At 32.0% G+C, this 266,948-nt stretch overlaps 22 protein-coding genes, 6 long non-coding RNA genes and 1 other non-coding gene across 60 annotated transcripts; 17 read left to right on the forward strand and 12 right to left on the reverse strand.

Annotated features, from left to right (window-relative positions):
- Positions 1 to 1,182: 1,182 nt before the first annotated feature.
- On the reverse strand, positions 1,183 to 3,658 carry LOC108456319 (NAC domain-containing protein 54-like). Of its 2 annotated transcripts, none has more exons than XM_053019401.1 (3): positions 3,237 to 3,658; positions 2,653 to 2,930; positions 1,183 to 1,798 (listed from the first exon to the last, which is right to left on the reverse strand). In XM_053019401.1, the coding sequence occupies exons 1-3, from the start codon at positions 3,391 to 3,393 to the stop codon at positions 1,517 to 1,519; spliced, it is 717 nt and encodes a 238-aa protein (XP_052875361.1). In that variant the 5' UTR covers positions 3,394 to 3,658; the 3' UTR covers positions 1,183 to 1,516. The 2 variants fall into 2 exon arrangements, with proteins under 2 accessions (XP_052875361.1, XP_017610408.1); XM_017754919.2 differs by having other exon boundaries at positions 2,650 to 2,930; positions 3,237 to 3,656.
- An 8,382-nt stretch (positions 3,659 to 12,040) lies between these two features.
- On the forward strand, positions 12,041 to 15,075 carry LOC108456218 (short-chain dehydrogenase TIC 32 B, chloroplastic-like). 2 transcript variants are annotated; one of them, XM_017754813.2, is made up of 8 exons: positions 12,041 to 12,430; positions 12,537 to 12,768; positions 12,856 to 12,935; positions 13,794 to 13,947; positions 14,045 to 14,123; positions 14,207 to 14,294; positions 14,455 to 14,501; positions 14,641 to 15,075. In XM_017754813.2, exons 1-8 carry the CDS (start codon positions 12,217 to 12,219, stop codon positions 14,821 to 14,823), a joined length of 1,077 nt encoding a protein of 358 aa, XP_017610302.1. In that variant the 5' UTR covers positions 12,041 to 12,216; the 3' UTR covers positions 14,824 to 15,075. The 2 variants fall into 2 exon arrangements, with proteins under 2 accessions (XP_017610302.1, XP_052875232.1); XM_053019272.1 differs by having other exon boundaries at positions 12,043 to 12,430; positions 14,655 to 15,075.
- Positions 15,076 to 18,981: 3,906 nt separating this feature from the next.
- On the forward strand, positions 18,982 to 19,876 carry LOC108454369 (uncharacterized). The gene is made up of 2 exons (XM_017752810.2): positions 18,982 to 19,290; positions 19,553 to 19,876. Exons 1-2 carry the CDS (start codon positions 19,105 to 19,107, stop codon positions 19,712 to 19,714), a joined length of 348 nt encoding a protein of 115 aa, XP_017608299.1. The 5' UTR covers positions 18,982 to 19,104; the 3' UTR covers positions 19,715 to 19,876.
- Positions 19,605 to 23,245, reverse strand: LOC108454368 (kinetochore protein SPC25 homolog). Of its 3 annotated transcripts, none has more exons than XM_017752809.2 (8): positions 22,910 to 23,241; positions 22,761 to 22,826; positions 22,506 to 22,652; positions 21,695 to 21,805; positions 21,065 to 21,154; positions 20,865 to 20,987; positions 20,463 to 20,737; positions 19,605 to 20,376 (listed from the first exon to the last, which is right to left on the reverse strand). In XM_017752809.2, exons 1-7 carry the CDS (start codon positions 23,091 to 23,093, stop codon positions 20,493 to 20,495), a joined length of 966 nt encoding a protein of 321 aa, XP_017608298.1. In that variant the 5' UTR covers positions 23,094 to 23,241; the 3' UTR covers positions 19,605 to 20,376; positions 20,463 to 20,492. The 3 variants fall into 3 exon arrangements, with proteins under 3 accessions (XP_017608298.1, XP_017608296.1, XP_017608295.1); XM_017752807.2 differs by having other exon boundaries at positions 19,605 to 20,398; XM_017752806.2 differs by having other exon boundaries at positions 19,605 to 20,737; positions 22,910 to 23,245.
- Positions 23,246 to 24,886: 1,641 nt separating this feature from the next.
- Positions 24,887 to 29,030, forward strand: LOC108454894 (CRAL-TRIO domain-containing protein C3H8.02). Of its 9 annotated transcripts, none has more exons than XM_053018752.1 (8): positions 25,145 to 25,255; positions 25,344 to 25,485; positions 25,699 to 25,851; positions 26,161 to 26,307; positions 26,624 to 26,776; positions 27,145 to 27,267; positions 28,325 to 28,440; positions 28,651 to 29,030. In XM_053018752.1, exons 2-7 carry the CDS (start codon positions 25,354 to 25,356, stop codon positions 28,400 to 28,402), a joined length of 786 nt encoding a protein of 261 aa, XP_052874712.1. In that variant the 5' UTR covers positions 25,145 to 25,255; positions 25,344 to 25,353; the 3' UTR covers positions 28,403 to 28,440; positions 28,651 to 29,030. The 9 variants fall into 9 exon arrangements, 8 of the variants coding, with proteins under 8 accessions (XP_017608991.1, XP_017608990.1, XP_017608992.1 ...); XM_053018753.1 differs by having other exon boundaries at positions 25,344 to 25,482; XR_008270659.1 differs by lacking the exon at positions 25,344 to 25,485 and having other exon boundaries at positions 24,887 to 25,255; positions 28,325 to 28,499; positions 28,599 to 29,030.
- Positions 29,031 to 31,227: 2,197 nt separating this feature from the next.
- On the forward strand, positions 31,228 to 34,726 carry LOC108454512 (uncharacterized). 2 transcript variants are annotated; one of them, XM_017752999.2, is made up of 6 exons: positions 31,228 to 31,553; positions 31,635 to 31,701; positions 32,246 to 32,312; positions 32,591 to 32,956; positions 33,599 to 33,933; positions 34,074 to 34,726. In XM_017752999.2, exons 1-6 carry the CDS (start codon positions 31,528 to 31,530, stop codon positions 34,284 to 34,286), a joined length of 1,074 nt encoding a protein of 357 aa, XP_017608488.1. In that variant the 5' UTR covers positions 31,228 to 31,527; the 3' UTR covers positions 34,287 to 34,726. The 2 variants fall into 2 exon arrangements, with proteins under 2 accessions (XP_017608488.1, XP_017608490.1); XM_017753001.2 differs by having other exon boundaries at positions 31,229 to 31,463.
- A 2,514-nt stretch (positions 34,727 to 37,240) lies between these two features.
- Positions 37,241 to 39,876, forward strand: LOC108454735 (pentatricopeptide repeat-containing protein At1g73400, mitochondrial). Its single transcript, XM_017753285.2, has 2 exons — positions 37,241 to 37,386; positions 37,483 to 39,876. Exon 2 carries the CDS (start codon positions 37,486 to 37,488, stop codon positions 39,097 to 39,099), a length of 1,614 nt encoding a protein of 537 aa, XP_017608774.1. The 5' UTR covers positions 37,241 to 37,386; positions 37,483 to 37,485; the 3' UTR covers positions 39,100 to 39,876.
- Positions 39,877 to 41,222: 1,346 nt separating this feature from the next.
- Positions 41,223 to 43,615, forward strand: LOC108456251 (glutamate decarboxylase 5-like). Its single transcript, XM_017754850.2, has 6 exons — positions 41,223 to 41,586; positions 41,671 to 41,875; positions 41,974 to 42,174; positions 42,263 to 42,731; positions 42,807 to 42,859; positions 42,949 to 43,615. Exons 1-6 carry the CDS (start codon positions 41,450 to 41,452, stop codon positions 43,375 to 43,377), a joined length of 1,494 nt encoding a protein of 497 aa, XP_017610339.2. The 5' UTR covers positions 41,223 to 41,449; the 3' UTR covers positions 43,378 to 43,615.
- A 1,451-nt stretch (positions 43,616 to 45,066) lies between these two features.
- Positions 45,067 to 45,140, forward strand: TRNAN-GUU (transfer RNA asparagine (anticodon GUU)). Its single transcript has one exon. It is a non-coding gene; the product is annotated as a tRNA-Asn (tRNA).
- A 552-nt stretch (positions 45,141 to 45,692) lies between these two features.
- LOC108454779 (F-box/kelch-repeat protein At2g44130-like) lies at positions 45,693 to 47,023 on the reverse strand. Its single transcript, XM_017753351.2, has one exon. The coding sequence runs from the start codon at positions 46,936 to 46,938 to the stop codon at positions 45,901 to 45,903; it is 1,038 nt and encodes a 345-aa protein (XP_017608840.1). The 5' UTR covers positions 46,939 to 47,023; the 3' UTR covers positions 45,693 to 45,900.
- Positions 47,024 to 52,001: 4,978 nt separating this feature from the next.
- LOC108457450 (putative pentatricopeptide repeat-containing protein At1g26500) lies at positions 52,002 to 59,491 on the forward strand. 8 transcript variants are annotated; one of them, XM_053019193.1, is made up of 4 exons: positions 52,002 to 52,511; positions 54,255 to 54,335; positions 54,868 to 56,293; positions 57,189 to 57,643. In XM_053019193.1, the coding sequence occupies exon 3, from the start codon at positions 54,871 to 54,873 to the stop codon at positions 55,969 to 55,971; it is 1,101 nt and encodes a 366-aa protein (XP_052875153.1). In that variant the 5' UTR covers positions 52,002 to 52,511; positions 54,255 to 54,335; positions 54,868 to 54,870; the 3' UTR covers positions 55,972 to 56,293; positions 57,189 to 57,643. The 8 variants fall into 8 exon arrangements, 2 of the variants coding, with proteins under 2 accessions (XP_052875153.1, XP_052875154.1); XM_053019194.1 differs by having other exon boundaries at positions 54,269 to 54,335; XR_008270916.1 differs by lacking the exons at positions 54,868 to 56,293; positions 57,189 to 57,643 and adding an exon at positions 58,622 to 59,491 and having other exon boundaries at positions 54,269 to 54,335.
- A 3,734-nt stretch (positions 59,492 to 63,225) lies between these two features.
- On the forward strand, positions 63,226 to 65,677 carry LOC128280870 (uncharacterized). Its single transcript, XR_008271064.1, has 3 exons — positions 63,226 to 63,406; positions 64,324 to 64,367; positions 65,387 to 65,677. It is a non-coding gene; the product is annotated as an uncharacterized LOC128280870 (long non-coding RNA).
- Positions 65,678 to 80,209: 14,532 nt separating this feature from the next.
- On the forward strand, positions 80,210 to 82,998 carry LOC108454920 (zinc finger protein SHOOT GRAVITROPISM 5-like). Its single transcript, XM_017753553.2, has 3 exons — positions 80,210 to 80,844; positions 80,979 to 81,378; positions 82,027 to 82,998. The coding sequence occupies exons 1-3, from the start codon at positions 80,736 to 80,738 to the stop codon at positions 82,805 to 82,807; spliced, it is 1,290 nt and encodes a 429-aa protein (XP_017609042.1). The 5' UTR covers positions 80,210 to 80,735; the 3' UTR covers positions 82,808 to 82,998.
- Positions 82,999 to 94,264: 11,266 nt separating this feature from the next.
- On the forward strand, positions 94,265 to 95,075 carry LOC108456190 (zinc-finger homeodomain protein 9-like). Its single transcript, XM_017754788.2, has one exon. The coding sequence runs from the start codon at positions 94,398 to 94,400 to the stop codon at positions 94,923 to 94,925; it is 528 nt and encodes a 175-aa protein (XP_017610277.1). The 5' UTR covers positions 94,265 to 94,397; the 3' UTR covers positions 94,926 to 95,075.
- Positions 95,076 to 97,192: 2,117 nt separating this feature from the next.
- On the reverse strand, positions 97,193 to 103,667 carry LOC108457252 (uncharacterized). The gene is made up of 7 exons (XM_017756212.2): positions 102,725 to 103,667; positions 100,846 to 100,884; positions 100,677 to 100,747; positions 98,667 to 98,731; positions 98,487 to 98,576; positions 98,204 to 98,296; positions 97,193 to 98,062 (listed from the first exon to the last, which is right to left on the reverse strand). Exons 1-7 carry the CDS (start codon positions 103,324 to 103,326, stop codon positions 97,661 to 97,663), a joined length of 1,362 nt encoding a protein of 453 aa, XP_017611701.1. The 5' UTR covers positions 103,327 to 103,667; the 3' UTR covers positions 97,193 to 97,660.
- Positions 103,668 to 104,976: 1,309 nt separating this feature from the next.
- On the forward strand, positions 104,977 to 107,600 carry LOC128280400 (uncharacterized). Its single transcript, XR_008270573.1, has 3 exons — positions 104,977 to 105,059; positions 105,534 to 105,622; positions 107,245 to 107,600. It is a non-coding gene; the product is annotated as an uncharacterized LOC128280400 (long non-coding RNA).
- Positions 107,601 to 111,505: 3,905 nt separating this feature from the next.
- On the forward strand, positions 111,506 to 165,054 carry LOC128280399 (uncharacterized). The gene is made up of 3 exons (XR_008270572.1): positions 111,506 to 111,633; positions 113,780 to 114,128; positions 165,038 to 165,054. It is a non-coding gene; the product is annotated as an uncharacterized LOC128280399 (long non-coding RNA).
- LOC108454692 (annexin D5-like) lies at positions 117,077 to 121,388 on the forward strand. The gene is made up of 6 exons (XM_017753232.2): positions 117,077 to 117,463; positions 118,828 to 118,973; positions 119,123 to 119,341; positions 120,019 to 120,234; positions 120,311 to 120,400; positions 120,881 to 121,388. The coding sequence occupies exons 1-6, from the start codon at positions 117,388 to 117,390 to the stop codon at positions 121,082 to 121,084; spliced, it is 951 nt and encodes a 316-aa protein (XP_017608721.1). The 5' UTR covers positions 117,077 to 117,387; the 3' UTR covers positions 121,085 to 121,388.
- LOC108456353 (transcription repressor KAN1-like) lies at positions 123,997 to 132,952 on the reverse strand. Its single transcript, XM_017754947.2, has 6 exons — positions 131,990 to 132,952; positions 131,764 to 131,840; positions 129,158 to 129,203; positions 128,602 to 128,779; positions 124,868 to 124,955; positions 123,997 to 124,431 (listed from the first exon to the last, which is right to left on the reverse strand). The coding sequence occupies exons 1-5, from the start codon at positions 132,711 to 132,713 to the stop codon at positions 124,886 to 124,888; spliced, it is 1,095 nt and encodes a 364-aa protein (XP_017610436.1). The 5' UTR covers positions 132,714 to 132,952; the 3' UTR covers positions 123,997 to 124,431; positions 124,868 to 124,885.
- A 6,986-nt stretch (positions 165,055 to 172,040) lies between the features above and the next one.
- Positions 172,041 to 172,797, reverse strand: LOC128280639 (uncharacterized). The gene is made up of 2 exons (XR_008270736.1): positions 172,677 to 172,797; positions 172,041 to 172,235 (listed from the first exon to the last, which is right to left on the reverse strand). It is a non-coding gene; the product is annotated as an uncharacterized LOC128280639 (long non-coding RNA).
- A 4,005-nt stretch (positions 172,798 to 176,802) lies between these two features.
- On the reverse strand, positions 176,803 to 181,868 carry LOC108457198 (dihydropyrimidine dehydrogenase (NADP(+)), chloroplastic). Its single transcript, XM_017756110.2, has 7 exons — positions 181,363 to 181,868; positions 180,101 to 180,364; positions 179,846 to 180,016; positions 178,687 to 178,799; positions 178,412 to 178,598; positions 177,370 to 177,479; positions 176,803 to 177,284 (listed from the first exon to the last, which is right to left on the reverse strand). The coding sequence occupies exons 1-7, from the start codon at positions 181,621 to 181,623 to the stop codon at positions 177,128 to 177,130; spliced, it is 1,263 nt and encodes a 420-aa protein (XP_017611599.1). The 5' UTR covers positions 181,624 to 181,868; the 3' UTR covers positions 176,803 to 177,127.
- Positions 181,869 to 185,220: 3,352 nt separating this feature from the next.
- On the reverse strand, positions 185,221 to 198,354 carry LOC108456603 (probable serine/threonine protein kinase IREH1). Of its 11 annotated transcripts, none has more exons than XR_001866971.2 (19): positions 197,434 to 198,354; positions 195,678 to 195,742; positions 195,384 to 195,566; positions 193,947 to 195,311; positions 193,196 to 193,368; positions 192,756 to 193,002; positions 190,729 to 190,821; positions 190,499 to 190,639; positions 190,254 to 190,346; positions 189,558 to 189,762; positions 189,168 to 189,253; positions 188,069 to 188,157; positions 186,978 to 187,029; positions 186,791 to 186,847; positions 186,525 to 186,698; positions 186,352 to 186,429; positions 185,832 to 186,028; positions 185,680 to 185,733; positions 185,221 to 185,575 (listed from the first exon to the last, which is right to left on the reverse strand). XR_001866971.2 is itself a non-coding variant. In XM_053018852.1 (18 exons), exons 1-17 carry the CDS (start codon positions 198,092 to 198,094, stop codon positions 185,942 to 185,944), a joined length of 3,846 nt encoding a protein of 1,281 aa, XP_052874812.1. In that variant the 5' UTR covers positions 198,095 to 198,348; the 3' UTR covers positions 185,221 to 185,679; positions 185,926 to 185,941. The 11 variants fall into 11 exon arrangements, 4 of the variants coding, with proteins under 4 accessions (XP_052874812.1, XP_017610643.1, XP_017610642.1 ...); XR_001866973.2 differs by having other exon boundaries at positions 185,926 to 186,028; positions 197,434 to 198,348; XR_008270722.1 differs by having other exon boundaries at positions 185,221 to 185,733; positions 186,528 to 186,698; positions 197,440 to 198,348.
- A 1,529-nt stretch (positions 198,355 to 199,883) lies between these two features.
- On the reverse strand, positions 199,884 to 200,639 carry LOC128280601 (uncharacterized). The gene is made up of 2 exons (XR_008270692.1): positions 200,511 to 200,639; positions 199,884 to 200,157 (listed from the first exon to the last, which is right to left on the reverse strand). It is a non-coding gene; the product is annotated as an uncharacterized LOC128280601 (long non-coding RNA).
- A 5,519-nt stretch (positions 200,640 to 206,158) lies between these two features.
- On the forward strand, positions 206,159 to 212,976 carry LOC108456878 (surfeit locus protein 1). Its single transcript, XM_017755608.2, has 7 exons — positions 206,159 to 206,482; positions 206,564 to 206,664; positions 208,582 to 208,820; positions 209,624 to 209,798; positions 209,887 to 210,170; positions 211,269 to 211,356; positions 212,549 to 212,976. The coding sequence occupies exons 1-6, from the start codon at positions 206,308 to 206,310 to the stop codon at positions 211,336 to 211,338; spliced, it is 1,044 nt and encodes a 347-aa protein (XP_017611097.1). The 5' UTR covers positions 206,159 to 206,307; the 3' UTR covers positions 211,339 to 211,356; positions 212,549 to 212,976.
- Positions 212,977 to 213,019: 43 nt separating this feature from the next.
- Positions 213,020 to 222,271, reverse strand: LOC108456879 (uncharacterized). 2 transcript variants are annotated; one of them, XM_017755611.2, is made up of 6 exons: positions 222,114 to 222,271; positions 221,480 to 221,616; positions 214,504 to 214,643; positions 213,966 to 214,052; positions 213,569 to 213,727; positions 213,020 to 213,325 (listed from the first exon to the last, which is right to left on the reverse strand). In XM_017755611.2, exons 2-6 carry the CDS (start codon positions 221,589 to 221,591, stop codon positions 213,227 to 213,229), a joined length of 597 nt encoding a protein of 198 aa, XP_017611100.1. In that variant the 5' UTR covers positions 221,592 to 221,616; positions 222,114 to 222,271; the 3' UTR covers positions 213,020 to 213,226. The 2 variants fall into 2 exon arrangements, with proteins under 2 accessions (XP_017611100.1, XP_017611098.1); XM_017755609.2 differs by having other exon boundaries at positions 214,504 to 214,652; positions 222,114 to 222,270.
- An 890-nt stretch (positions 222,272 to 223,161) lies between these two features.
- On the reverse strand, positions 223,162 to 224,801 carry LOC108454940 (WD repeat-containing protein RUP2-like). Its single transcript, XM_017753579.2, has one exon. The coding sequence runs from the start codon at positions 224,703 to 224,705 to the stop codon at positions 223,491 to 223,493; it is 1,215 nt and encodes a 404-aa protein (XP_017609068.1). The 5' UTR covers positions 224,706 to 224,801; the 3' UTR covers positions 223,162 to 223,490.
- Positions 224,802 to 231,482: 6,681 nt separating this feature from the next.
- Positions 231,483 to 233,196, reverse strand: LOC128280790 (uncharacterized). Its single transcript, XR_008270947.1, has 2 exons — positions 233,108 to 233,196; positions 231,483 to 231,978 (listed from the first exon to the last, which is right to left on the reverse strand). It is a non-coding gene; the product is annotated as an uncharacterized LOC128280790 (long non-coding RNA).
- A 30-nt stretch (positions 233,197 to 233,226) lies between these two features.
- Positions 233,227 to 234,719, forward strand: LOC108456214 (protein C2-DOMAIN ABA-RELATED 4). Its single transcript, XM_053019255.1, has 3 exons — positions 233,227 to 233,802; positions 234,081 to 234,176; positions 234,259 to 234,719. The coding sequence occupies exons 1-3, from the start codon at positions 233,683 to 233,685 to the stop codon at positions 234,571 to 234,573; spliced, it is 531 nt and encodes a 176-aa protein (XP_052875215.1). The 5' UTR covers positions 233,227 to 233,682; the 3' UTR covers positions 234,574 to 234,719.
- An 11,611-nt stretch (positions 234,720 to 246,330) lies between these two features.
- On the forward strand, positions 246,331 to 250,260 carry LOC108454089 (auxin efflux carrier component 1). Its single transcript, XM_017752406.2, has 6 exons — positions 246,331 to 248,269; positions 248,390 to 248,639; positions 248,716 to 248,801; positions 249,278 to 249,435; positions 249,679 to 249,755; positions 249,850 to 250,260. Exons 1-6 carry the CDS (start codon positions 247,090 to 247,092, stop codon positions 249,914 to 249,916), a joined length of 1,818 nt encoding a protein of 605 aa, XP_017607895.1. The 5' UTR covers positions 246,331 to 247,089; the 3' UTR covers positions 249,917 to 250,260.
- Positions 250,261 to 266,948: the final 16,688 nt, after the last annotated feature.

Below are 266,948 nucleotides of genomic sequence, written 5' to 3' on the forward strand. Positions count from 1 at the left end.
CTTTGGCCAATTGGAAAGCCTTGCGTGGGGAGATTGGTGATGGTGTTGAGGTTTTCGAGGTTGTTTTCATTGGGATGAGCCATGTTGTCCACGCTTCTCACGCCAAATTGTTGAAGCAAAAATAAAGGAGGAGGAGGAGAGAATTTGATGGGTGACATAGCGACAAAAAGGATGATTATATGAAGAATCGATCTCTTACAATAAGTAGTCCAACAGGGTTTTGGCTTAAAAAGATGGTCTTGCCTTGATGGTGAAGGAGGGGGTATTTATAGGCAAGTTTAGTTACAAGTTATCCCCTAGCCTTAACACGTGCTCTTATAGGTTTTGTCTTAATATGCCCTTCAGGGGCTAAGATAGCCTACTAGCCAAATGGCGATTGGATTGATGAGTTTTGCAATCAAGCGACAATTAGACGTGAATGGACTTTAATAAATCTTACGTGTTGATCATACAAAAAGAGGGTCTGACACTTGTCCTAGCAAGATTAATAGAAGAGGTTCTGTATGTTAAGTATACTATACGTTAGCAAGGTACCACAATGAGCGAGGTTATATTAGGCATGGCAAGGAAACCTCTTTATAACAACAATATAAAAAGATTTACACAACTACATATGCTAATTGCTATGACCTACTTAATTATAAGAAAATGACACAAAAAATATTAGACATAATTAATTATTGTAGAAGATATCGAGAACCACCAAACCATGAATGTAACTCTCATAATTTATGGTGAAGATACGATGATTCAACAGTTGAATTCTACTAGGTAAGCTTTGGAGGCCATTCTGGAAGTAGTGTACCAACCGACCCACCAACACATTTAGAAGCTTGCTTTTCTGAATCTCATGTTTTTTCCCCGATGAGGCATGGGAAAAAAAACAAGAATTATAGCTAAAAAAACCTTTTTTTAAAGATCTACTACCAAAAAAATTGGATGTTGTATCAAATTTATTTAATTTTATCTCCAACTATTTCCTTTTATGATGAAAGTAAATGCATCCACGTAGCAAGTTGAATAACATTCAATATTAGTATTATACTTGTGTAAACATCAAACTGATCTGTAAATTAACTTAACCCAACCTAAGAATTGACATTTGTTTTATTAATAGTATTAATATTGATATTCGTAGATTCTTTCAATATACTGATATTCATAGATAAAGTGCAGCGGAAATTTAATTGGTGACGAAGAGAGTGCAAACTTCAATTACTCGTTATTATATATCCCAATAGAGAAGCTCCAAGTGATCACCATTTAAGACAAGGTGAAAGCAAAAACCCCTAGAGCCATCTCATACATTTGCTGCACCTAAGCAGCAACCAAACCCTCACAAAACATTACATCCAATCCAATCCAATTAGAGATGAAAAAAGTAATCTCCTACTGAGATTTTTCGTCAGATCTTACAAATATATTTTATAATGTTGCGTCTTATTTTAAGAAACTTAGCCAATTTACTTGTGTTATTCACCAATTTACTTGCCGTATCAACCAAGACCTTAAACCCTTAGTTTGTTAATGCAACGTTAGAAACATCATCTCCAGCCAAAGCAGTAGTGTTAGAAGAACACCATGGATCATCAGTGATAAACTGCATCCAAGAATCATCTTTATCTTCCTCTTCGATGAATGAAGAAGAGGAGGCTAAGGGAAGGTCTGGAGACATGGTTTCAGAATCATTGATAACAGATTGGGAGCATTCCATCACTAACATATTACACCGCCCTTGATCTTTTGTTTCCGAGCAGATGCCATTTTTCTTGAAAACACGACATAGTGCGTAAGAGTCCTGCCAGTATATTGCCATAATTTAGTTAGTTCATGCAGTTACTTCTAGGGATGTTTTGGAATAAAGAAGTGTATAGTAGCCGACACCTTGCGGTGTTAAAGCATATATGTGGACAGGCTTCAATGGTTTCTCTTTATCATAGATACTTTAGAATCTACAAGTTTAGATGAGAGAGGCGAAAAGTTTAAAGTTGAAACAATAATAGCTTGTTAGGTCTGATAGGATAATACTTTTGTCTTATTACGAAAGGCAAAGTGAAGGCAACTTTGAGAGATGTAATAAGAGACCCTAGCAAGCAAAGAATGTTCAGCACCCCTTTGATCCACATATTTATATGATAATAAAATAATAAAAAAATATTAATGGATAAAGCAAAAGCGTGTAATGCTCAAACTTCCCATGCAAGTCATGCATTTCCACGACGCAACATTTGATCAGTCCATTTCTTATTGGTCGATCTAATTATGGTTTTACTCATCTCAAATCATGTGCGACGCCTTTCTTTACCTTTTCTCTTTTCTGCTTTGATGTAAAGAGGAAAATATATATATATATATATATATAGGTCGTGAAAAACAAAGAAAATGAGAAAACACCGTATCTATTTCTTTTCAACTGAAAATTAACATGGCGATAAAAGAATAAAGCATTCCAAGTGATCAGTACATCCCGATCTGTGCTCATCGAAACATATATAACAGCAATAATTAAAAAAAAAAAAAAGGTCAAATGAGAATGTTATTAATGTTACCAGTTACGCATTGCATAGAGCTTAGACTTCAATGATTAATTAGTGAATGGAATGATTAGAAGGATGTATAAATTTGGTTAAAATTGTAAGATGCACAAACTACCTGAATTCCACAGTAGTCTTCGCTCTCCTTATCGTCAAGACGGTATTCATGCATTACCCAGTCAGTCCTAACTCCTTGAGGAGCACGGCCTTGGTAGTAAACCAGCGTCTTCTTCATCCCAATAGCTCGATTTTGGGAAGCAACTCTCCTGTCCTTCCCAGTTGATTTCCAGTATCCTGCCCTAGTCGCTCTGTTTGTCCTGAACCCATTCGGGTATTTCCGATCTCGGGGTCCAAAGAAGTACCACTCCGAGTCTCTACTCGGCAATATTGATTTCTCTGGCATTCGATGAACCAAATTTAATGAAAAATTCACTTTTTTTCATCATAATTCAAACAAGGGAAAATCAAATCATGTTTCAGAAATGTAAAACCAACTTCTATTAAAAACCAAAACTAGCACTGATTCATTGTTATACTGCCCAGACATCATCTGTGATACCATGGCAGCTGCATTGACCTATAGAAGATAGAGTAGCAGAAGAACAGGAAAAATAGAGCATTTCTATTCCCATCATACGTATATGAGATATATATATATATATATACAAAAAAGCAAATGCAAAGAGGTGAAGTAGAGGAGACCTGCTAACTCCCATGGTTCACATTTGTAGAGATCAACTTCGGGAATGATGTCGAGTTCAATTTCTTGGCCATTTATTTTCCTTTTTAGATAATAATTGACGAGCTCTTCATCAGTGGGATGAAATCTAAAACCAGGAGGTAATCCCACAGGTGCCATTTCCCTTTACCCTCTTCTTCAACCCAGTGTCCCACTACTCTTTCTTTGCAAATCCTTATCACTGCTACGATTTATCTTGTTATATAAAACGATTCTACGTCACAGCTCTTTTTTTTTTTTTTCCTTTCCCCACTTTTTTCTTTAACAGATTCTTGGACAAACGTTTCTCGCAAGCTGCTCTTAACATCTTTATATTTTTATTTTCCGATTCCGGTAATCATTGTCTTAGCCAAATATTAAAGAATCCACGAGTAACACTAATACGGGCCTTAATCATTAAAACTTTTAGTAACTAGGCTGCCATGGTGATCATCCGAGCAAATAATTTGGTAATGTCAATAGAAGGTAGTGTAAAAATATGTGATTTTATGTAGGTATAATGATATATTTGGTCATCTAATTTTATATTTTAGTTTTCTATTTAATTTTTTTTGTCTCTTTTAACATTTAAATTTGTATTGATTATCAAATTACCCCAAAATGAATGAAAAAATAAATGTTTGTTAACTTTACCAGTGTGACATACAAATAACGTACACTAATTCTTGGTATTTTTCATCCACTATGAAAAATATGACTCTTAACCGAAAACATCTAATTTGAATGTGAATGGTACTATTGATTAATTTACTTATACCTAAATTGAATTTGAAAAGTGCATATTTAAAATTTTAAACAAAAACTTGTAATGATATATAGAAGAAAATATCATATACAAATTCATTCACATGTAAATATTAATCAAGACCAAATAGATGTTATATATTTTTAATTATCTCTTAAATTTTAATTGCACCATAAATTTTAAAATAATATATTAAACTTGAAAAGTTTTAAGTAATTTTTATTTTAATAGTTTATAATATTTTTAAAATAAATTTTAATAACTTTTATATTTATCTTTTTATATTTTTAAGTTTTAGAATCAAAATGTAAAACTTTGAGAGTTATATTTGTTAATTTTTTTCAAATTAGGACTAAATTAACAAAATTTGTAAATATTGAGGTAAAATTTATTATTATACTAACATTCCATCTAATGAGCAAAGGTACTTTAATTATCGAGTGACTACAAATTGTAATTGATCTAATGGGAGTGACTGAAATAACAAAAATAATAATAATAAAGGGTGACAAGAACATCCTAAAACTTTGATCAAATCGATAATGACATCAAATTTTGTCTTTACTATTTTTGATGTGGCAATTGCTAAAAATGTAGCAAAACTTTTTAGTCTTAAAATTTACAAATTTTATTAATTTAGCTCATATTATTTAAAATTACATAAAATTTAAAAAAAATAATTTTTAAAAGTTAAAGTTTTCTAATATTTTCAAATAAAATTTTAAAAAATATATATTTTAAGAATTCAAAAATCATTTTAAAAATATAAGAAGTTCAAAAAATTCAACGTTAATAAAGCTCTATAAATTTTAGGCTGAAATTGATTTCAATTCCTCCATTAATTTTAGTCTAGAGTTTATGGAGCTTTAGCGAAAAAAGTTGAAGTTAAAGTGATAAAGTTACAATTAGGTAATATATGACTTCCTACATCTACGTTAGCTTGATATTTGCTGAGAAATAAAATGAAAAATGTAGTAGCCAATTTTGGCTCAGGCAAATAAACACAAATAAAATAGCCCAAATTAAAAGTCCATTTACAAACAAAGTTACCAACCCAATTACAGCCCAAAAAATTAAAACCCTAAAAGCCCAACTAGCCCACTATCCTAATTTTTTTTTAGCAACCAACCCTAGGTACCAAGACCTTCAGCCGCCGCATACCCCTCAGCCTTGGCCACCACGCCCCACGCATGCCCTCAGCCTTGGTCACCACGCTCCACGCGTCTGACACTCATATACCCTGCAAACACAAACAACAAGAAACAACAGCAACAACAAGAGAAATGGTAACTTTTTTTATTGTTATTGTAATCGGTTATAAAACTGAGAAAGAAATCAGTTTGTAAAGGGGGGAGGATTTTTGATATTTCAAAGGGGGAACCGATTGTAAATGGAGGGGGATTTTGAATACAAAAAATTGTATTTTTACAGGCACATCAGAAATCAAAAGCAAAAAAAAGGGTTGATTTTAAAAAAAAAATTAGGATAGTAGGCTAGTTGGGCTTTTAGGGTTTTAATTTTTTGAGCTGTAATTAGGTTGGTAACTTTGTTTGTAAATAAACTTTTAATTTAGACTATTTTATTTGTGTTTATTTGCCTGAGTCAAAATTGGCTACTAAAAAAAAACTTAGGAAATTTTTATATTATATTTTTGGGTGTATGGAATGTGGAAATGGTGATTTGAGGATATCCTTCATTCATTTTCTTTTCTCCCCACCGAACGAAAAGGAGAGAAAAAGAGTTAAAAGACCATCACGATTGCCGACCAAAATTTCATTAGGTAAGGGAGTTTTTTCCTAAATTTTTAGTTTAATTTGTAGATAATAATAATAAAAATAATAATAATAATGGATTGATGAACCCATATATTGAAATGAAAGATTAATGAGAATTGTGTATATTCACTATTGTTGCATGTTAAGAAACTAGAAAGTTGATTATAGATGTTAAATTATTAGAAGTTTGGATTATGGTAGATAGAAGCTTGAATTAGTGGATTAGCATGGGTAATTAAGGTTAATAATAAAAAGATAAAAAAGGGTTTTGCTTGATGTTATCTTCTTCATGCGATAAAAACAAGAAACAAAATGAAAGAAGTTTGTATGTGTTTGATGGAAAATCAAAGTTAAAAAATTATATTGGGCCCAATGAACAAAAAGACCAAATGAATGGTGGAGTAGTTGAGCCGGGTACTATAGCAAAAGCTGGGCCGCAGCAAAGACATGTTCTCTCACATTTTTGCTTAACATCATCTGTTTTTAGCTTTGCTGATGTTATTTATACTCTTGACTGAATATTGCGATTTTGTAACCAGACATTTTGGTTATAGTAGTGTTGTGAGTAGATCTTAAGTCTATGTCTACAAAGCTTTTTCACCTAAGTTATTGTAATTGATTTATGTTGATTGCGGATATGAAAACAACCTTAATTATTCTTCCCTACGTTTTTAGTAGGTTTAATTTCTTTTAAACTTTTTGTAATCAAATTGGTGGTTGAATAAGTTAAATTATCAATTCTTAGTCCCTCCAGTTCAAATAAAATAAGTTAATATTTTAAAATATATATATTAAAAATTATACAACTCGATCTTTAAACCCAATACTCTGAACTAATATATTGACCAATTTCTTATATGCACTCATTATAATCACTGGAATACTCCAACGAGTTGAATTAAAACAAAACAAATCGATAAAGTGAAGACATAAGAAAACAAAATATGGTTAGTATGTATCCATCTATCTTCACTCGCAGGGGGTAGTGGAAACCACTATAGAAGCTAAAATATGAAACAGTTATTAATTGGAATAAAACAAGATTTCATCATATTTCACATTTGAAGCTCAACTTTGGCCACATGCAAAAACATTACTTTTGTTGCCTTTGGGCTTTGTCCTATCTACCGACGGATCTTCCTTAGCAATAGGCAATAGCATAAATAATATCCACTCACACTATACATTTAAGGTGAATGGCAATTTCACTAAAAGGTAAATGGCAAACACATTATACTGCCTTCCCTCGCTTTTCAACTCATGATCTCAACTTGTCCTTAAAATAATTCAGCTAATAACATTACTGTCGGTAATGGGGTGGTATAAATGTCTATGGTCTTAATCAAGTTTCCTAATCTCTAATCATATTTTTTTCTTTAAACTAGGTTAACAGTGCTCAATTCTAATCTATCTTTGCTTATTGTTCTTAGATATGTTGTAAAAAATATTATTTCTTTTGGGTTAGATTTTTTGCATGAACCTAACGACAAGCAACCTTTTCTCGAAATCTTACGACACAAATCAAGGGCCCTCAAACAAAAAGGAAAAGCATGACAAACTATTCTTGTCTATTGTTTGACATAGACTATTATGGTAATAATTTTGAGAGGAATGATTAAAAGGTGGAAGACAAAGACTCGGTCGAGTCCCACTTTCCGGCCCCCGCCGTGATTGGCTCGTGTGGTCGAACAGCCAGCTGCACTCTCGCTAATTGCAAACAGCACGTGGGGTGCGGGGCTTACCGCTCATGCAAACCATCAATATAAAGGCTTTTTTTTTAAAAAAACAAACGCTTATTTTCGTTGATGTAAAAATAGTTAAATATAACTTTTTTATTTCAGATTTTCAATAAATTTAGAGTCGAATTAGATTAGATCCCTAAATAAAAAATAAAAATCTCTACTTGAATTGAAAATTTTACTTAAAGGACATTTAACTCCTTACTTTTTGACCCATCAATTTTACTGATATAAGCAAAATTTGAGCAATTTTAGGTTTTATTGGCAATTCCAGTCTTCTTTTTTCTGTTACCTTTATTGAAAGCATCAATTCAGGTAGGAGAACTTGGTTAATGAAGGGAGACAGAGTTGTTACCCTAGCTTTTAGCTAGGTCCTTAAAGGTCTCCAGCACAATTTGGTGGTTTTTCTTAGGTTTTTATTTTTCCTTTCTTGTTTTCCTAAAAAAGTTTACATCTTAATTTAATAATTCTTTCTGGATTTGTTGAGATTTATTATTATGATTACCAAAAGGAAGATGAGGTTAGTTTATTTGGTTAGGCGTGGCTTAATTAATTGCATTTGCTTAAGGTCTCAAACATCTCATTTACTCTAATTTGGTGGAGTTCAATGCCACATCAATAATTTTATAACTTATAAAGCCTACAAATATGTTTAGGGTATGTAATTAGATGACACAAAATAATTCAACGGATTTATAGCCATAGTAATTATATAAATACATAATTTAAATTTTAAAAATGTCGTATAACTAATAGAGTATAATTGGACCATAATTAACTATATTATGCTTACTAGCATAAATTGTAATTATATAAATACATAATTTTTTTAAAAAATATTAGTTATTATAAAATTATCAATAATACTTAAAAATATTCTCTAAAACAAGTAACAAAATCTAAAATCAAACTATCGTATATAATAAGTTAGTATCCTTGAAAATTCATCTAATCACCCCACATTTTATATATATTAGGTTATTCTCTCTCTAACAATAAGTATAACCTTCTTGTTATCATTGATTGGCCCTTGACCAAGTATATATAACTACTTAAATTCTATGTATTTTAGTTAAATTTACAATAATAGTTTATAATAAATACTATGTAATTTAGTTAATTATTTAGTAGGTCAAAATGTATAAAAAATTATCTCTCATCCATAAAATTTTCATATTATTTAAATGAGATTAGTAAAATAACGTATGATTATATTTTTAAAAATAAAATATATATCCTAAAATTTTATTGTATAAAAATAATTTTTGAGTGAACACATTTGGGAAATCATAGTATAATTGGATGTGAGTGTAACTAATTGTCCAATTCTCTCCCCTATGAATTGAAGAATGCAACTCAATTTAGTGAGACTCACTAATTACAATGATGACAAGTACTCGTTATTTATATATTTTAGTCCCTTCTCGCTTTTTTTTTTTTTATTGATCTTCTAGTAAAATGATAGTTTAGTTTGCATAAATCCTGTCATATTTGCATTTCTTGTATTTTTTAGTTATCTTAGTTTACATTTTATATAATTTTAGTATTTAGTAATTAAATAAATGTTTTGTGGTTTAAATTAGATCAATGTGAGCTTGAGGTACGAATTCAAGTGTGAACGAAGAGAAAGGACAGAGCAAAAACAAACAAAACGCAAAGAGAAAAAGGACATAAAGGTTGGTCAAGAAGTTGCAACCCTTTGATTTAAGGGTTGCAGCTCATGGTTAGGAAGTTGCGGCACCCAGTTGGCAAGCCACTGTGCATAGTCCGACTTGATTCCTTTCATTTCTTGATATCCAAGCATGATTAGAAGCGCTAATTAGGTCACTCAAACACCTATAAATAAGATACTTTTGCACAAACTTCAAAATCTTTGATCTTATTTTTATTTTCATATACTTTTGCATTTTCGTTGTTCCATGAGTTGCTAGCCTCTTTTTCTAGTCAAAGGGATTTCGATGTTTTAATTCTACAAGTTTTGAAGATCTAATTTATTCTTAATATTTTATTATTCTTTAGTATTTGTAAACCTTCTATTTTAATTACAAATATTTAAGTTTGTTAAATATATGGCCCATATTTGATAGTTTGGAATATTTGTTTTGTCAATTAGAATTTAATTGTTTGATTAGTTTTAATATTTGTAGCGAATAACATGGTTGTGCATGTCGAAGTATGTAATTCATTATTATATGGATATGTAATCTAGTCTGAATAAACTTGGTTTATCTGTTTAGTGGCTAGAATTAAGATCCTTTTTTATTCTTAATACTATTGGTAAATTAAATCGTAGGCGTGAAGGGGAATAATTAATGACATTTATCTTGATTATTGAGAAGGTAAAAAGAGATTAGTTGTTAGGCATTTGTCGTTAATTATAACAAATTTATCACAAAATATTAAAATTTATATCTTTACATTGATGATCAACCAATCAAAAGTGGGATTTTATCTTTGATTAGACTTTATTTATTTATTTAAATATTAAAATTGATTGGAATAGTGATTAAATCAATTAGAATAATTGAAATGGTACCTATTCTAAAAACATTAAAAATTCATGACTACATCATAGAGGAATCCAAACTTGATATCTTCCCCAGATTTGGGCTCAACCACTAATGACTTTCTGATGCGTCCATGGTATAATCTCCCATTAAACAGCTACAACCAAATCGCATAAACAAAATATTAAAATAAAGCTGACTCTTTGGTGCGTGACCATTATGGTTATATATACAATACCATAAATGTTTAGTTGTAGTATCTGTTGTCTCAATTTGTCACTTTTAGCATTTGGTCATAAAAGGCGCATGTGCGCACCTTTCCCCTTAACAGACAAAACAAATGATATAGACAGACAGGACATGGACGTGAGGAGGTATCTTAGAGACATTGTCAGAGAGATGGATCGGCAATACTGTCAACTTGTCAAAGACAAGACAAGAAAGTTGCTCATTTCTGTTATGGAGCTTTCCATTCTCTTCCCGACTACAGACCAATATCAAATCAACACGATCCAATTATCAACTAACCTTATATATATGGTGTATAGTACATACTATAATTTTGAATTATTTATATATAAGGAGGAAGCCTGGCGTCCTAGAATCCGCAGCAGTAAAACAAGATCGATGCCCTTTCGTTTGGCTTCCGTGTTTTTCGGGCGGGGATAATGGGCAAGAACAAAGAATCTAAACATGCCTTTGAATTTGATTGCAGCCAAGCGTGCATATTTTTCAACCATGGGCAGCGCAATCAAATGTTTTTCTTTTTGTCTGGTCCCTTTCCCCTTTTAATACTTGTTTTGGGCATGGCATGTGTGTGTAAGAATGAAGCCAAGGAATGGAATGTGAAGCAACCAAGATAAGTGCTTCTCAAACGAGTTGCACTGTAATGGGTGGTGTCTGCAGGTTGGGAAACCAATGGGACCCTTTGGCTTTGCCATGTTACAAATTCCATCGTTGAGGAGTCAACTTCATTGCTCTCTTTTACTCCTTCAACTGCCCAACATCCCCCATCATTTCTCAAAGTGAAGGATAGTAATTTTGCCTATTGGAGACCAAAAGGAGACACGGGAGAGAAAAAGGTCACCACTTTTGTCTGAAATTTAATCTACTTTTCCCCCTTTTTGTTGGTGGTAAAACGTAGAAATGCGTTACTGCTGTCCAAAAATTATTACTTGGTATCGATTGAATATTTTCTGTGCACATGTGAGTCTGAAACTTTAATCAATTCCATCAAAACCTGTAGCTTTTAAAATGGGGTTCTGTTCTCATGGTAATAAACCAGGATTTAGCATTAACCTTTCAGCGTTGGAATCATATATAATATGATCCTCTGAAACTTATACAGCTAATTCTTATTACAATATAACTGTACGTACCAATATTATATTCTCAAATAAGAGATATTCATGCTTTTTATTTGTTTAATACAAACCCTTAATTACTAAGAGAGAGCTCAAAGAGTAAAAAAAGAAAAGATTGATAAGACTTGTCGAGTACATTAAAAAGGACACTGGATTTGGATTGGCAATGCTTAGAATTATCCTTATTACCTGTGGAAGGGAACATACGTGTTCAATTGGCTCGACCTATACTTGCCTTTATCTCAAAATTAGTGAGCCCAAAGCCAACAAAACGCTCGACAATACAAAAACAATCACCCACCTAGGCCAGAGAAACAACCTCGAAAAGTTGCTTTTCTAGTAGTAAAGTTGAGTCATTGTTAAGGGATATGGCTTCTTTGTTTTCCACTTATGCTCTTCTTCCCTTTGGTTTTTTTCTGTCACATTAATTAACTTAATAATTAAATGAAGTATTTTAATCAGCCGGGTGAATCTCGTGTTTAAAGAACAAATATATTTTAATTTCAGAAAAATCCATGATTTTCTGACTTAATGGGTAGATTATGATCTTATTAGATATCCCAACAACTCAAATTAAAAAAATTAAAGAAAAAAAATTCGTAAGTCAAAGTTTGGTATGTCATCACTAGGTTTTCTAGACCTCATAACATAAGCCATAGCAAAGTTGACCAATACAAAACCAATCATTAATCCAATGAAAAACTTGAGGAAACTTTCACAAATCAACGTTGTTTAATTGTGGAGAGTAGAAAGTTAGTGTAGTGGGTGAAGTGGGAAAGAAAGTCCTTAAGGGTTGGGTTGTGTATACAAACTATGTGTAGTATATATATGTTGGTTGTAGCTATTGTGTTGCCTTGTTGCTTTGAGATTCTGAGCTTAAATTGTGGCACCCTCATGAAGGAAACACTGAGGTACTTAGCAGGCATTGTAGGCCCCAGTGGTTATGGCTCTAAATCAACAGCTGAACAGGTTGCAAACAGTTGTTCTTACTTGGTCGACTCTCAACGTCTAACGGCTATTATCACTGGTTAGTACTGTTAAAAAGAAAAGAAAAAACCAATGAATTGAACTCTTTTGTTGTAATGTTATGTTTTTGTACAATAATAAATCGAAGAAGATGGGTTGTGTTGAAGGAGCGACGTCGGGCATCGGAGAAGAGACAGCCCGAGCGGTGGCGAAGAGAGGAGTGAGAGTGGTGATACCAGCGAGGGACATAAAGAAGGCAGCTGAATTGAAGGAGAGAATTCGCAAGGATAATCCAAATGCAGAGGTTATATTATGCGAGATTGATCTTAGTTCTTTGGCTTCAGTGAAGAGATTCTGCAATGAGTTCCTGGCTCTAGGGCTGCCCCTTAACATCCTCATGTCCGTACATTACATCCTTCAAAATTCCTTACTATCAATTTATTTCCAACAATTTATTGACTATCATGTAAGATGATGATTTTGCAGAAACAATGCTGGGATATTCTCTCAGAAATTGGAGTTTTCGGAGGACAAATTTGAGATGACATTTGCAACAAATTACCTTGGTAAAGTATTCTTTCATTTAATTTATCATTTACATCAACTCAATTTATTTTTCTATAAAAGCAATGTTTTAAATAACTATTACTATTATTTTTTTATTCCACCCATACAATAAATGTGATATAATATTTTAGTATATAGATTTGTATTTAATGCACTGTAGCATATAATTAATATTAAATTTCTTTTTATCTTAAAATGGTTTAAAACCTAAATTAATTAACCTTGTAACCAACTAACATTACATAATTAACTATCATTAGTAGATTTGGGGTCTCCTTCAAATCCGGGCCAATTCTCTCAGGTTGAAGATTTTCTCTTGCCCCCCAACACCCACATAATTTCTGGCCCACTCCTTAATCCATGGGATTTCTTTTATTTGTAAAATTTTGTTCAATGAATTGTCGATTTCTTAATTTGATTGATATGGTATTATTATTAATGTAAAATGATATGAATTTGAGTATGTTGAAGTGTATTATTCTCTTATTTATAAGTTATTATGTTATTTTTTATACAGCAATTTTAAATTATTTTTATTCCACTTATTGATTTACAATCTTTTATCACATTTTATATTTCTTTGAATTAATTTTTTTATATGACTAAAGGATATTTGTCATTTTGCTTATCTTTGTGAGATTTAAAATCCCCATTGACTATGGATTAGAAATTTTGTTCTTTATTGATCACATGTTTAGTGTATGATTTTTATTTATTTATTAAAACAGCCATTGAAGAATTAAGATTGTATAGATAGAAACATGTGTGAATGAAATGAAATGAGATAATAGCATCAAATCACATTGTTCATCAACATAACATTGAATTAATGTTTGATGTAAATTTGGTAATGGCAGGACATTATTTATTGACAGAAATGTTGATACAAAAGATGATAGAAACAGCAGAGCAGACAGGCATCCAAGGAAGAATCATAAACCTTTCTTCTGTAATTCACAGCTGGGTTGGAAGAGACTGTTTCCACTTCAACCAAATGCTCCACCCTATCAAGTACTTCAATCTAACCACATGAAAACATCTCTACATTAAAACTTTTATTTAATGCAGTATTAATACTTCCTATATATTGCTGGTGTTGCACTTGCAGCTATAATGGCACACGTGCTTATGCTCAATCCAAACTAGCAACCATTTTGCATGCCAAAGAAATAGCCAAACAGCTCAAGGTCACTCTTTAATCTCTCTATTATCCTATCTTTGGAACACCATTCTTGATTTCATTTTTGTACTTAATTTACAAAATTTGCAGGCCAAAAATGCAAATGTAACTATTAATGCCGTACACCCAGGAATCGTAAAGACCGGAATTTTCAGAGCGCATAAGGGCTTTATTACAGGCAAGAATCTCCACATTCCTGTAATCCAAGTTTTTGTTTTCTCCTTCTCCATTTGATTTTGATAAAACTTTTCTTCATTTACAAATACAAAGAGTTGCTGTCTGGAAATAGAGAAAATAGAACACATTAACCTGATTTCTGTTAATCTCTAAATATACAGATTCTATTTTTTTCATTGCTTCCAAGTTGCTCAAGTCTATATCTCAGGTTTGTCTTTCTCTATATCTTACAGTCTGCTTTATGATGCCAAACTAAAAAAGAAGAAGAAGAAGAGGTTTTTCATCATTTATTTCTTTTGCATTTAAACTGCGTATTTGTGTCATATATATAATGGGAAACAAAACAGGGTGCATCCACTAGCTGCTATGTAGCACTGAGCCCACAAGTAGAAGGGATGAGCGGGAAATACTTTGTAGACTGCAATGAGAGCAACTGCTCAGTCTTAGCCAATGACGAATCGGAGGCACGAAGGCTTTGGAGGCAGACCCGAGCTTTGATCCGTCGACGTTTGTATCAAACACCTTGTTAGATTCGCCAAAATCCTCAAGTTGTACATAAATGTTGATGATGCAAGAATTGTCCGACTGTGCTTATTATGAGTTACTATCTGTTTCAAAGGTGAATACCATCACAATGTTGTCTGGAGGAAGGTGGTATTTCATATTTGTCATATATAATTTCCACCAACAATAAATATTTCTAAGCATTATCACTTGTAAATGCAGAATATATTTTACAGGATTATTTATCTATTACATAATAAAGAGTACTTTTCAATTAAGCCTTATTTACCCAATTATACGAATTACATTGCATTATCGGAGCTTTTCAATTATTTACCCTTATTTACATTGTACCATTTTAAGTTTTGGAGTTGTTGTGAATACGTAAAATAAGATTCACAAATAATAGACAATTATTTACACTTCGACCTTGTTTAAAGATAATTTTCAAATTTTAATAATAAATTCTTTATTCTATTTGAGAAAAAAAAATAATTACAAAATTAATTATAGATAAAAATTTATAAACAAAAACAAAACTCTTCTTGGTTTTTTGCTCATAATGTATTACAATAGTATTGGGGTATTGGGATTGTACGGTATTAGGGTTGTTGTGTGAGACCATTTTGAGAATGTTGTCAGTGGTTGTTTGGACCTAGTGACCACCTCATCCATCAATCCTGACTATTTGTGTGGCATGTTTGAGGGCTAAAGATAGAGGATGACGTGAAGTTATTTTCGAATTCGATTGCCTAAATGTTATTGCACGCCTCAACTCACCCGATTTGTATATATCAAATCGTATTTTAGTGTATCACCTTGGGTTTATTAATATTTTAAATATTTTTAAATATATTTATAATTTAATTTTATTTTTTAATAATTTATATATTATATATACATGTAAATATATCCCCATAACAACTTATAAAAGTATTTATATGTAATTATATGTTTTAAAATTATTAATTAAGTTGATTAAATTAATTTATTAATTATATTTAATTTTAAATGTATTTATTAAAAATTAAAATGTTTAAGATAAAAAAATTAAAAGTTAAGTTTAAAGTTTTAAAATTTTATACCAATTGATATAGGTTCGCATTAATAAAAATTGCTATTGGCCAAAACAAACCTAAGCACACCCAAACAGTAAAAAAGCACTAAAATCTTGATTGAGATAGAATCTATACTACTTGGTATTAGTGGTGGGTTGAAACGGTACATCCCAACAGGTATAGCCAACATCGATACGACATTGATTACCATGATTTATTCTCCTTTGTTCTTAGAAAGGATAACAAGGTTATTTGAAAGAATCATCCATTCAACCTTCAATTTAACTTTTGTTTTTTGAAACAAAGATATCCTCTATGATCATTTTACGGTTCGATTTGTAGAGACTAATTCTTTTGAGATTCATAGCTACTCTTCCTAACAATTTCATTTCCAATGTTTAAACTTGAATTCACCACTTAAAAAGTGCAATAACATTTATTCCATACAATTTTTGTAAATCCTAGCTCTATCTCAATGAAATTTCCACTTTCTAAAAAAACATGTAGAGATAAACTTTTTTGCATAACAACTAATAGCACAAATTAAGCAAAGCACGGGTGTAAAACCCACCAACCAACTAGTAAGAAAATAAAATAAGGATCAAATATGTACCAGCCAATTATATTATTACGAACTTTAAGAATTTAATGAAGTTCACGAAGAAAGCAAATATAATAATTGACAAACTTAGATATTTGGATCTCTGATATACACACTTCCTAATTACCCTAGTAAAAGAATATATAAACCTAGATCCCTTAAGTTAAAATGAATGATTTTGCCAATCATCTAGACAATTGGAATTGTAAAATGGTATTATACAATCAAAATATTAACACTTAACACTGCTATAAGCTTTTAGAAATCATCAGCTCGACCTATCAGGTTAGTGGCACAATTTGGTATGATCAAGCACTTCAATCTGGTCTACCTAAGGTCCACAAAATTTGTGAGTGGTTTTTATGCCTTGCGTGTGAACTGCAGAACAGGCTGGTAATACATGAAATATCAGCTGCTGAAAAATGATGATACATTAGATGCCCCCAAGCACCTTAATTTCTTTACCTGCCTTATTTTCCAATATCTTGAGTTAGAAATGTTCTTTATCATATAGTTTACATGTAGGAAAAAGAATAACTACGCCGTCATGCGTACAAAAGCCTAGCCCCATGATCCTACAGATTCCTTTTTAATCTACATAATTTATGAACTTGCCCCTTTGCTAAAGGAGGTGTCGAAACCATTTTTTTGAGATAAAGAGAATCGATTTTGTTTGAAAATAGAAATAAAAATTGGGAGTCGCCACCGATCTTTATTGGGTGCGATCGGATCACCCTTGTTTTAATAAAACATTTTAGTTTACTAAAACGACATTTTGGTCTACGAAATTTGAGAAAACGGGTTCGGGAGTCGGTTACGTACAAGGAAGGATTAACACCCTCGTAACGCCCAAAATTGGTACCTAATTGATTAATTAATATCTTAATATCGAAAATGGATAATCGGGAATGGATTTAAAATACGATCTTTTCTATAAAGTTTTTAAATTAGCTCAAAACAATTTGTTTAAAGATTTCCTTATCTCAAGATATCGGAGTATCACATCCCGTAAGTTAGGACACAATACCATGAATTCCCGAGTACAAGGTTGTCTTTTAATTTAAATGAGAGTTTCGTGTGTTTTAAAACTCGAAAAGGATATTTAGCTATTTAGAAATAACGAGAAAATCGAAACCCCGTAAGTTAGGGCACAATTCCTCGATATCTCAAAATGCATAACATTGCCTTATTTGGAAAATTTCATTCTTGAATTGTAGCGAATGCAATATTTAAACAACAAGTGTTATTTATTTAGGTTAAAATAAGGTAACTTATTGGATAAATACATTGGGGTTTAATTCGAGGCAATGATATGGAATGAAGTATAGTGCGACATGGAACAATTATTCATGCATAAAATATTCTACAAGCGTATGGCAATAATATAAATACGAGTAAGCAAATTTACATACATGCAATAGCAATAGTTTCACAACATACATTATTTACATGCTGGAATTAGCTATGGAAGAACAGTAAGGACATATATAATAATCTAAAAGGTGTGGAATCAATCGAAATAAATAAAACGTATGAACCATTTGAAAAAGATAGCAAATAAGCTTAAAATAAATAATAGTAAAGAATGAATTTCTAAAACCAATAATGCATAAAACCATTTTTTAATATATATATATATAAATTTTATAACAAATAATATAGACGTAAGTACATAAAGTTTAAAATGGGTAATACAAAAAGCTTATAATAAATAATACATATAATACTAGAAATAAATAAATAGAATAAAGAAATAAAAAGGGTTCAAGATAACGAAATAATTTTAAATAAATAGTACATGCAACGATTTAAAAATAAAATGGTACCCTAGAGTAAAAACGTAGCAAGTTATAATAACTAATATGAACAAGGATCTTGCAAAATAGTATAAAGGACCCAAGATGATCAAAAAGGATTTAAAACAAGATGTGAAAGATTTAAGAATGAATATGCAAAATAATGGAATATAAAAAGAACAAATAGTCTAATAAGAATGAAAATAAAATATGTAATATATGTATGCACGAAAATAATTAATATGTAAAATTTAAAATAAATAAATATAAAACAATTCATTAAATAAAAAAGACAAATGTACAAATCAGTACCAAGTTTGAAACTAAATAAAATAATATCTAAATAAATTGCAAATGGGATATATAATAAAATATAATGAAGCAGTTTGAAATAAAAAGGGGAAATGATTAAATTAAAATCAAAATGAAAGAAAAGGTACAAATTATAACAGAGAAGTGCCATGGACTATATCAAAACACATTCAAAGTTGTGAGGACGAAATGGGACATTATCCCAAACCCCAAATGTGCTGCGTTTCACCAATCCAGGTCGGGGACCAAATCAATAATGAAGTAAAATAATTGGGCGCTATTTGAAAAAAAAAAAGCAAATCAGGATCAAATCAAGGGCTAGGAAAGGAAGAGGGACCAAAGTGGGAAATTTCCCATTCAAGGGAGACACACGGACTCCTCTTACCCAAAACATTGCCGTTTTATTGCCTGATAAAAAAGGTCCTAATTTCATCTGTTCATTTTTAGCCCCAATATCCCCTTTTATTTTAAAAACAGAAAACGTTCCTTCTCCATCTCTCCCTCATTTTCTTCTCCTCTTAGCCTCCCCCATGGCCGGACATGGGTTCATCGGAAGGTGACTACACGTTCGCTCCGCGAACGGCGACCGATATCACTCGAGGTGGGCTTCCCTTGTTTCTTCTCCGAACGGAGGTCGAAGACAGAGCCTTTGCGGCCCACCACAACGGAAGAGAAGAGGAAAGGACCCGGTCGGTTCGTCGGAGCACCCCAAACAGTGAATCGGAGGTACCCTTTACTACTTTTCCTTTATTCTTGTTTCGTAAACGAAGAAATATATAAAAAAACAAAGAAAATCGAAGATTGAAACATCCAAAAAATATTCACCTTTAGAAAACTCTATTCCTTTTTTTGATTTTAGTGTGCGTGAAAAAAACTACAAGGAGAGATGTGGCTTTTAAAGCCGAAAAATACAAGATTCGTTTTTTGTGTTTTTATTCCATGTTGTTTGCTAATTTTTCTTCTTCGTTTCTTGTGTTTCGCGTGCTAGTTTCATCTTGCAGGTGTTAGACGCGTGGAAGGCCGGTGGTTGGTGCCCCAGGCGGTGGTGGTGGTGCGCGTGATGGCCAAGGGCAGAGGGGAGTGGCGGCTGAAATATTGGTGGCTAGGTTTTTTTGCTGCTGAAAAATGTTTAGTTTGGTGGGCTAGGTAGGCTTTAGGGTTTTGTATTATTTGAGTCATTTAATTTTGGGTTTGAACTATTCAATGTGGAAATTGGGCCTGTTGTTTTTTTTTTTTGTAAAATGGACTTTGTTTTGGGACTTTTATATTTTGGAATTAATTTGAGTTTTTATTTTTTGTTGGCCAGGCCAAATTTGGCTATAACAGGTAGTTAGGGAGCCTAGGTTTTGTAACGAAATCTAAAAAAACAAAAAAGGGAAAACTCACTTCATCAATAAATAATACCCATATCCAGCCCAGATGATGAATGAAAACCAATGGATAAACATATTACTTCAAGACAGAAGTTCCTTGAAAACAATATGTAAGACACACTTTCAACCGTAAAGCATGAGAAATCTTGTAGGAAAGAAAAGCAAGGAAAACCAAGCCAAGTTTGACAGTCCATACTCTAGACCTCAAACTCCATCCAGCCACATCCAACGTACCACAATCTCCATACATTGACAAATTTTAGAGCATCGAAGGTGTTATGGAAAAAATTTGCTGTTTTGTTGGCAATGCACCAAACCTTTGAACTTTTTTCCCAGGTTTCTTGCAAGTAGGAAACCTGGCTATCCAAATCCTTCCCCTTTGGCAACTATACCCAGACATATTCTTCAAAGAAAACAACACTAGATCTGTTCTCATAACCTGGTGCCAAACAGATACAAAGCTATGTGCTACAGTCAGCAAAAAGTAAAAACGAGGCAGACAATATGGAAGTTAGGAAATAATACCACAAGCAGAGGAGGCCGACAATAAATTATCTAATTTGGCTTCTTGGAATATCTGTTGAATCTTCCATCATAAAGTTTATTTTCAGTTGCCTTGGACGTAGATTTACTTCTATAGTTGACTTCCTCGACTTGCCTATTTACTTCTTGAAGTGGCACGCGATGCTTATTTTTCTTCGTGGAAGATTCACTTATATCAGTTGAAACTGACAAAGCTGGACAAGACATAGAGATCACAGAAGAGCCCTGACGAAAACTTGTTGATTGAGGCTGCAATCCTGATGAATCATAAATTATGGGAGAATTTTATTAAGATTCAACAAAAAAGGAACTATCCCCTTGAATTGAGCAGTGTCATATTTAAGCATCCAGCATGCAGAATAAAATAGAACAACAAAATCATACCAAGAGCTGCCGCTTCTTGAAACTTTTCTCTCATGATTCTAACAAATTTGAATAAGCCATTTGTTCTGTTCAACTCATTAATCAACTCTCCGATGCCATTCAAGGGTGGATCGCAATCCAACACTTAAGATCATGAGAAGAAAAGAAATAAATAATAATACCCGTTCAGAATATAGCCACCACATAAGGATATTACTTACAGGAGTAGGCATCATTTGCATGTCGAATGGTCAAAGAATATTCTTGCTTTGGATTTTCTATATTCATATCATTGAATGTGAACTTCACTCCTAGAAAAAAATTAAAACGGCCAGTCACAATAACAACAGAGGAATCAAAGGGAATCTAAGAGAAATTAGTACCCTACCAATGGAGGTATTATTCTTGTTCTGGTACTAGTAAGTACAATTACCAATTTGTTTTGGTTTACTGTATCAGATTTATCAATATTTTATATATATATATTTATAGTCTAATTTCTAGTGTCTTAATAAAATTTTATATATATATTTTATGCAAATATAAAATATAAAATAATTAATTTGGTCAATAACTTAATTTAATAATTATATATATTTTAAATATAATTATAAAAATAAATAAAAATGGTTTAAAATATCAAAATCATGTATCAATTAGAACTGCGGCCTGAAAGGTATATGTAAATATCGGTCCAAATGGACCGAAACACAATAAAATTTTGTTTAAAACAAAATTTATACTAATTCGTCCTGGTTAAGACTAAAACCTACATGTCCGCCGGTATTAGTACTGGGACGATACCGAAAACCATGATTTTATATGTCAAGCAACAAAACTACCTCCCTTACCATGACCACCTTCGATCTGAAAACCAAGAACCCGATTGTACCATGAAATAGCTTCATGGATTTCACCATTTTCTTTGATTTCATGCCTCACCTTCTCAAATTTAGCCAAAGCTGTGGGTAATACCATAGAGAGAGAGAGAGAAAGAAAGCACAAAATAAGCAGTAAATTCGGAGAGTTGTTGCAATATATAGGTTATGGTAATAATTAAACAAATTTACAAGCAATTTAAAAGGACAACATCATTAATCTATTTATTCCAGTAAATTATAGCACAAGCAATACGTTTTCTGGTAATTGCTCTCTGCGGAGCAGGTTAATTGGACTATCTAAAGTGCATGATGATCCAAAATAACTGCATTAGCAGAGCTCCTCATACCACAATTATTCCTTGACACTCATAGGTTGTACAGATTCAGACTACCAATAATTGCATAAGAAATCAGAGGCAAAAGAATCAAGACAATAAAATTGTACAAATACAGACTTCAGCAAAGAAGGGAGGGAAGAAAGCAGGTTCATCAACGAATGGAAACTTAGTAGTACGATAGCAATGCCAATATATCCACAGCAGCCTAAAGACCATGTGTCTTCACCAAGATCACAATGCATGATATGCATTATCCATTATAAAAGAACCCCCCCCCCCCAAAAAAAAAAATAATATTCTCATAGCTATAGTCCCACATAACTAGCATAAAAGAATAACAATGACAAAGTGCGTCATGATAGCTCTATAATTAGAATGTGAAATGCAAAACTATAGTTTTTGAACCATAAACATTAAACCATCGTACAAGAGTATACAATTACCTAGAGATTCTTGAGATATAATTGATTCGTACTCATCCCTCCTAGCTTTTTGTACTTGGACGGTTCTTTTAAATTCTTCTACTCTAGCTTTTATAGCAGATATTGAGTCCCTCGTAGCCATCTGCTTTGCCTCTTTACGGGTCTTCGCTATACAGCAACATGTTGAAAAAACATTTATAAACCATTTAAAAACCACCATTACTTCCGCTAAATTCAAATCCGAGAAACAAGGTGAAAATAGAAAAGCAATGATACCTGCTAAAACTTTGACAAGCTCATCTTCGGCTTCCCTTAAATTAGTTTTCAATTTTGCGAGTTTAACTGTGACATAGCATAACAAGACAATCCCCAATATTCAGATAAAAAGAAGAAACCATAAAACCAGAAGAAGTTAGATTAATGACCATGAGCTTGAGCAGCATCCTGCGCCAGGGCCTTGATGAAATGAAGAGAAGTGGGAAACAAGGCCGTAAAAGAATCTAGGTTCTGCTGATGGACCCGAACCTCTCTGTCGCAGATGGATCTCAGGGACTCCATTTTCGTCTTCGGAGATTGCGCTGTTTCGATCTCCATTTGCGAGAGGAGCATTTGATTTGAATGAAAGAAAAGGGGATCGATATTAGTTTTAGCCCGCCAATTTCTTTTTCCTTTATTTATTTATTTTATCTTGCTTGCTTTATCAATTGTTTTTTTTTTTTCGCCTTTTTTGAAAGAGCCTTATCAATTGTTATACAGATGATTTAGCGACAAATTGATCAGTATGACTGAAAATATTCGTACTACGCCTTTGAGACAAGGACACGTGGTTCTTCAAATATTTTATTTAGCTATAGATTTTTTTATCAAAATAATTGCATTCTCTTGTAATTATAACAAATTTTAATTTTCTGAATGTGTTTAGTTGATAGGATCTGATCATATCATAATTTTTTATATTATATTTAGTAGTACAAATATGTTATGTTATTTTAATTTAAAAAGTACATGATAATACAATTATTAATAAAATAACAAAAAATAAAAATAAACATTATATGTAATTTTATTTAATTATTTTAGTGTACCATAATTGTTGAGTTGTTCCTCTTTAATATTTACCATAGGCTCTTTATCATTATATGTCGGTCCTTAATTGAGTTTATCATCATCCAATTCATATTATTAATATTATCAAGATCTCTTTCTTTTATATATTCTTCAAGTATGGATATTTTAATTTTACATATGAATGAATTTATGAAGTATGCAATATGCTATTACGATCCAACTTTTTGATGTTATAATAAGGTGGTGTTGTTGACATGTAATATATTTTTTAGAACAATAAATATCCTCTCAACCGTATTTAAAATTATTGAATACCTCAAATTAAACAGTTTGTGAGCTATTTTTGATGCTCGTGCCTGGCTCCATTACCTCACAATATAGTGCGAGAAAATAAATTGTATTTGTATAATTAGCATCTGCTATATAATATTTAGGTTCACGGTGCTAATATGTCGTAATTTGATATGTCGAATTAGGCTTATTATGTCACTTAACAAGTTTGTTCTTAAGTAATTTAAGGGATATTTTATTAGTTTAGCTCAATTTGGATTTCCAATTTAATAAGTATAAATACCTCTTTTTATTCATTTTTTAGATCCAAATTGACTAATTGTGTCATTAAGAATCCTAACGTCTGATTGAGTGTTGTAGGTACTTAACGGTGGCCCAAACTCAAAATATATATAATTCAATGCTATATCATGGGTTAAGCTTAGTCCTATTTAAGGGTTGGGTTATCCACCCAAGCTCGAAAATCTATAGAAGGGTTAAAAAAATATTAGGCTTAAAAAGTGTTTTTGGACAAAAAAGATAATCTCCTTTAAAATATAAGTCAAATTTGGGCTCAAACATTCAAAACCCAAGCTTAGTCCGACCTAACTCATTTTTATATGGTATGTAATTTATAACACATAAAAAATAAATATGTAGTAATAAATAATATTATCATGTAAACATTAGAAAATTTAAGTTACATATATATAAAATTTAAATAATAATAAAATATATAAAATCATTAAATATTAAACTAAAAGTAATATAAATATTTTCAAGAATTTAAAAATAATAATGGGCAATACTAAAATGGGTTTAACTTACCTATTTACAAATATATGTAGATTTAGATAAAATTTTAAATTTTTATTTTGTGTTGAATCAAGTTCTAACAAGTATAAAATATATTCATATTTAAATTTGACATGAATTTAATCTCAACTCATAAACACCTTTAATTAAGGCTATTTAATTTTAACAAAAGTATTTTTGGCATCGAGGCATGCCGAATTCCTTTTACTAGTTAGGACTGCTATAAATTAAAATTTTTGGTATGCTTGGGTTGGGTTCGGTACCTATATTTTTGGTCTCACAAAATTGAATGTTCACCGCATACCCTTAGGCCTTAGCTCAATGTTATGGATGAGTCTACCGAGTAACAAACTCCAACTTCTACCCGCCCATTTTCTACCACCGAATTTCCTCGGAAACAAACAGCCTACTTTCACGAACGCGTTACTTAACTCAAACTTTTGAGTGTTTAGTTGACGAAAAAAGGTGATTTCAGAGCAATGATGATCCATACGTGTGTAGCTCTTCGTCCGTGTCGGCCTCCCTTGATTAGTTCATCTAAGTCGACCCTTCAACGCCCTCCGAACTGCAAATTCTCTGTTCGAAACTGTATCAGAGACCCAAACAACTCACAGAAGGTACTAACTTATTGTTTCTTCTTCTTTTCTTTCTTTTTTAATGCGTTTCATTGCAACTGGGTTTTGTTTGGTTTCTGTGAAATCTTAGGAAAAGGGAAATGTTGGAATCGTACAAAGGTGCCATTTTGGGTCAGGCTGGTGCAAAAATACTTTTCATTCTTTTTGAGCTCATCTCTGCGTTTAGCATGAGGAAATTCAATCATTTTGATGAATTTTACTTGATTTCGGTAGTATGGTTCGTTCAATTGAATGTTTCCTAACTTCACTTCATTGTTGTTGCTTTTGAGAATGAAATGTGGTTTCATGTATCGTAGAAAGTAAGGCAAAAGAATACTTTCTCAGTGATAAACCTAAACCTCTAAGCATCAGAGTAGCTTCTTTATGCATTGCTGAAATGCATAATCAATGATTGATCCTTAGAATGCTTGGCATAAACCTTGCAGTTAGTTTTGGAAGTTAAGGAGAAGCTTGAAAAGGAACATTATGATCTGCCAGTTGGAGAAAATGGAAGAGATGACGAAGACATGATTCTATGGTATCTTAAGGACAGAAGATTTTCTGTCGAAGAAGCTATTGCTAAGTTGACAAAAGCTATTGTATCCTTAACCTTTGCATTCCTACTCTTACAGCTCTAGAATTTTAACTTAGTGCAGTTAAATGATACATTTCTTTGGTTTTAAAATAATTAAAGTTAATGGAAGCTGATGGGAACCATTACTACTAGTGCATTCTTTTTCAGAAAAAAGAACCAACTTATCTGTTTGTTTGTTTCTTTTGGTCTAGACAGTTGAACCTCATTTTTCAATTGCAAGCTTTCTTGAAATAGAATGAAGAAAATGTTGAGAAGTGTAATTTTATTCTATACCTGAAACCCTTATCCAGTTTCCCTTAAAGCCCTTTTCTAGAGATGGCGTCAAGAATTTGGAGTTGCTGATTTATCTGAAGATACTGTGAAAAGTATAGCCAAGACTGGAAAAGCCTATGTGCATGACTTTCTTGATGTTAATGACAGACCAGTGCTCATTGTGGTGGCATCCAAGCACCTTCCTGATGTAAGTTTCGAAGATCACTGCCTTGTGTACTTCTAGAGAAAAGAGAAAGAAAAGGTTTGCTTACATAAATATAGATGATTACCCCTGTTTATGGTGAGACATGACAACTATTTTCTATTTAGTCTGTACCACTGGATATGAGACCATTCTTAAAATAATTGATGCCCTAATTAGACCATAGACTGTATTGTTTTATCCCAAGGATCATGTTTTGTAGGAAATAAGTCAACTAGAATTTAATTTGAATTGTTATACTTCAAATATGCTTCAGAGATTATTAAGCTTCCCACAAGAGTCATTATTGTCTTGGTCACAGGTGCATGATCCTCGTGACAATGAGAAATTATGTGTGTTTTTGATTGAGAAGGCATTGAGCAAGCTTCCAGCTGGGCAAGAACAAATACTTGGAATAGTTGATCTCCGGGGCTTTGGCACCAAAAATGCAGATCTCAGTTATTTAACTTTCTTGGTAATTTATAAATTAGTTGCAGAACATTGTTGGGAACTTGGTCATTGTATTTTTGTCCCTACCAATATATCAGCATGAAGCTGTAAATAAAGGTGTTTGGTTGGCTAGAGATAAAGAAAAAGAAGAGCATTGATGTTAATTTCTGAGTTTCTTAAATTGTTGTCTATATGTGTTTTCATGTAATAATATTCACCATTATTGAGGGAGAAGGAATAGATAGATAGTTTTGTATAATTGGATAGATAAGGTTGTGAAAGTCTTTATGCTGTTAGATTAACTAATATCACGTATGCTCAATTTATAAGTTTAGGTTATAGAAAAATATTATCAAGTAAAAAAAGTGACTTAATATTTCTTCATTTTGGCAGTTTGATGTATTTTACTATTACTATCCAAAGCGGTTGGGTGAAGTTCTCTTTGTGGAAGCTCCTTTCGTATTTCAGCCAATTTGGCAGCTGACAAAGCCCTTGTTAAAATCATACGCTTCTATGGTATGCATATTTATTATGAACTTGTATTGTTCAAGTTTAAGTTAATATTCTTTAGTTTCAAAAGCACTATCATGCCTCAGAAACTATATTCATACTATGACCAAAAGATTTTGTTACATTTTGCTTATGGCTTGGCCAATATGGTGGGAAATCTAGGTAAGTACGAATACGATTATTTAGTTGAATAGGCGCTAACTTGTATGGTTAAAAGCTAAATTATATATGGTTGAAAATCTCAATATGTTTCTCGCCCTTGTGGTCACCTGCAAGTGGCCTTCTCTCTGCTTGAAAATGACAAAATCCTTTAATCAAATATTTTTTATGATTCATAAGTTATTTCTTTGTTCTTCTTATGTTTATTTAACACTTTTTGTAACTCTTCTTCAATGGAATCTATTTTCCGTTTTTTTTTTTTTTTTTTCTCCATTTGCTGATGTTTGAACCCTCTCTTTCTGCTTTACTTTTCACATTCTGCTTGCTCTAAAGGTTGTAGTTTTTGATCTCCTTTCAAAACAATTGACAAGACCCTACTCAGTGTCAAAGTAAATCTAGATTGCAGAGGATCAATTGTTAGTGTCTTATTCTTACTGATTTTATTTATCATCTGCCTGCTCATGGCTCTTGTTTGGGTACTGCTGTGTAGCATTTCTTTTCGTTGAGCAGGTATAGAGTCTTATCACCAAATAGCTCCTTAAACTCGACAAACTTAAACTCTGATATCTATTTATGCATCCTAGAGATGCATATTAATCTCTCTACTGCCGTAAGTCATCTAACCCATGCCATTTTGATAAAAGCAGAAGCAATTGCTTTTGTCAGTTTCTTCTTTGTATTGAGAATACTCAATATAATGGGCACTTAATTGTGACCTGTTGGAGGGGCTCCTCCAATCTGACTATGTGTGTGTGTTTGTTTTGTTTCAGATATAAGATATTAATGCCACATTTAATTGGCTAATAAATGAAGCTTGGAACTTATGTAAAATGTATTCTTGCCGCCTTTGATTTCATAATTGTATTTTTCTGGGATAGCTTATATGGCCTTGTTTGTTTTGAAGGTGAAATTTTGCTCCGCGGAAACTGTCAGGAAGGAATACTTCACAGAAGAAACCTTACCAATCAGCTTTAGAGACTGAGGCCATTTACCTTACGTCCTTAAAATCTGGGTTGTTGGGTATGTTTATAATTTTTGGAAATTCAGGAATTCGAAATTGACTTTTTCAAGTTATAGAGGTCCGTCTATTGAAAAGAGTTACCATTTTTACTATATTACAAATTGATGACCCAACCTCCCGTAGCAGTGAATATAGCTTATGTTTCTTGCACCAATAGTTGCAGGATTTTCAAGTGTTGAACTCACTGTCAAGTTGTTGTGATGTACCAGAACTTGCAAAGATCAGAAAGGGGTTTGGAATGATCCTAGTTTGCTCTTTATGATATTGATGGATATTGATGAGTTCCCTACGTTAAAGAAGAACGGACCGTTCTCAAGTTAAAGAAATTGAAGCAGGTCAGGGTTCCTTTTATTTGTTTTTGCGTCTACGCACATTGATGTGTCTATAACCACAAATGATACCTCAAGAGACTGCGACACTACAAACTCATGGATTCGCACTTTTTACTGCTCTCGTGTTAACTTCAGTTTTGTCAAATTTAATCCTTTTGTTGCATTCACAACAACAATAGATTTGTATTAAAATTTAGCTGGATATAGAAATTCAAAATTGAAGGCAAGGCCCAACTGTTTCCGATCAAGACATATAATTCTCAGGATATAATTCCTTTTATCTCAGATACAACAATCCAGCCATTGAATAGCTTTAAACCAAAGAATAATTTTAGGAAGTGATTCTTAAATGATATAAGCCTCAACTTAACAATCTATTTATAGCATATGAATCTAATTAAAAGATTTTCCCAATACCCGTGAGCCCATTACTTCGGATGTACCAATGACCCACTTCCCACCCGAAAAGACATAAATGTTTCGGTAATGATATTCCCTAAGCGTGTCTTATCATCCATAAAACCAAAGATTTTAGACAAGTTGAATCCGACTAATTGGTTGGATTAGGTTGTTTGTTTTGATTAAATAATTAATTAAAAGTAAAAAATTTGATTCAATTAATTTTTTGTTTGGCTTAATCATTTTATTAATTTTAGGTTAATCAATTTAATGATTTTTTTCGAATCGATGTTCCAATCAATTTTCGACTCAATCAATCTTATTCAAACATAATTGCATAAAACTTTGAACTATAATTTATTTTTCTTTCTTTCTCTCATAATACATAATATATATTGTTTTGTTGTTGCTTATTTATGTATGTATCTATATATCCATATATTATATAAATATGATTATTTAAATATAATTATTCACATTTAAACATAATTATAATATTTAATTTAGAATTATTGATTTAAAATTTGAAATAAAATAGAATGTGCGGATAATTATAATATTTAATACGCTTGAGACTAAATATCCTGAAATAAAGGTTTGATGATTTTTTTAGTTTGTGCATTGTAATGGTTTTTTTTTTAGCTTTTGATTGGTTTCAATGGTGTGGGATTGATGACGGTTATGGTTGTTGATAGAGAGTTTGCCAATTGTGGTGTAATGGTTGATAGAGAAGGGTGAGGCTATGTGCTAATAGTGTTGGGATAAGATGGTGGCCCCTGAAGAACCAAGAGCCCAAAGGGAGTGTAAGTTTGAAAGAGGTCGAAAGCTTGAGGCCTGGTGATTGGTTAACGGAGAATGGTCAAATGCTGCTTGGTGTGTGTTGGTTAATGATGATAGTGGTTGAATGGGAGCAATGTAATGGTGTTGAAGTTTCGGGTATGGGCTTTGGATTGATAGGTGGCTAGTGAGAGTTGAAAATGGTGAAGATGGGAGAGTGTGGGCATTGGCGGTTGATGATGGTGAAGGTGGGAGGGTTTAAGATGGTGGTGATGAGTGGAGCTGTGTGAGGTTGAGGGATTCGGAAACTAAGAAGTTGGTCTCTCGAGCTCTCTACACCGTCTGGTGGTGATTTTTTTATTTTTATTTTTGTAATTTCTTATATAAAAACAAACATATTACAAATAATTATAAATCTTCCTTTTGTAAATTTTATATTTTAAATATATTTTTGTTTATATATTATTTTTGAATATTTATATATTTTAAAATTTTATGTATTTTTATTTTGATTTTATTTTGAATTATTTTTATAATTACAAGTAATTTTTTTTAAAAATAAGCATCAAGGGATAAATTGTCAATCATTTTAGAATTAGGACTAAATTGATAGTATAAGATATTAAGCTACAATTGTTAATTTTATCAATCAAAAGAATATTAGGTTAGTATTTTTGTACAGTGGCCAAAGCATTTTAGACGTGGAATGATTACAAAATGAATTTGAGCTAATGGAAGTGACTAAATTACCAACAAAAAAAAATTGGGTAACCGAAACATTATGTTAAAACTTGGATGACTATTTGTATAGAAAGATATTTTTGAAATTTTCACTTATTTAAGGCACTACAATTACAAGATAGAGTACACTTTGTAAGTACAAGTAAAAATACATGTTTGATCAAACTACAATTAGTAGAGAACAATTGATTTAATCGATCAATTTTTTTCAATTTAACTTATGTTAACCAAACTTATGTTATTGGGCTGAGTTTATCTAGTTATATATTTATTACATATTATAAATAATTTAAAATTAATATAAAATACGTTAATTTTTTGTTTGATTCAATTTCGAAATTAAAAAATCGTTAACCGATTGAACTAACTTATTAAACCAATATCAAAACTGACCAACTTACCCTACTTTACTAAATTGAAACTGAAAAGATTAGTTTTTCAATTAAAATTAAAAATCACTTAATCTTAAATATAATGACACTTAGAATCAATCAAGACAATATAAAAAAAAAATATAGAATCAAACAAAATTCAAAATGTAACATTATAAAACCCATACAAATTATATGCAGCTAGTGAAAGAGAGACCTACACATCATTAATGCAAATGATGAAATTCGAACTCTGTCTTCAAGTTCCTGGACATTTTTGAAAAAAAAAAGCCGAGGGGGTAATTGGCAAGCAAGATATTTTTCTTCAGTTGCCTTCTACTTCCGAAAAGAAAAATCCCAATATTTGCATTACTTAAAGTTCTCCAAATTCCTCTATATGTGGTATGGCCAAGAGCCTTTTTAAATTCCCTTAAATTCAATTGGGGATTCGTCAGATACTACCAGCATGCGCTGCTTGTGCTTGACTCACTCGTACCCATAACCTTACCTTCTTTGCTCTGCTCTTCCTCTATAAATATACAAGCATAATACGTATTTGTTTATGGCTTTTAGGTGTGCTTCAGCTTCTGCTCCATTTTCTCACGTCGCTTCTTCCCTTTCTTCTTCTTTTCATTTCCGGGTATGTTCTTTCTTCTATTTGGTTACCCATCAAAAAATAAATTAAATTCAAAACAATCCTTTGATTTTATCTTCTTCTTTTTTTCAATTCCTTTATATACCCTTTCAACCGATTGTTAATTCTTTATTTCATTTTTTATGTATAACAATGCGAATATAGCCAGGTATTTAGCGGGTTAGAAATGATAAAAAAGAATAATATGTGTGATTGAGTGTTTGTGCTCCATTTTAGTCGATATTCTGACCCAGAAACTCTTGAATTTATTTTTTCCTTAAAAATGGAAACTTTTTAATTTCTGAGATAAAATCTCTGTAAATACTAGCTGTTTAATACAATTTGCTGAATGTCTGCTTGCATTATCTGACTGAGACTTCTATTGAAAGTAATTAATACATGATTTTTTTCCTTAAGTAAGTTATTACATTTGACATTCTGCAATTCCATTTTAGGGTTATCTAAAATTGTTCAAAGATATCTCTTGGACCTTGGTGAAAGAGATCCGTTGTAGTTTTCATCATTTAATATCTCGTGTTTTGCTATCCAGGTAAGCTTGTTTAGAAGACCATATAATGACCAACGAGAGAGGACAGAACAGCCCAGAAATGCTAAAGGTAGTTCTGTAACTTGTTGCATGATAAATTAGTCTGAAGTTTTGTCTCAAGGCGTGGAATGAAACCATTTTTGATGCCCTTGAAGAGCATTCTTTTACCATGTAAATGCCCTAAATCCAAACATATTCAGCCCCTATATTTTAGTTGACTGTAGCTATTGGTTCATATTGTCCTCCATTATAAATTTTAAAATGGCAATGTGATCAGGACATATTAGCAATGATTTGAAATTTGACTAGTGTATTTAGTTCTTACTTTATGCCACTTCTTACGTGTAGTGCTGAAGTTGAAGGGGTTTCTAAGGAGACAAAATGTACTTTGTGCTACTTTGAAAGACCAATCTCAGTACACTGAGATCAAACCTGTTGATTCAGAACTGTTAAGTGACAATCCTGATCCTGAAGATATAATTCCGGTTGGCTTATCATCTGTTTATTTTGAGGGAAGTGATGGAAGACCTGGTTTTATTTCATTTTACAATCGCCAATACAAAAGAGACGATGAAGTCATTTCTAATGTGCAGAGGAATCAGAACAGCTTGCTATGGTTTATTGGTCCTGCTGTTCTTGTGGCATCTTTCATTTTGCCCTCACTTTATTTACGTAGGATACTTTCAATGATATTTGAGGACTCCTTATTAACAGGTTGGTGCCTTGTCATGTATTGAAACTTACTCTTTTGTCCCCCCCCCCCCTCGCTCTGTACTTACATTTGATACGGAGCCACTTAAGCAACTGAATGAACAAAATTGACACATTCAATTTTATGCAAGGTTATTCAGGGGATAGAGGGCTGAGTTTCTTGTTATTTTGATTCCTTTCCCACCTCTCTCATCTTTCTGTCTTGTTTTATGTGTATCTTTGTGTTTGTTAAAGGTAGCTATAACCTGAGAAAATAAGGAAAATTTTAAATGGTTAAGACATTGTAACCTTTTAAAAACACTGATAGTTTTTTGAGATCAAAGGAGTTATTTGACACTTGGTGGCTAAAGTGATCTCTTGCTGACCAATGTTAATTAGTCTGTTAATTGTAGCACATGTGATATATTAAGCAGGCATCAGAAAATCATGGATGAGGCAAAAGAATTGAAAAATAAACAAAGTTTTAAGGAAATAGAATATTGTGTATTTATAAGAGAGTGCTCTCAATTGTTAAACTTAATGCTGTGGTAGTTTCTAGATGTAAATGTGTATGATACTTTGAACACATACTTGTTCTCCCTGTTTTGCTGTTGTACAGAGATATATTTGATCCTTCTCTAATAGCCCTGGTCTTCTCTTCTCCAGATTTTCTCATATTGTTCTTCACAGAAGCACTTTTCTATTGTGGTGTTGCCATTTTTCTTCTGTTAATTGATCGTCTAAGGAGGCCTACTGGACTAGATTCTACAGCAGAAACCTTGGCCTCTCACTTAGGTCAACGCATCTCTTCTGTTGCTATTCTTGTGCTTAGTCTCATAATTCCCATGGTGACAATGGGTCTAGTCTGGCCCTGGACTGGTCCCGCAGCATCTGCTACTCTCGCCCCTTACCTGGTTGGTATTGTTGTCCAGTTTGCCTTTGAGCAGTATGCAAGATATCAGAAGTCACCTTCATGGCCTGTCATCCCGATAATTTTCCAAGTAAGGGCGGTTCTGCCTTGATTTATAGTTGGCATTGTATTTGACTGATAGTTCATCTCAAGTCTCAGCTTGTTTGTCGATTTTGTTCATTGTGACTGACTTTTCTTACAAATTGAAATATATTCTGTACACATTAACAGGTTTACAGATTGCATCAGCTGAATAGAGCTGCTCAACTAGTGACAGCCCTGTCATTCACAGTGAAAGGTGCTGAAATGACTACATACAACATGGCAATAAACAGCTCTTTGGGAACACTTTTGAATGTACTCCAGTGCCTTGGGGTTATCTGCATTTGGTCACTCTCAAGTTTCCTCATGAGGTTCTACCCTTCCACCACCAGGATTACATAGCGGGAATGCATTTTATGTTCAGAAGGTTGGTGAAACTGTCAGTACATGTTATTTTTCGAGACGACTGCATTTGATCTTACTAAATGTAATTAAAAATATATTGGACCTGGCATATGCTGTTTGGTTACGCTCTGCTGTGAATTTTTCAAGCATATCAAAAAGCTTCCTTAAGCATCTTGGAACAATGGTTTTCCATGCTGAAGAGAGCCAAAGCAGTTAAGATTTCTATGCCAGGACCTAATCTGACAATCAAAGCAGTAAGCAACATTAGAATTTTTATTTATTTATTTATGAGCATGAAATCCCAACTTTGTATATTGATATTTTCCCCTTATGCATTGTCGAGATATGGCAAGTTAACCTTGAAGTTTATCAAAACCGGTACCAGTGATTGAATTTTCAAGTAACGGTAACACATCTATGAAAGTTGATCTGTAGAATCTGTCTGATGTTGTGTTCATTGAATTGTGGAAGTTTATTCATTTTGTGCAGTTTTAGGCATTCGTGTCTGAGCTTGTCGTTGTGGGTCTTGTTAGTTGGTTTAGGTAGCCATTATTGGCACATTAGAAAATAGCTGATGTTAGGTTGTAGCTATCAAAGTCTTGTGAGGACCAATATTAAAAATTGAGTAGATTACATTACATACAACAATAGGTTTTAAATTTAACCACGTAATTAGATAGCTGCTCTATTTTCCATTTTCCTTCCAAAGCAGGCATCCCTCAATGTAGGGCTGAGCGAAAATAAAACCAAGACCCAGAACTATCTTAATCATGATGTTTGGACTATTTTTAGTTCACAATTTGAAAAATTATTGTTATCCAAATCAAATCTTGACTTTTAAATATATATATATATATATATATAATTTTAATTTTATATGATGTAAAATATATGCTTTATATTTAAAATACTACATAAAGTTATTTTGAAAAAAATTATATAGGATTTGTTTTTTTTAATTATAAAGAATTATTTCTTTTGTGAAAATGTTACTTTTAGAAATATTTATGAAAGGTGTTAAAAATTTACAAAATAATATCCAAAAATTATAAAGTAAAGCTTATTTTGTCAAAATAGAATCTAAAAATTCAAATTAAAATTAGTAAAAAAAAAAATGGAGCTGAATGGAATTATTATGGAAGTTTGGAATGATTCGGTCATACTGAACTCAATCCTAGATGGAGGAGAAAATTTCATTAGAAGAGGCACACAAAAATTCGACCAAACCTAACTTAATCCTATCTCAAGGAGAAATTTTCACAAGAAGCTAAAAAGGCCTGTAAGAGTAAGTCAAACAATTTGTAAGATAGATTTTTTTAATGTGCATGATAAATATTTATTTATACTATTTTTAAATACTTAGTTAGTATCACACATTAATTAAATTGAGAAATGATTAAAAGCAATAACTTTTTTTATAAAGTTAGAATATTAATATGAGGATTTTTTGTATTTTAATTTTACCATTTCAATTAAAGTGTGATGATTCTTTAAAATTTTAAATGAATAATTATTTTACATAATCTTTTTCACACATATAATGAGTATATTATAATCTAATATAAGTAATATTATAAAATAATCTCGGTTTCATCTCAAATATTCAAGTTGTTTTAATTTTATTATATGTTACTTTACTTTTTGTTTTTAAGTATTACGTAACTTATGTTATATATGAAAAGTGAAATATATAATATTACATTATAAATTTTAATACATATGTTATTTATAAGGAAAAAATATAAAATTATTAAATATTTACTAAAAGATGACAAGAAGGTATTTAAATGAATTTAGTTTAAGTTATATAAAATATTGGTAAATTTAGATCAAATTTTAAGGAAGACTGTTTTTGAGTTGGATGATTTAGAGGTTGTTGATATGATAAATTATTTAATTTCAATACGAAGGGTTTTTAAAAATATATATTATTATAAAATTTCAACAAGATAAAAATAGTAGAAAATAAATGTTTCCTTCTATAATATTTTTATCAATAAATATTTAAAAATATAAAATTTGAGATTTTTCTAATTATGAAATTTCAAGGTAACTTGAAACTTGTTGAGGGTAGAAAAGGTAAAAGTTTGGATGATGGTTCACATGAAAGGCGCGTAGAAAGTTGTTAGGCAAAGGTCAAAATGTTTGTGGTAAATTTAGAAAGGTGAGAGGAGATTGAGAAAAAGAAGATAAGGATGGTATCCGCTTGGTTTGGTCAACTTTTTTAGATTTTTTGACCCGTACATTAATTAATGGTTTTTCCATATTAAATTTTAGTTTTGATTTTTAGATTTATTTTGATAAAATAAATTTTATTTTATAACTTTTGAATATTATTTAACAAAATTTTAAAATCTTTTTCATAAATATTTTAAAAAATCTTTCTAGAACTTTTAAATTATTTCATTATTTTAAATATGAATATTTATTTTATATCATAAAGTATTAAAATTAATTATATATTAAATAAAATTAGAATTCAAATCGATTTTGAGTAATTGTGATTTTGAACTTTTATTTCATAAATCGTCCAAATAATTCGATTCATATTGATTGTCGATTTGGTCTTTTTTTTCTTTTTATTTTTTTTTTGCTTAGTCCCATATAGGTATTTATAAGTGAGAGCGATCTTCTCTTAACTTGGGGTGTAGACACATGTACAAAATAAAAAAAAATATTAAAGATTTTTCAAAAAATTAAAAGAAAGTGAAAAAAAAAAGAGAGGAGAAATTGTAGGAAAAAAAATTTAAAGTAGGATATGAACGTTAATAATCTAGTGTATAATATTGTTTAATTTTATTGTTAAATTAAAGACTTAAAAATCAATAATTCAGTAATTTATAAAAAGGAATTAGCAAAAATCAGTTGTAAGAGCTTTTGTTTCTCATAAAGTACGAGTATCAAAATTTTGATGAATTAAAAAGGACTAATTTCTAAATTTTTGTAAAGTAGAGGATTATATTCAGAATTAAACCCTTCTTTAACTATCTCACTAGCAGCCTATGTGGTGTTTACCACCGTACTCTGCAATTGGTTCGCGGGGGCTTGTGCTGGACTAAGGTGTATCTCCGTTGCTCCTTCATCGCTATTCCATCTGGTAACTCTAAACCCTTTTATATTCTTTTAATTTATTTATATTAATTAATTTCTCGAACCATTTCCCTCGGTTCTGATTTTGCCGTATTCTACCCAGCAAATGAGAAGAATTCGTTTCGCATATCTCTTTTCCGCTCTCAAAACCCCTAATTCGTTCCTCTGCAATTGCAAATATAATCCATCAATTTATGGGAATTTGTTAACCGTTGCACGAATGCCCATTCACCCACCCTTTACAGTCCCCTCATTTTGCTCCAATGCAACTGCCTTTGATTCCAGTCTTACTGATGTGGCTAAGGTGTATGCGACTGTAATGGATAACTCTAATGCATATGATAATATGGAGAAATCGCTTGACCAACTCGATGTCCCATTAACTACCCCTTTGGTTCTTGAGCTTTTGCAAAGGCTTTCTCTTGAGGAGAAACTAGCTTTCAGGTTCTTTACATGGGCTGCGAGTCAACAAGATTATGCCCATCAGCCTCAAGCTTATAATCAAATGATTGACATTTTGTCCAGTACAAAGTATAAGGTTAAACAATTTCGGATTGTCTGCGATATGCTTGATTATATGAAGAGGTCCAACAGAAATGCTGTCCCCGTTGAAGTTTTGCTTCACATTTTGAGACAATATACTGAAAAGCATTTGACCCATCTTCAGAAATTTGCTAAGAAGAAGAAGATAAGAGTGAAAACGCAGCCAGAGATCAACGCTTTTAACTTGCTGTTGGATGCTTTGTGTAAATGTAGTTTGGTTGAGGATGCTGAGGTTCTGTTTAGGAGAATGAAAGGGAGAGTTAAACCAGATGCTAATTCGTACAATATATTGTTTTTCGGTTGGTGTAGGGTTAGGAATCCGAAACGAGGCATGAGCGTTCTGGAAGAAATGATCCAGTTGGGCCATACTCCTGATAATTTTACATACAATACTGCTATTGATGCCTTCTGCAAAGCAGGAATGGTGACTGAGGCAGCTGAACTTTTCGAGTTTATGCGAACAAAAGGGTCAACCATGTCTTCTCCCACTGCAAAAACTTATTCAATCATGATTGTGGCTTTAATGCATAACAACAGAATGGAAGAATGCTTTGAGCTTATAGGTCATATGATGAATAGTGGTTGCCTACCTGACGTGTCCACTTTCAAGGAATTGATCGAAGGGATGTCCTCAGCAGGGAAGATTGAGGAAGCTTACAAGTTCTTGGAGGAGATGGGAAATAAAGGTTACCCACCTGATATAGTTACTTACAATTGTTTCCTCAAGGTCCTTTGCGACAATAAAAAGTGCGATGAAGCTTTGAGGCTATATCAAAGAATGATTGATGTGGGTTGTATGCCGAGTGTGCAAACTTATAATATGTTGATTTCAATGTTCTTTCAGATAGGTGATCTTGATGGGGTGTTTGAGACTTGGCAAGAGATGGATAGGAGGGGATGTGCACAAGACATTGACACTTATTGCATTATGATTGATGGGCTCTTCAGCTGCAATAAAGTGGAAGATGCTTGTTTTGTTTTGGAAGATGTCATAAATAAGGGATTGAAATTACCGTACCCAAAGTTTGACTCGTTTTTGATGCAGCTTTCAGCTATTGGTAACCTCCAAGCCATCCACAAGCTTTCTGAACATATGAGGAAGTTTTACAATCCTGCTATGGCAAGACGTTTTGCCTTGAATCAGAAGAGGAAGAGTGTGAGTTTGAGAGGGAAGTAAGAACATACAAAATACTTTTGGAAGTTTTAACTTTCATCATACAGAAGTGGTATGTGGGATTGGTAGTTGCTCACTCGTTAACTCCTTTGTAAGTTTTGAACAAGAAACAGTAAGGATTGCATAGAACAATATAGTGGGAGGTTGGACCAGTGTGATGCACATACTTGTTCTCATAATCTCTGGCAGATCTATATAATCCATAAATACTAGTTGTCATTAGTTATACTAGTGGTAGTGCCCCCATGAATTTTTGCGGTGAGTTGGATCTGCTGCATGCAGCTATGTTCTGTACTTGATCAATTTTACCTTTTATCTTTTTCGAGTTCAGTTAAGGAACAAACACATCACAGAAGAAGTTGATTATGAAATTATGTAATGGTAAAGATTTATTTCCCGCAAAACCTTCATGACTGAGTTAACATCTATTGATACCTGCTGGAGCCACGGCTTATGTTGTCAGTGCTGGAGATTGCATTTTACAGTATATGTCAAAATGCATACCTTTTCCCCCTTTTCATTTCCTCTTTTATGTTTCGGACGCCACCTTTTGTATGTTTAAATTTAGTTAATCTCATACAATATCTTCTGATACGTTTCATTGTTTTCAGTGCAAGTGTTGTAGGGTGTAGTAAAAAAAGTAATCATACAAATAAGTGTGACACTTATTACGCTTTCAATTCGGGGAGTTCTGGTGGAGTTTAAAAAACTTCTGATATATCAAATAATTACTCTTATTATATTATTATATTGACAATTGTATAATTTCTATCTTTTTTATCAACTTTTTTTTTTTGTCAAATTAAATTTATAAACCTTTAAACTTGCTCGTGGAGTCAAATGATTTTCCTTTTAATTTAATAAAAATCACTAATTAAAGATTGAATAGTTAATTTAAGAATTACGAAAGTACAATCGACCCTCTTTATAACAGTCACTCGCTATAACAATATTTTGCTATAATATCTAAGTTTATAGAAAATCAATTTTATGTTTTATTTTAACACTCTATAATAATTATTCACTTATAACAACATCTATAATCATAAATTACGTTCTTTATTAAATTAGTTTTTATAACAACATATGATCTAAATTTTAAAGTAAAATCATAATTGTTTCATATAAGCAAGCCTATTAATTATCATTTATTAAATGAAAATGACCTTAATTAGAATATTATTTTAATAAAATGATTAAATTTCACATGAATAAGTCTATTAATCATATTTTACTAAATGAAAATAATATTCAATGGTGGAATTAAAGATATCAATTCAAGAAACTTATTAAGTTCCCTAATTAAATATTTTACTATGAATTTGGAATATCAAAAACTTATGAATTGATTACTTGAATTTAGTAACTTATGATTAATTAATTAATTAATTAATTTAATTTGATAACTTATATTAATTAATTGAACTTGTTAAATTTATGAACTTTATAATTAATCATGTGAAAGAATGTAGAATAAAAAAATGTATAAAAGCAATAATAAATGTGCTTGTTATACGCCTTTTAATTTTGTTGATTTGATTATCACTTTCTCTTTCTTTTTTTTAAACATAATTTTCATTTTTTGTATTTGATGGAAATTCATGATATAAATGATATGGTAAGTTTACAATAACTATCTCTATAACAACATGATGTTATAGCCTTATAGGTGTATAACTGTCACCTCTATGTAATGATAAAAATCTGAGTAGACAAATGAGATTGTTATAGAGAGTTGATTGTATACATCTTTCAATATTTACACTTTTAGAGTACGTAGTTATATATATATATATATATATATATGATATTAAATATAATATATAAATTATAACTTGTAAATATATTATAGATATAAAATTTATTTTAGGTTATAATATGCTTCAAGTCTCTATATTTTTTGTATATTTAGAATTTAATCCATCTACTTTATTTTCAAGAATTTAATTTATCTTTTTCTTTTCAGTTTTAAAATATAAATTTAATTATTAAAATTCTTCCATTAAATTTAGACCTATTATTTTTTGAGATAATTTTTAATTTCAAAATGTGGAATTTAAGAAAATCGTTTTAAACTTTTTATATTTGTAGTGTCATTAACTTTTTTATCGATGGGGGATCCTAACTTTGATAATTAGGCAGGAGGTGTATGATGATATGTGACAATGGCATGCCTAGTAAGCATATTTTAGGAGGAGGCAAGCGAGCAAGACTAGGTAAAACTCTGGCTCTGTCTCTACCAGTATACCTATAATGTCTCCCCACAAATAAGGGTCATTTCAGCGAATGACGGATCCGTTTGCCACTTCTCTCCAACGTGTCTTCCTTTACATATCTTACACTTACCCTGTATATGTACTCTCCCAAATATACCTATTTTCCTACACGTTCAACTGCAAAAAAAGAAACAATGTTGGCAGCTACAAACCCAACAGAGGAGCATGTGCACTCCACTTTTGCTTCTAGATATGTTCGCGCTCCTGTTCCAAGGTAAATCCACAGTTGTTTTTATTGCAACAATTAGATTGTCATAATTCAAAGAAAACTGTGGTCTTTATATATTAATGGATTCAGGTTCAAGATGCCGGAGAAGTCGATTCCAAAGGACGCGGCGTATCAAGTAATACATGATGAGCTTATGCTGGATGGAAATCCGAGGTTGAACTTGGCTTCATTTGTTACAACATGGATGGAACCTGAGTGTGATAAGCTTATGATGGCTGCAATTAATAAGAACTATGTTGACATGGATGAATACCCTGTCACCACTGAACTCCAGGTATCAATCCTTCTTCACTTGTGCATTTCATCTATTAGGAAAAGGAAACTGAATAATGGCAGAATTTAGCATTCATTAAATGAAAACTGATAATGCAGAATCGATGTGTAAACATGATTGCAAACCTGTTCCATGCTCCGGTCGGGGAAGAAGAGACAGCAGTAGGTGTGGGAACAGTTGGTTCCTCTGAGGCTATAATGCTGGCTGGATTAGCTTTTAAAAGGAGGTGGCAACATAAGAGAAAAACAGAGGGAAAGCCCACTGATAATCCCAACATAGTCACGGGAGCTAACGTGCAGGTGAGATTATTATAACTATTATTTGGTTATGAATATGTGTGGTAAAATAGTAAAGTTGATAAATGAAATGGGATGCAATAATGCACAGGTTTGCTGGGAGAAGTTTGCAAGGTATTTTGAGGTAGGGCTGAAGGAAGTAAAGCTGAAAGAGGGATATTACGTTATGGATCCAGAACAAGCGGTAGAGCTAGTAGATGAGAACACCATATGTGTAGCAGCTATTCTGGGATCAACGCTGACAGGAGAGTTTGAGGACGTGAAGACGTTGAATGACCTCCTTATGAAGAAAAATGAGGAGACCGGTTGGGGAACCCCCATTCATGTAGACGCTGCCAGTGGAGGATTTATTGCTCCTTTTCTTTACCCGGATCTCGAGTGGGATTTCCGGCTGCCTTTAGTGAAGAGCATCAATGTGAGTGGCCACAAATATGGCCTCGTCTATGCTGGTGTTGGTTGGGTTGTTTGGAGGAACAAAGAGGATTTGCCTGATGATCTTGTCTTTCACATCAACTACCTTGGCTCCGATCAACCCACTTTCACCCTCAACTTCTCCAAAGGTAATTATATAACTCATTCATACATTTCCTTGTACTATTTTCTTTTTCATACACTCATGATAATTATAATCTCAGGCTCTAGTCAAATAATTGCTCAGTATTACCAGTTTCTACGCCTCGGTTTTGAGGTAAATTGCTTTCGAACTTCTTTTGAAGTATGAATAAATTTGTTGATGCAATATAATTATAATACTAATGACGATGATGATGATGATAGGGGTACAAGAACATAATTGAGAACTGCATGGAGAATATGAAAGTGCTTAAACAAGGCATAGAGAACACCGGGAAGTTTAACATATTATCAAAGGATATAGGAGTACCGCTAGTGGCCTTCTCTCTAAAAGATAGCAGCAAACATACAGTGTTCGAGATAGCCGAGAACTTGCGAAGGTTCGGATGGATCCTTCCGGCTTATACAATGCCTGCCAATGCACAGCACGTGGCTGTCCTCCGAGCAGTGATCCGAGAAGATTTCAGCCATGGGCTGGCGAAAAGACTGGTGGCACACATTGAGCAAGTCCTCAAGGAAATGGATGGCCTCCCGAGTCGCCTTCAACATAAGAAGACCGAAAGAGAAACTCAGGAAGAGGTCTTTAGGTACTGGAAACGCCTTGTTGATCGCAAGAGAGCTGGAGTCTGTTGATTTTTTCATCTCTGTTTCCCAACACCACGGCCCTTCTTCAACAATTTTTTTGCTTTCCATAACAATTATGCTACTCTTTAAATAAACATTTTATAGTATCTTGGCTATTATGTATGTTTCCCAGGCGATGGGTGGATTCCTTGTGTGCTTGAAATGGAGCATCATCACTCCATTAAAATGCACATTAATTTCTCCATTGTTTAAATAAACATTTACTTTAGATTTTCTCCCTAATAAATTTGTCACCAGATTGACACTACAACAAAACTGCCATATACTGACGGAATTAATCTGTTGCTACAAGTATAAAACTCTGTCAGTGTAAGGCCCAAAGATCTATGCAGACGGTCAAATGGGCACCTCGACAAAATGTAAACCGTTACTTTGCGGATATGTCGACAAAGCTTTTAGCGACAGCAAGAATCCGTTCGTATATGCCCTTAGTCAAAGCGATGACTATTCCGTCAGTATAAACTGTTTTCAATGCTAGCTACCCATCATAACTATATCATATATTACTGATTAAGAGCGGTTTCCATTGGTAAAACTTATTTTGAGTTTTCTTAATTTTGTAATCTATTGTGAGTATATAATAAAAATCCGTTAGTAAAGGCCAATTTTGCAATTTTTATATTGACGGTATCTACCATTTGCATAGATTTAAAATTTGTCAAAGAAGATTTAATTGGTATTTAATTAATTTTAAAACATTCTTCATAATTAAATTAATTAATAATATAATAGTAATTATATAAAGAATATTAAATGCAAGATACAATTAAATTGTTCATATAATGACGAAAATATTGTCTTATAACAAATTTCACAAAGTTAACATAAATATAAAAGACCATGAATTACAAATGAAACGAACTTGGTGAAGTCTCTTTTCTCCATACCTCATCCCCACAAAGTAGATTTGTACATCAAGCAACATTTAGTTTATTTCCGCGCATCAAATATAATAACAAATCAAAGTATTACTTATTTGTTGTGTAATTTATTATAGTATATGCTTGTGTACAGTACAAACTTTGTCTCCATTAATATTAATTACGAAGAATTTGAAAAAAAGAGATGGATGGGTTGGAGAGCACATTGTACTAAATAGTCTCCAAGTTTCATTCGGATCGTTAGCTAATTTTGTTGTACAGAGGACAAAGTGTCATGAAATCTTGGACAATATTTTTTTTTAACCAAAGGCAAAAAATGAAATATATTTCTATGATCGATTTAACTTGATATTGTTATGAGGGAAACATAGATAAAATGAATCACTTAAAAAACAAAGGAAAAAATAAAGTTAACACAATAAAAAACAACCGAATCAATAACTTTAAAATTGAATTCATATGCAAGCATTGGGACAAGGTGCTGCATATTCACTACATTAAGATTGCTACTACCCCACCAAGGCATAGAAAGCTACTCAACGAGGAAACATACAAGGTAAAGATACATATTCTATATGATTCAAAATAGATATAAATTTGGGTAGAGAATCCGAAACCAAAAGCAATATGTTGAATTTCACACATAAATATATATAATGTTAATTTACGTTTCAGATCAAGAAAAACCAAAGATAATGCAGCATCTAGTTCATTCTAGTTTCAAAGGACCTTATCAGCTTTTTGGATACTTTATAAAATGAAATAAAACTTTATCATTTGATTTATCTGCCAAGTTGCTGGAATAGCTCAGTTGGTTAGAGCGTGTGGCTGTTAACCACAAGGTCGGAGGTTCAAGCCCTCCTTCTAGCGTTTTTTCTTTTCGATTGATTTTACAAGTTTGGCCCAGTTCGGAGTCATTTTCCCCTTTTGAATTGCAAGTTTACTGCTGCACATTTTCCCCTTTTGAATTGCAAGTTTACTGCTGCACAGAAAGGAATATCCGTTCATTGAAAGCCGACCTCAAAATTGAATCCATCTCATAATTCGTATACTTATTTTATACTAATATTTTAATTTTACAATAAGACTGATTAAGAAACTCCATTTGGATATCACTAGCACTGACTTTCGCACCCCATATAAAATATTAGATAAACTATAAAAATAATTATTTTTACTTTCCTCCGATTACATTTTAGTCACTCATATTTAAAATGTTACGTATTAATTATTTAAGTTACTGTTTTATTACAAAGTGATCATTCTATGGCTAAGTTCCGCTATTTCTCTAATACCATTAGGGAGGTAACAGATTTAAAATCAATTTAGACTGTCACATAAATTTGCCGTTAGAAAGGTAACATATTTTAACGGTAGAGTCACCACTTCGTAATATTTTAAACATAAATAACTAAAATATAATTTAAAGTAAATAAAAATAATTATTTTTATAGTTTAGCCTAAAATATTATGCAGACTACATCAACTCAACAGCTGCTTGTATGTATCATGATAACCACGCATCAAATTCAAAAATTTACAGTATCCGGGAAAAGAAATCCCAGCTGAATGAATTACATATTTTTGAGGACCAAAACCAAAATTATATCAAAATTTTACCTCAACCCCATCAGATTTCTGCATAGCAGCCTGCGTGAACAAACTCAGAGAACTCATTAGGCATACTGATATTCTCCATTTTACTGTTTTGCCCTTCCTTCGTTTCCACCGTGTAAAACCCAAGCGCACCACATCCATACTCCGACCCGGTAACCAAAACCCTCCCCCCAGATGCTCTGACCCGAACGCCCGGGTCGATCTCTGCCCAATTCAGCAATTTCCCATCTTCCCCTATCCCCACACACGATCTCGGGCATCGACCCGGTTCCCAAACCCCTTCCACCCGTCTCCATTGTTCCGACTTGAACCCGTACACGTCAGCGCTTCCATCAAATTGACCTTGGCTCTCCGTTCTGTATCCACTCACCACCCAGAACTCCTCTTCCCCAATCACTACACCTTCACATTCGTCTCGGTCTTGACTCAACTCCCCCAACTCAGTCCACTCGTCCGTTCTCAGATCGTAAACCCAAGCGGTTCTTGACGCGTTCTTGTTCTCGTCATGCCCGCCCGCAACAAAAACCCGACCTCCACATGCCCCGATTGCAAAGAAGGATCTTTTTGAAGGCATATCCTTCCCTTGTCTCCATTGCTGAGTCACGAAATCGTAGATGAACACATCAGTAACCGGATCGTACATCACCGGGTCCCACCCGCCCATCACCACAAGCTTACCTTCACAGCTTGCTAATTGGCAAAACAAAGGCAACCCGTTTAGGTACTTGGGAATCGGGGCGAGTCTATCCCAACTCTGACTCACCGAGTCGAACACAGCAATTCCATAACTCGATGATACAGATACACTCGGGTTTTTAGGTCCATTCTGGATTGCACTATTAAAGACTAGAAGCAAGCAAGCGAGTTTCTGGGTGTAGCCTAACCTTTTTCGGTGGTAATAAAAATCTAGGCTTTGGAGCAATTCCCGCCATCGATGACAAACTCGGGAGGCGAGTCTGTGAGCTGTGTAGGGTAGCCGAGATAAGCACTCAAGACCAAGTTCTTCAGGTAAACCCGGAAGCAACTCGGTTGAAAACTCAAATGTCTTCATTTCTTAAAGTTTTAAGAGGGTTTAGCTTTTGTGAAATGCCATTGAAACATTGAAAACAAAGCTATCATCCATCTCTTCTTTATAACAGTCAGTTAGGTCGATAACGGAAAACCTACAGCTGTTTGATAAGTGACACGTGTACGTTTCAGTGGACTTAATGCAACTGTAGAGAGATATTTTGACTTATTTGGTATGGCAGTGGCAGAGCGGATAAGTGCAAACTAAGGGATCGCACGTGGCTGTATTTCCATTTGAATTTTAAACTTCTTACCATCTGTCTTAGTTGTATAACAACTCCAGTTCAACTTCCGGTATCCATACCTTTTTTTTTTTTTTTCTAATTACCTATAATTTACTCTAATTTTTCTTTTTAACTCTCTCTAACTCATAAATAAGAGAACAATAAATTTCAGCACACTCAAACTTAAGTCTTTCTATATTAATAACAATATCCGCTAATTATAATTATAACATATTAAAAAAATATTTTCAACACAAAAAATATACAAAGATATTTATTTTCAAGTTTTCTTCTATATTTCTCCCGTCTTCTTTCTCATAACTGAAAAATAGAAAGACAAGACATAATCACATCTACATTACTTCTCATGTATCTAGATCTATATGTATCTTGTTTTGACGTATAATTATTAGTAATAGATGTACGTAAACTTACATATTGAATATAAATATTAGAAGGAAAAGACAAAATATAAGAGAAGAAATCATAGTTCCTCAAAATCTTAGTGTTTTTTCCAGGAAACATTGCATTTTGGCTGAAAATCTACTTTTATCTTTTCCTTTAATATCCGTAGTGACAAAAAATGATAATGGACAATGAAAGGATTAGATGTCGACCATAAGTAAAATCTTCTAGAGAACAGCCAAGAACGGCAAACACGGATGACGAAATTTGCCAGACCTTAAAGACAATGACCACTGATTCAATCAATTTAAAATTTCCCTCCCCTTCTATCTTTCTTTTTAAATATTCTTATTCATCACACATTTAAATAAATGTAGAAAAGATAAAAATATTATATTTGTTTCAAGTAGGATTAGCATTTCTTTCTTTTCGTGTTATGCACTAGGGTGCATAATGGCCTGGTTTGCATTTGTAGTGGTCTTGTGATTCATCGAATACACATGAATTCTGATGTTTAAAAATGTAATATTTAAAAGTTTGAAGGTAAAAAATAAAAATTAAATTGAAAAATATATAAAAACTCTAAAAACTAAACTTCTCATTTATCAAATTTATTTATAAATGACATCCCCCATCTCATCAACTTAATTTATTATCTTTTATATGACAATGCATTAAATATAGGGTAAACTAAAAAAATAGTCATTCTCGTTTGTCTCAGTTTATATTTTAGTCACTTATATTTGAAATGTTACGTTTTAGTCACTTACATTATCGTTTTGTTACGAAGTGGTTCCTCTGCCGTTAAGCTCTGTTACTTTTCTAACGGTTGTCCTATGTGGCAATTCAAATGAGTTTTAAATGTCAAATTGGATGTTCAATTGGGATGAGAATATGTTTTTATTTTTTTTTATGAAAATAGAATACAAAATTTTACCCTAAAACCTAATTTTATCCTGTTTAAAAAAAAAGTAATAGTTGGTTTTTGGAAAATTACCGTAAGAGGTAAAATAAGACCAAAGTGGTGAAAAAGATGTTGAACCCAAGTTGGGGTGAGGAATTCATTTTCAAAGTAGACAATTGGAGAAAATTTCCCAAAATCCAGCTATTGCTTCTTTATAATTAGGAGAAAATTAAGTTTTAGGGCAAAATTTTATATTCTATTTTTTTTAAAAAAAAAACTTATTCTCATCTCATCTAAACATCTAAGTTGACATTAAAAATTTATTTAGACTGCCATTAAAGAGATAACAGAGCTTAACGACAGAGTGACCACTTCGTAACAAAACGATAACGTAAATAATAAAACATAATATTTCAAGCATAAATAACTAAAATGTAATATGAGACAAACAAAAGTAACTATTTTTATAGTTTACCCTTAAATATAAATTCACATTTATATGGTTAACAAGAGTATGTTTTTTCTCCAAAATTTCGTAGCTATAGAATTTGTAAAATTCCATCCAAATTAACCCTAAAATGGAATACCCAATGGTAAAAATTGAAGCTGTTTTCGTAAACAAATGTTTCCATGAAAAGCAAAAAGAAAAGCCCGATGTTTAAAGCTTAAACCTTGACATCTGACCAAACATTGAGAATACCTTACAACCATAACATATGGCTCAATAATTTAAAGCTCTGTACCAAAATGAAATCACTTCTCATTATTAGCATTCGGCTTTCCTTTTTGGACATAATTGATTGGGTTTAGTATGCTCCAAAAAATAACCCATATATGACTTAATTTTTTTATTATGATTATTTTTAAGGTCATCCATCAAAACTCTTTTAAACTAAAGTCGTTATAATAATCATTATAAATAATAATAAGCAATGAATTATATGTTAAGCTTCCAAAATAAAAGAAGAATTATGGGCACTAAAATATGTATATCAACATTGTTTTATTTTTATCTTTTGAGCTTCAAGCTTGTTTTCGAAGGTTTGGGAAGATTAACTCATAATTAGTTAATATCATCTCCGATAGAATTGTATCTCTATGTGAAGACTAACTCATAATTGGTTAGTGCAAATGTCCTTATCTAATAGAATTGTGCCTCTTAATCGTTTATTTGATTTATCATCTTATTATCATTAAGCGCTGTTATTAAATTTTGACAATTACATATTATCTAGATATCTCGTTTCTTGTGCTATCTATGTGTTTGTGGAATTTAAATCCTTTAACCCAGTAATTATATTGAGCTAGGCTCTTCATTGGTATAGCAATTTATATAATTTACATACAAATCCTATATAAAATGAAGGAAGAATTTTCAAACATAAACTTGAAATCCGCGAAGAATGTAGAAGAAAAATCATTTATAATTTACAGAATTTTATAATAGTAAACGTATAATCGACAATGGGTGTGTGGTCAGCTGAAATTGAAAGCAATAAGGATTTGTTGGAGAGGGTTTTCAGCAAAGACTGACCCCAATCTCCATCCTTATCAGGAGAAGGGTTCTAGAAGAGCAATTTGAAGCAAGTTAACCGAAAGGGTGGCATATGGTGGGGGTGTGGATATTTTGTCATTTTCGTTACCTCAAGGGATTCCTCCAACGCCTTCAATTTAACAAAAGGGGCAGTGGCCCCCTATTCCAGAACAGCAATGCACTCCATCAATGAGGGTTCTTCGCCTCCCTTTTCTTCTTCAAATGGCAAATATACCCGCTTCCATACTTTTCAAGTAAAGAAAACCATATGACAAAAAAAAAAAAAAAAGAGTAAAAATATATAATAACAAATTTTTTAACACAATCAATATTGAGTTTCTTACCCAGGGTTTTCTTTTTATCCAGTTAGGTGCTTAAAAATTGTTTTTAAGACTTAATTTGGTGTTTAAAATTTATTTTGGTCTAGTTAAGTACTTGAATTTGACTTTTTTTAGTCTAAATTAGTGCTTACAGTATATAATTTATTTGAACCAATTTGAAATATGAAGCCAAGTTCAAGTACTAATTTGAACAAAAAATCCAAATTCATTGCTCATGTACCTAATTAGACCTAAAAAACCCTTTAAAATTTGAAAGCCAAGTACTTTAAAATAAATTATCCAAAACAATTCAGACTTCAATAGGATATTTGTATAAAGATACCAAAGAATTATTTTAGCTAAGGATTCACTAATCGTGTATAAGGAGATTTTGAAGAGTGACTAGCATAATTGTTGGAAACTCAAGTCTATCTTATTGGACTTTCTCTTGGTTAAGACTCCCCATGTGCATTTTGAATTTGTAAGAAGATATGTTAATTTGACTGTTGATTGGGTGACTTCTTATTATAAGAAGGAGATGTGCATTTTTGACTAATTATACTAATCACCATCTTTTTTTGTCTATATTCTAGACAATAATGACCTACTAATCCCGTTTGGTTAAGTTTTTTAGTTGCTATGTATGGTAATAGAATTTTTTACGTTAAATGATTTGCTGTTTGATAAAAATATTATAAAATTAATTAAATAAAAAATTCTAACAAGAATAAATCAGTGCAAATAGAAAAGTAAGATTAAGACCTGGAGGTATTTGAATCAGTAACTTAAAATTATGTTTCAGTATTTGAACCAAGATTTGTCCAAAGTGGCTTTTTGTAAAGTGGCTAAAATTATGAACCCTCAAAAAAGAATTCTAGAAGCTGAGATTGATTGTCATCAAAATCTTTTTGCTTTATTTGTCACATTCAGGATTCATGATTTGCGCTGTGAATTATTATATTTAGACCCAAGACGAAAAATAATAATAACTTCGGTCTGTAATTAGGCCCCACTTCCTTTTCCTCTTTTCACTATTTTCTTTTATTTTGGCATCTTCTATTATTATTTGCGGCTGAAATAATATTTATATTAAATATATAATTACGTTAACAGCTCTTAAAATAACAATCATCAAAATTAAATGCTTTTAACTTTTAAATAAATTTAAGGCATATTTAAATTAAAAATAATCAACTACTTATCATTTAATAAAGAATATTTTAATTAATTAATTATATTTTATTTATTATAATATTATATTTATCATATAAAAATTATTTTTAAAATAAAATAAAATGTTTAAAATTTAAAATTTTTAATTTAAAATCTATATTTATCAAACAATCTAATTATACTTTTATGTAATATATCAAATAATTTGATAATTTAAATTCAGTATTTAAATTTTCAATACTTAATATTTTAAAACTTAAATTTTTTAGTTTATTATAGAACACCTAAATCTTATATTTAAGTTTTAATTTACTTCACGAAAATAAATAGCACAATACCCAATTTGTCTTTTTTTTCTTCTTTTCATTATGTAATACAAGTTTTAGGCTTTTTTTTCTGAATAATCTCTTAATTTATAATTTAAATTTTTTGAAATTTTTATTGGTTGATGAAAACACTTTAAAAATTTCAAACAATATTACAGAACTGAATACTTAAATTTTTTATCAAATGTTTTTCCTGAAATTTAAAAACTAAATTGTTGAAGATGAGTTTGAATAAAAATATAATCATAGTATCATCTCATAATTAGTTTGAATAAAATAAATGTTGTATTAAATCCAATTAGAAAAACTCAATGTTATGGTGTTTTTTAATCTAAAATTATAAGTTAAGTCGGATCATAGATGTTTACCCAAAACGAAATACAGAGACAATGGATATCAAATGAACCATAAGCCGGACCTTCCCTAGAAGTAAACCCAATTGTTGATCCATAGTCGGACTCGGGTGGCCTAATGAAGAATAACCCATGGTTTTTAATTCCTGAAATTCATCTATAACTATAATCTTCTTCAGCTTTACCAACGCGGTCCCTCGACTCACTCGGACGAACGCTTCAACAAACTCACCTCACTGTCATGTGTCTCTTCGTTTCCCAGCATCTACATCTCCTTTAACTGATTCACACTCTTTCCAGCTACATCTCTGGACAAGGTATTCCTTCCTTTTTCTTTTTGTTTAAATTGTGTACGGTTCCTGGGAAAGGCATTTGGATGAAATAATTTGTCTTTTTTATGTTTAATAATGCTCTTGTTAAGTGTTTTTAGGCATGTGAAGCTTAGCTGGAAGAAATTTGGTTAATGATTAACGATAAACTTAGAAAGATGGAATTTTACTTGATTGCAATTGCCTTTCATGTTGTATCTGAATAAGCATGCTTGATTAATGACTGTTAATACAAGGATTGCGGGGACTGTGCTTGTGATGAGATATTGTCTGCTTCGAAGGTGAAGACCGTTCTCACGGTTTTTTCCTTTGAGAAAAGGCACCTCATGAGGGAAAGTATTTATCATAGTACAGTTATTGTCTAGTAGAGTGGATGGCTTTTCCCATCTCAACACTAGCCTCCTAGGATGTGGATTGTGTTTTTGCTAATGGCTAAACCATCTAGAATAGTTCCCATAGACAGCATGGTTGTTGTGTTTTTGTAATCAATTTATTTATATAGGAATCAGCTTCGATAGGGGAAGCATTTTAGGTGTACAGATTCAAATTTCTGATTTTGAAAAGGAAATACGAGTGTTTCTCCATGTCTTATTTTTAATTGTCATCTCTGTTCAGCAACTGAGGCTTGTCAGGAAATCGAAGTGTTTAGCAGTTGAATATGTTTATATAAGGTGTTCAAGAGTCTGAAAAATGTTACTGTACTATAATTGATTGGAACTGACTTACTAAAAACATAATTTGATTCGTCAAAATTTTAATATAATATTGTCTCAATGATTTCCATTTTGTGGTTTACTAATTCCAGTTTGCTTGCTGGATTGCTCCACAAGGTGATGTTTGTATGACAATTTTATAAGCTTGTCCTTTGTGGTAATGACCTTTTGTAATGCTTTTCTAATTGAAACTCAGTGATACCTTACGAACTTGATAAGAGTTTGCAGGCTTGGAAGGAATAATCTCGTTTCTATATAGAATACGAGATATATACCATGCCAATCAAATTGTCATAAATTTTGAAATAGCAACATTATTGTTTTTATCAAGTATGCCTAGGGATTGAGAATTTTAAGAAGCATTTTTTGCATTGTGGAGATTTATCTCGAAGCAAATGATGGGTATTACACATTGTTTCTGATGAAAAGCTGATAAAATCTTAAGTTTCATTCTCCGGAGTAAAATAATATCATGGTGCTTCTGTTTTGATGGTTGAGATGAGATAAAATTTTCCCTTGTGGTTTGTTTCATTGTTTACCAGCTTGTTCTCAGGGGGCAGTTAACAGTCAGTTGATAAATTTTACTAGCAAAGTTCAAAATAACTTTTTTGAACTTTTGTTTCAATCTGGAGAATTAAAAATTTCCTCTCATCATTGTTCTAGATGTTCCATGGGGATGGGTTTGCATAGTATGATCAATGATCATCAAAATATGTGTGAACTCATATGCATAATTTGTCCTCTGTGTAAAGCAGAATGCACCCTAATGATAATAGTCACTCTTTCTAAACCAAAGGGATCAGAGTACTGTTTAACACTTTAGGGATCCCAAATTGTTCTGATTTTAGCTTTCATGTTGAGTAGTTGGAAAGGTGCTTGCTTTGATTTGTTCTGTGATTGTAAGTTATGATTTCCTGTTGCACATATTTTGTGGACAATTTACACTTTGGTGCCGACCAAATTTGTTGAAGGAAGCAAAAGGGCAAGTAAATTAATTTGTTTGACATTTACTTTTAAGGTCTTTTGTACCAGCTGCCTGGACCAGGAGCTCTCGTGGTGAAGCTGAAAATCAACCCAATAGGAAAACCATAGAAACAAGGTAATTTATTCTTTTCCGAGCCTGAAAAATGTATTGGACTTTCAATTTAAATTTCTTTTTCTGATTTTGTTTTCTCGGATGGAAGAACTCAAATCAAACCTAGTTCTTCTTTACTAAAAAAATGTTGATAAGAAGATTAAAAACCCTGCTTAAACCCTTGTCTGATCCTCACCTCCGTCTCATAGCCACCGAGTCAACTCAAAATCAACTCAGCAACCGATCTAACTGTCTCAATCCCATAGCTCCAATAAACCAACCCACTCTTCTGAAAGTCTGTACCATCCTCTACCAACAGCAAAACTCGCCTGACTCACGCCTCCACTCATCCCTCTCTTCTTACAATCCTTCTTTCAACCCTGAATTCTTCCTTCAAGTTTGCAACACTTTTCCATACTCCTGGCGCCCCATCTACCGATTCTTCCTTTACACCCAAAAAGTCCCTCACTTCACTCACAACTCCGTCACCTTCAATAAAATGTTGGATGTCATTGGAAAATCCAAAAACATTGACCTTTTTTGGGAAAATTGTCAGGAGATGGGAAAACTTGGTTTGGTCAATGATAAGACCTTTAGGATAGCTTTAAAGACCCTAGCATTAGCTAGGGAGTTGAAGAAATGTGTGGGTTTTTTCCATTTGATGAATGGGTTTGGGGTCGGATACAAGTTGGAGACTTTAAATACAGTGGTGGAAAGTTTATGCAAGGATAAGCTTGTTGAAGAGGCCAAGCTTGTTACTTTCAAGTTGAAAGAGTGTGTTGAGCCAAATGGGGTTACTTATAAGTGGTTGATATGGGGGTTTTGTGATGTGGGGAATTTGATTGAGGCCTCAAAAATTTGGAATCTGATGGTGGATGAAGGGTTTGAGCCTGGTGTTGAGGTTGTGGAGACAATGATTGCGGCACTTTTTAAGACTAATAAATATGATGAAGCAATGAAGGTTTTCCAAATGATGAGAGTTAAGAGAATGCATGATTTGGGGCTTTCAAGTTATAGGCTTGTGATCAAGTGGATGTGTAAGAGAGGCAAGATTGAGCAAGCCCATGGGATGTTTGAGGAAATGTGCCAAAGAGGGATCCAAGCTGATAATTTGACCTTGGCTTCGATTATTTACGGGCTTTTAGCAAGAGGGAGGATTAGAGAGGCTTATAGGATTGTGGAAGGAATTGAGAATCCGGATATCAGCATTTACCACGGACTAATAAAGGGGCTTTTGAGGTTTAGGAAGGCAAGTGAAGCAACACAAGTGTTTAGAGAGATGATAAAGAGAGGGTGTGAGCCTATAATGCATACATATATCATGTTACTGCAAGGTCATCTGGGGAAGAAAGGGAGGAAAGGACATGATCCATTGGTGAATTTTGACTCAATATTTGTTGGGGGCTTGATTAAGGCTGGAAAGACAGTAGAGGCTACCAAGTATGTGGAGAGAACAATGAAAAGAGGAATGGAAGTGCCTAGATTTGATTACAATAAATTTTTACATTACTACTCAAATGAGGAAGGTGTAATGATGTTTGAGGAGGTGGGCAAGAAATTAAGGGAAGTGGGGTTATTTGATTTGGCTGATATATTGGAGAGATTTGGGCAGAAAATGGCCACTAGGGATAGGAGGAGAGAGAGGGCAATTGATCCATGAGAAGGACCTTGAAAAACTGAAAAATTGTAGCCTAAGTACATACCTTTTGGTTGAAGTTGCTAATTATATTGAAACCCAATTATGGTACAAGACTACAACATATTGTCCTTGTGTATGTTGGACCTGCAAGTGTCATCAAACTTTGAAGCAAAGACTTAGTAGAGGTGTATCACATTTCCCTTTTGCTATATCACTAAGACTATGCTTTCCAACTTTCGGTGGGGTTCTGGTATCTCTTTCCAAGCTTTGGCTACAACCCATCTTGCTCCTTGTTCAGTAGCCAAATATCGGACCTCTTGAGGCTCCAAACTCTATACTGTTGGTATGTAGTTCAGTCTCTTGAAAATATCGTCGTTAGTTTGCTGACGTGATACAGACTTATTAACTTTTGAAAAATGCTAGCTAATAACCTTTTGGCTTAGTGTTAGGTTCTTGTGTTGTGTGATACGAGATCTTTGGTTCAACCCTTAGCATTATTATCTCCTACCTCCAATTAGAGAAGAAAAACAAAAACAAAATGTGAGGTGACATTTGTAAAAATTCTGATACCTAGGTTTTATTTATAGGATGATTTCAATTATTTTTCTATGTAGTATTTATGACCATTCAGCCATCAGCTCTTAAGTTTGGTCTATGATACCATCAAAATTTTAATTGGCTCCATTAAAATAAATAAATAAATTTGAGAGGATTTGGGTTGGGTACTATGCTAGCAGCATGTGTAAAAAATGTATTCATTCTTTAATTGGCTGATTATGATTATTTATGAGAAATTTAGCATGATTGCTATTCATATTGTATAATGCAATCAACCTAGGGTGGTGGTTGGTTTTTTTGGTTACATGTATGATGCAATCAAGGAACCCCTGTTTGAAGCTAAGCTTAGCTTGCCATTTCTTTTCTTTATTCAATTTCCTCTATTTTCTTAAGAATTTCATCCAATTCCCTAAGCTGTCCTCTATCACAAAGGAAACCCAACTTCCATTGTCATGAGCATCAATTAATTAGAAGGCTCACTAAGATGCATAATATTTTGTTATTTTAACTATACATGCATTCATTCGTGCGTGCATGAGTGAATCATTAACCAACTTTGCAAACAAACATAAGCATGAACCAAGCCTACTGCTGCCTATGTAATTTTACTAATCATTTGTTTTTGAATGAATGATAATGGAACCCTTGAAGAGTTATTAGAAGTCATTACATGTGCACAGCTTGGAGTCCAGGACAAACCTGTAAAGCCATTTCATGTCTCGTCATGATCGGGAAAAAAGAAAGAAAGATCCAAATCCCATTGAAAATGATGCACCAAGAAGAGAAAATGGAGAGCATTATGATCCTATGAAGTATTTCTTAGCCAATCCCCAAGCTTTGACCTTGATCTCAGATCAAACACCTTTGCTGTCTCAAGATATGACCACCATTGACTTTTTCTGGTATTTAATGGCCCATCTAAATCTTCCAGTAAAAAAAAGCGTTAGACATTTTGTACCCAAGAAACCAATTGCAGGGAGTATGACCAGAGCCTCGTGCCACCATTGATGAAAACAAGTACATTTATTGGTCTCATTCAAGATTTCATCGGAATCTCTATTTGATTATTTGACACACTACAATACTTTGGCAATACCTCGCTAATTGTTTTTATTTTAAGAAGGTTAAAAATTAATACTTTCCATTTTGGTTTTAGAATTTCTTTCGAAAAAAATTCATTTCAATTTATGTTTATTTACTTTAAAATTTGCCAATATATAAAAAGAATTTATTAATATTTGAAAATTAAAATATTTTTATTAATTTTATATTTTCATTAAAAATGTACTCTTCATATTATTTAATATTTGAATGAAAAATTTTCAAACACCATAATTATTAAAAGTAATAATGATTAATGTTGTATCATAATTAAAAGCGTAAAATGTTAATATAAATTAATTTTTAGATGAAAGCTTGGCTCTTTTATTTAAGTTCATATATTAATATGTAATAAAATATTAATTATATTGTCTGAATGATAAATTGTAGACCTAAATACATTTTCAAATGGCCTTATTCATGGTTTTAACATGAATATCAATTTAATTTTATATGGATTAATATTAAAATAATATAAATTTAAAGTACACTTTCACTCAAAGGTGTTATGGGTTAGGTCGACTTTAAGTAAAATATTGGCACAATTTATGTTTACTCTAACCTAACTTGATCTAAAATATAAACTTAACATATTACGTAAGTTTATTCATATTTGTAAATGATTAACACAAACTATTTTAAGCCTACTTATACCAAATTTTAACATATTTGTTATTTTTAATTTAATATTTAATAATCTTAAATACTTTTTCATTTATTAAAATTATATATAGGTAATTTAACAATTTTTATGGTATGCTTTCATTATAATATTATTAGTTACTATAGATTTAATTTTATAATATAAAATTACTTTAACATATAAAAATAACATAAAATAATATATAATATAATATATATATAGAAAATGTATTAAGCGGAGCTCAACTCTTGAATGCTTTAGCTTCAACTTTACCTATATTTTAAACGAATTTAAATTTTTCTACGGGATTTTATGAACAGGCATAGTTCAAAAATTATATCTTACCAAATATTTCTTCTTTTTGTACAGTGGCCAGAAGTCCAACCACAACAAAACCAAATGAAAACATAGCTACAAAACCAGCAACAAACGTCATGGCCACTATCGTCGGAGAAGAATGCTTGGGAAGGCTGTAAGTCGACGGCAAAGACGGATGCACCTTTCACTGGCATGTTACGCCTTCGGAGGAAGGCCATGCCACAACAACCCATAAAAGGAGCCCTGTCAAACACCATGGTGCTAAAGGAGCCAGTGGTAGAGGAGCATTTCATTACCGAAACGACTACAACCACCAGTCGCAATATTTGGTACGATGAGACCCGGGCTCCAACAAGCTCCGTTCAAGGGAGGTCCATGGTGAAGGCGGCGCCTAAAAGACAGAGAGTAGGGTAACCGAATAAAAGGGGGGACACCAGGCCAGGAGCTGTGAGTGGGAGGAGAAACTCCGCAAGATGGCCGACAAAAAGCTCTCAGATCGCCGGCGGAAGTATGACGAACGAGAGGGGGAGGATGCCGAACATTATTCTGCTGGAGGAAAATAAAGAACAAACAAAAAAAAAAAAAAGGGAGAGGAGAAGAAGAAGGCTATACGACGGGAAGCAGAAGGCCGACCGTGTCGGCGATCACGACGAGAAAAGGGACGCTACTCGAGAGAGAAAAGAAAAATGAAAGAAAAAGTTTTAAAAATAGTGTCCATACAATCCATATTGAAGGCTTTATTGGAATGGTTGGTATGGCTATGGTTATGTAGTTAGGGTTTGTGAAAGAGAAGAATATGTATTTCTCTTTTGAAGACTCTTATCATGCTCTTTCATGCTATGTTTATCTTTACAATTCTACAACATGAATGTGTAATCTCTTATTGAAATCAAGCATTCAAGCTTTCTTTGTAGAGGAAAACGTTGATAAAAAAAGAAGAAGAAGATAATAATGCTTATCAAGCATTATAAATACTAAATTATGATATATGAAAATATAAATTATATAACTAATATAAAATATAAACGAGACAAAATAATTCATAATATTTTTAAGTTTAAAATTCATTATGTGTGCAATTTTAATTTTTATATATATAATATATATATAAAAGATAAAAATACTTTTAAAATAATATAATTTATTTTGTAAAGCAACGAAATTTAGTTATCACTTAACTGAGTTGGTACTTGAACTGAGTTAATATTTGATTGACTCGTGACACTAACTCAATTAAAAACTTAACATTTGGTATAAACTAAAATTGATATTTCATTAGCAAAAAATGCTTCTTATATCATTATACAAGAAGAGGTGTTCATTGGTCGGTTGGCCTAAGTTGCCTAAACATACCCAAATGCCCTGTTTTATTGTTCAGAAAATAAGAAATAGTTTAAATTTAATTACAATAATATATAAATATAAATATAAAATTGACAAGCACTTACAATAAGAAAATCAATCCCGGATGGTCCAAAGCGACAAGCAAAAATTGACAAAAGAATCGAGCATTCACTAAACTAGAGAAGAGGACAACAAAATCATCCCTAAAATCACTTGTAAAACTAATGTTACATGTATAAGCAAGACTAAAAAATATGCTACAAGGGCAGGCAAAAACTTCTAAAACTGAAAACTTACTAAACAATGGAAAAACAAACAAAAAAATATAAAACTTAAGACAACACAGGTCCAAATCGACTCATGAAATCATTTATTATTTTGAAATGCTCTCAAAATAAAAACATATTTAAAAGATGACGAAGAGCCACCCACTTTCCAAGAAAAATTACTGGTGGCCAGTAGAGTTTTAGCGAACGACCACTACAGCAAAACAAGTTTTTTGCGGCGTTTCTAGTGGCGTTTGTACAAAAAACGCCTCTATGGATTGAAAATTAGCGACGTTTTTCAGACGTCGCAAAAAGTAAAGCTGAAAGCCGTTTTATGTTGAGCTTTAGTGTTATTAGTGGCATTTTTACAAAAGCGCCGCTATAGATCGACCATTAACGGTGCTTTTTAAAAACGCTGCTATAGATCGAGCATTAGCGGCGTTTTTAAAGAACTAATGGTTGATCTATAGCGGCGCTTTTATAAAAACGTCACAAAATAATTCATCAACACCCGTCTTTTTTTTGCCTTAGAGGCATTTAGCGGTGCTTTTTAACCAACACCGCTATAGGTCGAGCATTAGCGGCGCTTTTTTAGAAGCGCCGCAAAATATTTCATCAACATGACATCATTTTTTGTTGAGCCTTAGTGGCATTAGCGACACTTTTTGAAAAACGCCGCTATAGATCGAGCTTTAGCGGCACTTTTTTAGAAAACGCTGCAAAAAATATTTTATCTGTGTATTTATTATTTTAATGGTTTATTTATATTACTTAAAATGCAATTTATTTTTAATTGAATATTTAAATTCTTCAAAAAAATAATAACACATAGAAAAAATTTAAAATAAAAACATATAAAAATATATGTAAAAATGAAAAATTTAAAATAATATTATTTAAAATAATTTTAAAACTTTTTGGGTATATGACTGATTGCTTGTCAATTTATGTATTAAATGAATTCTTATATAATCATAAAAGAGATAATATTAATTTTAAAATATTGAATTAATTATCATTATAGTTTAAGGTTTAAGGTTTAAGGTTTATGGTTTAGCCGGGTATGTGGTTTATGATGAGTTAATATTTTAAGGTTTATGGATTATGAGTTTAGGGATTATGGGTTTAGAATTTAAGGTTTAAGGTTTAAGGGATTATGGTTTATGAGTTAATATTTTAAGGTTTATGGATTATGGATTATGGTTCAAAGGTTGAGGTTTAGAGTTTATAGTTTAGGGCTTAAGAGTTAAGGATAATGGCTAAGGGTTTTGGGGTTTATGGTTTAGGTGTTTTTGGGATATGGTTTAGTGGTTTGTGGTTTAGTGGTTTTGAGGATATGGTTTAGGGTTTAAGGCTTATGATTTAGGGGTTAGGGGTTTACGAATTAAGGCATTAAGGGGACAGGATTTAGGATTTAGGGTTTAAGATAATTAGTGTTAAAAATTTAATTAAAATTTGAAATACTATTATTTTAAATAACTTTAAAGTATTTTTGGGTATATGACTGATTTATTTAATTTATATATTAAATAATTTCAAATTTTCAAGATTTTAAATTTTATCTAATTCTTTTAAATATTAGTTAAATTTTAAAAAATATTTATTTAAATGAAAAATTAAAATACTATTATTTAAAATAATTTTAAAGTTTTTGGGTATATAACTGAATATTTTTAATTTATATTGTTTTTATTTATATATTAAATAAATTTAATTTTTAAAGGCATTAGCGGCGTTTTTTTATAAAAGCCGCAAAAGGTATGCAATCTTCATATTATAAACTAAACGGCGCCATTTTATAAGATTTCTTAGTGGCTTTTTTTGTAAAGCACCACAATAGGGTTTGGATTTAGCAGTGCTAGTGTATAAACGCCGCTAAAGATTAGTTTGTTTAAATGAAAACGTCGTCGTTTTAATGGTTTATTAGTGGCGTTTTGGTAAAACACCTCAATAGTTTACACTTTTAGCGGCGCTATAATAAAAGCGCCGCAAATGTTAAATTATTTTAGGCAAACATCGTTGTTTTGCTGTCTTCTTTTTTACCCACACGATAACACTTAAACATTTTCACTACTTTCCCCTGTTCATTTCCCCTATTTTCCTTAGTCCCAAATCCTTAAAGTTTTATCACCCCTTCTTCCCCAATTCGACATCCGAAAATAACCCTTTCTTCCCTAATTTGAAATCCCTAAAATTCACCCTTCCCACTGGCCATTGATTTCCTTTCTATAGAAAATAGGATTAAGAAAAGCAAGGGTTTCAGAAATTGGCTTTGGGGTTAAAGAAAATAGTTCAAGGTAAGATTTAAGTTATTTACTGATATTTGTGTATTAGTATCAGTTTGGTATGTTGAATGAAATAAAGAGTTGATTTTGTGTTCTAATTCGTAAGAGCTTCATGTTAATCTTGGCGGGGAGGTAGAATACGAGAAACAGGGTAAGAGAGAAATGAACATAGTCCTACTATTTAGTGTTCAAATTGACATAAAGAGTTAATTTTTGTAAATCTTTCTGCGAAATTTGGTATTCAAACTGGAGTCATATCTGTGTGTACGGTTAATGTGTACTGTGTAGTTTCAGAACACTGACAGAACATGAGGTGAATACCATTAACTCGACACATGATGATTGTAACGCCCCAATTTTCGGGAATCCTATGAATGTTGGCATAGGTTTAATTATGTTAGTGGGCCTCTAGAAGGCCCAAGCTTAAGATAGAACCCGGTAATTTTAGTTAATTTTTGTTCCATAAGAAAAAGGGAGTGAAATTATGAAATAGGACTTATGTGAAAATGTTTGAAAATGCTATAGGCTAAATTGAAGTGGCCAAATAAATAGGAGTGCAAAATAGGAGGATTTGCATGGCAAACCTCCCATTTTACATGAAGTGGCCAGCCATCATGTTGTTGTAGACAAAATGTACACTTAATATCCATAATTTATGGTACAAATTGATACAAATTGATAATAGGTTAGGTAAATGTTCCATGATAATGGGTTAGGTAAATGCTTCATGATAATGGGTTAGGTAAATGTTTCATGATAAGAATATCATGTCTTTTGTATTAAAGAATTAAATGGATGAAATATGAAGTTTTATTAAAAGAAAAAGGGGTGAAAAGAACAAATTTTTGTCCATCTTTGTTCATCATAGCTGAAAGTTAGAGAAGAGAAAGGAGAGGAGAAAGCTCTTGAGTATTCGGTCATTAGGAGGAGGAAAATTGAAGGTAAGTTCTTGGTACCTTGCTTCTATTTTGAGGTTCATGAGTTCTTCTTGATTCTACCTTAACTCTTGAAGTATATTTTGATTTTTAGTTGTGTTGTGAGCATTTGGTCATGAATTAAAATGAAGGAAATGGTTGTTGTTTCATGTTCTTTTGATGAAAAATGGAAGATATGTGAAGTTGAGCCAAACAAATGAGCATGCATGTGCCTTAGATGCTAAAGGGAAAAATCGGCTAACATGTTGTGCTTTGAAATGATGAAATGGAGATTATGCTTAAGTAAAAATCATAGATATGTGATGATTGATTGGTGATATACATGTTTAAATAACATGCATGCAAGTTAGGTGTGAAAGAGTGATTTGGTAATAAATCTGCTTGGGACAGCAGCAGTAACGTGACTTTGGAAAATCACCATAAATTGTGGGAGATGAATTAGAAGCTGAATAAATTATGTAATTAAAGCTTATTAAGTCTAGTTTCTAATGAAATAAACAAGAACATATTTTGAATTCTGTACAATGAGAAATTTGATTCGTAATGAAGGGTGGTCAGATTAGTCAAACAGTGAAACATGGGAAACTTTGAGAAAATTCTGGTATTGATTGGCTAAACAAAAAATTCTGAAAATTTTATGGATAGAAGATAAATGAGTCTATTTTCAGGGAAAATTAACGGCACTTGATTTGGAGTTTCGTAGCTCTAGTTATAAATAATTTAGTGACTGTTGCTCAGGAAGACAGCTTGCAGTGAAATTATGATTATGTGGTAAACATTGACAAAAATTTGTTAATGAGTTACTTATTGATTTCTTATAAGCTTACTATGATCTGTAGGTGTGGTTGGCCGAATATGGTATGAGGTTAATATGTAGTTCGTGTTTGAATAGTTAGATTAACGTGTTAGTAATCCAATTGTAGGCAGTTCGTGTGTGTGGATCTCGTCAGCATATCGTCGCAAACAGGTGTGTAACTAACACCCTCTTTCTTAGTCTGGATCGGCAAAAGTCGAAAAGCCGAAATGCCGAAAACCGGTATTTTGTAGATTTGCGAGTGTGCGAATGCTCGTGAGGTAAATCGATTAATGTTTTTGGTAAACTGCAAAATTTGGATTGCAAAGTGCATGATTTATGTGCCCTCGATATTTTTGGGCTTAATGGGCCAAAATTGGAATGATGGGCCAACGGACCCAATTCGGTAAGAACCCTCGGTAGTGATTCTATTAGTACGTGAAAGGTAGGAATATACATGAAAAACCCTAAAATAGATAAATTACTGAAATACCTTTAAAAGTGGAAAATTTACAGTTTTACCCCTAGTAGATAAATTACTGAAATACCCCTAGGGTTAAATTGACCTAAATGCATGTTTGACTGTTGTTATTTACTGCATGCCATGTTGTTATTATCGATGCATGGACTTGGGATATTGACGGAGGAAGTCTGAAAGTGGCTTGTCCACGTCTTGGAGGCTTTGCCTCAATTCTTCGATAATCGAGCAGCAAAGGCCAAAATCGTGGAGTGTTAAATTTGGGTGGGTTGAGCTATTCCCACATGGAGTGTATGGCTGGTACGGGTGGAGTGTAGTGGTTGGTGGGTTGAGTAGTCTCCCAAATGGGTTTGCATATGTTCTTGATGTTGCATGTATTTTGAAATGGGCCTATGGGCCATCATTATCTGAATAAGGGGCTAAGGCCCAGTTTATTGTAATCTGAAAAGGGCTCTGGCCCAGTACCACTGTTACCCAAATGGGCTTGCATATGTTATTGATGTTGCATGTATTTTGAAATGGGCCTATGGGCCATACTGTTATCTGAATAAGGGGCTAAGGCCCAGTTTATTGTAATTTGAAAAGGGCTCTGGCCTAGTACCATTTATTACTGAATGGGCTTAGGCCCAATAGGCTTGAGTGACTTTGGCTTTGAATGGGTTTTCCTTACACATTTGAGTTTCCCAAACTCACCCTTTTATTTTCATCCACGCAGGAAATCCCCAACCATAGTGGGCTTGGAGCTGTGAGGGAATTCGGAGTGGCCACCCGTTCTGAAAGTTTGATTTTCTTCTGGTGAACTAGACATCTTTTTAATTACGTTTGAGGTTTTGGGCTTTTAAATGTAATAAAGCCGCTTATTTATTTTTGATGGTTTTTATTATGTATTACTAAGATAGGTAATACTTATTTTAACTGTTGAAATTAGATAGCTTTAGGGCGCGTTTTCAAAAACAACAGTTGATTTCAAAATAACACGACAACAAGCAAAGCTTCCGCAATGAAAGTATTTTCCAAAATTAATCACTTTTCCTAAAAATGACTTAATCGAATCGGTTTCTAGAAATATCCATGACGTTAAGGTATGGCAATGGCGGTATGCATGTCTAGGATTGGATCCGAAGGAGGTTGGTATAGCGATCCGATGGACTCACCACCTCTTTCCGGTTTCCTACCGTGCATGACTTCCATTCACTTTAACCCTTAATGAATTAATCTTTTGAACATCAAGTACGATTTTCTAGACTTAGAATGGAATTTTTTTTTTTACGTTTTTGATGTGGCATGCTGGATCCGGCCATAACTTCTGGGCCGGGTTTGGGGTGCTACAATGATCTTAAATTTTGAGTTTGAATAGTAGTACTTCAATGCTGTGGAATCCTCAAACTTGTAGGGTTTATTTTTCATTTCTTTCAAACTCTCTAATTGAAGCAGGAACCCGCCTTTCACTAGCTAAACTTGTAGGGTTTACTTCAATGCTACTTTCACTGCTGCTTCCATTAACTCGGTGTATTTTCTTTATTATTTGTATTATTCAACAACTAAATAATTTTTTGAATATAAAATGAGATTTTGAAACAACTCAGTTTCTCTTTTTTTCGACAGCACCAATGATGCTGTTTTGGAAGAAATGAAGAAAGAATACATGCTTCAAGAAAATCACAGAGGATCTGCAAGAGTCTAAGCTCATTCCCATTTCCTGTGCTGGCCACAGAGTCTTGCAAACAAGTATTCAACGTACAACTTATTTGTTTTAATCCATATGCTTGCCTTGGAACTTCCATCTTTCGCAATGTTATAGGGCAAATATATATATATATATATATATATATATATATATATGCATATTTATACATATGATGGTCTTATCTCCGATAGTTGCAAATACTTTGTGCATTGATTAAATCATGGATCTATCTGGAACTGCAGTTTGAGATTTTAAGATATCTAAACCAAAGGTTGTTTTTTAGAGTATAGTAGATTAACTTATGCAAGTCTTCTTTTCTGTGTTGTTTTCTTTTTTATTTTTCATTCCATGCATTGTATATAACTCCTCAAAGTCCATTGTTGTCCATCCAAACTCAAGTGCAGCATCAAGGTTCTTAACTACTGTCACATGGGTTTGAATATAAAATGAGATTTTCCGTAACAAACATGCAGTGAAAGTATTTTTTCTTACACCTACTGCACAAGTTGATTCACGAATTCTAAAAGTTGTTGCTATTGAGAGCTCTAAGGATGTATAGATTTAAAATATAAGCCTGGATTTTTAATGAAAAAGAATCAATATTTGGTACTGATATATTTAAAAAAATATTATTATAGTTACTGCTTCCTGCTCCTCCTGCAATTAGTAGTTCAATTGAAGCTGTCATTTAATCTTCGAAGTAATATTTGGCACTGATATTGATAAAGTTTTTATATTTGCTTGAACTGAAATATATTTGGTGCTACTCTTATAATCTTACATCTGTTCTAGGTACTATCAAGCACCTAAATCAATATTTGGTGCAGCTAAATACACCACAGCCATTGACATCTGCTCTAGGTCCATGTTTCATTGCTAAATTACTTAACTTATTTCTATGCATTTTCGTTTTAAATTACTTAACAAATACTACTTTTTTGACTCCAGCCTCTGTTTGCTGGTGAGAGTGGAGTAGACCAGCTTGTTGAAATTATTAAGGTACGTTTTAGTTCAAAATTCTCATCAATAATAGTTTCATCATGATGATTTTGGAAAAATTAATTTTCTGGGGCTCCGATTTTGTATAGATTTAATTGCTGATTTTCCTTTCAAATATTGGATCATTTTACTTACTTTATATTTGCCATCTAGTTTTCTACCTTATGTTTTCTGTTATTTGTCATTCAGTTTGCTATGGTCCTATTTTGGTAAAATTTTATTACCATGTTCTTTTGTGCAAATTAGTTGTGAACAAGATAATATATAGTTTTGAAATGAAATATGGAAGCAAAACTGAATTTGATGCCATAGAAATCATTTCATTCACTAAACAGTACAGCTTCCACCTATAAATTTGTTTCAATTACATGGTAAAGATTTGATTATGTTATTTTATTTTTAATATCAATTATTATTATTCTTATTTTTCATACAAACGTAAATTGGATAATAACACAAATATGGCTTTATTTCGTAGCTTGCATGTCTATTAAAATAACAATAATTGCCGACTTTTCTTCAACCTTATTTTAAATATTTTATTTTACTTTTAAATTACCTAATTAAATTAAATTTTATTTAAAGTTTTATTTTGAATATGTTATTTTATTTTAATTTAATTTAATCACGAAAAATATTTTGTCTACTTTTATTTTATTTTTAAATTACCTAATTAAATTAAATTGTATTTAAAGTTTTATTTTGAATATTTCATTTTATTTTAATTTAATCACGAAAAATATTTTATTTAATTTTATTTTATTGTTGAATTACCTAATTAAATTAAATTGTATTTAAAGTTTTATTTTAATATTTTATTTTATTTTAATTTAATCACGAAAAATATTTTGTTTACTTTTAATTTATTGTTAAATTACCTAATTAAATTAAATTGTATTTAAAATTTTATTTTAAATATTTTATTTTATTTTAATTTAATCACAAAAATATTTTGTTTACTTTTATTTTATTGTTAAATTACCTAATTAAATTAAATTGTATTTTTAAATATTGTTCAAAAAATTAGACTTGACTTACTTGGAAAATAATTTTTTAATTTATTTTAAGGAATTAGCCCATTCATTCTGAGTTGATTTAGCATTCATGTGATTCAATAAAAATAATCATAATTGAGCACACATGATGGACTTAATTCAAAATAAATAATTAACCCTAAACTTGTAAATTTAATCTAATAACCAATTCTTCACTTCCTTGTGTTTTCCCATCAACACAATCATAATCCCATCAACATAAATATATATCATATCTTACATAATTTACATAAGATAAACAACTTACATAATTTACATAACTTACATAATACATAAATATATATTATATCATAACTTACATAACTTACATAATATATAAATATATATCATATCATAACTTACATAACTTAATTATACTTATAAATAAACAACTTACCCGTGTAATTTATTGTCAACTTTAGATTTCAAGAACTACGAAATGGATAGGAGTTGGATGAATTTGTCAAGGGTAAGCAACGCCTATCGAAATGGAGTACAAAATTTTCTAAATTTCGCATTTCAAAATGCAAGCCAAGTGAATATGATTCTTTGCCCGTGCAAGAGGTGTGGCAACATCAATTGGCATTTTCGTGAAGTTGTCTATGAACATCTAATTGTTGATGGCTTTATTCGGGGGTATAAAAAATGGATTTTCCATGAAAGTGTACATCTAGTGGAACTTCTTCAACGATTAATCCAACTTATCCTGATACTGCTTACCGTCAGTATGTTAGACAAGATGACATGGAAGGTAAGTTGCGGGATGCATTTAATATGCATAGTCATGGTGAGCAATCGTTTCCACCTGACTTTATTGCATCTGATGATCGTAATATTGGTGGAAATATTTTTTGCGAAACGGGAACAAGTGCAACTGATGAGGAGCCAAATGAAGAAGCGGCGAAGTTCTACAATTTACTTAATGAAATGAACGAAGAACTTTACGAGGGATCAAAATATTCGAAATTGTCTTTCTGCATTCGTCTATTTCACTTAAAATGTTAGGGAGGGTGGACCGGAAACTCTTTTACAATGCTGCTAGAGTTTCTAAGAGAGATGTTTCCGTTTGCAAAAATCCCCCAGTCTTGTCAAGATATGAAGAGACTAATAAAAGATTTAGGCCTTGGGTAGATAAAATTCATAGTTGCCCAAATGACTGCATGTTTTACTAGAGTGATCAGAAAAACCAACAATCTTGTCATGTTTGCGGTAAGTCTCGTTGGATGAATAGGAATACAAAAGATGTAAATGCGGATGAAAGTGGGGCACAGTTAAGAAATAAGCCAGTCAAGGTTTTGCGATATTTTCCCCTAATACCAAGACTTCAAAGGTTTTTCATGTCTTCAAAGATAGTCGATTCTATGAGGTGGCATACTGATGAATGGACCGATGATGGATTATTAAGGCATCCTGCTGATTCTTTAGCTTGGAAATCGTTTGGCAGTAAATTTTCAAGCTTTGCAAGCGATCCTCGGAATGTAAGGCTTGGGCTAGCAACTGACGGCTATAATCCTTTAAAATCATGAGTACTTCCTATAGTACTTGGCCTGTAGTGCTCGTTCCTTACAATTTATTTTATCTATGATTATCTCTGGAGAGAAAGGTCCTGGAAATGATATCGACATTTATTTGCAGCCACTTATTGAAGAGTTAAAACAATTATGGTCAGGGGTTGAGACATGTGATATGTTAAGAAATGAGAACTTCAATTTACGTGCAGCTTTGTTGTGGAAATTAATAATTTTTTGGCTTATGCCAAGTTATCTGGTTGGAGTACCAAAGGATGTTATGCTTGTCCTTGTTGCTCTGCGTAAACATATTCGAAATGGTTATATAATGGGAAGAAGTTCTATTATATGGGGCATCGTCGGTGGTTGGACGGAAATCATAGATTTAGATTTCAGGGGACTTTATTTGACGGTACTAAAGAGTTTAGAGAAGCTCTTGTGTAGACTATTGGATCCGAAATCTTGTTCATATTAAAAGATATGGATTTTAGTTATGGAAAGATGAATCAACCATCCAACATACAAACAAGGAGAAGATCGAGGGATGAATCTGATAAAGAGAATGATCCTAATGAGGCGGATTTGTGGAAAAAAAAATATTTTTTTTGAGTTGCCTTATTGGAAGCATCATATTTTACGACACAATCTTGATGTCATGCATATTAAGAAGAATGTTTGCGAGAATATCATCGAGACAATTTTGAATATCGATGGAAAATCAAAAGACAATCTTCAGAGTCGACTTGATTTAGTTGACATGGGAATTCGGTTACCGCCTCCAATTTTTGCAATGTCGAAAGAAGGGAAAGAAGTGTTCTGCACGATGTTGAAGGATATAAAGATCTCAGATGCGTATGCATCAAATATCTCTCGATGTGTGAGTTTTAAAGATCGAAGACTATATTATTTAAAATCACATGATATCACATCTTGATGTAAGATTTACTGCCACTTGCTTTACGGTGCTGTATGTCAAAAAAGGTTACGTCCTGTATAATTGAACTTTCCAATATAATGAAAGCTATTTGTGGCAAAGTTTTGGATGTTGAATGTTAAGATTTTGACCCGATTAAGCAACAAACTAGAAAATAGCGAAATAAAATGAGAAATTAAACACACAAATTTAACGTGAAAAAACCCCTCCAAAGAGGATAAAAAATCACGGGCAAAGATAATTTTACTATAATGGCAAAAGAACGAAGAGTACAAAAAGATGGAGATAAAAACTAAACCCAGAAAACTCGAAAACAAAGAACCCACAAAACGTAAACACAAAATTCTCTAAATATGTTATGAGTTCTAATCTCTAATGGGTATATTTTCTAATGTTGTAAAAGAGCCTATTTATAGGCTAAATTCATAGATCAAATAATAATAAAATAATCTAAACTAATCAGTGTTTGATTGAAACAGGTAAACAGAGTTTAACTGAAAGATTATTTTTTAAATTTGACTGAAAATTGGAGTCATATTTAACAAATCTCCACCTTGACTCATATTTCCACAACGCCATCTTTGCCAAAGCCTGCCACGAGCCTATCTTGAACTATGCAGGGAATTAACTGAGTCAAATTTGTGCTTAAAAACTTGAAGACTTCTAGCCTTCGACTTGTACACTGCCAAATCAAAACTAACCCGGGTCTGATTTTCACGAACACAGTGCCCTAACTTTTCAAAACCTGCATCCAAAAGAGAACTTCTCTTCAACGAAATAGTCATACATTTTTCCCTCCTATGACCAAGTTGCCTCCACTCCAAACAAGTTAACTTTAACTTCATAACGGACGAGGGACGTCCGATTTCACCGGTCACTGTATAACCTTTCAGAATATGAAGACTGTCGGTTCTTTTACCTTTTAACAAAACGAGAGCTCTAGAGATACTTTAATATCGCTAGACTCGATGTTGATTTTACATCCTTTCAAGTCTAAATTACTTAAGGAGATGAGATTCTTTCGTAAATCAAGTACATATCTGACATCTGAGAGTGTCCTAATCGTCCCATCGTGCATCTTAATTTTAACAGTACCAATACCAATTACCTTACTAGATGAATCGTTTCCCATGCGCACAACTTCACCTTCAATCAAACTGTATGTGGAAAACCATTCTCTATTGGGACACATGTGGAAAAAACATCCTGAATCTAGGATCTACTCGGACGTGAGCTTGGTGTTATCACTTGTTGACACTAACAAGAAATCATCCCCATTTTCATCGGCCAAATTAGCACTAGCTACATCTTCCTCGTTATTCTCAGTAGCTTTTTATTTCGCAGTTTATAACAATCTGCTTTGACGTGACCTAACTTTTTACAATAGCAACACCTTTTATCTTGTTTCTTTGATGCTACCAAAACGGAAGCTTGCCTATCTGTCTTGCTATCCAAATGAAGCTCATTGTCGAGTTTGTCTCTATTCAACAAATGCCCATTCACATCTTCGAACGAGAGTTTGTCTCTGCCATAAATCAGGGTCTCCCTGAAAGACTTGTATAAAAGGGGTAAAGAGCACAATAATAGCATAGCCTGATCTTCATCGTCAATATGAACCTCAACATTCTTTAAATCATTTAAAAGAGTAATGAATTGACTGATGTGATCTCTAAGAAGCTTACATTCGTTCATGCGAAACGTAAATAGACGTTGTTTCAATACTAAACGATTAGCTAGAGACTTAGTCGCATAAAGAGTTTCTAACATTTTCCACAAGGCAGATAAGGTCTTCTCCATCAATACCTCCTGCAATACCGTATTCGTGAGGCACAACTGGATTGTAGATAAAGCCTTTTCATCAAGCTCTTCCAATTCTATTTTATTTAGATTCTCAAGCTTTTTCCCAGTAACAATCTTTTTCAAACCGGATTGAGCTAGAATTGCCATCATCCGAACTTGCCACAGATTGAAATTTGTCTCACCATCGAACTTCTCAATTTTAAACCTTGTTGTTGCCATCTCTGAACAGGCTGATCTATGAAAATTGAACTAGCTCTGATACCACTTGTTAAGATTTCGACCCGATTAAGCAACAAACAAGAAAATAGCGGAATAAATTGAGAAATTAAACACACAAATTTAACGTGAAAAAACTCTCCAAAGAGGATAAAAAACCAAGGGCAATGATAATTTTACTATAATGGCAAAAGAACGAAGAGTGCAAAAAGATGGAGATAAAAACTAAACCCCGAAAACTCGAAAACCCAAAAATAAAGAACCCACAAAACGTAAACACAAAATTCTCTAAATGTGTTATGAGTTCTAATCTCTAATGGGTATATTTTCTAAGGTTGTAAAAGAACCTATTTATAGGCTAAATTCATAGATCAAATAATAATAAAATAATCTAAACTAATCAGTGTTTGATTGAAACAGGTAAACAAAGTTTAACTGAAAGATTATTTTTCAAATTTGACTGAAAATAGAAGTCATATTTAACATTGAATAACTTGAAAAAGTATAGGATCGAGCCGCTTTGACTTTATGCAATTTGGAGAAAATCTTTCCACCTTCCTTCTTCACTATTATGGTGCACTTGGTAATCCATCTCCCTCGTGAAGTAATAATTAAAGGACCGGTTTTCTATCGATGGATGTATCCTATAGAAAGGTGCTAATTTATTTGTAAAGTATTCATTCATTCACCTCTATACATTTAGTTACAACTTTTGATAATATTGTATATCGTATTTAGGTTCCTAAGCAAATTGAAGTCTTATTGTCGAAATAAGCGTTATCCAAAAGGATCAATTGCTGAAGGCTACTTGGCAGAGGAGTGTATGACCTTCTGTTCTAGATATTTAGAAGATGTTGAAACAAGATTGAATAGACCAAGTAGAAATGCTGGGCTCAATGATCCCAACTTTGCCGAAACTTATTTATTTCAAAGTTATGGAGAACCAATCGGTAAAGTTGAAATTGCAGAATTAGATGAAAGATCTTGGGTACAAGCACATAGATATGTTCTTTTTCACCACGATTCAATTGAACCATTACGCAAGTAAGTTCTAAAATATGACAAATATTCATCGTTTTTATTTGTTTATTTTCTAACCAATTAAACCTCTTTTTAACATAGTGAGTACAAACAAATCTTAAGATCTCGTTCATGCTCCCGAAGATTACAACAACGAGAGATTAATAAGTTATTCACAGAATCTTTCCATGAATGGTTAAGCCAACGGTATGCAACTCAACCTTTTATTGACAAATAATAATATTTTCTCATAACATTTATAATTACTCAATTTACTTTTGATTCAATAGGTTTGGAGTGGGAAGGACGTTAATGACGAAGTTAAATGGCTTTCCTAAGGCCCGAATAGAGTAGTAAAAAGCTATAGTACCTTTATCATCAATGGATTCATATTTCATATAAAATATTGCGAGAAATTGAGGAGAACTCAAAATTGTAGAATAGTTGTTAATTCTTCAATTACAAGTTATGCTAGTGCTAGGGACAGTAATCCCGTTGAGGGAAATGTGGAGTATTACGGACTTCTTACTGATATTATTAAGTTAGATTACTATGGAAAATGGAAAGTTGTCTTATTTCGATGTGATTGGGCTGATGTTAATACTGCTCGCGGAATTAAAAAAGATCAATTTGGTTTTACAATGGTGAATTTCTCTCGATTGATTCACACTGGAGAACAATTGATAGACGAGCCGTATGTATTTTCTTCTCAAGTAAAACAAATTTTTTACTCAAAAGATCCAACTAATGAGGGTTGGTATGTTGTACTCCGAAACACCCTTAGAGACTTGTTTGACATGGGCAATAGAAGTAGAGATGACATCGTCGAAAGATCAGAAACTTTGCATTTTTCCAGAACAAAACTTAAATGAAAATATCCCTAGCACTAGTACACAATTTCAATGGGTTCGTCAGGATGTGGATGAAGATATTTACGAATCATGATGTCGTAAGATTTTACAATTTTTTAATTATATGTAATATTATAATTTTAATCTTGCTCATGTTATGTAATTTAACTATTTTATATGTACTATTATTGTTGTAATTTGTTACTCAAATTTCAATTATTTTATGTGTATTGCAGGAAAAATGCGTAGAAGAAGATTACAAGATTTAAGTATTGTCCAGAATACTCCAAATTCGGAAGAAGCAAATAGTGAACCGTAGACAGTTATTGGATCTTTGAATGTGCCGGAGACACTTGACGAGCCTGCAGAATTTCAAAGTAATGTTAAGTTTATTTTACATGTGTGTTGACTTTTATTATTGATTTTTTTCATTTATAATATAAATAATAACATATCATTTTTCAGCTGAAAGTGGTGGGACGCGCAGAGGTCGAGGACGTACTCTACTTAAATATTTATACGACTTAAATTCTGTCGAGCGTGTCAAAGTAAGTAGAAACAGTCATGGTCAGCCTGTTGGATTTGAGGCTCGACTTTTAGTAGGCTATTTGGGCATTATAGCACGAAATGCTAATATGTTGCCCATCAATTACGAATCATGGCATCACATGCCTGATAGCAACAAAAATCAAGCTCTCGATAATATTAAGGTGACAAAACATCTAATTGTTATTTATAATACTTTGGTTTAAGTTTCATTTATATTTACATTCTAAACTTGTGTTTTTTTAGGAGAGATTTGCTTTAGAGGTCTCGGTGACTATATCAAGAAGGCATTGGGTAAAAAATGGAGAGACCATAAAAGCACTTTGAAGAAGCAATATTTTAAGAAAGACATAAGCCTCAAAAAAAATTGCGAAATGTCTCGCCGGGATTGCTGAAATACCAATGGGAAGATGCAGTTAGATTCTGGAATTCAAAGAAAGGAAAGGTTTTACGTACTTCCAAATTTTTATAAATTTTTCGGTATATAGTGTTTACTATATATGTAATAATAATTACATTATGTAGGACCGTGAGCGAGTTGGAACAAGCAGCAGGCAAAAACAAAAATTCACGCACACGGTAGAGTCAAGAAGTTTTGCTTTTGTTGCTGAGGCCGAGGTACTATGAATTTATTATTTCTATCAAATATTAATGACTTTTCTACTATTAAATAATATTTTTACTACTATATTGTAGGAAGTCTCATCTGGTCAAAAAGTTAGATGCCTTCAGCTTTTTGAGATTACGCATAAGAAGAAAGATGGATCTCCTATAACATCCGAAGCTGGAGAAATTATGATATATTTACTTAATAAAATTTGATTTATTATAAACATTTGTAATGTTTAATTATAATGGTTTAATTCATCGTTAGTAGTTTTAAATAATGTTAAGTTATGTTGCATTCCTTTTTATTATATATTTCGTTTCTAACTCTTTGATTGATTTATTAGGAGAAACTAAAAGAGAAGAAGGCGGAGTATGAAGCGATTGCTTCGACTGATAGTTCTGTTAATCTCGAGAACATTGATAACAGAATTATTACTGAAGTTTTGGGTCCTGAAAAGTATGGTTGGATTCGATTTCAAGGATCTGGTGTTACCCTGACCCAATATTTTGGAAGTTTTGGGTCCTGAAAAGTATGGTCGGATTCGATTTCAAGGATCTGGTGTTACCCTGACCCAATATTTTGGATCCGGCTCCCAGCAATACATACAGTTGAGCAAATTGCCAAGGTTGAAAGAAAATATGAAGAACTCCAGCAACAACTTAGAGCGGATGCAGCAGCGAGGGAGACAGACGCAACAGTGATTATAACAGAGCAGAGTAGAAAATATGATGAGCTTCAACTACAGCTTCGGCATATGATGCAGATGTTTCAACAGTCGCAAAAGCCGCCATCTTAGACATTTATTTTCTCGTTGTAAGAATATTTTTAACATTGTCACATTTAACATTATTGTAAGAATATTTTGAGCTATACTTCATTTATTAATTTACATCATGCATTTTTTATGCTACATTTGTTGTTTTTGGTTGGATTCAATGCTATATTTGCTTTTTTTGGTTGAATTTAATGCAGAAAGGTTTGGATATTGGTGAAAATGTGCATTACAAATATGCCAAAATTAGCGGCATTTGTAACAAAGCGCCGCTAAAAGCCACGACTTTTAGCGACGCTTTTTCACAAACGCCGCTAAAAGCCATTAACTTTTGTAGCGTTTTTTTTAAATAAACGCCGCAAATTTTTGCGGCGTTTTCTATAGCGGCATTTTTTGCGGCGCTTGTCAAATCGCCGCTAAGGCTAAAAAAACACCGCTAAAAGTCTGTTTTCCTGTAGTAGATTGGTTTTGTCATCTTTTCATCACAACTTGTGAAGACAATAAAGATATCCACAAAATGGATCTGCAAACTAAATAGAGAAAAGACATGTGGAGTGAATGAGAAAAAAGAAAAAATTGATGAGAGGGAGAAAAAAGTGGGTAATAGCCAGTCCGAAGCTGACATCGCTACTGGGCAAAACAAAAGATAAGAAGTAAACGGTTTTGAGAAAAAAAAAGAGAAATTTTTTTTAATTTTCTTTTACTATTGATAATAGTTAAACACTTATATAATGATTAAAGATTGTTACCCAATCAAAAAGTTGTCATTATAGATGATAAGAATGAAAAGCATTTGATGTACTTTAATGTATTATATATAATAAATTATTATTTTTTACTTTGTATCATATCGTTGCAAAAATAAATAGATATAATTGAAAGTTTAATTATAAAAGGGCATATGAATATATATAAATTTATTTATTTTAGTAATGTGATTATAAAGATAACAACATACTACCAAGTGATATTAGCCAAATGGCCAATGTTTGACTTTAGTAAGTTTTTTTATCAAAATTGGAATCTCCGTATAAATCTGCACCTCATTGCAATATAAACTTGGGAGCTTAGCCATATGGTCAGCAATTTTGTTGAGGTCCTTCGAAATATATCGAAAATGGACTCTCCAATCACGCTCCAAAATTTGATGAATCAGACGCAACTCCGACATCCTACTATTTGTAGCACCACCTGCTAGAATAGTTTCAACTTCCAAAGCTATCACACTCCACCTCTAATTGTCTGAAGTCAGAATCTCACGCTATCTTTAGACTTTCTAAAATAGCTTTATCCTCAATCTTGAACATTGTTTCCTCTCTAGTGAAACCACTAATCCATTTAGCATAATGATCCTAGAAAATCCCTCCAATCGAAGTAGAACCATTAGAAACTAAAATTTCACCATCAGTGTTGAGTTTTATCCACCTTCGCTCTAGTGCCACCCAATATGCGCCTACTATCCTCTGGACACGATAAATTTCACTTGACCTTGAATTCGAAATGCTTGTAGTCCAAGCCTTCCCTGGGGTGACAACATCATCAACATTACTATGACTGTTATTAAATATAAAATTGTTGCGACTCTTCCATAGAAGCCAGCACAGTATTGCAAATAAAGTCAACCAATTCTCAATATCGATAACTCCTCCTTGGTTTGTAAGGTTGCACACAAACCAACTCTTAATATTAGCAGAGAAAAACTTGTTCCTTATCGAATTCAGAACAATCACTTGCCAAATTGCTCTCAAGAAACCACAATCACGTACAGCATGAATGCTCGATTCCAGTGGATTTTTGCATCAAGGGCAGTGTCCTTTATCAGTCATGTGCTTTCGAGCTCATTCATCATTTGTCAAAATCCAGTTCTACCATAATAGCCAAAGAAATAATTGAACTTGTTGCGAAGCCTTACACCTCCAAAGCAACTCCCGATTAACGAATGGATCAACGCTGCTAAAACCAGAAAAATTCTTTTAAGTTTCCCCCATAGAGGAGTTATTAGTTGACTATTTCCAACTGACTTGGTCAGTTCCTGCTTTTGTACAAGGAAGGAGTATAGTTGTAATATGAGAAAGCACATGGTTAGGAAGCAGAGAAATTAACCGACACCAATCTCATTTATCTTCTGCATCTATCATGTCACATACTCGAAGCGTCTCATCCGGTTGACCAATTCCTTCAAAGAAAGGTTTAAGTGGCCCAATCTTCCTAATCCATGTGTCATTCCAAGAGTTCACCAACCGACCATCACTAATCAACCAGTATATATTCTTGATGACATCTGGCCAAATTCTCATAATACACCTCCAAATAAATGAACAACACTCTCTTGAGATAGAATTGGACATCAAACTTTGAACATTATATTTACTCCTCAACACTCGAACCCATAATATATTAGGATCAACAATAATGTTGAAACCCAACTTTAGTAAGAAAAATTTGTTCTGATCTGAGAGGCTTCTGATCCCAAGCCCCCTATTTGTTTAGAGGCCTACAACAATCAGCCCAATTCACAAGAGAAGGTTTCCTCGATTCCTCACTTGAACCCCAAATGAAATCCTAATTTAGTTTCTCAATTTTACCACAAATCGATAGTGAAAGACGAACCGTACACATGAAATAATTCGATACAACTAGAAGTACTAATTTAACCAAAATTATTCTTCCCGCCTTCGAAAGATTCCTAACCTCCCAACCACTTAACTTACTACGAATCTTATTGAACACAAAATCAAAAGTTGTTGACGTGACTCTCTGGTAAAAGACATTCCAAGGTATTTCCCAAGGTCATACCAAGGTAAAAATTTCTCTTCAAATTCTCTTAAAATATTAAAAGTGTTGTGTAGATAAAATTAAAATATATTTTAAAAAATCTTTAAGTAGAGATTTTAATGTTTGGATATAAATATATAATTCACAATAAATTAATTTTAATTAACATGTCACAGGCAAATATCAAACTTGTAACTAACATAAAAATTAAAAACGGATAAAAATATATAATAAATGATAATTAATTCCATTTTCATCTAAATTAGTAAATTAAATTAAAACAACATATGTAATAAATAATTAAACTTAGAGCGTTTTGCACCAATTTGCACTGCAATTCCAATAAAAATCGTGCTTTTAAATATTAAATCTCAACAACGAAAGATCAAATAATATATATATATATATATATTGGTAAATAGTAAGTATATTCATATGAAGGTAAATAAATTTACAATATATATAGTGGAAGGTTCCGATTCATTGAAATGAGCAAATCAACCAATTGTACCCTTAACATAGGAATACAATTACAAAGACTAAGCTATATAATTTGATACAGGTAGACAATCAATCAAACGTGAGTCGTGAAGCACAATAGTAAAATATAGATATAAAAGATGGAATAAACATGAAATGTATATACATGTACTAACAAAAAAAAAGAACTCAAAACAATAAAAGGGTTGGCTTGGAAGGGTTAGAAAATTAGGAAGGTTCATTGGTTGGGGAAAATGGAGGGAGGGTGGCTTGTAATTTAGAATCATTCATATGTAACGTTAATGCATGGAATTGCGAAGCAACAAATGTTACGGTGTATGAGATGAATTTTAACTGTGAATTGGAAGTGTTTGTTTGTTTGTGGGATGTTTCTCAATTTTGGCCCATCTCAGCTCGTGGGGTTCAAGTTTCAAGCTTTTTCATTGGCCGTTCTTTTCAACAAGTTTCTAATGACACTCTGCACTCCACAATTCATGAAGATGAGGGTTGCAAGCTATAAAGAGAGAAAAGATGATACAAAAGCTGATTGTTTAAAGCCTAAAAAAGAAACCTCATCTGATCTGATCATCAAACCCCAATAAGAAAAAAGGCTTTTAGTTTCTTTTCCTTTCTTTTCTTTTCTTTCCATTTCCTTCTCATCTCATCTTATGTTGTGTTCGACTACTCTTTCTACCTCGAATTATATGTATATCCATTTCTCTCTCACCTAATCTCTATCGTTTATTGGCTCAGATCAGCAGCAGCAGTTGGCAAAACAAAACATATTGCTTTGCTTTGCCTCTTTGGCTTATATTACACAGTTTAATTACCCATGTTGCCCGATAACTCTTGTTCCTCACTTCCTTCTTTGGAGCCATTTACCTGCATAGACAATGGTAATAACAACAATAAGAGGAAAAGAAGACCCGCAGGAACACCTGGTACGTATTATATATATATATATGAAAGCTTTTTATCCAATTATCCAAAATGGATATATATATGTGTGTGTGTGTGTGTGTTCATGATTGGCTTTCTTTTTGTCTAATTGGAAAATATAATTGGGTGATGTTAGATCCAGATGCAGAAGTGGTTTCTCTCTCGCCTAAAACATTATTAGAATCGGATCGCTACGTTTGTGAGATCTGCAACCAAGGGTTCCAAAGAGACCAAAACCTACAGATGCACAGGCGGCGACACAAGGTTCCATGGAAGCTACTCAAGAGAGAAACTCCAGTGGTGAGAAAGCGGGTGTTCGTTTGCCCCGAGCCTAGTTGCTTGCACCACGACCCTTGCCATGCTCTAGGCGATTTGGTTGGGATCAAGAAACACTTCAGGCGGAAGCACAGCAACCACAAGCAATGGGTCTGCCAGAAATGTTCCAAGGGCTATGCTGTTCAATCTGATTATAAAGCCCATCTTAAAACCTGCGGCACCAGAGGCCATTCTTGTGACTGCGGCCGAGTTTTTTCAAGGTTCTTTACTATCTCCATTCCTCTCACATACCATAAATATCTTCTTCTTTTAACCCTTGATCCTCAAAACACAATCAACAGTGTTTTAGATCCATCCTGGAGTTTTGCTGATGGATTTTAAGCTTCCTTAGATTTTTTTTTTTGGCTCATATTTCGGTAATATTTTGTTTTGAAGGAAAATTTTTTACCAGTCCCATACGATGATTGCATATTGAAATTCTCTGCCAAGCACCTTCCTTTGCTCGTGACTTGAGTTTTGGCTGGAAGAGGAAAAACCAAAAACTAAAGGACAGAAAGAAAGGAACATATATTTCTTTGTTTCTCGTGTCTGATGGAACTTTTAATCCAATATTTAGCAGCTGTGTTTATAGGCAGTTGAACACATTTCCCCAACATCAGTTTGATTGGTCGTGCATTTTTTTTTCCGCTCGAGTGACTTTCAGTTTGAGTTTAGCTTAGCATTTTATTCATTTCTTCCTCTAATCCATAATATCAGTTTGATGGAACTTTCGCATTCAATCCTTTATATCCCATCTTCGTTAATAAAGGCATCAACTAGACCAAGCCCTTTGAACAGTTCCTCTTGTGCCACTTTGAGTTTTACGTAGAATTGTGAGTTATAACAGCTGTTTAACTTCATTTTTGTAGAGTTGAGAGTTTCATTGAACATCAGGATGCTTGCCATATGAGTCGTAGCCGGCCACAATCACAAGCAATGCAACCGGTTTGCTTGTCGCAAACAGCTTCAAGCTCCAATCCTTCCAATGATATCAATTTTAGTACAGTTCCTTGGCCTAGTTTGGAGTTGGCAAACACAACAACAGATACCATGTTGTTGAACCCTACCAAAGATAATTCCCCTAAAAATGCGCACTACCACGATCTGGAGCTTCAACTCTTAACCACATCAAATCCCACTGAGGTCTTGGTTCCCCCAAAAAAGCTTGATCATCATTCAATCCAGTTACAGCTCTCAATCGGCTCATTTCAATCAACTTGTACGGAAAAGGAAGCAACCAAGAAATCAACTGAGATTCATGAGAAACCGGTGTTTGTTGCATCGAGGCTAAAGGAAGAAGCTATTGCACAATTAAGGTTGGCGATGGCAGAAAAAGCTTATGCTGAAGAGGCAAGAAAGCAAGCAAGAAGGCAGGTTGAGTTAGCTGAGCACGAGTTGGCCAAGGCAAAGAGAATCAGGCAACAAGCACAAGCTGAATCAGCAAAGGCTCAAGCTTTAAAGAACCATGCAGTCAAGCAAATCAACTCCACTATTTTTCAAGTCACTTGCCATGCTTGTAGACACCGATTTCAAGCAACAATACCTCCCGAAGAGAACTCTCTAGTTGTGAGTTACATTTCGTCAGCTATAACAGAAGGTGAAGTTGAAAACGATAGTCTTACAAATCTAACAAAACCTACTAACATATAAACCAATATATATGTGTGTGTATGTGTGAGAGTGTGTATAAGGTGTTAATACTCGTCTTTCCTTCTTATATATACCAAAAATGGTTGTTTCTATAATCTGGAGTTGATTAGTGAAAGTATTGTATCGTGGCTGATGTAATTTGTTCATTAATTTGGATAAATGAGAAGATATAATGATGGCGTTGATATTAATGGTGTGCTTTCAAGAATTGTTTATCATTTATTATATATGAACAACTCTTAGGTTTTCCTACTCTAAGCTAGTTATTACATTGAATATGGGGACAAAGGCACTTGAAAACGATTTCTTGTTTGGATTTTTGTGTTTGGACTGTTTGGAGATCTTTGTAGCCTGAAAAAGTCAGAAAATTATGGTGGGGTTGCCCTTCCTCTTCTGCATTATACACAACCAAATACCTTTTCATCTTTTATGTTAGAAAATATTTAAGTTTTTAAAAGGGATTTGTATTTGATAAAATGTATAATTCATTAAATATACCCTTTTAACAAATAGTTGAATGTATTCTGGTGCGATGTGCAGATCGATTATGTATATATATTTTTATATTTAAAATTCAATGTAATTCGTATATATAAAGTATATTAAAGATTAAAGTGAAAACCAACATGGCGGAATGTTTAAACTTACTAGATTTATGAATATTTTATAAGTTAGTGATTATAATAATATATAATTTTATTTATTGTGGAAATACATTTAAGATACTTATATAATAATTAGTATTATATATTATGTAATATTATATTTTGATTATAAGAATGATTTTCATATAAATTCAAAAATTTTCTCAAATTCGAACACTTATTATGTGAAATGACTAAGGTAGTAATCTACATTAGTGTTATGAAAGTTTTCAAAAATTTAAAATATATTTATATATATATTTTAAAATAAACTCAAATAATCTATTTATGAAAATAAATAAAATTTTAAACATAAACCGTTTTTATTCTATATGAAATCGGAAAAAAAATGAAATTCTAATGTTGTTTTTATGAAAGTATATAAAGATAGATTTTAAAAATTATATATATATATATATATATATATATATTGGTATTAGAGATTTAAATCTCAAAGAATACCAAATTTGTCAAAAGATTGTACAGAAATTTTATTTTTATTTTTATTTTTATTCTTATCAGATTTAAAAACACGTTGAAGTATGTTTATTTTTTAGAAAAAATAATCGAGTTTGATGTCCTTATATTAATTGTTTAATTATTTTGCATATACAATGTACTTATATTAATTTTTAAATTATTATTCATATTTGGTAAAAGATTATTTGTAGAAGCATTTATGGTATAAACTATTAATTAATTAATTAAGCATAAGAATAAATTTTTTAAAAAAATCATCTTTTGAGTGAAAATATTTAATAAATATAGAAAACCATATATTCATTATTGTAAAGTACTATACAATTAATTTTTATATTAGTTGTGTTATTTTGTAAAATAATGATAATAATTGTATCTATTTAGGATATTTAATTTTATTATATCTAAGTAATTAGTTTAGCATTGATTACTAATTTATAATTATTTTATGAGAATAGTTAAATTAAATTAGCTCAATTAGTATGGACATTGTTGCTAATACAGGATGAGGTGGGATCGAGTGAGCTAAAGCACATTATCCTCCTATTTATCAATTGGGAGGGCTATGAATAATTCTAGACATTAAATAAAAAGAACAAATATGATTAGAGCTTAAAAATAATAATATTTATTAGGAATAAAAATATCAAAAATTTCCTAGATAATTATTCATTAAAAATATGTTTTTTTGTTATTAATATTTTAACATATACCAGTAGTTCACGTAATATGTTATTATTTTTTCGGAATTAATTTCTTGAGCAATAATGATGGGAATCACCTTAATTATATAAAGGTTTGTTTCCTAAATTTAGTTAGTTGATTGTAGTAAATTTCATTGCTAGTCAAGTTGAAATGTTTTTCTTTATTAGAAATCGGAGTGTAAATTTGAAAGGGAATAATTTATGATTCTATTCGTATTATTTTAGGTAATTAAATTAGAAGGGTATAATTTAAGAATAAAATTGTTTTTTTAACTTTAAATTGCTATAATATATATTAGATAACATAATATTTAAATTATAATATAATTGATATTATTTATTTAATTAATAAATTGGGTAATTATATTATTTACTATAATATATTAGATAATAAATAGGCTCGGTTTTGGGGGTCATTCGGCCTGCCAAGACCCAAGGCTAAAAAGAGTTCAAAATATTATTTTCTAATTTTAAGGAATCTAAAACTTTATTTTATTATTTTACTTAGGGCCCAAAAATTCAACAACAGGCTTAATAATAAATACTACTATAATATTTGTACCTTTTTGTAAAGTGACAAAATTCTGTAATTGTGGGGACATGGTGATGGATTCTCTGGTGAATAGGGTGTCGCGGCTCAAGGATAAATTATTAACCCCGTTAGGTTGGGCAAGCACAAAGATGAATGGTAATGAACTTGGGGAAGAAGAGTATGTCAACAACAATTATGGAGGAAAATAGGATTCAATGCTCTTTTTATTAAGACATATGCTTTGTGGAAACTAGAGCTGATAATGGGCTGGGCGGCCCAGCCCGGCCTGAAGGCCCGCCCGAAAAATAGGAGAGTTTGGGTAAAAATATAGGCCCGAAAAATGGGCTTGGGCAAAAAAACGAGGCCCGTTTAAAAAACAGGATGGGCCTCGGGTAAGAGTTTTTTGGCCCGGGCCCAGCCCGGCCTGGCCCGAATTATATATTAATATATTTTTTATTTTATTTTTAATTATTTTAAATTTTTAATATAACTATTTTTTATTATATTGTTAATTTGTGTATTGTTTTAAGAATTGTTTTAGTATTATTTTTATTTGTTTTAATATTTATTTTTATGTTTTTAAATATATTTGATTTATTATATTTTTAAATTTTTTTATTTAATGAAATAAGAAAAAAAATTAATATGGGCCTGGCCGGGCCGGGCTCTGGCTTAGTAATTTTATTTTGGGCCGAGCTTGGACAAAATTTTAGGCCCATATTTCGGGCCGAGCCGGGCCCGGGCCTAATAGACAGGCCTAAAATTTTATTTGGACCCGGCCCGGCCCGGCCCATGATCACATCTAGTGGAAACTGACCCATTCTTTTCAGTTCGACCATGGGTCTGTTACGGTGGACGCCATTTTTAGTACATTGCATTGCTGAGGTTTACCTGGACTTTCCAAGCTTGTTCAAGTATCATCTAACAAAAAAATGGGAAATTTGCTCCAATGGTGGTCTGTAGTGAGCTTAGAAAACCATTAATCTCAAATTTTTGGATTGAAGGTTAAATCTCTTCTAAAAAAAATGTTTCTGTTCTAAAATATCACATAAATGAACAGTAATTATATCATATAAATATACGATATTATTTTAAACTTAACACGTATTTATACAATTCATGCGCAATTCCAGGTGTGATCTCACAAGAGAGTGTAAGTACCCCTCCGAAGGACGGTGCAGAGGGCATAAGAGGGGGAGGAGGAAGGGGGAATGAGATGGTCCCTTTTTCACCTGCTGTGCGCACTTAAATGCAAAAAACGCCATGTTTTTCAGTGCAAGAGGTGAGCTGTATGGATTAATGGCAGACTCAGTCGTAGCTCTCAAACACCCAAACAAACTTCATTCACTCATTACCTTTCTCATCGGAATCAGGGCCCTCGGTTCTGTTGTTGTACAGGATAATAATAATAAGCACTCCCATTTTCCATTTTTGCAGTTGCCATTCAACCCCTTTCTTCACTGTCACAACCATCTTACTCCATATCTGTGCTCTACAATTACCCTTTTAAATTAACTGTATTATGTAACTAAAGCCAAATTTAGGGAATAATACTACCCACAATTACCAACACATCCAATCCAAACATGTTTACCTTTTACGACTGTTGAAATATACAATTTGGTTATTAATCAAATTGAATTTGTAAAAAGTTTTAATAGTTAATCCAATTGAAAATTTTTCAAGTATATTAATTGAATTAAAATATTTCGATTAATTCGATTAATTAACTAAATTAACTAAAATTTACACGTTTTTATCTTTTGATTAAAATAATTATAAAATATATAAAAATACATCTGTTATTCATTTTTAATAGTTAAAATATATATTATATATAATATATAAAATTAAGAATAATCTTTGATAAAATATATTGCTGATATAAAAATATGTTATACTTAATATATACTATTTATTTCAGTTAATTTGATTAATTACTTAATTTCAAATGGAATTAATTAATAATTAAAATTTTAAAATTTATTAATTAACCTCCGACTGAATTAAATAAATTCGATTTTAACCGAAAGAAGAAGATTCCTTCCCTCAGCTTCGTATATCCTCCAGAAAAAGAAATTGCTTTATACTGCTCCGTAGGTAATAAATTCAAATTCCAAAATACAAATTTTAAAAGAAAAAAGTAAATTATTGTTGTCAAAATCATTTATCAAATGATGGAGGTAGCAAATGGGTCCAGTTTATGTAGAAACAACGTGTGCGCTAGTGGAATATAATAAATTTACATGCCCACTTCCCACCAGAATATATCCACGACTGTCAATAACCTATTGGTGGTAAATCATTTTAAGGTTTGCATCAATTTTACATTTTCAAACTTATTTATTTATCTATATCTTTTACAAAGTAAATTAAAAACATATATTTTACTGATACATTCACTATATTATAGCAAATGTTAAATTCATCTCACTTTTTATCTCCAATTAAATTAATTAAAATATTTATTTCAGAAATATCTAGATAAATCAATTTCTTTAAGAATAATATAATCTCTAATTAAAATTAAACTAAAATAGTGTCCTCGATCAACTATTGAAAATTTTTACTGTTTAATTTTTAAAATGTGTTCGATAATAATATTAACATTTTAATTAATACATAATTAAAATAAAAACAAGTGTTGAATAAGAGTCCATGTCCTATATTAAAAATGAGAAAGGAGAGATTGTTTGTTCTAATTGCATGTGCCATATGCAAGCTAGCTCATTATTGAAGAGATTATGATATTTTTAAAAGATACTTGTTTTCTTATTGAAGATCAATCAAGCACAATAAGGGGGCCGGGTTAAAGTATACATTTATTGAAGATTCAACCACTCATTATATGTCCATTTAAGAGAAGGTTTGTTTTTGTACGAGAGATTGAAAGCATTTGATTGTTCATTGCGAGGAACATTTTTAGTGCAAATTTATTAGGGATAAATATTAAAATTATACAAAAATTTTGATTTAGTGCTATCATACAAATGAAATTTTGATTGTGATTCAAATCTATGTATGAAATTTTAATTTTGATTTAACCATATACATTTAAAGAAATAAATACATTATTTTATTTTATATTGTATAAATATAAATATTTGTGTATGTAATATATAAACATATAACAATTAGTAAGAATTGCACATTAAACCAAAATTCATACATAATTTTGAGATTTATCCCAATTCATTATAAGCAAACTATTTTTTATGTCCAGTTTGGAACTAAGTTTTCAAATGGAAAGTCTTTGTAGGTAAAGTGATCTATTTAATGTATATAGGTGATGTTATAGCTTAGTGAGTGAATTGAACTAAAATCACATATCTTGTACAGCAGATTGATAACTGATTTCTCTTTAGGCAGCGCCTCAATTGCATTGCCAACTTTTGTGTCCATCTCTAATTGTTACTCTTCAATTACTAAGGTCAGTTGCAAATGAAGATGCAATTAACAGATAAATTCGACAAACTCTCATATTTAATACAAATTTTTTGCGGATTCAGATATTATGAATCCAAATATGAATCTTCAAATATCATTATCTAAATCTACTTTACTTTTATGAATATCTATATTAAAATTTAAAAGTAATTATAGATATCAAAGTTGTTGAAAGGAAAAGTGATATTCTGGTCTTGACTCCCTTGAGAAGTTACAAGTCGGGCGATATATCTTTTTCTTTTCTACTTTCTAGTGTGTCAGGACGACCACCCAGCCAAAGAGACTTGTATATAATGGTTCATTTACTTATGTGAACCAAGAATTGTGGATATTTTAATACAAGATGGCAAGAAATTTGTCTGAAATTTCATCCACCCAGAGTGTTTTGTAAGTGGAAATAGAAGAAGCCAATTAAACAAGAGATAAAGCCAAAGTCTCAGGTAGAGACAGACATAAAATCCCAGCATTATATCTTCAAAATTGAATTCTTCTGGAGTGATATAAAGATTTAAACCAAAAAAAAAAAAAAAAAAAGGAAATAATGAGTTACTTAAAAGGACAATTATGTATCTACTGGCAGACAAGGAGCGTGGATATTGTTATTTCCTTTTTCCTTTTTCATCACCTTTTTTTCTTTTCTGGAAGATGATGACCCTTTTACTCTCCATGTGCCTGCCTCCAGCCTTCAAACATGGTACTACTATCCTGCATATGGTTTGTAAGTGGATTCAAACCGTCAAATTTTGCAAACCTTTAACGTGGGAGAGTAAAAAAGTATTAAGTGGCAACATGTAACACACTAGCAAGAGTATTAAGGATATAACCTATGTAGGGCTTTCCATCACCTGACAACAACTGGTTTTGTTATTCTTTTATTTATATATGAAGGAGCTAATGGATTGATGAGAAATTAAAAGGTTATCCTTAACAAACCCTAATCATTAAATGGGAAGTTGGGGCCCTTTCGTTTTGATCCACAACCCAACCCTTAGAAATTTCCCCTCAAAGTAGAATAGCGATGGGTCATGAAACAAACCATGTGAGTGAGTTGGGGGGGAGGGGGGGGGCTTACACTTTTTAAATCCAAAAAGAGAAGTTTGCTTGGGCAAAGTCCAAAAGTCAAAGCACCAAATCTAAAAGATCAATAAGTACTTTGCTTTATAAAAGAAAGTGTGCAACAGTGTTGTAGCCTTCATTTTACGAAAGCTGTAAAAACATGTAAATAAATGCAAAAAAAACTCTATATTATTAAAAAGAATGAATGGGGCAACTGATGCTTGATTGAAACTTTATATTGGTGACGTTGGTGTTGTATTTTAGTAGAAGGATTTGGGAGTGGACTAATGCAATCAAGTTAAATAGTTGTAGGGTAAGGTCCTTGTCTTGGATAGTTTTCTTACTTTGGGATACAATGTCTACTCGTAGAAGAATGAGATTACGCTTCTAATTCTTTTTCTACACACGTGAACCAAGAATCAAATTATTGACAATTCTCGGTTTAGATTTCCATAAACTACGTTAATTCAATTGGATGCAATGTAATTGTTTATTTGTTGGCATGTTCTGATCTGATTATTTTAATTATTTTTATGATTTTTTTAGACTATTTACATATAATTTCTGAGATTACATTTGATAATAAGATTTTATAGTGAAATATTTTTGAAGAATCATAATATATCTTGCTTACTTTTTTTTTAAGGAAATATCGAATTTAAATAAGTTAAAGCCTAAACATATCTCTTTTATTTCATTATATATTTATTAATTACTATATTGGATGTAATTTTAGTAACATTATTAGCGGAGATTCACAACTCTATCCCCGCTTATATATTAAGGAATTGTTTTATTGATTTAATAACAAATTAGAAAAAAAAAAAAAAAACACTCTTTTTAGAGTGAAAATTGTTTATTAATTTTTTTCAAAGAGAAAACTTGGCACGACAACTTTATTAAAAACGGTTCTCTTTTCCTGATTGATTAAAGTAATTATTTTCTTCTATATGAAGAATCGAAGAGAGGCGTTTCAGTTTGTTTGTTGGTGATGGAATTTAGTTGGAGGATTGGTTGAGGAAAGAGATGGTTTTAATTTTGTTTCAATCTTGAGAAATACTTTTAATTTTCTATTTTGTTTTAATGGCTTCTATCAAGTTACTTTATCATTTTTAGTGGACATGGCAGGTTGTGTATTTGTTTAGTTTATCTTTCCTAAAATGAAATAAAATTGCCAGCTAACTTTTTTAAAAAATCACATAATAATTGATAGGTATAATTATTCGTAATTGCACTTTTGTGACATATTTGAATATTCTTTATAATTAATGGCTTTTATTGAATTGAGTGTAACTGATCACTTAATTATACATTTCAATTTTAATGTTTAAAACCCGTGCAATACTTTTACGATTATAACATATTTTAAAAATACATAAATTTGTTGATTAAATTTACATATTTATTGATTTAAAATTTTAATAAATTTTTGATTAAATAATAAATTTGGTTTAATAATTTTAATTTTCTCATAAATCCTTTATTTTTTTTTCTTAAAAATGGTGCACATATATAAATACATAGATAAGAAAATAGAAGAAGAAAAATCCATGAAGGACTTGGAGTTAAATAGAAGTTGGTGGAATTGAGCCCAAAGCTGAGGGCCTGTGAAGTGGGCTTGTTGGGCTAACTTTTTCTTTTCTTTTCTTTCTTTTTTTGGTAAACTAACCATTAGAAATTTGGGAGGATTTATAAACATTCTCCCACTTTGTCTATTTTTATATTTTTATTTACTTTTATTTTAATTTTAGTTTTTATAATTTTATAAATTTTAAATGGAATTTTAATCTTTATCACTATATAAAATAAAAGTCAAATCGACAAAAAGTATAAAAATTTAGGACTAAAATTATTATTATATCAATTAAAAAAGTGTCATTTAACAATCGGGTGACAAAAAAAAATTAAATTTAATGATCAAATTGTAACTTGACCAAAATAAAAACTTTCCGTAATTTAGTGACTAATCGTAATGGTATTTTTTTTTTTACATGGAAATTAGCAATAGTGTATTTCCAAAACCATATTTTTGTTTGTCAGCCTTGATGATGTACCTAGTATATTCCAAAGAAGGTGGTGAAGATGAGTGAGGCCATCTTTGCTGGTTGTATCTCACAAAATCAAAATGGTGCTTGACTGTGATTATTCTCCCAGTTTAAGGATTAAAATTATAGAAATGCAGTGACAGGTATGTAAATAGTATAGGTGCAAAATGAATTTTCCAGCGAAGCCATAAGTGAAGTGAATCAGACAGTGTTGATATCATTGTGCCCCAGGCCCCAGGTTAGAAAGAATCTAGTAGGCATCCCTGTTTCCCAGTCAACAACATCTCACTTTGACATTGTTCCAAGCATCGTTGTTAATTGAAGGAATATTTCTCCCAAGTTTATCACGTTTAATTTGAACTACTTTAGGGTTAGATGCATGCATGAAGCCCAGTACCGATGAGATATTGAAGGAACCGCCCCACATGTTGTTTTAGTATTTTGATCCACTTTTAACATTTTTAATAACCTTAATTAGCAATATATGTGCTTAAAACATTTTTAAATTTGTCCTAAACTAAGTTTGCCTACAACACTGCAACTGGGAACTCACCCTTTTCCATTCTCTATGTGCAATGCCCTCAACATGCTTTACACGTAAAATGCCAAGTATAAATTCCCAAAATATTGACTGAAATAAATTCCATTTTACAGATTTTTTTTAATGAAAATACATTGAAATAAAAAAATAAAAAATAAAAGTAAAAGGAATGAATCAAACATAGGTCTCAGGTATGATTGTACGTTAAAAGGAAACCACGAGCCCGAGGTGAGAAACAAACATACAGTGACAAGACAATGCTGGTGATGAGTGCAACAAAACGATGTTCCCAAATGCTAAATGCCAATTTTCCGACACATCAACTGAAACCAGCAAAAAAACACCCATCTCTGCTGTTCCTCGTTTCCCCACCTCCATTTCACACCATAATTATACCTTTTTCTATTACATCTTCGTTTCATATTAACCCGAATTAAAACCCTATTTAGTGGCCAAAATTTCAGCTCTTGCGTCATTTCACATAAAACTACAAATGTATGAATCCAGACAGCAAACTATAAAAAGGTTCCGGTATGAAATTATCCCCACCAAAACTGTTTCTGTTTTGATTTTTTGTTCTTTTATTCTCTTTTTAGTTTATTTGGTGTTTTTTCTATTCGGAATGAATTATATAATACCACATGTTAAAAATATTTAATTAGCTGTATTTATTTTAATAAGAGAAAAGGGTAAGATTTGATCAAGAAAAAACCTTGATGTCTTAGATAAAATTCAGTCTTACATTTTTTTTAAAAAAAATAATTTTTAATATATACACCAAAAATAAATATATATGTTTTCACTATTCCCCATGTCAATTATTGAGGAGAAACCCCCATACCATTCACGGGCCATCACAGCTTTCAACTGATTTATTTAGGTCTTGAAAAACTATGATATTTGCTGTATTTTGCTGCTAAGGGATTCCAAATCCAAAGCTTTTGACATCTTTCAACTATAATCATTATTAACGCATAAATTTGAAAGAGAAATGCCTTGTTGTAAGTTGAGACAATGTTCATGTATCACGACAATCTCCCATGCCTTACTATTTCTTACCATCCCTGTTGTGATTGGATGGATGATTCAAGACACCCTTTCAAGTGATTAAAATATTTAATTGATATATATATATATATATATATATATATAACAGGCAGAGGTTTTGTAGGTAGGATAGACAAAATGATACCAACTTAATTAATAAAATAAAAGGTGGCCCACTTCATGGTGATGGATTAGATCATGCATGCAATTCCCATATTCAAGAATGCTCATTATATATATTGATTCTATATGTGGAAATGAAGCTCAAAATCTGGTTGTTTGATTCGAGCAGTCATTTTTTAACAAAGGTAAGGAATTTTGTGTCTGCCTGAAATGAAAATTTTTTGTGGTATATGAAAATGAATGTTGGGTTGTGATCAAAGAAATGAATGTATGGCTTAAATAAATTATCTTTGGACGAAATATTACTTATTCTAAGCATACATTGTTATTTATTTAGATAATATTTTCAATTTAAAAAATGAGTGTGACTAAAATGATTTATAACTCCATGGTTAAGCAAAGCAATTATATCCAAAAGTTGCTGTCAAAATCTTCATATCTTTTATCTTTTAGCACGTTTGATTTTGTAGTTTCCATGGCGTCCTTGAGTGTCTACTATGTCAGCAGTGATTTCTTAAACCCTACATTTCTTCTTTACATCCAATACAAAATTTATATAATTTGTGCAGTAATTTATATTTAAAATTTGGAATTCGAGTTTTTTTAATCATTATAATTTTATATAAACAAATTTTGATTTTTACATTATTTTGTATAAGTAATTACCTATTCCTTTTCTCTATTTTTATTTGTAGATTAAAAGGTGTAGTATCGCACAACTCGAATATTGTAGACATTGTTAATTTTAGTAATTTGATTCGATTCTTTTTTTATAATTTTAATATTAATTTAACCAAAATTACAAAATAAAAAATTTAAGGGTCACAAAACCATGTAAATAGGCTGCCTAGCTAGGCAAACCTCCCGTCCCATTTCCAACCAATGTTTATATGGTTGTTTCATATCTATTTGTATATAGAGAGAGAGATAAAGCAGAAGCTGCGATTACAAGGAGATAGTGTGTGTGAGAGATGGAGAAAGAGTACCCAAGTGATCTTTACAGGGAGTGCTTGAGAAACCATGCAGCCAGCCTTGGCAGCTACGCCACCGACGGCTGCGGGGAGTTCACGCTTGACCACTCCTCTCTTTCTACCCTACAATGCGCTGCATGCGGTTGCCACCGCAATTTCCACCGCAAAGTCAGCTATTGCAATAGCAACAGCAGGAGTCGAGGGGATCCGGTAGAGCGGGTTGATTATGGAGATGACGGAGGAAGACCACCCGTCCTGCTGGAGTACTCAACCGAGGCGGGAGCCAGAAGCGGAAAAAAGCGGTTTCGGACAAAGTTCACGGCGGAGCAGAAGGAGAAGATGTTGGAGTTTGCTGAAAAACTGGGGTGGAGGCTGCAAAGGAGAGACGAGGAAGACCAAGTTGATAAATTTTGTAGAGGAATAGGGGTGAGTAGGCAAGTGTTCAAGGTTTGGATGCATAACCACAAGAACACTTCCACTGCTTCCTCTGTGTCTACCTGCAATGCATCTTCTCTTACAACCCCATAGACAAATCCGTCATGTTTTTATGTACGCTCTCAGGCTTCTTTGTTTTCTCAAAACTTATAATATGTTAGCATGCACATTTCCCAAGATGTAGACCCTAAAGAATAACACAATGCCAATGAATTCTTACTTTCTCGGTCAGAGGCTGAAACATACCTATGTCCAAATTCTATGTTTCTTCGTAAAGATCGCCGATTGTTTATCAGCCGGATGCTCCCTCCGGCCCTCTCCTTATGTTAAAACCATAACAGAACCAATGAAAGTTGAATAAAACAAATATATCACCCGGACGCTTGTTACTCAATTATGAATAAATTAATTTAATAACAAATTTAATTCTCAACTTTTTATATTTTTTTATCAATTTTATCCTAAAAACTTTTATAAAAATAATTAAAATCTTCCAAGAACATTTTCTACGGAATTAAACACATTTGTTTAAATGTATGCCATCGGGTTCAAGCCTGAACAATTTCACCCAATTGCACCCTAATCTTTCTGTATGGGGATAAGATGGAAACTTAGACTGGTGAAGAGGGACCCAAAATAACACTCAAGAATGGTAAATCTAGACCTTAATGGATTTCTCAAAAAGGAACTCACTCCCTTCCCTTCACTGTAAATGATCTTAGGTTCCCACAACAATGTGTAGAATAAGGCTTTATAATAAAACCAAAATTTATGCCATTTGAATTTGATACGCCGTTAACAATCCTCTGCCACAAACAAAACTTAAAATGGTATTTGCATTGTTATTTTGCAGAGCTGAGGTCGAAGGCCAACAATAATACCAACTTTTGGGGTTTGAATGCAAAATTCTGCACCTACCCAAGAAGTGTTTTATAAATAAATATATTCTATAACAACTCCTCCTGGATTTGACCTTCTGCAAGGGTTGGAAATATCTCATAAACATCCAATATTTAATTGATTATGATAAATACCAAAATGGTTAAAACCAAACCTCACCAGCAAGTTTGACAGCCAAGTTGGCTTCAGCATCAGCCTCGCCATTCAGTTCGTGAGCAAGAAATGTTGAAATTATGCAATGCAATAAAAAGACAAAAGGGGGAGCAAAAAGATGTTATTCATGAGAATGCAGTTCTGGAGCAATCGATTGACTAAATTAGAAAACACTGAAACAGTAAAATAACATTATTGCAAAAGCTGGTCTGACTTGACAACTATAGGTAAGACTGATCAAAACTGACTGATCAAAACTGATGTTTTAACACTGCAAATTATTTACAAGGTCTCCTATCTAGCAGAAATATAAATCATCAGCCATCAGTTTTAATGTTAAAGTGTTGTTGGAAAATTTTATTTGTTAAGAATACAAATGTTTATATATATTTGTTAAAATTTTGAATGTTTTAATATTTTTATAAAAGTTACAAATATATATATATATATATATAATATAAAATTAAGTACTAATTTTATTATTAGATGTGAATTAACACATGCATCTAAAACATTTAATGTAAGTTGACGAATTCCGGTTTAGGCCAAATAATATATAAATATGAAAATAAAATAGTGTAAGGTTTGGGGGTTTAGTACATCTTTAATTTCTATGTTTATTCCTTTTACATTTCTCCATCTTCATTCAAGCGTACGACCCATAATAATTTAGGAGGGTGATGGCATTTTTTTGCTTATTTTTAATCAACTCAACTTTATTTCATATTTTGGTTTCCAACTTCGTATCTAACCCTAAATTCATACAACTATAAACTGCAGTTTAATAAATATAAGGACAAAAGTCAGTTTAGAAAGTTAATTTTGTATCATTCCAATATTAAAACCAAACATTGGGTGAAAATTCCAACCTATATATACACAATTATCAGGCTTAAGTCTTTTATTACTGTTTGGAATTGAAATAATTTTAATCTGTTATTGAAAGATGATCGCAACAAATTTGTTAATTATCTTCTCTCTACAAAATCTATTATAATCAACAATAACCCAATACTACTCTTGATTTAAAAAATGCCTTCTACTCAAATGAACCCTACATGTTTTAATATATTTGGAATCTTGATTCATAAGATGGTGTAAATATTGAGAAATGAAATAATCATTTAAGGGAGAGGAAATTTTTGACATCTCATATGATTTGGTATTGGAAGAGCATATCTCCCTCTCCCAATGGACTTCCCTTTGCCAGCCCTAGATGCCAGCCGAAGTGCCAACATATTCCCCAACCCCTTGTTATATTTTGACCTTTCAAGACCAGCACGTGAACATCTCTGCCATAAACAATATTTTACCACAACTTACTAAGACTATGTCAGCTGCACTCAACTACAACATAAATGCAGCTTCAAGAAATTATACAGTGGAAAAGAGAATGAAGCATGAGAAAGTCTTGTTGGCTTATGAAGCACAGACAGAAACACGCACCACGGTGATAAAATCATCCATGAAAAATAAGACACAAATACAATAAGTCACTATCCGCGAAGGTTGAGTTTGAACTCATCACCAGCACAGCAGAACCGCTCTAGATACAAATCGTGGAGTAAAATGCCCCAGACCAGCAAGTTAACCCTCAAGGAAAATTAAAATCTAATCAAAAGAGCCCTTTAAAATTCTGAACATTATAACCACAACGAAATGCTGAGTCTTATTTGGCAACGTGATTTGCTATTATCCTACTTCGCTTGAAACCTTCTAGCAGCAATCTTTTGGATTGCTCACTAAAGAGTTCCTGCTTGTGTTTAGTCCTATTTCTATACTCTACAATTTAACCACTGGATTATGTCATCCATTATAGTTTCTCGTTCCAGTTCAAAGAGGAGATCATGTAACAGGCCTTCAAATAATTTGATCGTTTTGTCTGTCGAGGCAGCTGCTTCATACAGTTTCTGAGAAGCTTGAGGATCAGTTACAGTGTCATCGGTGCCATGGAGAACAAGCAAAGGAACTCTCAATCTGTTCATATTCTGCTGCAAGTAGGATGTAGTTCTAAGAATTTCATAACCAGTTCTCACTCGGAGAGGTCCTGTATACACCAGTGGATCTGAATACTTGGCCACCAGCGCCTCTGGGTCCCTACAAACTGGCATGTTCTTTTTATTGGTGACACTGACTTGGTATCTAGGCAATAGAAATGATACAACTGGGGCAAATACCTGTCACAGGTAGAAGAAACAAAGAGATTATGAATGAAAATACTCATTGGTTTAGTCATCATATTAAACTAATGCCATTATTGCACTGTTTCATAATTTCACACCAAAATCGGATGAGATATGACTAATGGAATTCCTTACCACAAATATCGGATGAGATGGCTGTATTCCTACAGCTGGAGAAGTCAGTATAATGCCTGATACTTGGGCTTCAATCTTTGGATCAAGTACTGCCTATAATGCAGAAAAGTTAAAAGTTTAGCGGAACATTATCAAAAGATTTTAACGTTTTCCCTTTCCCGTTCAAGAGACATGTTATATGTTATTAACGTGTAAACATGTAGGTTTAAGAAAAGCAACAATAACAATGTTAATAAATGATTCAAAAGTTATAGGGGAACTACTATTCTTCATGAAACCTTACTTTAAGGACAATTGCACCACCAGTTGAATGACCAAAGCAAAAGCATGGAAGCCCAGGATTTTCAGCTAAAACCTTTTCAAGGAACATTTTCTGTATCAAGGTGGAAGACAAATAAAGACATTATAGTTTGACGCAATATTTATTTCAAATATACTTTTGTAGCTGAACCTTAAAACACACCATATCGGTAACAGCATGATCAAGGGAATGAACATATGCATGTAGCCCATCGCTTCCACCATGTCCTACAGGATATGAAGTTTAAGAATGAAAACAACAATAAAATAGAAGCAGCCATCAAACGAACCACAAAAGATGAAAGCTTAAAATCAACTGCCATTTAAAAGAAAGTTGCAAGCAAGCATGCATGGCATGGCATGGCATGGGGGAGTAATAGATTAAGTTAGAAAGCATACTGTCAACCACAAATACCAATCATGCTTGTAGATAGAGTGTTGTTGTTAATTTTTTTTTTTTTGGTGGGGGGGGTGTAAGGGGGCGGAAGGGAACCCAGGTCTCGGTTGACTTATCACATAAATGATTTCAGATTATTTGAGGCATATGCTACCATGCTGCAAGATTCAACATTGGTCAGCGTGTTTGTCCCTTTGAAATTTTTTACCAGTGAAACTTCCATGTAATGTGGAAAATTCATCTAAACTGAAATCTGAGTAGCCAATAATGAGGAGAATATCTTCAAAAACCATACTTCTTGTTTCTACAGATCAGCTAAACAAGAAGACAGTTTTCACAGGTCTTGCTTACTATAAACACTAAAAAGTAAGCTTACTTATCAAGATGAGCTTCAAATGTTACTTCTTGGCACCAATGGGCTTCCCAATAGAAATACTCAAACCCCTGCAACATCCAAATATAGATGCATCGTTGAAGAAAAGGAGTCTCTATACTATGAACAACATTAAATAGAAGATAATCTGTGAAGGATTATCTGAAGGAATGAAGACAAGACTAAATTGGTTGTGCAGAAAGTTATTTTACAATTGATTTACACCAGCGTGGAAAACTAGCAGAAGCAACTAAAATGCCTTTCAAGAGAAAGCATTCTTTTACCATTTGTGTATTCTCTTCAGTCACAAACACTCTAAATCCTTTTTCTTGTCTCTAGTCCACAATCAGATTGATTGTAAAAGTGATATGCAAGTAACACTTGTTAAAACATGATGCTCTAGGCCTAAACTTACGCCTATTCATGAATGTACTAAAGCAAAACTTAAATAGGACCTCAAGTAGTCGTTTGTTTCTTAACATACTAATTAGAGTCAGACATTTGTATTATTGTGGAGTCACCTAGAAATACATGTAATAAACAAGACGATCAATAATTCCATGATGTTGAGGCTGAACACACCTTTCCCCGCTAATCAAATTAGAAGGAAGCTGTGTTTTAGCAGTTCAAAACTTCACCAAAAAAGTTCAAATCAACAAAAGGTAATTCAGGCTTTTCCTTTTTCTTTAAAAAATGGAAACTTGTCTTTATGTCCAGGATGTCTGATGAAATGGTAAAATTCACCAGCGGCTTTAATTTTACTTTTCTGATTCTAGTTTCTATTAAATTTTAAATATGACCCGTTTCCCTTGATGTGAAATAAATTTAACACTTAGCTTCAAAGGATACATTGACTTGATTGTTGTCAGAAAAGCACTACGAAGGTAGAGTGTTGGACCTAGTTCCAGTAGTCGGGGTTCAAAACTTCAAATCCACATAACCTCAAATATATACAAGAAAAGAAGGACAAAAAAAACTTCTGAGCGCATAACAAGAACAATATACCTCTTCACCCTACTCTTTCCTTTAACTGAAAGAGTGGCCAACAATATTTAATCACTTGAGATAACAGCGAAAAGAAATCACCATAAAAAACTTATACATATAAGAGGACCATAAGGAGTGCAACAAGAGAAGTAGCGTGGAAGACAGAAAAGAGGAATCTAAAGAGAGCAGTTCACCAGAAATGAGTCAAGTTGACCATACAATATGACCTCTGAATTTCTTTGTACTCACTTATATGAAATAGTCACTGAAAGCAAAAGTGAGGAGGAGGAGGAGGGAGGGGAGCGGATGCACATGCACTATGTAAAAAATAAATGACACACAACATAAATAAAAGACGGATTTTTGGGCAAAGCAGAATGTGATTTTGATGGTCAGCATATGAAACTTAAACTTACCAATCCAATCCATTCCATAGACCTTGAATCCATTGGCATTAAGCTGCTTTGCAAAATCACTGTACCTGCCACTGTTGTAAAAATCTAAACATCATAAGTAAAAAAAACAAAAAGCTACCCAATCAATTTAAAACCTCCTCTACAATGGCCTCAGATCCAAATAACAAACCTGTGTTCATTCAGGCCATGCAAAAGAACAACTACGCCCCTGCAAAAGATATGGGAATAACTCACTATCTAGGTGAACATAGTGGGAATTTGAACTTCAAAAGAAAACTAAAATTTAATAATTTAAAAGAATGTAATCAATAAATCAAAACAGGTTGGTAGAAATTGTAGAGGACTGTAGCTTGAAGCTAATTACAATAAATATTTTATTTTATTGCTAGAACAGAAGAAAAGGAATTTCTCATAACTCATTTAAAGTTTAAACTTTCAGATATGAAAAGTATAAAATTGATTATAGAGGAATTAGCACAAGCAAGTTCTCATCCCTCTAAGCTTCACTAAAACCAATGTGCCCAACTTGACTAAAGTTTGGTAAACAAATATAAATGGCTTAGCCTCCAGCCAGGATTTATCCATACAGAAATTTACACTTATAGCAAAGACAGAATTGAAACTTCTGCTCACAGAGGGTAATCTAATTTCAGGCCAATAGAAGTTCGATTTGTTGTCCTTTTTTCACATTCAACACTTTTAGTAAAATTTCTTTTCACCTTTTCATTTGTTTATTTTAGTTTCCACTGACATCAAGGTCCGCGGCACACTTCAAAAAGTCCTGGCTCAATATTTACCAATTCTCAAGCATTTGACAAGAATATCAATTCTTTGAACTATGGAAAAGCAATTTTATCAACTGAGCACTAGTGATAAAAGCATTTTATTTTATCAGCTATTCCTTTCGAAATATTCAACTCGATAGAAAAATATGCCAAATTATGAGACTCTCTGGGCTGATTAGGCACTGCCAAACATTTGACAAATACATGAAAAACTATGGCAGAGTATTGTAAATATCATCTCCACAGCAAGTGCCTTCCCAGCTACATTCAGAGCATAACGCAGACAAAAAGAGGTAGGGGACCATAAGCAGAAGCTTAGACATTTAGGGCAGGAATAATCATAAGAAAGCAGTCCTTGGGGCATGCTCCAGCAGCAGGTAGTGCTGTAAATGAACCAAGCTTAAACAAATGGGCCTCTGATCATGCTCAGTTCCTCAAAATCTTCACCAATGTTTGTTTATTTATCTTGATAAACTAACATAAATGAACAAAAACGGAACTGGTCATTTTACACTCCATTCATTTATAGCTCTAACAGCAGGGATTTTGTTTTTTGATCGAAGCTGCAGGGAATTATAGCCTGCAAAAACGTTGTTTCTTTTTATCCATAGTTTTAACCACTAGTGTCATTGGAAACTCAACCATTTTTGCAGGCTTCTGTGAACTTTCCAAGTGAGGACAATAACCACAGTTTTCAGATATGTATCTCTTTAATTAATTGTTGTATTTTAAAATTTCCAAACCATTGACTCAAAGATGCAGAAGAAGCAGAGTTCCATAAATTAACTTCATACCGTTTTATTATTTTAAGAATAATAGAGACATTTTCTAGTGGGCTTAGGTAACATATTTTAATTGTTTTTTCCTAGGTTAAATAAAAAAAATGGTATAATAATCCAAAAGTGCCACTCCCAAAAGCTGAAATTTTGTCTATGGGAGCTTAACAAACAATAGTGATGATTCCTAAAAAAGCAATGTTCTTATTCTCTCGAATCTCAGAAAAATAAATCCCATCACTCTGAACTAAATTTCAAAGCAGAAATATATCTCATTTAAGCTCTGGAAAAGACAAAACAAATAAATAATCTCAAACTCAAAAACCCCACTTCCAGAGCTATTTTCTAAGTAAATGAATTAAATAGAGAAAATAAATCATTGGCACCGGCTTAAAGAAAAGTGACCCAATAGTGTTACTCATCATAATTGACATATAAATTAGTACAACTTCTCAAAAAGAAAGGGAATAGTTAGTCAAAAACTAACCTGACTACGACGGAAACTGGGGTCCAAGACTGAGTGAATAACGTTTCACCTCGTGCACTAGTAAACAGCGAAAACTCCCTCACTGTGCCGTTACCATCGTCCTCAACCACCCTCTGGATCGCCAGTGACCGCCTGGCCGCGGCCTCCTGGTCCAAAATCACCGCCGCGCTTCTACGTAGCACCATCGCCGCCGGCACCCTCATCACAGCCGACGAAGAAGACGACCCTTTCCTCCGGCAGTCCTGTTTCTCGTCCTTTCCCACTTCCTCCCCGGAACAGATAGCGGAGGCGCGTCTTTGCCCCCGGAATGGCAAAAGCAAGAACAAAACGACAGCATTTAGCAGCAACAAGAGGCTCCTCAAAGCACGTAAGGAGAAGAGGGCGTTTATGCGGCCACTTGCTCCAGAGGTCAATGGCTCCACCGCCGCCATCCTTTCAGAAGCGGCTGATGATGAGATTAAGGGATTGGAATCCTTGGATAGACACTTGGGTTTCCAATAGTTTGGTTTCACATGAAATTGAGAATGTCCGTAAATTTTATTAAAATATAGAAACTTAGTTTCTCTGGGTATTACAATCGTTCTAGTTGATGAACAGGTCATAAACGGAGAGAAACCAAATCAAAAGATATAAACAGAAACAAAATCGTCAAATACCCAGTCTTTTGTTATTCCTACAATTTGCTGAGGTTATCGGGAACTGGGAAATTGTAGCAGTACAAGCAGAAAACCAAACACGTTTCAGTTTGCAGGAGGAGAACAAAGGCAAGGCGTAGAGTCACGAAAATCAAAAACCAAAATGAGGAATGAATTGGATGCTTATCTGTAAGAATTTATGGCAGAGAAAAAAGAGAAGAAGAAAAAAGAATCAAATTCTTGGTTTGCGTTTTAGTTTACTAATTTACTGTAGAAAAAGGAATATATAAGGGTTGAAAACTTGGGGGAAATCGTCAGCCAAATGGACGGTTCGAGAAATTACGGGTGAAAGACAAAAACAAAAATCAATTACGTGAAGATTCATGTTACACGTGTCGAAAGGATATGGTGAAGCACATGACGGTTATGCGGCGAAAGGCCAATAGGAGATTGCCCTACCAAAACAATTTTATCACAAGCGGCCGCGGATCATATATTTATTAATTTTTACCAGAAATTTTTTATGTTGAGATTAATTTTGACATCATTAACATCTTGGTCACAAGTGTATTTAATCCCATTCTCTCCATTAGTTTTGGTCTTCTTTTTGACATCATTAACATCTTGGTCACAAGTGTTATCGGCCCAATAGAATACTTTCGTCGTTGTTCTTCTTTTTTTATCTCTACTTATTTCATCCATCCATCATAAATTATCTCTACTCCTACCATACTTTAGTTTGATGATTTCCACCGCTCACTCAAGGTTGAGCTCAAAGATTTGATGAAGACTTAAAAAAGTATCTACAGATGCTTTACAATAAGTTAGTTTCCGATAACGTTTGCATCCTATGTATTATCACAACTATTGACATTGAGTTAGCCTATGTTTATTTTTTTATATACCGTCATTGATTCCTCTTCGAGAAAAAAAGTTCATAACCCATGAGCTTTTTACCTCCACGTAGCATTGTTCTATCGGGCTTTCACCCATTGAGAAAAAATCTTCATTACTACCTCCCGTACAGAAGTGAAGCTAAAAGGGAAAACAGTGGTCCTAGTCCCCTAAAAATGAAAATTAACCTCTTTACTCCCTTGAGCATTTATAAAGTTTTAAGTATTTAATAGTGAAATCGTATTTTGACTCCTCCTAAATTTTAAAATTAAATTATACCCTCCCTAAAAATAAAAATTTTATAATTTAATCCCTTGAAAATTGTAAAAATTTTACATTAATCTTAATGTACTGATTTTGGGCCTAGTCGAAACAGTGGTTTCGGGATCACTATTTCGAGGCTATAGAAAATTATTTTAGTATTATTTTATGTGTTATAATATAATTTTATAAGTGCATGTAAATTTTGGTAAGTTAATTTTAGCAATTTCTAGTCCAATTTCAAAAAGGACTAAATCGCGTAAAAGGTAAAAGTTGTGTTTTAATACCTAAAGGTGTTAAATTGCCTCAGATCTTAAATTGGGGGTATTTAAAGTGAAATTAGGCCATTGAAAGTGTGATGGCCGCCATGGAGACAAAATTGTTGAAAAGTCAAAATTAGGTGAAATTTGGTCACCAATTTTGACTAGTTTTATTATTAACAAATCAAAAGAAAAAGCTATCATTTTCTCTTCTCCTTCACCGAAATATGCAGCAAAGAAAGGGCTTTGAAGCTGGAAAATTTCAGCAACATATTTCCCTTGCTTGTAAGTGATTTTAATGTCTTTGCTTAATGATTTTTACATTTTTGGAACCCCTAAAGCATGAGCTTTCATAAGAGGGGACTATTCTGAAAAATGATGAAGAGTCTAAGGTTTTGCCATGAGAGTAAATGTGTTGTTTGCTGTGTTTTTATGGAAGATTATGAGTCCTAGTTGTCTAATAAACAACTTTTGTGAAAGAAATTGCATGAAAACACATTAAAAATGGCTAGATTGCTAAGTTGTAAAATGAGTTGTAAATGTGTGAAATAGTTGAAATTATGAGTTGCTATAGTTATGAAAATGGTTCATCTAGACTCAAGGAGTAAAGAAATGTGATAAAAATTATTTTACGAGCCTAGGGGTAATTTGGTAATTTTGGCAAAATATAGGGGCAAAATTGTAAAAAAATTGCCCAAGTGTGTCAATGGACTAATTTGATCAGTACATTGTTTTAATAAGTTGAATATGATATTTTAGATGATGAAAATCGAGATTTGGACCTAGAACGGAAAGAAATCGATTAAGGGATAATTACGTCTTTTTTTTTTCACCTTTGTGGTATCGAGGTAAGTTCATGTGTAAATAATGTAGCATAATTGTTATTTTTAAGTTATTGATGTTAAATATAGGATATGCTGATTTTTATCATGAAATATATGCTTTGTGGTTATTTTCGAATAAAATGCAAGTTATGTGTATTATCTGTTAAATATAAAGTGCTACCGAGTATTGGTTTCGGTATTTTACGGAAGATGGCAAGGATATGTGTTCGAGGAAAATCCCGTTTGAACCTTACGAATAGATTAGGATACAAGTGACATGTCACTAGGATGGTTGAGCATCCGAACTCGTTGAGTTGAGTCCGAGTTCACTTATGGATGCGAATGTTCGAACTCGTTGAGTTGAGTCCGAGTTCGTGAGATGTAACTAGGCATCCGAGCTCGTTGAGTTGAGTCCGAGTTCACTTATGGATGCGAACGCCCGAGCTCGTTGAGTTGAGTCCGAGTTCACTTATTGGCGGGTTACATGGTAGCTTAGCTACATATGTGGCACTTATGTGCAAACTTTCCATGTATCCGAATTATATTCTGATGCGTTCAATGGGTAAAATTCTACTCAAATGGAAGAATACTCGATAGATGAAAGGGACGTATTGGTAAATGTTGTGAAATGGATACTTTGAACAGGTATGTACTTAACCCTGGGGTTGAAAACTTGACATAACAACAATATGGTAAGATGGTAAATGAAAATGTGATATGAATGTTTCGGTGATGATTATACAAACGATGTTGTATTAATTTTGTGAACAATGATCATGAATGAGTAATTTAGCCTTGACAGATTTGAGTTACTGCAGTAGTGTAACTTTGAAAATACACTAAAAATAGTGGAAAATGAGCTAGAGGCAGAATAAAATATGGCATTAAAGCTTAATGAGTCTATTTTCACATGAAAGAAACAGGGGAAGAAAAAGAATTCCATATTGTGTGATATTTGAATTCTTGTGAAACAAGGTCTGAATAAATTCGAGATCCCCTTTTCTGACTTTAGAAATTCACCAAAAATTGTACAAAAATTATTAAGAGTCATACCTTACATGCATGGATTCCTTATTGAGTCTATTTTTAGGGGAAATAAACAGAATGGTCATTTGAATTTTGTACAAGGAGAAATTTGGTTTGTAGTGCACAGGGTTCAGAGTGGTCATACCCTGAAACAGGGGAGACTTTAACTAATAAACTGTACTAATTGGCCCAAAAATTCTATAAAAAAATTAGTAAGTAGTGATATGAGTCTAGTTTCAAGAGAAATAGACGAGAACATTATTCGAGTCTTGTACTATGAGATAATCGAACTTTAGTACAGAAGGATCGGAACTGTCAGACAGTGAATCAGGGGTAACTTTGAGGAATAAACTGTACTATTTGGCTTAACCAAAAATTCTAGAAATTTTATGGAAGAAAGGAAAATAAGTCTAGTTTCAGGGAAAATTAACGGAACTTAATTCAGAGTTTCGTGGCTCCATATATAAATAATTTAGTGACCGTTGCTCAGAAAGACAGCTTGTAGTGAACTTGAGAATATGTTGTAAACATTGATAAAACAAGTTAATGAGTTGCTTATTGTTTTCATATGAACTTACTAAGCGAAAGCTTACCCCCCTCTTCTTTCCCATGTTTTCTAGAGTTTCCAGGTTAGCTCGGGTTGGAGGCCGTCAGAGATATTATCATACTGTCAAGTTAACGCTATCGGCGTAAGTAAACTCAAGTGATTCTAGTCTATGGCATGTATAGGGTTTTAATGTGAGTATGTAATATTATGATTTAGCCAAAGGCATTGGCTTGTTATTAAGGTAGTATTAGTCATGTAAATTGGCCTATGTCGGCTAATATCGTTATGGGCCCATATGATTATTCTTATGCATGTATGTTATTATCTCTTGTGATGTGGCTTACAACATGTATGCCTAGAGATTGAATTGAAATTCATTGATGAGCTAATAACTAATGCAGGATTAAGTGATTGGTAAATAGTTAATAATGCTTCATGAATGGTTTGTGGATATGATTATGCATGCTTTGTGATGGACATGAGGTTTGATGACATGTTGATAGCTATAGCATTAATATGGTAAAGATGAAAGAAAAACTTATTGTAATGGTTGCATGTGAAATTACCATGGTCATGTCATGTTAGGAAGGTTTAAGTGCCTAATTTTGCCATGTTGTATGCTATTGTATAAGTATGCGTGCATGTGTTGTGAGTGTGACAAAATGGCTTGGAAAATAACCTTGTATTTGTCCAGGTTTTGGACATGGGTTCGGGACACGGGCGTGTCCTTAGCACCCGGGCGTGTGTTCTATACCTACACGGGCGTGTAGAGCCTTGATACAAGAGATTTCCTAATTTTTTTATGAGTTCTCGGTTGGGTCCCGAACCACCCCGAATGCATGTATTGGGCCTCGTAAGCTCGCATAAAGGACAGATTGCATGTGAAAAGAAAATTTTTTAATTATTTGAGATTTCATGACCCTGTTTAGTATGGAAGTGTTAGTAAAAGTTAGGTAGCACCTGGAACCCAGTCCAGGCGTCGGATGCGGGTGAGGGGTGTTACATTTAGTGGTATCAGAGCATGGTTTAGTCGGTTCTCAGACTAACCTAGCGTAAGAGAGTCTAGCTATACATGCCATAGTATTACTCGTGATAGTGTGATATCTCTCAGTCCTAACAAAACTGTTGATTAAGACAGGAATGAGTTCCAACCGAGCAAATCTTGATAGAGATAAGAGTAAAGTTGAAGATTATTGAATCATGCTTATGATATGCTAAATATTGGGAAAGGTATGAAAAGAAATCCATATTTTTTTTTATATGAACTAGTATTCATTATGTGATACTCTTGAGATAAAGAATGTGAAAAATGCTTTTATGCATGTTAGTATTCATACGATGTTAAATGTCCAACTTGATTTGGCCAAGTGTTTAGGAAAAGAAAGAAATTTGTTTGAAGTGACAGAATGTATGTATGAATACTTTTATTGCATGATTAGAAATTAGTATATACATGAGGTTGACATTTATGTCTAGATTAATGAAGTCAAGATGCTGAAATGTTATGCCTTATAATCTTACTTACAGAATCATAAATGTCACAATAGCATGAAAGTTGTAATGAAAGATCAAATTGGGTGGAACGCAGGGAATGAGTACGATCGTTCACTAATGAATTGACGGAAAAGACTATGGTTAGACCATGATAATACATGAGATTTGTGTGCCAGTGTAAGACCATGTATGAGACATGGCATCGGCATTGAGACGAGGGCTAGTGTAAGACATGTCTGGGACATGCATCAGCCACAGTATGAGAGCCAGTGTAAGACATGTCTGGGACATGCATCAGCCTCGAGATGTTAGCCTGTGTCAGACATGTCTTGGACATGCGTCGGCTACAAGATGTGCTAGTGTAAGACATGTCTAGGACATGCGTCAGCACGGTTACATGTGTCGATGTAAGACACATGCAGGACACGGCATCGACACAGATGGATGAGAGCTAGTACAATACCATAGTTGAACTATGGCATCAAGTAAACGATGTACTCAAAACCATAAGACGTTCTCCAATTTGATAAATATTAGCAAGTGATTAAGACTAAATATGGGAATTTGATAAAACATTAAGGGTAATTTGAGAAAAAGAAATGAAAGTTTGATTTATGATAAATTCACTTATGTTCAGCTAATATTCTATGAAATAAAGTTGCATGTATTACTGAGATATGTGAAAATGTGTTTATAACAAGTTGGAAATTTGAAATGTTTGAATCAATATGCGTAAAGCTATGTTGTTGTTGAATATGTATTTGCTTGAGAGTCAGAAATTTAGAGGCTTTACAATCTTCGCCCCCTTACCAAAATAGAGTTATACGATGAGATTCTCGAGAGATATGTTGCATAAGCTTGCAAAAGTGAAACTGAAGAGTACAAAAATGGAATAGTATGAGATTAGCGAAGACAGAATTAGTTAGAGGAATAATGTTGGACTTGCATAGATGTCTGAGTATGACGAATTCAATTAAACAAAAGTAATGGCTATCTTTCTCTTCTGAGTATTCTATGTTTTCCTCAATTCTGGGGAATACGTATGGTTATCCCTTTCGACTGAGAATTCTATTGTGTGAGGATGCTAGTGACTGTGATATTAGATGAAAAGTTCTATTGGTCCAGTTAGTTATGATCTACATTTCCCCATCTCTTCAGATTTCTATTCGATATATTGGAATGAAGTTGATGAAAAAATCTATGTAAGATTATTCGATGTTCTATTGATTATGGTTTATATATGCGAGAATTATATTATCTCTGTTACGAGAAATTCTAGAGCGTACAGACAGTAGTTTCTTTCTGGTTTTCTCTAAGGGATTTTCCAGATCATCTATATTATTTTCTTCTGGATTATATTCTCAGATTTCTGGTATAGTCTTTATATCTTGGAATTTCTTATATTAGCTTTTCTCTTGTTCTTGTTTCGAGAATTATCAAGCTTGGCTTATCTTTACGAGTAATCTTTGACTTGCGATATTAGAATCTTTTATGATTAAGCTTCTGGCTCGACCATAGAAGTGTGGGGATTTCAGTGTCGAGATTTCTTTAAAATTCCTGGGGTAAAGAATGGTTATTCTACAAAAGTAAATCTGAGTTATGTGCATTTAAGTTTATTCTCTGGTCTGAGAATACCGTTACGTGTTCCTTGGTAAGTAGTTGTACAGTCAGAAATGATGAGGTTTTATTCTTGAAAGTATGTTATGGAAACATATTAGTTGGATTTCTCTTGTTCGAGAGATGTTATAAGTATAGTTATCCTAATTAATAAAGAAACCACATCTATGAAGTTGGAATCATTTGATTCATGTTAGTAAAGTTTCTAAACAGTTGATGATGAGAGTATAGAAATGTGGCTATAAGTGGTAAATTAAACAAGTACAGCATGATTCGACTTTTAATTTGGAATTGCAGGGAGGATTTGATTTCTGGTTTCTATTACTATTAATTCAGAGTAAGATTTCATCTTGAGAAACTCGGGTATCTGAGAGAATTGAGTACAGAGTTCACAGCAGTATCTTGTCTATTCGTTCAAAGGATGTCGAATTGTCTATAGGGTAAAGCCGAATATCAAATGTATTCGAGATTATTATTGTCAGTGATGACAGTGGGAAGAAAATGAGAAAGTACTGTTATGAATTTTGTATCGGGATGTCTCTCATTCCCAGGAAAAAGGAGGGATGCAAGTTGAATTGTGATAGATTGATGATGGAAGTCCACATGATTATTTTAGTATGTACAGATATATTACTCGACAGATGTGACTGAGTTGTATGTTTCTGAGTTTATAGTTCCAAGAATGTCAGTCTCCAGTGTTTCAAATTGAGCTCCGAGGTTTATACCTCTACTATGGAAAAGCTATAGGAAATCTTGAGTATGAGCTTGTGCTGAGTTGTTTTGTAAGTTGTGAGAAAAAGATATAAGTGACTCGTGAAAGTAGAGAGCAACTTTTTCTGGTAAGATTTTCGATGACGAAAAATCCCTAAAGGGGGGAAAAAATGTAACAGCCCTATTTTGGGCCTAGTCGAAACAGTGGTTTCGGGATCACTATTTCGAGGCTAGAGAAAATTATTTTAGCATTATTTTATGTGTTATAATATAATTTTATAAGTGCATGTAAATTTTGGTAAGTTAATTTTAGCTATTTCTAGTCCAATTTCAAAAAAGGACTAAATCGCGTAAAAGGTAAAAGTTGTGTTTTAATACCTAAAGGTGTTAAATTGCCTTGTATCTTAAATTGGGGGTATTTAAAGTGAAATTAGGCCATTGAAAGTGTGATGGCCGGCCATGGGAGACAAAATTGTTGAAAAGTCAAAATTAGGTGAAATTTGGTCACCAATTTTGACTAGTTTTATTATTAACAAATCAAAAAGAAAAAGCTATCATTTTTCTCTTCTCCTTCACCAAAATATGCAGCAAAGAAAGGGCTTTGAAGCTGGAAAATTTCAGCAACATATTTCCCTTGCTTGTAAGTGATTTTAATGTCTTTGCTTGATGATTTCTACATTTTTGGAACCCCTAAAGCATGAGCTTTCATAATAGGGGACTATTTTGCAAAATGATGAAGAGTCTAGGGTTTTTCCATGAGAGTAAATGTGTTGTTTTCTGTGTTTTTATGGAAGATTATGAGTGCTAGTTGTCTAATAAACAACTTTTGTGAAAGAAATTGCATGAAAACACCTTAAAAAGGGCTAGATTGCTAAGTTGTAAAATGAGTTGTAAATGTGTGAAATAGTTGAAATTATGAGTTGCTATAGTTATGAAAATGGTTCATCTAGACTCAAGAAGTAAAGAAATGTGATAAAAATTATTTTACGAGCCTAGGGGTAATTTGGTAATTTTGGCAAAATATAGGGGCAAAATTGTAAAAAATTTCCCAAGTGTGTCAATGGTCTAATTTGATCAGTACATTGTTTTAATAAGTTGAATGTGATATTTTAGATGATGAAAATCGAGATTTGGACCTAGAACGGAAAGAAATTAATTAAGGGATAATTACGTCTTTTTTTTTCACCTTTGTGGTATCGAGGTAAGTTCATGTGTAAATAATGTAGCATAATTGTTATTTTTAAGTTATTGATGTTAAATATATGATATGCTGATTTTTATCATGAAATATATGCTTTGTGGTTATTTTCGAATGAAATGCAAGTTATGTGTATTATCTGTTAAATATAAAGTGCTACCGAGTATTGGTTTCGATATTTTACGGAAGATGGCAAGGATCTGTGTTCGAGGAAAATCCCGTTTGAACCTTACGAATAGATTAGGATACAAGTGACATGTCACTAGGATGGTTGAGCATCCGAACTCGTTGAGTTGAGTCCGAGTTCACTTATGGATGCGAATGTTCGAACTCGTTGAGTTGAGTCCGAGTTCGTGAGATGTAACTAGGCATCCGAGCTCATTGAGTTGAGTCTGAGTTCACTTATGGATGCAAACGCCCGAGCTCATTGAGTTGAGTCCGAGTTCACTTATTGGCGGGTTACATGGTAGCTTGGCTACATATGTGGCACTTATGTGCAAACTTTCCATGTATCCGAATTATATTCCGATGCGTTCAACGGGTAAAATTCTACTCAAATGGAGGAATACTCGAGATGAAAGGGACGTATTGGTAAATGTTGTGAAATGGATACTTTGAATAAGTAAGATGGTAATATGGTAAATGAAAATATGATATGAATGTCTCGGTGATGATTATACAAACGATGTTGTATTAATTTTGTGAACAATGATCATGAATGAGTAATTTAGCCTTGACAGATTTAAGTTACTGCAGTAATGTAACTTTGAAAATACACTAAAAATAGTGGAAAATAAGTTAGAGGCAGAATAAAATATGGGATTAAAGCTTAATGAGTCTATTTTCACATGAAAGAAACAGGGGAAGAAAAAGAATTCTATATTATGTGATATTTGAATTCTTGTGAAACAAGGTCTGAATAAATTCGAGGCCCCTTTTCTGACTTTAGAAATTCACCAAAAATTGTACAAAAATTACTAAGAGTCATACCTTATATGCATGGATTCCTTATTGAGTCTATTTTTAAAGGAAATAAATGGCATGGTCGTTGGAATTTTGTACAGGGAGAAATTCGGTTTGTAGTCTACAGGGTTCAGAGTGGTCATACCCTGAAACAGGGGAGACTTTAACTAATAAACTGTACTGATTGGCCCAACCAAAAATTCTATAAAAAAATTAGTAAGTAGAGATATGAGTATAGTTTCAAGAGAAATAGATGAGAACATTATTCGAGTCTTGTACTATGAGATAATCGAACTTTAGTATAGAAGGGTCGAAACTGTCAGACAGTGAATCAGGGGTAACTTTGAGGAATAAACTGTACTATTTGGCTTAACCAAAAATTTTAGAAATTTTATGGAAGAAAGGAAAATAAGTCTAGTTTCAGGGAAAATTAACGGAACTTAATTCAGAGTTTCGTAGCTCCATATATAAATAATTTAGTGACCATTGCTCAGAAAGACAGCTTGTAGTGAACTTGAGAATATGTTGTAAACATTGATAAAACAAGTTAATGAGTTGCTTATTGTTTTCATATGAACTTACTAAGCGAAAGCTTACCCCCCCTCTTCTTTCCCATGTTTTCTAGAGTTTCCAGGTTAGCTCGGGTTGGAGGTCATCAGAGATATTATCATACTGTCAAGTTAACGCTATCGGCGTAAGTAAACTCAAGTGATTCTAGTCTATGGCATGTATAGGGTTTTAATGTGAGTATGTAATATTATGATTTAGCCAAAGGCATTGGCTTGTTATTAAGGTAGTATTAGTCAATGTAAATTGGCCTATGTCGGCTAATATCGTTATGGGCCCATATGATTATTCTTATGCATGTATGTTATTATCTCTTGTGATGTGACTTACAACATGTATGCCTAGAGATTGAATTGAGATTCATTGATGAGCTAATAACTAATGCAGGATTAAGTGATTGGTAAATAGTTAATAATGCTTCATGAATGGTTTGTGGATATGATTATGCATGCTTTGTGATGGACATGAGGTTTGATGACATGTTGATAGCTATAGCATTAATATGGTAAAGATGAAAGAAAAACTTATTGTAATGGTTGCATGTGAAATTACCATGGTCATGTCATGTTAGGAAGGTTTAAGTGCCTAATTTTGCCATGTTGTATGCTATTGTATAAGTATACGTGCATGTGTTGTGAGTATGACAAAATGGCTTGAAAAATAGTCTTGTATTTGTCCAGGTTTTGGACATGGGTTCGGGACACGGGCGTGTCCTTAGCACCCGGGCGTGTGTTCTATACCTACACGGGCGAGTGGAGCCTTGATACAAGAGATTTCCTAAGTTTTTCATGAGTTCTCGGTTGGATCCCGAACCACCCCGAATGCATGTATTGGGCCTCGTAAGCTCGCATAAAGGACAGATTGCATGTGAAAAGAAAAGTTTTTAATTATTTGAGATTTCATGACCCTGCTTAGTATGGAAGTGTTAGTAAAAGTCAGGTAGCACCTCGAACCCCGTCTAGGCTTCGGATGCGGGCGAGGGGTGTTACAAATACAATGACAAAATTACATTTTTAACTCACTCAAAAATTTATAATTTAAATTTGGCCCCTCCAAAAAAAAAAAAATTGGCTTCACCCTTGGTTGGAAAAATAAGTGGTGAATTTAAGTTATAAAATTTATTTGATATATTACTTAAAATTAAATACTAAACATATTTAGATTATTTGATAAAAATAATATAATCTTAAAATAAATAAAAATTAAATAGTAAATAATTGAATATATTACATATAAAGTGATGAGTAGGTCATTATCTACTTATCATAGAAAAGATTTTATCTGGTAACTTTTGTTGTGAGTTGTCAACATGTTTTAAAAAAATAAGTTACTGGAAATATTAATTTCCAGTTGATGTATTGTTTTAACACTTTATCAAACAATGCCTTAATTTTGACAAGAAACATGACAAAATGTAATCCCTATCATTTAGAAAAGGGTTAGGATACCATTTGATACTTTAATTTGATTTCAATATTCAATTCAACACTTAAATATTTTCTTTAATTTGGGTTTCTTTGTATTAATCTATACTAAGTAATTTTATTTAAAATTAATTTATGTTTGATTATATATATATATATATATATATATATATATATAAAAGAATTTCAGCATATTTAATTTTAAATTTTATGGATTTTGATATATAGAAAATTGTTTGAAAATTTTAAATATTTCTCTTACTAATTCAGATATTATGACATTCCAATAAAATATTTAAAATTTTTTATTATATCTTATTATTAATATTTTGATATATTAAATATAAATTTTAAATATTTTAAGCAATTAATATTAATTGTTTGGAAAATTTATGTTTTGAATATATTTTCAAAACATTAGACTCCATGTCATTGACATGCTTCTATAAAAGCAATAAATCATCTATAAAATAAAATAAATTATAAGTAAAATGAAGTTTAAACACGTGAATACATTATATTAAGATTATTAAACGAGTACAATTATTTATTATAGTATTGTCATTAGTCCTAAGTTGGTGTCGAGTTAATTAGTGACATCATCTTAATCAACAACATTATTAATATACACAATTGATGGAGATAATAAAGTGTATAATAAAATATAGTGTATAAAAATGGTAAAATAAAATTTAGTTAAGTGATAAATTTAAGGTTTCACTATTCCAATTAACATAGGTTTGAATCTCATCATACGCATATTTTTATTGATTTTTAATAAAAGACTAAAATACCCTCAAATAATATAATTTATTTTAAATGCGAAAGGGCATTAAAATAATTTCTTTTAACTAAATAATATAAATATTCAACAATTATACTCAAATGACAACTTCAAGATAGAAGTTAGCTTTGTTTTCAACTATAATTTTTATTTTCCTATAATTAAAAAAACCTAAATAGAGTCCTACGACTTGATTTTTGTAAAAAAAAAAAACCGATTTAATTCTGTTTATAACTATTTTGATAGAAAAACTATTTAAATGAGTCATTTACAAATCTTACAATGATTAATAGAGAGATTAATTGAGGAATTCAATGCAATCACATGCTTTACCAAATCTTGAGAGAGGCAAATTGGCCCTTCCACCATCAAATCATCCCGACCCTCTCTTTGCCTTCTCTCGATCACTCTTCTTCTCTACTCATCTTAACCTTATCTCTCCTTCAACATTTTATTGCTCTTTGCACTTCTAGGTGAACAACCTTCGATTTCCACCATCATATTCTCCACGCCACCTCTTTGTATCAAGAATTATATATTTCATTTATTTAATTTTTTGTTTTTAAGATACCAATTTAAAATGCATAACAATTTTTTAATCTTACTTATAAAATTAAATAAAAAATTAAGATTAAACTATTTATTGGTCACTTGACTTTTAGGGTGCTTTCATTTTAGTCACCCAAGCATTAACTCTCTAACGATGATTAATTATATACGTCACATTATGTTTATATTTTCATATTAGTCAGTCAACTTTAGGTTGCTTTTATTCGATTACCCAATAAATATTTTTAAGTATTGATTGGGTAAAAGAAATCAAGGGTTAAAGTAAAAAGCAATAAAAATTAAAATACTATACTAAAATTGTCAAATTGTGCTTATTTATCTCACAACCAAAATTCTAAATTTATTATTTTTAATATTGAAAATATAAATTTCAAAACATCAAAATAAATTATTAAAATTTTTTTATACATTAATACCATCAATCTATTTGATACTATAATATTAAAATTAATTAATTTTATCTCCTTTTAAATTTTAAAATTTATTTTATGTCCCATGTTAACTTTAATGAAATCAATTAAATAATTCATATTTAATAATTATTAATTACTAAGCTAAAAAGTGAAAGAAAAGGTGCTAGCAACCTTGATCCACGACCTTACACAAGCCTATAGTTTACCCCAAATTTAATTGATCAGAACAGAGACATTTGGTAGACACGAAAAAAGCGACAATAAATATATACGAAATAAAACTCTGATGTAGTAAAAGAACACATGGGAAAAGGACAGTGGTTAACTTAACTCGTGCCGTGTTAGGCTACCGCTAGGTGTCGCTGGGTGACGATTATTTGTTGCAGAGGAGGAGCAGGAGCTTGTAGGAAGTTCAAACTTTAATTTCAAACACCAAATCTGAAACAGTTGACTGTTGGTTTTGAGGTTTTTGCAAATGTCGACTTTAAGCCTTTCGCCGGTTCTTACATCTCCTAGAGACGATGCTATTCAGCTTTACCGTGCTTTCAAGGGTACCCTTGTTTTTTTCCTTCCTTTTCTTTCTCATTTTTCTCTCCACCTCCTCCTCCTTTCCCTCCCTTTTCCTGAAAAATTTCATTATTATTAGTTTTTTTTTTCTTAATTCATGATTATTGACATTTTCTACAGCATTTTCCTTTTCAAAAGAAAACATTGTCTTCATTAATTTCTTATGGAGTTTACTTTTGATTGCTGATTGCAAACTTGGATTGGGATTCAGATTCCAAATTTAGCATAAATTGTATGATAAAGCATATGCAAATATGATTTTCAAAATCATGGATTTGTCGTATCTTAGTGAATCTGAAATAAGTATAAGAATTTATTTGTAAATTTGAAATTCTCTTCTGCCCTTTTAAATATTTAAGAATATTTAAAAAAAATAAGAATATTGAGTTTCCGTCCAATTCTGAATTTCATCCCTTTACTTTACAAAAATTGATTGTTAGTCCATTTACTTTAATTTGTTAGAAAATTAACAAGGTAGTCTAGTTGTTAGTGGCAGAATCGTTGATTTTCAATTAGTGATTTAACGAGAAGGATTGGCATATTAGCCAATCAGACTAATTTCTCAGTTTTTGTAATGTATGAAGACCAAATTCTAATAAATTAAAGAGATTAACTTTTTAGTTTTCATCAAGTAGAGGGATTAGACCTTGAGTTTTAATTGTGTGTCTGAGCAACGGTTTTCCATTTAAAATTTTCTTGAAGGTTTATGATTTATCATGTTACAAACCTTTACTGCTGACTTGTATGTTATTCGTCCTTATATGCTTGGATTCCTCTTAAATAAAATCAAATTGTTCTTTTAATTTTCAAGATATGACATTTAAGTTTTTCCAAGTTAAACTTTAACTCCTTCATGTGCTAAGTTCTTATCTATTGTTATGCTTCTTCCGCTAACTTTATTATGTAGATTGTTGTTGAATGGCTCACTGTCAAATAAAAATGAAAGCATGCTCCTCGTTTATCAATCTTCTGATTTTCAGCTTACAAGCAGTATGATTTATTAATCTATGATATAAGCATGTTCGTTGGGTAACTTCAGTATTGTGTATCTTTGAAGAAGGTTAAAACCCTTTGATATTTTAGCTTAAGAATTTGTTTGTTTCTTATGGACTGTTTGATTTGTTCTGTGTATCTCTGTGTGACGAAATTTTGCTATAATGCTTTAATTTTCTTAGTTGATGCAAAACCTCCAAGTTATGGCTTCACTTATATACTCGTTTCCTTTTGGAAAGTATCAGTTGTGACTTTAGCATCAAGCTTTTACATTAATATGTGGAGAAAAAACAACCAAAAGGGTGAAAAGAATGTTTCTTTTTCATATTTTTCCTGTTCTACTTTTTCCTTCTAGGGCTGGGATGCGATACTGCAGCAGTGGTCAATATTCTTGCCCATCGAGATGCAACTCAGCGTTCTTTAATTCAACATGAGTATAGCGCAATGTATTCTGAAGACCTTCTCAAACGACTTGTTTCGGAGCTTCGTGGAAAATTGGAGGTACCAGTCTTTGTATTTTTTTCCCTCTAGTCTTTGTATTATAAATTGTAAGAAATGGTATGTATGTGTGTATGTATCTATATATTTGTGCACATTGTGTACGTGAATGTGCTGGAATTTCACCTTGAACCCTGTCTTTAACCTTTCAGACGGCTGTCTTGCTATGGATGCATGATCCTGCAGGACGTGATGCAATAGTCATTAGGCAGGCACTTTTACCAGATTTGACAAATCTTGATGCTGCAACTGAAGTTATTTGTTCTCGCACACCATCACAGATTCAATTAATTAAACAAAATTACCAAGCGAAGTTTGGGGTTTTTCTTGAGCAAGATATTGAAAGACACACCTCAGGTGATCACAAAAAGGTACACTTTCTGAATACTGATCTTGGTATGCTGAGCATCCTTGGTGCCCTATTTTGGTAACATTGAAATGCACTCTCTTTTTTAACAAGCATTTCCTCTAGATTTATTGTTCTTCCATTACCTTGGTACTCTTATTCATGGTAAGGGTCTAAAAGTTTCCAAAATACCTTTTTTGCTTCGTTTCTCAATTTTTGGTCAATTTACCCTTTCCTTTATGTCGTATATGGCTTATCAACTTGATACATATGAGGAGAGTAAGACAAAAAACAACCCGGATAGAAACTATTGAAACAGTCTTCACTTTTATGGATGGAAGGGGCATAGTGGTGAATATGATTGATATAGCTGACCCTACATAGTGGGGAAATACTTGGTTCTTATTGTAATCTTCTTTAGCATGCTAAGACTTCAGAGCCAATCTCAATTACAGGGACATGTTGTCGTAAAGAATGACAGTATTTGCTTAAATATCCTCAAGTAGCCCTTGGTCTTGATTAATAGAGTCCCCGTTTTTGTAGATTGCTTACAAAAGTCAGGTCAAAAACATGTCACTGGCAACTTCCTGTTCATCTTTCCCTCCATTTGGGAAAATAAAAAGAATTGTTATCAATTCCACCAACTCTTAGGAAGAAAATATAAAAGCGACTGATATTGCGATTTAAACATACTGTGTATAGCTTTTGCTTGCATATGTAAGCACCTCCCGTTACGAAGGTCTTGAAGTTGATAGAGAGATGGCTATGAAGGATGCAAAGGCCCTCTATAAAGCAGGGGAGAAGAGATTGGGAACTGATGAGAAAACCTTTATCCGCATATTTAGTGAAAGAAGTAGGGCACAGCTAGCAGCTATTAGCGCTGCTTATCATGACATGTATGGAGGTTCCTTGAAAAAGGTTAATTTTCCTTGTCTTCTTATCTCTTTTATTTAAATTCTTGTTGTGATGATTTACGAAATTGAAACTTTTGCAGGCAGTGAAGAGCGAAACATCTGGGAAGTTTGAGCGTGGTCTCTTGACTATTTTACAATGCTCAGAGAATCCTGCAAAGTACTTTGCTAAGGTATATATAGTTTTTGTTCATTAAGGTTATAGCAATTTGTTTCCTGTGCTGCATTCAGTTTTAATGATGGTGTATGATGAGCCAAATAATATGACTGGCCGTAGCTTTGTAGATAAGGATGGGAATTGCATCTTTTTTTGTAGAATGCTGGTGGATGTGTGTTTGTATGAACATGGACTGTAGGTGTTTAACACAATTGTCAAAACAAAATATGATTCCAAGGTAAAAAGACCCTTGAGAATCCGTTTCACGAAATGTGTTGTGATTTATATCATGCACTCTTCCTTAAACTTTTTTATTTTTTACTGTTGGATATTGTCATGTCGCTGATTCCGTTCTTGTCCAGAGATGAGCTTGGTTTTGTTGGTCGAGTAATATGGTTTTAGAAAACTTTGCTGTAACGTTTCTTCTGGGAATTATATAATGCTTGTTGCCATAAATGCTTGTTTGGAGATCTTATTACTTTATGAAACCATGTAGGCACTGCATAAGGCAATGAAAGGTCTGGGAACTGACGACACTACACTTATTAGGATAATTGTGACACGAACCGAGATCGATATGCAGTATATAAAAGCCGAGTACCTGAGGAAATATAAAAAGACCTTGAACGATGCAGTTCACTCAGACACATCGGGCCACTACAGAACTTTTCTTCTCTCTCTTTTGGGACCAAACAATTAGATATCGTAAGTGTAGTTGTGTGTGTAAATATGTTATAATGATGTTTCAGTGAATCCAGTTCCTTTTGTGTCGGATTGGTGTATTCGTGGAAGATTGGTAGAATCGAAAGTGATTGCATAGTTGATTAGGTGAACCATGTTAAAGCTCTTTAAACTGCAGTTGTGTGAATGTGAGAGAGAATGCATGCGTAGGGTACATACATAGTTGGGAGGCTTTTCCCCCCTGGTCACAATTAATGTGCTATTAACATAAATTATGTTAAATTTGGAATAAATAAAAAATTTCTACTTGGTTTATATAAAAACTTTCAACCATTGGATCCCATGCGATGGCTTGATCATTAATGGTGTTTACTACATCTAATGTGGCTTGAGTTCGAGTCGTGCTAGTTGTGTTGTTATTCAAGTTTTGTCTTGTTATAAGTGAAACTCTCTCATATCATCTATAATCTATATTTATAGTATACATAAAAGTATGAGTTTAGAAATATTTTAAACTGATCAGAATACTTTTATTATTAATTATATTATTAAATTATTATGTGATAATAATAAAAGTAATATTAATTGAATATTAATTGATATGGTAGTATATTAATGTGAAATTAATTAATTTGGTTATATCTTTTAAAATTTTTACATGAAAAATAACATAATATATTATTAATTAATAAAACTAATCTATAAAATCATTGAATATAAATAGATAAATTAAAAATAATAAAAATTTAAGTTTTTAATTAAATAAATATAATTTTATATATAAATATGAATTTATTTTAAATATGATAGTAATTAATAATGTTAAAATTTATTTTTACAATTAATAAAAATCAAATGTGTGAGATTAATTTATATATGAGGAGGAATCTACTTATACCAATGCACAACATAATTGGTTTTACACCTTCCATAATTTTTATATGGTTAGTATTTTAACAAACCAACTGTTGAATTTATCAAGATATCTGTACTTTTTATGCATGTATATTTTGAAATTGATCGATCATTAACATATTGATTTAAAATATTGTATATATTAGTATATACTTAACCATTGAATTTTTTTACGTAAAATGAATAGTTAGAAAATTTTAATTCATGTCATGGGCTGGGCCTTAACATAATTTTAGGCCCATTTTCTAAGATCGACCCGAAAAATGGGCCTAAAATTTTACTCTAGCCCGACCTGGATAAAAATGCTAAAACCTGAGCCTGACCCGCACATATTAAACTTTTTAAAAAATATAATACATCACATACACTAAAAACATTTAAATAAATGTTTCCCAACAAATTAAAAATAAATTAAAAAATATTTATACTTAAATAACACTAATATATGTGCAACTTAACAAACAAAATGCCTCTAAAATAGTAACAAAATTAACAATAAAACAAGAGTTATACAATATTCAAATAATAAAATAGTAGCAATATAATAGCGAAATGACAGTAAAACAATGGAAAAATAACAAAAAAAACAACAGCAATTTTTTTGCAAATTCGGGCTGCATCGGATTTGGGCCAAAAAAAGCTTACCTAAAGCCTAGCTTATTTCAAAAATAGGCCACATTTTTTTGCCCAATTCTATTTTTTGGGCCTCTATTTTTGCCCAAGCTCTCCCACTTTTCGGGTCGGCCTTCGACCATTATCAGGTCTACTTAACATACATGATCTACATGAATGGAGCATGAAATACGATGTTGGTTATTATTAATCATATAAAAAGTTACGAAAGAGTATAAAACTACTTAAATTTTACATTGGTGTAAGTGGATCCATCCTCATTATATATATATATATATAATAATATCAATATATTGGTAATCTAATCCATAATGTATAAATTTATTTGTTAATAATGCTTTCATTATAAATGTAGTAGTTATTATCACTTAATTAGACTTGAATCCATATTAAATTACACTTATTATTTTATAATAATTATCACTTAATTAGTGTTACAGTTATATATCAATAAAACTATAAGCATTAGCAAGATATTTTCATTGAAAACATCTAAAAATTACCAGAAAAATTATATTTTGCATTATTTAATAGGTTTTGTTCTATAAAAATGTGATTTTATTATTATTTGAGATGTTTAGTTATTATTATTTGATATTCGATAGTTTTATTATTATTTGATTTTAATAATATTTACATAATTGTGAATGTTGTTTACCATTGTGTTGTGAAATATTATGTCAAAGGTAATAAAATATTAGTAATAATTCTTTTAGGTGAAATTTTGACTCATATTCAAATGAAAAGTTATTTTATCCTATTCCTTAACCCACTTTTTTATTTTAAATTAGAGAGCTCTCATTTAATTAGAAAATATACATGTTTTAAAAATAATAAAATATATTATTTAAAAACTTTAAAACATATAATACACGTAACATGCAAACTAATATTTTTCTATACATGTTATATGCTTTTTTTTTTTTAAATTTATCCATTCCTCAAAACAACCTATTCAAACTATCCACTTTTAATGATTAAAATTATTCACTCTTGTTAATGTAAATTTTTAAATTAAAATTTTTTTAACAATCTTATTATAGGTTCTGATTATATTTGTTCTTTTCGACACAATGTTTAGAACTATTTATAGCCCCTCTCAACCCATAAATAAAATTATTTCTTAAAATATAATTATATCTAAAATAATATCTTTTAATAAAAAGCTAGTATTGGTAAAGTATCTTTTATCTCTATTATATATAATATGGTTCGTTATTGTATTGGTGTAATAAGTTATCAATATCAACTCAGTCCTGAAATTATTAATTTACCCTTATTTTAGAGGGTAATTAATATTATTGTAAAGATATTTTTATCATTTGGCACTTGTATATAATATTTTAAATAAAATAAAAAATTATTTTACAAAGCAATACAAAATTAACAAATTCAAATAACATAAATATATATATTTTCATATAAAATATTTCGTTCACCAATTATCATTTAATGGCAGTGAATGAATTACAAATCTATATAATAAATTAAATTGTTAGAGACTTAACTTGAATCACAATAATCGATTGAATGACGTTCACCAGCAACAACTTCAGCTTTAGCCCCAACCCTAAAACCATATATAGACACACAGAGTAATAGTGTGCAAGCGACTTGCATGAAAAGATGTAATTCTCTCTCTATATATTATATATATATATATATATATATATCCAGAAATTGTTTGCCCATAATCCATTAACCATAATTAACCTTCCTAACTTAGTCTGTCGTCTGTTTTCCTAAGCTGAAGTGCAAGCTTGGGTTATGGAGCTCTACGCTTGACACCCTCAAGATTTGTTGAGATAAACTGCTTCCCTGCATTGTTTTAAGATTATTTACTTCATATCTGAATGAATGAAAGGAAGAAAAAGATGTTGAGTCATATTCAACATGTTGCAGAAACAACAAAGCAACACCTATATTCTCCTGGGAGATAGCTTTTAACACTACTTTTACTCCTTTTATTAATTGCTAGGCTGAAGAACGACAGTGAGAGATGAAGGCTTGACTTTTGCAGGTTAAATAAATTACTCTCTCATTCTTTTCCTATTGTCTTTTTCAAATATATTTTATCAATGAAGTTGTAGGATGAACAGCTGGTCACGAGTTAGGCTTATGTTTCTGCCAAGTTAACCTAATAATGATATACTCATGCATGCATATATTTAGAATAAGCTGCTAATCAAATGTTTTGATTAATTGGACTGGATCATCGTCAGCTTTTTTTCTTTTTTTTTTAATGAGCACTTACATCAAACTGTGTTCCAGATTAAGATGATGATGGAGTTTGTGGTCTGCACTCATCTGGATTCCTCCAACTCGACAACCCAACTCCTCTACTGCACCAAAATTTACACATAATTTATCAGTTATTTTCAATAATATTAGCTGCTTATTTTCAATCAACAAATACACTAAATTGAGTTGAGAGGAGTGAACTAAACTACGTCTTATTTTCGTTCTAGCAATTTTTGCTCAACATTCAATCAAAACTACGTCTTTCTTGGAATAAGTGAAGAACAACATCCATCGTAGCCACATTGAGTCATGAATATTTTCGAAATAAATACTTATTTTCTCCCTTCATTAATCTTATTTCAACATCTTTTACGTATCACAGTTGTCCTTCACGGAGTGAACTAACATAATGGTAAAAATGGTTTCGACAGGGAAGACCTAGCAGCAGGCTCGTCACTAGCCGCTCATGGACGACCAGAACTCAAGGTCAACTCTAGCATTATGGAGTGAGAAACGGTGTAATATATAGCACTTGAAGTAGTAATTTGAAATGTGATCAATAGTCACCCACCATATATGAAGTACATGTTTGAAATCTATTCACCGGTAGAAGCCCTGAATTAGTGCAGCCAGTCAGCTCTCTGTGGAGTGCTGGGCCATCAACATACATGCGAGGACGCCACACGTATCCACTAAAAACAAAGTGTAGTAGGGTTTAAACCCTAAACCTAAAGTGTAAATATCCGTCTCTTTCCCAAGTATTTTACTTTCTTAATTTTGCAAAGTGAAGGGCTTGAGTTTAGTAGTTTACAAAGCTATCAATATAAATACAAACTAGTATGGTATAGTATGCTTAGTATTGGGTTAATTATTTGTTTGTGCAAAATTAGAGAGTAAATATTTAAAGATTAAAACGTGTTTTAAGTCTTTATACACTTCATATATTTGATATTTAATCTCGTTACTTTTATTAATTTTAAGAATTTAGTCATACTTTTCAAAATTAATAGTTTAGGCCTACTTGTTACCATAGTTAATATTCTTCCTTTAAGTTTGTCGTTCTAAAATGGGTTAAATCACTTTTTGGGGTCTAAACTTGGCAACTACTCTATATTGCAGCCTAAACCTTTTTTTTTGTCCAAGTTAGTCCCTAACATTTTCTTAAAAACCCTAAAATTCAAGTCCCAACATAGAAATGATTGCCTAGTTCAGGCCCTAATATTGGAACAATTATCAAATTTAGGAACTAACTTGAAATAAAAAAAGTTTAGGCCTCAGTGTGAGAGTTGTTTCCAAATTTAGGCCTCCAAATAGTGATTTAATCCTAAAATGACGCCAACAATGTAATTGAAACAGTTAACAAAAAGTAGAGATATCAAATTATGTAAAAATATTTGAAGTATATGGATTCAATTTAAGTTTTAGCCCAATATATGGGCCAAAACTAAAATTTAACAAGGCAAACAAAAAATGTGTCAGTCTCTAATATTTTTAGGGTGATCAAATTATGTATAAACACGTAAAATATTAATTATTTGGTCTAACCAACAACATTATAACAAATAAAAATAAACCATAGTATAAAAATTAAATTTTAAATTTAAGAATAAAGTTGAAATTTAACATTTTCACTTATGTTAAAAAGGAAAGAATGCGCAGGAAGCTGATGCCATGTGTGCCTTCCTTTTATCTAGTAAGTATAGATTATAGGAATTTACCAATGGCTCCTTGAATGACCAAAATTCACTTTAAAGGGAAAGAAGAAGAAACCAAAATATACGAACAATAACAAGCACCAACTGTTTTCGTCTTTTTTATATTCAATTCATTGAAGAAAAAGCTTTATTTCTATTTTGGCACAATTCTAAATTTAATCCCTAATGTTTATTTATTTTATCACTTTAATTATTATTTGGTCTTCAATTTTCAAAGCTTAGGTAAATTGTTTTCTTTTTAGAAAATTCTTATTCAACTGTTAGAAATTTTAATATTATTAATTATTAATCCATGTGACAATTTATATGTACTTCATTGTTAACATATATAATTATTTTAAATTTTTATAAATTCATTTGAAATTTGTTGATTTTAAATAATCTTTAATATATTTTTTGAATATTTATGAAGTATAACATGGACTTCAAAATTTAACAGTCCAATTAATTTTTCATTGTGAAAATTATAAAAATATATATATTTAGCATAATGGTAAATAATAAAATATTTTATATAATTATATAATTATTAATTTATTTATATAAATAGAGGAGTTATTAATTAAAAAAATTTAACATAATGATATATATATAAATATATATTTTATTATATAATTATATATTTATTATTTTATTTATATTAGTAAAAGAGTTATTAATTAAAAGATAAATTAAAAATAAAAAAACTTGAAAATAATATATTTATTAATTAAAAAATTTAATAAAATGAAATAAAAATACAAATGCAGTTAGAAAAAGACTCGAACTTGAGAGTAAAGGATTAAATCACTATTATTTGATAAGCTAACCAAAAGAGTTGATGTGTTTAAAAAAATGTGTTTTGTAGAAAGTATTTTTCTCAATATGCATTTTCTATATCCCCTAAACATTTTGAGAAAACCGAGCTAATTTATTAATTAGCTTTTAAAAAGGGCTTTTTTGCTAATTAACCCGAAGTAGGAGTGTGTGCATGTAATTTAACAAGTGGTGACAGAAAAAACCCCACAAAAAAGTAACAGTGCAAACCTCATAAAACTATGGAGCAGAGAGAGTCTATCTGACTGAGATCTACTACCTACCGTTGCCAAAGGAATAGCTACCCTATCACTGAGTTTCACTGTTTCTCTGTAATTTAATTTCTGCATTTAAGACTCTGGGATCTTTTTCTTCGCCTTAAACATACCAATTAATGTTTTTTTTTTCCTTGGCAATAAAGAATGGCTTTAAATTCGGATAGTTCAAAACCATTTAACTATCTTAAAAAGAAAAAACACTATTTAATTTGATTTTTTCCTGATTTTTAACTATTTAATTTGATTTTTAAACTGTGGTCGATTAAATTTTAGTTTAATTTACATGTATATTATTGTCAATTTAGATAGATATGTGTTTAAATACGTTGAATCGCATTAAATTTTTATTTATGTATTGAGAAGAAATTATGAATAATTTTAAATATTTTATTAAATATATATATAATCTAAACGAGATTGAAAAAAATGAAAGGTAAAGCAGTTTAGGATATCACCTTTCATGAATCACGTGGATGGGATAAAAATTTAAAAGGATGAATTAAAGGTTAATAAAAGCAAAAGCTGTCATAACAGAAACCCTACCTAGCTTATTTTTCCTTCTTTATTTTCGTTATAATAAATATGAAAAGAAATATGGGAAGTAGTAGTATTTTTATGATTTTATATTTTATGTATTGTTAGTATGTAAAATGATGTGCTTATACATATTAAAATTTTTATTAGTTGTTAAAATAATTATTTATACTTTTTAAAATAAATTTTAATTTATAATTCATAATACCAACAAGTGTTACGTGTAATGATAAAAATATTATATTAATATTTGAATTTGGACAAATATCGTTAAAAATAGTAGTTATGAAATAAAAAAATAGTATTTATAAATTATAAAACAGACATTAAAATATCTTAATTTTATAGAATAAAAACAAAGAACAAAAGGGATGTTATCAATAAATAAATAAATAAGATGAAAAAAAAAAAGGAGAGAGACTTGCCTTGAGGAGTTAGTCCATCGATGAATGGAATTATTATTTTCATCATAATCATGTTGTATGCTCAAATTTGTAGATGTTGATCCCTGCTTCTCTGAACACTTATCGTTTCCACTCACTGTATTTCTGCTAACACCCAAACAGTCTTCTTCTGCACACTCCACCCCATTTCTAATTTTTTCTGTACACCATTTTAACAAAGGGATAATAGATCCACATCCAGACAAAAATTAAAACACCAGCGTGGTGGCAATGAGTTTGTCAAGTATATTAAAGTTAGGGTTCTTTACCCTATGCCCCAATGATTCAATGTACCATTAATGTGTGTATATGTATTGTACCAAAAATCCGCCCAATCTCATATATACATTGTATATACACTGTTTACTGGACCTATAGATTACATGAATGTCATCTGCATATAGCTAGTATTATGTGAAAAGAATGTATGCAAGAACAGTTGGAAGAGGGTGAGGTAGAAGGGGAGACAATGTTTATAAGTTTAAAATGTGTCTGGGGGATTAAAGTAAAGTAACTAGGTCAAAACAATGCGAATTACCTGAGGAACTTGCAGGTTTGTCACTGCTCTTCACAGTCCTATACATCTGCAAATGAAGGCAAAAAAGATTAAAGGAAACCCTGTATTTGTTTGATTAATTAATAGTAACATCTCCAAGTAGTCAGATGGTTGTGTTAGTGGGATTTTGACGTTTGGTAAGGTCCAGTAAGTGCTGTGTATAATTGACAAATGATGCTACTTTTCTTTCTCTTATTATTCAATCATCCGTTACCACAAAATAGACTCAACTGTTCATTCATTCATTGCTTTCGTCGGCTTTTGTGCCCGCCAACGGTTTCGGCTGAAACTTTTTTCGATCAAAATAATTTTTCAACAGACGTGTTAATGCATGGGTCAACCCTAAATTAATATTAACATATTTTATATTTAGGATAATTTATTAAAATAATTACTTTTGTTTACCTCAAGTTACATTTTAATCATTTATACTTAAAATATTATGTTTTGAAACGTGTTGTAATATTTTAGTTACTGAGTCGTTAATTATCATTAACAATGTAACGGTAAACTGACGTGACACGTTAAATTATCATTTCAAAAAAAAAAAGGTTAAATTCTACAATTGGTCCTGATATTTTTTTTCGTTTTGAGAAATTATTTTTTTACTTTATGTTCTTTTAATTTTCTTTTTTTCTTTATTTTTCATTCTCTTCTGTTTCTCCTTCTATTTTCCTCCCTTCTCTATCTCTTTTAACGTAGAAAAATAACATAAAAGAAAAAAAGTGGAAAACAAAAAAAAAGGATAAGTTTTAACCAATGGAAAACATAAAAAAACTACGTTAAAATATATGGAGAAGTGAGGAAAATAGAGAGAAAAGTAGAAGAGAATGGAAAATAAAGAAAAAAAGTTCAAAGAACATAAAAGAAAAAAAAATTAAATTACTCAAAACGAAAAAAATATAAGAACTGATTGTATAATTTAACCTAAAATTTTCATTTAAAATGATGATTTAACGTGTCACATCAGTTTTACCGTTACACTGCTAACGATAATTAACGCTCAGTGATTAAAATGTTACAATACGATAATGTAAGTAACTAAAACGTAACATTTCAAACATAAGTAACTAAAATATGACCTGAGATAAACAAAAGTGACTATTTTGATAATTTATCCTTATGTTTATTTAAACCGAAAAGTAAGTCTAGTATCGAGTTTAAACGTGGAGTTAGATTGAAAGTTTATCATTCCAAATTTGATGTGACTTACATTGAATTATACGCTTGTAGTCTAAGTTGGATTTGCGATAAAATCAAACTATAGAAGTTCCATTTGGTTACCTTTTATAAAATATACAAATATTTTAAATCTTTTATAATATAAATATATTGAAATTAACATAGTTTTTGTTTTTAATTCAATGCCTAGAATTATTCATAATCTCTCTCCAACATTTAAATAAGAGAATAACGCACTTCAACTCTCAACCTAAATTCAAATTTTTAAATTAAAAAATGTATTTGAATATATTTGAATATTAATATTTTCAATAATTTCAATTTTATTGTATGATATATAAATATTGTAGGAAGACATAAATAGGGATGTCCACCCAATAGGCTAATAATAGTCCTTCTCACAAAATTTCAAAATTATCATAAATTTTAGTTTAATGTGTAATTTTATATGTGAATTTTGATTTTGAATAATTTTATATATGAAATTTTTAATTTGATTCAGTTCTTACAAATTATTATCATCATTATTGATATAATATTATTTTATTTTTATATATTGCATACGGAAATAATTATATTTGTTTAATATAAAATAAATTAATGTATTTATTTCTTTAAATACATATAATTAAATCAAAATTAAAGTTTCATGATTTCATTTGAATTACAATTAAAATTTAATATGTGTAATTACACTGAATTAAAATTCATATATTAAATTACAGATTAAATCAAAATTTATATATAACTTTAAGATTTATCCCAATAAAAATAATCCCAAACTCTTATATTTAGTTTTAAACTTGATTATTCAAGGTAATTGAGATTTTAATTAAAATAATAAATATAGTGTAAAAACAGAAAAAGTTTCACATATTAAAATAATTAAATTTAATTATTTAAAAACTATAGTTGCTTGAGTTTAAAATTCTACAATGACCAAGCTAAATTTACTTTCTAAAAAACTTTAGTATCTCATTTACCTATTATTTTCATGATTACGGTTAATTGAATTAGACCGAAATGATTAGATTAAGAATTGGTTAAAGTATTAATTTGAATGGAAGCATTAAATTGGTTATCTCGCGAATTAGTAAGAATAAATTAAATTAATTTTTTTAATAAATTTTTGAATAATTTATTTAATTGAATCGTGTGAATCGATTTAACCGATCAAATCGATTTAACTAATGAATTGATGATCTAACTAATTCCATCATGATTCAAGTTCTGAAAACCTTGCTATTTACCACACCCTACGTACAAATCGGGCATACATCGATGGTGATGAGGGTGAGCAATGGGTCTTAGATTCTTGTGTATGCGGTAGTGTATATCAGACCAAAAGAAGAAAGCAAAGGGAAAGTTTTGGGAGTTTGAACGTTCAGATAGGTAGCCGTACGCACCTGTAAATGGCTTTTAACATGGGAGAGGGTTAGATCTTTCACATCCATTAGCTCTAACACTGACTTGGGAGTTGCTCCTATCAAACATCACACAAGCCTCATCAAATTAGCCCTCAAATTAAAACCTTTTAACTCAACAAAACAAGAGATTCATCCCTAACTAGATCGATCACCCCCATACCCCCAGAAAAAGCAAAAGATAATTAAAGAGATGTGTTTGAATTACTTTCATGACCACCAAGAAGCTCTACAGCACGAACAAAACGAGCATGAAGAGAGCTGGTCCAACGCATCCTGGGTGTTCTTGTATTCCTTTTGCTACTTTGTAATTTAGGTATAAATCTGGAGCTACCCATTGCCGGCCCATGTTGGGCGTAGTGATGATGAAACTGGGGCCTAAGCTTCTCCAGTGAAATCCCATTAAACCTAGCTGCTTCACTTGCTCTTCTACAAGCATCGGCTGAGTGCAACACCGAAGCTGCCGAGGAAGAATAAAATTCTAACTTATCAGGATCCATATCTACAAAACTATCGGAGCTCAAAAAGGGGAGCGACATAGTGTTACTGTATCCTGGAATCCCCTCGGTGGGTTTCGGTCCCGGAACATCAAGCAATGAAATTCCATGGTTTATATTACTTAGTTGACCACCATTTTGGCCACACTTGAGAAGATTTCTGTGCCTGGTTTGATCATCATAGGTAGTTGGGAAGTAGTTTGGGGAAGGGCTATCAATCTGTGAGGCACTGCTTGCAGGATTTGCTAAGGAAAGCTGGGTGTCTACTTGGGAACCATAAGTAAGTGAATTTAGGGCATAGTTTCTGCGCCAAATATCAAAGGAAGAATTCCCGGTGCAAGCTGTGGAAGGAGCAGGATTGGGAGGGCTAATTTGCAGAGTAAGGTCAGGAACCCGATTCATGTACTGTTCACACAGATCCCCTTTATTGAACATTAGTGTTCTTAACTCAAGGGTTTCCAAATATTGTTGTTGACCGAGATCCCCAAAAACAACAACAGTTTATAAGAAGAAAAAAAGAGTAGAAGGAACAGACATGCTGAGAGAGATGGGGAGGCGTTGCAAATGATAATAAAATAATGATGAAATGCGTAAAGGAAAGAATTGGGAAGGAACGGGGGATGCGTTGGGACTTGAAATTTGCCTGCATCCAGTTCTTTCACAAAGTACATATAGGAAAATGACACTTCAACAAGGCCGTCTCTTCCTTTTAGTAGTCAATACGGTATCTTGCTTATTTCTCCATGGTAAAAGTGGTCTTCAATCAAGTGCAAATATCCATAGACTTTTTGAATGTTGTTACTTATATTTAGATTGTAATCCAAATACAAGGAACAGCATTTCAACCCTCACTTTGATTCTGCTTTGGATACTTGTTTTTACTTCAACAAAAAACATCAAATGTTTGAATCTTATATCTTTATATATATATATATATTACTAAATTTTGATTATGTTTGTATATATATAATTTACAAAATAAATAAATAAATAGTCATGTTTATATTATAATTTTTGACATATGATACTCTCCATTTGAAACACTTTTCAAAAATTTATCAAATTAAATTTATATTTTTTAAAAATAATAAAAGTAATTAAATTAATTCATTAAAATAGAGCAAAGATTTAAAAATGGAAAATTAATAATTTTGATATTAAAACAAATTAACTTAACAATATTGAAAATAAATAACTTATAAGAAATTATTAATAATATTATTTAAAAATTATAACATATCAATATTAATATTCAAAACCGTTATATTATTTTAATAGTAAATATAATTTAACTAATTCTAAATGAGTTAAAATTTTAAAATATATATAATTACATTAATTTATTAATTTATTAATGATTTTTGAAAAAATTCAAATATTTAAACAAATAATATTATTATAAATTTAACACGCAAAAAAACGAGAATACAAATTAATTATATATATTTGACAATTATTCATACTAGTTGTATTTTTACATGCCAACACGTGTCTCATTTTATACACAAATTTTGTTCCACATTTTTGTTTCAATTGTTCCCTTTGCAACACGTCTAGTGTTTTGTAGCCTATTTTTGTTGCTTGCATTGCCCACTGTTTGTGGACAGTGCTATGTCTTTTCTTTTTCAAATGAAATTATTGAAAACAAATTAAGTTACGAGAAGTTGAGATTATCCTTTTATTTTATATATAGGAAAATAAATCTATTTATATTTGTGTAAAATTTAAGTGATTTTATATTCTTTTGTAATTTTTATATAATTAATATTTTCACAATCAAACCGTCAATTTATTATAGCCTATTTTTCTTTTTGTAATTTTAACCTTTAACTTTTAAATTTTAATTAAATTATTTTCTTTTAGACAGATAAATTAACTAAACTGTTAAAAACTTACCAATATAGTATATTGATTTTTATATAACATAATTACGTAATAACTAAAAAATATATTATACACATAAAACAATTCGAGTCAAACTAGATTTGATATTTAAATATTGAAACTCCTAAGTTTGATTTATATTTTAAATAAATTTAATTTTTTTACCAAATTTATTTTTGATCTTAATACTTTTAAAAGTGAAGTGAATAAATTAAAAAGCAAAGTGAATTGAGATAATTAATAAATAAAAATGTTTTCAGTTTGAATAATTAATACCAAAAAGTTTTTATGCTCGTCAACTTGAATCAACAACAATTAATAATTAGATTATTTAGATTCAAATATTAGCTGAATGCATAATATTCATATCTAAAAAGTTGTCCAAATCTAATCCGTTCATTATCATCTTAACTTTAAATCAAATTTCAAGAAAATCTCATCTCATCTTTAAGATATCTGAAAAATATTTAGTATATTATCAGTAGAATTTTAGACTTCATGAATAGGGTCAAAGAATTAACAAATGTCATGTAAGGGTACAACAAAATATTTTAAAAGAGACAAATGTTAATTTTTAAAATGGCTTTGAAATAAAAAATACACTACTAGTGTATCAAATATTAACCATAAATAAAATTTAATATAAATACATTGATTGAGTTTTAACTCAGTTGACATTAACATTATTGTCGGCGCAAAAAGACATGAGCTCAAGTGAACTAAAGTGTATTTATCCTCCTATGATAGTATAAATTTTATTAAGGAAAAGTATTCAAACTCTTTGAGGACCTTATGAGCTCTATTTTAAATAGAGGATTATTCTATTTACATTTGTTATCTTCAATTTTTATTTCAATAATTTTTATTAAAATAATAAGAATATAATTAGTTATAAAATTAAATTATAAATTGCATATAAGCATATCTTAATCATATAATTGTATTTTTTAAGATTAATATATATTAGTTTGCTTCAAATGATTTTCATGAATGATAATTATTATTTTTGTCATCTCTTTTACTGTTTTTTTATTAAAAATACATGTTAAATATTTTAAATTTAGTTTAGTTTGATATAATTTTATTTTCTATTTAATTATCACGCTTTTATATTTTAATCAAAAAATTTGCCATTAAAACCTTCTAAATATTTTTAATTAATTAGTTTTAAATAAAATAATTCAATAAATTCATCTCAATGTTAATATAATTGAATTAAATCTAAGTTTAAAATACTTAATTTTATTTGAAGTGGGATACAATTTAATTATTTAATTTTATAGAAAATGTAATTAAGTTTTATTATGTTGTAATTAAAAAATGAAAGAGAGAAAAAATAAATAGAAAATACATAAATAAATAAGGATAATGGTACAATTACCTTTTTATCTACAATTTATACATAGTAAATAAATCTTAAGTGGGTTTATGTGATTTTTTTAAAAACTTAAAGAGGGTAAGCCAATATTTTTCAAATTATATGGGATAATTGTATTTTACATCAAGCCTTAGGGATGTCTTTTACCCAATTTATTAAATAATAATATATTTTTGTAACTTTACCAATTCGGCCTAAACGTTAGACCCAGATTCAAAAGATTATATTAGCCATCAAAATGACCTATTAAACTATCTGAGTTTTTAAAATAGTCATATTAAAACATTTATTTATCTTAAAAGAAATTTTAGTTCAATTATAGAAAACTCACAAGTTAACAAAAACCGATTTTTAGTTGAACTTTTTTATTGTAAGGGTGACAACTTTCAAAAACTTAGTTAATTTCAAAGGTACTTATTATTCAAATTTTACTTATAATCTAGTAGCGGAAAGGTGAATTTCGACTTAATTTAATTAAGTAAAATCAAGACAAATTTTTTACATAATTAATTCTAAATTCATGTTTCAATATCCTAAATTCAAAGTAACTACCATGCATGCTAAACAAACTCAAAATCAAAGTCTCATGCCACAATTCAAATAAAATAATATAGTTTCCAAAATAACCGAAATTTTAAATAGTAAATCTAAAATACATTTTAATAAAAAGATCAATCTGAGCCGAGTCCTTGGTATGCCGAGTCCACGCCCTAATCTGGTGGGTTATCTGTAAAAATGGAAATAAGAAGGGGAGTAAGCTTACGAAGCTCAATGTGAGTTCAATCACAAGAAAACTAGTGTAAACAATAGACAAATTGTACAAAATATCAACTTATAGAATGATCACAAATTGAATAGCAATTCAGAATTTCGGTATTAATTCAATGCTTAATTAAGTGCAAAAAATTACTTTTAAAATTTTCCCCTTTTATTTTTTTTTGGTGAAAAAAAAACATTACAAAGAACTACTTAGAGATATACCCAAGCCCCCTTGGAGGCATTTCAAAAAAATTAAGGTCACCGTTATAGCCCACAGTCATTTCCGCTAGCGTATCAGCATTTTTGTTGAAATCTTTGGAAACATGATGAATTGACCAATACACCATTTTAGCCAATAACAAACAGATTTTTCTTTCCAAAGCGAAATTCAAACCCTTTGTAGAACTGCTTTGTAAAGCTTATACCGCCTCTTGACTATCTGAAAAAATTAACAATCTATCGAATTCTCTATCGAGTGCAATATCAGGCCATTCCAAATACCTCTAATTCTGCATCTAAGATAGAATAGATTCCTAAAAGCCGATTATAGTTAAAAATCCAACTCTTGTACCTGTCATGTAAGACCCCCCAATCGTGGCGAACTTGGAATCTTCTTTTACTTCACCATCATTGTTCAATTGAATCCAATTCTCGAATAAAAGTTTGGTTTAATTTGAAACTTGCCATTTAGATACATTTACCTTATGCATGGTATAAGGTATATTGTTTAGCCCAATTGTATGAAACTTTAACCAGCTCTTTGATACTCTACATCATTCCTTGAAAAACAAATAAAGTATGATTTTTCCAAATACACCAAATGACCATGCCAAAGAAACATTGTGAATCCACCCCTTCCTATTGTATTCTAAGTTTATTTCGTTTCGTAAGTTAACAACTAACCACTCATGCAAACCCAAAAAAAAAAAAAAAAGAACATTAAACTTGTTGGCTGATATTATTTTGCATGATATCTTGAGAGGCCCCTTTTATACTATTAAGCCTTAATAAACTGATTGTACGTTGCCTTTTCGTTTTGAAAGAAGATATCTGATCATGTGCGGTTCTATAATTGGGCAGGCAAATTGTTTGGAGGAAATATGTAGCCAAATTTTATGGAAAAATAAATTCGACCCACTTAAACATAAATACGTCTACACTAATGAATGAATTAAATGTTAATTTTGGTATTTGTAGGTAATTATTGGGAACTAAACCTAGCTTATCTAAATACCAAACAAATACAGGGGTAGAATGATGAGGACAGGTAGGCATGGAATTAGTAAAGGAACTATAGGTGGTGATGATAGCATTCCTCAAACAATGAATTAAATTAATTGGGTAGTTGTATTTGTCAAGACAAGCCGATTTAATTAAAATTGATGGATTTTTTTTTTCCTTTTGATGGATCCATTAATTCAACAAAGGGTATATATATATATTTCCTCTAGATTTAGGTTGATATTTTATTTTTTACTTAATTATATCTAGATTTGAAATTCTTCACATTTGGCATCTTTGTCGTAACACTATTAGAATATAATGACATGATATTATCGTTCAATATTACAACAATACTTGGCAAGCGTAAATATTTTTTAAATATATAAATTTATAAAATTATTTTCATATATAGAATGAATCTAGACAAATTAGTGTCCAGATTCAAATGAACTTTCACAATTTTTTTTTGTCTAGATTTATTTTGGACATATTTTTTAGTAATTTTATGTATTTTTAGTTTTTTTAAATGATGGTATAAATATCATAGTATATGAAATCAAATGCTAACAAATAAGTACTTCACAAATGCTCAAGAAATTAAAAAATATGACATAATAATATATAAATTAAGAGTAACAATTAAAAGGTTGTTTTAAATATTCATGATAATTGATTAACATCAAGAAAATATTTGGACCAAAAGCATTAAAAATCCAAAAGAGGTGAAAACCTATTGAAACTAAAAGTTTTCCAAGCAAACCAAATAATTATTGAAGCAAAAACAAAGAAGAAAGCATATATACAAGTTGAATTTTACTTATAAATTAATTATCTATTTAGTGTATGAAAAGCATGCATTAGGTTTTTCTTTAACTTTCAATTTTGAATTTTAAAATTTATAATATCAAGTGTTCTTATTCTTCTCTCAAATTTTAAGTTAAAATTGTACTTTTAGCTATAAATAAAACATATATATTATTTTTAATAATCTAGAAAGAGTGGAACCAACACTGATCTATATGAAAAATAGGGAGAAAAGATAAAGAAATATGAAAATGAAAAGAACGTAAAATAACAAAGCAAATGAAAAACGAGTAGCATAAAAGTGAATAGGTATTTTTTTTTTTTGTGAAGTTCAAATATTGTAATTTTTATGAGATTGGATGTGAAAATTTTAGCTCTAAAATTCTTGGCTTTTCCTTGTTGTAATTGATTTATATATATTTTTAATATTTTCATTTTTTAAATTATTGATAAGAAAAATTTTTAAATTTCAAAATGATTTTTAACCATAGCTCGAGACCAAATTAGTTATATATAATCCTTTGATTTAAGGTGTAATGTTACTTTCTTAACAAAAATTAGCAATTGAATGATAAAAAGTAATAATTTAATAATCTTAATGACTATTATGTAACTATTAAAAATTAAATAATCGAAATGTAATTTTAAACAGAGTTTAAGTACAATTAATTTACCCACATTTCAAAGGGTTTGTAATGTGAGCTATTTAAAATTACTGAATTTTGTTACAATATCACAATATTTTTAATAAATTATTAAATTCTATAAAATTACTTCTAAGGATAATTTCACAATATTTATTTTTTTAGGAAGTCTCCAAAAGAAAGATAGGACTCTCCCCTCGTGTGGCTTTGGGAAAGTGTGTGGAATGATATAGCAATTGATTGCTTCATGATTGTCACTCAAATATTTTATTCCATTCAATATTTCCCACTTATCTATTTATCATTAAAATTATCTTAAATATTTATATTTTTAAGCAATAAAAATGAGTTTGGATGAATTGAAGTACGGTGCATTTAATTTATTTTTTGTCTCACACTATAATATCACTAGAATATTTAATATTACTGTTACGGTTGTTTTTATATTAACCGCAGATAAATACACCGCTTATTTAAACCCACCCTAAAAGACCTAAAAGAAACAAATGTGAATTTTAGTTTCCATCATAAAACAAATATATAACATTTGAAAAATAATTAAAATAATAATATGTTATATAAATTTTCAAACAAATATATAACATTAGATCAATTTTGTCGTTTGCTAAATTTTATTCGTCACAAAAGAAAATGAAAGGAAAAGAAATGAATAATCTACACAATAAAATTTGGAAACGGAAGAAAAATATTTTGAATATAAAAAATTAAATTATATTTAGATTTGATTAAGGATGTGGTTTTTATATTAATTAGTTAACTCTAATTTTAGTTTTAAAATTATGTTATATTCAAATTGAGATTTGATTAACAATGATTGATATTTGATTTTCAAATAAATTCAATTTAAGAATAATGTGAAAGAAACAAATATTTGATTTATTTGGTGGACAAATATTATGTTTATGCAATAAAGAATATAGTATGAAAGAAAAATAAAGGGAAGAAGGAAAATAAATAAATAAATTAAATGAAAAAATTAAATTGTTTAAAAAAGTAAAAGTATAAGGACTAGTTTTAATAGATAGAAAACATAGAAAAACTATGTTAAAAGAAATAGAGAAAGAAGGAAAAAAGAGGAAGAAGGAGAAGAGAATAAAAATAAAAGAAAAAATTCAAAGAACATTAAAAAAATTAAATTACTTAAAACAAAAAAAATAGGAGACAATTGTATAATTTAACTTAAAATATTCGTTTGAAATAATGATTTAATTTGACATTTCAATTTACCGTTATATCATTAATGACTAAAATATAACACGATAACTTTAATAATTAAAATATATTATTTTAAATATAAATAATTAAAATATAATGTGAGATAAATCAAATTAATTATTTTAATAGATTAACTTAAGAATAATTATAAATTAATAAAACAAAACAGTATTGCAGGAATTATTGGGTTTATAGTTAAATGATGTGAGTGGGTTGTTTGTTTGACTAAAATTTGGGTCGTTTTCAGTTCGCATTCCAAGGCAGTGTCAGAAGTTACGGCTCACCGGTTTCAAGTAGTGAAGAAGATAAAGTGAGGCTTAACCCTGGCCACTCACTTGTCACCTCACATACATTATTCACATTACATGTACATTTTCGCATTTCCATTCTTCCTTGTTAATGAATGAAATGGAATATAAAACATAATAAAATCTAAATAATAGTGATTAGATAAGTGAATTATAATTTTTATAAACTTAAAATATAATTTTATTTTGTATTATTTTATAGTTTTTAAAAGGATAAGATTGATTTTTATCAAAATATTAATTATTATTTTATTAACTTGAGATAAATATCGAATTATATATAAATCTTATTTTAATATTTAATTTAATATATAAATTTTAATTTGATATAACTATGTACATAAAACTTTGATTGTAATTTAAGTAATAGTAAACTTATCAGTCATAGAGTGGCCCCAGCAAGGAAAATAAAAATTTCATGCTGAGTGCCCAACTTTTATTTGATAAATTATTAAAATAAATCTCAATTAAAAATTAATATTTTTAATAATTTAACTTTTACTCACATTTGGGAATTATTTAAAATTTATATAAAAATAATAAGTAGATAGATAATTTACTTATTACTTAATATAGGATACGTTTAATAGTTTATTTTATTTTATTTCTTTTAAAATTATATTATCATTTATTAAATAATTTAATTATTTTTACTAAATAATATATCAAATATATTTTATAACTTATAATTAACACTATTTAAATTTTTAATTGATTAAACAAAATTTAAATTAAAAAAATTGAGGCTCGAAATGTATTTTTATGGTAAAAGGATAGTAAAGCATGTAAAGTGTTTGGACTTCATCCCAGCGTAACAGGTTATCCATTAATGAAGCTTTCAGCCATCGGTTAGGTTTGAAATTCTACAAAAGTTTCAATGGGCTTTTTGCAAAGTGGCTTTGGAGGTTTCAACGTACTGTCAAGCTTGGTATTTACACGTAGGCCTTAGAAATTTATTGGATTTGAGCCCAAACCCAAGTTTGGTATGCTTAATCAGTGTTTGATATTCATCACTTTTCAATCAATTTTTGGCACGCAAAAATCAGTTTACTTCTATCATCTTTTTTTTTGGATAAAGAAAACCAGTTTACCCAAATTTCAGGTTGACTTTCGGACCTAGTTTATTAACCTCTGAATAAATCTAGTATTAATTTATTTATCGATAAAAGAAATTATAGTAATAAAAATTTTAGATATTAAATTAAATATTTTGAAAAAAAATACCACATTACTTAAGGCCCACCCGTGATGTTATCCCAAGAAATATAGAAATTTGGACAAAAGCTTGAAACATGAATGAGAGTTGGGAGATAGGAAAAGCAGAAGTCTAGCCACATAATTTGGGAGATAGGAAATGTGACCAAATCCAAATCCACATTGTTCACGCGCACCATTACTTTATTTGCAATGCTTCTCATAATTTCCAATACGCTCCTCCTAATTTGATTCCTTCTATAAAAATATTATAGACACTTGAATATGACCAAAATAATTTGGTTCAATTTTTCTTAATTTATTTTTTAAATTATTAATGAATTCGATTAAAAAAAAAAAATCAAGGAATACAAAGTTGGGAAAGGTAAGGAAAACAAGATATTTGTTTCCCACCAAACTTGTAACCCTGCAGTGCCTACGTCTCCGCCTCTCTGTGTCTTGATATAAATAAGCTAGATTATGGGTTAAGGATCCATGAATTGAAAGTGTGATGGAGGAGAGGAAGAAGAGGAGTGAATTGAAAGGAAAGGAAGAGAGGGGTCGTGTTGCAGTTCACAGCCAAGTCAGAAAAATAAAGCAGGAATCAGATTCCGAACAAATCATGGATTGGGCGTTTGGATTTGGACAGCCGGAGGTCAGACCTGTTCGACACCAGCTTTCCAGGTCTCCCTTGGGGTTAACCGCCCCATCTCTCTCATCACTTGGATTTGATCCCCTATATATGTAATAGTTTTGGAATTTGGATGGGAAAGTTCTCATCATAGGTTTAATGGAAGCCTGGCTGACAGGTAAAGGACGTCACAACCCCATGAATATATCAATTTTAATGGATTTGGTTGCAGTCAGGTTTTGTTTTTCATTTCTTGTTCAATCTTTGAATATGCCAAAGAAACAATCTGATATATTTTCCCAATCCCTGCCCTCTGTTTCCAGGAAATGTTCCTCTTTTGTATAAATTTATGTTTCAATTGTTAAAGCAGTTTTCAGCGATGGGAATGTTTTGAAATTGGTGTTAATGTTTTCCTCTGCCAGTGCAACTCGAAATTTACCCAAGAGTCAAAATATCTAATTGGTGTTAATAGAAAGGCAAACGAATAGTAAAAAAAAGATGATCTAAAATGCTCAGTTAATCCAAAAACCACATGACAACAATCTAAATCAACCCTAATTTTTAGTTGAATATTACAACTTTTTCAAAATTACAAGCAAATGCATGGTTTCTCAAGCGGGTTAAGACTATAACGTATTTTCTAAGATATAATAGAAAATATATATAAATAAATGAAACATTTGTCATTCATTTAACTCGCCTATAAAATTTAAAAAACTTCCTAAATTTTGTAATCAATAATTATTTGAATTTATAATTTTTTAAAAATCCCAAATAAAACATTCTCAAAAACAGATGCTTTAGAAACAAAATTTTTAAAATTAAATTAATAGTGGAATTAATCAAGTCACCGGTTTAAAATATATATAAAAAAATAATTCAATTAATTTTTTACTTAATTTAACAAGTTTGTATTAATTCCCGAATAAATCAATTTAATGCCTTCCAAAATTTCAACTAGTTGTTAATCCAATCGGGTGAGATATATATTTTCCCTATCCAAATACATTACGGTAGTTTTTATTCTTAACCATTACTCTTGGCTAAAGGTGGGAACATGCATGTATGATTCATTCTAAATGTGAGAGACGAATTTGCTTTCAAGTTACGTTGCTTTGGGACTCAACTTTTGCACTTAAACAAGTAACTTTTGGCTTTACTATCACTTCCTCAGATTTTTGTCTCTACACTAATTTTAATAAATCTACTTACTATTTATTTTTTACTCTGATTTAGGATTTTTATGATAATTTGAAACGTAGAGGAGGCATATTTTATTTTAATTGAGTAATAATTAATAATTTTAAAATTCTGATAAACCTAATTAATTTTTATATATATTGCACTAGTTTGTTTCGTGTGAATGAAAAGCTCAGTTCAGGTGGCTTGTGATGGAGAAAGAGGCTAAGTACCAAATTTAAGGGTAAAACTTTTAATGAGACTATAATTTATGTCACCCTTTCAAAAGATTATACTGAAGTTCTGAACATAATATGTATATATATATATATTGCATTTGTTTGTTTCTTTCACCTGAACAGGCAATGGACTTTACCTTCATTTCTATCTGCTTTGTACAAGCAATTCATTGTGGAATACCCAGTATTGCTACGCAGGTCAAAGTCCTACCAACTTTGGAAGTTTGGCAGTGAATGGGCTTTGATTTTGGTATAATTTCAACATCTGATGATCCTCTGGTCTGGGTTTGGTCATGACTGCAAAATGCAGATGCTGATAGGGTTCACTTGGGTTACATTCTCCTGTGGGCTATTTGGCATCAACAAGGTTTTAATAAGGAGAATTAAATCGACACAGATTGAAAATGGTTTAACTTAGAATGCCAATTTGACATTGTTTTAATGACATTTACAAAATATGCGGATTCGCCTGGAAGGAAAAAAAAAATAAAATCAAAAACTGACTCATGCAGTGCTGAAGCCCAAGTTTTTTCTAATGCGAGTGTGGTTAGACTGCAGCTAGAGAAGCTTGAGATGGAGGGAGTAGCGCTTTTGGCAGAACAGTTGGAATCACGGGTGATATTTCACTGTCGGTTCAAAACAGGATGAAAACAATGGAGAAATGCAGCAACAAAAGAAAGTATTTGGATGGACAAGACGTGATTACGGAAGTGGGAAACAGCAGTGGAAAGAAGCGACAATATGGGAAAGGCACCAAGATAGAGGATCCAAAGTTCTCTGATGATGATGATTGTGATGAGTTGGAATGCTAGAGGGTTGGGACGACCTCTAGCGTTGAGTTATATCCGCTCCCAAGTAAAGAAGTACCATCCCGATGCTGTAATCCTTACGGAAACAAAAAAATCTTTAAACTATATGTTGCTTCTAGGTCGTCGCTTAGGTCTTAATGGTTGTGTAAGAGTAGGAAACAAGGGTAAAAGTGGGGGGTTTTGTTTGTGGTGGAAGGAATCAAGAATAGTCAATGTAACCCCTTGTAATGTTCTTTCTTGCGTACAATGTAGTGCAAAACCGATATGAATCACGGGTTGTTACAACCATCCGCAAAACCATAAGCGCAAAGAGGTATGGGACGAAATGAAGCTTATAGCTTCACAAGTACAAAAGGAGGTATGGTTGATATACTCGAGATCAAATAATACTATACTCCCCATCTCTCATTCTGACCTTGGTATGTTAATTCTAGACTCTAATAAAAGAAATAGGTTCAAGTATCGCCCCAATGGATTCGATGCTATGTGGTTAACTGATCAGAAATGCAAGGATATTATTACGAGAACATGGGAGACAAGAGTGGATGGCTATCCAACCTACAGACTCATGACAAAAATGAAGGTTCTGCAGGGTGAACTGAAGAAATGGAATAAGCTAGTTTGGTAATATCCATGTGCGGAAAAATGAATTGATCCAAAAATTAGAGGGAGCACAACAAAATCTGCACGATGAGCACTCTGCGGGCCATGAAAGGAGCCTGAGATTAGAGTTGGAGAAAATACTTGAAGCAGAACAGATATACTGGTTGCAAAAATCTCGAGTGAACTGGATTATTAATGGTGAAAGAAACACAAAATTTTTCCATCCGATGACAAATAAGAGAAGAATCAGAAATTCAATTTTCACCAAAAGAAATGAGGAGGGGAATCTACTGGAGGAAGAACCGGAAGTTACAAATTGTTTCATCAACCACTTCAAAGGCATCTTCAAAATCAAGATAAAGTTGAACTTAATAAAATGGTAGACCTCTGTCCAAGCTTGGAAATGCCAAAAATACTTAAATACGTGATGGATAGCTTAACCAAGCCTTTAAAAGCTCCAGGTCCAGATGGGAATCCAACAATTTTCTTTCAACAAAATTGGGACGTGGACGGAACATTGGTAACAGATGCTTGCCTAAATTACCTGAACACGGGGAAATTTCTCAAGGAAATGACCTTCATTTTCCTGGTACCGAAGAGGAATAACCCTGAAGGGGTAAGTTTATACAATGTAGTGTATAAGTTTATTGCTAAAATACTCGTATGTAGGCTCAAGACTTCTTAGTACCTTAAGTTCCACATTCCAAAATGCTTTTGTGGAAGACAAATTAGTGATAACATTATACTTTGCTCAGAACTGTTGGGCCAAATCAAAGAAAAAAAAAAGATAAGGGTTTTCTTGGTGCGATCAAATTAGATATACAGTAGATTGAATTGGAATTTTGTTAGGTTGTTCTAATTACTAGTGACATTGATGAGAAGTAGACTAACTTAATCCTCACATGCATATCTTCAATCTCCCACCAAATCCTTTATAGAATGTCATCATTCCTAATAGAGGGATTAGACGAGGGGACCCATTGTCCCATTACTTATTTGTGCTTTGTCAAAATTTTTTGTCACTTATGATTAGCAAAGCAAAGAAGGAAAAGATTATTCGATGGCTCAAGGTTGGGAGAAGGAACATCTCTATTTCATACCTCCAATTTGCAAATGACAGCTACTTGTTCTTTAAGGTTAATAGGGACTTCTATTTTCAGGTAAAAAGAATTCTTGATATTTTTTGTGATTGCTCAAGACTTCAAATAAATTAAAACAAGTTTGATCTTCTAATTAGCAAAAATTGTAATTCAAAATTCAAACGAATGTTTAGGAGTCTATTCCATTTGTAAGTGACAAACGAAGAGGGCAAATATTCAGGAGTGGAGCTTGGAATGCAAAATAAAAAGAGCAAAAATTTTCAATCTATCTGAGTAAAATGGAAGCAAAATTAGCTCAATGGAAGGCCAGAACCTTTGGCCAAGATGGTAAGTTGACATTTATCAAATTGATCTTATCAAGCATTTCCATTTATCAAATGTCATGATTTTAGGTGTCAAAAGAAAATATGTGACAAGATGAATAGGATTATTCGTGAATTTTGGTAGGTGATGATAAAGAGAAAAAGGAAAATTCACTATCTTAATTGGGATATACTATGTGAGGATAAGAATCAAGGAGGACTAAGAATAAGGAGAATGGAAGTCATGAACAATGCTTTACTCGCAAAACAAGCCTAGAAAATCATAAATAATCATAATTGGCTGTTACAGGAAACTTTGGTGAAGAAATATTGCTAAAATAATGATTTCTTCGTGTGTGAAGCTAAAAGGGGAAACTCTTGGGTATGGAAGAGCATAGTACATGGAAAACAAAAGGTTAAACAATGGATTGTATGGCAAAGATTGAATCAAATGAGTAAAGGTGAAAACAAAAACAAAAGTCAAAAGAGGGAAATTGAGGAAAGGATTTGTAATTTAGACATAGACAGATGGAAGGATGAAAGACCGATCTTTGAAGGAAGTTTGGAACCAAGGTGGAAATTCAATCACAATGGAAAATTTTCAGTTAAGTCGATATATGTAGAGAAGATCAAGTGCAGTAAGAGTCATACTACGAGTCCCATCAATGATCAAATCAAAGAAGGGATTGGAAGTTGCTATGGGCAAGTAAATTGCGTTTCAAAATTATTATTTTCATATGGAAAATCCTTAATGGTGTTCTTGTTGAAAAATCAAATAAGGTAAGTGTTGAAAAGTCAAAAATGGTGGGAGGTGCAATTGGCACCGAAAGAAAAAAAAAGTTGGCAAGTTGTTTAAAGTTGAAAGGGATAATTGCAATTTTGGTCCCTAATTTTTTTAGGCCATTTGCAAGTTAGCCCCTAAACCTCAACTATAAATAGGCCTAACCATTTCTCATTTCAACCATCCCAACCAATCTTTCTCTCTTAGTTTTCTCTCTTCTCCCATTTGAGAATTCTTAATGAATTCTATTTGTTTGTAATATTTTGGAGATAGTAAAGTTATCATCTGGTGTTAGTGCCCGAGGACGTAGGTATGATTTACCGAACCTCGTTAAAATTCTTGTGTTCTTTCTTGTCCTATTTTTCTTTCAATATTTGAGGGTATAATAGTAGTATTTAATTGTGCTATTAAATTACGATAGAAGGAATATTCTGACTAAGGAAAGACTTGGTATTTAAGAGATCCTTGTGATCCACCTCTCTTCCCAGGAATTGAACTTTGTGTGATTTTTAGTACAATAATTTACACGCTTCGACCCTATTGAAACAACAAGTGGTATCAAGAGTCAAGGTTAATCGTAGTATGCTCTGTGGTTGCGCTTTAAACGATCTTCCACATCGAAAAAGATTTCCTTAGGTATATTGAAAGATTATGGAGAAAGCGGTGGTGTAGGAGCTTCAACATCGTCCATGTGGACAAGACCGACAATTGCAAATGCAAGATTGGCCGTGGAGATCTTTGATGGCACGGGCCATTTTGGTATGTGGCAAAGTGAGGTTCTAGATGCCCTTTTTCAGCAGGTCTAGACATTGCCATTGATGAAGAGAAACCGGATGATGTACAGGAGAAAGATTGGAAGGCGATCAATCGGTTGGCATGTGGCACAATTCGATCATGCCTTTCTCGAGAGCAGAGGTGTGCTTTTTCAAAGGAGACTTCTGCAAATAAGTTGTGGGTGGCACTTGAAGAAAATTTTTAAAGAAAAACAGTCAAAATAAGCTCCACTTGAAGAAAAGACTGCTTTAAGCTTCACATACGTCCCAAGTACCACAATGAATGATCACATCACCAAATTTAATCGTTAGTCACCGATTTATCGAATATGGATGAGACATTCAAAGATGAAGATTTGGCTTTGATGTTGTTGGGGTCACTTCGAGGAGTTTGAGTTCCTAGAAACTACTCTACTTCATGGCGGAGTGATATATCTCGAGCGAAATCATGCGGCCTTATACGATTATGAATAGAAAAGAAGGACAAACAGAAAAACTCAATCGAGATCTGAAGCTTTAGTAGTCCGAGGTCGTTCATACACTCGGAAGAAAACTCAAAAGGGAGATCAAAGTCAAAGTCCAGACTCGGGAAAGATGAATGTGCCTTTTGTCATGAGAAAGGCCACTGGAAGAAAAATTGTCCAAAGCTAAAGAATAAGGGAAAAACTGCTGTAGATGCTTGTGTAGTAAAGCATGATCCCAGTGACTCTGAACTATCACTGGTTGCATCATCATCGTCGTTCCATTCAGATTAGTGGATATTGGATTCGGGTTGTACCTATCATATGTCCCCTAACTGGGAGTGGTTCTTTGATTTAGTAGAACTAAATGGAGGAGTTGTTTATATGGGCAATGACAATGCCTGTAAAACTGTTGGGATAGGTTCAATCCAATTAAAGAATCAAGATGGATCAACCAGAGTTCTAACTGATGTTCGGTACGTGCCCAGTTTGAAGAAAAATCTCATCTCATTGGGAGACTTGGAATCCAATAGTTCAGTTGTTACTATGAGAGATAGGGTTTTGAAAGTGACATCTGGCGCACTTGTGATATTGAAGGGCATCAGGAAAAATAACTTGTATTACTACCAAGGTAGTACAGTTATTGGAGCAGTCGTTGTAGCTTCCAGTAACAAAGACTTGGACTCAATGCAGTTGTGGCACATGAAGTTGGGACATGCCAGCGAAAAATCCTTGCAAATTCTGGCAAAGCAAGGATTGTTGAAAGATGCAAAGGCTTGCAAATTAAAATTTTGCGAGCATTGTGTTCTGGGAAAGCAAAAGAGAGTGAAATTGAGATCTTATCCATAATACAAAAGGTATTTTGGAATATGTTCACTCAGATGTGTGGGGTCCTTCCAAAACACTTTCGTTGGGAGGAAAACACTACTTTGTTACTTTTGTTGATGACTTTTCCAAAAGAGTTTGGGTGTATACCATGAAAACTAAGGATGAAGTGCTTGGAGTTTTTCTTAAATGGAAAACTATGATCGAAAACCAGACTAGCAAGAAAATCAAGCGGCTTAGGACGGACAATGGAGGGGAATATAGAAGTGATCCGTTCTTCGATATGTGCCAAGAGTATGGTATTGTTCGACACTTCACAATTAGGGATACACCACAACAGAATGGAGTGGCAGAGCGTATGAATCGAACATTGCTGGAGAAAGTTCGATGTATGTTGTCCAATGCTGGGTTGGGCAAGCAATTTTGGGCTGAGGCTGTGACATACGCTGGTCATCTTGTTAATCGTTTGCCATCATCTGCATTAGAAAGAAAAACTCCTATGGAGGTATGGTCTGGAAAACCGGCTACAGATTATGATTCCTTACATGTGTTTGGATCCACTGCATATTACCATGTGAAGGAGTCAAAGTTAGATCCGAGGGCAAAGAAAGCTCTCTTTATGGGAATCACTTACGGAGTGAAGGATTTCGTCTTTGGTGCTTAGACACAAAGAAAATGATCATGTGCGAGATGTTACCTTTGATGAATCTACCACATTGAAAAAGGTAGCAGATAAAGATATTCAGACGAGCGATACTCCACGGCAGTGGAGTGTACTCCAAAACAGTGGAGTTTGAGCGGATGGGGATTTGCCGGTTAATAAATCTAATTCTCCACCCATAATGGAGGAATTAGAGGTTGAAGAGGTTCGACCCAAGAACCGTTAAGTACACTGTAACCGATTGCGCTTGCAAGGCCACGGAGAGAAATTCGTAAACCTGCTCGATTCTTCGATATGGTGGCCTCGCGCCTTCCCGTTGTTGATGATAATATTCTTGTCACTTATCAAGAAGCAATGCAAAGCTTAGAAAGTGACAAATGGAAATGCGCCATGGATGAAGAAATGCAAGTGGGTATTCGCAAAGAAAGATGGATCTCCTAGCAAGAAAGATGTTCGCTACAAGGCAAGATTGGTAGCTAAAGGCTACGCTCAGAAGGAGGGAATTGACTACAATGATGTATTTTCCCCTGTTGTGAAGCATTCCTCCATTAGAATTTTGTTGGCCTTGGTAGCACAGTTGAATTTGGAGCTAGCTCAACTTGATGTTAAGACGGCTTTCTTGCATGGTGAATTAGAAGAGGAGATCTATATGACTCAGCCCGAAGGATACAAAGATGCTGGTGGTAGAAATTAGGTTTGTAAGCTGAACAAATCGCTATATGGATTGAAGCAATCCCCGAGGTAGTGGTACAAGCGATTTGATAGCTTTATGAGAAGGCAGAAATACACAAGAAGTAAATATGACAATTGTGTGTATTTGCAGAAGTCATGACGGATCTTTCATTTATCTACTCTTGTATGTTGATGATATGTTAATCGCTCAAGAGCCAAAAGAGATAGATAAGTGAAGGCTCAGTTGAATCAAGAGTTCAAATGAAAGATCTAGGTGAGGCCAAGAAGATTCTCGGCATGGAGATAAGTAGAGATAGACAGAGAGCAAGCTTTGTTTGAATCGAAGCAATATCTGAAAAGGTATTACAATGTTTTGGTGTAAATGAAAACACAAAACATGTAAGTACCCACTTGTTTCTCATTTGAAACTTAGTGCTCAATTTTCTTCGAAAACTGAAGAAGAAATAGAATATATGGCAAAAGTCCCATATGCTAATGTAGTTAGGAGTTTGATGTATGTGATGGTGTGTACGTGGCCGACATTTCACAAGTTGTTGGAGTTGTGAGCGGTATATGCATGATCCTCGAAAAGGACATTGGCAAGTCAGAAATGGATTCTACGGTATCTTCAAAAACCGTAGATGTTGGTTTAATTTTGAACAGGATGAAGCACTTGGTCGGGTTTGTAGTTGGATATGTTGATTCCGACTTTGCTGGTGATTTAGATAAACGTCGTTCAACTACGGGGTATCTGTTTACTCTTGCGAAAGCTCCAGTGAGTTGGAAGTCTACCTTACAGTCTACAGTAGCTGTGTCTACTATAGAGGCAGAATATATGGCAGTTACAGAAGCTGTTAAGGAGGCTATTTGGCTTAATGGATTGTTGAAAGACTTGGGAGTTGTTCAAAGTCACATAAGTTTATATTGTGACAGTCAGAGCGCTATTCATTTAGCGAAAAATCAAGTCTATCATTCAAGAACCAAGCATATCGACGTAAGATATCACTTTGTGCGGAAGTCTTTGAAAAGGAAAAATTCTACTTGAAGATTCCGACAAAGATATAATCCCGCAGATATGATGACCAAGGTGGTAACAACAATCAAGTTTAATCATTGTTTGAACTTGATTAACATCCTGAGAATTTGAGCACCTTCAGGTGTATGGCGCTCGAGAGCGCATTTGAAGGCACTACAAAAGATAGCTTTATCGAATTTGGGGAGTTGAAGGAAATGTGTGAAGATGTGATTATCCTAATCAAATCTTCAAGGTGGAGATTGTTGAAAATTCAAATAAGGTAAGTGTTGAAAAGTAAAAAATGGTGGGAGGTGCAATTGGCACCGAAAGAAAAAAAAAGTTGGCAAGTTGTTTAAAGTTGAAAGGGATAATTGCAATTTTGGTCCCTAATTTTTTTAGGCCATTTGCAAGTTAGTCCCTAAACCTCAACTATAAATAGGCCTAACCATTTCTCATTTCAACCATCCCAACCAATCTTTCTCTCTTAGTTTTCTCTCTTCTCCCATTTGAGAATTCTTAATGAATTCTATTTGTTTGTAATATTTTGGAGATAGTAAAGTTATCATCTGGTGTTAGTGCCCGAGGACGTAGGTATAATTTACCGAACCTCGTTAAAATTCTTGTGTTCTTTCTTGTCCTATTTTTCTTTCAATATTTGAGGGTATAATAGTAGTATTTAATTGTGCTATTAAATTACGATAGAAGGAATATTCTGACTAAGGAAAGACTTGGTATTTAAGAGATCCTTGTGATCCACCTCTCTTCCCTGGGAATTGAACTTTGTGTGATTTTTTAGTACAATAATTTACACGCTTCCGACCCTATTGAAACAACAGTTCTTCCATGTAAACGGGAAATCCATAAAGGTTGCAGGCAATGGATGTGGAGTGTGTTTTATGCCATGGTGGAAAAGAGGATTTAGAACATCTTTTCCGTGACTGCACTTTTTCAAGAGCTGTTTTGGGTTGGATCCAAATTGGGTATAAAAACTAAAAGACTAGGGATGAGTTCTCTTCAGGATTGGATTCTTTCAATGATTAGAAGAACCAAGTTTGATACGAAATAAAAGCAAGGATATGGTTTCAAATTTTGCTCACGTCCTGTGGAACATATGGCTCCAAAAGGAATAAAGTTATCTTTGAAGGAAAATCCTCAAACCTTATCAGTGTGATAAAGTTGGCAGAAGGGTATAAAGAGGACAAGTATGGTAATTTTTATTCAAATAACACCCAAGTCATGGATAAGGGAAGTCATTAAGGAATGCATGGATCAGATGATAGGTAGACTTATCATGGATTGGATCATTCATCCGGTCTTGAAGGTCCGCTTGAAGAGTGAAAAGGTTTGAGTAAAAATATAAATTCAGAAAATGACTTAAATAAAAAATAAGACCCATTTTGTAAACGGGCCGAGCCTCGAGTAGTTTTTTCGGCTTGGGCTCAACCCAAATTTGTCTAAATTTTTCACTACTATTTATTTTTTTGCTATTGTTTGATGCCACTTTGATGTTGTTTTGCCGCCATTTTGCTATTATATTGATACTATTTTGTTGTTATTGTTTGGATATTGCAAAATTCTTGCTTTATTATTAAATTTGCTACTATTTTAGAGATAATTACTTGCTAAGTTACAACTATCTTAATGTTATTTAAGTATAAATACTTTTTTAACGCATTTTAATTTCTTTGGGAAACATTTATTTTAATGTTTTAATGCATTTTATTATTATATTTTTAAATTTGTTTTACATAAAAATAATTTAGTGCATTTTATTATAATTTTTTAATACAAACAATTAGGGCTAGAGTTTAGCATTTTTTATCTGGGTTGGGTTTGGAAAAAATTTTAGATCTATTTTTGGGGTTGGGCTGGGCCAAATCCAAACCTAAAATTTTACTCTAACCCTATCCATGATTAAATCTAATGATAAGAATGAAAACCATTTTAAAATAAATATTTGCAAGTATATATGTAGAAGCCTAAATTGCCTGGGCCCAATTATATGAAAACCCAACCAAACCTCTAAACCCACTAAAACCCTTAACCCATGACCCATTTACATCTACCCAAACCCAATTCAAAAGCCCATTAAGCCTCCCAAAAAAAAACCTAACCCCCAAAAAAAAACAAAGAAAAAAAAAAGAAAAAGAAAAACCTACTCAAAAAAACCTAACCCCCCCAAAAAAAAAGAAGAAAAAAGAAAAACCTAACAAAAAAAGATAAAAAAACCTAGCCACCTAACCACTTTCCCACTTGCCCTATTTTTCCTCTCATTGTCTACCACCACCACCTACAAAATAGAAAAAAAAATAGAAAATCATGTAAAAGATGGCTATAAAAAGCCATTCAAAAATTATATAAAAAAGGGGAGGGGGGAATTTTTAGAAAGATTGAAAAAGGAAAAAGCACAAAATTCCCTTCAAATTTTGAACACAAAAAACATCAATAAAAATGTTGCATTTTTTTTCCTCTTCTTCGAATCTTTTTCTTTCTTTTTGTGTTATTTTTTCTTTCTTTATATATACATATATTATTAAGAATTTTTTCCGCCACCGTATGCGGTGGCACACCGGTGATTTGAGCGTCGATCAAAATCGGCGGTGATCGGCCCCTTGGCCGGATTCCTTTCCCCCTCTCTTCTCTCTTCTTTCCCTTCTTTTTTAAGTATTTTATATATATTATGTATATATTTTTAATGCCATTAGTTATATATTTCTTATGTATATATTCTTAAATACTATTATATATACATATTTATATTTTAAATACCATATTGTGTATATATTATTATTACAAATTATTACTATTGCTAGTATTATTATAACTATTATTATATTAGTGTATATTTTATGTACATATGTATATATATATATATTTGTACATATCATTATTTTATATTATTGTTGTAAATTTTTATGTATATATTTTTTATGTACGTTTCCTAATATTTTCTTTTATTGTAGATATTATTATTATTATTATTACATACTTTTATTATATGCATATATATATATATATATGTATTTTTATGTACATATTATTATTTTATATTATTATTACCAAATATATCATTTTTCCTATTTTATTATTAGTACATGATTTGTTTTTATTTTGTAAATATCATTATTATTGTTATTCTAATATTTTAGTATTCCATGTTAATATTTTTCATTAATGATATCATTTTTTTAAGTCCTTTATCTATTTTAATTTCTCACTTTAGGAATATTTTTCTCATGTTTTAATTAATTTCAAAAATAAAGCAATGTACCGATTTAATATTAAGCCATCGATTTCATCGCTATGTTGGGTGAAATTAAATGGCTTGTGTTAAAAAACAGGACACCCTTTCTAAAAAATCGAAAACTAAAATTCTCATTTTTCAATCGGATCACGATTAAATATTATATTGAACTCGTATCTTTGAAAATCAAGTCAACACATGTTTATGAGATACCAATTTTGGGCGTCGCGAGGGTGCTAATACCTTCCTCACAGAATCGACTCGAACCCCAATTTTTCTCTAGACTTTCACGTAGACCTAAATTTGGCCTTCTTTTTGTTTTAAAATAATTTTATTAGGTGTCCGATCACACCTATAAAAAAGGATCGGTGGCGACTCCCCTTTTAAAAAAAAAACGAAAGTCGGTTTTTCAAATTTCCAATAAATTACCTCAATTAGCGACCGAAAGCGAAACCAAATTTTTTTTTACGTCGCTACAGCTGGCGACTCCGCTGGGGACAAAACTTGCGAGTCGAGTCGAATTAAACACGTTTTGTCAAAATTTTCAAATTTCTTTGTTCAAAGTAAATATTTGGTCGTGATCCGAAAATCTCGTTTTCAAAATTCATGCATTTGTATCGTGTTGTAAATATTTCTTCTAACTTGTTATTTGGTTGTTTTTCGTTTTCAATTTTATGGTTTTAATTTTGGTTTAGTTTCTTTAAGTAAAACGTAAAGGTTTATGAGTTTTCCCCACACACCGTGCACTTGCATTTTCGCATAACATGAGCTCTCTACCCGGCTCCGTCCGTTTAAGTGAAAGTAAACGCTACGCCTTCGTGAGTTAACTCATCCTCCATGACAGCTAGTCAATACTTTGGGTTACATATGACTTATGCTTTCATGAGTTAACTTGTCCCTCCGCATAAGCATAAGTAAATGTAATCCTCGAATTGAACTCGTGAGCCTGTGATGGGTTATGACTGAGGCTTCGTACTAATTTTAGCAGATGACAGTACGGACAATTCGAGTACCTATCTAGACCAAAACCGCATATAATAAACTATACGAGCCACCTAACTAGAGCCATGCCGAACCTCCGCTCGTTTAGTAGTCACCGAAATAAGTACACGGGAAAAGCACATTTTACCTTCTATTTCTTTTACATTTGTGCTTTCTAAGCAAGGGAATCGAGTCCACTGGACCAAGTAGCTTAATTTGTTAGATTTTCCACAGTTTTTCTCTGTTTATATGTGTTGCGCTAACCAAGGTCGTTTGTCTATATTTTTATTTTTCATCATGCATCGAAGGCATCTTGTTAGGAAGGTGTTGATTAGAGATTGGTTGCCAAAAACGGGTTTCTAATGGAGGAGTCAATTATACGAGTGACCGAAACGTTGTGTAATACTCCTTTGATTAAGGAAATGCCTAAATAGGGGCTATATAGAAATTAACACCAAATTTTTGCATATTCATTCATGACTGACATTCATTTAACATTCATGCATTCATTTATGCATTCATTCATTCATTGCATATTCCATACTAGTTCGCTGAGGTTAAAACATACAATTCACTAGTTGTGCATACCATACGGGAAACCAGGGACATTCCACGGAAAACTGCCTAGCCTTTAAGAGAAGAGTTCAGGGACTCATTGATGCAGGTATCCTATGATTCGATAGTGCCAAGAATGCAACGGGAACCCATTCCCTAACCATACCGAAAGGGATATGAGCATAGTGGGGAAAGTGGACGAATGGAAAGTCAGAAGATGGGTTACTGAAATAAAAACACCTCTGCAGAGAATCTGGGAGGTACTAGTTAAGAAAGGATTACTTTGTCACCCCGATAGAATTCTCGGAGAAGAAGGTCAAAGTTTTGCAATTTCCATGGAATTGTGGGATCGACATTCATCGTGTGAGGAATTTAAAAGGTTGCTTCAAGACCGGATGGATAATAAGGAGATTAAGGTCCTTAACAAAAGGGAAGAGACTAATGAAAGAGAAGTATGCCTCGATAGCCGATCATCGAGTCCCCTTATAGCGTTGATCGACTGTTAGTAATTTATTATGATGCGACGAAAGAGTGGTGAAACCAAAATGATAATCAAAGTACCGTCTCCTTTCCTTACAAGGACAATAAAGCGATTACCATGGAAATATGACGTTAATATTGTCACACCAAGATGAAAAGCCCAAAGCCATGACTGGAAACGTCGGGGAAGTAGGTCATTTCACTCTTAGTGGAAGATGTTATTCGAAGGGGATAAAGAATAACAGTGACTTGAAACAGAAAGGAAAAGCACCGATGCACATGACTGATGATGAGCATGAAACTGCGCCTGAACAAGAAGCTAAAAATCCTGTGGACGAGGAGGAAGCACAGGAATTCTTAAAATTTATCAAGCATAGTGGTAGAATAATTGAGTAAGCAGCCAGTGCGAATCTCAGTATTATCTCTACTGTTGAATTCAGAACCACACCGAAACGCTCTGCTGAAAGTGTTAAATCAAGCTTATGTGGCAAACAATGTATCCGTTGAAAAACTGGCTAGATAGATGAACAACTTGAATGCGGATAATTTCATTTCTTTTAGTGATGATGAAATATCGCCCAATGGTAGAGGCTCAGTGAAAGCGCTGCATATCACGACTCGCTGCAAGGGCTACATAATACCGAACGTGCTCATTGATAATGGGTCAGCGTTAAATGTTATGCCATTGGCCACACTTTCCAGGATGCCGATAGATTTGTCCTATCTAAAGCCCTGCCATTCTACAGAAGGGCATTCGATGGAACAAGACGAGAAGTTATAGGAAAAAATCGAGATCCCTCTAGAAGTGGGTCCCTACATATACGATGTTGAGTTTCAAGTCATGGACATTACACCATCATACAATTTTCTCTTGGGAAGACCTTGGATCCATTCTGCTGGAGCAGTCCCATCATCACTCCATCAAAAGGTGAAATTTATCATGGATGGCTGTTTGGTCACTATCGAGGGAGAAGAAGACATTGTAGCATCTATTTCTGCCGACGTACCATATATTGAAGTGAGTAAAGACGCTATGGAATGTTCCTTCCAATCTCTTGAATTTGTCAATGCCACATTCGTCGCTGAGGGAAACAGAATTTTCGCGCCAAAATTGTCAAGAAATACCAGGATGGGTGTTAAACTGACTGTAGGAAGGGGAGCTCGAGCGAGAAAAGGTTTAGGGAGATATTTGCAAGGAATAGTCAGGGCTCTAAATCCAGTGCACCACAAGGCTCGATACGGTTTGGGGTTCCAGCCGGACATGCGTCAAAGAAGAAAACAGTGGGAAAAAGATCAGGAGAGAAGGATTGCGAGAACTTTAGGCCGAGAAGTAGAATGGGAGCCCATAACTGACCTTCCTTTGTCAAAAACATTTACATCTGTGGGAATGATATATCCCGGACAGGATAATATACAAAGCACGCTGTTATTAATTGAAAGGGGTCTTCAGAATGTCAGTATAAATGTTATTGACAAAGGAAGTGAGGCTATTAAAGATGTTTCAACGATACGCCATTGTCCTCCGGGTTTTATGTTGAACAATTGGACTGCCGAGGACCTTCTTATAGTTTATAAGTATTTAGAGTAATGCTCAAACATTAACATTCTATTGTGTCCTTAGATATAATAGAATTCTTTTGTAAGAGCTTGCATTCACTCTTTATCATTTAAATGAATATCAATGAAGATGCATTTTATCACGATCTTTCGCATTATCACTAATTTCATAATCATCTCCTCATTTCATAGCCTATCTATACATTTGCCTCATACCATGCTATAACATTTCGTTTGTTGGTTCCAATACTTGGATGCCCCTCTATAGTTTCCTTTACTTGGATGCCCCTCTATAGTTTCCTTTTCCATTCAACTTTCAGGTGCTCGGATATCAACAACATGAACAAACCCGTTACGAGTCCTGAAATCGATTTTGAGAAGGCTGTTTGTTTAGGAGAATTTGAAGTCGAAGAAAATGCTGAAGACTATGTTTCGTCCCCTGACTTGCTAAGAATGGTGAAACAAGAGGATAAACAGATTTTGCCTCATCAAGAATCTGTCGAAACAATAAATCTGGGAACTGAAGAAAGGAAGCAAGAAGTGAAGATTGGAACTTCTATTTCAGGGGGCACCAGGCATAATTTGATTGCTTTGCTCCGCGAGTACAAAGATGTATCCGCATGGTCATATCAGGATATGCCAGGATTGGATGAAGATGTAGCGGTCCATAAGCTCCCATTAAAGCCAGAATGCAAGCCCATTCAACAAAAGCTAAGACGGATGAGGCCTGAGATGTTGTTGAAGATAAAAGAGGAAGTCAAGAAGCAATTTGATGCTGGCTTCCTACAAGCCTCCAAATATCCAAAATGGGTGGCTAACATAGTCCCAGTACCAAAGAAAGATGGCAAAGTACGAATGTTCGTGGATTACCGTGACCTGAACCGAGCAAGCCCAAAAGATAATTTTCCCTTGCCACATATTGATACGTTGGTGGACAGCAAAGCAAAACATTTATTATTTTCTTTCATGGATGGATTCTCGTGGTATAATCAGATTAAGATGGCCCCTGAGGATATGGAGAAAACTACTTTCATAACAATGTGGGGAACGTTCTGCTACAAGGTGATGCCATTCGAGTTAAAGAATGCTGGGGCAACATATCAGAGGGCTATGGTAACGTTATTCCATGACATGATGCATAAAAAAATAGAGGTCTACGTCGACGACATGATTGCTAAATCCCGAGGGGAAGAAGAGCATGTAGTGAACCTCAAGAAGTTGTTCGAAAGGCTGAGAAAGTTTCAGCTAAAGCTTAATCTAGCCAAATGTACATTTGGGGCTACCTCGGGAAAGTTGCTAGGCTTCATTGTCAGTGAAAGAGGTATCGAAGTTGATCCAGATAAAATAAAAGCCATCCAAGAATTACCACCTCCGCGCACGCAAAAGGAAGTTAGAGGATTTTTAGGGAGATTAAACTACATCGCCTGATTTATCGCTCAACTTACCAACCAATGTGACCCAATCTTTCGGCTTCTTCGAAAACATAACCCAGAAGAATGGAACGAGGAATGCCAGGTAGCCTTTGATAAGATAAAACAATATTTGTCCAGTCCTCCAGTGCTAGTACCGCCAACTCCTGGAAGACCATTGATATTGTATTTGATCGTGCTCGAAAGTTAAATGGGTTACGTCTTGGGGCAACACGACGAGTCGGAAAGAAAGAAAAGCGATCTACTACCTCAAAGAAAAAGTTCATCGAATATGAGGCAAAATATTCGTCCATTGAGAAATATTGTTGCGCTCTGGTTTGGGTAGCTCGGAGACTCAGACAATATATGTTGTATCACACGACATGGCTAATTTCAAAGCTGGACCCAATAAAATACATGATGGAATCGCCGGCACTATCAGGAAGAATGGCACAATGGCAGATCCTCCTTTCGGAATATGACATTGCCTATGTAAGTCAAAAGTCGATAAAAGGGAGCGCAATAGCTGACTTCTTAGCAACTCGAACGACAGAGAATATGAGCCTTTAAGATTCGATTTCCAGACGAAGACTTAATATGCATCACGAAATAGAATCGAGTCATCAAAGAGAAGTCATGGAAGATGTGCTTTGATGGTGCGTCCAAATGCTTTAGGGCATGGAATTGGAGCAATCTGGTATCACCAGACGGAATCATTATCCGCTCACCGCAAGACCGAACTTCTTCGTACCAATAATATCGCAGAATATGAGGCCTGTATCATAGGGCTTCGTGCAACTATCGAACGAAACATCAAGATCTTGGAGGTGTACGGGGACTCAGCCCTAGTGATTTACCAAATCCGTGGAGAGTGGGAAGTGAGGGACCTAAAATTGATTAAGTACAGTGATTTAGTAGCTGAATTGATCAAAGAATTCAAAGAAATAACTTTTCATTACTTCCGCGAGAAGAAAACCAATTGGCTGATGCCACGCCACTTTGGCTTCAATGTTCAAAGCAAGTAAAGAAGCGAAATAATGCCCTCAAAATGAGCATATACGAGGTCCCCGCACACCGTTGTAGCATTGAGAAAGAGGCGACGGACGGCCATGGTTCCATGATATCTTAGAATATATCAAGAATCAAAGCTATCCCGAACAAGCGAATGAGAACGACAAAAGAACAATCGGAAGAATGGCAATGGATTTGTTCTTGATGGGGATATCTGTATAAAGAGGAAAGGATCAAGTACTTTTGAGATGCGTGGATGATGTTGAAGCGAAAGATACTTGAAGATGTCCATAAAGGAATCATGGGACACATGCCAATGGTTTCAGATGGCGAAAGATTATGAGACTTCGGTTACTCTTGGTTGACGATGGAAAGCGATTGCATTAGTTTTTCCGAAAATGCCACAAATGTCAAATCTACGGCGATAAAATTCATGTAGCCCTTCGCCCTTCACGTCATGACTTCTCCGTGGCCTTTTTCTATATGGGGCATGGATGTCATAGGCCTATTTTCCAAAGCTTCTAATGGACATCGATTCATTTTGTGGTCATTGATTACTTCACAAAATGGATAGAAGCCGCTTGCTTGCCAATGTGACCAAGACTGCAGCTTGCGTGTTTTGAAGAAAGAAATCATTTGTCGATATGGTTTGCTGAAAGAATCATTTCGATAACGCCATGAATCAATAACAATATGATGAAGGAAGTATGCGAGCAATTCCAAATAAAGCATCATAACTCCTCGCCTATCGCCTAAAGATGAACAGGTCATTGAAGCGACCAATAAAAATATTAAGAGGATCATTGGGAAAATGAATGAGACGTTTAAAGATTGGCACGAGAAGCTTCTATTTGCTTTGTTTGCATATCGCACATCTGTACGAACATCTACGGAGCAACTCCTTTCTCTCTGGTTTATGGAATGGAAGTCGCTATCTATCGAGGTTGAGATCCTTTCTCTACGAGTCTTAATGGAATCAAAGTTAGAAGAAGCGAATGGGTACAAGCTCGATATGATCAGTGAACCTCATTGAAGAAAAGCGTCTCGGGCAATTTGTCACGGCGGATGTACCAAAAAGAATGATAGCGACCCATGACAAGAAGGTACGACCAAGAGAATTCCATGAAGGAGAACTCGTGCTGAGAAAAATTCTCCTAATACAAAAAGATCTGCGAGGGAAATGGGCACCAAACTGGGAAGGACCGTACGTCGAAAAGAAGGCATTCTCAGGAGGAGCTTTGATCCTTACCGAGATGGATGGGAAAGAGTTGTCGAATCCAGTGAACTCAGATGCTGTGAAGAAATATTATGCTTAAGATGAAAACCTGAAAATGGCATCTAAAAAAAAAGAAAAAAAAAAAAAGAGGAAGGGATCAGAGCGAAAACCTGAAAAGGGCGCTTTGATTAGTACAAAAAGTTAGGATGAAAACCCGAGAGGGCGTCCTAATAAAACAAACCTGGCGGTCGAACGATAGGTCAAGCAGTGAGGCTACAGTATTTGAAGCATTTCTGAAAGCTCAAAATCTTCTACGTAAGAAGCTGCGCTCGAAAAGATTTTTGATTGAGGAACGAGGAAGAGTTCATGTGTTGAATATCTAGAGCATTTGTATCCGTTGAATACGATCCTTTCTTTCTTTTTGACATTTTTTTACTCTCATTGGTTAACTTGCTTTGTTTGCCACATTTGAAATAGATGAATATGAAATATCATTTTTGTCTCTATCTGACCTTTTTCATGCATCTCATTATGTGTTTATTTACATGATAAATGGTGAAATGGCATACTCTAAACAAAAGAAATGTTAAGCATTACCTGGATGAAAATTTGATAAGCACAAGAGTCTCAAAGTAAGAACAAAAGTTCAATCGGGGGCAGAAGAATGATATCTGAGAAACGTCGATTACTCGTGAAGCTTGAAGACAGGTATAAGGCCTAAAGAGAAAGTCGAGAATCAAAGCAATGAACACAGATCCTCAACAACCGTGGCTAAATGGACATACGACAAACATGCTTAAGGAGCACTGCATAATCATGTAGGCATAAAAGCATTTAAGACAAACATGTGCATATCATGATAACATCATACATGGCATATACAGGTACTCCAACAGAGCAAGAAATCTTGAATGAAAGTTGCACTGAATCAAAGGAAAAGACACCCGAATTCTACCAAAGGACAGGTTTTGGTATTTTTATGTTTTTAATTCATGCTTTTCAAGGAAAATCAACTCATATTGCGAGAGATGAGTTGAGCCTCAAGACACCTTGAGGTATTTTTAATTGTTGTTTTCAAAATCAACTCATGTTGCGAGAAGTGAGTTGAGCCTCGGGCACGCCGAGGTATTTTTAGTTTTAAATTGACTCATATTGCGAGAGGTGAGTTAAGCCTTTTAATTTTTGTTTTCAAAATCAACTCATATTATGAGAGGTGAGTTGAGCCTCGTGTCACGCCGAGGTATTTTAAATTTCTGCTTTTCATTATTATGTTTTTGAAAGAATCAACTCAGATTATGAGAGGCGAGTTGAGCCTCGTGTCACACGCCGAGGTATTTTCAATTTCCGCTTTTCAATTTCGCTTTCAAAAAAAAAAACTCATATTGCGAGAGGTGAGTTGAGCCTCGGGACACGCCAAGTAATTTCAATTTCATTGTCAAAAAATCAACTCAGATACGAGTGGCGAGTTGAGCCTCGTGTCACACGCCGAGGTATTTTCAATTTCCGTTTTTCAATTTCTGCCTTTTAAAAAAAATCAACTCATATTGCGAGAGGTGAGTTGAGCCTTAAGACACGCTGAGGTAATTTTAATTTCTGTTGTCAAAAAAATCAACTCGTATTGTGAGAGGCGAGTTGAGCCTTAGGTCACACGCCGAGGTATTTTCAATTTCTGTTTTTCAATTTCTGTCTTTCAAAAAAATCAACTCATATTGTGAGAGGTGAGTTGAGCTTCAGATCACACACTGAGGTATTTTTTCAATTTATATTTTTCAAAAAAATCAACTCACATTGCGAGATGTGAGTTGAGCCTCGGGTTACATGTCGAGGTATTTTCAAAATCTGTTTTCAAATTGCTTTTCAAAAATCAACTCATATTGCGAGAAGTGAGTTGAGCCTTGGCTCACGTGCTGAGCTATTTTCAATTTCTATTTTTTTTCAAAAAATTCAACTCATATTGCGAGAGGTGAGTTGAGCTTTTTAATTCTGAGAGTTGAGTTGAGTCTTTAATTTCTGCTTTTCAAAAATCAACTCATATTGCGAGAGGTGAGTTGAACCTCCAATCACATATCAAGGTATTTTCAAAATCTCCTTTTCAAGTTAAGTTTCAAAAATCAACTCATATTGCGAGAGGTGAGTTGAGCCTTGGCTCACGCTACTGAGCTATTTTCAATTCTGCTTTTAATGTCTGCTTTTAGAGAGTCAATTCATATTGCAAAAGTGAGTTGAGCTCAGGATCACATGCCGAGTAGAGAATAAAGATTGAAGCGATTGAAGACGCCGATTCGCCTCCTTAAAGTTGCAGTGGAGTTGATCGAGGCATCGATCTTGCCTTTCTGAGTCGCAGAAGAGAAGACCAAAACCTTATCTCACCGGGCGATAGAAGAGCATATTGAAATTGTAGATCTTATCTTTCTAAAGTTACAATGAAGCAGATCGAAGCCACAAATCTCATATCCTTGAAGTTACATTGGAACAGATTGAAGCTACAAGGCATATCTCCGAATTTGCAGTGGATTGAACCAAAGCTACAAGATGCGGTGAACTGAAAAGAGACTAACTAAACAAGAAGAGTTCCAAAGCAAGTCAAGACCTAGCAAGACCGGCAAGTTTGGTCTTCTTGAAAGTCTTTGCTCTATTATCGCTGTACGACAATGAGCAAAGAGGGCAATCAGAAGCCCAAATTGCCCGGCCCAATTATATGAAAACCCAACCAAACCTCTAAACCCACTAAAACCCTTAACCCATGACCCATTTACATCTACCCAAACCCAATTCAAAAGCCCATTAAGCCCCCAAAAAAACCTAACCCAAAAAAAAAACAAAGAAAAAAAAAAAAAGAAAAACCTACCCCAAAAAACCTAACCCCCAAAAAAAAAAGAAGAAAAAGAAAAACCTAACAAAAAAGATAAAAAATCTAGCCACCTAACCACTTTCCCACTTGCCCCATTTTTCCTCCCATTGTCTACCACCACCACCTACAAAATAGAAAAAAAAAATAGAAAATCATGTAAAAGATGACTATAAAAAGCCATTCAAAAATCATGTAAAAAGGGGGGGAGGATTTTTAGAAAGATTGAAAAGGAAAAACACAAAATCCTTCAATTTTGAACACAAAAAAACATCAATAAAAGGTTGTATTTTTTCCTCTTCTTTCAATCTTTTTCTTTCTTTTTGTGTTGTTTTTTTCTTTCTTTATATATACATATATTGTTAAGAATTTTTTCCGCCACCGTGGGAGGTGGTCATGCCGATGACGAGCGCATGCACCGACAATCGGCAGTGATCGCCCCCTTGGCCGGATTTTCTTTCCCCTCTCTTCTCTCTTCTTTCCCCTTCTTTTTTTAGGTATTTTATATATATTATGTATATATTTTTAATGCCATTAGTTATATATTTCTTATGTATATATTCTTAAATACTATTATATATACATATATATATATATATATTTTAAATACCATATTGTGTATATATTATTATTACAAATTATTACTATTGCTAGTATTATTATAACTATTATTATATTAGTGTATATTTTATGTACATATGTATATATATATATATTTGTACATATCATTATTTTATATTATTGTTGTAAATTTTTATGTATATATTTTTATGTACGTTTCCTAATATTTTCTTTTATTTTAGATATTATTATTATTATGATTACATACTTTTATTATATGCATATATATATGTATTTTTATGTACATATTATTATTTTATATTATTATTACCAAATATATCATTTTTCCTATTTTATTATTAGTACATGATTTGTTTTATTTTGTAAATATCATTATTATTGTTATTCTAATATTTTAGTATTCCATGTTAATATTTTCATTAATGATATCATTTTTTTATGTCCTTTATCTATTTTTAATTTCTCACTTTAGGAATATTTTTCTCATGTTTTAATTAATTTCAAAAATAAGGCAATGTACCGATTTAATATTAAGCCATCGATTTCATCGCTATGTTGGGTGAAATTAAATCGGCTTGTGTTAAAAACGGACACCCTTTCTAAAAAATCGAAAACTAAAATTCTCATTTTTCAATCGGATCACGATTAAATATTATATTGAACTCGTATCTTTGAAAATCAAGTCAACACATGTTTATGAGATACCAATTTTGGGCGTCGCGAGGGTGCTAATACCTTCCTCACAGAATCGACTCGAACCCTAATTTTTCTCTAGACTTTCACGTAGACCTAAATTTGGCCTTCTTTTTGTTTTAAAATAATTTTATTAGGTGTCCGATCACACCTATAAAAAGGATCGGTGGCGACTCCTTTTAAAAAAAAACGAAAGTCGGTTTTTCAAATTTCCAATAAATTACCTCAATTAGCGACCGAAAGCGAAACCAAATTTTTTTTTACGTCACTACAATATATATGATCTTTTTTAAAAATATTAATAAACATGAAACAGTACAAAACACACTTTAATATCAATTTTAAAATAAAATAACACATCCATTGCTACATTATTGATTATCTTGCTAAAAATCCAAATGACTACAAGGTTTTCAATTAGCCATATGCATATAATACATAATTGAAATCTTATTAAACATGTGTTCGATACTTAAATACATAGTTTCTAGTTGTTTTATTTAAATATTATATAAAAATATGAAAAGACAAAAACATCATAATAATTTAATTATCATTTAAAAGAAATGGTATATTAATCTCTTCTCAACTAAGTTAATACCCAGTTAACTTGTGACAATGAAGTTTTCGATCAATGAAGTTTTTCTAACCTTTCAGTTAGCTTTCACTCTTTTGGAATTAATAAAATTTTATTTTGACCAAGAAAAGAACCTGTAACACCAACTCATTCAAGTATTCCATAATAAGCATAGATATTAAATACCAAAAATAATTTTAAAATTCTTAATCAAATACATGGTTTTAATATCATATATCAAAAGAAAAAGAGTTAATATAACCTTAAGTCCCTAACTTGGAAATTAAGTCTATTTTAATACATGTATTTTTTTTTTGTCCATTTTGGTACTTGACAACTAAGTCCATTTTGATCATGGTGCTTAGTTGCCAAATAATTGAACAAAATCTCATAAAATCTTTAAAACTAGAAAAACTTAGAAAAACTTACAACTATGAGAATATTTCTTTATCTTTTATATAAAATTTACCAAAAATAATTTAAACCTAAAATTCAAAACTTCAATATTATTTTTTGGCTTAATGACAAATTTGGCCACTAATGTTTACATGTTTTGTCAAAATGACCTTAATTGTATTTTGAGCCTTTTTTTGTCGTCAACCTTTAATTTTTTTTTCAAACTGTTTTTTTCTAATAGATTTAATGAAAGTAACGTTAAAAAAATTAACGTGGATGATATGAAATATTTTTAATGATACATAATTTATTATTAAGATAACCCAATAAAATAATTACATGTGAAAATAATAAAATAAATCATACATGAAATTAAAAATAACTCTTAATTTAAAAAATAAAATAATTATCTAAAAAATGTTTCAAAATGAATGCATACGTTTATTTACTGAAAGGTTTCAAAAGATGATTAATAAATCAAACCGAAAATACTGAATGTGTGCATTCATTTTAAATTTTTTAGATAATTATGTTTATTTTCTTTAAATTAAGAATTATTTTTTAACTTCATGAATTATTTATTTATTTTATTTTTAACTTCATGAATTATTTATTTATTTTATTGTTTTCCATATGTAATTATTTTATTGGGTTATCTAAGTAATAAGCTATATCTCATTAAAAATATTTCACGTATGAAATTCTACATTATCCCATTAACTTTTTAACAGTTCTTTTATAAAAAATTTAAAAAAACTTAAAAATACAATTAAGACCATTTTGACAAAACATATAAATATTAATGGTCAAATTTATCATTAAACCTTATTTTTAAACAAAGCTTTAATATTATTTCAATCCAACTGTTATTAATTTCTCGAATAAATTTCTTTTTACCTACGAATATAATACATAAGAGCGAATCTAAAGGGAAAGGCAACAATTTTGGTCCTTCAAATAAAAATTTTCTATTTAAATTATAAAATAATTAAGAATAAAGAAAAAAAATTATGTTTAATCCCTCGGAGGTTGAGTGGTTAGTGGGAGTGGTGCTGGGTGATGCGGCGCATATCTCCAAATTTATCCATTTGGTTCCTTTCTTTATGGTGAAGGCTCACAATTTTAGGCATATGATGTGGATCACCACATGCTTCACTATAGTTTTGGGTTTTCTATTATACAATGTAGTAATTGACAATAATTGATTCTTGATAATTTGCTTAAATTACTGTCTACATCTAATTGAAAATATAATTACAAATATCACACTTCCTATAAGGTGTAATATAGATGTTGATCATGCCGAATTTATTATACAGATAATTAACTCGATTTTTATTCAATATTTTTGTAAACGTATTAAAATTTATTTTTTATCTTCGTATGATCAATGGAGATTAAATTGTCCTATTTTTTTACAGATAAAGTAACGGTTAATCTTGATATGTTTAGTTCTTTTATAATAAACTAAATTAATGTAATAGGAAGAACAACTTGATTATCACACCAAAGTTTTGTTGGTGATTAATGCTCCAACTTAATTTTAGTTAAAAGATGATATATCCACATGATTTCATTTGTGGATAATGGCATAGCCTTGTATTCCAATTCTGCACTAAATTGAGATATAACAACTTACTTTTTACTTTTTCATGATATTAAGGTTTCACAAAAAATAAAAATAAAAATTCAATAATGGATCTAGCCCAATTAGCTTCTGCGAAACACTTGTTGCAAATATGCCAATAATTGCTTTATGATATGCCAAGTTCAAGAGTTCCTTTAAGATCTTTTCTTGAATTGCCAATGTTTAACTGTAGGTGCAGACATGAGCTGACTAACAGTTTTCACTACAAAGGCAATGTCTAAACGAGCCACTATGAGATAGTTTAATTTCCCAACAATTTTATTATATCTCTCAGGATCATTAAATGAGTCACAGTAATTTTTTATAAGATGTACAATTGGAATCATTGGAGTTTTACAAGGTTTTCCCACCAATTTTTTTTTTCTTTTAAAGATCAAGGACTTACTTCCTTTGAGAGAGAAAAATTCCCTCCTTTTTCCTCATCATTTCTACCCCCATCCGGGAAGTACTTCAATTGACTCAAGTCTTTTGTGTGGAATTTGGTGGATAAGAAAGACTTGAGAGACATAATTCTTACATTGTCATCCCTTTAATGATAATATCATTAATATATATTATAAGGAGAATGATTCTAATAATCGGTCATCTATAAAAGATTGAATGGTCTCACCTTTTCTTTAACCTAAATTATTAAGTTACCTCGCTGAATTTTCTAAACCAAGCATGAAGACTCTACTTCAGTCCATACAAAGATTTCATTCAATGAAATCTTCTCATATGCCCCATTGAGCAACAAATCCATACATATACCTTTTCTTGGATATCTCTATGGATAAAGACATTTTATATATATAACTAATGTAGTGACCAAATACAAGAAGCTATTAAGAAAATAAATAGACGAACAAAAGAAAATTTAACCGCGGGAGAAAAAGTATTTAAGTAATCTAACCCTTTAAGTCTAACCACTAACCTATCTAAGTTTGCTTTGACAACAAATATCCCTTTGCATCCAACCGCCTTCTTACATTTAAATGAATCTAATACATACATTTAGATGAATCCAATAAATCCATGTATGGATAACCATTTGGTATATTTGTGGTGGAATTTTTAAATACTAGTAAAATTTAAAATTACAATTTTGTTGTTGATTGATATTTAAAAAATTAAAAATTAAATAAATAGTGATTTTTTTAATTTAAAAGATCTCCAATATGTCAAATAACATTTTTTATATTACAAATATAAATAATGCAAAAGGTTTTAGAAGAAATTGATGGGTTTTATTTAAAAATTGAATTGAACCACGATTGTTTTTATGATTAAACTATTAAAATTTATACTAAAATTAAAATGTTATCAAAAGAGTTGGTCATCTATTTAAATTTGAACTCTTAATAAAATATTTTAATAAGAGAATATGGATAAAAATAGTGTAAGTAATATATATATTTCTGTAGAGTGGTTGACCCATATACGAACTACCAGCAATCAACAATATTGAGGTAATAAAACTATTATATAATATTCTAACTAGTTAGATGGTAAGAAAAAAAATAGTAGGTTTGGTCTTGTTTCATCTGATGTCCAATGCTTTAAGGTTTCCAGGGAATGATTGTCTCAGCAATCATAGAAGTGACAACATATGGATCTATATTTGAAGCTGGCCCCCTATCTTCAAAGTACTATTTGCCTCCCTTCACTGTGTCTCTTCTTATTTTTATTGAAGCTCCTCGATTCACTATTCCTTGCCAACATAAAAATATATTCATTTTCCATATATGTTTTGCCAAACCCAAATTATGGGAGGTTAAGATTGAGAGCAAATTGGGTGGTACCCATGAGAAGGTGTTAATGTCGGTCGTTTCATGTCTTCTGGTCAAACGGTGGTTGTGTAATGACTCAAAATTTACGGGCACCGGAAAAGTGAGTTATACAGCTTCCGTCTTAGTAAAATGAGTCATAAATAATTATTAGAAGTAATTATGAGTTTAGTTGAGTGCTTAATTAGGTTTTAATTAGATGAATTTAGGCTAATTAAGAATAATTAGGAAAAGAGACTAAATAGAATAAGGTGTAAAAGTTGAATTATAGATTAAAAGAAATCATAAAGGATCAAATGGGAAATTAAGCCACATTTGGTATATGAGGCGACAAACATTAAAACAAAAATCTAACATTTTGTTAAGTTATAAATTATAAATATATTATTTTAGTTATAAATTGTATTAAATTAATTTAAAATAATTATATTATAAGATTTTATATGACAAATAAGTTATGGTTTTGACAAATGGCTGGTGATAAAATAATAATTAAAATATGTATACAATTGTAATTTATAGATTTAATTTGCATTTAAGATATTTATTATTTATTATCTATTATTATTAAATTAAAATATATTTAATAATTAAATAATTAGTAATTAAAATATGTATACAATTGTAAAATAAATTTAATTTTTTTATTAATTAAGCATAAGATATTTAATTTATTTATTATTATGGTTATTATTATTTAATTGATATTAAATTATTATATTATTAAATAAATTAAAATAGTGACAAATGTGTGGTAATAAAATATACATGTGTAATAAATATTATACATACATTTGTAATACATGTATGTATTTATTATTTAAGTAAATATTATTATATTAAAATTATTATTGTATATTAATTAAATAAAGTAAATAAATAAATGAATTAAAGAAAGACAAATGTGTGATGATGATTTGATACAAGTGTATTAATAAAATACATACATTTGTAATACTTGTATTTAGTTATTGAATAGATAATTATTAAGTAAAAGATATTTATTAATTAAACAATTGAATAATTGTAATTGTATATGATTTTAAGTGTTTGTTATATATTTTCATTTTATTAAGTGTTCAGATTATAGAAATACCACTAAGTTCATACTTAGCATACGGTTTGTTTCCGTGATCAGGTTAAGTTAAAGCTAGAATGTGGAATCAGCATCCCAAGCCGATCCCGAATTTAATGAAGTAAAGCGTGTTAATAGTTGGTAATGGTATATATCTAGGATATTTTATGTGTGTGTATTTTGAATTGTCAATTTATTGATGAAATATTTAGAATTAGGTTTGGTAATGGTATATAATAGGATTTGGCTTAATTGGTATAAATTTGAATTATTTGATAATTTGTTAAATTTGTGATAAGTGTAAATAATAATTTTAATTAATAACCGTAAATGAACTGTACTGACTGGTAATGCCTCGTAATCCTGTTTCGGGGACGGATAAGGGTTAAGGGGTGTTACATTTCCTTTCGGTGCCGATGCCTCAGGTTCTTTACTACCTACGAAGATTAAATAATTATACTATTAATTACAGCATTAATTATAATAAATAATTAAATTTCTAATCAATTTCTACCTTATTCCCAATTTAATCTTAACTAAGTTTACTTACTTTCCTAATTTAATTCACACCCTATTTCTATTCAAAATTGATCTAAACTCAAATTTAACTATTAAATTTCCAGCATATTTTCCTAATTTTGAATTTTCCTCAATTTAGTCCCTACAACATAAAACTTATAGCTTACTTCACAATTTAATCCTTTTATCAATTCTAACTTGAAACTCATTCAATTAAATCCCTAATTCATGTTTTTGTTCAACATAAACTATACTTGAAAATCTATGAACTCTTAAAATATCAACTTAATTTCAATAAAACCTTGTTTTAAAGCTTTTAAAACATCAAATTTAAGAGAAAAGGATTTAATTTAACTTACCAATTAAACTTGAAGCTTCCAAACCCCAATTCTCCCTTTTTCTTTTCTTTCCCCTTTCCTTCCTTTCTTTTTGGTCTGCTCTCTGTTTCTTCTTTCTTTTGTTTCCTTTTTATTTTATTCTAGTTTCTTTACTTTATTTTATTTGTTAGCTTAACATATATAATATTTTTATTCTAAACATCTATTAAATATTCAATCATATATTCACATTTGTACACCATTAATACCATACATTTGTCATACACTCAATTTTCAAGTAAATAAATAAATATAATAAAAATGTATATATTCTTATTATTACAATTGTCACTATTTAATTTGTTTGTTTTACAAAAATCTCACAAATTAATTATTTATCTCATAAATATTTTTTAATTTAATAATAATAAATATCTATTTACTAATTAAATAAAAATATTACAAATGTACATACTTAAATTAATACACTTGTATTTTATCTTTACCATACACTTAGCAAAATCATAATTTATTATCAACCAAAAATCTTACACTAATTATTTAATTATTAAATATATTTTAATGTAATAATAATAGATAATAAATAATAAATATCTTATACTTAATTAAAAGCAAATTAAATCTATAAATTACAATTGTATACATATTTCAATTACACATGTATTATTTTATTACCATCCATTTTTCAAAATCATAACTTATTTATTATATAAAAATCTTATAATATAATTATTTTAAATTAATTTAATACAATTTATAACGAAAATAATATATTTATAATTTATAACTTAACAAAAATTTTAGATTTTTGTTTTAATGTTTGTCGCCTCATATACTAAATGTGACTTAATTGCCCATTTGATCCTTTATGATTTCTTTTAATCTATAATTCAACTTTTACACCTTATTTTATTTAGTCCTTTTTCCTAATTATTCTTAATTAGACTAAATTCACCTAATTAAAACCTAATTAAACACTCAACTAAACTCATAATTACTTCTAATAATTATTTATGACTCGGTTTATTAAGACGAAGCCCTATAACTCACTTTTCTGATGCCCGTGAATTTTAGGTCATTACAGCCTTCCCCATAAGTGTCAATGTAGTCCTTGTACCTCAGTTTAAGATTTTTAATGGCTTTCTTGATGACTTCAAAACCACCCTTGTTTCTCATGGATTTGGTATTGTAGTTTGTGTGTGCGCCAGCACCATTCCAGTCACCCTGCTTACACAATCACTTAAATTATAAGAACTTTCAAAATCTCAACTTAATTTCTATAAAACTTTATTCTAAAACATCAAAATTAAAAGAAAAGGATTTAATTGACTTACCAAATTAAACTCCAAGCTTTAAAACCTTAGTTTTTCTTTTTCATTTTCTTTTCTTCTTTCCTTTCTCCCTATTTCGAAAGCTTCTGTTTCTTTTCTCCTTTTGTTTCTTTTGTTATCTTACTTTATTTCATATATATATATTAGTTAATAATAATAAATTATAATAATAATATAATATAATAATATTTAATTCATAAATATCTTTTACTTAAATTATAAGAAAATATTTTATTTTATTACAAATGTATTTATATATATTTTTACACATGTATCATTAATCATTACACAATTGTCTTCATTTTAATAATTTAATATAAAACTATAATAATTGTAATAAATATCTATTTAATAACAAATACATATATTACAATTGTACATATAAATATTTCTACATTTGTATATTATCATTACCATCCATTTGTCTTCCTTTTATTTATTTATTATACAAAAATCTTATAATATAATTATTTAATTAATAAATATCTTTTAACTTAAATTTTAAGTAAATAAATAATTATAATACAAGTGTATTTATATACATTATTACACTTGTACCATCTTATCACCATACACTTGTCTAAATTTATTTTATTTCATAATGTAATAATATTAATAATAATAATTAAATAACAAACCATAATAATAATTTCATATAATATATAATCTAAGAAAAATCTTAGATTTTTCTTTCCATTTGTCGCATCACCTAATGAAATAGGCATAATTTCCTATTTAATCCCTTTTATTATATTTTAATCTATAATTAAACCTTTAACCTTTATTCAATTTAATTCTTATACTTAATTAACCTTAATTAAACTCTAATTAACTATTCAATTAACTTCGTAAATATTTTTAATAAATATTTACGAATTCATTTTTCAAAAACAAAACTCGATAATATACTTTCCGTTAATCATAAATTTCGAGTCGTTGCATCACCACGGTGGAATATCATATTCTATTGTCTTACTTGGATGGTTTTTAATTTCATGTTTTATCTATAGTACTTATAAAACCTGCCTCACTTGGATGGTTTAATAGAGAAAAGTTTTTGGTTTCACGTTTTATCTATACTACTTATAAAACCTGCCTCACTTGGATGGTTTAACAGAGAAGGGTTTTGGTTTCATGTTTTCTCTATACTACTTATAAAACCTGTCCAATATTAAAATAACAATAAATAATATTATTATAAGAGAAAAAATTAAGAAAAATAGTTTATATATTATTTTTATTTCAAAGATGATTTGAGAGTTTAATTTAGAGTGAGACTCAAAATAAATCTGAATTTTTAATTCGAAAAATAAGATAAATTCTTCAAAATAAAAATATAGAAATTAAATTCTAAATATAATAAGTGTATAATATTTTAACTTTTAAATGTTAACCATTTATATTATACTCTGACCCACTAAAAATATCACATTTCATTTACTTTTAAAAATATCACACTTTTATAATTTTTAGATTAATTCTTTTAAACTTTGATTTTAATTATAAAAATATATTTAGAAACTAATTATTAAAGTTTTTATAATATATATTTTTTAAAAATCATTCATAATGTATTTTAAAATGCGTTATTAAAGTTGATAAATTTTAATCAATAAAAATCGTGGGAAGAATTTTTTTAATATATTTGTTTATTTTTATTTTTAATAACACGTAGATCAAATTATGTTGATGGAAAATTAATCAATTTTACATATTCCTGTAAAGTTGGATATAATTGATATTTTGACAAAATGAATGATGAGTTTCAATAAATATTTTATACATTTAATTGTTATCGAAAATAATTAAAATATACAAAATTATTTAAATGTTAAAATATTATGATAATAAAAATTCAAATCATAATTAAAGGAAAGAAGAGGAAAGCATGACGCCACGAAAAAAAGAAGAAAAAAGGAAGTAGGGGTTGAGTAGTGGCACAGATAACAAAGAGGAGGTTAGCCGAATCAAGAAATGCTTAACCGACAAAGAAAGGCGATCGATCTTCTAAGAGGTTCCGTTCAACCTCTATAAAAGGAGAAAAGTAATCTTAAATATAAAAATGTATTAAGACGCTTTGAGGAGTTGGAGGAGGCCATTCAGTAGAATGGGATAACAACAGTCAAGTGGATTAGGTTTAATTTAAGCTTTTGTTTTCATTTTATTTTTAAGTTATTTTGTGGATGGTTAGATCTTAAGCCCAAAACTAATGCAGACTTGTTTTTAATTTTTGGTTTTGATCCCCTTAATAAACCCATTGTTTCCCGTAAATTTACTTTTTATACAATTAATATAGTTTTACAACTTTTATAATTTTTATATGATTAATATCTTAACAATCTAAATATAATATTTCATTTTTCATTCATGTAAATTATAAATTAAAATTTTCAATTTTTTATTTTTATGTAAAAAAATTCAACAATTAAATATATATAAATATAATCAATATTATAGATATATCAGATCAATTAAAAAATTATATACATAACAAGTATAAGTACAAATATCTTGATAAATAATTGTAAAGTTCTATTATAATTATTTTCAAAGCCAATTTAATAATATGATAAAAATAAAGTTATTTTTGTATGTTAGAATTTTTTTTAAACTCGATCTTTTATATATATATATATATATATATATATTATAGATTACAGATTATAAATATTATAAATAGTTAAATATACTCACACATAAAATTTACAAATATATAAGGCATATTTGTCAATACCGCAAAAGCAAAACGAAGAATAGATTCTAATATTCGAATCCAAATGTATTAACTGCAAAAGTAAAGTAAATTTGTGTATCCATTATCCAAATTCAAACTCGTTATTCTTAAAAGTAAACCAAATTCGGATAATAAATATCAGAAAGTTAACATCTGTATCTACCCTAACCTACTACAGTTCCAAGGATAGTAAACCTAATATTATCCAAATTCGTTTGAACATGCTACATGAAACATATGCACTTCCTTTATTAACAAATTGTCTCTGGAATAACCTCAAGCTTTAGTTTTTACATCGGCACCTTCAATCATTCAGATGATTAACCATTTCTACAATGCAACCAAACAAAACTAAAAACCATCTGTTTTTCACTATTCGCTGGAGAAGGCTCACTTTGGTACTGCAATTAATTGGAAACCATGCTCTCAGTCTCTTTCACGAAGCCATCTCCAGTCCATTCCTTGTCGGACTGCAAACCTTTCTTAATAGCTTTCCTCTCTCGTATTGCTTCTTGCTGCCTCCGCACTAAATCCGTATGAGTCGTAAAATACTGAAGGGAAACCCTGATATTATCCAAAAAGACAGATGCATTATTCAACTAGAAGTTTGTTTATGTGCAGTTTCCATTGTAAGAAACAAAGCATATACCCTCTGAAATCTTCTATTGATTTGAAATTGTGCTTCTTCATAAAATCCTTGAGCTCTTCACAGAGTTTCTTCACAAGGCCATAGCCATGCATCATAACACCAGTACAGACCTACAAGCATATGCAATGATGATGTTGAAAGCAAGCTTCAAACATATATGTTATTTCATTTGTTAAGAGTATTAGTTTTTCAACATGTTTTAGTACATAGAGTTAGAAACAAATTAATTTCACTTAGTAATTTTTGGTCACTCACATAACTTGTTTTCAGCGAAGGCAAGAAAAATTGTTTACTTATTCTGATGAGGTCTTTTCAAGTTTAAATTTGTACTAATTAGTCTTTATATTACGACAGACTATTTTAACAATAATCAAGTTCTTCCTTATGTTAAATACCCTAAATAACCAAACCAGGTAATATAGAAATTGATCATGGATACCCTCGAAAAAAAATTGATTGTGGAATTCAGGAATTTATAAAATAATAAGACAAAACAAATACTAGTTCAAAAACTGTAGACAACTACAGCTCTCAGCAAATCATATTAATGCATATCCTAGAATTGTCAAGATATCACCAGAAATTTCCAGAGAACTAAGCTACTCCATAGCTTTCCACCAAACTTGTCCTCAACAATTTTAAGCTAGTTATTATCAAAGAAAAAAAATAGGCTACTTCATTCCGAGGCGTATCCTATAAACAAGATTAATTGGGTAATATATTCATCCAGGCTTTGGTAGGAAAGATGGAACAGAGTAAGAAAGGAAACCTGTCAATCAAATCGTTAAAATTTATAACCACTATCTCATTCTGAAACTCAATCATTTGGTTAACAAGTTTTTCTGCTTCACCCCCTTTTTATCTTTCTTACCAAGGTAAGCCTTAATCATTCGAAGTGTTTACCACATATTTCAATGGCATAATATAGCTATGAGCTTTAGATTGAAAAACTAAGACATCATTTAAAGGACACAAATTTATCCAGAGGCATGAAGAGATACTAGTGACATTATAGTGGAAATCCAATTATAAGAATTATTACCTGGACAGTATTTGCACCAAGAAGAATAAACTCAGCAGCATCACCCCCTGTCTCAACACCCCCAATGCCCGAAAGTGAGTAATCCTTGTCATTAAACTCTGACTTCATCATTTTTGCAATGCTCATCACTTTAGCAAGTGCAATAGGATGGACTGCTTTGCAAGAATAACCCCCAGGAGTTGAGTAGCTGTAAAAAGAAGTTTAAAGTGCATAAAATCTCCAGGAATAAATTTTGGGACACTGAAAAAAAAAAAAGATTATTTGAGAATACAAACCCCTCAACACAGGGCTCTGGCCGTAAAGTATCAAGACTGATTCCCATCACACTCATGATAGTATTTATAGCAGCTACCCCCTCACAACCTGAACTCAAAGCCACCCTTGCTGGCTAAAAAGCACACAATAGGACAATAATATCACTTATCAACAATAAATCAATCTTACCGTGAATCAGGAAAATAGGAAAGGATGCATTTTCTAATGGGAAGTCTAAAGAATTGTGCTTCAATCACTTCTTTCAACAGGAACAATTGAGCTCAACAATCAAACAGTACCACAAAGTTTTGAGATAGAGTTACTAATAAGTTGCGTTTCTCAAGAAAACCATGGATTATATCAATCAGCGATGCCTAACAGTTTGATTGATTTAACTTTCAACCACAAAGTAACAAATAAATCTAGCCTAATATAAATTCAGGAAAATAGCATGAAAACCTCCCTTTTCCTGCTAGGAAAAAAATTCCATTTAGTTGTTTGCCTCCCCTGATAATCATGGAAATTTATTCAACAAAAACAAGAAGAAATAAGTTTTCAATCTGCAATCATTTTTGTTGTTGTTTCTCAATATCTCCAACCCATAGAAACAACCAAGGACATCCACTTACATTTATCTTCAACAATAACTTACACAATCAACAATATGGAAGAAAAAGACTGTTTAGTCCTAAATGAAAATTCAGCTTATGGCTGAAAGTTACAGCTTATATAATCTTTTCCTCTGTTTATAGAATAGAAATTTATGGTGATTTTTCAGAAACTACTGTGCTGATGAATATGGTGCTTAATAGTGGCTCAACTTACCAAAATACCCAAATGTCAAGAGTTTTGAGATATAGATATTTTTCTCCCTGGGAGCCAACTACAGAACATTATCATATATGATAGAAATTGAGTAGTTAGTCTTACACATGAATGCATTCAACTAATGGGAACTGTTATGAAATGTGCCATAAAGTTTAAGCAAATCAGACAGAGACAAGATGTCATCATTTCCAAAAATAGAGGTTTCCAAATAAGCATCTCATTTTCTTGATTCATGATAAACGCGTAAACATGCTTCTAAAACATAAGATGCTAGTCATGCTACTAAACATCAGGACTGGAAAGCAAACTCAACATAAGCAGTGACTCAATTAACAAAGAAAGAAAACATACCATTGTGATGTCGGTGATGTTAGGAGTCATCTTCGCCCATACAGGAACAGTAGCTTTTGCATTTATCCATCCACAAACTTCCTCCAATAGTGCACAATCTTGCCCAACTGCTGCACCCATTTTACGCTCAGGCATGCCATGAGGGCATGAGAAATTAACTTCAATGGCATCCTAGAAATAATGTCATTTCACGACTAAGTATTTTAAATATAAGAAATAAAGAAGCGTAGAATCTAAGTGAAGAATACAGCTTACAATCCCAGTTTGCTCTACTCGATCAATAAGTTCTTCCCAGCCAGCTTTGTTATATTCCTCCATAATGGAGGCAATCAGAATCCTGTCCGGATACTCTTTTTTCAGTTGCTTAAATTCTTTTAACATAGTTTCAAGAGGGCGGTCACTGATTAATTCAATGTTCTCCCACCCAATTATCTGTCCTTTGGCAGAGCCATTAGCTCCTGCTCGTAGCCGGGCATACCTTGGAGTTACATTGATAACCTTGGCAGCATCTAGCGACACCTAGCAGAACAAATTCGTATCGAAGATTCAACATTTATTATGCAAATGTGCATAACAGGCATATTCCAGATGTATGCGAGAAAGGAGGGGGGGGGTAAATATGCTTGAAGACCAATGTTGCTAATACCACATAGAACAGCATTCTGGTTTCCTTATTATATCTAGTACGGGACAACATGTCCCAAAAGGTACGTGCTCAGCCAATAGGATTTGGCGATCTCATGTAAGAACAGGATGGTATTTTTAAGATAGGAAAAGACTTCCTCCCATTGTGTACCCCAAGATCTTATAGACACAAAAGAGTAAGTCTCAGACACCAATTCAGAATTGCTATGAGTTGAAGGAGATCCAAAAAAGAAAAAAACTTAAGGCCAAACATGCAGGCTACTCCCAACTAACCCTCATCCAATGTTTATTACCTTAAACCAAATCTATAAGATAGAAATCTATATTTATTTAAGTAACATCCGTACAAATATGGTATAAATGCAAACAGTAAATGCGGCTTTCATTTCAAGATAACCTTTTTTTTTCTTTTCTTTTTTAAGCATTTTTCTCCGAAGAGTCGTATGATTAGGCATTGTTTTGTAAGAATAAAATTAATCCTAATATTCTTTTTCCATTTTTGCTTAGAACTTGTACTATTTTATGAACTTTGAAGGAATATTAATCGGTGCCTGACTGATCGTTTTCTTGATTCTATCATCTTTCGTTTTGGAAATACTAAGATACAAAATTAAGTAGACATCTCTTCCTCTGCTGAACCGTTCAGTCTGAGTGATTGATGAGACACTGTAAGTAAAGACGAAGTTCAACTTGTCCAATGCATCAATACGATCTAAATAACAATTTTATTCATGGATCAAACTACAACAGCGTTTTAACCACCTTAATAATAATAATAATAATAATAATAATAATAATAATAATAAAGAAAGCAAATTGTGAAGCATTTAAAAGAAAAAAGAAAAAAAGAAGAAGAAGAAGAAGGAGCTTACAGTTTTGGCAATCACAGCGCCCCAGCCTTCATCAAACGCTCTCTTCATCACAGTATAATTTGTACCGGGAGGACCCGACCCGATTACAAAAGGGTTGGGCATTTGCAGCCCATTAACGCAAACACTCAAATCAGGTTCAGAATGATTATCAGAAGCAAAAATCTTAAATCCTATCCGAGTGGGCCGAGTCGACCTGGGAGTAACATGGCGAGTGACAGCAAATGGGTTGCCGTTGCTGTGGCTGAACTTGAGCGAAGCCATGGATGTCTAACGAAGGATGGATGGATGAAGATGAGAGTCCTTTCTTAGAAAAGAAAAGAAAAGAAAAAAAAAAAAAAAAGAGTGAATCTGAATCGTAATATTGTGGAAACCAGACAACGAGGATATTCTAGGAGTCTGAGTTGTATTTTTGACTTTTTGCAGCCGAGTTTATTGCTTGCAAGCATAGGCCATTTCATCAGGATCCTAATAATGTTTATTATTTTATGAGAAGAAAACTATTCGATAATTACTTAATTTAATTAATCTTTTAAATATAATAATATAAATATATATTAATTATTTATTTAAAATAAAAATAAAAATTAATCGATTGAGTCTTAATTTAATTAGTATAAACATTATTGTCAATGTAAGAAGTGAGTTCAAATGGATTGAAGTATATTACATTTTTGTTTATAAAATAGATTAAAAGAAGTTAGTAATTTTAAATATTGTATAAAAATAAATAAATATTATCAAAATTTATAAAAAATAAAAATGTTATTTAATTGAATGTTTCGTTCTCTATTAATATTTTTTTTTACTTTTTATGATTATAATTTTGATTTGACTTTTCTAAGTTGAGTGTTTTTTTTCTTTTCTAAAGTATTTTTAACTGAAATTAATATATAATTAAAATTTAAAAAGTGAAAAAATTTAAATTAATTCTTCGTGTAATTTTTCAAAAAGCCGATAATAAGAGATAAATAATATTTATCTCTATTATTTCAATCTAAAATAATATATATTAATATTTATTGAATAAATAAAAGTTTTTTTACTGAAATAAATAGTTAATTATTTTTTAAAATTTATATCAACTTGATAAATATGATTTATATGAATCAAATATGATATATAATAGTTGAATTATTAAAATATTAATTGTAAAAATATATAACAATATATAAAAAGTGAATCCTTTTAAATATATAAACAAAATTTAAAATAGGTAAAAAATAAAAAATAAAAAATATATACTATATACATATACAATCTTTTAAAAATAAAGATAATTTCTAAAAGGAAATTGTTTTTAAGTTTTAATTCGAGATTTAAATATAGTATAAAAATTAATATTATATGTTTATGTGAGAAATGGATAAATTATACTAAAATCTGTTTCACCACTTTGTGAGTGAAAATAATAATATTGACAAAAATGATCACACTCTAAAATATATAATAATTTTAAAAGATAAAAATTTAATTTAATTTATAATTTATGTATAATAAATGACATAATTATTATTAATTGCATTCGATATTATATACTCAAATTTTTTTATATCTTATTAATTTAATATTTAATTCATTCATAACATTGATTTAATAATAAACTTAAATACAATAAAAATATATATATTAAATAAAGGAAGTGATGGTGTGACCAAAACTCCATAGGATTCCATCAAAAATAGAAAGGTGTCTATCTATTAGGCAGCTGCTTATTCGTCCATAAGTGGAAGCACAGCATCACCACCGCTTCACGTAAATATCAGATTATCTGTTTTTTTCCATTTTTAATAATTTTGATTATATTTATTTTTATTTAATATTTAAAAGTACTCATAATTTTTCTCTAATTTATAAATAAAAAGATAATATATTTCAACGTATTTAAACTTAAATTTTTACATTAAAAATAATATTTATACTAATTAAATTAAGACTTAATCGATATATATTTTTATTTTTAATTGTTTAAAAAGTAAATACGAATAGGACCTATAATTATACAAGTCTTATGAGCTTGCGGTCCATACACTTAAATTTATTATTTATTCAAAACGAAATATAGGTCGTAAGTGATGGACAATCATTTTGAATCTTGATGCCTACAATACATGTGGAAGTAGAAAAAAAGGTAATAATATTTTAACCAATACAACTGCTGCTGAGATGCCATGCCAGATTATGATATGCTAAAGCTGTCGGGAAGGCATATTATAGAATAATAATGAATAACATCATTCCATGAATCGAATATAATAATTTGGGAGGATAAGATTTTAGCTTAATAATAAAGATGTTCAATAATTTTGAGATTTCGAGATCGAGACTTATTCATGGTTGAGATCGAGGGTTAAATTTTATGATTATGAAAGTCATTTTTTATGTTATCAATTGAGTTTTAATTTGATTGATATAAGTATTGTTTTAAATATAGGAGGATGTAAGTTTGAATGAATTGAAACGTATTATCGTTTTATTTAAGGATTAGAAAATAACTATAGATTTGCTCATGACTTTCGAATTGCTCATGACGACATAGAGAGTACAAGTTATATAGGAGGATTTTCCTTTTAGATTTGAGATAATATTTATTACACTTTGAATGGAATTTTTATGAATTTATTTTATATTCTAATTACTTTTGTTAAATTTTGACCCATTTTGGTAGACAACAACTTCATTTAATTGATTCTTTAATATTTTCATTTAATTAACAGTTAAAAGTTGAATTTTAAAAAGAAAGACTAAAAGTCACAAAAGAAGGTTTGAATTTTATTATTTTTCATACAAATTTTAATTGTAGTTTAAAATTTTTTAGACATTTTTGTACCATATTGTTTTGTAATATTTTAATAATTAAAATAGTTAATAAGTTTAATTTTATTCAACAATTTGAATAATATTACTTTACATATTAATTATATGAAATAAAAACATATTATTTAATGCCAATAATTTATTGGTCTAAGGGATGAATGTTTGTATTGTAACATGAGAGTGTAGTTTTAATCCCTAGCAACCCTACTTGTACTCCTAATTATCAAAACGCATATATTATTTAATAAATTAAAAATAACAAAGTAAAATCAAATGTAACATATCATGTGAACTTTACAAAAAATCATTTTAATTACCTATTTAATTCTTCATATTTTTAGCCTTAAACTTGTATATTTTTATCAAATCACCTTAAAATGAGTAGAAAAGTTAAACATTTTTAACTTTGCCAACGTCACATACACGTAGATTGCCATGTCGACGATAATATTAGCATTTCATTAAATTTTTAAAATTAAAAAATCAAAAATTATAAAAAAACTATTTTTAAAAATTAGAAATATTAAAATTTATAAAAAACATTTTTCCCACAATTTATAAAATTTTAAAAATTAATTAAATATTGACATGTTATCTCCATGACAATCTACATGTATATCATATCAACAAAGTTAGCATTCTTTTCCATCCATTTTGTAGTAATTTGATAGAAAATACAAGTTCAAGAGCTAAAAGAGACGAAAAATTAAATGAAAGCATAAAATAATTCTTTTGTAAAGTTAAAGGGCAAAAAGAAAATCATTATGACTATTAAAAAAGATAAAAGAAATTAAAGCGTATTGCTAAAAAAATTGCAAGCATATTCGCTAAAGAAAAAGAAAAAGAAACCATGTTTACAAGATGAAACTGATTATGGATTTCATTTTACTAGAAAAATCATCTGAACCTAGAAATAGTTTAGATTCAACATCTTACTTGACTGTATCTTCTAAAATATTTAAAACAATTTGGGTGCATGAGTCATGTGCATAAACTATGATAAAAGAATAAACATAGACAAAAATGGAGAAAGACCACTCAAACTTTGTAATATTAGGATCGTATTGAAGTTTTAATTTAACCATAAAATATTTATAATACATGTTACATAAACTAGGCATTCTTATATTTTATCATGCCATATCATATTAAGATATTTTATATTTATATTAACTTAAAACATATTTAATGATTCACACAAGTATAAGGCCATCAATATATAACATATAGACTTAGAGCTGACATTTTCTACCTTGCAAGGCAAAAATTACTGCTTCTCAAGAGGCATTGGATGATTCTTACAACCACCAATGACAGACAACTTTTGGACTGAACATAGAGGGATGTGTTTTCATTACCCTGAAGACTATGGAGAAAATCACATTTTACACCACCGACACTGCGGGCGAGTAAGTTAGGGTCCACTAAATTAGGATTCATCATGGTTATCCGAGTCAAAGCAGGTGAATGGTAAAACTGAAATCCCAGTACAAAGTTGCTTACCTACGAAAACAGCAAAATTCCGAAAAGGTTACAATCCCAAGTTTTCTTCTATCTCTGCATGCATCAAACACCAGATCATGTCACTTAACAATACAACGTATATAAACAAAAGGAAAAAAAAGGTGTAGCAAAAATTAAAATATAATACATACATGAACAGGGTATACAGACAGCTCTGGTGATGAGGCTCGTTAAATAATACCAGTGATCTAATGTAAAAAATAAAAAATAAAACGCAGCTCTCACAAAGAGGAGCAGCTTCCTATGCATTCGAATTATTTGCCGGATGATCATCCTTCCAACCTTTAGAAAGCAGGTCATAGTTAATAGATGCGAGCTGGGACAGATTCTAACAACCACAAGGAAGAAAAGGTATTAACAAAACTTGATCAAAAACCACAATGCTATTTCAAATTAACTATTAAGAATCGTGCAAACATTTAAAAAGTCTGCCAGACTTTATTTATGTCTGTATCTATAATTATAAATAACATTGAACTAAAAAAATCGTTGCTACAATAAAAAGGAAAAAAAAAAAAGGATCTAGAAGTTCATTAAAAAAATGAAAACCTAAAATATTTCTCTAGGTGCCGTTCTGGCAACAGTTAAAGTGCCGGCAAATTATAAAAACAAATACTAATGCACTCTTACTAGGTAAAAGAAAAGTAATACCTTAAATGAGAAATTACTGAAAGAATAATTGACCGATGAAATGGACTCGAATTCAGTCAGACCTCCACATTCATCTCCCTGTTTCATTGTCAACAGACCAACAGAAAAGTCAAACAACACGAATAATAGATAAACAATCATTTATGGAACTGCAAATTCAGGGGCTAGGGTACCACTTCATCTTGGTGGTTGCTCAGGTAACCACTACTGCCACTTAAACTGTCAGCATCACTAGAATCACCAAGTTCACTACCAGGATAAACATGGTCATCTGAAGGATTCCACGAGTAGCGACTAGTAAAGTAACTAGTATCAAGTGCACTCTCCGAACTAGGAACAAAGGCAGCCTGTAAGGTATGAAAAGCATTATGACTAAATATAAGACACTTAAAAAAATAGAAGGCTCATAATTCAGAACTGATGGCAAAGGCGTAGACACCTTTTGCCTTGCAAGAGTGTCCCAGTTGATATCTTTGAAAAATACATGCTGCTTCACCTGTATAAAATTTCATTGTTTGGAATTCAATCATCTAAGGCTGCCCATTGTTTTAAAAAATGCAGAAATGTAAAGAAGAAAGAAAAAAAAAATTCTCAAAACTTTTACACAAATTAAGAACCAATATCACCTCCGATGCTCCTCTGGCTCCAAGTCTCTGATGGGGATCTTCTGTCAACAGTCTGGAAATCGGATAAATTAAGCAATTTTAAGTCCATATCAAGTCACTTGAAAGAAGAACAATACTGAAACAAAAACAGCGTAACAAAAACCAAGAGTTTTCCATAAAAAACTAAGAGATCCCGAAGATACATTTAAGCTTGGTACAGGCAATTTTAAAGGACCCCATGCTAAAACATCTTGATGTAGTCTATCTTATTGAAAAAGTATTTTACAAAAGTTTAAAGGGTTTCTGTGTTTGTGTGTGTGAGAGAGAGAATTAATGGTGCTAAGCACACAAAGTTCTTAACATATGAAGATATGAAATACTGTGAAAAGGATAAGTTATTGAAACATAACTTCCAAGATATAGAAATTTTAAATAAATTGCTAATGCAATCACAAAAGTTAGCTTCTTTTTATTCTATAACTAATCTTCAGAAAAGAAAACATAGAAACTTCTAGAAAAACAAATTATAGAGGAATACAGGGTGAAATTTTCATCAAATATCTCAGGGGCTGGCAACAGCAACAACTAAGATGACAGATGTATGTCACTGTATAAGGCTACAAAGAGAGGTTTCAGCTTCTATAAATTGTGAAAACAAAGCTGTTAACTTTATCGAGAAAATATAAACATACAATAAATATGTCTGCAGAGATGTGTATAGATGCATCCCCTTAACTTGAGGTTTAGAAATGTTGCTTTCATGTTCATGATGGAGAGATAATTACACTATGTAGACACGTCTTGTATCTTGAGTTTCACTATGATATATCCAAGTTGGTGCTTGATATAACAAAAAATTTACAGCTTTATTTTTTCGATCTATGGGATTAAAACCTCTTTTAGTTAAGCCATTCAGCAAAAATAGTACAATTGTATTTGCAAACCATGCATGCTAGAGAAATTCCACAAACAACAATTCACAATAATGTCCATGGAATAATGTTACAAGAAACTACTTAAGACTTACTCTTTACAAGCAAAAGTTATATATTTCGACATGCATCGAATGCTCATGAAATACCAAAATGAAATCAATAAAACAATTTTCTTACCGATCAATTAGATCATGTGCTTCTAGGCTCATTTCTTCAGGCACCCTTGGCCAAGGTATTTTACGGTTGAGAATATTATCAAATATTGTCTATAACCAAAATATGGAAGAAAATGGAAGTAAGAATGAGCAATGCTTTAAAATGAAATTTTGTATGTGGATAGCACACCAATAATTTTAGCAGCATTTTTTAAGAACTCTGACAGTTCCAGAAAATGAACAACCTTTTAAGTATTTTTATTAAAAAACAAACTTAGAACGCTATCAACATTAGAGCACCAGGTACACCAGCTATTGTGCCAAAAGATTAATAAAAGCATAAAAGTTCCTTCTAGCTCAACCTATAGTTGCTATGCAGTTTTGACTGGACCAAACAGAAGACATTCCCCCTTAATTGCCCAAGGTGCTAGAAAAAACCAATATTACATATGTGCTCTGTTGTTTACTTCTAATATTGTCTTAGCAGTTTCCATCCCAGCCAAGAAAGGGACATCTGGAACACAAAAGTATACCCGACAATTGGCATAAGACTTGTCTTCCAATCCATGCATTTCCACAAGAAAGTTATGATGGTAACTAGCATTGAGAACTTCGAATTGATGTTAACCAAGGATATGATTGATTTCCCACCCTCATTGAACAAACACCTAGAAATATGTTCGTCACTAATCTAGAAATAGCTTCATTCTTACAATGCCTCATTTTCGAGGCAATCTGGATTAAAGGAAACCAGCCCTGGGATTGAAACCAAAATTTAGTGATGGAATACAGAAAACAAGAGATAAAAAGATTTGAATTACAAAGTAAGAAAGAGTTCTACAATCTGATGGTGTAATTCATATATCAACAGCACAACAAAATCTCAATATATTTTTTTTTTGGGGGTGTTTTTTTTTGGGAGAGGTAAAAGTTGATATCCTTCAAAGTTCTAATCAACAGAATTAAGAGCAAAGAAAAAAGCCTAACTTTATATAAGACCACAGGAGACCTAATACTTAACAGATAAGGGATAACACTAACAAAATGCATAGCAAGAGAAGTAAAAGGGACCAGATCACCAGTACCATCAAGAACTACAACAGCTAGAATTGATATATTACCTGCGGATGTTCTGCATTGAAGGGTGGAATGCCAACAATCAGTTCAAACAGAATGACACCCACAGACCACCAATCCGCTGTTGCACCTGAGGAAAATTAAATGATATGGTAAACATACAGATTTAAACATGATCAACCAAAGAATAAATGCATAAGCATATGGGATAGAAACAAAGAGGAACAACCAATCTGCTCCCATAGGCTTTGAGCAAATTATGACCAAGATATCAGTCAAAAATCTTTTAATCAACAAATAATTTGGATCCAAGTTGCTTACGCTTCTAGATTAACACACTTTTGAGGTAGATCTTAATCTAACTTGCCCTTAAAGGGAAACAGCTGATTCAAAAGGTAATTAAAGCACCTTAAACTAAAACAAGTTATACAAACCATGTCCTGTTCCCAGAAGAATCTCTGGTGCCAAATAGTCAGGCGTTCCAACAGCAGACCGTTTCTTCCGCCTCTCTTGCTGGTGCTCAGATGCAGATAACTGAGGCTGCTCATCATCAAGTAGAGATGTGCCACTAACTGCTGGACCAGATAAGTCATCAGTGCTGTTGATGAGACCAACCTTTGAAAGCCCAAAATCAGTCAACTGCTAGGATGGAACGTTTAACTATTAGTTTGCAAGGGTATGTTCAGAAAAAAAAAAAAAGAAAGGTCAAAAAAATTTAGCACTAAAGTAATATCAATGTCACATTCCTTTAAAGTACCCTAATTTACTTAACAAATTATCAGCTTGAAATAAAATAGGTAGTACCTTGACCATTCAATCACATCTCACCTTTCAACATAATGAATACAACACACTTCTACTTGCCATTGTAATCTCAATAAATATCATAAATCATGAAAGAACAGAAAAGGAAAGATGATATTTTGCATTATAACAACAATAATCAATCAATTGTAACTAGAGAGATGAAATCCTGCTTCTGACAAAAAAAAAAGATATTTTCCATTGTGACTGTCAATAACGACATGGTTATAATTACTGAAAATAACAAAGTACAAAAAGTATGCAATGTGTATCTTCTAATACCCATGAAAAGAAGGAAAAACAAGGAAGGTCATATTAATCATTACCTTGATATGACCATCGTGTGCAATCAACAAATTATCAGGCTTCAGATCCCGATGAACCACATGCTGAGAATGTAAATACTCCAATGCAAGCACCTGTAAAAATATGTATATATGTTTTTACACTTCATATAACAACGAAGAAGATTTTCAACTAACATAAGCCAAATTATATATTCCTCATAATATATTAGGCCAAAACTTGTGTTTCCAAAAAAATACTTACGACTAAAAAAAACAAAACTTACCACTTCTGCTATGTACACACGAGCAACCTCTTCATCCAAGCAGCCTAAATTTCTCAACAATGAATATAAATCTCCTCCATTTAAATACTCCATCACAAGATACAAGTTCTCACGGCAAGTAAATGAATAGAAAAATCGAACCTATACAGCACATTGATAATAGATTAACGTAAGAATAAGGAAAGAAGCTCTCAAATAAAGTCAATTCTTTGCAAGCTAGACCTGCTCACCACAAATGGGTTGCGGACTGAAATCAAAATATCACGCTCTGCTAATATACTTTCAACTGCATTCTTACGAATCATATCTGCCTTCTTTAGAACCTGCACCAAACAGCACAAACAATTTTCTTTTCTTGAAAATTAAATCCACCTTCACCTCTCATTGACAGGCTAGCTGCTCAGAACGATGGAAATAAGATGAGGGGCCCAAACATGACAGCAGAAATATTGAGGGGAGTCATAAATAAAAACAAAGCAGAAATTGCCTTCAACACAAAAGAGAAACACATGATCACTAATACAATAAAAAGGCAAAACAATAAGAATAGAACATAGGAATAAGATAAAAGGCCTGAAAAGAAACAAAGCAGAGCAAGAGAGAATCAGGGAACCAAAAATAAATTTTAGCTACAACATTTCTATGGGCATTGTCGTGAAAAGAAAATAGAATTTTCTTCACATCCATTGCTTGTATGATTGAAAATGAGAGGAAAGAAAATAAAAAAGATGGATTATATTATTTCACCATTATATTCTTTGTTAAGATGAAAAAGAAAATACAAACAATGATGGATAATCTTCAAAATATACAAACTTGATTCACACCACTAACATTTTGCTTTTTGCTTCTTCTTTTTCCCAATTTGGACTAATTTGTTTTAGTTATAGTTTCCTTTTCTCACTTCTCTTTCCTGCCAAGCACCCCAAATTTCATTTTCTTTCCACTTTCCCAAACCCTAAACCCAAAATTCATTGTCTTTCCAGATTAATAATCAAAAGCAGCATTGCTGCCCCACGGATGCTTGTGCCATCCATCACTGCAAAACAGATTGCGCTGCGGGCATCAAAGGACCGAGATTATATTCCTCATTTGAATTACTCATATGTATGCATTTCAAAGGGACAAGGACGAGGATCTAATTCTGCCCAAAACAGTTAAAATGTTAGGATGAGTAACATCACTGTGTCAGTAGTTTGACCATATTTTATGCAAAGAAAATATGCTATTACTATCTTGGGTTGTGGGTATTTCATGAAAGTACTCCTTTTTAGCCCATAAGACTAGATTTTGAGGCCCAAATGTCCTTATTGCTCCATGCTTGAATCATACTGGAAGAAATAAAACAAAGAGGTTGGAAGGAATGCCAAGGTGGAAAGTGGAACGTTACATTATTTATTTTAAACCCAACCATTAAATTTTAAAATTTACAGAAGCCACAAACTCACATATTTTTCTCCTTTTTAGTTTCTACTTTCTTTCTACATATCTCTCACATCTTCTCCCTTCCTCCATCAAATTCAGTCTCTCCAGATTTGCATATTTCTCCAGTCTTTATTTGCCATCTACAATACTACATTCACTTTCTGTGCAAGATTCTTCTCCTCATATACCTTAATTGATTATAAATTGTCTGTGCATTGTGTAGCTTGAAGATTCTATAGCATCTGAAAGGTAATAAGTTCAGATAAACAAAGAAGAGAACTTTGTTCATTGCAACAATTTGGTCTAATTAGAAGGTTTAATCTCCCACCAAGTCAGCTGCTTCTGGCAGAGATCGCATAACCAAGTCCATGTCAAGTCTTGACAACAAAGCATTCTAGCAAAAATGCAAAAACACAGCTACATAAATTTTGATAAGTGATTTACTAGAAATAAATTTATTTAGGCATAATCTCTTTCCTCAATTTTCTAGAACAATTTTAAGGTCATCTTGCTGAATGGGAATGTGAATGCAACAAAGTCCCCGAAAGGTGATCTAGTAAATCCTCTCCACAAATATTCAGGATAGAGAAGTTTAGAGTTTCTAAAAAATGAAGAGAGCAGCGAAATATGCATCATAACACCGAAGATGCACTCAAGTATTTTTACTTATGCATGATGTAAACACAAGAACCAACCAAAGTAAACAAACCAATAAAGCTTTAAAAGAATAAGAGGGGTGCCATAATTGAGGAAATATTAAAACAATAAATGTAACATCTATTATATTCATTGATAGAAAAGATCTTAGGGAAAGAAAATAAAACTCAGGTACCTTTATAGCAAAAAGATCCCCTGTTGTTCTCTTTTTAGTTAAGAAAACACGTCCAAATGCTCCACGACTAATTGGTTTTATTATCTCAAAGTCATCTATGGAGGTACGGTCCTTCGATGAAAGAATAGGGCTAGTTCTCAAACTACGAACCACATCATCCTCTAAGGGAGCATCCTCATCAATGACAGTACTAGCTATATCAACTTTTTCATCCTCGACTAGCTCACAAAGCTGCAAGTACTTCTCCCTACAACATTGAAATCATAACTGAATAAAAATGCAAAACAAACTCAATTAGCACCTTTTGCTCAAAACTCAAATATTCTTTACGATAGAATGTTCAGCAAAATTTTCATCGGATGGCTAAATATTATTTTGTTTGTCTATCTACTGCATTGTGTTTACTAGTGCCAAAGAATAAGCATCAGCAACATACTTACCTGATCAGTTTCTCAATGCGTGCCCCAAATGTTTCCACTGTAAGTGCATTAAATTTTCTGCGGTCTATGACATTTCTCAAGTCATCAAGACAAGATAGCAAATACGGCATGGATCGATCATCAGCCAATGGTGTATTTGCTACACATCTGGCAATATCAGCAAGTTCATTCATCTGCACAGCATGGAAGAAATTAGAACTTGTGCAGCTGAAGTAGGCCTAAATACACTAAACTGGATACTAAAAAGCAACACATCAGGGTCACAGAACCCAGACTCTTCAAAGCAGATACGTAATGCATCTGCAATGCATAGTATTGTATTTGCAAAATTGATCTGAAACAAATTAAGACTAAAGCTTTCATCTTAAATACTGTATAATCTATCTGCATAGGCAACTATTGATAGTCCAATAGTGGTGCATAACAGTTGTATTTGCAAAAATTGAACTGAAACAAATTACAAATAACAAACAACATAGACAAAAAGGTTTTTGATATGAAAAGTAACTCTGACAATCAAAAGGAAGAGCATAACAGGAGAGGAGAGCTGTGTATGAATGGAAGGTCAAGGGAGGGAAACTACAAACTTGTATAGTAAAATATATAAAACAAAAACATACTGTTGCATTGGACATATAAAATACATATCAAAAAGGCATACATATAACAGTAAATATAACAGTACATAGCATTTTCTGCAGTTCTCAAAACAGGCTAATCATTATGAAATAATAAGTTGGCAAAGAGATACCTGTGGAAGATCCTCTTGCTCAGAGAAAGCACCCTTGCCTGACAATAACAAGTCTATCTGACAAGTTCTTGGTGTCGATAAAGGAGATCTAGGAGTCATGCTTCCTGCAGAAGATGTTGTCATTCCTTGATCAGACTTTGGGCCAAAGCGAGTTTTGCATGACATGGAAGGCAAACCCTTAAGGTCATCCATAAAAACTGAATTATCAGCTTCAGGGAAACAATCAAGCATGTCTTCTGAACCTCTCCTAGACCAATCACTTAGTTTAGGAGATAGAACATCAGAATCTTCAGTCACACTCGAATTTGATGCTTTTGCAACATCTGGGCTCCGTAAGTGTTGGATATCCTTATTAGCAAAGGAATCTGCCATCTTCTCAAGTGTTTCAGCAATTCTTACAAGACGTTCATCAACACTTAAGCCGTTCTGATCACATCGATCAGCAGCAGTACATATTCTTGAGTGATCTTCCACATTTGAGGTGGGAACCTCCTCCTCACAAATGCGGCATATTATAGAACTTCCTTCAGAAGCAGTCGGTTGGTCTCCCCGAGAACCCGATGAAACTTTGTGTTGATGCTTACAAGGCTGCCCTTCAGATTCTTTTGCAGCAGGAAGCTCCTGAAGCTTAATAGAAGCCAGATCTACATCAGATGTGCCAGTTCTTTTCAGAGTTTCACTTGTGCTATTATGCTGCACCTTAACAGCAGTAACTTCCTTTGGACCTTTTCTGGCAGGTGTTGGGAGTTTCTTCCAAGAAGTTATTTTGTCTATGCTCGCAGGAGACTCCAAGTTCTTTGGCGTGTCATCAATGGGAGCAACATAACCTCCTGGCAGGACAACATGGTCCTTACTCCAATCCAAGGCATGTTGCTCCTGACTATAAGATTTCTTAGACAAGGCTGCTTTTGATGCCTTTGATGAGCTCAAACTTTTTGCTTCTCTTAGAACACCTGAAAATTTTCTATTGTTTACAGGATGCAGGACTCTAGATTGGCGAAGTTGTACCAAAGGTTCATCCTCAGCCAACCCACTTTCTTTGTGGAACTGCAACAGTCTTGTACACCTTGTAAGAATGAAAAGCATCCGGGTATAAAGCTGCTTCAGCACACATGCAGGAAGTTCTTGACGCTTATCATCTAGCTCCTGAACAATGCCTTCACACTGAAGCCAAAACTCACCAGGTGGTGTCATAGCACAGCTTCGAGCCAAAACCAGCAAATCCTCAATAGTTTCCTGCCACTCAGGATGACTGTCAGCAGTTCTTTCTAGAACTCCAACAAGATCTGCTGCAAAAATAGCCAGATCAGAGTTCACTTCCTCCTTTGCTTTGTCAAATTTTGCTCTAATAGCAACCAAGGTTTCCTGCATAAAAAGAAAATTCTAGTTAGAAACACATAACTGAATGAAAATAGGAGGCAAGAAATAGAAACAAACCTCCAAGTTGTTTAAGCGTCGAGGTTTCCAAAGCGGAAATGGTCGTACGCCTTTGGAATTTAATTCATGGGAAAAGCTCTTAATATCAGCAGGGAACCTCTTCCGAGGACCACTTGTAACACGAAGAATAGCTTGAAAACGGGGCGATTCAGATTCCTTTGGGTTTTCACAATCAAATGAAATCTGGGAAAGAAATAACACAATCACAAGTTAAAACTTAAAATGAAAACAGCAGGCAGTTGTCCCTAGTAATAAGTAACAGCAAAGTAAGGATCAAAGAAAATACTACTGTACCTCTGGTGTACAAAAATCTGAACTTTTTAAGCCTCCAGAGTGCCCAAGTGATGACTCGTCTTGCCCTGGTAACAGAATTTCAAGGTATCAAAGCAACGTTTGAAAGAAGAATCACAACAAATTGCCAGCAAGCCTTCATGCAGTGAAACCATTTTATTATGACCCAGCATTCCAAATAAAAAGTAGTTTGAACCCCCAGAAATTTTCTAAAATAAAAATCCTCTTCTAGTTAAAACAGAAAGGAGAAATGAAAAAAATGCACTCAAGAGAAATGTTGCAGCTTCAGAGAAATGCATAACTAGAAAAGCAGTGGGGCCTTTCTTTATGACATTAGGAAGGAAGAAGATGGTAACTAGAAAAGCCCCAAAAGTATTTTAACCAGATCATAAGCATAGTATTCCAAAGTCCATATCGAAGTTCAGAACTTCAGATAGGTGGAGATGGGGCAGTGACAGTAAATAGTCAAAAAACTTTGTTACATAAGAAGCATTTTATAATAACTAACAATTTGAACTGGCAATATGAGAAAAGCAGTTCATTTCATATCCTTTATAATCACATCACCGTCCAAGGGACAGTTTGATTACTGAATATACCAAATTAAATGCAGCTGCTAAAAATATTAAGAATCACAAGCATATCAGCATCTTAGGGAAATTCCCTTTAGCTCTCCCAAAATCCATAGCCCATCAACCATTTCTATTTCTACTAATCACCCATCCACATTCTACATGCTCTTTCTATTTTAATCTCTTCATTCTTGAAGAAGATTTGTCCAGAATTCAAAAAAAAAAAAAGATCCTGTTGAGACATGGCAAGAAGAGACAATGAAGAAAGGCCTACCAGAATCCAATATAATATAAAAGATGAATCAGTAGGATCACAAGTAATATATTTCTTTGTTGAACATGATATATTTACTCACTGTGATCAGCAGTAAACATATCATGCACTTTTAGCAATTAATTTTAATATGCTAATGTTTCCCTTGACAAAAATCTAATATTAACAGAGATAAATGAAACTTTACAGAAATCATTAGAGCAAATTATATACCTTTCCATTTGGATTCTACCAGCTCAACCTAATAGCACAATTTTAAAATTTTTCTTTAAAAAAAAAGGTAAATTGGAAATTTTCTTTGCAAAGAATCTTTAAAATTCAATACTTTGCAACATGCCAAGTGCCAACTGTTCAAGAAAAATGCACAAGAGTATGGTAAAAGTAAATAATATTAACTAAACCATTGCATATCTTTTATCATCTCAGAGTGACAACAATCAAACCAAAGCAACTTTGTCTGGCAACATGTTCTTTTAGAATCTTCATCTGTGCTAGAGAGTAAAATTCTTAAATATCACCCTCTCTATCTCTCAATAAGTTTTATAATGCACCAATTCAAATGCACTTCCACAACTTATCATGCCTCGTGACAAAGTTAAGCTTCGTGTTCATTCTGCCTAGCCCTCTAACTTTCTGACCTACGGAAGAATAGCTCAAAGCTTTAATGCTAATCTAAGATAGGGTAATCCTAAACAGATGATGAAAGCATAATAAACTGTTTTAGCATCTACCAACCAACTGGTCATGAAACAAGGAAATCCAGAAAGAGTCCCGGAATAGAGGAGATAACAAAAATAAGAACAGATAACTATAAAGCAACAATACTGCCACTAAAGTATCATCAATGGCATAGTTGAAACATCAAGCATATGAGAAATACAAGAACAATGATGAGTCAAAGTAGGAACAGTACCAGCACCTGAAGATGATTCCCCGTTCTGCAACCGTGACTTCCCTTGCACACCAGGACTCTGCTCTCTTGAGTGCCAACCACCACCACTCCCAGGCGAAATACTATCCGAATTGCTCACTTTATCAAGCAAACTGTCTTGCAACAACCTCTTGGTCAATACGCCTTTCTTCCCAGAACCTGATTTCGACGAACTACCATCGCCACTACTACTGGAACCTCCCGGCCTAGACAAGTTACTAGCTCCGAGCACTGAAGCCACTGCACTTTTCTCACCTCGGATGCTGAAAAATGTCTCCTGCGGCAAGGGGCCAGAGCGGGTTTTAATCCGGTTCAAACCCAAGGAGGAGGCTAGTAGGGGCGACTCAGAGGAGGACCTGTCCTTGGCATCGGGCTTCTTGGAGGTAGAAGAAGAAGAGGGCTTAGAAGGTGGTGTTCGGGGTTTGAGGTCCTTGCTTCTAGGTCCATCTTTTACTTGGGTTTGCTTGCAAGCAACGGGAGAGAAAAGGGAAGTGGAAATGGAAGTGGAAGCCTGTTGGGAAGTAGAAGCTTTGGGTTTCTTCTTGTCCGATCGGATGGGGGAATTGGAAGCAGATCGAGGGCTGTTTGATCCGTCAGAATCCGATTTCTTCGAAGAGAAGAAGAGCTTGTTTTTGAACACCATTTCATTTATTCACTGTTTTCTTCAAGCATAAAGGAAGAATGAAAGACACCACTAAATGATTTTTCCACCAACCATTTCTCTTCTTGAATAAAACCAAGTTTGTTTGTTGTTCAAATAAAAGAGAGCGTTGAAGAAGTTGGATTTTGTTCAAAGCCTTGAGATTGAAGAGAAAGAATGCGACATCTAAGGGGGCGAAGTAGATGGATCATGGATGGATGGATAGCATAATATATATTAGAAACCCGAACGGGATCGGTCGCATCAAATTTTGACTACCATGTGACTTTTAGACGTCACTTCTAACAAATATTTGGTCAATTTCTATTATTAGCCCCCTTACTATCGTTGAGTTGTAGATTTACTCTTTATATCTTTCAAATTTTGAAATTTCACTCCTGCTACCATTTGGATCAAAAATAAATTCTCAAAATTCAAAAAATATAAAAATTAAAATTCATCAAATTAGTAAATTTATAATGTGTGAAATTTAGTGGGTTTTTTTCGGGTTTTTTTCTTCTTCTTTTTTGTTAGAGATGCTCCATAACAACAGAAGCAAGCAGATTTCAGCAAAGCACACAGCTCTTCTAGGGGTGCAGGGGCCAAAGTTGAAAGCATGAACCCTGTCGAGTTTTTTTTACAACCTAGTCCGCAACTCTGTTGTAATCACGTCTAAATCAAGCAAAAGAGACGCCCTTAAACCCTGCTCAGCACCATTGATGTCATCAAGAATGCTCGAAATTTCCCACAGACAGTCCTTTTTTTTTCTTGATGGATTTGACAAGCTCTTCACAGTCGAACTCCATCATCACTTGCTACCATCCCTTTGCAACAACTACCTTGGAACCAAGTCTCAACTTAGCTTCAGCTGCTAGCGCCGACAATGCGAACACCGGTGCTTAGGTTCTGCTGATACTAAGATCAAATAAGGTAGAGATAACGGTAATGTAGGGCGGGTTTGCTTAGGGGAAGCATAATTGCTCGTTAAAGTGTGTTGGAATCTTTCGTATATAGTTGCAATGCCATAAAGTATAGGGATCCCTCATTTGCTTTTATTGTGACTGTTTAAACTGCCTTAAACATCCGAGAATATTATTATTGTTACGCTTCACGCATTTAATGTTATGATCGGTTAAATTATAACTCACAAAAATCAAAGTATTGTAATCTTTTTAAAAGAAGCTCTTACACTTCTTACATTGATTGTATGATGTATGATTAGGTACTAATGTGTCTAAACGTCTTTTTGTTTAACTTCATTTGAGCAGCTAATAATTATAAAATTATTTAATGTGAATAACTAAAAGTGTCTATAGATAATGTCTGATAAAAATTATGCTTGTTGTTTTTATATTTATTTTTATGTATTAGCATGTTTATTAACTGATTATATGCTTATAGTAGTTGTTAGAACGTACTAGATCACCACTAAGCTTGTTTAAACTTAGTAGTTATGATGTTTGTTCCATGCACAAGTTAAATGCAAAGCAAGGAGGAATTGTTAGCAGTGGGCAGTGGCTCATCTCGAATTTTTCGCACATCTTTAATTTTTGTAAAGACTCTTTTCGTTTATAATTTTATTAAGACATAGGACCAATAAAGATGTTAGAGAGTTTGACTTTAACGCTTTGATTTTTTTTTTGCCAAAATCACTTAATTTTTGGTTGAGTTATTGAATTAATTATTTAAGTATGTTAAGCTCTAATTATTTTTAAGCCTTGTTTAAATTATGATTTTATTTATAATGACACATGAGTGTTTGAAATGTTAATTTACATGCTTATAACTTGAATTTTATGTGAATTAATTGTATGATTTATTGATCATATTGTAGAAGCTCAAATTGCTCGGGCCCTTAAACCCAATCTCATTTACAGCAAATCCCAAATCTTAAAAACTATCCAAACCCCAAATAGACCCAAACTCACACTTGAGCCCAAATATTAGACCTAATTAGCTAGATTTAGGGTTTTAGAAAAGTTAAAACCCTAAAACACCTTACCCAACCGCCCCGGTCACATCATCAGTGCAAGTGGCCACCTGCCCCTGCCTTTACCGCCCATCCCCTGCAAGGATAAAAAAAAAAAAAAAAGGGAGAAAGGACAGCATAGAAAATCATGTAAAATAGGCTTTAAAAGCCCAAGCCAATTTCAATAGAAACATTCGGCAATTTTTTGCAAAAAAATACAAACATTTTATTTCAAAAGCAAAAACGAGAATAGCAAATCCCAGTGATACTAAAGCACAAGTATAACACCGAATCAGAGGACCAAAGATACCAAAAAATCAAAAAGCAAATACCTAAGGTGATTTTGTTTCTTTTATTATTTTATTTTTAATTTTTTTTGAATCAATTGATTTGCATAAATACATATATTATAAATACATAAAAAATAATAATAAAATATAAAAAAATTACCTTTTGGAGTTTCGGCCACCGCGCGGAGATGTGGCGGCCGATGGTCGGTCCGGTGACCGGACTTAGAGAGGGGAGGAGAGAGTAGAGAGCATTTTTGAAGGTTTTTTTTTAAGAATAAGGATAAAATAATTTTTTTTGCAAAAAACATAACTTATATAGGGGTACCAAATCGACGTCGTTTTTGCTTATGTCCCCAGGCATCAAAACGACGTCGTTTTGAGCCTCAACCCATGGCCGACCTGCGACCCGACCCGCTCCAACTTCAAGATCCGCGTGTTTTCATTGGAGGGGCTATTTGCGCATTTAGCCCCTCCACTTTTTTATGGTTTGCAATTAGATTTATTATATTTTAATTTGGCCCTATAATTTGTTGTGATTTCCAATTTGGTCCTCAATGCTGCTGCGCCTTTTGGTTGGAGGGGTTTATTTCATTTTTAGTCCCTCCACTATTTGTGCGAGTTGAAATAGGTCATTTTCTCTTCTTTTTTATTTCAGATTTCCCCCCAAACTCTGTTTCTAATTTGATTTTAGTCCTTTTTGTTTATTTTCATTACTTTACTATTGAATTAATTACTTTTAACATTATTATTATTATTACTAATATTAGTATATGTTTTATTATATATGCATATATCTTTAATACATATATGTATATATTTATGTAGTATTATTAATAATCGTTTTTTATTTCTAATATGTATATATTATGTAAATATTTTAATACTATATTATGTATATATTTTTTATATATGTTATGTACATATATTTTTTAATATTATATTTTATATATTATTATGTATATATTTTAATATCATTAGTTATATATTTTTATACCATTTTATGTATATATTTCTAATTCTATATATTGTATATTTCTAATACCATTATTATTTATATATGTATATATGTACATATTTATATATTGTATTATAGTTGTTTTTTATCATTATTGTTGCTAATATATATATATATCATGTATATATGATTTTTTTCATATATTATGTATATATTTTAATACTATATTGTTTATATATTTTTTCTTACATATTATCTTACGTGTATATATATATATATATTTTTTATAACTATATTATGTATATACTATTACTATATATCTATTCATGTAGCATTATTAATGGTTGTTTTTACTATTATTATTATTCCTAATATATAAATTATGTATATATTTTTAAATATTATATTATATATATATTTTAATACCATATTATGTACATATTATTATATCTATTTTTACCCTATTATATTTATTATTAATATTAGTATATATATATTTTATTATACGTGTATATATATACTTTTTATATATAGTATTATTTTATATATCATTATATTTATTATTATACTTATTATTTTCATTATTGTTACTTATTATTTTATTTTAATATTATTATGCATTATTTGGTATACATATATCTTTTGTACATATTGTTATTTTTTATTATACTTGTATTATTTTATTATGGTATTAATACATTTTACTTTTTCTTTTATTGTAAATATTATTTATTATTACTCTAATATCCTAATATTATATTATAATACTTTTATTAATCATCTTATTATTTTGCATCCTTTATTTACTTATGAATTTTTGTTACAATAACATCGCCGCTTTTTTATCATTATTTTAGAAACATTTTATTTTAATAAATAATGCAACATACCGATTTTAACATTAAGTCTGTGATTTCATCGCTATGTTGGGTGAATCACATTGGCTCGTGTTAAAAACGGGACATCCTTCAAAAAAAAACCCAAAAACTTGAAATTTCTCATGTTTTGGTCGGATCATGATTAAATGTTACATTGAACTTGTATTTTTGAAAATTAAGACAACACATGTTTAACGAGATACCAATTTTGGGCGTCGCGAGGGTGCTAATACCTTCCTCTTGCGTAACCGACTCCCGAGCCCTATTTTTTCTCTGGCTTTTGACGTAGACCTAAACTCGGTCTTCTTTTTGTTTAAAAAATAAAATTTCTTTTTATTAGGTGTCCGATCACACCTAGAAAAAGGATCGGTGGCGACTCCCTTTTTAAAATCAAAAGTCGGTTTTCAAATTTTCAATAAATCGCCTCAATTAGCGACCAAAGTGAAATTTTTACGTCGCTACACATATTATTTTGATGATTAATGTAGCACTTTGTATTCGGATCGGACATTCCCACATGCTCGCCCGAACATACTTTATCTCCCACTTATTTGCTCGGAAAATTCAAAAAGTTCGAACAAAGAAGAAACAACTTGTAGTGTTGAGCATAAGTTCGTTATCGTTGATGGATCTTCAGCTGCTGCGCATGATATTGAAGGCTTTTGTCTAGGCAAACTAGCTCATCGTCCAATTGTTCCAATAGTTTAGCCTAGGGGTGTTCAATCGGTTAACCGACCCGAAATAACTTAACCGAATTAACCGACCCTTCAAAATTTTTAACCGTTAACCGAATTGAAATTTTTTCAAAAAAATTAACTGAACTGGAATTTTTTCGATTAATTCGGTCGGTTAACCGAATTAATCGAAAATTATGTGTTTTTTAATTTTTGGTTAAAATAAGTATAAAATTAACCGAATTAACCGAATTATCCGAATTACCCAAATTAACTGAATTAACCGAATTATTTGTATAAAATTATATGTTTTTTATTTTTATTTTAGTTTTAAATTTTTATTTTATTTATTAAATTATTTATAATTTTTATGATTGGGTTGGGTAATTGTGTTGGGTTGGATACTTTGGTTAATATATATTAGATTGGGTATTTGGGTTTATGTTGGATTGAGTTTGAGTGAATAGTAGGCTATTTATAAATTATAATTTTTTTTATTAATTTTTTCGGTTAAACCGAAAAATTCGGTTAACCGATTGGTTTCGAACCGAATTAATCGTTAACCAAAAACTCAAAAAATTATTAACCGACCCCGACCGAATTAATTCAGTTAACAGACCGATTAACCGAATTCGATCGGTTAACCGAATTTTTTCGATTTTACCCGAATTTTGCACACCCTAATTTATCCTGGTCATCACTTGACACTACGGCAGATGTTGAGCCAGTTACAATGGGGACAGTGGTTAGTGTTAACTCACCTTTTTTTTTTTCAATGTCATCATCTGGAGCATTCACTTTTGTATATGCCGTAGTGTGCTTTCCCTTCTTCTACTTAGAAAAGTATTTCATTTCAGGTAACATGAGCTCATAGACTTCTTGATTGTCAACTAATCTTGATTTTTGTTTCACAAAGAAATGGAAGATGAGGAATGGAAAAGGTAGAGCAAGCCAATATTTTCTTGGTTTTTGCATTTTTAGTAATTTCATAAAAAAGAATTAACCAAGATCAAAATGAACGAATGTTCCGTTTATTTCACTGAAAATAAATTCCGAAAAATAATTTCTAAAAATTACTTATTTTTTAGAAAATTTAATATTTTCTGGTGTTTAGATAAATTTGTGTAAAATATTTTTACTGTTTGATAGATTTACTAAAATATTTCATAAAAGTTGTTTTCAATGAAATAAACATACATTTGAAATTTATGATAAAGAGTTTAAATGTAGCAGTGAATTGATTACAAAATGATGTTAAAGATTAAATTGTAAATTTTGTGAAATTTATAATTGAAACAAGAGAAGTGATATGCATGAAAATTTGTTTTGTGAAATAAGATATTAAAATGAATTATTTGATTAAAGTCCTTATATGGTGAAAAATAAATTACATGGCAATAGGGACTAAATTAAAAATTGTACAAAAGTTTAAGTGTGAAATAATTTAATATGTGAATGCGGAAATTATGATAAAAGTTTAATGAATGTGTTATGAGATGATGAAATATGCATAAAGTATTGTAGAAGCAAAATTGTGGAAAAATATGAAATTTTATGATGATAATGACTAAATTGTTAAACTTGATAAATACGTGGATAAAACAATAGAAGCGAAATATATAGAAATTTGATATGTGAAACAATATATTGAGATAAATTATATGATTAAAGTGTAACAAGAAAGAAAATTGATTTAATAGGATTAATTAGTGAATATTGAGCTTTTATGACAAAAGGGACTAAATTGAAAAATTATAAAATTTATAAGAAAATATTTGATAAGTGAAGAATGTAATAGAGAATGCAAGCTACTGGTGTTTTGACAAATTTTTATATGTTAACCATTCCATTTTACATGAAATAAATATAAAAAAGAATAACAATATTTTTTATAAAACTTTTACATTAAAACAAACCAAATGAAAATATTAGGAATTTATATAATAGGATTATATTTTCTTTTCCATCACATTATTTTAATTATTAGGTAGTTAATTCTTGATTGCTATGCCCCAAAGAACAACGTATATAGGTTCAAAGTTCATTCATCCCAAAGTCTTGACTTTGAAATCAAGACATTTTTGGTTATTTGAGCATAAAGATAATCATCTTCTATTCCAAATTTGGTAAAATTAAAACCTTTTAATTTCATAAATTTATTTTGGTTAATACGAAAAGGAATTAAAAATGTTTTTTATGAATCGTATTTATTTAAAATTAGATATTATAACTGTGAGGTAAAATATTTTATCTTATCACAATCAACACCCATTTAAAAACATTATAAATTGCTTAAATTCGAATATTTTTGGAGCTCACACAAAGAAAGATTTCAAATTTGAAAGGAATAAAATTTTTTTAACTAATTAGTAACCTAAAATATAAATGATCCATTTTTATCTAAAAGTCTTACTTTTGTTAGTGCATATGATATTCTCCACAAAATTTGAGGATACAAATTTTATTTCAATTGAGTATAATTAAATAGAAATCTGAAAAATTAAAAGTAAAAATTAGAAAGAGTACAAATAATATTAAAAGTAAAATAAAATAAAATTACGAAATAGCTCTTTTCTTATTCCAAGAAACATTGTGCATTAAAATGTGATCAGGTGTGTGAAAAAATTCTACACCGAAGTGAATTGAATAAAATTAATTTCTTTTAGTTTATTTGATTTTTCGATTTAATTAATTTTATGTTCGCTTTAATAATTTTATTCGTCATTTTTATTTGACATTTTAAACTGAATATACTGATTAAATCATAACCTATTCACATACTTAAACCAAAATTTAAATATTAAATTCAAATACTCATTAAAACTTAATACTTTTAAAAACTTAAATTGATAATTTTTTTATGATATTCAATTTATTTTTGTCATTTATTGCATGTTAGATTATTGGTCATGTAAGAAAATAAATAATTTTCAAGTTTATTAAAATTATTTGATTTAATTTTAATATTTTTATAATGAACTTGAAATAAAATTAAAATTAAAATTAAAAGTAATATGATATACTAAATTAATAAGTACGTCAATTAAAATAAATTCAATAAAAAGTATAAAACCGAAAAATCAGACCAAAGGAAAAACTTTTTATTCGATGTATTCAATTTTGCTCCCTAAATATTTAATTTATTCATTTTTAATAAAAATCAAATTAACTGAACCAAACACACACCCTAAACGTAATTACTCTATTAATAACTTTTATTGAAAAATATAATAATTAAAAAAACTCAATTTTCCCTAATGCGATAATTTATTTTTCTATTTGTTATTTTGTGGACCAAATAAATTTGCGTTACTTCAGCAAGTAAACAGAAGCTCAAAGCCCAAAAACCCTTGTAAGTTGTAACAGTGACCATCGGTCTTCCCTCGTTGTCACTCCGGGGCTCAAAAACAAAACAAAGGGTCAATAGGCTGTTGCCTGTAGCTGCTGGCAATGGCATCAAATGTGAGAGCAAATATGGGTATCCTTTCCAAAGCCCTAACGAGACTCCGCCCCACTGGGGCCTTGTATTCCCTTCCCAACCAATCCCTCCCCCCGCCAAAGCATTGGGTACCATCTTCTTCCTTCTCCACCGCTGCTGCTGTTGCTTCATCCCAATCTCTTCATGGTATTCTATCTTATCAGGTTTTCTCTTCTTCTAGGGATTTTTAGAGAATATTTTCCATCTTCATTTGTTGATGTTTGGCAGATAAAGAGAAAGGATCAAAATGGTCAAGATGGTTTCTTTTCCTTCCTGGAGCTATCACTTTCGGCCTTGGAACTTGGCAGATTTTCAGAAGGCAAGACAAGGTCAACTATTTCTTTTCCTTTCCTCCTCTTGCCTTTTCTGTTACTCTCTAAAAACTATGCATTAGTGTTTTCTTATTCGATCTCTATCATTGTTCATTGCCCTTTTCTTCAAGTATTACGCTTGAGTTTTCCCCAATCATTCTCGGGTTTTTTTTCTTCTTCCAAGTCAAAGTAAATTTAACATTTACTGTTTTTCCAGTGAATTTGAATTGTTGTAGAAGTAGATCAAATATAATACTCTTGTTGTTAGTAATTTTCGTTTATCAATTTGAAATTGCTTCTTTGAAGAAACAGGGTTCAAACCAATGAAAATGGTTCTGATTTCTAGTGAGAAAAAGGGATTTTCAAGCTGGTTCTAAATTAGAAAAGATTGATTATCATTTCACTATTTAATTGAATAAGTTGGCCGAATAGAATTAAATTTAGAGGTGTGTTCTAATAGGAGATGTCTTGGTGTTGGCCTATGGTATGATTTTAGGTTTTATGCAAATCAGGTACCAACATTACCTAGACTTTTTCAAGTTCCTATGTCCAACTTCTTGTTTGACACATATTTGGACATGGGTATGGTCGTATAGTGTTTCATTCTATAAATATATGGAAAAACTTCTATTTGTTTCAGATACATTTTTGCATCTGACTCACCTCAAGTCCAGCTATCATAGTCAAGCATGAGGCAATAGTGCTCCTTATTACTAGCAGGGTCTGGGGAAAGAATAGGAAAGGTGATTTCACTATATTTTTTACCAGGAACAGGACCTATCACAAGAATATTTTTCTTAGTGGGGCGGTAGTTCTGAAAAGACAGATTGCCTATCTTTTCTCTCATCTCGGGCGAAATACGATCAGGCGGGGCTAACTCAAACCCCTCTGGTAAAATAAGAACAGCACCCACATTCAAATAGTGGTGTTTTCTTTTCTTTTTTTTTTTAATAGAAATATGCTGCTAGAGATGCTCTAAATTACATTTATACTTGAAATTTGGTAGATTAAGACTTGTATCTTTTTCTTATGGTGTACAGATGCAGTTAAATAATTAGGGCTGTAAATCAAGTTAGAAAGAAGATGGAACTCTAGAAAATATAGATTTAAAAAGAAACCTCTAGTTTCTTTATTTTAATTCAAGGAAAATAATAAGGATTATTATTTGGTGCACTGCCAGTGGAAAAAAAAAAAAAGTCCATAAGCAGGGTTAGATGAAATCTAAAAAAATGGACATATGTAATCATCTTAACCCTGCTTGTGGAATTTTTTATTTCCATTGGCGGTGTACCTAATAATAACCCTAATAATAATGGCTATAAAGCCTACAACTTATTTATATAGGCTTTCTTTCTTGCAGGTAAAGTTACCAGGCTTTCTTGCAAAAAAAGTTTTATTCTAGCCCTATATTTAAACCCTAAAGATACTTGATAATCCTAGCCATCCATAAAATATCTAATACGCAATAAATAAAACTGAAATAATAAAATATTATAAAATTAATAACATAAAAAACTCCTGCATCAAAAGTTCAAACTATAGATAAACCATTTGAATGAATAAAATAGTCTGAGAAAACTAATGCACAAATGAATGATATATAATTTGGCATACATATATTATTTCACTAATCTTCTTTATCATAAACCATATACTTTGTAAGCATAGTCACCTGTCATTTTCAATGGACCATGGCACTTAAGCCCTGTGCTTTCAGGTTTATGCATCGCTGCAAGAGTTAATAGAAAGCCTTTTCCTTAACTTGTGCCTAACTATACCAATGTGTCTGCTTTTTAGAAACATGCGCATTCAACTTGCTGCACGTGTTGTTCCCATCTATTCTCTTGCTTGTATCCTTCAGGAATTTATTTTTCCATTTTTTAATTTTGTTTTCAGAAGTGCATTCTTACATTTTGTTCATTTTGCTTAATACAGATAGAGATGCTGGATTACAGACAGAAGAGGTTGCAAATGGAACCTTTGAAACTAAATGACATGCCTCCTTCAAGTGAAATATTGGACACTTTAGAGTTTAGGCGAGTCGTATGCAAAGGAGTTTTTGATTATGAAAGATCAATCTACATTGGGCCTCGCTCTAGAAGCATTTCTGGAGTGACTGAAAATGGCTACTATGTCATTACACCCCTAATGCCCATCCCTGACGATGCTGATAGGTTATTGAAATTACTTTTTTGTTCCATATCAAATGTCAAATTTCTCTTCATTTTTTTATTTTTCCAGTTATATCCTATTTCCTATACATCTTAGTATTAGTTTCCTCTACCTCTTCATCCCATCTCATCTTTAAGCATAGTTATGGGAGTTAGGACTTTGGAGGGAGTAGGGCATGCATAGGAATGGAGATGGTATGGTAGCAAGGACTTTCTTTGGCCAACCTATTACTACCATTTGCTAATTTTGGTAGTGGTCTTTAGCCCCAAAGTTCTTCCCCTCCCTCTTGTTTCCAAAGAAAATGTGTTTCCAAACATTTGACTCTAGGTAAAACATGTAATCTGAACTTTTGAAGCTTCCAAATTTTTGTGTGGTAAGTATGTCCTGAAGAATCACATAATGGTACTTCTGATGTTGCTTTATTCATTAGGATTATTTCAAGTATTTATGGCTGAACCTCTCAACTAAAGCTATTGCCTCTGGTCAAGCTTTTCAGTTTCACTAGTGGGTTTTAAGGGATTTAGGTTCTTCTATTTTTTGTCATTTTACTCACCACACTCTCAACCCCGGCCGGGAAAAAAGTGAAGTCTATGAAGTGTTGGTTTGACTGCTTTGCTCTAGGCTTTTGTCACAAAATAGTGAGCTAAGCTGCAAGATTCTAGCCTACCTTTATGATATGTGGTAATTTCCCTTTGCAGTCACCTTTGAAGGTTAATTGTTATTTGTTGCAGGACTTAATGTTCCTTTTTGGTGCATGGGGTTGCTTGCTATGTTTCCATTCAACTAATTTGAATGTACTTTTCAGTGTGCAGTCTCCAGTTCTTGTAAATAGAGGATGGGTCCCACGCAGCTGGAGAGACAAATCTTTTGAAGTTTCACAAGACAGAGAGAAATCTTCAAGTACAGATGTTGTTCCTGTCCAACAGAATGAACGAAGCTGGTGGGGAATGTTTCAATCTAAGAAGCAAAAAGCTGTTGAGGTTGTCTCTTGTCATCTCTTGAATCCTTTGCTGATGCCAATGACATATATTTTAGGAGAAAAGGTCTAAAACTTTTTGGAACTTACAGGCTCAAGCCCCTGCTATTACTTATGTGGAAGTTATTGGAGTTGTCCGGGGGAGTGAGAAACCAAGTGTATTTGTTCCACCAAATGATCCAAATTCGGGACAGTGGTTTTATGTTGATGTTCCTGCAATTGCTGTTGCTTGTGGGCTTCCAAAGGATACTCTTTTAATTGAGGACATCAATGAAAATGTTAATCCAAGCAACCCTTACCCTGTTCCAAAGGATATCAATGCCTTGATTCGCAGTTCAGTAATGCCTCAAGATCATCTAAATTATACATTGACATGGTATGAGTCCTATTTTGTGATCCAAAATATTTTGTCTGTGCAGATATAGTTCATTTGTTAAAGATATTTGAGGATATTTTATATTATTTTGCATGCTCCCCCTCTTCTTCCAGGGTTATTTTGGGGTTGTTTTGTTAGGGAAGCATCCTGAGGTGAAATAAAAGTATGAAGTTGCTGCAAATTTGTAAATTTTATTCTATTTGTGAGCACATAATTTGATAACTCTTTACTATCTTCTAAAATTCTACATCTTAGTATGATTATCATGATGGGGTATTTTTAGCTGTTTCGTTGCATCCAAGTTCTGTCTTGAATGACTACAAGCTTTTTATTTTTTATTTTATAACAGTGTCTGGTACCTTTCAGCTGAGCCTGATGATAATATAGAAAAACAATCTAGTGCAAAACAAAATTCTGCATTTGGATGGCTAAGTAGTCTTAAAAAATTCTATGAAAGAAAAAAAAATTATCTGCTTACGGATTAATAATCTTGTTATCCTCCTTCAGAAAAATATCTTGTTATCTGAGTAGGATCTGAATATCTCAGGGAAGTGTCAGAATTATTTTCTTGAATAACTTGGCAGATAAAAATATTGTAGAAATAAGCATAGGTTAGTTGCATTAGGGTTGAGAATCAGTGTTATGCCTCACGGATTTTCAAAATTTTTTCCTTCAAAATTAGAAAAACTTAGTTAAAGCTTAACTGATTGTATATAATAAAATCTTTTGTGGTCAAGATTCTGCATAGCAGGAATCTGTAACTTTAGCAAAAAGTAAAGTTCTCTTCTATAAAATATCTTAAGATGGGACATAATGAGTCATGTATCTGTAGAGACATGTTTAGGGATGCAAGATGGATTGTGATAAGGAAGCATGCATGTGTTAATATTAATTAGATTTCTGTTTGCCTCTGTTGCTACACCTTTTATTTTGAAAACATTCTTGCTATTTCTGGCATTTTCTGAATTAGATCATGGTGTCACCTCAGCAGGTTGTTAGTGAAAAGACAACAATACAACAGATTTATCTCAACTTCAAAGCTAATTGTTTTAACTCCTATCATATCTCTTACCTGGTATCTATTTCATTTTTCTGCAGGTACTCTTTGTCTGCTGCTGTTACATTTATGGCTTTCAAGAGGCTCAAGCCAAAAAACAGTAGGAGATAGCAAGCATTACTCTAAAAGGTATAATTTATTCCTATGATTTTTGTTCTGACGTGCATTCAAGCATATTGATTGTAACATATTCTTAACCCTAAGTACATATTGCAAAAAGAAATTGTTTATTTGGTGGCACCTATGTTACCTGGACTCAGGTATAAGCATTGGATATGAGTACATGTTCCAAATGGGTATGTTCAATGTTTTCCAAGTTTTTCTTTTGTTTGGAGAGTCCTTGGGAAGTTATATCCCCTCGCCCACGTCGCATACATTTACTTCAAGCAAAATGAAAAGTTTAATGCGTGGCACTGTTTTTAGTCTCTTTGCCCTGATTTGATGGTACTATTTGTTGCTTCATTTTGGAATTATTTGTTGGATTATGTTTTCTTCTGGCAGCCTATTATTGTTATGGTATTATACTTTCCCTTTGTCATCCTTTATCAGTTCAAAATTTTGATATGCAATAACATGAAGAACTCATTGGCCTCAAGTCCTATTATTAGAATGAGAAAATATATTTGCTGGATTGTACATTTCTTCATTGTCGCTCCATTTGTAGAACCATGACACATTTTTTAAAAATCTTTTTGTGGATCTTCTTAATATTTAGCTCGTTTTGCCACTGCCTTGTGTATGTTAATAATTTTCCAAAAGTGCAATTTTGGACAGTGAGCCTTCTTATATTATAATCTCTGTTCAAACACTCATTATTCCTTTCTCGAGGAGTCAATTTTAAATACTATGCCATTATGCATGTTCTGAATTCTCTACTGATTAGTAATTAATAACATCTGAAGAAATTCAACTTTAAAAATATTGGTGTGCTGAATTATATCTAAACATAAAAGCACCAAAAGTGCATGTAAACCTAATAATACCAATAATCACATTTTAGTATACCTACATTAGACATTGAAAGTATAATAAGCTTTATTTGCAATAACGAAAGTAATCGCATTGTCATGTTCAAATTAGAGAAAAAGAATTATAATATTATAAGCTTAAGGAAAATTAGATTGGCGTTATGTTTTGCAGGTGAAGAATGATAGTAAACCTTGTTCATGTAACTACATTTTTCTGTTTTCCAACTTATTTAATAGGATGAACTGCTGATTGGTAGATGATTTAAGTAGAAATATGAATTATATCTTCTCTTTGTACTTTTTATTGTTCCTCTCTTTAAAGAATAAATTGCATCTTTTCATTTTGTAACTAGGTTTGCAGTGAAGACCTTGGACAAGCAAACAAGCATGGAATCTTTGAGAGACACTGCTGATTTCTAACCAGAACACATAATACGGGCGGAGTTGCGGAAGATATAGCTGAAAAGGCTATTCCAATTGCACCACCAGGCTTTTGATCTATGGAAAGAAACAGATGAGTGTTTTGGCTTTAAATTTAAAAGAAGGGGGGAAAACCCTTGTTGTGCACTTTAAGTTTGATATTTTTCAAGTCTAGCAAACAAAGAAAAATGAAAGGGAAAAAATAAGAGGAAGAGGGATGATTGATTTGTGAGGGGATGGAACTTACGGGTTTTCATCTACTGTGTTTAGTTAGGATTCTCTACCATTGAGAATGTGTTGTTTATAACATAAATGGGGAACTTAGTGGATCCCGTACGTATATTCATTAAGCTGTAGATTATTTTTGGCTTTTGTTTCTTTTTCATTTTAGTCGATTACCAGACTGAATGCAAAGATAAATGTACATCCATTCATCCATTCGTCCTTACTTTAGATTCAATTACATTGTAAGGGTGTATGACTCTTACATTAGTCATACATGGTTACATTCACAGTGGCTATAGAAGGAACATCATTGCATGGCAATATACAATTATACATATTATCCAACCTGTCAAAATTCAATAATGGATATTAAAATGTAAAGAGCTTCAATTAACCTGCTCCCCACTTGCTTGCCGTTGCTTCTCTTCTTCAACTTGTTCAAGCAATGCCTCCAGCTCTGCTTCTGTCAAACCTTCTAGCCGTTTCTGTAAAAAACAAAGAAAAGTTCTTTCAACTTTGTTACATGCATTGCTTGCTGATCAATATTCAACCAGTAAGTGATGCCTATCATCTCTTTTTTTTTTTTTTCTTTTCTTTTTTCATTGTCTTCCAACAACCTCAACTATCTTATAGGCTAGCCACAGATGTTGACAAACCCTAACCAGTAGAGCACCAATTTGGAAGATAATACTAAATAGTTGAAAGGAGAAAAGTATAGAAACAAAAACCTCCATGACTTTGACTTCATAGTCACGTAATTGTTGAGCGTACGTCATTTCCTTGTTTGAGACTCTAAAGATGTACGTCGAAATCCATCCCACTGTGAGGCCCAAAACCATTACCAATTGAACTACATTTCCTGCTTGTAAAGGATCAACTCCCACAAACTGCAAAACCATCGTCACGGGGTCATGGTGAATCTTACAGAAAGAAATTGCTCAATAAACCATCTTAATGCATGGTTAAAAGAGAATGCAAAAACAGCAAATGTCTAATTTTGTTGTGGAACTGGAACACGCAATTATGGCTATTCCAAGAATAAAAACAAGCATGCATGTAAAGGCAAAAAGGGCATAAGCAGAGAGCAAAAAAAAAAAAGTAAAAATCACAAGTGAACCTAGATACCTCCAATCCACTTTTCAACCCAACTCCGGCAACAGTGACTCCAAGGCCAATCAATAGAACATCCTTCCTTGAGTATCCAAAAGGTGTCTGCCCAAGAACAAGCAAGATATGATTTCAGTATTCCAAGTCAACAAGATCAACTCATGGTGAAAGTTGAGCAGGTACTTACAGAACTGCAAATTAGATTCTATAAGAATATGTATGTAAGGAGAGTGAGCATTCCTCTTCTTTAAATTAGGTCATCAGGGTTTCAGATTTTTTCACTATTATTCGGAGAGCTTCTTCCCTCTTTTAACTAAGGGTTAATTGTTTCAACTAACCAGATCCAATACAATTTCTTTTAGCTACCAGCATTTTGTCCGGCATTTGTAGATCTAAAATTAGATGATACAACTTATGTTTCTAATCTATATGCATATTATAAAACCCTTTCTCTTTGCTTGAGAAAGAAGCTAGAGATAAATTATACATGCATAATACAGAAAAAAGATATATATATATATATAAAGCTCATTTATCAGCAGTATGAAGTTCATGCCTTAGTTTGATCTTTACTGTCACTGGAGTTTGTGGACCCGCTACACCTGGGAGCAAAGGAGACCAGTTTCTTTGACCTTGTGTTGTTCAACTCATTTTGCAGAAAGAGAGAAGCTTCTTTTCTATGCAAGATCTGAGGGTCTGCAGTATCTAAGCAATTTGGGTGGAATGAACCACAATCAAATAAAGCAATATAAGGTGTTCGTTATTTATACCAACGAAAGAAATTTAATTTATATCAGGCCCTTCGATTAACATTAAAAAGGAGTCCAGAAGATAACGGGAACTTCTTATGGTCCTCAAAAGTGATCACCAGAAAAATGCTTCCCTATTTTTTTAACTGATGTTTCATATAGAAAAGAAAAATAGAAAGAAGAACAAATTATGAACCATGTAAAGCTAAGTCTTCTTCAAGTCATCAAAGTACTGGCCAAGAAAAAACCATATTGGTAAAACTGCAATTGCAATAAGATGCTTGGGTCAAATAAGTTCAGGTAGAAACTTTATTTTAATCATATACATGCATATATATATATACATGCATGCACATGTATAACTATTGAAAAGTTTAACTCATGAATAGGGCTTCTCAATAACATAAATCCATTAACTTTACAAAGGGAATTAAAAAGAAAGACATAAAGAAGGATCAATCTGGGACATGCACAGTAAACATAATGGGAGAACAAATACTTCAGTATTGGGGTCTCACAGTTTCAGGAATAACAGTTGATTTTTTAGCAAATATCCATCAACCGATAACAAGCATTAAATCAGCCAAAACTACTAATAGCCATGCTAATGTTGCCATAAATATTTCCCTTCCAGACAAGTTTTGAGTTATTTATCAAAATTAACACTCTCCAGTAAGGCTTCAAATCAAGAGTTAAATGAAATATGTTTGAAAGACATTGTACCAGATCAAATCATTAATATATGTCAGATTTCAGTTTCCTAATTAAGGAATATTTGAGTGTATCAACTAGGATTCTGTAAATATTTTCTCCCTAACTGTAAGGCTGTTTTTAGGTACAGCATCCCTAGAATTAGTCTGTTTCCTAGTGTGAAGTTTCCTAAGTTAGGCTCATTATGTGTATAAATATTTATGTAATTTCTTGTGAAAAATATAATCAAAATAGCCTGTTTTTAACATGGTATCAGAGCTTTTTTAGCCCGATATCTGGGATTTTTTTTTCTTTGTCTGGCGATTTTTTTTCCTGACTCCCAACTAGCCCTCAAGCCTGTAGAATTTGTTCAAACGAAACATGACTGAAACTGTCAAGATCAGTAACACTGGGGATGTCTCAAAAGTTTCTGTGAACAACTCAAACCCAACAAGTGAGTTTCAGAACATCCAAGTAGCCTCAAAGCTAAATGGGAAAAATTACAGAAGTGGTCTCAACTGGTTCAGACGTTCTTGAAAGGAAGAGGAAAGTGAGTCACTCGGAATCGGCCCTAAAGAAGGAGACCCTAAGTTTGATGCTTGGGATGAACAAGACTCTATGGTAATGTCTTGGTTATGGAACTCTATGATGCCAAGAATCGCTGATACATGCATGTTTCTTAACACATCCAAAGAAATATGGGAAGTCGTGAAGCAAACTTATTCTAAAGTTCGAGATGTTGCTCAAATCTATGAAATCAAGACTAAGATTTCATCCACCAAGCAAGGAAGTCGATCAATCAAAGAGTATTCCAATCATTTGCAAAGTTTATGGCAAGAGATGGATCATTACCAGTGCATTCGGATGAAGTGCAAGTGAAGATGCAACACTCTGAAAAGGTTCGTTGAAAAGGATCGAATTTATGATTTTCTTGCTAGACTAAATGTTGAGTTTGATGTAGTAAGAGTTCAAATACTTGAAAAAGAGGAACTACCATCACTAAATGAGACAATTGCAATTGTTCGTGCTAAGGAAGGAAGAAGAGGAGTTATGGTTGAGAACAAATCAAGTGGATAGTTCAGCCTTGGTTACAAAAGCTGTAAGTGAGAGGAGATTTGGCCCGGAGCACCAACTAGTGAAGATAATAGACAGACAGAACGCATACAAAGCCTATTAACAGGATTCCGTATGGTGCACCCTCTTGTAAAAAGGCCCGTCACACTAAAGAAAGATGTTGGAAACTCCATGGGAAGCCACGGACAACAAACAAAAGTTTTTCGAAAAAGGTGGACAACCAAAGGGACAAGGGTGAGCAAATACAAGAAGACAACTGGATGGAAAAATAATTCTCGTGAATCACTGTTGAATTCAATAAAGAAGAAATTGAGAAGTTAAAAAATTTGCTGGGATTATTGGAAAAATCTTCTTCAACAGGTACTTGTAGTTTGGCTTTTTCAGGTATATCCTCTTTTCAAGATTCTAAAGTCTCGGATACAGATGCCAAAAGTTCTTGGGTCATTGACTCAGGAGCTAGAGACCACATGACCCACTCCTCACAAAAATTTGTTTCATATACACCTTGTCCTAGTAGTAGAAAAATAACAGTAGCTGATAATTCTATGATCACAGTGGCTGGTCAAGGTGATATTGTTATAAACAAAACCCTTACTCTTAAAAATATCCTTCATGTTCCAAAACTATTTACCAATCTTTTATCCATTCAAAGAATTACCAAAGACTCTAACTGTAAAGTGGTTTTCTATCACAATCGATATCTTTTTCAAGAACAAAATACGAGGATGTTTGGACATGCTAAGGAAGTAAATGACCTATACTATCTTGAAGAATCCAGTGAAGAAGTTAGTGCTCTGAATTCCCCACATTTATCTTTCATATCCAAATCTATTAAAACCAATAAAGACCAAATTTGGCTCTATCACCTTCACTTTGGTCATCCATTGTTTAGAGTCCTTAAAATTATGTTTCCTTCATTGTTTAAAGGATTAACTGTTGAAAAATTTCATTGTGATATCTGTGAACTTGCAAAACATAAACGTACCTCTTTTCCAGTAAGCAATAAAAGAACATCCACTCCTTTTACTCTTATTCAAGTGATGTTTGGGGGCCATCCACTATTTCAATTATTTCTGGGGCTCGGTGGTTTGTATCCTTTATTGATAATTGTACTCGTGTGTCTTGGATATTTCTTTTAAAACAAAAATCTGATGTGAGGTCTGTCTTTCCAACCTTTTACAACATGATCAAAACACAATTTGGAGCTGAAATAAAAAGGTTTAGGTCAGACAATGCCAAGGATTATTTCAATCAATTTCTCTCAACATATTTCCAAGAAAGAGGCATTATACATAAGTCATCTTGTGTTAGTACACCCCAACAAAATGGTGTTGTCGAAAGAAAGAATGGTCACATTTTAGCTATTACAAGAGCCCTTTTGTTTCAAAAAAAATGTCCCTAAAAAATACTGGGGGGAGGCTGTTTTAACTGCTACTCATTTGATAAATAGATTGCCTACAAAGGTCCTTGAATCTCAAAGTCCTATGCAAGTTCTAGCAAAATTCTTTCCTAATTTCAATACTTCAAGTAACTTTACTCCCAAAATATTTGGCTGTGTTGCCTTTGTACATGTTCATTCTCAAAATAGAGGAAAATTTGATCCAAGAGCTGTCAACTGTCTTTCTTGGTTATTCTTCCACTAAAAAAGGGTACATATGCTATCATTCAGCCACAAAATTTTTTTTTGTAACAGCAGATGTTACTTTTGCAGAACAAGAAAATTTCTTCACTCGTCCTTATCTTCAGGGGGAGATCTTATTCACAGAAGATAAGGACAAAGAATTCTTTCTTCTTGACATTCCAGCTCCTGTTTAGCAACCAAACACTCCCATTCCAGCTCCTGTCCAGCAACCAAACACTTCCACTCAGTTATTGCCTGCTAACCAACCTGCCCGACTTGAAACAATGGCTCCTATACAACCTGAAACAGAGCCTAATACACCCAAATCACTAAGAGGAATTCAAGACACTACTCGTCCTTTATTGGTTTACTCAAGGAAGAAGGCACCAATGCAAGTTCAATCATCTTCTTCTCCTATACGACTGAGGTAATTCTTGAACCTACTTTGAATTCTAATATCGCAAATTTAGAAGATTTTCCCATTGCTATTAGAAAGGGACTAGAGCACATACAAAACATCCCTTCTACCTATTCATGTCTTACAAAAACTTGTCCCATAACCACAAAGCCTTTCTTACTAGCCTAAATTCTATCTCCATTCCCAAAACTGTATTCGAGGCATTAGAAGATGAGAATTGGAAAAATGCCATGAAAGTTGAAATGGAAACTCTTGAAAAAAATAAGACATGAGACTTAGTGAAATTACAGAAGAAATAAACCAGGAGAAATCATTGGGCGTACAAATGAAATATAAGTCGATGGTTCTTTGGAGGGTACAAAGCAAGATTGGTTGTTAAAGGTACACTCAAATGTATGGAATAGACTACCTTGAGACATTTGCCCTGTTGCAAAGATGAACACTTGAAGAGTGTTGTTGTCACTAGTGCCCAACCGAGGCTGGAAATTACAGCAATTTGACATCAAAATGCCTTTTACGGTGATCTTGAAGAGGAAGTCTATATGGATGTTCCTCCGTGATTCGGTCTAAATACGTGATGTAGTTTGCGGACTAAAAGGCTTTGTACGGACTAAAATAGTCCTCGAGGGCTTGGTTTGGAAGATTTATCAAAGTAATGCTCAAGTTGGGGTATAAACAGAGTCAAGGAGATCACACTGCTCGTAAAACACTCATCTTCAAGGGAGTGACTGTTTTATTAGTCTATGTTGATGACATTATAGTGATTGGTGATGATCTAGAAGGAATGGAGAATTTAAAAAATGCCTAGTAAAAGAATTCAAGTCAAAGAGCTCAAGAAGTTCAAATATTTCCTTGGTATTGAAGTGGCACACTCTCGGAAGGAATATTCATATCTCAAAAAAATACATAGTTGATTTGTTGACGAGACGGGCAAGTTGGGCAGTAAACCAGCAGAGACACCCATAGAGGTGAACCACGACTTGGAAATGCACTAGAAGATGCAGTGAGTTGATAAAAGGTCATATCAAAGACTTGTGGGAAAGCTCATTTACTTGTCTCATACCGGACGGATATTGCCTATGCAAGAGGTGTTGTAAGTCGGTTTATGCACAATCCCAAAGAATCACATCTTAGAGCTGTACATCGATTCTACAAGATTTAAAAGGCACGCCAGCAAAGGAATCTTATTTAAAAAAAGGGAGAATTTAACCCTTGAAGCCCATACTGATGCAGATTATGCAGGATCTATGGTTGATAGAAGATCAACCTCGAGCTATTGCACTTTCCTAGGAGGCAACCTTGTGACTTGGAGGAGTAAAAAACAAAATGTTGTGCCTAGATCTAATGCAGAAGCTGAATTTAAGGCGATGGCTCTTGGAGTTTGTGAGTTGTTATGGCTAAAAATTATTTTGGAAGATTAGAAGATCAAGTGGGAAGGTCCAATGAAGTTGTATTGCGATAATAAGTCTGCTATCAATATTGCACATAATCCGTTCAACATGATCGAACAAAGCACGTTGAGGTTGATGACATTTTATAAAGGAAAAAGCGACAAGTGGCTTAATTTGCACTCCATTTGTGTCCACCGATGGACAACTAGCGTATATACTTACCAAAGGATTGTCTAGGAAGTTGTTTCAGAAATTAGTAAGCAAGCTAAGAACGGATGATATCCACTTCCCAGCTTGAGGGGAGCGTCAAATTTCAATTTCCTAACTTTAAATATTTTATCCCTAACTTTAAGGCTGTTTTTAGGTACAGTATTCCTAGAATTAGTCTGTTTCCTAGTGTGAAGTTTCTTAAGTTAGGCTCACTATGTGTATAAATATTTATGTAATTTCTTGTGAAAAATATAATCAAAGTAGCCTGTTTTTAACAATATAGGTAACAAGGCCTACCTTGAAGATGAGGCCAGAAAGAAATTCTAATTGATCCGGGGCAGCATATTAGGTCCACAAAAACCAATAAAACATAAAGACATCAGGAGAAACATAAAAATAACTGCGAAACGAACAACAAAGGCTTTGGTATCATGTTAAGCTTACATACCAAACCCATATTTACTTTGTTAGCTTAACCCATATTTCCCTTCTTCATTTTAACTCTACCAAGCAAAAGATAGACATTTTCTTTCAAATTTTTCTATCTTTCCTACCAATCACACCAATAAAAAGGAAAAACATGTTCTCTATCTTTGCGCTTTCCTCCTCTTCCATTTTTCTTTTCAGCAAGCCAAGCCTAAAGGTATTTGTGCTTATGAGAGTGAAAAAATGGAAGGATGATATGAGGAAGATGGAAAACTGAAAAAAAAAAAAAATTGCATTTTGAGTATGTTTGGTAGGAAAGAAAATAAGAAATTCAATTACTTTCTATCTTAATTTAGAAAAACAAATCATTCCAAATTGAAACAATTGGGGAGAAAATAATAGAAATGTGAGCAAAGTGTGCATATTTATAAGATTATCCATCATTTTTAAATTTAATCTTTTTATTTAATTTGCAAAGGGTGTAATGATATAATAATTTAATTTTCGTTTTTCTTTCAACTCTACAAGTAATGGATGGAAAATAATTACGGTTTCTTTCTTCTTCTTCTTTCTAATTTTTCTTACAAAGCACACTAATGGAAAGAGCAAAAATATTTTTTCCCTCTTTTTTCACTTTTCTCCAATTTTTCATATTTCAAATTTTCATTCCACCATACCAAATCAAGCCTAAGAGATTCTATAAGCAAAACAAATGATTTAGCATATCATTAACTAACAGGACTGCAATTCACCACTCTCAAACTTAATCAACACCTACAATTTCAGATGCTTTGCGGCAAATCCCAAACAATTAATTGAAATCAACAATTTATAACAGTCCAAAAAAGTATTTACTGCTGGCAATAGAATAAAACATTGTTCGAATTTCAGCAGAAGAACTTACACAAAGCAAAACATGCATAGGGGAGCATAGGGGAAGCAAAGGAACTTACCCCGTATGAAAGAAGCAGTAGTTGATTTAGTTGAAGGTAGCAATAAAGGAAAAGCCGAAATTCCCAGAAAAGGAATGGGCTTATTTGGATGTACATGCAGAAGAGAAGGCATCTCCACAGTAATTCTTTTTGTTTTCCTGAGGAAAAGAATAAAAAAAGAACAACAGTTCATGTATGGTAGTGGAAGTAAATCTCATTTTCAGGCTACAAAACATAAACTCTCATCTTTTTTCCATTTGCAGTTTCTAACAAAAATTATTTGTAATCGATTGATAATATAATTCAAAAACTAACAAAACATTGTTTAAATGCCAAAATTGGTTGGAACTGTTTCCAGGTTACAACCTATAGGATGTTGATTAGAGAGTTAACAAGCTTCAGGAGGTTTATCCTTCTTAATAAGTGCTGTAAAGATTATAGCAAATGCCCACCATCTCAAACAATGTTGACTAGTTTTTAAAAATAATTATCTTCCTGAATGTCATGAATATATTTAATATATTTATACTTCAGAAACTGATTTCATTGATGAACATTAAAAAAATAAAAATAAAAAACTTTCAGAGACGGAAGTACTGTTAATTTTCTGCTTGCATATCAAGAAAAAGAGAAAATATGGAAGAAAGGAAAATACCCAGATAGAAGACTAGTAAGCACCGAGGGGTTGAGTGAAAGGCGATGAGGCTCGCAACGTTGCAACTCTGGACTGCTATGTTTTTAGAGGGAAGAAGAGGATTGTGTGGCAGTACCTACCTAGTTTCTTGTGTGTTTAGATAAAGTGGTACAGTTTCGAAATTAATTACAAAAATAAGGTCAGATTTTGTAATTATGCTATGTATTTTCTTCAACTTAGGAATTAGATTTTTCTTGATTTATTTTTATATTTTATAAAATTTTATTTTAAAAAATCTAAAACTTTGAAATATTACAAAAAAACTAAAAATTGTAACATAATTTATATATTTTTAAATCTTATAAAAATTTAAATAATATATAAAATCTAAAAACTATAAAATTATAAAAATCTAAAATTATAAGGAAAAATCTAAAACTTTCTAAAAATACATAGAGATTTTTCTAAAAAAAAGAATAATATATTATTATTTGAAATTATAAAAAATTCTAAACTCATTAAAACTGCACTTTTGGAATTAATTCAAGTGCATTTAAATTTGTATTCACGTAAATAAAAACTACTTTTTAGAAAAATAAAATATATATTTAATTTTTTAAAAAGAATAATACATGTTAACTGTGTCAGCTAAGTAGCTAAAAAATACCAATTTAATTAACAATTTTAAATTCAAATATCAACTAAATTAAAAAAAAGTAATTAAATATCAACTTGAATTACTTCGTCAAATTTAGGGGCTAAAATGATATTAACCCGTACATCAACCACCAAAGGTTTATGCATGTTTACATGTTCATGCAATTTCAAATTTCATTCTTCCCTTTAGCAACCTTTCTTTTAACAATAGTGGCAAAACTTACAACTTTCTTTTTCAAAACTAGAAATCCTTTTGTTATAAATGAACAGTATGATCCAATCAACTTTGTTGACTTGCTCTGAAACATGATGTATTTATATTATTGAAACAGAAGAATGAAACTAGCGTAAGAGGGAGGGAGAAGAAGAGTTGCAGGCAGCCTGGGGAAAGCGCATGGTGGAGTGCCAAAGATGTCAACTCCAAGTAGGTGTGCTTTCATATTGACCAGCTGGTTGCAGATCTCAAACAAATCATATCAAAACAAAAACAAAGCCTAGTACATATAATCTCATCTTCCTGCCTTCCTTTGATGGGCCTCCATCCCTTTTTTTTCTTAATTAATTAAATAATAGTGTCAAATCTTATAATTCAACCGAAAAGTATAAGCTACAACAGTAAAATATGGAGAATGCAGATTCAACTTTGAATATTACATTCTTGATGGACATGAAAATTTTAGTTGGAGTAATATAAGATCCCTAAAATGAGAGGAAAAGGAAGGTCATGTTTCCAAACATGGGCTACTCTGAATCAGATTTCCTCTTGCCCACGAAAACGTGTAAAACCCCATTGGAACCACCTGCAACAAGTGTGCACTGGTCTTCATTGACTTGCCTCCAGCACACACTGCTGACGAAAGCATGCTGATGGTCGGAGCTATCTCTACCCACAGGCTCGAAGCCATGCACCCAAATGGGCTCACCCCACCTGGTATCATAAACGAACACCTGGTTATTTTCTGATCCGCATCCAAGCAACCCTCCATGCCTCCAAACTGACAACCCCACAAAGCTCCGACTGTTTACGTGCCCTTTGTATGTTCTAAGTAAACGAGAATCAACGATATTCCATAGTTTTAAACACCCGTCGGTTCCAGCGGAAACCAGTGTTTGGGCATTCAGAAATCTAACGTATGTTATGGTTTTCGTATGTCCATCGAAAATGTGTACGGGCTCCACCATTTTCCGTACATCATAGACGTAGGCCTTCTTGTCGGCGCATCCGGTGGCTATCAATGCATCTCCGAAGGGGTTGAACTCCACGCAACAAACCGAGCTGCGTGACTTCGTGGGCTGCACCTTAGCCACACTTCCCCCTCCTTCGCCGCAGCGTGGGTCCCACATTTGCATGGTGCCATCGTCCGAGCCAGATGCCCCGAGGAACGGATCCGAATGAGAATAGTCGACGCTCCAAACCCGCCTCCCACCATGCTCGTCACGTTCGAAGATTGGCAACTTCGTCTCTATATCATACTCCATGACCACACCGTCGTAGTCTCCGGAACCCAAGATGCGGCCTCCGGTCCCGGGTTTCCACCTAAGGCTACTAAGCTTAGCTGGGGTAAAGATGCAATTATCACACGCATTAGTATGGTCTAGAAACGCAATACTTTGGTGCTTACCTTGAGAATGGACAGTCTCTTCTTGAGGCCGCAACAAAGAATTCAAAGTGTAAATCCTAATCTTCCTTGCAATCCCTCCGGTTGCTAAGATGGTATTAGAAGGGTCGAATTCGATGACTCCAAGGGTGTCAGAGACGGTGGCGTTGGCGGTGGAGGAGACAACGGTGGCGAGTGAAAAATCCCACTCACAACGAGCGGCTGGTTGTTTTTCTTCTGCGGATAGTTTGGTTTCATGGCCTGGGACGGCGGGGGGATGGAATCCGGAGGAGAAATCGTTCATTGCCCATTCAAATGAAATGGAGATGGAGGCATATATGGGAGGGTTTTGGACCATCAAACCAATGAAAGGCTCCCATACACCCAACTCAACTAAAGCGCAATCAAATTGGTGTGTGGTGTGGATAACTATTAATATTTATTTTCGCTTATAATTTTAGCACACCCATAACCATTCTCATATTTTAATTCAATGCTCCCTCTTAATGTTCTTTTACAGTAATGCCATTGCTTAAATGATTATTCCAAAAAATAATTAGGGTAAATGAGATGAATAGTCACCATTTCATCATTAAAAATTTTCGATTTAGTCACAAAGTTTTCAAAAATAACTAATAAAAGTCTGGCATGGTTTTTTTAATTAATTCTTCAATATTTATATAATTTTAATCCTCAAAAACTTTTTAAAAAATCTGAAATTCTTTAAAAAATGGTAAGCATTTAGTTGATACCTAAAAACTTTTAAATTATAAAATTAAATTATAAATTTTACATAGTAAAAATAAAACAGTTATTGACCATTCACTTTTCTACAACAAAAGAAAAGGATCTCGCCATCATGTCAAGCTAAGAAAGAACGCACATTTTAATATAATATTTGGTATTTAAATTTCACTTTTTTTTTTATTTAGTATCTAAATTCTTCTTATCTATTTGGTAATTGAAGATGACACTTTTTTTAATTTTTAACTTAAGTTTTTTGGGGTCTAATTTACTATTTAAATTTATCAAATGTTATACAAATTATTCAAAATACTAATAGTTCTAGTTTTTTTATGAGGGTCAAAATAACTAAAATATGACCGACATATGGTAGATGACATGAAATCTAATGACATAAATGATTACATTATATTAATTTGAAGTTTTTCTGTTCACTAATATACTCAAAATTTACTTTTCATTTGAATTGAAATTGCTTTAACTATTAATTTCAATAATGATTCAAGAGGGATCACAATCTTAAAACATGGCCTAGTTTTCATAAAGCCCTTAATTCCACAAAAATATTATTTGTATGAGAGGAAATTTGTGATTTCAACCATGCTTAATGAACGGATATTGAAGAAGAAAATAATAGTTTTAAAAAACTAAAATAGAAAAAAAGGATTATGTTAAATTAAGAAGGCATAATGATTTATTTGGCCCTCCAACTTTATAAAAAAATCATTTTAGCTCTCCATTTAAATTTTCGCCTTTTTTAGCCATTAAACTTGTATATTTGTCAAACCACCCCAAATGAATGGAAAAGTTAACTTTTTTAACTTTGTTAACATGAGATACATGTGGATTGTCATGTAGGTGATACTTCAGGATTTAATTAATTTTTAAAATTTAAAATTTTCAAAAAATATTTTTTTAAAGTAAAAATCATTAAAATTATTAATAAATATTTTTAGATATTAAAAGAATAATTAATTATTGACATGTCATTTACGTGCATGTCACGTCAATAAAGTTAACAAATATTAACTTCTCCATCTATTGTGGGACGATTTGATAAAAAAATTGTAAGTTCAAATGCTAAAAAAAGCGAAATTTTAAATGGAAGGCTAAAATGACTTCTTTGTAAAGTTGAAAGGCCAAAAAAGTCATTATACTAATTTAAAAATTAAATAAATTAAACTAAAAGTAATTGATCATTTAAGTTACAAAAAAGAAATTTCATGCTTTTTACCACACGTCAATCATACATTGGTTATTTTTGCTATCTCATAAAAAAAAAACATTGTTAGTATATTGGAGTAATTTGTTTAATGTTTGACAAGTTTAGTCATCAAATTAGGAAAATATGTCAAGTTTAGGAAACAAATTGGACTAAAAATAACTTAAGGACCAAATTCGAAGAAAATGTCAAATTTAGATATTAAATTAAAAAAACTTAAATACTAAATTTAAAAATATATCAAATTTAAATACTAAATGTTATATTAATCCTTTCTACTTCCGAACATCTCTGTTTTAGAATATATAAACTAAACAATATTTTAATTAAAACATCTTAAATACGAATGCTTACATGCTGCACCACCTCCCGCTAATCGGTTATTCTTACATTTTAGCTTAAGGACTACTCTTCAGTCCTTACTCCTTAGGCCTAAACCAGCAATTTTACCAAATTAAGAAGGAAGCCTTAAACAAGCAATTTCATTAAATTAAGAAGGGACCAAGGCTCCGTGCCTGTCCCTTCAGGCTCGTCTCTATCGATTATTTTAAGTGAGTTTTCTAAAATTAATTATTTATTAGTTTAAAATTTTAAAATTTTATTTATTATTATTGTCTTCACTTTTCTACATTTTATAATTATTTTTCACTCTTAGCCGACTTTAATGACTTTTATTTATGATGAAGAATAACTTAATAAAATATATTTTTAAATAATTTTATATTTTATTAACTATACAATTAAATTTTACATTCCAATCAAATAAATAAAAATTTTAAAATAATATTATGGACACAAAACCACAATTTTTGTAAATAATTTTTTAAAATAAAAATATCAATAGCCGAATTAAATCTAAACAATTATTGATGTGCAGTTTGAAAAACATCTCAGTTTTTCCCTGTTTTTATGGATATTTTATCGGTTGATTATGGTATTTTACAAGTTAATAAAATACAACATTGAAATATTAATAACGATAACGAAAAATACGACATTCTTTCATCAATTTGTAAATACAGTATAGGAGGGAAAGACATGGGAAGGGAGAATATTAAATGCGAATGAAGGGGGGACGTTGCCTCTTTTTATACCTCAAGTTTGTCTATGGTGTGGAGAAAGGCTTTGTTTTCCTTTATGTTTAAAATATTTTTCCAAATTAATTGTTTTAAAATTCGAAATTTCATGATTATTCTTTTTAATAATATCATATTCTCGAGAAATTATTTATGGACCATTCTCACTACATGTCTCTTTTTAATTATTCAATAATGTTTCAACAGTTTTTTTCCATGTTATCTATATATAATATTGGTAATCTTTTATTACTCAACTATAAATTTCAAACTCTAAACTTTAAAATCCAAGATTCATGGTTCATGTTTAGGGTTTCAGATTCTGGGTTTGACATTTTAAGTTTGGAGTTCAAAATTTTGAATTTAAAGTTCAAGGTTTAAGATAAAAAAATTATCAAAATTATATATCAATAATATAAAAAAGAATTATTAAAATATTGTAAAATAATCGAAAAAATCATAAATAATGTAGTAGAAAAGACCTATAAAATAATTTCTCAATGTTGAGAGTTTAGAATATAAGCTTTTTTAGAGTATCACATTTATGTAGTAGGCATATGTTTGCTTTGCATCGGATTGCATGGTAGGGTGGTTCAACGGTGGTTCATGGCTTACGTGGATTAAGCTTGGCCTTTTAATTTGTCATCCCACCTCAACTTATTTTCGCATCCCTGCCTTAACTCCAACAACTACTCTAAAATATCATTCAACTGACTGACAATGTCAATTTCCCTTATTCCAATTTCCTATGGTCCTCCTCCTCTACCGCTTCTCAATCTCATACACTCCTTTCTTCTTCCTCTTAATTGCTATTTCCTTTTACTTTTAAATGCATAGCCACCTACGGGATTGCAGGTTTCCTTCTATGATTTTATTAATTTATCTTTATTAATGTATTAAAGTTGGGTGCATATATAAGTTAGAATTGAGAAATTATTAAAAATATTTTTCAATTTTAAAAATAATAAATAGTATTATGAATGAGTTTTTTTGTAATTTTATATTTTATAAAAAAATAATTTAAGCCTAAAAGTGAGCCTTTTATTTATGTTACATATTTTTTATACATTTAATTTTACATATTTTTCACTATATCACGAGTCTATCATAATCTAATTCCTTTTAAATATTCAATTTAAATATATTAAATTATTATATATAAATTCAAATTAGTTTATTTAAATTATATAATATTAAATATTAAATAAATAGTGAATCCAAGCTAATGGGTAGAGTCGAAAATTAAGTTGGGTAGCAATCCAAGTTGGTCCATGGATAGTCTAAACACACCCACTAACATATGGTCCAAAGATATAATAAATTATTAAGAGATGATACCTGTAAATTTTATAGACAATAAAATAAATATGAACGTCTAGTATGGGTGTAGAGCATGGAGCAAATGCACTTTGGTATTGAGACACACAGACAAAACGCCGTCGCTATGCGTTAGTGTTGAGAAGGGTTGATGGAGTATTGAGTATATCTCATTCACTTTAATGGAAAATGGAAGAGGAGATAAGATGTGGACAACATGCAGGCAGGACCACTTTCTTCTAGATTGCCCCTACCTCTTTCTGCAGTTGGTGGATAACTGGATATATGCGTATCTTTATATGTTCTTCCAGTTAGGGCAAAACAAAAGGATACCCTGCATGTTTCTTATCCATTATTGAAGACACGCGACAGTCTTGAACAGCCCCCGGCCCCCTCTTTTTATCTTATAAAAAAATTGAAAACATTCCCACCTAACGCAAGTTGATTCATGCAACAACTACCAAACAAATCTATATATGTTAAAAATGTATTGATAACTCGGGTCGGGTTAAGTTTGGATCCGTTCCATGCAAGATATATCGACCACCTTTTTAAGTTTAGGTTCGACCCAGCTTGAAAATGGATTTTTTTGTCTATGCTCGACCCAATTTAATAAAGGAAAATTCGAGTTTGACCCGACTTGCTCATATTTAATTTTTTAGATTAATTTTTATTTAATTTTAAAATATATATAATGCAATAAAAATGCTAAAATAAAAGTTTTCTAACATATTAAAAATATGGGTAAACTACAAAAATAGTCTCTTTTTTTTGCTTCAGATTGCATTTTTGTCACTTATGTTTGAAATGTTACGTTTTAGCCACTTTTGTTATATTTTGTTATGTAGCGGTCACTCTACTGTTAAACTCTATTACCTCCCTAATGGCAATCTTATGCGGCAGTCCAAATAGGTTTTAAATGCTAACTTGGATGTCCAATTGCTGGGATGAAAATAAATTTTTAATTAAATAAATTTAATTTAGACTGCCATATATGACCCCATTAGGGAGGTTACGGAGCTTAACGGTAGAGTGATCACTTCGTAATAAAACGATAACGTAAGTGACTAAAATGTAACACTTCAAACATAAATGACTAAAATATAATCTAAAGCAAACAAACGTGACTATTTTTGTAGTTTACCCTAAAATATGTTAAAAGTGTTTATATTAAAAACACTATCATAAATATAATAAATATTTTATTGTGTTAAATATAATTTTTAATATTTTATATTTTGAGTTGAGTTATTTAGTTGGAAAGTGTATTTTGTTAGGTTTTGGGTAATGGGTTTAATTATTATTGGGTTAGTGATTCAATATAAATATATATAATTAGTATTTAATATATATAGTTAATATAATATTTTTATAAGATAATATATTTGGGCCGAGCTTGGGCCAAAAAAATGTTACTCAAAACCCAACCTTTTTAAGAAATGGGCCTTAAAATTTACCCAAATTCATTTTTCAAGCCTCATATTTTATCTAAGTCCTTCCTTTTTAGACAGGCCTTCGAGACTGGGTAGGTGACCTAACTCATTAGCATGTCTAATACACCTATATTTTAAAGTAGTATCCATCATATTTTCCTTTTGCCACGTCCTCTTTTATTTTTTACATTTAGAGAAATGATTAAATTTTAGTTTTAGTCCTCTATTATGTCTAAATTTGAGATTTAAACTCTATACTTTAATAGTTTAATTTGTAAAATAATTTGATGTTTGTATTTTTATAATGTTATCAATTACTCCAAATAATTAATATTTTTAACTTTTCAATTAAAATATTACACAATTATATATAATTTGAATGTTATACGAGTTTTAGAGACTATAACACATGACTTCTCATTTCTTTTACGCTCGCGCTGTATTTTTTACATTATAACACAATAGTCAAATTTCAATTTTGGCCCTTAAACTAAGTTGAAACTTAAGATTTATCTATATGCTTTACTTTTTGACATAATTTGACCCATTTGCTTTTATAATGTCATTAATTGGTCTAAGTAATTACTATTATTAACTATTTCAATCAAAATGACGATGTCGTTTTTCTTAAGAATACTATTCTAACATAAAATAATTATTTTATAATGACAAGTTTGAATGAGTGTTTTAAATATATTTATTAATCAATATTTCTAATGTTATTTTTAACATTACATGACTATCGTGTGTGTTTTTTCTAATTTCAAAATATGATACCAAAGAAATTAATAGAAGAATTTTAAAAGTGGTAATAATTAGACTCAAATTTTTAATCTAAAAGTAGAAGCATTAAATTTCTAAATATAAATGTAATGAGACTAAATTTCAAATATGTAAAATAGATACTGACCCTAAACTCTAAATCTTAAGCCCTATTTTTTTATTTATGCTTAATTTAGAACCCCTATTTTTTTTCCTGCCTCCAGCTTTCTAATAGTCAGTAATACGTTGTTCTTGCTGCTGTTGAAACCCCAACTTTCAATCTCTTCAAACTAACTACACACCTTGTTATTTATTAAGATTGATGTCATGTTTAAGATATTATCATGTAAGAATGGGTGCATTATTTAAATGAACAACTCCTCTACTGTTTGCATTACCATATTTCAACGCTACTTTTGTGGTAGAATCTGATTCCTCAAGTGGTGGCTATAAGAGGCAACCGAGCATCAATCCTTTCCAACCTAGAACGAGTGCACTATACCAAAATTGGTATATGCTTCGAGAGGTAAACTCTCTTTTACTTCATTAAAACTAAAATCGGTTTTCACCTCGCTAGCTCCTTAAATATTTAAGGTATAATATCTTTTTATATCTTTTATTGAGTAATATTTTCTCGTGTTATTGGTAGGAGTGTTCGGGTATTTATACATGTTATTATAGATGTTATTACAACTCATAATCAAGCCCCACTATTTTATTTTGACTCTGCTACCTCTAATACTGACATTCTCTGCGAACTCCAGGTCTACTGGGTACGTATTCACGGAGCACGCCGTCCTTTCTATCCATGGGACTGATTCTAGGTGGACTCCATGCTTGTTGGACACGTGTTTAGATGGCATGTGGAGCACGTGGTCCTTTCTGCAAGCTCCTTGGGTATATGCGGGCTAAGACCAAGGCTAACATATGTTCTTGCGAGCTGGGTCCGTGAGCTCACTTTGCTGTCCTTTCGTCGTTTGCCTTGCACTCAATCTTCTGGTAGGACCTATCCAAGTTGCGGGTTGGAGACCTGAATCCCTTCTAGGACTTGGGTTGGTGATTACTAATGTATAACACCTTTCAATTTTATAAAAAAAAAAAAAAGTCACTTTAATTTTCCATCTAAATTAAATAGTTAAAATGACTTTTTTGTAAAGTTTGAAGGCCAAATAAGTTATTATGCCTTTTTAAATATGTGTAACCCTAATATATATTGAGCTAAATGATCCATTTATATAAATTAACTTTTAATCCAATATGTAAATCAAGTATGTGAATGAATGGATAGACTTTAATTGTTATTAAAGCAATTAAATTAATTCTATAAAAATAATTAATTTAATTAATACTTTGAATAATAATTTAATTAACTTAAATAGAGCTTGTAAAACCTTAAATTAAGTTGTGTAATATCAATAATATGAGCTAAAATCTTACATACCCTCACTTTATCCAATTTATAAAATATAAACTTTAATAATACAATTATTGAGTGTGCATTATAAAATATAATATTAATTATTATTTCTTCTTTAATTGGGAGGAATTTTTTAATTCAATGCACTTCTACTTATAAACACCCAAAATTCTTAAATCGAAATATGTATGTTTAAACTTATATTCTTTTTAGTTATTACAATAGTAATTAAACCAACTAAACTAAGATTGAATGATTTTTTTGGGCACATAAAGGAGTTTTATTGGATGAACTTTGTTAATAGAGGTGATCATCGGTCGGTCTAAGTCAGATTCGGGTCAGATTTCAACAGAATTTTAAGTTTGGACTTGATTTAGTTTGAATAATGGGTCTAAATTTTTTCCAAGCTTGGCTTGAATAATACTAAAACCCGTTCCTAACTCGACCTGCCCGTATTAATTTTTATAATATTATTTTATATAAAATAAATTTAAAACTATAATACATTAAATGCACTAAAAATATTGAAATAAATGTTTCCCAACAAATTAAAAATAAATTTAAAAATATTTATATTTAAATAACACTAAAATATATGTAATTTAACAAATAAATGTCTCTAAAGTAATAATAAAATTAATAATAAAACAATGATTACATAATATTTAAACAATAACAACAACAAAATAATAATAATAAAATAATAAAATGGTAGCAAAACAAAAAAAATAGAACAATAATTTTTATTTTTCAACAAATTCAAATAAAATCATGTCAAATAAAACTTACTTAAGAGTCGATTCGTGTAAAAATCGAACTTTATTTCTTACCAATAACTATTTTCGAGCTTATATTATTCTCAAAATCTTCTTCTCGAGCTATGGGGGTAACGAGGTATATTAAAGAAAGAAAAAAGGAAAAGAAAGAAGTGGTAAGAAAAAGAGAAATGGAAAAGTGCAAATGAAGTGAGATGTCCAATAATAACAACCAGTAATTTGACGCCACGTGCTCATACAAGGTGTTGGTCGTAGTTGGTTGATTTCAAGTTAAGGGTAAAAAGAAAATAAAAAAGGGATAGACCAATTCCCTCCATACAGAGTAGCGCTTCTACCGGTCATCCTTCTCTGATATTAACCTCACATTCTCCCACCCGCTAGGTCTCACCACCACTATTTTTTTACCTTGATAAAATCCAAAAGGAGTCTTTCTCGTCCAGCACATAATCGGACTAAAGAATTTAACTTTTTCCTTCTTTATCTGTTATATTAATTAAATTTTATTTTTTCTAGACAAAGAGATAATTTCCTTTGGATTTGGAAGAAGGGGGAAATTTACAAAGTAAAAAATAACAAGGCAACAAAGAGATGACAAGCATGGACGAGTTGATGGGTCTGTTGAGGATTCACGTCAAACGGGGCATAAACCTTGCTGTTCGTGATGTCCGTACCAGCGACCCTTACGTTGTTGTTCGGATGGGCACGCAGGTTTTTCTTTCACCTCAAACAAAAAATTGATATATAAATTATCCACTTATTTTATCGTAAGTTTCATATTTTTTCTTTTTCATTTTTAAAACAATTGTTTGGTAAGTAATATTAAATTTTCAATTAATGTACCAAATAATTACTTTTAAAATATGTTTTTATGTAATTATGAAAAAATACAAAATTTGGGTTTATTTATCAAAAAAATTGGAAAAAGAAAGTAACCATTTCATTTTCCTAGTATGTTAATCAGGGTTCTAATTTTATATTTGTTGCAGAGGTTGAAGACTAAAGTAATAAATAAGGATGTTAATCCTGTATGGAATGAAGATTTAACTCTTCCCATTACAGATCCTGGGGAGCCAATCAAGCTCGTAAGTCCACCAATGCATAATCATCATGCTTCTTACCTATTATATCTCATCTAAATGTGACATCTGGTGGTTTTGAATGCAGACAGTGTTTGACTATGACACATTTAGCATGGATGACGAAATGGGAGATGCAGAGTTTGACATACAGGCATTCGTACAGGCATTGAGAATGGATTATGCAGACTTCCCAGATGGAACCATATTAGCCAAAGTGCAACCATGTAGGAAAAACTGCTTGGCTGAAGAGAGCGTTGTTGTAGTGAAGGAAGGGAAGGTACTCCAAGACCTTTGCCTCAGATTGAGAAATGTGGAGTGTGGTGAGGTGGAACTTCAACTCGAGTGGATTGAAGTTCCTGGCTGTAAAGGTGTCTCAGCAACACCAACACCAACTGCATAAATTATTGCTCTTTCACTCTCCGCTAGTTATTACAATGATCACGACCTTCATTGGTCTATTTTATAAGTTGTTTTAGCAGTTGTATTACTAGTCAAAATTCTGTCCGAACTGTGGCTTTTATATAGGATTGAACATGTCTTAGCTTATCCTGCCCTGCCATTCATTTTGGATGCCAAATAAAGTATTTACAATCTATTTTTGTTTTTTGCCAGAATCTCTCTCTGGCAAAATGTTCTTCTATACACATATCTTGTATTTTTCTGTGATGATTCTATATAATACTTCCATTCATTTGAAAGCTGTGTGCTGTTCGGGGCTGCAACTCATCAGCATGCTATTAATTCCATCAATGTCTACGAGGATCAAAAGTTGGAATTCTTTTATTTTTGTTCCACACAAGTTGGAAATTGAGAAGCCATGACAATGTAGCAGCTTCTACACCTACATTAACCCATTCAACCACTAAATGCGTCATACCTTGATTATTTCTCTTAAGCCGTAATTCACTCTTTGTTGCTTGAATTATACCTTGATTATAGTGTCAAGGGTGACCTTAGCCCCGCACAAAATAGTAAAATTACAATTTATTCCCTCAATTTTAACCTCTTAAAAATTCTAAAATAATAAATTAATAAACTTATGAAATTATGAAATTATACTTTTGACTCTTTAAAAAATTTAAAATCAATTTTGACTTCCCTAAAATAAATTTCTAGCTTCATCTTTACATCTTCTCTTCTTGTCACCTTCCATCGTCACCCTCGGCCTCTTCCCATAGACCCCAAAAGTGGTACTAGTGAACTCCTTTATCCTTCTATTTAGCAATTGAACAAATGAATTTTGTAAATATATATATATATATATATATATATAAAAGCAATGAACAAACTATATCTTCTCTTTTGGTTGGATGAGTTGAGCTTATTCAAGGTGATTAACACGTTCCACGTTTAGTTTAATTAGTAGAAGGTCAATTATGGTTTAAGAATAGTACTTGGAAAGCTTATTTAAATTGAGAGATTAAAATTATTAGTGAATTTAGATTAATAATTCTACGTCTATAGAGTATTATTTAGAAAATGAATTTCTTAAACAATTTTTAATACAACAAATAATTTATGCTTAATTTATCTCAACTCACACAATGCTAATTATAGTCTAAATATTATACACAATTATTTATATTCACTGTCTTTAAACACTCTTATGAAGGCAATAATCACACAAATAAATAAATAAAACAACAGAGAAAATATCCCAATAAATATCTTCAAAGGTGGTGGATGGCTCCTTTATATAGACAAGGAAGTTAGCATTTAAACTTCATGTTTTATCCTTTTATCAGCTTTGGAATTTGAAATCAAATATTCCAAGTTTAAAAATCAACTTCACTTAAAAACTTTCTATTTATCCTTTGTCCTTACTAAAATGCATTTAAAAAATTATTTTATGGATCTTTTCATCACATTATTTATAAATTTTTTAATTATTTAATAATATTTCAAACACTTTTTTCATGACATTAATATTAATTTTAATATTTTTTACTTTAAATTTTAAATTCTAAATCATAAATTCTAAACTTAAATTTTAAGATTCATGATTTTTGAGCTCGAGATTTGAAATTCAAGGTAAAAATTATCAAAATCATATGTCAATAACATAAAAATTTTATTAAAATATTTTAAATAATTAAAAAATCATAAATAATATGATAGGAAGGATTTATAAAATAATTTCTTCATACTTTTCCCATCATCCTAAATATATTTAGAGAAACTTCCCTTTAAACATGGATTTCTTTGAATGACTTACCAAAATCCTTTTTTTCATAGTAATACTGCATTTGCTGCTTATTTTCGAAATAAAATAAATAGTGTATTGTCATCTTAACACAATGTTCATTGACTGTAGTATAGCATTTCTAAATAAATATTGCTAACATTTAAGATTACAAAGTTATAAATTACAGTGCTGACCAAATAATAACTATTAAATTTATTAAGTTAAGTTTTACTATTTCTAAGATTTGATGCAAAAAATATATTATCATATGTATAATGTCATGTCAATTTGTTATTTCCACATATTATTCACTAAAAATTCAGTTAATGGATTAGTGTCTATCATTTGCATCAAGGATAAAATTTCAAAATTCAAAAATATAGGAACTTAGAATGACCCAATTAGAGAATATAAACTAAATCTACAGTAAATGATAAGTAATTAAATTTAAACAAATAGATTTAACTGCTATTGTTTGGGTCAAAACAAAAATTCAAAAAGTACAAATACTAAAACATTGATCAAATTAAAATATAAAGATTAAATTCACAATTTTCATAAGGTACAGGGACTAATATCATAGTTTAATCTTTTTAAGCCTAAAGGCTATTTTATAAACCTTGCACAAACATATCCACGTGTACGTACTTAATTTTATATTTAATGTAAATGGAACTTTTTTTTTCATGTATAGAAACTACTCAGAAAAGATTAGAAATAGTTTAATTAATTAAAACAAGGAAGAGTGAAAGGCATTGCAGTGCGTGATGGTTGGAGTGAGTGAATTTGTTCCCTTTGCTTCAACTCTTTCACTCTGAACTTCCAAAACGCATGCTTCACCTTTACTCACTTTTAGGACCAATCCATTTGTCTCTCAATTTTTATTCAAATCCCCACAACCAATCATTCCTGGCCGTACCACCATTTTTTTTCCTAAATTAATGTTGAGTAATTTTGATTAAAAATAATCCATTAAGATTATTCAATTATTATTTTAAATTTTTTTATTTTACACAATACTTTCATTAAATTCAAGAAAAAAAAATTTAATGGCATATTTTTAATCAGAAATTTAAATGGTATTTTTACTAAGAGTGTTTCCTATCATTCTCGTTTATATTTGGTGCCTAATTTAATTGAGGTGTTTGCACTTCTCGAAGTTTTTTATTGGTTGCAAGCTATTAATATAAGTAACATCATAGTTGGATTTTATTGTCTTTAGGTAATTATTGCGATTACTAAGAGTAAAAAAGATTTATCGGATTTTAGTTTGTTGATTATGGATTGTTGAGCTATTGCTTCTCAACTCCATAATTTGTCCTAAGGCAGCTCATAGTCTTGTTAAGATAGCCTTATCTTGTGTGGATCACATTGAGTGTAATAGTTTTCCCTCGTTCCTTAATTCTATTTTCATTTGATAATGCTTTGAATTCTAGTGTTGTTGTTAGTAGAGGATGATGGGACAGGGTGTACAAAATAAGCATATTGGCTTAGGTTTAGTTTTTGTGCTCTTCTTTTGCTTGTTTACAAAGTTTATTTCTCAAAAAAAAAAAATAGAAACATGAAATTAATGAATGATAACTTTTAAATTGCTTAATATATAAACTGACCCCTGAATTTAGTAATTTCTCTTAAGTTAGCCCTTAGACTTTTCTTTGGAACACATTAGTTCTAAAGGTTGGCTTCCATTACATAATTTGGTTCTTATGGCTAATACGGTACCATTTTTGAACAATTGGGTGATGTGGCCAAACTAGAATGTGACACGTGAGCAAACAAAGAAACAACATATATTTTCCTCTTTAATTATTCTAAACATGGTAAAAAAGCTTAAAAATTCAAAAAAAAGAGAGAGAAAAGCTAAATAATTTTTTAGAAAACATAAGAAAATATATATAAATTCAAAATTCAAAAAATCAATAAAACATTTTGTAAAAATCAATAAATTTTTTAAAATTATTAGAATTTTATAAAATTACAAAAATTAAAAATATATTTTAGAATTCAAAAATAAAATTTGATTGGTGAAAGCCCGATCATCATGGGCTAAAGCATGGTCAACATTGATCAGTGTTATGTCAACACTCGGTCTTTTTGTATTCTTACTTTTTCAATTATTTGTAACTTTTTCAATTATTTGCAGCTTTTGAAATTTAAACTATTTTTGAATTTTTATATTTTATATTTTTTAATTTTCTAAAATTTTTAAAAATTATGTTTTGAAAATTTCAAAATATTTATGATTTTTTTAAATTTTAACTATTTTTATTTATTTTAATTCTAAATTCAATTTTTTGGTTTTTTATAATTTATATATTTCTTATATTTTTAAAAATTGTTTATTTTTAATTTATATATATTTCAATTTTAAGCTTTTTATTTTTTAAATAATTAAAGAGGATAACATATGTTACCTTGTTTGTTCACGTCTCACCTCTGTGTTTGGTCACGCCATTCAATTATTCAAAAACTAACAATGTTAATCATAGGAACCAATTTGTGCAATGGATGTCAATCTTAAGGACCAATGTGATCCAGAAAAATATTAAGGGTCAATTAAAGAAAAGTTCCCAAATTTAAGGTAGAATCTATTAGGGCGAATTTAGAAGGGCAGGGGCTCAAGCCTCCCTAAAATGAAAATTTTGACCCTTTAAAATTTATAAAATTTTAAATTAATAAATGTAAAATTACACTTTACCTCTTTTAAAAATAATAATTTTTGATTTAATCATTTAAAATTATATTTTACTATAGTAAAATTACAATTTAATTTTGACCCTTAAACAAATTTTCTGATTACGTCCCTATATCTATATAAAGTGGTTAATAAATTAAAATAGTCAGCTTTGTTGAGTGGGGAACATCCCCAAATTTCTACTTGGAGGTCATCTCCACCTCTTTGTATTGATCATTGGATAGATTGAAGCACAAAACAATTAAGTTATATCATGATTTTTTTTTAATTATATTCCAAAATTTGAAATTATATGAGATCTAAAAGTAATTTAACAATAGATTGAAGCATGTTGGATGAGATATGATGTCCAAAATTGAAATCCATCATTACTATCTTGCAGCGAAAACTGAAAATTATAAAAAGTAGGATGGTAAGAAACAATGAAAAGGCAAGAATTCTAACCATGATATCCTATTCGCAAATTATGATGATTTATTGCTTCTTGTGTATGTTTTTTACTTGCTTAGTTTACTATGTGCAAAGTTTTGACCTACAACTACGCCTCCTCCTCCTGTCAAACAAAGATTAGAAAACCCATTTTCAGTACTTTTTTTCTATTCGAGATCGGTGAATATGGTGAAAATAGTTGAGGGTTATAAAAACTACACATAAAAATATAGTGAATGGGAATAATTGGGATAATTGTAGGGATATGAAGATAGGCTGCTAGTATGGGATATAATAAGGCACAAAACAAGTTGGGTAAAGGTGAAGTGTATGTTGATGGGGATTTTAATCATAATAGTGAAGGGTGAAAAAAGGAGGGGTCTAACATCACCCTAGCAGAAATAGAAATATATTGAGTTTTGAATCATGTATGTAGAAATTTGGGTTCTATTTTTAAAGTAATAAAATGGGTTTATATTTTTTCAGGAAAGTTATTGTTGATCTGATACAATTGCTAAAGATTATAAGTTGTTAAATTTATAAGGAATAAAATATGACCAGAATTGATTACGAAAGTGAACACTTTTACTGTGAAAAATAAAATAAAATAAAATAAATAAAATAAAGAACACACAAATTTTACGTGGAAACCCTTTCGGGAAAAAAACTACGAGCAGAGGAGAAGAAAATTCACTATGTCGAAAAATTTGAATCTAATACAAGAGGAATAGACTATGTCTATTTATAGGCTTGCAAAGCCATATTCTAGTAGAATTTAAACACCTTATTCTAATCGATATAAAATAGATGGAGTTTAATAAATTTTAAAAACCTTATTCTAAAATAAAATAAAAGAAGTTTAGTTCTATATGGATTTTACTTTTATTTTATTTTCCATCGTATTTTATTTAAATAAGAATTTGGGTCACTTAATTCTAACAATCTCCACCTTCACACAAATTCTCAATGAACAAGTTCTTCATCGCGAACTTTCAATAAACAAATTTTCCACCTCTTCCATAAAACCCCTTAAGGGTTTAACTTCAACAATGAACACCAACCAAGTCTAAGCAATGCTCAAACTTGGTTATAGGAAGTGACTTAGTCATCATATCTGCAGGATTTTCATGAGTACTAATTTTGCTCACAACAATATCACCACGAGCAATAATATCACGATCAAAATGATACCGAATTTCAATGTGTTTTGTTCTCTCATGAAACATTTGATCTTTTGTAAGAAAGATGGCACTTTGATCGTCACAAAATCTCGTGGCTTGATTTGAAGGTCTTCATTGAGTTCACTAAATAGTCCCTTCAACCAAATAGCTTCTTTACAAGCCTCGATGAATCGCCATGTACTCAGCTTCATTGGTAGACAAAGCGATCGTAGTTTGCAAAGTGGCTTTCCAACTAATTGCACAACCTCCGATTGTAAAGACGTAACTGTGAGAGATCTTCTTCATCGAGGTCTCCAAGAAAATCAGCATCAACATACCCTATAACTCCATCTTTAGTTCTTCCAAACTGTAAGCAAACATCGGTAGTGCCTCGTAAGTATCTTAAAATCCACTGAACTGCTTTCCAATGTTCTTTACCAGGATTTGTCATATATCTGTTAACTGCACTGACTGCATATGATAAATCTGGACGTGAACAAACCATAGCATACATGAGAGATCCCACTACACTCGAGTATGGAACATGTGACATGTACTCAATCTCATCATCTGATTGAGGAGACAAGGCCGATGAAAGTCGAAATGGTCGCTAAAGGAGTACTAACGAGCTTAGCACTCTGCATATTGAACTCCAAAGAACTTTCTCAATGTACCCTTCCGACTTAGGTACAATTTACTTGCTTTTCTATCTTTGAGAATCTCCATACCAAGTATCTTCTTTGCTGGTCCTAAATCTTTCATCTCAAATTCTTCACTTAGTTGGGCTTTAACCTTTCTTATCTCTCCTTTATCTTTTGCTGCTATCAACATGTCATCAACATAAAGAAGTAGATACATAAAAGAACATCACTGTTTTTCTTAAAGTAAACACAACTGTCTAAACTACTTCTTTTGAAATCATAAGAGGTCATAAAGGAATCAAACCTCTTGTACCACTGTCTTGGTGACTGTTTCAAACCGTAAAGGGACTTTCTCAGCAAGCAAACATAGTCCTCTTTTTCTGAGACTATAAAACCCTCTGATTGTTGCATGTAAATATCTTCCTCAAGTTCTCCATGCGAAATGCGTTTTACATCTAACTCCTCAAGCTCCAAATCATGCATGGCCACAATACCAAGCAAAGCTCGAATCGAACTATACTTAACAACCGGAGAGAACACATCTGTGAAGTCCACTCGGAATTTGATCAGTAACCCTTTGCAACAAGCCTTGCTTTATATCCGGTTCTTCAACTCCTAGAGTCCCTTCTTTCTTTTTAAACACCCATTTACAACGAACAACCTTTTTACCTTTAGGAAGTTTCACAAGGTCCCATGTTCTGCTTTTTGTGGAGTGATTCCATCTCTTCTTGCATAGCAAACATCCACTTTTCTCGAGTCTTCACATTCTTGCCCCTGAATAATCGGATGGCTCTTGATTCGCATCTATATCTTCAGCCACATTTAAAGCATAAGCAACTAGATCAACCTCGGCATACTTCTTTGTAGGTTTAATTTCTCTTCTAGTTCTGTTTTTGGCGATAGAGTATTGTGGTGAAGAAGCAACTCTATTCTCAATTTTTGTTCTGGCTTGAGGAGTTGACTCTGTATTAATCTGATGCTCCACCTGCTTTTGATTTTCTTTATTGGAAGAGTCTTTAAGAGATAAGTTAGGTAGCATAACAGTTTCATAAAAAACAACATCTTTGCTAATCACAACTTTTCTATTTTTAGGACACCATAACTTATACCCTTTTACATCAGTTTTATAACCAAGAAAAATGCATTTAATAGATCTCGGTTCCAATTTTCCATTATCAACATGAGCATACACAGGACACCCAAAAATCTCTAAATCAGAATAATTAGCAGGATTACGGACCATACCTCTTGTGGAGTTTTTTCTCAATGGCAGCGGATGGAGATCGATTGATCAAAAACATGCGATGGCCGCTTCGCCAAAATGCCTTGATAAGTTGGCATTTGACAACATACATCGAACCTTCTCCATGATCGTTCGTTCATTCGCTCGCAATGCCATTTTGTTGTGAAGTATGACGAATCGTCAAGTGTCTCATGATCCCTTCTAACTTGCACAATCTATTAAACTCATCGAACAAAACTCTAAGCCATTGTCTGTGCGGAGGTATTTTATCTGTTTTCCCTTCTGTTTTTCAATCATAATTTTCCAAGACTTAAATGATGAAAACACATCGCTTTTCTGCTTCAGGAAAAACGCCCAAACTTTTCTGGAAAAATCATCAATAAAGGTTAGCATATAATTAGCTCCACCTCTCGAAGGCACTCTGGATGGCCCCCACAGATCAGAATGAATATACTCCAACGTTCCCTTCGTGTTATGGATTCCTCTAGTGAATCGAACTCTCTTTTGCTTCCCAAAAACACAGTGCTCACAGAAATTCAGTTTGCAAATTCCTTGCCCATTAAGAAGTCCTCTTTTGCTTAATTCTGGCATGCCATTCTCACTCATATGCCCTAGGTGCATATGATAAAGTTTAGAAATATCATCATCTGACAAGGAAGAGGAAGCGGCAATTGCATCACCAAGAATAAAGATAGAACCTCAGAAAACATATAACTTGGTAATCTTTCTCAGTCCTTTCATCACAACAAGGGACCCTTTGGAAATCTTTAAAACCCCACTTTCAGCTGTGTATCTGTACCCTTTTGAATCAAGAGTACTCAACGAAATTAAATTTCTTTTCAATTCTGGAACATGGCCCACGTCACTAAGCGTTCTGACAACTCCATCAAACATCTTAACTTTAATTGTTCCAACACCTGCGATTTTACATGAAGCATTATTTCCCATCAAAACAACACGTTCAGATACTGTTTCGTAAGTTGTAAACCAATCCCGATTGGGACTCATGTGGAAGGTGCAGCCTGAATCAAGTATCCACTCCTCGCTTACTTTAAAATCATTGACCGAAGCGACTAGAAGTTCACCATCGCTGTAGTCTTCTAAAACATCAGCTTCACCGGAATTTTCTGGTTGTTTTCCCTTTTGATTCGTAGCCTCCCTTTTAATCTTATTTTGTAGCTTATAGCACTCAGATTTAACGTGCCCTTTCTTCTTGCAGAAGTTGCAAGTTTTACCTCTGTTTGAAGACTTCGATCTACCCTTAGATTTACCACGAGGATTCCGTTCCTGTGTCCTACCACGATCATCATTAGCATTCCGATATTGTCTCCCACGAATAATGAGACCCTCTCCCTGATAGTCGGGTTTAACCACAAGATGCTTCATCTTATCATACGAGGTTAAAGAATCATAAACCTCATCAACTGTGAGAGACTCGCAGCTATATAAAATCGTGTCTCTAAAGGTTAAATAAGACGGGGGCAACGAACAATGTAGAATTAACCCTAGATCTTCCTTATCATACTTAACCTCCATGGCCTCCAAGTTTGAGATAATTTCTTTAAACACTGTTAAGTGTTTGTGTACAGACGCACCTTCCTCCAAACAATGAGCATAAAGACGCTGCTTCATATGCAACTTGCTTGTTAGAGTTTTCGACATACATATTTGTTCTAGCCTCTTCCATAATGCAGCGACAGTTTTCTCTTTCATGACATCCTGCAAAATTTCGTTGGACAAATGCAGATGTAATTGTGTTAATGCCTTTCGATCCTTACGCTTTCTTCATCTGTTAATGTCAAAGGCATCTTATCTATCCCTAGCAGGGCATCCTCCAGATCCATCTGTGCAAGAACTGCTTGCATCTTAATTTGCCACAACGCAAATCTGGTGTTGCGATCCAACAACGGAATTTCATACTTCAAAGACGTCATTACCGTGATCAAGATGAATAACCTGGAAGCTCTAATACCAATTTGTAAAAAAAAAAATAAAATAAAATAAAGAACACACAAATTTTACGTGGAAACCCTTTCGGGAAAAAAACCACTGGCAGAGGAGAAGAAAATTCATTATGTCGAAAAATTTGAATCTAATACAAGAGGAATAGACTATGTCTATTTATAGGCTTGCAAAGCCATATTCTTGTAGGATTGAAATACCTTATCCTAATCAATATAAAATAGATGGAGTTTAATAAGGTTTAGAAACCTTATTCTAAAATAAAATAAAAGAAGTTTAGTTCTATATGGATTTTACTTTTATTTTATTTTCCATCGTATTTTATTTAAATAAGAATTTGGGTCACTTAATTCTAACATTTACAAAAATTGCGAAAAGCACAATGTAAATAGGGGATAACAAATTTATTTATACAGTTTGGTTTCCTTATGTCTACAGAGCCTAACTCAGTGAAAAGAATCCACTATCCTTAAATCAAATACAACCGGTATTCTAATTCTAACACACCCTAGTGAAGAATCCACACTCTTGTATCTCAAAATTGATGAGATTGTAATTGCAAAATCCTTGACATTTATAATTTAAATTTGACAATTAGAATTTTGGTTTTGGTTTTTCTTAAGAAAAGTTAATTTTTCCCATTGTAGAGCCTCGATTTTTTAAAAGAACTCACTCTATTAATATTTAAGGGTTTGAGAATAATGAAAAAAAATCATTTAAATGAAAGCGAGAAAGATTTAAACGTTAGATTCGAAATCGACAAATCTTCTTAATTCAAATACACAAATACTAAATTTGATAATTTTATTAATATAATTATCACAATAAAAATACAATTTTATGAAAAAAATCAAATTTTTGTTCTGCAACAAAACTATTCTTCATAAATAATTTTAATTTTTCCGACAGATGGCAATTACAATGTTCTAATTTATATTAAATTTCACATACATTAGTGAATGTATCATTATAAAGCCATGTAGATGGTCAAAGAAATATGAATAATTTCATGGTTTGAATAAAAAATCAAACAAAGTGTTTAGAAAAAATTAAATGATAAGATATGTAATTAATATTTCTAATTTTCTAATTTATTATTTTATTTTTAATTTATAATGTCACATAACATATCATGGTATGACGTCATATGACATTTAGAGGTATTCATGAATTGAATTGAGTCGGATTCACACCAGATTTAATATTATTACACTTTATATTTGTTTAAACCCAAGTCAATCTAAAATAAGAACCTAAAAATTTACCAAAGTCTACCCATATTTGTAAAGTGATTAATCCAAGTCAATTTTAAGTCCACTCGTATTATTTTTATTTAATATTTTAGATGGTTTTCATTTATTAAAATTTTAAGTTTAGACAACTTAACATAAATTTTAATGTTTACATAATTTGTGTATAATATATTTAATTTTATGTGATATAAATTACATAATATATAAATAAAATATATTACAAACGTATAAAGCGTGTCAAAGCCAAACTCGACTTTTAAATGTCAAAGTCTAAACCCAATTTATATTTTAAACGAATTTAATTTTTTATCCAAACATACATTTCGAGTCTTATACGTTTATTCAAATCTTTTCATACTTCAAACAAACGATTGAGACTGTTAAGCTTGAATAAATAATTTAATTCATAAACAAATTTAGTGGCATATGAGTAATGATACGACACCGAATATGAATATCACGTAGCTATTAATCTCTAATGGTTGGATAACAATTTTGATATTTTTGAGTTGTGAATCAATAATATTAAAAAAAAACTCATATAATTAAGTAAATATCTACTTAATTTCTCTCTTTTTTTTTTAAGGCATCTAGAAGGCATGAGCAGAAAAAAGCGAATCCAGGAAGAAAGAGGAAAGGATAAGGGCCTCTTTTAATGTATGCAAAAGTCTAGAAAGTGTAACACAAACAAGTGCTTGGGGACACACACCGTCACAAGCCCCCTCCCCCACCGCCAACCAAAATACTCTTTCTTCTCATCTTACCATTAGTCCATTGAATATAGAGCCACGAATATCAAGAACTTTCACATCCCATTGGCAACTTCTATCCATTTTTAAACAGCAAAAAATCCCATCCAAATCAATTCAATTGTTCTTTATAGATTTTAATTTTAAACTCAACAAGCTAATAATCAAAGTTCTCGTAAAATTGAACTTCAATCCCATTTTTTTAATCATATTTCCAAACCAAAAGGCAAGCAAACAAACCCTGAATTTTTTTAAAAGAAAAGTAATAAACAAAGAAGCAAAACCCTGTGCTTTGGGGACTGCAAGTGCAAGCTTGGTCGCAACTCTCAAAGCTGCATAGTGAAAATTAAAAATTCCTCTATTCCCTCTGCTTATTACCACCCACTTTCCCCAAAACCCAAAAACACATGCGCTCCCATTTCCTTTACTTTCCCCCCTCATCATCACTTCCACCAACGCTATCTTCCTCCTCCTCCTTCTTCTTCTTCTCTTCTTCTTCGCTTCTCAATCAGGTTTCAACTTGTATTTGTTCTTTTTTCTAAACTTGGAGCTGGTTTTCTTGATTTGGGTAATTCAGTCGGGGTAATAGGTTGCCAAAGATGATCACTTTAACTGACTTCTACCATGTAATGACTGCAATGGTGCCACTTTACGTGGCCATGATTTTAGCTTACGGCTCAGTGAAATGGTGGAAGATCTTCTCTCCTGGTCAGTGTTCGGGGATTAATCGCTTTGTTGCTCTCTTTGCCGTCCCTCTCCTCTCTTTCCACTTCATCGCCTCTAACGACCCTTACGCTATGAACTTTCGTTTCATAGCAGCTGATACCCTCCAAAAAGTTATGGTTCTTGGAATACTGGCAGTTTGGTCCAAGGTGAGCAAAAGGGGTTGCTTGGAATGGACCATCACCCTATTTTCACTCTCTACTCTTCCCAACACTTTGGTGATGGGCATCCCTTTGCTGAAAGGAATGTACGGGGAGTTTTCAGGAAGCTTAATGGTGCAGATAGTTGTCCTTCAATGCATTATTTGGTACACTTTGATGCTTTTCATGTTTGAATATAGAGGTGCCAAAATGCTGATATCTGAGCAATTCCCCGACACTGCTGGCTCTATTGTTTCAATCCATGTAGACTCAGATATCATGTCACTCGATGGTCGGCAACCTTTAGAAACTGAAGCTGAGATCAAAGAAGATGGTAAGCTCCATGTTACTGTCAGGAAATCCAATGCCTCAAGATCAGATATTTTCTCAAGAAGGTCCCAGGGTTTATCTTCAACAACTCCACGCCCTTCCAATCTGACCAATGCTGAGATCTACTCGTTGCAATCATCAAGAAACCCAACACCAAGAGGCTCAAGCTTTAATCACACTGATTTCTACTCTATGATGGCTGGGGGACGCAACTCCAATTTCGGTGCTGCAGATGTTTACGGTTTGTCTGCCTCTCGAGGACCAACTCCCAGACCATCCAATTATGAGGACGATGGTACAGGCATGGGTAAACCAAGGTTCCATTACCACGCACAAGGTGGCGCAGGTGCAGCCCATTATCCGGCTCCTAATCCGGGTATGTTCTCTCCCAATGGGTCTAAAGCTAATACAAAGAAGCCTAACGATCAGGCTCCGCAAAAGGCTGAAGATGGTGGTAGGGATCTTCATATGTTTGTTTGGAGTTCAAGTGCTTCTCCTGTATCCGACGTCTTTGGTGGTGGTGGTGGCCATGAATATGGAGCAAACGAGCAGAAAGAGGTTAGAGTGGCCGTCTCCCCAGGGAAAGGTAGCTTTTAAGCACATTTTAATTTGTCTACTTCAGTCTGCATATATGAATTTGTTTTGTTTCCCCATTTAGATTAATGATTCGAACATGTGATGCTGCTTGTGTTTCGTTTCGGCGCAGCGGAAGGACAGAGAGAAAATAACGAGGAGTACATGGAGAGAGAGGATTTCAGCTTTGGGAACCGAGGATTGGAACGAGAAATGACCAACAACCACGAAGGTGACAAAGTGGGGGATGGCAAGCCCAAAACTATGCCTCCTGCAAGTGTCATCACAAGGCTGATACTGATCATGGTTTGGAGAAAGCTTATCAGAAATCCCAACACTTATTCAAGCTTAATAGGACTCACTTGGTCTCTAATCTCATTCAGGTACAAATACAAATACAAATCATTGTTTTTGGCATCTGGTGGCTTTTCTTATAGCTTGTTGCTTGGTTTGTTTTAGGTGGAATGTACAAATGCCTGCCATAATAGCCAAGTCCATTTCCATACTGTCAGATGCAGGGCTTGGCATGGCCATGTTCAGTCTTGGTCAGTTCATTTCACCTTTTTCTTTTTCCCCTGTACTTGCAAACAAATACAATCTCTCTCAAGGAAAATTCTCCCCTACTTTATTAGTTAGTAGAGCAGAGCAATATATTCAAAAGAATAAAAATTAAAAAATAGAGAGTAATGAATGGCTTTATCATTATTAAATGTTGTAAAAAAGCAAGCAAAACAGCGTAAGCAAAGTAAGGGAAACAGTATAGTCATGATGATAATAAATTGGCTATAGATTTCCATCTGTATAAAATCTTGAGTGTTTTGAAGAAATAAATTTGATATGATGCTGGGGGATGGTGGGGGTTATGATGAAGGATCCAAAAGAAGAAATGTTGTCAGAGACAAGCCGGTTCGAATTCGAAATATTTGTAAAGAGAGATTAGGTTTGAGTTGGAGTATGTCGGGGTAATGTGGGATGTGGGGGCAGAGGAATAGACATGGTTTTGATGGAATGGTGATGACAGGTCTGTTCATGGCATTGCAACCGAGGATCATAGCATGTGGAAATTCCGTTGCAGCTTTTGCCATGGGTGTGAGATTCCTTGCAGGTCCAGCTGTGATGGCAGCCGCTTCCATAGCTGTCGGACTCCGTGGCGTTCTCTTACACGTTGCCATTGTGCAGGTCACTTCCCTTTCTCTATCTTTTGCTTCTTTACTGTCGTTTCCTCTCCCATCTCTTTCTTCACCAACATACCCTATCTAACTTAACTATTACATAATCTCCAAAACTCACTGCCACAGCTTTTCTTTCTATTTTTATATTCTTAAATTGTGCAATCTTCAGATTCAATGAAACTGGGTACAAGTAGTCAGCAAACATTCATACAAAATCTAACATGTCTTATTTATTTTGCATGTATAACAGGCAGCTCTCCCACAAGGCATTGTCCCCTTTGTCTTTGCCAAGGAATACAACCTACACCCTGATATTCTCAGCACTGCGTGAGTCTTTACCCTCTTTCTGCTTTCTTTTTTTCTAATTTCCTAATACTTTTGCTTGTTCTCTCATGTTTTTTTTTTTTTGTTGGAAATGCAGTGTTATTTTTGGAATGCTAATAGCCTTGCCCATAACGCTTGTCTACTACATATTATTGGGATTATGAAGGGGCCATCTCTAACCTAAATATCAACATTTTAATTAATTAATTAATTAATTAAATCCAATCCATGCCATCAAATTCAAACCCCGTTTCCAAAGCAAATCCTTAATCTTCCTTGTTTTTTTTTTTTTCCTAGTAAAATTTGTAAAATCTTATTCTGTAGTCAAAATATGAGGAAAATGAAATGCTTTTTTTTCTAGTTTGTTATAACTTTTGAGTTGTCTTTCGATTCCAATAATTTATGTTAGATACGATGGATGGGCCATACAGCTATGTTTGGTGGCATCAATGTTCCCAGCTTTTGTTTTTGAAATCTTAATCACAAATTAAAGTTGATTGGGATTTAATTTTCTTTTACTGAATTGTAGTTTGGATGATATCAACTCAAATTGGCAAAATGTTTGTGCACACCTCATCATACATACGCCACCAATCGAATCCGTATACTAAGTCTAAAACATTATTTTTATATTTCCATCATTTCAAATTAAGAAAACAGTGTAAATAGATTATTAGAAATATAATTTTCATTCTAATATTTCAAATTCACAGGTTTGTTAAAATATTTTTGAAATTCCACAAATTCATGTTCTCTGAGCATTAAAGAAAATGTCAACAGCATGTGAAGATTATTTCGGTTAAAGCATATTTTATATTTACTGTTCAGGGTTTTATTTTATTTTATTTCTTAGAGTATACTTCGTTTGTATTATTGGATAGATTTTTTTGGCACAGATTAAGTAAGATTTACAGAACAGTACCACTGGACGTTTTCAAAACTGAAAGCAAGTGTCGTTTAAATTAATTGAGGTTAAACTATAACAATAATCACTTAACTTTGATAAAATAATAAAATAATCATTAAACTTTAAAAAATAACAAATCAATTATTAATGTTATAAAAAATATGACAAATTAGTTATCTATTAATATTTTTCATTACAAGCTTAACAGAACAAGTGACATGACTTATTAATTAGTTGATGTGACTTATTAATTAGTTGATGTGATTAGCTAGCTTACTACTTTGAACATGAGGAGGGTCTTAATTTTGTGGGGGAAAAGGGCCAAATGGGTTGGGCAAAAAAAAAGAAAAAAAAAAGAAGAAGAACAATGAGAAGAAGAAAAAGATGTGACTACTCTTCCTTGTTGCCTTCCCGAATGCGCCCTAACCATTTCATGACCCTACTCTTCCCTGTTATGGTACCAAAATTTATACTAGACTTCATCATTTCAATTTCATCAGCAGTAACCAAATCAAAAGTCAAATTTGAAGAATTGGGATTCTTGTTCTCTTTGTTCTGTTGCAAATCGGTCGGCAAAAAACCAAGGTCCACATTCAAGAAATTTGGTGATTTCCCTTTAGAAAATTCAACGACAGTAACAGATTCATTCACTTGTGAGTTGAGAAAATTAGGTTTCCATCTTTTATGTACTAAATTTTCCTTAGTTTTATGAGAAAATCCACATGCAAAAGCACCAGACGCATCCCCTATTTCCCCTAACCTAACATTAGGCTGTCATTGTCTTTTGGAATTCATGCTTAAAACCAACATTTTACACCACACCCTAACTTCTTTTTAATCAAACACAAAAATCAGCACAAACATGGGAACCAAAAAATTTACAACAAACAAATAAAACCCATATCAAACATCATTCTAAACAACCATTAAATCACCATAAAACAATGTAAATTACAAGTGAACCTAGTAACAGGGGCGAAGGCCGAAAATATTTTTAGGGGAGTCGAAATTAAATTTTAATTTTTACGATAGTAGAAATGCAAATTCACCATTTAAATAGCTTATATATTTATAATTTTTAAAGTATTAAATTAAATTTTTATCATTTTTAGGGGGCCAAAGACAATTTTACCTTTACTAGTTTAAAATTTAAAAAAAATCAAAAGGCCTAAATGGAAAATTTTCCATTTTAGGGGGCCAGGGTCCCTGCCAACCCCCTGGTTATGCCCTTTCCTAGTAAGAGAGTAACAGTGGCTGAAAAATTTAAACTTTTGCATGTTCCCAAAATTGAAACAATTGCTAAGATGATTCTTCTTCTATTGTCTGTAGCCCAACTAGGGTTCTTAAATTGGGGTTGTTTACACCATGGGATGACATGTTAGCTTTCCGTTATAGACATAACGAAAAATGGTGAAAAGTTTAGTGGCTGAAAAATTTGAACTTTTGCATGTTTCCAAAACTGAAACAATTATTAGTCTTCTTCTTCTTCTACTGTCCAACCCAACTAGGGTTCTTAAATTGGGGTCATTTACACCATGGGATGACAGGTCAGCTTTTTGTTACAAACGTAACGAAGAATGGTGAAAAGTTCATTGGCTAAATTGTAACTTTTCAAAACTTAGTGAATATTTTATTATTTTAACAAAAGTTTAGTAACTATTGGTTTACTATATCCATTAATCAAATAAAAGTGAAATCATGCTAGCTATATATGCTCACGCGTTGCCTCAATTTGCTTTAAAGCAATGTGGAAATTATAGTAGAATTCGTTTTTTTACGCATCTACGATGAAATTAGCGCATAATAACTTATTTAACCTTTCACTTTTATATAAAAAAATTTAGCTCTTTATTTAATTTTTCGTTTTTTTTAGTCTTTAAACTTATATTTTTTTACCAAATTATTCCAAAATGGATGAAAAATTTAACATTTGTTAATTTTGTTGATGTGACATACATGTGGATATCACGTCAATTTGTAATTAATTTTTAAAAATGTAATGACCTATATTTCACGGGCACCGAAAAAGTGAGTTTAGGGTTCCGTCTTACGAAAATGAGTTCGTAAATATTTATAAAAAAATATTTACGAAGTTAGTTGTGAGTTGAATTAGATTTTAATTAGGTGAATTTATTTTTAATTAGAAGTAATTAGTAGAAAGGATTAAATTGAATAGAGCATAAAAGCTTAATCATAGAATAGAGAAAGGATAAAGGATTAAATTAGTAATTAAACTAAATTAGTGAAATGTGTAAGTTAAAAATAAATACATGTGTATTTAAATTATTAGTACAAGTGTATATAATATATAAATTTACTTATAAATTAAGTAAAAGATATTTACTTATTATTATTATTATTATTATTATTATTATTATTATTATTATCAATTAATTGAGATAATAACAAATGTATGGTGATGAAATATTACATGTGTATATGTGTGTATGAATGCACATGTAGTATTTTATTTGTATTAATTAGATATTTTATAATTAATTATTAATTTAGTAAATGAAAGAAATAAAATGAAATAAAGAATAAATAAAAGAAAGAAAAACAAGAAAAGAAACAGAGAAGAAACGAAATAGAAAGACAGAAAGAAGAAAAAGAAAAGAAAAGAAAAAGGAGAAATTAGGGTTTGAAAGCTTGAAAGTTAAATTGGTAAGTCAATTAAGTCCTTTTCTTAGTGATTTTGATGTTTTTGAAGTTCAAAAGTTGAATACTTTTGAATTTTGTGAAAATATTGAAAGATGATAGACTTTTAAGTAGGGTTTATGTTGAACTAATGATGAAATTAGGAGTTTAATTGATAGAAATTTTGATTTAAATTGATTAAAGGATTGAATTGTAAACAAGGTCATAAGTTTTGTATTGTAGGGACTAAATTGATAGAAATTCAAAATTATGGAAAAATAATAAAATTTTGATGGTTATGTTAAAGTTTTGATGGAAATTGAATAAGTAATATGAATTATAAAAAAGGAAGAAGATGAAAATAGTTAGGACAAATTTGGGATTTAGGTTAAAGTTGCATGGAAAGTTATTATTTTCTATAAGATAAGTGTGTTATTAATTAATTATAATTATGCTAATTTTAGTAGCAAAAAAAGAAACCGAGACGTTGAATGAGAAGGGAAAGGAAAAAGTGATCGATGAGTAGCTTAATTCAAGTTATTTATTATTAAATGTTTAATTTCAATATATGTGCATGAAAAATGAAATTGAGGTAAGTAGTGATATTTGAATTGAATGAGAATAGGATTTGATTGATGAATGTATTCATGTGTGAAATTGAATTTTATAATGATTTGTGGTGAATTTGAAATTATGATTGAATTGTTATTGTGACTGATTTGAATTCGAATTATTTCGATACCCTATTAACTAGTCGGGCTAGGGTGGATATAGTTGGCATGCCATAAGATAGGAAGAATTCAGGGATTCTTCGACCTCGAGTCGATAAGACACTTGGTGTGTCATATTTACTTCGAATAGATCCGATGAGGTGTTGGTCGCCACTTTGTTTCGGCTTAGCCGATGAGACGTTGATCGTCACTTATTTGCTTCGAACTATCCGAGGAAGCGTTGTCCGCCACTCTGGTGTGTTTGGTTGGATCGTGTATCCTCCAAAGTCCGAGTGATATTAATAGGGGAAATATATGTGAAGAGAAAAATCAAATAAAATTGATAAATTGAATTATTGAATGAAATGAGAAAGTGATATTGTAAGATGAATTGAGAAATGCAATTTATGCTATGAGATTGAATGCATAAAACCAAGATTCATGAATTATTCATATTTGAATGTGAATTGGATATTTATATGTGATTGAGAGATGAACCAAAGGTTCATGATTAGTTGGTAATCTTATTGATGATATATTGAATCAAATAATGAAAATGATACAATGGAAATATGATAACTTAGTATGAATTATATGTATGATTTGTTAATTATTTATGCATGTTTATAATATTTTATATTTGCTATAATTTGAATTATGGTAATACCACTGAGTATTTCCAATATTCAGTGCACGGTTTGTTTCCGTGCGCAGGCTAGGTAAAGTTGAAGTTCGGTACACATCCGAGTCAATCCCAACCTCAACTTAATTTTTGGTAATGAGTCTATCTTTTAGAAGTGTGGCATGTATAGGTTTTGTTTAGTCACCTTAATATATTTATGTTTTGGGTGTAAGTAATTTATAACTTTTATGAAGTATTTGAAATGAATAGATGAATGTTATTTAATCAAGATTTATAAGTCAATGTCTTGGGCATTAAATTAGGTGTGTTTGATATGTGAAAATAGCTTTAAAATGGTGAAAAATCATGTTTTCACACGGCCAAGTTGTAACGGCCTAATTTTCAGTAGTGTCGGAAATGGTGATTTGAGATCACTAAATTCGACAAATAAGATTGAACAAGATAGTAATTTAATATTTATGAGTCAAGTAAGAATTTAGAAGAATTTGTGAAATGGTGAAATTAGTGAATTAAAAGAATTTATTAGGTCAAACGGGTCAAAAATGGGGTATCGAGACCTCAAAGTTGAAAATCGAGCTATAAATATTTTTGTAAATATTTATGGAGTGTCATTGAGTTAGTATTAAAGTTTTGTTAGAAAATTTTAACGTTTGGATGGCTAATTAATTGAAAAGGATTAAATTGAAAATAGCACAAAATTTGTTAAATTGTGAGTAAATAGCTTAAGTATTTAAAAAGATGGATTTAAAGAGCAATTAGACCCAAAGGTTAATGGCTGGACGGTTTGGGAAATAAGCAAGAAAACAATGTGAACAAGGGGCAAAATTGGAAATAGATAAAAGTTAATAGTTAAATAATGATGTAATTGAAAAATCTAGACATTTTCTTCATAATTTCTCAGCCAAAACGCCATAGAAGGTCTGGAGAAAGCTGGTTTTTCATATTTTTACATCATGTGAGTCTAATTCTTGCTTTTTCTTAATAATTTTTATGTTTTTATGACTTTTACAATTAGGTCCACTTGTAGAATTCATTAGTTTTTGATTTTATGGGTGAAATTGGAAGTTACCCTGGATGGATAAGGGAATTTTATGATGAATTATTATGAAATTTAAGTTCTAATTTCATATTAAGGTGGTTTTATTAAGTGATTTTGATAGGAAATGATATTTAGGACCTAATTGTGAAAAAGTTGTGAATTGAAGGTTGCTGTTGAAATTCAGAATATAAAAGATTTTGAAATAGTTTATAATGATAAAATAAAGTGTTAATTGAGAAAAATTAGTTCAATTGATGGGTGAATTGAGTAGGGACTAAATTGTGAAAACAGTAAATTTTGGGGTAAAAGTGCAATTTTGAAATTTGAACAGCATAAATTGTGAAGTGAAATAGAAATCAAATAAATGCTAATGAGTAGAAATATTTTATATTATAGATCAAGAATCCAAAGAAGAACGAGGAAAAGAAAAAGTTACGGAATAGTCCCAAAATTTCAATATCTTCTACAAATTAGCGGGTAAGTTCATATGGTTGAAATTAGATGTTTATTTGTGAATGATTGAAGTATATAATGTGTTATTATATACGAATTTGTTGTGGGATTGTGTAGATTTTGTTAATGAAAGAATAAATGTGGAAATGCAAATTAGGAAAAACGCAGGATTGAGTACGTTCAGATCGTGACGTGTGATGAATTGATGGATAAGACCATGGTTGTTCCATGGCAAAGTGTGAAATGTAGGTATGGTATCATCCATACTGAGTTGTGAAATGTAGGTATGGTATTATCCATCTTGAAATGAAATGTAGGTATGGTATTATCAAATCCATCTTGAGTTAAGAAATGTAGGTCCGGCATTTCCCATACCGAGTTAAAAAATGTAGGTATGGTATTTCAATGAGGAAAACCATACTGAGTTGTGAATCGTGGCATTGAGCAACGACGTACTCAATTTAAAAGCCGTTTCCTAATTTGATTATAAGAAATAAAGAGAAGTGATCCAAATGGAAGAGATTGAGTAGTTATTCTTGTTGAGCTCAACTATGTGAATTATTATAACAATGGTTGTGAATCGCAGGAAACTTTAGTAAGTGTTTTGGTATTGTTTGGAAATATTATGTTTGGTAAGCATTACTTTTAACCTATGAACTTACTAAGCTTCAATAAGCTTACTTGTGTGTGTTTAATATTTTTATGTAGATTGACTTGAAGTGAAGTGGGTAGATCGGATCAACACAACAAAGCACACTATCCAGATCAATTCGGTAGCTTTTGTTTTAAGTTTGAAGATTTATATGGCATGTATAGAGTTTGAATGAATTGAAGTAAAGATGTTATAAACTAGTTAACAATATTTGTACTAAAACAGTTTTCGGTAAGTAGCAGTAGTTTGACTTTGAAAAATCACTAAAAATAGTAGAAATGGAATTAAATAATGAATAAATTATGGAATCGAATCTCGATGAGTCTATTTTCATATGGAAGAAGCAAAACAGGTATATGAGCTATATTTTATGAGATGTTTAAATTTTTGTGAAACAGGGCCAGAGCGATTTCTGGATCCCCTGTTCTGACTTTAGAAATTCACCATAAATTTTACAAAGATAATTAGAAGCCATACTTTATATGTACAGATTCCTTATTGAGTCTAGTTTTATTAGATACAAACGGCATAGTCATTGAAGCTCTTTACAGAGAGATATCTGATTCGTAATACACAACGGTCAGAGTAGTCAAACCCTGAAACAGGGGAGATTTTAAATAATAAACTGTACTAATTGGCTTGACCAAAAATTCTAGAAAAAAATTGGTAATTAGATATATGAGTATAAATTCATAGAAAATTTACGGATTTGGATTTCGAGTTTTATAACTCGAGATATGAATTATTTAGCAACTATGACACAGTTGGACAGCTTGTCTGGAAAGTGTGATATAAATTGTTTGAATTTGTTTAAGTGCTCAAATAAGTTTAGTAATGCCTCGTGCTCGACTCCGGCGACGGTCTCGGGTAAAGGGGCGTTACATTTATTGGTATCGAGCCTGGTTTAGTCGATTCTCGGACGAATTTGATGTGTAAAGTGTTTAAAATACATGCCATATAAATCGTGATAGTGTGATGTGAATGATCCGATCTAATTACTAATTTTTGTTATAGATTGTAAAGATGTCGATAGACCCGATGGTGCTAGTCGGAAGAGGAAGTTAATAGTAGAATACTGAGACTTACGGCGGGGAACAAGTGGTAATGTCCCGATTTCTTTGATGAGAGAGAAGAACTTAAAAATATGATTTACGGATTAATGAATCGGTGGTATCATGAAACAATACAAGGAAGAAGTCAGCACAACAACCTCCTCCTCCCCTCTTGTACCACCGATTACAACCCGGTTGCTCCTCCTTTAATAGATGAATCTAGCAAAAGAACACCAATTGAAAAACTCGAAAAGTTTGGAGTGAAGAATTTCGAGGAGATCGGACGATGATCCGGTTAAAGCGAGTATTGGTTAAAGAGTTTGGAGAGAGTTTTAAGCAGATGATGTGTTCTCCGGAGGACTATTTGGGATGTCGATTTAAGCTATTGAAAGAAGAAGTGTATAATTGGTGGAAACCATTGAGGCAGATGGTACTGCAGATAAACTTACAGGAATTCTTCCAAAACGAATTTAAGAAGAAGTATGTGGGAAAGAGATATTTAGATAAGAAGAAGAGAATTTCTTGATCTTGACAAGGAATAGAACGATGGCGAATATGAAAGAGAATTTGTGTATCTCAAGAGATATGCTCGGGATGTTGTACCGACAGAGGAAGAAATGTGCATTAGATTTGAAGAAGGGCTTAATGATGAAATCGAATGATGATTGGAGGTACAGAGATTCGAATTTGTGATTCTATTTGATCGAGCTCAAAAGATGGAAGAAGTGTATAACGAAAAGATGCAAAGAGAAAGAAGAGGTAAAGAGGTATACAAAAGAAGTTTCTCTAGACCAACTTCGACTTTTTCGCCAAAAGTTCGAAATGATTCGAGTCGACTGTTATAATCCCGAAACGATCGAATAACAAAGAAACGACTCAACAAGATGTCGGAGTAACTAAGAAACCAGCAGCTAGTGTTAGTAGTGTGCAAAATATTCCGAGACTTAGATGTAAAATTGTGGTAGATTTCATATTGGTGAGTGTTGGGGAAGAGCGGAGCTTGCTATAAATGTGGTGGAACCGATCGTTTTATTCGGATGTCCTCAATTATTAAAAGAAGATAGAGAACAAGGGAGAAGCAAGCAAATACTCCTCGAAAGGTAAACGTTCAGTCAAAGTAGTGCTCTGGGACTATTCATTCGGGAGCGAGAATCTGCACCCGATCGAGACAAGAGTACTGCGTACATATGCTATCCGCAAGGGAAGAAGCTTCGCTCCGGATGTGATAGTGGTAATTTCTATCTTTTGATGATTCTGTATGCTTTAATTGATCCCGGATCTACACATTCATATATTTGCCTTTGCATTAGTGTCGAAAAAGAAAATGACCGTTGAGTCCATCGACCTTGAATTGCAAGTCACTAATCCACTAGGGCAAAGTGTGTTGGTTAATTTAATATGTCGGAATTGAAGGTCATGAATTCTCTGCTGATTTAATGTTGTTACCTTTCCGAGAATTTGATGTTATTCTTGGAATGGATTGGTTGATTGAACACGATGCCATAGTGAATTGTAGAGAAAACGGATTGATTTAAAATGTCGACGGAAATAGTTTCAAATGAGTTTGGGGATAAAAGAATGATGTCGAATTATTTCACCTTTACACTCGAAAATTGATTCGGAAAGGTAATAAAGCATTTCTAGCTTATATTCTTGATACTCGGGTTCGAATTGAAGATGGAACGATTGTCGATTGTTAATGAGTTTATTGATGTGTTTCGAGGAATTACCCGGTTTACCCCAGATCGTGAGGTTGAATTCACAATTGATGTAATTAAAGCACAGCTCAATATCAATAACACCGTATAGAATGGCACCAATGAGTTAAAAGAGTTGAAGACACGATTGCAAGAGTTATTGGATAAAGGGTTCATCGGACCGAGTACATCACCTTGGGGCGCTTTGTCTTATTTGTGAAAAAGAAAGATGGTTCGTTGCGATTGTGTATTGATTACAGAGCGGTTGAATAAGGTAACAATTAAAATAAATATCCATTACCTCGTATCGATGATTTGTTTGATCAACTGAAAGGTCTGCAGTGTTCTCAAAATAGACCTTAGATCCGGGTATTATCATTTGAAGGTTAAAGAGTGTGATGTGCCAAAGACGCTTTTGAACTCGGTATGGTCACTACGAATTTTTGGTAATGCCTTTTGGTTTAACGAATGCCCTGCTGCATTTATGGATTTAATGAATCGAATTTTTCAGTCTTATTTGGATAGATTTGTGGTGGTATTTATTGATGACATATTGGTCTATTCAAAGACGAATCCGAACATGCACAAAGACTTGAGAATTGTACTACGACTTTGAGAGAAAAACAGTTATATCGAAATTTAGTAAATGTGAGTTTTGGCTTCATGAGGTTGGATTTACGGGTCATATTATATCAATCAAGGAATTCGTGTGGATCCAAGTAAAGTTTCGCGGTGGTGAATTGGAAAACACCAAGAATGTAAATCAAGTGCAAAGTTTTCGGGATTAGCGAGGATACTATCGCTGTTTTGTAAAGAATTTTTCCATGATTGCTTCACCAATGACTCGTTTATTACGAAGAATGTTGAGTTTATGTGGTCGATGAATGTCGTGAGCTTTGATCGATTAAAGAAAATGTTAATGAAGCTCCGGTCTTAACTCAACCGAATCGTATACCGTATGTTGTGTCTGATGATGCATCTTTAAGTGGTTTGGGTTGTGTGTTAATGCGATGGAAAGGTAGTGGCTTATGCTTCACGGCAATTAAAACCACATGAAAAGAATTACCCTACACATGATCTTGAGTTAGCTGCAATTGTTTTTGCCTTAAAATTTGGAGACACTATTTATATGGTGAGAAGTGTTATATGTATACGGATCACAAAAGTTTGAAATACTTAATGACTCGAAGGAACTGAACTTAAGATGCGAGGCGGTGGTTAGAGTTCTTGAAAGACTATGATTTGGTTATTGACTATCATCCGGGAAAGCTAATGTAGTTCTTGATGCCTTGAGTCGAAAGTCATCCTTGTTTGCACTTCGGAAATGAATGCTCATTTGGCTCTTAATGAAGAAGGTGTTGTATTAGTAGAATTGAAGGTAAAACCAATGTTTCTTCAACAAATTCGAAGTCTGCAGAATGAAGATCCAAAATTGGTGCTGAAACGACAAATGGTTCGGGGTAATTTAGATTCGAGTTCATATTGATGATGAAGGTATATTGCGCTATCATAATAGGATTTGTGTTCCCAATAATTCGATTTAAAGAATGATATTCTTTCAAGCACATAATAGTATGTATTCTATTCATCCGGTAGTACAAAATGTATGGTGATCTGAAAAAGACATATTGGTGGCTGGTATGAAAAGAGAAATTTCGAATTTATTGCAAAATGTTTGATTTGCCGCAAGTTAAAGCGAGCATCAAGTGCCAACGGGTTTATTACAACCCATTATGATTCTGAATGGAAGTGGGAGCATATTTCAATGGATTTTGTGTCGGATTGCTGTGACTCAGAAAGAAAGATTCGATATGGGTGATTGTTGATAGATTGACAAAGTCAAGACACTTTATTCCAAATGAATAGATTTTTCACTTAATAAGTTAGCGAAATTGTATGTGTCGAGATTGTGAGACTACATGGAGTTCCAATATCTATCATTTCAAACCGGGATCCGAGGTTTACTTCAAGATTTTGGAATAAATTGCAAGAAGCCTTAGGCACCAGATTGAATTTTAGTACAGCATTTCATCCTCAAACAGATGGACAGTCAGAGCGAGTGATTCAAATTTTAGAAGATATGTTAAGATGTTGTATACTCGAGTTTGGTGACAGTTGGGAAAGGTATTTACCGTTATTGAGTTTGCTTACAACAATAGCTATCGATCTAGTATAAAAATGACACCATTTGAGGCTCTTTATGGTAGAAAATGCAAGACTCCATTGTGTTGGTCTGAATTGAGTGAATCAAAAATAGTTGGGGTTGATTTGATTCGAGAAACCGAAGAGAAAGTCCGGATTATTCGAGATAGTCTAAAAGCTGCTTCAGATCGTCAGAAGTCATATGCGGATTTAAAACGAAGAGACATAGAATATGCAGTGGGTGATCGAGTATTTCTAAAAGTTTCACCATGGAAAAGGGTGTTACGATTTGGTAAAAAGGGAAAATTAAGTCCGAGATTCATAGGGCCATATGAAATTGTGGAAATGGTTGGTCCTGTGGCTTATCGTTTGGCTTTACCTCCGGAACTTGAGAAGATTCATAATGTGTTTCATGTGTCTATGCTAAGGCAAGATAGGTCGATCCTTCACACGTAATTCCCATCTGAAATTGAGCTTCAACGGATATGACTTATTCGGAAGAACCAAAGAAGATTTTGGCTCGTGAAGTTAAGGAATTGTGGAACAAAAGAGTACCATTGGTTAAAGTATTATGGCATCGACATGGTATGGAGGAGGCAACCTGGGAAGCAGAGGAGTCAATAAGATCACATATCCAAATCTATTTTGGGTAACAAATTTCGAGGACGAAATTTTTAAAGGGGAGAGTTATAACGGCCTAATTTTCAGTAGTGTCGAAATGGTGATTTGAGATCACTAAATTCGACAAATAAGATTGAACAAGATAGTAATTTAATATTTATGAGTCAAGTAAGAATTTAGAAGAATTTGTGAAATGGTGAAATTAGTGAATTAAAAGAATTTATTAGGTCAAACGGGTCAAAAATGGGGTATCGAGACCTCAAAGTTGAAAATCGAGCTATAAATATTTTTGTAAATATTTATGGAGTGTCATTGAGTGAGTATTAAAGTTTCGTTAGAAAATTTTAACGTTTGGATGGCTAATTAATTGAAAAGGATTAAATTGAAAATAGCACAAAATTTGTTAAATTGTGAGTAAATAGCTTAAGTATTTAAAAAGATGGATTTAAAGAGCAATTAGACCCAAAGGTTAATGGCTGGACGGTTTGGGAAATAAGCAAGAAAACAATGTGAACAAGGGGCAAAATTGGAAATAGATAAAAGTTAATAGTTAAATAATGATGTAATTGAAAAATCTAGACATTTTCTTCATAATTTCTCAGCCAAAATGCCATAGAAGGTCTGGAGAAAGCTGGTTTTTCATATTTTTACATCATGTGAGTCTAATTCTTGCTTTTTCTTAATATTTTTTATGTTTTTATGACTTTTACAATTAGGTCCACTTGTAGAATTCATTAGTTTTTGATTTTATGGGTGAAATTGGAAGTTACCCTGGATGGATAAGGAATTTTATGATGAATTATTATGAAATTTAAGTTCTAATTTCATATTAAGGTGGTTTTATTAAGTGATTTTGATAGGAAATGATATTTAGGACCTAATTGTGAAAAAGTTGTGAATTGAAGGTTTCTGTTGAAATTCAGAATATAAAAGATTTTGAAATAGTTTATAATGATAAAATAAAGTGTTAATTGAGAAAAATTAGTTCAATTGATGGGTGAATTGAGTAGGGACTAAATTGTGAAAACTATAAATTTTGGGGTAAAAGTGCAATTTTGAAATTTGAACAGCATAAATTGTGAAGTGAAATAGAAATCAAATAAATGCTAATGAGTAGAAATATTTTATATTATAGATCAAGAATCCAAAGAAGAACGAGGAAAAGAAAAGTTACTGAATAGTCCCAAAATTTCAATATCTTCTACAAATTAGCGGGTAAGTTCATATGGTTGAAATTAGATGTTTATTTGTGAATGATTGAAGTATATAATGTGTTATTATATACTGAATTTGTTGTGGGATTGTGTAGATTTTGTTAATGAAAGAATAAATGTGGAAATGCAAATTAGGAAAACGCAGGATTGAGTACGTTCGTATCGTGACGTGTGATGAATTGATTGGATAAGACCATGGTTGTTCCATGGCAAAGTGTGAAATGTAGGTATGGTATCATCCATACTGAGTTGTGAAATGTAGGTATGGTATTATCCATCTTGAAATGTGAAATGTAGGTATGGTATTATCAAATCCATACCGAGTTAAGAAATGTAGGTCCTGCATTTCCCATACCGAGTTAAAAAATGTAGGTATGGTATTTCAATGAGGAAAACCATACTGAGTTGTGAATCGTGGCATTGAGCAACGACGTACTCAATTTCGTAAGCCGTTTCCTAATTTGATTATAAGAAATAAAAGAGAAGTGATCCAAATGGAAGAGATTGAGTAGTTATTCTTGTTGAGCTCAACTATGTGAATTATTATAACAATGGTTGTGAATCGCAGGAAACTTTAGTAAGTGTTTTGGTATTGTTTGGAAATATTATGTTTGGTAAGCATTACTTTTAACCTATGAACTTACTAAGCTTCAATAAGCTTACTTGTGTGTGTTTAATATTTTATGTAGATTGACTTGAAGTGAAGTGGGTAGATCGGATCAACACAACAAAGCACACTATCCAGATCAATTCGGTAGCTTTTGTTTTAAGTTTGAAGATTTATATGGCATGTATAGAGTTTGAATGAATTGAAGTAAAGATGTTATAAACTAGTTAACAATATTTGTACTAAAACAGTTTTCGTAAGTAGCAGTAGTTTGACTTTGAAAATCACTAAAAATAGTAGAAATGGAATTAAATAATGAATAAATTATGGAATCGAATATCGATGAGTCTATTTTCATATGGAAGAAGCAAAACAGGTATATGAGCTATATTTTATGAGATGTTTAAATTTTTGTGAAACAGGGCCAGAGCGATTTCTGGATCCCCTGTTCTGACTTTGGAAATTCACCATAAATTTTACAAAGATAATTAGAAGCCATACTTTATATGTACAGATTCCTTATTGAGTCTAGTTTTATTAGAGACAAACGGCATAGTCATTGAAGCTCTGTACAGAGAGATATCTGATTCGTAATACACAAAGGTCAGAGTAGTCAAACCCTGAAACAGGGAGATTTTAAATAATAAACTGTACTAATTGGCTTGACCAAAATTCTAGAAAAAATTGGTAAGTAGATATATGAGTATAAATTCATAAAAAATTTACGGATTTGGATTTCGAGTTTTATAACTCGAGATATGGATTATTTAGCAACTATGACACAGTTGGACAGCTTGTCTGGAAAGTGTGATATAAATTGTTTGAATTTGTTTAAGTGCTCAAATAAGTTTAGTAATGCCTCGTGCTCGACTCTGGCGACGGTCTTGGGTAAAGGGGGCGTTACACAAGTCACATGGGCGTGTGCCCAGGCCGTGTGGTAAAGTCAGAATTGGCCACAGGTTAGTCCCACGGCCGTGTGAGAAAGTCAGATCTGTCCACGGGCTGGCCCCACGACTATGGGAGCCCCACAGGCAGGCCACATGGGCAAGTCCCAGGCCACACGGGCGTGTGCCCCTATTCTCAAGGAAAAGTTTCCAAAGTTCCCGGTTTAATCCCAAAACACTTTTTAAGTATATTTTGGGCCTTGCAGGTCCATATTAGGGACTTAAAGGTGGAATTTGAGAAATTTTAAATTGAAATATAGATTTATGACTTGGTGTTGTTCGTTATTAGTGTCTAATTTCTGTAATGCCTCGTAACCCTATTTTGACAACGGGTTGGGGCTAAGGGGTGTTACAAAAAAAGTTAAAAAATTATTTTTAAAAATTAAAAACATAAAACATATAAAAAATATTTTTAAATTTTTAAAAAAATAAGTAATTGCTGATATGACATATATGTGGCAATAAGTCAGCAAAGTTCAAACGTTAACTTTTCCATCCATTTTGGGGTGATGTGACAAAAAACGCATATTCAATGGTTAAAAGAGGCAAAAAAAAATGATAGCTAAAATGACCTTTTTTTATAAAATTGAAAAGTTAAAAAGGTCATTATAGCTTTTGTGAACTATATTAAAAGAATTGTTTTCTCGTACATTAAATATTAGAAAAGATCTAATTATCATGACTTGAACTTTAGACTTTAAATATCAATACAGAGCACTTAATCACCGCAAATTAAAAGTTTTATTATATATGTATTTATTCAATTTTAATATTTTTAGTAGAGAAAATAATTGTTACATCATGAGTGAAGTTTGTAGACTTCAAAAGTAGGGTCATTAGGTTGACAAGTTTCCTATAAAAACATAGTAAAATAATAAAAAATAAATATTTTAAAAAGAGATACATAACATAATTTTAAGATTACTTGTGAAATAAAAAAATACACTGTGAATATACTAAAACTTAACACTTTTAATAAATTAAATATGATCAATCAAACTAATTCCAAAAGTATACTTTTTAATTTTTACTATGTTGCTTTTTACAGATGCCTATACAAGGTATACTTGGCTCTACTTCTTGAAAAACAAGTCTGAAGTTCTTTATGTGTTCCCTCACTTTCAAAGACAAACTGAAAGAGTCATTGAGCATAAACTTAAAACACTACAGACAGATGGTGGTGGGGAGTTTCAAGCTTTGAAAAGGTACCTAGCTCAGCAAGGGATCATGCATCGCCTCACATGCCTCTATATTTCAGCCCAAAATGGCTTGGTTGAACGAAAAATAGGCAAATTGTCGAAACAGGGCTTCCCATGCTGGCTCATGCCTTTATGCCTCTAGTCTACTAGAGTGATGCTTTTGCTAGTGCAGTATACTTGCGTAACAGATAACTCTCCCATCCTATAAATCATGCTTCACCACATGAAAAGTTGTTCAAAACCACACCACACTATACCTTCTTATGTGTATTTGGGTGCTTGTGCTTTCCTAACCTTAGGCCTTATAATAACCACAAGCTGCAGTTTAGGTCCACTCCATGCACCTTTTTAGGCTATTCTCCATCTCATAAAGGATACCGCTGCCTAGACTCTTTTGGAAAGGTGTATGTTACACGACATGTCACTTTCAATGAAAAAGTGTTCCCTTTTCACATTAACCATCTTAAGCCTACTAGCTCTCTACTACAACCAAAGTCCAGCTCTAAGCTTCTTGTCCTATTGGCAACCTGTACTGAACCTACTCCTTGTGTTCAAACATCAAATCACTCACCCACCACACTTATCACTTCACACAATAGTAGACCTCTTTCACCTATATCCTCATTTAATCTTAACCCTCAACCTCAATATACAAACCCATCTATTTCTTCTTCTACTT

Source organism: Gossypium arboreum, chromosome 9 (assembly GCF_025698485.1).
Source record: "Gossypium arboreum isolate Shixiya-1 chromosome 9, ASM2569848v2, whole genome shotgun sequence".
Taxonomy (NCBI): Eukaryota; Viridiplantae; Streptophyta; class Magnoliopsida; order Malvales; family Malvaceae; genus Gossypium; species Gossypium arboreum.

Coding starts and splice junctions, on each gene's coding strand:
- LOC108456319 (XM_017754919.2), bottom strand. CDS start 3,393: ATGGCACCTGTGGGATTACCTCCTGGTTTTAGATTTCATCCCACTGAT. Junction 2,931..3,236: donor TGAACCATGGGAGTTAGCAG/GTCTCCTCTACT, acceptor ATCGAATGCCAG/AGAAATCAATATTGCCGAGT. Junction 1,799..2,649: donor ACTACTGTGGAATTCAGGTA/GTTTGTGCATCT, acceptor ATATACTGGCAG/GACTCTTACGCACTATGTCG.
- LOC108456218 (XM_017754813.2), top strand. CDS start 12,217: ATGTGTAGTATATATATGTTGGTTGTAGCTATTGTGTTGCCTTGTTGC. Junction 12,936..13,793: donor ATTTGCAACAAATTACCTTG/GTAAAGTATTCT, acceptor TGGTAATGGCAG/GACATTATTTATTGACAGAA. Junction 14,295..14,454: donor GCATAAGGGCTTTATTACAG/GCAAGAATCTCC, acceptor CTAAATATACAG/ATTCTATTTTTTTCATTGCT.
- LOC108454369 (XM_017752810.2), top strand. CDS start 19,105: ATGGGTTCATCGGAAGGTGACTACACGTTCGCTCCGCGAACGGCGACC. Junction 19,291..19,552: donor CCCCAAACAGTGAATCGGAG/GTACCCTTTACT, acceptor TTCGCGTGCTAG/TTTCATCTTGCAGGTGTTAG.
- LOC108454368 (XM_017752806.2), bottom strand. CDS start 23,093: ATGCTCCTCTCGCAAATGGAGATCGAAACAGCGCAATCTCCGAAGACG. Junction 22,653..22,760: donor GCTTGTCAAAGTTTTAGCAG/GTATCATTGCTT, acceptor GTTGCTGTATAG/CGAAGACCCGTAAAGAGGCA. Junction 21,155..21,694: donor TCAGATCGAAGGTGGTCATG/GTAAGGGAGGTA, acceptor ATTTTTTTCTAG/GAGTGAAGTTCACATTCAAT.
- LOC108454894 (XM_017753502.2), top strand. CDS start 25,118: ATGATGATCCATACGTGTGTAGCTCTTCGTCCGTGTCGGCCTCCCTTG. Junction 25,852..26,160: donor CTAAGTTGACAAAAGCTATT/GTATCCTTAACC, acceptor GCCCTTTTCTAG/AGATGGCGTCAAGAATTTGG. Junction 26,308..26,623: donor CATCCAAGCACCTTCCTGAT/GTAAGTTTCGAA, acceptor TCTTGGTCACAG/GTGCATGATCCTCGTGACAA.
- LOC108454512 (XM_017752999.2), top strand. CDS start 31,528: ATGCGCTGCTTGTGCTTGACTCACTC. Junction 31,554..31,634: donor TGCTTGTGCTTGACTCACTC/GTACCCATAACC, acceptor TATGGCTTTTAG/GTGTGCTTCAGCTTCTGCTC. Junction 31,702..32,245: donor CTTCTTCTTTTCATTTCCGG/GTATGTTCTTTC, acceptor TTTGCTATCCAG/GTAAGCTTGTTTAGAAGACC.
- LOC108454735 (XM_017753285.2), top strand. CDS start 37,486: ATGAGAAGAATTCGTTTCGCATATCTCTTTTCCGCTCTCAAAACCCCT.
- LOC108456251 (XM_017754850.2), top strand. CDS start 41,450: ATGTACTCTCCCAAATATACCTATTTTCCTACACGTTCAACTGCAAAA. Junction 41,876..41,973: donor CTGTCACCACTGAACTCCAG/GTATCAATCCTT, acceptor CTGATAATGCAG/AATCGATGTGTAAACATGAT. Junction 42,860..42,948: donor TTCTACGCCTCGGTTTTGAG/GTAAATTGCTTT, acceptor TGATGATGATAG/GGGTACAAGAACATAATTGA.
- LOC108454779 (XM_017753351.2), bottom strand. CDS start 46,938: ATGAAGACATTTGAGTTTTCAACCGAGTTGCTTCCGGGTTTACCTGAA.
- LOC108457450 (XM_053019193.1), top strand. CDS start 54,871: ATGGGAAAACTTGGTTTGGTCAATGATAAGACCTTTAGGATAGCTTTA.
- LOC108454920 (XM_017753553.2), top strand. CDS start 80,736: ATGTTGCCCGATAACTCTTGTTCCTCACTTCCTTCTTTGGAGCCATTT. Junction 80,845..80,978: donor AAGACCCGCAGGAACACCTG/GTACGTATTATA, acceptor GGGTGATGTTAG/ATCCAGATGCAGAAGTGGTT. Junction 81,379..82,026: donor TGCGGCCGAGTTTTTTCAAG/GTTCTTTACTAT, acceptor TCATTTTTGTAG/AGTTGAGAGTTTCATTGAAC.
- LOC108456190 (XM_017754788.2), top strand. CDS start 94,398: ATGGAGAAAGAGTACCCAAGTGATCTTTACAGGGAGTGCTTGAGAAAC.
- LOC108457252 (XM_017756212.2), bottom strand. CDS start 103,326: ATGACCTGTTCATCAACTAGAACGATTGTAATACCCAGAGAAACTAAG. Junction 100,885..102,724: donor CCAGTTTCCGTCGTAGTCAG/GTTAGTTTTTGA, acceptor TATCTTTTGCAG/GGGCGTAGTTGTTCTTTTGC. Junction 100,748..100,845: donor CATGGCCTGAATGAACACAG/GTTTGTTATTTG, acceptor TTTTTACAACAG/TGGCAGGTACAGTGATTTTG.
- LOC108454692 (XM_017753232.2), top strand. CDS start 117,388: ATGTCGACTTTAAGCCTTTCGCCGGTTCTTACATCTCCTAGAGACGAT. Junction 117,464..118,827: donor GCTTTACCGTGCTTTCAAGG/GTACCCTTGTTT, acceptor TTTTCCTTCTAG/GGCTGGGATGCGATACTGCA. Junction 120,401..120,880: donor CTGCAAAGTACTTTGCTAAG/GTATATATAGTT, acceptor GAAACCATGTAG/GCACTGCATAAGGCAATGAA.
- LOC108456353 (XM_017754947.2), bottom strand. CDS start 132,713: ATGTTCAATAAAGGGGATCTGTGTGAACAGTACATGAATCGGGTTCCT. Junction 131,841..131,989: donor GCTTCTTGGTGGTCATGAAA/GTAATTCAAACA, acceptor GATGTTTGATAG/GAGCAACTCCCAAGTCAGTG. Junction 124,956..128,601: donor CGATGGACTAACTCCTCAAG/GCAAGTCTCTCT, acceptor ATTTTGGTGCAG/TAGAGGAGTTGGGTTGTCGA.
- LOC108457198 (XM_017756110.2), bottom strand. CDS start 181,623: ATGGCTTCGCTCAAGTTCAGCCACAGCAACGGCAACCCATTTGCTGTC. Junction 178,800..179,845: donor ACATCACCGACATCACAATG/GTATGTTTTCTT, acceptor TGTGCTTTTTAG/CCAGCAAGGGTGGCTTTGAG. Junction 178,599..178,686: donor CCAGAGCCCTGTGTTGAGGG/GTTTGTATTCTC, acceptor TTCTTTTTACAG/CTACTCAACTCCTGGGGGTT.
- LOC108456603 (XM_017755154.2), bottom strand. CDS start 198,094: ATGGTGTTCAAAAACAAGCTCTTCTTCTCTTCGAAGAAATCGGATTCT. Junction 195,567..195,677: donor CAGATTTTTGTACACCAGAG/GTACAGTAGTAT, acceptor TTTCTTTCCCAG/ATTTCATTTGATTGTGAAAA. Junction 189,254..189,557: donor TCTTCTGGGAACAGGACATG/GTTTGTATAACT, acceptor AATTTTCCTCAG/GTGCAACAGCGGATTGGTGG.
- LOC108456878 (XM_017755608.2), top strand. CDS start 206,308: ATGGCATCAAATGTGAGAGCAAATATGGGTATCCTTTCCAAAGCCCTA. Junction 206,483..206,563: donor TTCATCCCAATCTCTTCATG/GTATTCTATCTT, acceptor GATGTTTGGCAG/ATAAAGAGAAAGGATCAAAA. Junction 206,665..208,581: donor TTTTCAGAAGGCAAGACAAG/GTCAACTATTTC, acceptor TGCTTAATACAG/ATAGAGATGCTGGATTACAG.
- LOC108456879 (XM_017755609.2), bottom strand. CDS start 221,591: ATGCCTTCTCTTCTGCATGTACATCCAAATAAGCCCATTCCTTTTCTG. Junction 214,653..221,479: donor TACTGCTTCTTTCATACGGG/GTAAGTTCCTTT, acceptor CAAATTGCTTAG/ATACTGCAGACCCTCAGATC. Junction 213,728..213,965: donor GGTTGAAAAGTGGATTGGAG/GTATCTAGGTTC, acceptor ATGGTTTTGCAG/TTTGTGGGAGTTGATCCTTT.
- LOC108454940 (XM_017753579.2), bottom strand. CDS start 224,705: ATGGTCCAAAACCCTCCCATATATGCCTCCATCTCCATTTCATTTGAA.
- LOC108456214 (XM_053019255.1), top strand. CDS start 233,683: ATGACAAGCATGGACGAGTTGATGGGTCTGTTGAGGATTCACGTCAAA. Junction 233,803..234,080: donor TTGTTCGGATGGGCACGCAG/GTTTTTCTTTCA, acceptor TATTTGTTGCAG/AGGTTGAAGACTAAAGTAAT. Junction 234,177..234,258: donor CTGGGGAGCCAATCAAGCTC/GTAAGTCCACCA, acceptor TTTTGAATGCAG/ACAGTGTTTGACTATGACAC.
- LOC108454089 (XM_017752406.2), top strand. CDS start 247,090: ATGATCACTTTAACTGACTTCTACCATGTAATGACTGCAATGGTGCCA. Junction 248,270..248,389: donor GGCCGTCTCCCCAGGGAAAG/GTAGCTTTTAAG, acceptor GTTTCGGCGCAG/CGGAAGGACAGAGAGAAAAT. Junction 249,756..249,849: donor CCTGATATTCTCAGCACTGC/GTGAGTCTTTAC, acceptor TTGGAAATGCAG/TGTTATTTTTGGAATGCTAA.